Genomic DNA, 207,732 nt, shown 5'->3' with positions numbered 1-207,732 from the left:
ACAATTCCTATCTTTTTCAGTGTTTCGCCAACGAATATGGCTTCATTCACCAGACTAGCAGCCCACGGTATCCACAAAGCAATGGAGAAGCGGAAAGGGCTGTAAAGACGGTAAAAAGTCTTCTGAGCAAAGCCGAAGACCCTTATTTGGCGTTACTTTCTTACCGTGCTACAAAGCTGGCTTCCGGATACAGCCCAGCGGAGTTGTTGATGGGAAGACGGTTGAAGACGACAATTCCGTATTGGACGTCGTCTCTTGTCCCTAACTGGTCTTATTTATCGAGTTTCAGAGCTAAAGATCTCGAAAAAAGAAAAATCAAACGCAAAATTACGACAAGCGACATCGGGTACGGTCTCTACCTGAACTTTCCCCGGAAACGTACGCTTGGATCGGTGGAGAGGAAGGCATTGTACGTTCTCACACTTCACTTCCACGCTCTTACATCGTCGATACCCCAAACCGGTCATTGCGACGTAACCGTCGACACATACGGCCGATTCCAGAACAATGTGAACTACGTACGCGTTCCGGTCGGTTGGTAAAACCACCCGTTCGTCTGGACTTGTAATTCCGGTAATTCCGATTCCGAATTCGCATTTTGAGGAAAGGGGGATGTAGTGTGTTTCGCCTGAATGATTGCACAACGTGGTGGTGTCATGTGACCACCTCATATATAAGTGTTCCTCTGTGCCGTCAAGGGCATTCTATTGCAACCTATGTTACTGTGCACTGCTGTTTCGTTCCGTTTATGTTGTGTAACAAACTACAACAATACAGTTTCTAAAACGGCGATGTGACGATAATATTGCCCCCCCCCCATGCTTTGTTTCCTGCGGATGCCCATGGTTGAAACAGACGAAGGCGCATCAGTAAAACTTCCTGAAGTTAAATGAGACATTCACTACATTTATGACATTCCATTTATGCTGCCTTTGTATATTCCTTTGTTTTTTTCCCAAACTATCATAATTTTTATACTTTGCATTGGTTCTCGCTTTGCTTTACTTATATTATTATTTTTTAGATTACTATTTCAAGCATAGACACTAGTCGTAGAATGGATGGGCAGCAGCACTTACACCAAGGTGTTGCAACAATCGAAGGACAGAAGTCTGCGTACAGTGTCCTTGCCACTTACTTAAAAAATCCCAAAATAGTTGGAATGTACGTCAAAGGTTATGTTGACGGGGGAGATACCTTCGAAATGTTCATGAAGGAATTCAATGAAGTTTGCAAGACCGAGTTTAGTGTTCGAACTTCTTGGAGAAAAGCTGCCCCTAACTTACCAAGACAACGAAGATATGCAGAAACGGGTATGGTTTTGCTTTAAGCTTTCACCTTTTCCAATATTTTAAATCTGCAGGCAACAGTTGTAGTTTATACTTCATTGATCGTGATTAACCCTTAAAAATGTTAAAAGGCATCCAATAAAAATTGAAAACCTTAAGTTATATGTATTTTTTTTTCTCAGAACGCATTTACTGGAAACACAATTCTCGAAACGTGAGTATCCCGTTCACTGGAGTTCCATTTGTTATAGAAGAGAACTTTATTAAACATTGTGAACTCGGCTCACATATCTGCAAAACCAATGCTGAAAGATTACCGGTAAGTGTCTAATGTTTTAAAATTATCTGATGAAAGGGGTTTGGTTTTAAAAGTGTATACATGACCATATGCATAGTCAGTGTATACATAACCTAATTACTCAATACTTTGCAGAGTCAAAAGAAGCCCACGAAAAAGAAAGGCTGCCCTGCTACCATACAGGTCCGCGAAGTTGTCATGTTCCCCGACTTTGCCTTGGACATCGATCGATTGAGTGAAACCGAAGTCCGGCAAGAAAAAGAAAATCATATGTTGCAACTGAAACAAGCCAGAGCGGCGGCGTCCTCAGACACAGGGCCCCAGAACCCCATCAATGTTCAGCACAGGTTTTACGTGCATTTGCCTCTTCCTGAAGTCCACATGGGCCACTTGGTGCCTTGCGGGGGCCTCAGGCCAAACATCCATTTCTCGGTGGCCGCGAAAATCGACGAACTCCTGTCTTTGGAAATATACGACGTGAGAAAAGTACGGGTGATCGTTCACGACTTTGTTCGTGAAATTGTGCTCAAACAGAACCCCGAAATCATGTCGTACGACCAACACGTGTTCTACCCGAGCGAGACTCAAATCGCCGACTACATATACATCTCCCGAAACACTCCGGTTACGCTGGACGACGTGGACGCCGAACCTCTGGTTTGACAGCTGCAGGAAGAGGAGGAGGAGGAGGAGGAGGAGTGCATGCTACACCACAACCTTGGGCGAAACGGCTTCGGCGCAGAAAATAAATTATTTTCGTTGCAATTCGTTTCCTTACTTCCCTTCTTTGGTGTCACCGCTGTATATTTGTAAATACGTGACTTTCTTTGAAACGTCTAATAAAACTGCACCTATTTGCCAGTTTTGACTTTTTCGATAGCAAATTCGGTTTGGTTATGTTTGTGTCGTTCGGTGATCAAAAAAGGACTTTCTTTGTGATACATATCCTGGTACATGTCCGGAAATGTGCCCGAGAAATTGAGCAGAAGTGGTTTCTAAGGGTATTCTCGGCCTTGCGGGAAACGCGCATGAAATTAGCAGTAAATGCACCACACAAAAGAATGGGACATTAATTTGTTTCATAATTTTAATAAAACACTCATTTAGTTTGTTAGGATAGATACAATCAGCCATGTTTACAACCAGTAATTATCATTTCCCCTTCTGATTTTTGGCGCTGCATGCAAGTGCCAATTTGATAATGATCCGGGCCATAGAATGTTTTGAAAATTGGTCTAGATTATAAGGTTTCGCAGCCAAGGCATTGCAGCTTGGCCGGATCAGCCACTTTTCCCGAACAATCGGAGCAAGATCTGAAAAATCAAGCTCCCGGTGAGGTTTGAACTCACGACTCTGGGCTAACCAGGCCTAACGCTGTTCCAACTGAGTTACAGGAGCTCAGAGCTGTGATCGCCAAATATAAAGGGCCTGCGCAGTGGGGCGATCCTGCCTTGCTATGCGAAAGCATGGCATAACTTCTGCGTTGGTCTAGATTAGGTTTAAAACAAACAGATCACATTACCATTGCGTTTTTTGAACACCTATAAAGTATATCGCAACGAAATGGGTTTGACCGCGATCACACACCTTGTGTGTACTGGCTTGGCCTTGTATTTCCTGAGGTTAAGCTTTAACTTTACCAATTTCTTCATCAGCGCCCTCAGCCAGAACTTCTTTTGTAAAAGAAGAAAGTTGGCCACCAATTTGCCCAGTAAAGGACGAAATCTGATTGAAACTGTCATTAAGTCCTCCAATCCACGACGTACTGCTGTTGGTAGTACAACTTTAAACAGTTTTTAATAGCATAACGTACAGTTTTGTGTAGAACAAATGATATTGCACCTTTAAAATAAATAAGGTTTCAACAACAATAACAAAAATTTTGCTTCAAGTTTTATATACATTTTCGCATTAAAAAAACACAATATTTGACATAAATATTTTTATGAACGTAAACTGCTTTAAAAAAGAATAGAAACGAGCAAATCACCACGTTTGTGATAAAAATATTGTCTTCCAAATTTCAACGTTGGTTTTGTTACGTCACAGTTGTCACGCATGAAGCTGTCCACCCATGCATAACAACCAAGTTAGTCAAGCGTGAAATCACTCATTACTATCATGTAAAATCGTAAATTTAATGATAATTTTTCATTTGCATTATTTTAAATAAGTTTGTGAATAATCTCCGGGCATTTGTTTTTTGTAAATAACCGTGCAAAACATCTGACTGTATGTGAAATGTTAAAGTCTATTGTCTGACTTTTATCTTAAAATCATGGCTCTCGGGATACCAGTTGCAAACTGTTTTTTTTTTGTGTCTTTTGTCTGTCATTGCCCCATTTTGTTTAGAAATGTCACAGAGCGTCTTATCGGTAGGCGAAAATGCCCTATGTGTTGCCCCGGACGTCGCTTTATTGTGATTCCCGGCGAATCGTTTTCCAGTGGCAGACGGTCGATAACACCCAGCAGGATACGGATTTGCGACTATTATGCGATAAGAATACGGATACTGTTGCGTGGTTTGGAAACAATAGGGATTGTCTTTCCATTGTTTTTTTTAATTAAACAAACGCAGCGTTTCCGTACAGTAAGAAAATATTTTGCAATAATTCCCAACCCATAGCTCCCATGCACGCTTAATCGTGTTACGCACGAAAATACGATGAAATGAAATGTGTTGATTGTTTGCAAATGATGAAATGATTTTCCGACTGTAGGAATTTATAATCATATGTCGAATTACAGCTAAACCAAATTACAATTGGGCTGGCTTAGGGCTTCTTTCAGAATGTCCTTGTTTGGGCGGTTTTTGGGCTACTTTTGAACAGGCGTTGGGCGGTTTTAGAAAATTTAACCTGGCAACAACTTGAGCTCTATTCTAGTCTAGTCTTCTATTCGCTTGGATTCTATTGTAGCGACTACCGTGTATTTATCGAACCGTGACATGCGTCGATTGCCTTTTTCTTACATGTGTCTCGTTTTATGTATGCAACTTGCTCCTTGGAAGTAACCGGCATTCTGATTTGTTGGCGCCTGCATAAACATCTCCACACTATTAGCATTCTATTGAAGAGTTGTAATGTACCTTTTTAATCAGGGCAGTGACAGTTTCCAATACAATCGTTATCCAGAGAATTATCCAAGGTCTGTTTACATTGCAAGACGAGGCAGAAGCAGGCTCAACAATCGAAGAGGCTCAACTCGCGCTCAAGCTATCGAGACACTGTTAAATATCTCTGAGACTATTAGAGGTTTTTACTAGGGATGCACCGAAAGTTCGGTTTGCCGAATGTATTCGGCCGAAACTAAGATTTTCGCAATTATTCGGTTTCGGCCGAATATTTCTGCAAAATTCGGCCGAAACCGTAACTTTTTTACTGCATATAACGCTGATACCCGAAGTTTAGAAAAGGTTAGAATCATTGTTTAAATTGTACGAATATGTTCGTTTCATTTGTTGACTTTCACAGAAATGATAAAAATCAACTTTAGGCAGTTGGTACAGAAGACGAGGTTATTCTTAAAAAAGGCTGTATGATAAGATTAGTTCCAACCCAGCATACATTTTGTTTAAATTTATTGCGTTTAAAGAGATGGATACCAAAATTAGTTTCGGTTTATTCGGCCGAAACAATTCGGCAACTTTTGCCGAATATTCGGTTTCGGCCGAATATAAAAATAGCTGTTTCGGTGCATCACTAGTTTTTACAGTGTAATACTAAAAAAAAACATAAACATGTAGTTGTAATTGGCAACCAGGATGATTATTTTAGGTTATGAAATGTGTGAATATTCGCACGTCATTATTGAAGGAAGCCGAAATTGGTTTAGGAAGACAAAACAGCAGGTCCCCAATTACTATCCTTGTAAACAAAAACCTTTATTATGTTGATTGATTGTTCAGGAAAAACAGAGTAGAGATGATATGTGTATATATATGAGTGTCACAGTAGTTTTTAGCATTATCACATTATAACATACAACAGAAATATGAGCAAACAAGTAAGAACTGGTGCCTGGTCAGGTGAAGAAACATTTCTTCTACTTGTTGTAGCTGAAAATATAGATAGGAATGCGGGGAGAAACCAGCAGTATTCTGAGGCAATTTCCAATTAAAATGCGTTTATTTCCCGACAAACGAAACAAACGTATGGCGCAGGGAGTTATAATGCGTTCACATAAACACGCAGTGGGGATGCGACAGAAACTAAGTCGGAGTAAAATTGGGCGGTTTTTGGGCTTGTTTCAGAAAATCCCTGTTTGGTGTGTTGTGTTTGCTGTGCCGTATTTAGTGATTTACCAACCTCGCTTTTGTGTCTTATCAAGGAAATATCTAGAGAAATTGTCATGACAACTGTTCCACTACCACAAAGAGCCACGTTTTGCCAAGATGACGGCGATGAAGTCTTATGTTCCGTTAAAGACATAGGAAAGGTATTTTATGCTTTGACTCATGTGCAGGGTGTCGAATAATGCCTATTTCGAAGCGGGATTCACACCAGACGCGGTTAACGGCTGGCGACGCGGTTTCGAAGAGGCGGGGGATTCACACCAGCCGGCGTCATGCCGTGACGGCGTGATTTTCTCGCTCGAAGCGTCTGACGGCGGAGTTAAATCTGATTTAACTTTTCCGCCAGACGCTTTGTTTGCTAGTAGGTCTGCTGGCTGCAGAAACTTATTTTTGTGGGTTATTTGACTTATTTCAGACAATTTTAGCTAGTTTTGTTTGTAAATTAATTGTTTTATGGTAAGTTGGCGTAAATTTTTGTTTGCTGTTTTGTCTGTTTGACACATAAAGTTCATTTTGGAGCAACCAACTTACCTTCTGGGGTACAAAATGTTGTACATCAGTGCCACTAACAATATCACTTGCTAATTTAGCAGTAATATCACAACTAAATCAAAATTATTCATTTTGCACTTGTGCTAAGGAAACACACTAGACATAAATATTTTATTTCATTACAGATTTAAACGTTCAAACGATAATTGGCTTTGTCACAACATTTTACGATGCAGAGACGCTGAAATTGGCTGGCACATTGGCCTAGTTTTCGTGGCAACGAAAAATGATTTATTGCCGTCAGCGCCAACCGCTCTGCGGGTGTGAAGCCCCCTGCCGCTTCGAACAACGCGCGAAAAAACCGTGACGGCACCGCATCGCCAGCCGCTACCGTCAACCGCGTATGGTGTGCAAAATCAGGGTTGCCAGGGTGGCGGTATTCCCGCCCAATTGGGCTGGTTTTCAACATCGAGTTGCGGGTTATTTTTACGAGTTGCGGGTTGCGGTTTATTGGGCGGGTTCGCCAATGACATTTTCAACCCCTATAATCACGCATTCTGGCACTAATGTCTCATACCAAGAGTAAACCAATGCGTTCATTTCCCGACAAACGAAACAATCGTACGGCGCAGAGAGTAATAATGCGTTCAGAGAAACACGCAGTGGGTGGGTGGGTGCGACAGAAACTTGAACCATGCAACTGGAGTCGTTTTGCCAAAGCAGCAATGGTGCGGAGAAAACGTTATTTTTGAAAACAAATTTAAAAAATATAGTAACCAATGAACTAAGGATTACTTGAGGAAACAATGCAGTCAAGAGGTCTTTCGTAGTGTTTAATTTTTTTTGCCATAATGCTTACAGCTTCCACGTTTGATCGCTTTACGCACGCGTATGACGAAACTACGGAATACAGATGTACGAGATTTTGTAGTTGTAAAAATACATGTTTTAATTGAGCGTTTTTTGAAGTTGTTAGTTTCAGTTATATTATGACCCAAATTCATCGAATATTGCAATGTTTTTGCTATGTATTAATGCTCCTTGCAATTAAAGAAAACGTAATAGGTAGCGCCATGTTCAGAAACAAATGTGAAAAAACGTAACCGCTGTAGGTTAAAGCTACCGAGTGCGACAATTCACTAACATTTGTCGATTTCAAGCTAAGTCAGAGTAAAATTGGGCTGGTTTTGGGCTTGTTTTAGAAATTTCTTGTTTGGGCGGTTTTTGGGCTAGTTTTGACAAGGCGTTGGGCGGTTTTAGAAAATTTTACCTGGCAACACTGTGCAAAATAAAGTTACCGGTATGCAGTACCACGAGCAGACAAACGCTACTGTTATCTTCAAATGTCCATAAATTGAATTACTATAATAACTTAATTAATTGGTCACGCCAATCTTGCAACATTCACATCGATCTTACTAGTTTTCTTTTTTCGAAGATTGGACGCCAACGATTTTCCTATTAACATGTAGTTGTCAATTTTTTTGCCATACATGCTGGTGGCAAAGTGGTTCAAAGACGTTGGTGTCAGTATAAATCGTTTAATTTCAAACCGCAAACAATTATTTGGGGAGAAATTTGTATTTCGAGTCATTATTAAACAACAGCATTTAACTGAACGGTCACGTTGTATTGAAATCCGATATCATCGTCCACCCAAAATAAATTTGTCTGTTTAGCTTGTTATAAAAACGCAATAAATTTTTGGACAAAATCCATGCAAAAACCTGTCAGCATTTACTTTAACGTTCAAATAAGCACGTTATACACAAAACTAAGCATTGTTTCCAAACATGGAGCATTGTTACCGAACAAGTGCCATTTTTCGTTCAATCGGACCTCAAAAGAGACATAGCAGCTGGCAACATGCATTTCATACATTTAACCATTTGTTTCATGAAGTTTTATATTCGTTTGAATTTAGAGTTGCAGGCGCTACACACTGTTCTTACCCACCAGGTCCATCTCCGTCACCAGCTGCACTGATAAGACCTGATGGATCGTAACAGTGTGCAGTGTCTGTAACTCATGGATTATTTTGACCCATTTGCTTCCGTTCGGGGTTTCTTGATTAAAATATTTCCTAATGTTTCTCTCATCCGTTGCAGGAGGTTGAAAATCTCACGACCGAGGAAAATAAACTCCGGAAACAAATCAGAAAGTTGGAGAAGGAGTTGGAGGAAACCAAAGCAAAACTATACGACGTGCAAGTATGAAAAAAAAATTAACTACTGAATTTATGCAAACTGAACCCGCAAAATATGTTTTAAAGGAAAGCGTTGTGTTTTTTGTAACTTAGTAAATTTTAGAATGAACAGCGTGAGCTTCTTGATAAATACAACGAGGCAAAAACCACTCAACAGGACAAGATTGTTGATTTGGAAAGTAGCCTGCAGGAGGTGAGTAGTGCTTTTCGAATCATAAACATTATCTGGTTTACACTTTTATTAAAATTCAAATGTTTTATTACATTTTGTGGTAAATTTACAGCGCTTGCACCTAAAAATGGCCAATCAGCATTTCTTTGGTTAACAAGCAGTAAAGAGCTTGCTGTTATTTTCGGTGCAAGCGCAGTAAATTTTTCATAAAATATATCAATAAAATATTTTTTCACATTTGAAATTTACTGTATTTCGTGCTGTGGCTGCAAGACCGGTGAACATAATGGTTCCACGGCTTTAACATTTTTTTCGATAATTTCTAGACACAAGAAATTACCCATATTTGTAGTTAGTTCTATAATTTGCGTAGATTATTAATCAGAAGGTTTAAAATATTAACACTGCCGTATATCTGACTCCTGATAAAAAGGCTACTCTCTAACCCAATAAAGTCAATCTGTCAGTTTAATACATAAATAACAGTCGCACGAGTATTACAAGTTAGGGTTGAAACCATGGGCGTCCGCAGGGAGGGGCAAGATGATTTTTCTTCTGAAATACCGTTTCTAAAACGGCGATGTGACGATAATATTGCCCCCCCCCCATGCTTTGTTTCCTGCGGATGCCCATGGTTGAAACAGACGAAGGCGCATCAGTAAAACTTCCTGAAGTTAAATGAGACATTCACTACCTATATGACATTCCATTTATGCTGCCTTTGTATATTCCTTTGTTTTTTCCCAAACTATCATAATTTTTATACTTTGCATTGGTTCTCGCTTTGCTTTACTTATATTATTATTTTTTAGATTACTATTTCAAGCATAGTCACTAGTTGTAGAATGGATGGGCAGCACCACTTACACCAAGGTGTTGCAACAATCGAAGGACAGAAGTCTGCGTACAGTGTCCTTGCCACTTACTTAAAAAATCCCAAAATAGTTGGAATGTACGTCAAAGGTTATGTTGACGGGGGAGATACCTTCGAAATGTTCATGAAGGAATTCAATGAAGTTTGCAAGACCGAGTTTAGTGTTCGAACTTCTTGGAGAAAAGCTGCCCCTAACTTACCAAGACAACGAAGATATGCAGAAACGGGTATGGTTTTGCTTTAAGCTTTCACCTTTTCCAATATTTTAAATCTGCAGGCAACAGTTGTAGTTTATACTTCATTGATCGTGATTAACCCTTAAAAATGTTAAAAGGCATCCAATAAAAATTGAAAACCTTAAGTTATATGTATTTTTTTTTCTCAGAACGCATTTACTGGAAACACAATTCTCGAAACGTGAGTATCCCGTTCACTGGAGTTCCATTTGTTATAGAAGAGAACTTTATTAAACATTGTGAACTCGGCTCACATATCTGCAAAACCAATGCTGAAAGATTACCGGTAAGTGTCTAATGTTTTAAAATTATCTGATGAAAGGGGTTTGGTTTTAAAAGTGTATACATGACCATATGCATAGTCAGTGTATACATAACCTAATTACTCAATACTTTGCAGAGTCAAAAGAAGCCCACGAAAAAGAAAGACTGTCCTGCTACCATACAGGTCCGCGAAGTTGTCATGTTCCCCGACTTTGCCTTGGACATCGATCGATTGAGTGAAACCGAAGTCCGGCAAGAAAAAGAAAATCATATGTTGCAACTGAAACAAGCCAGAGCGGCGGCGTCCTCAGACACGGGGCCCCAGTACCCAATCAGGTGTCAGCAGAGGTTTTATGTGCATTTGCCTCTTCCTGAAGTCCACATGGGCCACTTGGTGCCTTGCGGGGGCCTCAGGCCAAACATCCATTCCTCGGTGGCCGCGAAAATCAACGAACTCCTGTCTTTCGAAATATACGACGTGAGAAAAGTACGGGTGATCGTTCACGACTTTGTTCGTGAAATTGTGCTCAAACAGAACCCCGAAATCATGTCGTACGACCAACACGTGTTCTACCCGAGCGAGACTCAAATCGCCGACTACATATACATCTCCCGAAACACTCCGGTTACGCTGGACGACGTGGACGCCGAACCTCTGGTTTGACAGCTGCAGGAAGAGGAGGAGGAGTGCATGCTACACCACAACCTTGGGCGAAACGGCTTCGGCGCAGAAAATAAATTATTTTCGTTGCAATTCGTTTCCTTACTGCCCTTCTTTGGTGTCACCGCTGTATATTTGTAAATACGTGACTTTCTTTGAAACGTCTAATAAAACTCCACCTATTTGCCAGTTTTGACTTTTTCGATAGCAAATTCGATTTGGTTATGTTTGTGTCGTTCGGTGATCAAAAAAGGACTTTTCCATTCGTTGTGATACATATCCTGGTACATGTCCGGAAATGTGCCCGAGAAATTGAGCAGAAGCGGTTTCTAAGGGTATTCTCGGCCTTGCGGGAAACGCGCATGAAATTAGCAGTAAATGCACCACACAAAGGAATGGAACATTAATTTGTTTCATAATTTTAATAAAACACTCATTTAGTTTGTTAGGATAGATACAACCAGCCATGTTTACAACCAGTAATTATTATTTCCCCTTCTGATTTTTGGCGCTGCATGCAAGTGCCAATTTGATGATGATCCGGGCCATAGAATGTTTTGAAAATTGGTCTAGATTATAAGGTTTCGCAGCCAAGGCATTGCAGCTTGGCCGGATCAGCCACTTTTCCCGAACAATCGGAGCAAGATCTGAAAAATCAAGCTCCCGGTGAGGTTTGAACTCACGACTCTGGGCTAACCAGGCCTAACGCCCTTCCAACTGAGTTACAGGAGCTCAGAGCTGTGATCGCCAAATATAAAGGGCCTGCGCAGTGGGGCGATCCTGCCTTGCTATGCGAAAGCATGGCATAACTTCTGCGTTGGTCTAGATTAGGTTTAAAACAAGCAGATCACATTACCATTGCGTTTTTTGAACACCTATAAAGTATATCGCAACGAAATGGGTTTGACCGCGATCACACACCTTGTGTGTACTGGCTTGGCCTTGTATTTCCTGAGGTTAAGCTTTAACTTTACCAATTTCTTCATCAGCGCCCTCAGCCAGAACTTCTTTTGTAAAAGAAGAAAGTTGGCCACCAATTTGCCCAGTAAAGGACGAAATCTGATTGAAACTGTCATTAAGTCCTCCAATCCACGACATACTGCTGTTGGTAGTACAACTTTAAACAGTTTATAATAGCATAACGTACAGTTTTGTGTATAACAAATGATATTGCACCTTTAAAATAAATAAGGTTTTGTAAATAACTCTAAGGGTCTCAGAGATATTTAACAGGGTCTCGATGGCCTGAGCGGTTATTGAGTCTCTTTGATGGTTAAACCTGCTTCTGCCCCGTTCTATAAAGCACCCAGAACCAAGATCTCTTCCCGAATAATTGTATTCATTTCTGTTATTTTCTTCATTACGACGGTACATTACAGCTTTCAATACAACGTTGATAGGATGCCAGCAAATAGAATCAAATAGAATTAGAATGGATTAGAATTAGAATGAATTTACCGGTCTAACCTGGGCTTTTATTACGCTCTCCATTATGAGAGCTGATTGGTCAATAATGTCAGCACGTGATATCATGAGGCGCTTGAAGTAATATAATACAAGAACATAGGTGTGATGTGACATAAGCATAGGAGGACATTTTATGTGGTAAACAGGATGTTGAATGAATCACTTTACTCGAGAATATTCGATGGCTCAATCATTTGGGTCACATTGTGGGATTATGCAGTACATGTGCAAAGCTGCGCGCAAAACATTACGCAATACAAGCACTGGTTTCTGTGACGTATGTTACACACGCAAAACATTACGCAATACAAGCACTGCTTTCTGTGACGTATGTTACAGTTTCAACAACAATAACAAAAATTTTGCTTCAAGTTTTATATACATTTTCGCATTAAAAAAACACAATATTTGGCATAAATATTTTTATGAACGTAAACTGCTTTAAAAAAGAATAGAAACGAGCAAATCACCACGTTTGTGATAAAAATATTGTCTTCCAAATTTCAACGTTGGTTTTGTTACGTCACAGTTGTCACGCATGAAGCTGTCCACCCATGCATAACAACCAAGTTAATCAAGCGTGAAATTACTCACTACTATCTTGTAAAATCGTAAAATTTAATGATAATTTTTTATTTTCATTATTTTAAATTAGTTTGTGAATAATCTCCGGACATTTTTAGTTTTTAAAACAACCGTGCAAAACATTTCATAACTTGCATTCAATCGTTGACCGTAAAAACACTCAAGGTCACAACTTTCGGGACCACAAACAACTGACTGTGAAAATGGAATAACTAACGTGAAATGTTAAAGTTTATTGTCTGACTTTTATCTTAAAATCATGGTTCTTGGGATACCAGTCGCAAAACTTGTGCCAGAGTTGTTCAAAGCCATGACCAAGCCCATGGTCAACACGCTGAAGCGAAACGTCCGAAAAAGTCCCTTCTGGAAAGACAAAGTTTTTATTCCCATGGCACAACGTGAGTTTAAAACACCTTATGAACAACGATGTATATAGTGACGCAACAGTATTGTCTGTTCACTGCTTGATGATGTAACAGTTGCGAAAAGTGTGACAAAGCGACTACTCTCGAGCGTTATTTAAATATTATTTAAACGTCCTAAAACAGTTTGACGTTAAGTTTATGAAAGGAGAGAGGTAGTTTTAATGTAAAAAATCAGTAACTAAATGTGTTTACTGACTTCAAGTATAGCTTTAGATGTGTTTTTGGCAATGGTTTTGGGTGTACCCCTATTTAAATTGGCCCCTCTAGCATTTAAGATTGTTACAAAACCATATATTGAGTTGCTTAAACGGAATGTCAAGAAAAGTGCATTTTGGAAGGATAAAATATTCTTACCACTAGCATCAAGTAAGATGTTGCTGTATTTCTTTAGAGAACATAAAGTCTAATAAACACAATACATTTAATAAAATTGTATGAAGCACATTATTATGCATGCTCCAATTTTTGTATACACTTGGTTAAATTTTGAAAGGTAGCGCTAGCTTGGATGTGCTTAGCAGCCATGCTAACACTTCCAAACAGTATCACTCTTATGAAAGCACAAACAATTACACTACAGCCTACAGTGTGTACACTTTCACCACTTCTCTTATATGTAATTTCGCAGTGTGTTTATTTCTTTTCAATAACTACCATTATGGGCAAGCGGGGGAAGCTTAAATCCTTTTATCATTTTTTTGTTGCAGATTACAACAAGGCTTCCGTTCGAGTTAGGTTGTGGAACCAGGGAATCACTCGCAATAAAGAACAAGTTGAAAGGTCAGCCAGAATGAGCGAAGAGGCAGCATTGGAGCTCGGAGCTGAAATTGTTGCCAACACCACAACACTTGTTATTGGCTTAATAGCTATTGTTATGCAACAAACAATTGCAAGCGCCACTGAGAAAAAGAAAGAAAACCAAGAGAATGAAGAAGCAAAACGAATTGAGGCTGCAATTTTGGATGTTCGACGACAAGTTCTGGATTTGGGTTTGACTGTGGAAACTATGGACACAAAAATACGAGAAATGAATAGAACAATTATGTCGATGAAATCTTACAACCAGGCTTCCAACCAAGAGAAAACAGTTGACTTTGATAAAGGGAATTTAAAAGTTAAAAATAAGTCATAACGATAAAGTCCATTTTTTCGTCAAAGGTTTCCAGTTGCTTTGCTTTTTCAGCATTGTTGTTTTTTATGGCAAATGTTGTTCGTGTAAATGCATGTTGAAAAACGTATTTATTTTTGTATTAATTAGGCCTTTTGCAATTAATTTTTCATACATTTATGTGTAGTAAATATGTCCTGTGGTTCCCAGGATTCAGTCTCTCAGTCCTTACATAATTTTACTTGTTAATAATGTAACATATTATATGTAATTTCATTTGTGTGCTTCCACATAAGAACATCATAATTGTAATCCTTTTTGTGTTTTCTTTGCATGTCAATATCAGACCCATCTAACTTTGCTGTCATCAAACAAACTTTGCTATTTGTTTTTTGTGTTGGGAGAACTGTTTATCACAATTTAAATCATTCAGTGTGATTCTGAAGCTTTAGGCTTTAATTGCATATATTTTATCTATGCAAAAGTAATCGGATATTACAAACCAAATTTGGTTTGCATCATTCTGTTTGTGCAAGTTTGCATCATCCTAAGTCTCAGTTTGTCTTACCTATGTGTCTTCACATCAGAAATTCAGACAAAAGCATGATTGCTGTAAGGTTTGCATTAAAAATTCATTTTGAAAGCCTTGCGACACATACCACAGGGATGATATGTTCTTAAAATAAAATGTATTTGAAAACATCCAGTAACAGTGTAGCCAGATCACAGATGTCATGAAAAATTTATTGAAGAATGTTTACGTGTAGGTTTCCTACTAAATATTTGTAATGCCCTCCACTGAGATAGAAAATATTCACAAGGTTAAACAATTGACATCACTGGTGTCAAATATTTGTTCCAATCCTTTCACTCATGCAAAAAATCATAGTTTTTAATGCCATGTAAAACAGACAGTTATAAAAATAAACCAATAATATACGTCTCTCTCTACTCACAGATATAACACAAGTTTAAAAACTTAAATTTTTGCTAAGCATTTGCCGAAGTCGCAATATTAAAATATTATCTTGTCCATGTTCAGCAATAATAACAGTCACAAACAGTTTAACATGGTTGCTGGTGAACCATTCCGAAAAAAAGTTAAACAATATGTTGTTTGTCAATAATGTTTTAAGAGTTTGGCTACGTTAGGCATGGAATGTTGTTTTGCGGGTGAACAATAAATTTGCTGTATGCAATATGTAGGAAATAATAGATTGAATATCACTAAAATTGCGCTTCAAACAATGTGAAGAGGTCATGTATAAAATTTCTAATGTAAAAAACACAACATGTCCATCATCAAGATGACAAACTCTTTGTGTTCCGACTCAAACCGCCACAAAAATTCCTCAACAGAAGTACAAAAAGTTCGTCAATACCTCACTCCACACAAATAAATCAGTTTTTTCTTTCAATTTCTTTCATATATTGTTGTAAGGCATCTAATCGAGCGTCAATCTCATCCATATCTGAGTCTTTTGTTGCTCTTTGTCGTCGTTTTATGTCAGGGGTGCTGGATAGACGCCGATCGCTTGTCATGCTCTGATAGGCAGGGCTCGTCTCCCAAGCAGCAGGTTTTCTGATGGAAAAATACAAAATTACAACTCTGCATAACACATGTGCCATAAGCACTTAAAATGTGAGGAGGTTCGTGCAATAAAGTTTAAATACAATCAACCTGTCAAAATTAGTGCACAAGTAACTACAGTAATTATAGACCTGAGAGGGACACAGTGGCGTATTGTAGATATTGAATTATATGCAGAAAGTAATGAAAATATCCTAAAGACTTTTTCTTAACCTTTTGATGTAGATTACTGATATAAATGCACACATGGAATTGAAGTGAATACAATTAATGTAGCAACAGTATTAAACTGCCAAGTTTGTTAAAATAAGGTTTCTCAACCACTGCTTTTACTTGCAACCAAACCAACTCCTACCTTCTGGTTTTAACACGAGTTACTGATCCGTTATCCGACGAGTTTCTGCTTTCGATGGATCCGTTTCTCCTCCGAAATCCCCCGGAAATTCGTTCCCTTGACCAGGAATCGGATCCTCTCGAGTATCGGGTTCGGGTTCTTCCCCTCGATTCGTTTGAACCCGGAATAAAACCGGCCGAAGTTCGCCGATTTCTGCCACAAAAATAAGAGGGTGTTACAGGTCGTCATTATCCCTTCTGTTCTTTATTTCGATATCAATATATATTTAAAGGCAATTTCATATTTAGTTAACAGTGACGTCACAGCCAAATCTGGATCAATGCGGCATTTTACAGAGGTGATTGCCGGACAAAATCACGCTCTGCGAAGGCCCCGACTTGGCAATCTCAGCTAACGTATTTAAACCCTTATGTTACGGTTACTGGATCTTCTCAAAGCAGCAAAATGTTGACTTACATTCTCTCCTTGGATTGTTGTAGTTTTCGCTTCTTCTCTTCAATATACAGAGTTGGGTTAAATCTTGCCGGTCTGTTCGGTGTAGGCGTCCGACTCTTGTGGCCATTCCTACACAAAATACATAGAAACAATATTAAGCGTCAAAGTGATAGTAATTATAACAAGTATATTTTGCAGCTTTCTTGGGCGAAAAATGTCAGAAACTCGTTGTCAGGGAAACACAGCAGGGGAAAACACTGCGTCTAATTTGAAAAATTACGTTTAAATTGGAATTTTCAAAAGACAAACCTTGTTAAAAATATTTTTTTATCTTGCGAAACAGAACGTTCCCTCCTCGAAACCGCGCGATCTTGTGATGAGGGGCGCTGTTGGTAAAACGACCCTGACCTTGAACCTCGGGATGTTGACCTTCGGACTCCGGTGGAACCGGGTCGGGGGCCGTTGCTGGCCCGGGACGCGGAATAAAGGTTTTGGTTCGATCGGTTCCGCGAGCTGGGACGATCGGGAACCGGCGTTCGGCTGCAAAAAATATCGAAAAATACCGATGGGTTTTGATTGAACAAAATAGCCGCTATTTTACTTTTGCTAGAAATGCGTGCTTGAAACGGCTTATTTAAACAATTTTTATTTATATTGTGTCCCCCCTAGCAGTAAAAACATAACATTTATTTTCCGAATACATCTGTAACCCATGGTTTAATTAAATTTCCCATTTTAGCAGACAGGGAAACTCCATACCTCCTCTTGTACATTGCCAACTCATTTGTGAGACTTTTGACGCGGATTTGCAGCGTGCGTTCCCTGGCTGATATTTCATTCAACTGAAAAACACAACACGTTCAAAAACCAAACGAGATCCGTGACGTAATACAGGTGCTATATGAGCAGAAGCTGAAGTTAAACTAAGCCTGGGTTAACATATTCCTAATAATGCAACTAGTGGTGGCTCTAGCTATACACGGTTTTTACGCATATTGCCGTTTTGCAAAGATTGGGCTAAAAAAAAATTAAAAAAATCGATTATGAAAACGAGCATGTTAAACTGATGCATTGAAACAAAGAATCTATTTAGGGGAATCACCTCTGACGTAAGTCTTTTAACTTCTGCAGATTTTTTCGAAACTTGTCGCTGGAATCGATTCTTCTCCTTCATCATCTCCAGTTCCAGGTTTTGAACAACTTTCTTTAATATTTTCACCTGAATAAAAAACAATTTATCAGGCAATGGGGTTGTAAATGCAATGATTTAATATTCTGCAACAAATTCTAGCTTGTAAAACTTGTTCAAACCTCCCCGATACATATCATGATTTTAAACCTCCACAATATATTGCAGTCAAAAGTAAATTATATAAAAATTAGCAAGACGGGAATTGGGAACAAAACAGTTTAATTAATCAATATTAAAATTGTTCATTTTCTTATATAAAAATAATGACATTACACGGTCACAACTACATCAGGACGAAATGCATCTTTTGACCAGGATGGAAAATTTTTTGTCATAAAATGTTCACAGGAAATGTGTTTTTACCTCTTTTGAAGCTGCCAGTTTTCCTCCGTTTTGTGATTCTCGTTTAACTTCAGTGAGAGCAACTTCCAGTGCATTTTTCTCTTCAAGTAAGGATTCATAACTGCAACCACAAATGTGAACAGATGGTAATTATGGGCTTATTTATACATATGGGAATCAGAAGGCTTTTATTATAAAGTTTTTCTAAGTAAGGTTTCTGCTTTCAGCACAAATTGATAGAACACAATTGAGAGTGGTTATGTTTGTCATATTTATGTCACAAAAATTGCTGAATAAAACATAACCTTGAGCACAAATAAAATTACATAATGTTGTTGAACAATTTCTGATAAAAATTAAAGCTTTAAAAAAACAGTGACATAGTAGATCACACACTTAAACTGGTCCAATTAAAAAAAAACAAAATGACTAACTCCTCTTTTAGTCGAAGCAGTTCATCATCGTGCATCCTCGTGTTTCTTCCAGACTTCAGCTTTGTAATTTCATCGTTCAATCTCCTCACAAGGTTTTGCAAATGAACAGGATCTGGTTTTCCCTGATAAGGTAGAGGGAGGGGGTAGTGAATCCTGAAATGCATTTTTTTGAAACTTGTATAATTAAGATTTGCAAGCAATAATATAAAATATATCTGAATTCATTGAATAAGAAACAAATACCTTTAAAACGTATCAACACTTGTTAGTTTGTGTATATAAGCATTATTATATTAGCCACAAAATATTACAGTTAACAATATCGCAGACAACAATTACCGGTCAAATTCAACTGAATAAACCAGAATAAGATAACGCTTGTTCTCTTGTTGTCTGTTGGGTTTGGTTCGTGGTCGATTTGCTGCATTTGCTTTGCGATTCCTCAAAAGTTCAAGGTCAGAGAAGGTTAAAAGGTCAAGCATAACAGAATCCGATGTCTGTAAAACAAGCAGTTATATAGCACCACAAATTTGTGCAACATTGGTGCACTTTGTAATGTGAAATGTTTTATTATTACACTATATATGATAAAACTTGCAATACAACTCAGCAACCAAATTATCTTACTTTTTCCAACGCACTTTCCAGCATTGAAACGAAAACATCAAACTGTTTAAAATTTCCTGTTTTGTGAGTAAGATCCTCAATATCTATTAACAGAGAAAGCATTAGAGATACCAGAGCAAGAAAACAAGTTTATGATTGCATGTATTTTAAAATAATAACCAATATACACTAATTAGTTGGTAAATGGATCAAAAGATCAGCAATAAAATGTAACAAGTTCTTACACGAAGATTCAAATGTTCCCCTCCATTGTTCCGCTGTTACTTTGTCTTCAACTTCCACACATAGTAGCGAGCCATTCTTGACCGTGCGCAACGTTACAATGTACTCAATACCGCGAAATACATACTCACTACTAGCTGTGTAGTCGGGATTCATATTCACGCTGCACGACAGGCAGCAGTTTCTTAATCTTTCAGCAAATGTTTTTTAGCAACACGAAACACACTCACTTCGCGCAAAACGAATTTCAACAATTGAATAAACCGCCGCCAGTATTGTTGACAAAACTTACTTTGACCGAACCGAACTAAGGACAATAGTGGAACCACTATAGCATGACGATGTAATTTTTTCCCACTTTATCCAATTTAAAAGAGAAAAAAATACTTTGACATTAAAAATCATACATAAGTTGTTCCAAGTGCGCAGTTTACGCAGGCCTACTCGTTTTAATGGAAACCAACGCAGCGAGGAAGGTAATTTTTTTATGTTGACATTGTTATTTGCCGTTTCAATGCTTGTTCACGTACCCGTCAGACCAGCATTGCTGCTAAAGAGATCAGAGTCACATGTAGTGGTAATAGTTGCATGTATACGCAGTGGGTATTCGATTTATCTGACTTGCTTGTGTGCGAACCAAGACCGTTAAACATAGTTAACACATTTGGAAAAATGGAGATGCTTTTGAAAACAGCCACTCACCCATTGGATTCACAGTAATTCTCTGAATAAACGAGTTGTCAGTCATGGATCGAAGAACTGATGATGCAAGTATAAAAGAAGACATTACGGTAAATCATTTTGATGGTTATTTATACTGGAATTGGATGGAAAGCTGCACTGCAAGCTTTAACTTCTGTTCATAAATTAACTTTTGGGTGAAACCCAGTGCTATGTGTATATGTGGTTGGCCTCGGCCTGTGGTAACATGGGGTAAGGGAAAATGTCATGTTTGTCGCCGGCAATTTTACGTACATTCTATAACGCTAAAAAAACAATCATCATTTGGACAATTGCGGAGTTTTTTACCTATATATGCGACTTTTGAATGACGTCATTGTTTGCACAAAAACTACGTCTGTTTTTTAGCATATACTTTTACATAAAGGGTAGGCTAAGTTAATCGGTTCTGGGAATCCTTCCCCATTCTGTTGCAGACTACTCGTACGTTTCTGTTGCAAAAACGATGCATTGTTAAATCTGAACGTTATTGGACCAATGTTGAACAGTTCATTGAAGGTCGCAATACTTCAATGTACTTGCATTTGTTTGTGGCTGCTGGCTATCAAATATCCATTAAACATTAACGAAGTCGCTCGAACAGGAAAAGTTTAAATGTGCAAACATAACACATATGCGCCCAACTTTATTGACGGGTGGAATTTGATACTTGGTTACGACTAATTTCAGATCAAAGTTTAATTGTCATCCGGTGACTGTCGAGTTTGCGCAATCTTCTGTCTTCATTTGACGCTGTATTGGGTTGAGGGTTTTGTTTGCATGGAGGACTTGTCACAATCTGTCGCTGTCCCAGTGCGAGTTTGTGATCTGTACCTGCTGATAACAAAAAAAATGTCAAATATTGGAATACCCTAAAAATATAATTTTTACTTTCAGACGGACGAACTTTCGATCGAAAGCGATGGCGAACTTGCATCAACCGACGATGGAGGTACAGAGGAAGAAGCATCGACATCATCTTGTTCTTCTCGTGCTTCTCAGCAAAGCATTTCTGCACCGACGACTGGAGAACCTGGAATCAATGGAATTTGTAAGCTTGTACTATTTTCCCACTGCTATTACAATATGCCTCTGGCAGCAACAGAAACATTATAGCTGTTTAGGTATGTTTGCATGCACATGACACGCAATCCGGCAAATCTATTGGCGATGTTGCGAAAAAATCCTTTCATAAGCAGCAACAAAAACGTGATGTAATAGCAATGCGTTTTTTGTTTTGCATTTCCAACACGTAATGAATAAAACACGTTGGACATGATAGTTTCGCCAGGGGTAGAAAATAAGGCAAATATGAAACCGCGATTCTCCACTTGAGCTACTCCCCCTACTAACAACTATTATCTCAATTTATCTCAATCATCAATGTTATTTCCTTACAGTCGCAAAATTCAAGAAGAAGCTACGGAAGAAAGCTGACGTCACCACGTCTTCTTTGACGTCACATAAGCACGACAACACGGTCCCATTGTTTCTGTCTGAGGTTTCAGAAATTCGTCCCGAAGGCGATTACGAAGCTGAGGGACTTCACCTAACGCGAGAAGAAATAAGCAAGCTTTACAGCGCCTCCGCCAGCGACGTCATAATCGATGACGCGTTTATCAGCGCGAGCGAACTCGTGATGCAAGAGATCATGAACACAACATCGGATGAGACGGGGCAAACTGCACGGAAACGTTTAAGCTCGGTGGGAATTGTCGGAGCAGCGGGAAGTGGAAAAACGACTTTGGCCGAAATTTTATTGAGAAAATCCATGAAATCAGGGAGTGAAGAAACCTCCACGGTCGTATTCCTTATTTCGGTTGCTCTGATGAACTTGAAGAAGGAGATGTCGTTCCTGGACTTTCTCACATCCTACCTCCTCCCGGAGTGGAAATGTACGAAAGAGGAATCGAAGCTGATCACGGAAATCCTTATCAACAATGCGGATGTCCTCATCATCATTGATGGCTTGGATGCTTGCGAAGACGGCATCCTCACTTCCGGCGCTCCTCCATCAAATGAATTCACTCCTACGACTCCTGGAGTTTTCATTCAGAACATCTTGAATGGGAAGTTGCTTCCTCGCGCTCGTCGCATCTTCACCTCCCGTCCTTCTCACGTGATCGATCTTCATCCTTCTTTTGCTCCCCAGAAGATGGCCAACATCCAGGGTTTAACCAAAACTTCACAGGAGCTCCTAGGGAGGAGGTTGTGTGGGAAGAGATTCGACAAATGCAGGAATCTTCTTCTCAAAAATCCGGATCTCTTATCATTTTGCCACGTTCCGTATCTTCACAACCTGATCCTAAGTTACTTCCGCACCGCCGAGGATGTTCGAGGTCATCCCGTTACGATGACACGGATCCTCGCATCCATCCTCCGTCGACGTCTCGAGGGAAAGAAATACAGACTCCAGAAGGAATTCAACATCACGAAACTAACGAAGATGTCTTTGAAGGCCGCGAAAAAAGGCCGGGTACAATTCAGGAGAAAGGATTTCCGCAAAAGTAGACTTGACGTCCCAACTGCGGCAAGATTCCTTAACTTCGGCGAGGAGTTTGAGATACTCAAAGTGGGTGAGAGCTCTTCTCATCTAGCGAGTATCGTTTGGCTCGAGTTTTTATCCGCACTTCACCTGATGTTGTTCATAAGTGTGAGAGAGTTCAAGAACGAACTTAAAGATATTTTGGAGCTCAACCTCCATCGGTTGGTCGGCTTTGCTTTCGGCATCACCGACTTCCCAGTGTTCCGGGAACTTCAATCGATCTTCCCTAAATCTTCCTCCCACGATTGTGGGAGGAAACTTCTCCTCCTCCAGAAGCGAGCTCTTGCGCAAATGGAGGCGCACGATAAATCGTCCATCGTACAATCGTGCCGATGGGCTCAAGAATCCAACTCCGACAGGATGAGGTCATCACTCAGAAATTCTCTCCCAGACGTCATCGACCTTTCAGACCATTCCCTCCTCCCATGGGAGATCAGCCAACTTGTGGATGTTCTTCAAGTTACCAGCACAAATAGGGTACAGTTCTAGGCTATTTCAGTTTCTCTTTTGGGTCGGGATTATTTCTATCATTATTTAACATTCTTCCTTTAGAAATAAGTTTTGGGGGATGCTGCATCACGCTTGTCATGTTGTGTTTGCTTCATCCGATAAAGAGAATTTCACTTTGATTATTAACCTTCTTTGGGAAAACACACGTTTTTGAGTAGTCTAAAAAGTTTAAATGAGGTCAATTTGGCGACCAGCCTCCAGAAAGCCTTAGCCTTAGTATTTACTCCATACTTTTGTCATTGCATTTCCCACCTAACACTCCTGATACATGTGTATGTATCGGCAATCGCATGAGGTTGTTCAGTAACTAACTTTTATTACCTTCGTTAAAAGCTCGAAGTCTTGGATCTCACTGGGAACAACATAGGAGACAAGGGAGCAACTCTTCTCGCTCAAACTCTCTTCAACTTCAAGGAGGTGAAATTGGAAAGATGCGGGATCGGAAGAGACGGAGCCAGGGAGATATCGGGAGGGTTGGCAAGCCTAAATTCCCCGGTAAACTGTTGACTTAGTTGTGGATGTCACAGCGCAGCGGAAAGTAAATTGTTTCATGAAATCAACGAAAGCAAATATTTGTTTTTAAGCTTCGGCGCGATAGTTTTACTGCGTAATGACGGCAATAAACCAAGTTGCCTGAGTTACTCTGGTAAAGCGAAGCAAACTATATCTTAAACAGGGCTGCGCTATAAATGCACATGTTTTTTCGGTATATTCGATTCGTTGACTGTTCGGAATTGTTTTTTCTATTATTTACTTCAAACAAACAAAAATTGACACCGTTCGTGCAATTAAGGCCCATTGTTCGTACATTGATTTCAAATTGTATCTACATCAGCAGCAACATAGATTTAGTTACTCTAATGTGATCTAATTTATCTTTCACGTTTATTATTCATGTGCGCTGTTACTTTACGTGCAAATTAAGTGATTTCAATTTTATCTCTATGTGCATTGCAGCTGAGGAAACTCACTCTATCCGGAAACAGAATCGGGGACATCGGGGTCAGTTTTGTGGCTGAGAATCTCCACGCTACGAGAGTCCTTGAAATGATCGACTGTGGAATTGAGTTAAACGGCCTCCACGAACTCACAGCCAAGATCCTGGGGCTACGCGTGCCTGTAAGTCAGTGGTTTATACCAAGGGCGTGCCTTAGTGATGCTGAATAATTGGGGCTGGATATGCAAACACTGCAATGCTTTTTTTGAAAAGGGAATGCCAAAAATAGTTGCTTATTTCAAAGGGGTAAACAATAAAATTGGATTAAAATTTCATATATGCCGATAAAGAACGGTTGCATTGTGGTCATGACAATTTGTAAAGTTAATTTACGAATAATGAATAAATGAGATATTAGCTGATAACAGGCATGTCTGCTTTAAATCTATATTAATTATTTAACAGTTATTCCTTGATTATGTGGGGGCGGGACCACAAGGGGCGATTGAAGCGACCAAGATTTAACTCCTAACTACCAGCCAATTTCTAGATCCCTCATTGTTAGCGCTTCACTGCATTATGGCTTTGTAAGAATTTAATAGGGGCGTTCATAAATTCCCAGACCACGATGTCTTCGACAACACAGAACTTTACTTCTGTCAAAAACAGTGAAAACTATGATTTACAACTTGTGAATAACATTTTACTGCGTTCAGATGAAGAGACTCGACCTCTCGTGGAACCACTTGACGGACGCAGGAGCGATTGCTCTTTCCACATGCGTTCACAAACTGCTGAGACTGGAAGTCGCCTGCTGTGGGTTCTCGTTTGCGGGGAAAAACCTCATCAAGAAGAGGTTGAGGCACCTGAACTTGCAGGTATTTTATTTAAGTGAACAAGATTCCATTAATCGCCATTCATTAAGGCACTGTTTGTGACCTTCTTGTGATTTTCACCTTTTTTGCCATGGAGCCAGTGGTAAAAGTAAGACGCTACGCCGTTTCAGTAACAATTCAACGGCCTCTGCGTCCCAAATAGCTTGAAGAAAATTGAATCCAGTAAATATATTCACTTTCTTGAAAAGTTTCACCATGGTATACGAAAACACAGTGGTTTATTTTTTCCTGTAAATTCAATCGCTCCGGTGGGAATTGCTTTCAACCCCAGCTGTTTGAAACGTGAAATTCAAACTTTGTTTCTCAAACCTTAATCGCTCGGGTCTGAGATATAAGGGTGGAAATGAAACGCAGCATCGCATTTAAATTAAGCCCAAAAGAAAACTTACAATATTTGTTTCTTTATTTCAGATCTTTCGCGTAGCCTTCGAAAAAGGAGCGATTGAACTTCAACTGAGCCACAACGGCGAACCTCAGGACTCTGAGATTTAAATCTTGCCTTTGTTGAAGCATTAAATGCGTTTGGAGTTCAACAACGTGAAAACAGATATGGGATAATTGGAGGGATAATCTGAACGCCTGTGTATTTATACATCCTTTAGATATGGCGCACTTCAAACTTCACGTTAGTCGTTAATTAAAACGTCGTGTGTGCATGATAAATTCCATGAATTCTATTTTCCTGTGCAATATGATAATAAACTTATGATACCAAGTTGACCATGTCGAACCAAAGGCTCACCTTGCATACGGGACTTTTATGTGTGCTGCGAAACCGGTTGTTTGTTAATTAGCTTTCATGAGCTACTGCCAATGGGACAAGAGAAAAATGTCATAAAAGACTTCAGGAACCATCCTGTGCAGGTCGGTGTGTCGTTTCAGACTACTGGAATCAACCTGTGCAGGTCGGTGTGTCGTTTCAGACTGCAGGAATCAACCTGTGCAGGTCGGTGTGTCGTTTCAGACTGCAGGAATCGGCCTGTGCAGGTCGGTGTGTCGTTTCAGACTGCAGGAATCGGCCTGTGCAGGTCGGTGTGTCGTTTCAGACTGCAGGAATCGGCCTGTGCAGGTCGGTGTGTCGTTTCAGACTACTGGAATCAACCTGTGCAGGTCGGTGTGTCGTTTCAGACTGCAGGAATCGGCCTGTGCAGGTCGGTGTGTCGTTTCAGACTGCAGGAATCGGCCTGTGCAGGTCGGTGTGTCGTTTCAGACTGCAGGAATCAACCTGTGCAGGTCGGTGTGTCCGCCCCTTACTTATCAGCATATTTGAGAATCTCGATAAAAGCTCAGTGTACGATCTTTGGTTAAAACAGAAATATCAATTTTAACGATTGGAATCAGTTTCAGTAAAATTTCCCCGCGGACCGCAATTAGGATAAAAAATAGGAAATTAGGACAAGCTGCGCGCACGATTTTCACACTGTGCAAATCATAGGCCGGAAATTTGGTGGAAGGTAGGTCAATATTTCTTACGTCACCGTTTGTTCGGGATTTTGTCGTCAAAGGTAGGGAGATCCCCTGGAGGTACCGGCGCAAAAATATCCGTCGCGTTTTGCAAAATCCTGCGAAAAGTTTTCTTTGATGGAAAAATTTATTTTCTTGCATTTATTTGGTCGTGAAATTGGAGGTGAACATCAAAACATTTGTTCATAATTTCAAATCTTTTCTACAGATTTTCCAATGTTTTTAATAGCATTACAAAGAATAATACAGGCAATGTACCGAGCTTCCTTTTTTCTGTATGAGTTGTGACCATGGGAACGTTGGCCTTTTCATCGCTTCCTTGGCCACTTGCTTTCAAATTGTATCAATGTGACAATCTGTTTTCCTGTGTGTCACAAACTCCAGTATTTTGTCGTCAATGAGCTAAACGGTCTTTTGGTGTGCAAATGTAACTGCTAAACAGGACTTGTTCTAAAGTGTCCGCCCGTAAAGACACCAAAAAAGATATCTCGCAAACTTGACGGTTTTGTTTTTGTCTTACGTACGTTGTTCCCGCATCACCTGGAAGAAGCTGCTTTTGTAGCAGAAATACATGCGACCACTATTTGCATCCAATCTTGTATTTATTTCGACTATTTCCCTTTTTCCTTTTCAATCTTTTGCCTTTCATTAGTGCCACATTTCCTTTAATTATCGGTTATAAACATATTCCGATGTGTGTCCACTGAGCTAGCAGAAATGCAAATAATCTCACATGGCAAAATACTCTTTACTCAAATTTTTCAGTCGTACAATCGGTTTGTCTCTTGATATATTTCACGATGTATTTACACTCACTAAACGTCACGACTGCCAAAGTTTGGAAAACTTCAAGTAATTGCAGCATCACAATTATGAAGCAGTTCAATTAGCGTAGAATAGCTGTTTACAAAACAGATACAGATGGAATGTATTCAGTAGAATTGAATTGAACAGCTGTATTTAGGCTCATGGGAGCTGATTGACTGATTCGTACGTAGGCCTACTTTTGAACAACGGTGTGCGGGCAACATAATAATCTGGGAAAACAAGGAAACAACAGCGGCTGTGGTAAACACAAAGGACAGGAACTTTTCATTCGCACGGCATCAAAAGTTACGTTTTGACGTTATCATCTTTGGGGGGGCGTGTCTACCATTGTCATGACGTAAGCAGGCGATGCATAAAATATTGACACAAACCACCGATATTTGTTTTTACTCCAAGTGAGCTGAGCGAAGTTTTCAATCGTAACTAAACACATTGTGCCCACATTTAAACACATGCAACGTTGTGCTTGGTTTTAAAGAAAATGTATATGGAAACGTAGATTATACTCGGCTGAAGATGTCTGCGTATTGCAAGCAGTAGCATTGTATGTTGGACAACTGCAAGTGAGACATTTTCCACCATTTCTCCAATACAGTGGTTCCCCACATAGTTCCGCGTCATTTGTAACCTTCAGGGGATAATTACAGTGTTAAGGTCTCTGTAGAGCACGTTTTGATTATCCGATAATTTGATAACTGGAAAAGTTGCAGAACTGCATATCAGGGATATGAGAACGAGCCGCACTTTTTTTCCCTTCAAAGCGGATTGGACAAGACGCTGAAATGTTCGCATTTTCTCTGGACATTTCTTTGCCGCTCATGTTATCTACGTTTACGTCAGTTTTCTGCAACGTGATCAACATACAAGTACAATACATGCGCTGTTCCCTGCAATCCATGGTTTGTTTTACCTTCAAAAATCTTGTGGTGATGCCAAAGTAACCGTTCATTACAACGTTACGCTTGAGTGCTTCGCTGAAGGGAACGAAACGCTAAATTGGCGGATGACGGTTTTGTTGATAAACATAATCATAATAAATAAACGAATTACCGACAAGACGTTATGAACTTTTTGTGTATTGGTTCTAAATCAGATGCAGTTTATCGTTATGACGATATATACGATTTTAACTTTTTTTGATCCCTTGAGGTAATAAGTAACAATTGCTTTAAACTTGTAATGTTCTGAACATTTTCCTCAATACAATATCGCAGGTAAAGGATATGAATATACGTTTGTAAGATCTGCAGCCGGGCAACTTTCTCTGCCAAAAAAATGATACAATACAAAAAAAAGATACAAAAGAGTTACCAAAAACCTGGTCTGCAACTTTAGTTTAAACTTGTGGTGACGTTCAAGATATGCCAGTGACCTTAAGGAAAGCGGTATTCGTTCATCAACGCACGATACACGTGATGGAACGTTAGGTTGCGATGATATTTTAAAATTTTTTTGTATTGTGGTTCACCAATGTTATGCTGCGTTTTTAGATCAACACGCAACGCTTTTCAACTGTTTGGCGACGTGTTTACTCTCGTCGCCACGCCCGATGCCTTTGTGCAACCTGTCCGTGTGCGCTCCTCCCCCCATGACACACAATATATATTCTTAAATATATTCTATATATTCTTCACCAACAAAACATTACCACTTTAACCAAAAAACACAATTTATCTTCTTAACCTTACCTTGTTGGCATAAATATTCCCTTAGTAATTTTACGAAACATAAACGCCCAAGCACTTCACCAATGCCCTTGCTAATTTTTTAGATCAACACGCAAAGCTTTTCAGCGTTTCAACTGCTTGGCGACGTGTTTCATCTCGTTGCAACGCCCGATGCCTTTGTGCAACCTGTCCGTGTGCGCTCCCCTCACAACATTTGATACGGAACGACCACAAGCTTTCGCTCCAGAAAAGAGGTAATTATTCCTTTCTTATTGTGCCGTGTATTGCCTTTGTTTTATTTCGTTGCTTTGGCGACATTTTCGCCGAAAAAGTTCATGCTCAATTAGTGACTAACGAAACCATAGCTGCACATTTCACCTCCTTGTAATTACGTTGTTTGCGCTTTTCGCAAATCTACTTCTGTGAACATGAAATAGTGAACATGAACCATAGCTTTCATCAGCTACTGTCATGAAAGACTGCAGGAATCAGCCTGTGCAGGTCGGTGTGTCCGCCCCTTACTTATCAGCATATTTGAGAACGTCGAAAAATATCAGTGTTAGGTCGAAACAGTGACCATCTGTCTACACAATTCATATTATTGTCTCCACTTTGTTTATCACAAAATACTCTTCACTCAAATGTTTCAGTGGTTTTGTTTCTTGGTATATATATATCACGATATATTTACACTTACAAAACGTTGCGTAACAATTATTAATCAAGAGTGTGGGAGCAACATAATAACCTGGAAAAACAAGGAAACATTATTTACACAACAGCGGCTGTGGTAAACACAAAGGACAGGAACTTTTCATTCGCACGGCATCGAAAGTTACTGCAGCTAATTTCTCAACACATTATTAGAGTGGGCAATGAATACGTTACACTAATACCACAAACAGCTCTCAGAACGTTGTGACGTAATCATCTTTGGGGGGGGGGCGTGTCTACATATTGTCGTTGCGTAAGCAGGTGACGCTACATACATTATTTACACAAATCGCCGATATTTGTTTTTACTTCAAGTAAAACTGTACAAAGTTTTAAATCGTAACTAAACACAGACAACATGGAAGGCCTCAAACCATCTGAACTTCTCGCAAATCGTTTGCAATTCTTTCAATATTATTCTTTCTTTCCTCTTCAGTTATGTCTGTTGCCATTCTGTAAGCTTGGATTGCTTTTTGATAAAATTCCACGCTTTCATTCAGTCGATTTGTTTTCTTGTAAACAAAACCAAGCTCCCATAACAAAGTTCCGAACACTTCATGCTTTGCTGAGTTTTCACCAAACTGTTTCCTCATCATTTCAAGTACAAGTTTAATTGTTGATTCACTCGACGAATCATCTTCGATTGAACGATGACTCAATTCAATCCCGAGCAAACAACGCCCTTCACTTAAACATTTTAATTCTGCATCCACGTTTTCAATATTTTGTATTTTGAGTCTCATCGTTTCCATGAGTGGGATCACGTGATCACGAATTATTCGTTTGTTTTCAAGTTTTTGATTCAAATCCGATGTTTCCATCAAATCCTGGCATGTCAGACCCAAACCCCAAACACAATCCCCCACACCTTCCACCCCTCTCACGTCATCGTGATGCCTTGAATAAAATTCACCTCCAAGTTCGTAAAATAAAATCGATTCCAAACATTTTCCCTCTTCTCTCTTTTTATCTCCAGTTGTTTTCAATTCTTCTGCAGTTGCCCCACGACCTTCAAGTGACCTTGAAAACCCTTGTCTCGTCTCGTCAGCTTTTCTGTAGTTTCCGATTTTCATATCTTTCACGTAATTCTCTATGAAGTTTTCAACTGCAAAATAAAGGCAGTAAACACAAGGTGATTTTTCTCTTATTTCCCAAGGTCAGCAGTAATTTTAGCACACCACTAAATTTTAAGCATGCTATGTATCTTACAATGGGGTTTTTGTGTTATAAAGTTTAGCATGACTAGACGCATTGTGATACGTCAGCAGTTTTTTGTATTGTTGATTTCCATTTCTCTTCCATTTTTCGTGATAGCGTAAGGTTTGAAAAAACCTTCAAAAATGATTTTACCTGCTTGCTGAGTTGAATGTTTTGGAACGTCATCAATTGGTGAGAGATTGCGGGTGACGTCACCAAGTGCATCAGATCGGTTGTCAGCACGGGAAACAAGATCTAAACACGAAGAAACAAAATGTTTCTAAACAAACTTTCCCATCCGGTTATTTTTCGATATTGACGTGGCGTCGATCTCTCATGCTGGTATTAAAGCAGGCCAAAGAAATATATACTCCATGTTTAGGGCACATGTGCGGAGTAGACACCGCAGGCTAAAAGCTCTTTCAGGAAACATCCCGTATGGCACAGAAACAAGCTGCGGTGCACATTAATTACTGTGCCTTGCTCTTATATAAGAAGCCACGCCAACTCGATGAAAATATTAAAGTACGGAGATATTTTTCCATTACCTTGTAGTTGCATTTCCTCTCTTTTAACGAGATGAAGTGGAGTCAACTCAGGAACCGCAGAACCTTGTCTGACGGCATCAGCACCCGATCTCACGCCGGAGGATGACTGATCGTTCCTCAGATCATTACGAGGGGACAAGAGTTCACTTATGGGGACTAAGAGCACAAAAACAAATAATTTGGAGAAACACAGATAATTACATGAAGTACAACATTACAAAAACAAACCTTGGAAACTTCGAGTTCGTGTGGAAAACCAGTGAAGCGGAACCAATCCATCAAGGTTGATAGGAAAGGGATCTTTGATGTCCATCTGTCTGACAACATCTTCCACTTGTTGCTCGATCACTCCTGGGCTTTGTTGGTCGAGAAGTTGCTGCAATCTCTCACAGATTTCGATCATCGTTGGTCGTTTAGATGGATCTTCATCCCAACACTGCTTCATCAGTTGCTCGAGGTTTTCAACGATTACTCTGTCGCTGCCGTTAAGATTTGGCTTTATATATTGCCTTATTATGGAACAATCCGGTCTTGTTCCTTCCTTGATAGAATCCAGTAAAGCTTTAAGGTTGCCTGTCGGATATGGCAATGCACGCACGACAACGGTAAACACCATCACACCGAAAGCGTAAACATCAAGTTCTTTAGTGGGTTTCATGGTGAGGTCTCTTAGTTTTTCAGGTGCCGTGTACATCGCAGTGTATTGAGGTCTTTCATTCTTGCTTCTTGCCGAAGAACCCACAGTCATTGAGCCTGTGGTTGTTGCGAGTTCGGCACTTCCAAAGTCGCACAGTTTGAGGAGCAGAAATTTGGTAAGCAAGCCATTCTCTGGTTTGACGTCTCCGTGAACCATCCTCTTCAGAGGTAAACTGTGGCAAGCTTTGAGACCTTCTGCAGCATCGAGTAAAAGCCGGGCACGTAGGGGAAATCCCAAATGGATTGATGGTTTAAGCAGTAATTCCAAGAGGTTTCCACCTTCACAGAACTCCATGACGATCCCGATGGCAAAGGGCCATTTGGTCCAACCGTGGACACGAACTATGTTGGAGTGATCGAGTTTTTGCAGATTTCCAAGTTCCTTCCCAATTCTGTAACAAAGTAAAATGGTGGGTTGATATTGTATGACAAGCATTGTACCAGATAACTTTACGTTTCTTTGAAGACATCTTCGTTATGAATACCCCCAACTTGGATGACCTTGACTGCAACAAATTGTTGCCAGACAACGTGATACCCGATTATGACGTCACCGAACCCACCAGTTCCAGCAACGAATTTGACAGTATCACACAGAATGTCATTTGGAGGAATTTCGTTCATCTGTGTTTTAAAGAAAACGTTAATTACATGTGTGTCGGCCATTAAAACAAGTAACTGATCTCTAGTTGTTAGAATTGTTTGTGAGTTTAAATTATCGGCGTACAAACGATTCAACAAAGTCTACATCTTTGAAATATTATTGACCTGTGTAGTTTTGTGGTAAATTAACTGCAAACGAAGATAATGCACACGAAAATTTTTTTTATTTAAGTTTTTTACCACAGACGCATGTGAGGTAAAGATTTTTGATATTTAGATAAAAACAGAAACGCAAATGGCACAAAACCAAGTGTGATTTACCAGATGTTTCTATACTTGAAGCGAATGAATGTCAGCCAAGGTTATAAGTCTGCTGGTAAGCATGGGTACGGTGAACGTTGGTTTAGATTTACTGCGTTGCAACAACTAGCACTGATAATGAACGCAGTACAAATTTTATTGCCTGATGCTTACAAAATTTTATTTGCCTGATGAAATTATTGCCTGATGCTTACCAGTAGACCAACAGCTTTGTCTTTCATTTATAATATCAGTACTTTTTACTTGTGCTTTACCAACAAAACATTACCACGTTAACCAAAAAACACAATTTATCTTCTTAAACTTACCTTGTTGGCATAAATATTCCCTTAGTGATTTTACGAAACATGAACGCCCAAGCACTTCACCAATGCCCTTACTAATTTTTTAGATCAACACGCAAAGCTTTTAAACGTTTCACCTGCTTGGCGACGTGTTTAATCTCGTTGCAACGCCCGATGCCTTTGTGCAACCTGTCCGTGTGCGCTTCTCTCACAACATTTGATACGGAACGGACCACAACCTTTCGCTCCAGAAAAGAGGTAATTATTCCTTTCTTATTATGCCGTGTATTGCCTTTGTTTTATTTCGTTGCTTTGGCGACATTTACGCTGAAAAAGTCCATGCTCAATTAGTGACTGACGAAACCATCACTGCACATTTTACCTCCCTGTAATTACGTTGCTTTGTGCTTCGATTATTTTCGCAAATCTACTTCTGTGACCTTGAGTTACGCAAGTAGATTGCAGTAAACAAACTATGCTGGTCTATGTTGACCGACGGTTTCATACCTTAAGTGTTATTGCATTCAGAGTGTTTGATTTAAAAAGTGACTGATCCAGCTTGCGTGCGAAGCAAGTGAATCTTATGATAGAAATACGAACTGACCTGATAGACGTCACAGATAAGGTTTGCGCGGGTGGTGACGTCATGTTGTTATCGGCCACACCCACTAGCGACGCAAAAGGCATCGAGATTCGTGCCCAGGATGTCCTGGGTTCAAATCTCGTTGTAGTAAAATAAAGGTGCACGCTAAAGGGTGGGTGATTGGCAGCATTGGTCAAGCCCCTGACCGGTATACCTAGAAGAAATCCTGATCGGAATTCGTGGTTAGAATATCCTGGGTTCGAATCCCAGTGTAGTCTGAAAAAATGCACAATAAATGACATAAAACGCAAAAACATATTAAACATTTGACAGAAATAGTGGTGCAGAAGTGGCGTCACCACCTTTAAAGTCCAACTCCTCAGGATGGTACCACTGTCGTCACAAACACTACACGTTGCTACACTTAACAGTAGTTTAAGTAACTGTTCATTACCGCGTTACGCTTGAGTGCTTTACTGATAGGCACTTGGCAGTTTCGTTGATAAACAAAATTATAATAAAAAAATGCATTTCCACATGACGTTACTAATTTTCTGTATTGGTTTTAAATCAGATGCTCCTAACTACCAGCCAATTTCTAGATCCCTCATTGTTAGTGCTTCGCTGCATTATGGCTTTGTAAGAGCTTGCGAATGTAATAGGGGCGTTCATAAATTCCCAGACCACGATGTCTTCGACAACGCAGAACTTTACTTCTGTCAAAAACAGTGAAAACTGTGATTTACAACTTGTGAATAACATTTTACTGCGTCCAGATGAAGAGACTCGACCTCTCGTGGAACCACTTGACGGATGCAGGAGCGATTGCTCTTTCCACATGCGTTTACAAACTGCTGAGATTGGAAGTCGCCTGTTGTGGGTTCTCGTTTGCGGGGAAAAACCTTATTAAGAAGAGATTGATGCACTTGAACTTGCAGGTATTTTATTTAGGTGAACAAGATTCCATTAATTGCCATTCATCAACACAAAATTTGTGACTTTCTTGTGATTTTCACCATTTTTGCCATAGAGCCAGTGGAAAAAGTAAGAAGCTACGCCGTTTCAATAACAATTCAACGGCTTCTGCGACCCAAAATAAAGAAAGTAGCCTTCGATAAAGCCTTTAAAAAAGGAGCGATTGAACTTCAACTGAGCCACAACGGCGAACCTCAGGACTCTGAGATTTAAATCTTGCCTTTGCTGAAGCATGGAATGCATTTGGAGTTCAACAACGTGAAAACGTATACTGGACAATAAGGAAGGCTAATCTGAACGCCTGTGTATTTGTACAACCTTTTGATATAACGCACTTCAAACTTCACGTTAGTCGTTGATTAAAACGTCGTGTATGCATGATAAATTCCATGACTTCTGTTTTCTTGTGCAATATGTTAATAAACTTCTGATACCAAGTAGGCCATGTCGAACCAAAGGCTCACCTTGCATACGAGACCTCTATATGTGTAACTGGTTGTTTGTTTTGCGTTTAACTCGCCATAGATTTCGAGAGCTACTGCCAATGGGACAAGAGAAAAATGTCATAAAAGACTGCAGGAATCAGCCTGTGCAGGTCGGTGTGTCGTTTCAGACTGCAGGAATCAGCCTGTGCAGGTCGGTGTGTCGTTTCAGACTGCAGGAATCAGCTTGTGCAGGTCGTTGTGTCCGCCCCTTACTTTTCAGCATATTTGAGAACCTCGAAAAAAGGTCAGTCTTTGGTTAAAACAGAAATATCAATTTTTGCGCTTGGCATCAGTTTCAGTAAAATCCCCCGTGGACCGCAATTAGGACAAAAAATACGAAATTAGGACAAGCTGGACGTGTGAGGTTGCGCATTATTTTCACACTTTACAAATCACAGGCCGAAAATTTAGTAGAATTTAGGCCAGTATGGGAAAGTAAGGGTTTGTTACGTCACTGTTTGTTCGGGATTTTGTCGTAAAAAGTAGGGAAATCCCCTGGTGGTACCGGCGCAACATATTCGTCGCGTTTTATAAATTCCTGCGAAAAGTTTTCTTTTTTGGAAAGGTTTCCTTACTTGCATTTATTTTGGTCGTGAATTTGGAGATGAACATCAATAAAAACATTCTTTCCATGTTTTGCAAACATTTGTTCATATTTTTAAACTAAAGAATTTTCAAACATTTTTATTGGCATTTTGATGGCTGAGCAACATTTTTTTAAACAAAGATATCAGAAGAAAGGTTAAACACATTTTGATCCAATAAAACAGCACCAATTTTTTAGTAAAGCTCACATTAAAGTTTTCAACCACTAACACGTTTCACTTGACACACTGGTTTCGTGACGTCATGATCTTTACTGCTTTCTCAAATTTCTTTCACTTGTTTCAATCAAGTCTTTCCTTTTCTCTTCGGTTATGTCCGTTGCCAGTTTGTACACCACAATTCCTCTTTCATAAAAATCCACGCTTTCATTCATTCGATTTGTTTCCTCGCAAACAACACCAAGGTTTTTTAACAAGTGTCCGAACACTGCATGCTTTGCTGAGTTTTCACCAAACTGTTTCCTCATCATTTCAAGTCCAAGTTTAATTGTTGATTCCTGAAAAAGAAAATCTCCAAGTAGATATTGACTCCATTCAATCCTGAGCAAGCACCAAACTTCACACAAGCATGAAACTTCTTCTTCCACGTTTTTAATATTTTGTATTTTGAGTCTCATTTTTTCCATCAGTGGGATAACGTAATTACGAATTATTCGTTTGCTTTCAAGTTTTTTAACCAAATCCGACGTTTTCATCGAATCTTCACATGCAAGTTTCAGACATTCGACACAATCCTTCACACCCTTCGTTGCTTCGCTTCCATCCAGATAAAATTCCGATGCAAGATCATAAAATAAAATTGACTTCAAACATTTTCCCTCTTTTCTCTTTTCCTCTCCAAGTGCTTTTAATTCTTGCGCAGTTGCCCAATGACCTTTAAGTGACCTTAAAAGTTGGTTTCTTGCCACATTCGCTCCAGAATATTTTTGTGCTTTTAACAAATCCTCATAACTTTGGATGAGTAAAGTCAGATCGTTGTTTCCTTTCATGTAAAATGTTTTTCTTTATTGCCATGGTAACGTAAATATACCCATTTACAAGTTTACGTTATAAAAAACAAGTCTGCTTGCCAATCAGTAAGGATGACTAAGTCAGATTTTGTCGCATTCGCAAGAGCAAGTGTAGTCAAATTACTGATGTAGCGAGATCAAGAAGTTATGATGGAAAGCTATCAAATTGCAATAGCATACGCCATTGTAAACCTTCTATTGAATTTTACCTGTCTGACCAGCTTTTAGCAGTTTTGCAGCAACGTCAGATGATGGGCGATTTCGGGGGACATAACCAAGAGTTTCAGGCCGGCGAGAACTGTGACCTGGAGTAAAACGAAAAAAAAAGAAGTTAAACCGAACAACTATTTTCAACAAGTTGAACCCTGCATTTGTCGACTCTTCTGTGTTTCATTAAGAAGATTTGGTGCTGTAGCAAAACCTGGCTGTTTAGCGGCGTAACCGGCTTCATATATCAAGCGGAACAGTGACCGATTGTTCCCTGAATAATTATGTACCGACGAGCGTGCATAAAAATGAATATAAAAACTCTAGTAGGCTATACAGTGTTGCAACAACAAGCACAGATGATGATCACAGTATACAGTCGTTAAAATGTTTTTCTTGTCCTTGCTTACCAGCAGACTTATAGCTTTGTCTTTCTTTTACAATATCAGTGCTTCTTACAAAACATTACCACGTTAAGCAACAAACCACAATCTATCTTCTTCAACTTACCTGGCATAAATATTCCCTTAGTAATTTTACGAAACATGAACGCCCAAACACTTCACCAATGTATGCAGAGTTTTTGGATCAACACACAACGCTTGTCAGTGTTTCAACTGCTTGGCGACGTGTTTAGTGTCGTCGCCACGCCTGATGCCTTTGTGCAACCTGTCCGTGTGCGCTCCTCCCCCCATGACACTTGATACGGAACGGACCAAAACCTTTCGCTCCATAAAAGAGGTATAATTAATCCTTATCCAATGCATCGTGTATTGCCTTTGTTTTGATTCGTTGCTTTGGCGACATTTTCGCCGAAAAAGTTCATGTCAAGTTAGTGACTGACAAAACCATCGCTGCAAATTTCGACTCCCTGTAATTACGTTGCTTTGTGCTTCGATTATTTTCGCAAATCTACTTCTGTGACCTTGAGTTACGCAAGTAGATTGCAGGAATCAATCTATGCTGGTCTATGTTGACCAACGGTTTCATACCTTTAGTGTTATTGCATTCAGAGAAATCGAAATAAAAGCGCCAGTGTTTGATTTGAAAAGTGACTGATCCAGCTTCACTGCGAAGCCCGTGAACCTTATGATGGGAATACGAGGACTGATAAAAGCAAACATAAAGGGTGTGTACAATGGGCGATCCTATTTGCTAAGCTATAGCATAAAACAGTTCTGCGTTGTATCGCATTTATTTAGGGTAAAAGCAATCCCAGTTAAGGTGCAATTGCAGAGAGTTGTAGCTTCATCATTATATGGAGCTGACCTGACTGACGTCACAGATAACGCTCGCGCGGGTGGTGACGTCATGTTGTTATCGGCCGCACACCACTAGAAGCGGAAAATGCGCAGTAAGCGACACAAAACGGAAACTACGCAATAAAGGTTGGACGGGTGATTGGCAGCATCAGTCAAGCGCCCGACCCGTATACCAAGAAGAAAACCTGATCGGGATTCGTGCCCAGGACATCCTGGGTTCAAATCCCGGTGTGGTTAAGAAAAACAGTGCAAAATAAACGACATAAAACGCAAAAACCGTTCATTACCGCGTTACGCTTGAGTGCTTTACTGAAAGGAACTTGGCAGATGACGGTTTTGTTGATAAACAAATAAAATAATAAATATAACAATAATTAAATTAATTACCACCGTGACGTCACTAATTTTGTGTATTGGTTTTGAATCAGTAAAATTCCTCTGCGAACCGCAATTAGGACAAAAACTGCGAAATTAGGACAAGCTGGACGTGTAAGATCGCGCATGATTTTCACACTTTACAAATCACAGGCCGAAAATTTGGTAGAATTTAGGCCAGTATGGGACAGTAAGGGTTTGTTACGTCACAGTTTGTTCGGGATTTTGTCGTAAAAAGTAGGGAAATCTCCTGGAGGTACCGGCGCAAAATATCCTTGGCGTTTTACAAATTCCCGCGAAAAGTTTTCTTTTTTGGAAATGTTTTTTTCCGTGCATTCATTTGGTCGTGAATTTGGATGTGAACATCAATAAAAACATTTTTTCTTCCTTTTTTTCTGTATGAGTTGCCACATTTTTTTTGTATTTTTGTATTTATATATTTATAAAGTATTATAAAGCTCAGCATAGCTAAACATATTGTGATACGTCTTGTAGTTTTACAGTAGTTTCTTGTATTGTTAATTTCCATTTTTCTTCCAATTTTTGTGATAGTGTAATGTTTGTTAAAAACGTTTGATATTAGGTGTTAACCCTTTTATTTTCCACACCCATAAAGAAATCAATATGTTTCATTCTTCGGAATGCTCACAGAGATTTTCCGTTAAAAAAACCTTAATATGTTACCTGCAAGCTGATTATCAGTTGAATGTTCTGGAAGGTCATCAATTGATGAGAAATTGCGGGTGACGTCACCAAGTGCAGCAGATCGGTTGCCCACACGAGAACCAAGATCTACACACGAAGTCACTTTTAATTGTTGGAAGTTAACGCACATTTTCGGAGACAAAATGGTCTAAAAATAAACTTTCCCGTCCGGTTATTTCCCGTAGTCATATATTGACGTGGCGTCAATCTTTGACGCTAATAAAAAAAACAGGCCCAAGAAATACCTGCTCCATGTTTAAGGTACCTTTGCAAAGCAGACAGCGCACGCTAAAAACTCTTTCAGCAACATCCCGTATGTCACGGAAACAAAAAAATTTTGCGGTGCTATGCGTACAATATTTACTGTGCCTTGTTCATACATAAAACGCCACACCAACTCGGTGAAAGCATTAAAGCAGGTATTTTTTTTGTAACTTGTAGTTCCTGCATTTCCTCTCTTTCATTGAGATGACGTGGAGTTACGCCAGGAACTGGAGACGTTTGTCTGACGTCATCAACACCTGATATTAAGCCGGAGGATGACTGATCGTTCCTCAAATCCTATTGGGAGGAAAAGGATGCATTGCTGGGTTCTACGAGCACAAAAACAAATAATTCAAACGAACGCATGGAATGACCCGATATTAAAAATACAAAACCAACCTAAAAATCTTTCCTGTCTTGTGGAATAGCAATGAAGCGGAACCAATCGATCAAGGTTGATAGGAAAGGGATCTTTGATGTCCATCTGTCTGACAACATCTTCCACTTGTTGCTCGATCACTTCTGGGCTTTGTTGGTCGAGAATTTGCTGCAATCTCTCACAGATTTCGATCATCGTTGGTCGTTTAGATGGATCTTGATCCCAACACTGCTTCATCAGTTGCTCGAGGTTTTCAACGATTGCTCTGTCGCTGTCGTAGAGATTAAGCTTTAATTCCTCTATTCTGAAACAGTTTGGTCTTGTTCCTTCCTTGATGGAATCCAGAAGAGGTTGCAGATTGTCACGCGCAAAAGGATATGGCAATGCACGCACGACAACGGTAAACACCATCACACCGAAAGCGTAAGCATCAAGTTCCTTTGTGGGTTTCATGGTGAGGTCTCTTAGTTTTTCAGGTGCCGTGTACATTGGTGTGTATTGAGGTCTTTCCTTCTTGCTTCTGGCCGAAATATCAACGGTCGTCAAACCAGTTAAAGTTGCGAGTACAGAATTTCCAAAGTCGCATAGTTTGAGGCGCAGAAATTTGGTAATCAACTCATTGTCTGGCTTGACGTCTCCGCTAATCATTCTCTTCAGAGGTAAACCGTGGCAAGCTTTGAGACTTTCTGCAGCATCGAGTAAAAACCGGACACGCAAGGGAAATCCCAAATCGATTGATGGCGTCATCAGTAATTCCAGGAGGTTTCCACCTTCGCAGTACTCCATGACGATCCCGATGGCAAAGGGCCATTTGGTCCAACCGTGGACACGAACTATGTTGATGTGATCCAGTTTTTGCAGATTTCCAAGTTCCTCGCCAATTCTGTAACAAAGTAAAACGGTGGGTTGGATATTGTGTCACAGGAAGCTGTACCAGATTAATTTACGTTTCTTTGAAGACATTTTCGGAATGACGACCACCAACTTTGATGACCTTGACTGCAACAAATTGTTGCAATCCAACGTGATATCCGATTATGACGTCACCAAATCCACCAGTTCCAGCAACAAAATTGCAATGGTCGCATAAAATTTCCGCGGAGTTGATCAAACGGAACTACAACAACATATTGTTACCATACAATTAATACAGTCACAAACTTAAACGGGGCTATAGGTTTTATTAGAAATGAGGGTATATTTAATAGACTTAACTTCACATACCTGATCTGAGGCAGCCATGTCTGAAAGTAGTCACGAATGAAAAGTAATGAGCGTAATAATCTCAAGTGTTCTGAATCCACTACACGATAAACGACACTTTCCTGTTGCGTTCAGCTGTTCCTTTTCGTCGCAATTAAGCAAATGTTTGTTGTTCTGGTTCAGTTAACGGCTCAAGACTCTGATTTGTGTTTAAAACTTGTCCAGATAAACATGTTTTGAACCCTTTTAGAACATTTCATTTTCTTATAACAACAAAGGAGTTGTTAAACTTAATATGTGATTTATGCAGGATGTTGCAATGGCGAAACATAGAAATAATAGTCTGGGGCGTAGACATGCGAGTAAACACAGGCCCAGCTCGTTAAAAAATGGATTGTTGAGACAGGTTAAATACAATAAACTTCCGTGTCGCAATCCTACTGCATTCCCTTATTGTGCACTCATAATATGCGTCATCGTGTCCACATTTAAAAACTACGATGTGCTTGGTTTTAAATAAAATATATATGGAAACGTAGATTATACTCGGCTGAAGATGACCGCATATTGCAAGCAGTAGCATTGTATGTTGGACAATTGCAAGCGAGACATTTCCCACCATTTCTCCAATACAGTGGTTCCCCACATAGTTCCGCGTCATTTGTAACCTTCAGGGGATAATTACAGTGTTTAGGTCTCGGTAGAGCACGTTTTGATTATCCGATAATTTGATAGCTGGAAAAGTTGCAGAACTGCATATCAGGGATATGAGAACGAGCCGCACCTTTTTATCCTTCAAAGTGGATTTGGCAAGACGCTGAAATGTTCGCAATTTCTCTGGACATTTCTTTGTCGCTCATGTTATCTACGTTTATGTCAGTTTTCTGCAACGTGATCAACATACAAGTACAATACATGTGATGTTCCCTCCAATCCATGGTTTGTTTTACCTCAAAAAATCTTGTGGTGATGCCAAAGTAACCTTTCATTACCGCGTTACGCTTGAGTGCTTCGCTGAAGGGAACGAAACGCTAAATTGGCGGATGACGGTTTTGTTGATAAACAAAATTATAATAAACAAACGTTACTGTAACAATTGCTTTGAACTTGTATTGTCCTGAAAACTTTCCTTAATACAATCTCACAGGTAAAGGATATGAACAGACGTTTGTAGACGAAGAACGTATGTTTTCAGGCGCTTAAATCAATTCAGGTTTGCTAACTTTTTTTAAAGAACTTACTGCAGGGTTTAACTGGATATTGTTTTAAGGATTAAAAAGAGTTGAGAATGTTTACCGCGATATCACGTTCGAAAAGTTCAGGTACATCATTGTAATCCATTTACATATAACAGCGTATTGAGGCTCCTATAACACCAAACAACTTATATGCAAACTGATCCGGGAGAATAACTTCGGCCACTTGAGGAATCTTCAACCAGGTAAAATCAACGTTTTGCAATGTCGGTTTGCCTTCTTTTCATAAGTACAACCCACCGAGGTAAGCTCAACTCTAATCTGACGTCAAATCTCAGATAAGAACGACCTCAGTGGGAGCGCGTGGTGAACTTGTAAACATTTCGGCGTCCTTCCTAATACATATATTGCAGTTATAATATCTGCCCAAGGTCAAAGAGGGCGTGGCTTCTTCCTGATCTGCAGCCGGGCAACTTTTTCTGCCAAAAAAATGGTCGGAGATACAGAAAACCTGGTCTGCAACTTTAGTTTAACTTGTGGTGACGTTCAAGATATGCCAGTGACCTTAAGGGAAGCGGTATTCGTTCATCAACGCACGATACACGTGATGGAATGTTGGGTTGCGATGATATTTAGAAAATTTTTTGTATTGTGGTTGTGTCAGTTTGTTTAAAGGGCTTCAACGTCATTCACTGACATAGAAATATTACTTTTCGTGATTATTGACTCCAACGCAACTTGCAATTCCAAAACTCATTAATATTCCACACAATCCATCAGATCGTCTTCAGTTTCTGTTTCCTTATTGAAACAATAACAACAGATGTCAACTGATGCCGCGAGTCAGACAAGAACGCTGAAAAGTGTGCACTAATGCCTTAAATTGCTGCTTCGCAATGAACGACGGATGGGCTTCGTTAACGAGGCCTAGGTTGTCATTAAATATTTGGTAAACATGATGTTAAATAACAAAATGAGCTTCATTTAACGCCATGAGCTGAATAAACACTTCAAGATGCAAAATGATAACTTCGTATTTTAGACTCGTGATGCCGACCGGAACCCGATTACAATTTAGGATAATCCGAAGACTTCGATAAACGTGACGTGAAAGACCGGTAGGAGCGGAAGAAATATTTTGAAACTCCACGGTTTGTTTGTGGTTAAACTCGTGTTTTGGAAACAAGTCACACCCGAGTTTCCCGAAAAGATCGTGGGCCGTGCGTAAAACTGTGGGATCGTTTATAAATTAAATCACACAAAGTTGCCAATGCTTCACGTTCAGCTTCGACCGAACAGAGATAAAAAAGTCACGTTCGTGAGGCAAAATAATTTATGAAAGAATCGAGAAATGGTACTTTAAGAACATTTAATATCAATACTGAGCTATTGTTATTGCAACTTTCTTACAACCAACCTTCCGGCACATTCATATTATTCTTTACCGTCGCCTGCTAACCAAAGTGGCTTCATATGGGTTATGGCTTCGTTGTGCAACAGGCGAAAATGTTGATAGGTTATCGCAATGAGTTCGCTGCGTCCTCAACGCCACAGAGTTATTTTTCGCACCCCGTGACCTTGAATGTGAACTTTACCTGATGTCATAGTTTGGTGGTGCTCAGCCAATAAGTGGGGTGTGCTTATCTTCGCAATCAGATAATTATTTCTCTCGGGCAGGAAACGTAATCTGTTTATTCATAAACACACACCAGCCCTCTGCACTTAATAGCATTTGTGCATAAATTGCTGGCGCATTTTTGCAATTTCTGCTCATGGAAAAGCAGGTATATTTGTTTTCTAGATCCGGCTCAAGTTATAATGCGTGGTAAAAGATGTTAAAATTCCAAACCAAATTTTGTCTTTTAATCATATGGAAATAATGCGTCTTTCTCTCCTGATAAAAAAAAATTGTAATTTTGCTTTTTCCGAAACATTGCTCTACTTTGGAAAATTTGTTCCCACTACGATGAAAGTATTCGAAACATTCTGAGACTTTTGTGATAAACAATGTGTTTAGGAATATTGAGGCAAAATACCACCACAGCAAGGTCAAAGAAAAACTTTTTTATTTTGTTTTTTTTGCGTCAATGAAAAAATCGTTCGGGTGATAGAAGTCTGTTATCAACAATAATGTCGTCTATCTTGTGGATTGTATCCACGTCTAAGAATCGCCTTCATCATGATCATCTGCAGAATATAATACATTTTAACAAGGATGTATGTGAGTTTTTTACCGTGCTTGTCAGCAATAAATATAAATATAGTTAAACGTACGAAGCTTTGTTAAATGATCAATGGCGCTTTAAATAATAAAAATAATTGATGAAAAACAAGCCAAAAATTATATTAAATTAGAACTTTGAACGCGCTATCAGCAAACATCCCACACACGTCGCCATTAAAACCAACCTTCGCAAGCCTCCATGCAATCGTAGCAAGCTTTCACTCCAGCAGCGGTCTCTGCAGACGGAGCAACGCACGACTCACAATCGTCACCCATTTCATCCACGTAACACTCGGATTTCTCCACAGAGTTGTAGAACGAGCTGCTCGATCCTCCTCCTCCACTTCCGTTTCCACTTTCATCTTCTTCTTCTGAGTTAAAAAAATCACACGGATCAAAATTGACTGCTTGCAAAATTTCACTTGATTTTGTAAAAGAATGAATGAGGGCATGAAATGACAGCATGAGCGAAACGTGTACATGACACTTTTACTAACGATTACCTTTATACGGAATATGCATTAGTTTTGACCTAAGACCAATGACGTCACTCACCGTCGCATTCTTCTTTCAAGCAGGAAACGCAAGCTTCAGTTTGATTTGCCACCAAGTCGTCAGGTGTCGCTACTGAGCTGCAGGCAGTGGAAGCTTCGCAAGCAACGCGACATTCAGCCTCGGTTTGACCTCCGCCGTGTCCGTCTAGAGGCACAAAATTGGTTTAGAAGTTCTCGAACTGTTTTTATTGTTTGTGCACGATCCGCCAAACACCTTTGCTTGGGCTATTTTATACACTTTGTCAATCATACAGTTTACGGTAATATTGTAGGCATTATACCCACCTTTTTTACTGTAAAAGTTACGAAAATGCTTCGTTTGGGAAAACCCCGGTAGGTGTTTTTATCACTGCGGTATATTGAGTTTATGAATGAAATTCAGCGGCGAATCTCGCAAAGACACGTTATGAGTTGCTATGAAACTTAACTCACAGAAATTAGTGCGTAGTCGCTATACAGGGAGCAGGGTCAGTATAAGTAAACTTACCTGAGAAAGTTCCCGCGACGCATATAAGAATTACAACTGAGAAAATGAAAACCTTCATCTTGGATTTGTTGAAACTTTAAACAAGAAAAAAAAATTGTTGTCAACTAAAAGCGAACTGGAATAAATAAAGATTAAAGAAACACACAACCACAGGCTCACATACGCCTGCATCCAACATACCTGATAACTGCAAGAATATTTTCAAACACATACATGCTATATTTGCTGTATAACAACGTACCTTAGGCTGAAGTGGAGTTGGAATCTTCCGCAAGCTCAAACCCGACCAGAATATATTCCAATCTACTAACCCCATCCTTATATATACCCATCACCGGACACGATCAACCACAGCGACAAATTGCCTGGGGTGAAATGCACGAGGCGGAGGCGTTTCGCAAGACCCACGGCGGAACTAATTAAAATAGGCTTTCAGCCTTCAGATACCGGAACATCATAAATTCCTAACCTGAAATAAATTCTAGTGGAATAAGCGATACCGCGATGTTGCCTGCAAACACTGGCAGAATATATATATCAAATTAACGTTAAACAGACAGATTTTCTACGCCATAAAACAACAAAATATTTTCGTATGTTGAATCTGTCGATCGATGACCGTAGGTTTCTGTGTAAGCCGGAAAACCATACAGCCCCATAGATGTTTTTATATCAGAGATAAACCAATTTTGGCGATATCTATTTTGCGACTTAAAAACATTAAATCTATTCTGTTTCTTGATTGAACTTGAAATCAATGGTTTAAAATTCGGAATGTTTGTGGAAAAACCCACGCTCGCGAATAAGTATTTTCATCATTAATTGTGAGTTCGCGATCTTGACCCACTTTTGTGTAAAGAAGTTAAACGATGTTCGCTATCAACAAACTAACTTGCTTGACTGGTTATCTGCGTGAGATGATCGTGGTTTGACACCGAGACTCGTCATGCCGTGTGGTTTATGCGGAACGCTAGAGAGTGCGAAAAATGGAGGTTTGTTTGTGAATGAAATAAACAACTGATCGTTAATCCCATCATGCCGGGTAAAGTCTGTGATATCTTAACACGAAACATCGCTCTAAGATCTGCATTCTCTTTTTGCAACTTGATCAGTGCTTTTTTTTAAAAGCTTAATGTTTCAGAAATGTGGTCAAGCAATGAAAGAAATTGATGAAAACTCAACTTTAAAGACATACACACGGATAGGTATAATACGAAACTGCGCATTAATGTTTTAAAATCGTGATTGGCAATCAACGATCGACTGGACTTCATTAACAATACCTTGGTAGACACAAAATAAAATTATTGAAAAACGTGGCGTTAAAAGCCGGCAAGAGTTTTATTTAATGCCAACATCTCAAAAATAAACTTTAAGATGCAAAATGATCGTTTTGTATTTCAGGTTCGTGAGGTCAAACGGAACCCGATTACAATTTAGGATAATCCGAAGACTTCGATAAACGTGACGTGAAAGACCGGTAGGAGCGGAAGAAATATTTTGAAACTCCGCGGTTTGTTTGTGGTTGAACTCGTGTTTTGGAAACAAGTTACACCCGAGTTTCTCGAAAAGATCGTGGGCCGTGCGTAAAACTATGGGATCGTTTATAAATTAAATCACACAAAGTTGGCAACTTGACAGAACAGTGACAAAAAAGTCACGTTCGTGAGGCAAAATCAGTTATGAAAGAAAGCAGGTATCGAGAATGATACTTGAAGTACAATATCAATACTGGGTTGCTGTTACAGTCGAAGGTACTTTTACACCGGGTCACAAAGTTTTTTCCAAGCTTGATCCACATATAAGCCTATGTAACATAGAAATCTGTGCGAATATTAACGCTACGATTTCGAGAAGTATTTCAAGTTAAATTTATAAACAAAAATAACAGGTGGTTTCAGAAAGTTTTCACCAAACAATTTTTAGATATTAAATGTGGCCGCGTTTTCTGATTCAATTTATTTCCTTTGTTCCAAAATGAATTTGCGCAATTTAACGAAATCCTTCTCTTGCTTTCGAAAACTTATTCTGCTACGATGAAAGTTGCCAAAACAAATTGTTGCGAAATATTCTATGACCAATAACTGAGTTTCTCGGGTATCACAACAAGCTCAAACAATTTTCTTTTTATTGGATTTTCAGCGCTAAAGAAAGAAGAACTCGTGATCAACAACAACGTCGTCGTGTGTTTTCTGAATGGAATCCTCGTCTACGGAGAATCTATTTCATTTTAAACAAGGATTCATGTGATTTTTGTCACCACGTTTGCGAGCAATGAATATAAATTACAAAAGTCACACCAAGCTACACTGATGAAACCTTACATGTCGAAAGAGTGGTTATGTATTTGCAGCTCACAAAATTCATATTATTGGCTCCACTTTGCTCATAATATATGAATATATAATAATTTAAAAAAAAAATACAAAGCTTTATTAAAGCATCAATTAAGCTTCAACTAAGCTTTTCACACCAACCTCCGCAATTCAACATGCAGGAGTAGCAAGTATTGATTCCAATCAAAGTTTGCTCAGGTGGAGGATTACATGATCCACATCCACCACCCATTTGATCCACGTAACACTTCGCTATCATCAGACTATCGTAAAATGTCCTTCCCATTGTCCCTGCACTTCCGCTTCCGCCTCCGCTTCCGTTTTCATTTCCGTTGTCTGTGCATGCGGACAAAATTGTATCAAAAATAAATTTTGCACTTTTTTGTGGATTTCAAACTGTGGAAATCTTACAACGTTTCAATCCCACTTTTAACATTGTTTACCTTTATACAAAACATGCACCAGTTTTTATGAATGCAAAATTCCCATTGCGCTACTTACACAGGCATTTTTGGTTTAAACACTCTACGCTAGCGTCAGGTAGACCATCCACCAAGTCGTCAGGTGTCGCTACAGAGGTGCAGTCAGTGGAAGCTTCGCAAGCATCGCGACATTCAGCTTCGGCTTCACCTTCGCCGTGTCCATCTAGAGCCACACAATTGGTTAAGATTTCCACGACCTGTGTTTACAACCTGTGTTTGTTTTGGCAATTTAATCCATTTTGTCAATCACACATCTTATAGTAACATTGTAGGCATTATACCGACTTTGTGCCTCATTTGGGAAAACCCCGATCGGTGCTTTTTGTCCTTGAGGCGTATTAGGTTTATGAATGAAATTCAGCGGCGAATCTCACCAAGATTCAGTTTGAGTTTCGATTAAACTTAACTTTAATGGGTGCGTACTGGTGATTACCGCGCAACAGAAGAGACGGGATAGAGTAAGTTAACTTACCTGAGAAAGTTCCCGCGACGCATATAAGAATTACAACTGAGAAAATGAAAACCTTCATCTTGGATTTGTTGAAACTTTAAACAAGAAAACAAAATCGTTGTCAACTAGAAGCGAACTGGAATAAATAAAGATTAAAGAAACACACAACCACAGGCTCACATACGCCTGCATCCAACATACCTGATAACTGCAAGAATATTTTCAAACACATACATGCTATATTTGCTTTATAACAACGTACCTTAGGCTGAAGTGGAGTTGGAATCTTCCGTAAGCTCAAACCCGACCAGAATATATTCCAACATACTAACCCTATCCTTATATATACCCATCACCAGACACGATCCAGCTAAGTGACAAATTGCCTGGGGTGGAATACACGAGGCGGAGGCGTTTCGCAAGACCCAATTTAGCCTTCAGATACCGGAACATCATAAATTCCTAAGTTGAAATAAATTCTAGTTGAATAAGCGATACCGATGTTGCCTGCAAACGCTGGCAGAATATATATATCAAATTAACGTTAAACAGACAGACTCTGGATTATTTATATTATTTTCTGAAATTTTGATTGCTGATTTTTTTACGCCATAAAATAAAAAATTTTTTCGCATGTTGAATCTGTGGATCGATGACAGTAAGTTTCTGTGTCGGAAAACCCCATACATCTCCATAGATGTTTCTATATCAGAAATAAACCAATGTTTCTTGATTGAACTTGAAATCAATGGTTTTAAATTCGGAATGTTTGTGGAAAAACCCACGCTCGCGAATAAGTCAAATCAACATTAATTGTGAGTTCGCGATCTTGACCTACTTTAGTGTACAGAAGTTAAACGATGTTCGCTATCAGCAAACTAACTTGCTTGACTGGTTATCTGCGTGAGATGATCGTGGATCGAGACCCGCCCTGCTGTGTGGTTTATGCGGAATGCTAGAGAGTGCGAAAAATTGAGGTTTGTTTGTGAATGAAATAAACAACTGATCGTTAATCACATAATGCCGGGTAAAGTCTGTGATATCTTAACATGAAACATCGCACTAAGATCTGCATTTTCGTTTTGCAACTCGGGCTATTTTTCAGGATTTTTCCATATTTGTCAGTACTTTACTTCAAAAGTCTAATGTATCAGAAATGTGGTCAAACAATAAAAGAAATTGATGCAAACTCATCTTCCAAGTTCCAGGCCCGGAAACTTCCACACGATCTACGGCTCATCCACTACACGATTTGAAGGCGACAAGAAAATGCCTCCCACATACACAAGAATTGGATTTACGAAACTGCGCAATAATGTTTTAAATTCGTGATTGGCAATCAACGCTCGACTGGACTTTATTAACAATACCTTGGTAGACACAAAGTAAAGACTATGAAAAACGTGGCGGTAAAAGCCGGCAAGAGTTTTATTTAATGCCAACATCTCAACAATAAACTAAATGCAAAATGATCGTTTTGTATTTCAGGCTCGTGAGGTCAACCGGAACCCGATTACAATTTATGATAATCCGAAGACTTTGATTAATGTGAGGTGAAAGACCGGTAGGACCAGAAGAAATATTTTGAAACTCCACGGTTTGTTTGTGGCTAAACTCGTGTTTTGGAAACAAAGTTACACCCGAGTTTCTCGAATACATCGTCGAACCGTGCGTAAAACTGTGGGATCGTTTATCAATTAAACCACATAAAGTTGGCACCGCACGTAAGCCCGCGTCCAATTTGACCGAACAGTGGTAAAAAAGTCAAGTTCGAGTGGCAAAATCAGTTATGAAAGAAGTAAGTATCGAGAAATGATCCTTGAAGCACATTTAATATCAATACTGAGTTGCTGTTGCAGTCGTGCCGCATTTTCTAATTTGTTAACAACTAACCTTAGTGGACAACCAAATATTAATTACATTCACCGAAATTTCGTCTGCAATACAACGATTCTCCATAAAGGGTTCTCTAATCTAACCGGATTTCATCAGGATTATGTCGGGCGAAAACATTGATGTGTTGTCACCATAAACACAGCGACCTAAACATTATAAATATATTCCGAACCAGTTAGACCTCTGTCATTTGCCACTCACATGCCTTGAATGTGAACCCTGGCGTCATAATTTTCCGGTACACAGCCCGAAAATCGGGTCTTGCGTATCGTTGCCATTAGTTAATTATTTCATTTTGAAAGGAAGTGCATCTGTTTGGCTTTTTAACACACTTCACCCTCTTCAAGATTTTTATCGTACTGTGTTTACAACTTGTGCTTTTATTGTCTTTTTTGGCAATTTGATCCATTTTGTCAATCACACATCTTACAAGAACATTATAGGCATTATACCGACTTTTGGCGTCATTTGGGGAAACCCCGATCGGTGTTTTTAATCACTGCGGCATATTGAGTTTATCGATGAAATTCTGCGGCGAATCTTGTTCATAAAAACCCACTTCAGCCCCTTTATGTTCTTATACATTGAAACTGTTCATGACGGCATTGAATGATTGAATTCTGCTGATGAATAAACAGAATATTTGTGTTTTCGATTTCTTCTAAATCATAATGTGAAGTTGGGGTAGAAGTCAATAACGCAATGGATTTTGTCTGGTATATTTTATCAAGTGGAAACAATCTGTGGTAAATGCTTAAATTTTCACCAAACATATTTAGATATCAAATGTGGCCGCGTTTTTTGATTAAATTTATTTCCTTTGTTCCAAAATGAATTTGCGCAATTTAACGAAATCCTTCTCTTGCTTTCGAAAAACTTATTCCTACTACGATGAAAGTTTCCTAAACAAATTTTTGTAAAAGCTCTGTGACAAAAAACATTGTTTCTCAGGTAACAAAACAAACTCAAATAATTTCTTTTTATTGGTTTTCTGCGCTAAAGAAAAAAAGAACCCGTAATCAACAACAACGTTGTCCGTCTCCTGAATGGAATCCTCGTCTACGGAGAATCTATTTCATTTTAAACAAGGATTTATGAGATTTTTGTCACCACGTTTTCGAGCAATGAATATAAATTACATAAGTCACACCCAGCTGCACTGATGAGACCTTATATTTCGAAAGAGTGGTTATATATTTCCAGCTCACAAAATTCATATTATTGGCTCCACTTTGCTTATAATATATGAATATATAATAATTTAAAAATAAATACAAAGCTTTAACAAAGCATCAACAAGGCTTTTCACACCAACCTCCGCAATTCAACATGCAGGAGTAGCAAGTATTGATTCCAATCAAAGTTTGCTCTGATGGAGGAATGCACGATCCACATCCATCACCCATTTCATCCACGTAACACTTCGCTATCATCAGCATATAGTAAAATGTCCTTCCCCTTGTTGCTGCACTTCCGCTTCCGCTTCCGCTTCGGCATTTTTTGTACAAACAGTCCGTGCAAGCGTCAGATTGTCCAGCCACCACGTCGTCAGGTGTCGCTACTGAGCTGCAGTTAGTGGAAGCTTGGCAAGCAACGCGACATTCAGACTCGGTTTGACCTTCACCTTGTCCATCTAGAGGCACACAGTTGGTTAAGATTTTCTCGAACTGTGTTTAACATTTGTGTTTGTTTTGGCAATTTAATCCATTTTGTCAATCACACATCTTACAGTAACATTGTAGGCATTATACCGAATTTGTAGTTGGTCACTTGTATTTCCTGCTCAGAGCGTCGTCCAGTATGTTAACACCAGAGGTTTCTACTGTTCGACCAGTTTTTATCGTTTTATCATTTTAGCATCTAACTATGTCTTTTCTGTTTATGTTATTTGTAGAACTGAAGATGCTTTATTAAAAAGCGAAACATATTTTATAAAATCAGAAGCGTGGACACAAAGTTGTTCTAGTAACATTTGAAATTGAAGAACATTATAGGCAATATGCCTAATTTGGTGAAATCTCGATCGGTGTTTTTAATCATTGCGGCATATTGAGTTTATCGATGAAATTCTGCGGCGAATCTTGTTCATCAAAACCCACTTCGGCCCTCTTTATGTTTTTTATACATTGAAACTGTTCATGACGGCAGTAAATGATCCAATTCTGCTGATGAATAAACAGAATATTTGTGTTTTCGATTTCTTCTAAAATCATAATGTGAAGTTGGGGTAAAAGTCAATAACGCAATGGATTTTGTCTGGTATATTTTATCAAGTGGAAACAATTTGTGGTAAATGCTTAAATTTTTACCAAACATTGTTAGATATCAAATGTGGCCGCGTTTTTTGATTAAATTTATTTCTATTGTTCCAAAATGAATTTGCCAATTTAACGAAATACTTCTTTTGCTTTCGAAAAATTATTCCTAATACGATGAAAGTTTCCTAAACAAATTTTTGTAAAACATCTCTGACAAAAAACATTGTTTCTCATGTAACACAACAAACTCAAATAATTTCTTTTTATTGGTTTTCTGAGCTAAAGAAAAAAAGAACCCGTAATCAACAACAACGTTGTCCGTCTCCTGAATGGAATCCTCGTCTACGGAGAATCTATTTCATTTTAAACAAGGATTCATGTAATTTTTGTCACCACGTTTGCGAGCAATGAATATGAATTACAAAAGTCACACCAAGCTGCACTGATGAGACCTTATATGACGTAAGAGTATATATTTCCAGCTCACAAAATTCATATTATTGGCTCCACTTTGCTTATAATATATGAATATATAATAAATTAAAAAAAAACAAAGCTTTAATAAAGCATCAATTAGGCTTTAACAAGGCTTTTCACACCAACCTCCGCAATTCAACATGCAGGAGTAGCAAGTATTGATTCCAATCAAAGTTTGCTCTGATGGAGGAATGCACGATCCACATCCATCACCCATTTCATCCACGTAACACTTCGCTATCAACAGCATATAGTAAAATGTCCTTCCCCTTGTTGCTGCACTTCCGCTTCCGCTTCCGCCTCCACTTCCGTTTTCATTTCCGTAGTCTGTGCATGCGGATAAAATTGGCTCTAAATTTTTGCACTTTTTCGTGGATTTAAATAAAAACTGTGGAAACCGTGCAAGGTGTACGAACCACTTTTAATATTGTTTACCTTTATACAAAACATGCACCAGTTTTTATAAATGCTAAATTCCCATTGCGCTACTTACACCGGCATTTTTCGTACAAACAGTCAGTGCAAGCTTCAGATTGTCCAGCCACCAAGTCGTCAGGTGTCGCTACTGAGCTGCAGGCAGTGGAAACTTCGCATGAATCGCGACATTCAGCCTCGGTTTGTCCATCTAGAGCCACACAATTGGTTAAGATTTTCACGACCTGTGTTTACCATTTGTGTTTGTTTTGGCAATTTAATCCATTTTGTCAATCACACATCTTACAGTAACATTAGGCATTATACCGACTTTGTGCCTCATTTGGGAAAACCCCGATCGGTGTTTTTGTCCTTGAGGCGTATCAGGTTTATGAATGAAATTCAGCGGTGAATCTCGCAAAGACTGAGTTTGAGTTTCGATTAAACTTAACTTTAATTGGTGCGTACTGGTGATTAACGCGCAACAGAAGAGACGGGATAGAGTAAGTAAACTTACCTGAGAAAGTTCCCGCGACGCATATAAGAATTACAACTGAGAAAATGAAAACCTTCATCTTGGATTTGTTGAAACTTTAAACAAGAAATCAAAATTGTTGTCAACTAAAAGCACACTTTTAGAACTAAAGAAACTGATGGACACAAAGTCCACGATAGCTTTTACCCAACATATCTGTAAAATGCAAGAATATTTTTGCACGCTGTTTTATCTTATTTAATTTTGTAACGCTAAAAATTGCTTAAATCTCATTCTTCCACTCTTAATTACCAACAAATTTTTATGATAAAATATTTTCCAACACACGCAAATTAAATCTTTTTACTTTTACAACAAAATACCTTAGAATGAAATCTTCTTCGTGTTAGAATCTTCCATAAGTTCGAACCCGACCAGAATGCGTTCTCGCCTCCTTCACCCATCCATATATATACCCATCTCCTACCACAAGATCCACCTTATCGGTTAAATACCTGCGGATGGAATACGCGAGACGGCGCTCCTCCCACCGCAGAGATAAATAAAACTGGCTTCATCCATCAAATAAAGATCGTCACGAATTCCAAACGTGTTTTACAATTTGGTTTGTTACATTTTTTCGCCAATACAATATTACTTCGTCCAAGCAGATTGGACATTGAAGCAATGTAACACTTTATGAGGCGTATTTAGATAATGAGGATTTTGTTCTTTCCCGGGTAAATCCAACCGATAACGCTGAATTGTCGCATGAGGGTCTCCTACTGTTTATTAAGTGCCAAAATTTATTTGAGGGAAATGTTTGTATTTTGCGTGGTTTAAAAACAAACCTAGGTGTAAAGGATAATATAAACATACTGGATCTATGCTTGAAACAAACTACCCTGAAAAACTGTAGATTGATAACCGTATCATAAATATCTGTGTAAAAAAATGCAGATCTATAAATGATTTATATCAGAAATGTATATTTCGTCTTAAAGACATTATAAGTTTCTGCGCTTGTATATTCAAAGGTACCTGGTTTGTTTCATATTTAACTTGAAATCAGTGGTTTTTGCATTGAGGTTCGGAATGTTTATGAGAAGGCCCACGTTCGCAAATGTCAAGTTAGATTATTCAGCATTAATTTCGAATTCACGTTCTTAACCCAAAACTGTATGAGGGAACGCGGTTAAGTTAATCTTCTTCGTTATTTGCAAACTTACTTGACTGGTTATTATGAGGGAGTGGGGGATCATAATATTAGGTTTAGCAACAGGAAGACTCGCCCTGTTAATATAGAATGTGGTAATATAGAATGTCAAGATGTGCGATAATGTCGAAATTTGTTTGTAAATGAAACAAACGAATGGTTGTCAATCCGGTATAATGCCGGGATTGATGATATTTAAGTAGAAAACCACCGTAAGCTCTAAGATCTGCATATTCTCGGGCTTTGCAACTCTGAATTTTCAATTGAATTTTTGAACAAGTGTTTCAGGAATTTACCCCAAAAGCCTCAATATGTGAGCGATGTAGTCAAGTAACAACATGTGGGATTTAACAGATTCAAGCCTCATGACCTAACCTTTGTCCATCATGATGTAAATCGCTGTAAAATATCGTTGTGCCAAACATGAAACCGCATTTATTGTACACGGAATAAAGCACCGAAAATGAATTAATTGCACCGAAACATTAACAAAGTGCAATGTATGACAACTATTTGCTCTTCTGGCACTTAAGTTACGACAATCTTTGTTGTAACCAACGTTTCGTTCAACATCCGGCGAGACTTTCGTATCTTATTTGTCAGAAGAACAATTGTTTTATTAATTACTATGCCTGGCAGCAAGAACAGCACTGTGTGACAACTACTGCACAATTTCCAGAAACAAGTACCATCAGGAGGTCTGGGAATGTGTTTGTGTTGGGAGAAGGAAGAAACCGTTCCTCTACTTCCTATCATCGTCATCGTCGTCTTCTTCATCTTCTGCAATGATATTTCATGTTAGAAAGCATTTCTCACTTATCCTGTGTGAGTTGTTTAAATTATCCTTTTTGACACCAATATTTTTTATTTTCAAATTTTGTGAACTTTTTAGGTCAAATGTTTTGTCCGAAAGCAAATATTTACGTGGTATTGTTAGAGTTTGTCATCGTTGCCAATCAACTTATAACCATATTTCTTTTGTCGCAATACGACCACACCGCATATAATGCTCGCTGTTTACAAAGTGCATAAGTTACAATTGTACAGATTGCTAACTGCCCTAACCTTCGCATGCCTCCAAGCAATCGCAGCAAGCTTTGATTCCAGCCTCGGTCTCTGCAGACGGAGCAACGCACGATTCACAATCATCCCCCATTTCATCCACGTAACACTCGGCTTTGTCCACTGTACGACATATGTTGCAACCCTCCTCCTCCTCTTCCTTCTCCTCCTCCTCCTCCTCATCATCATCTTTGAAACATTCAACGCGACGTTAGACCTTACCATGTATATTTGAACATGTTTTTTTACGAAAATAATATTTGACACATTTTTTATGTCCAGTTGATTTTGTCCGGTTTACGTAAAAAGAATACGGTATAGAAACGTCACTAAATGTTAAACAAAACAATTAACATAATTACGTCACTGCATGTTTTCCTTCGTGAAAATCACAACAAATATTTTGTTATTACCATGCATTGATACAAATGTTCACGTAACGCTTGTATATGACGTCACTTACCTTCGCATTCTTCGTTCAAACACTCGACGCAAGCTTCAGTTTGATTCACCAACAAGTCGCTAGGAGTCGCCACGGAGCTGCAATCAGTGGAAACTTCACATGCGGCGAAACATTCGGCTGCAGTTTGTCCTTCTGAAATTGCAAAAACGTTCACTTAATTACTTAATACAGTCGTACATTTCGCTAAAGCTTGAAGTTGTAGTGGTGGCGCCCATGTGGTTACAGGCTATTATTTTGCACAGCGTAATGCCAGACATGGCACAAACCACTGCATTTACGTTTATTTCAAAACAACTTAGTTGAAAAGTTTTCTGAACTTCCAATCGAGAACACGTGACAATAACGTTGCCACAAAAGGCGCAAGATAGTACAGTGTCTGGACAAACCTCAAACCCAACTTCATTTCAAACATTAGTATTTTTTTGACAAATAACACGGCCTCATTCTATGAATGGGGACTTACCCGACCACGTGTTGGCGACACAGACGAGGAGCGAAATTGAGAGAAGAAAAAATTTCATCCTTAAAAAGTTGAAACTAAACATAAAAAAATAAAGCTTGCTTGCATTGTGTTTTCGTTAACCTGATAGAAGGGATGAGAACAACACGAAAGAGATTTAAGTTGAACAAATAAAACACGTTTACTGTCCTGCATTATTTCATGCTTCATGCAACCAAACTACATCATCAATATCTTAAACTTATTTGTACGTAAAGTTTACACCCTTTAAAACACTACCAACATCCCCATTGCATCTTACCTTCAGGCGACGAACGATACAGAAATCTTCTCAGTTGATATCTTCCAAGAGGCGAAGGTAGACCACTGCATGTCGGTCCATTGTTCGCCTGCCCATATATAAACACACAGCGAGCCAACATCCTTCCAATCGCTACTCACGACCCGAGGCCACGCCATATACGCTTGCGGCGTCAGGAGGGGCTTCGCAATTATCCAAGAACAAAACTAATCAGATTACAACGCGGTTGACTTTTCTAAAACTACTTTCCAAAGCGATCGGCGACGTCTTAGAAGTTCAAACTGTTAACCTTGAACTGTCGCGTTTTTGTCACGTGATCACGTTTCAATGTCGACCAGAATATTCTCCCAGCAAAACCGAAGGTGTTTTAATTTTCATTTCATAGCGCGTTTACAGTGAAAAAAACAGTTTAAATCGTGCAAAGAAAGGAAACTTTGAATAAAAGCGTGGACAAACCTTAAGCAACGTTGATGTTGATGCCGAAGATAAGCCAGGTAAAATAAATAGTGTTGGGGAAATTATAGAGAACTTACAAATATAACATTACTTACGCAGTAATTTTTTAATACCTGACAAGTTAGGTCGCCACTAAACATAACAATCTTTTCGACCTGTAAGGTCTCATCAGTGCAGCTGTTGATGTGGCACTGTGCTAGCTGGTAGACTATCAGACACACAGATTTCTTCGTGGTACCTTTCGGTCAATCGTCGATATGTTGTGTATGTGCGTGTATATATGTGCGTGTATGCACCCTGCCTGCAGCTCTCATTTATTATTATGGCTCTTTTGCGCATATAACAATCTTATTCCTTGGATCACAATAACGTTTTCCCCATATCTAGCACAATTACATGTTGTTAAAAAATTATGTCAGAGTTTAACAATGTTCAAAATAACTGACATACTGGAGCGAAAATTGACGCAGATTGAACTCAACTATGGCAGATGACCGATACCTCCAAGGGGAATCCCCTGCGCATACTTAGCGATAACATCTCTACGACATCACGTCACCGCGGAAGATACTTTAAAACCGGGTCGCCAATTTTTTGCCAAACTTAATCCACATATAAGCTTCAGTAACATAGAAAATTTGTGCGAACAAAAATTTTACGTGGCTCAAGGCTGTGGTTTCTGATTGTGTTTCACGACACCCCAAAATTTGAAAACCAAAATTACCACACAGGTTTTATTTGTGGTGTTTTTCCAGTCTTATTAGAGGAAAAACTTCGTCATCACCTGTACGATAACTTGTTAAACATAGCATAAGCCTTTTGTTGGAACATTGGATATTAGTTTCAGCAAGCTTACACGATTGCATATCCACCGTAACCTCTCCGTGAGGTGTGACCAATCAAGCGGAACACATGTGACCGCGCGCGACGAAAAGTGCTTTTCTCTTTCGTTTATTTCCGCTTGAATTCATTATGATGCGCTACTTTTTTTCGTTTCCTATGTTTTAGTCGTTTTAATGTCACATATTTACGTTGCAATGCCTTTGTGTAAATTTGCTATTACACAACATACGTTTACTCCGCACAATTTTTGCATTTTTCCAACAAATTATCCATCCATCATTGCACAGTTTGTACAACCTCGAGCAACATGACTGGCAATGAACTAATGAACACTTTCGCAATTGAAGACAGGAACCTCCAAATACGAAGGTCTTATCTTGTTGATCTCAGCTTTGACCAAACTTGTCATGGAAAGCTAAAATGAATTACACGAGTTTCTTAATTAATTACGTGTCAAATAATAGAAGGGAATCTCGTGTGAATGTAATGATTTATATTGCTTGGGCAATTTGGTTAAATGTAAATGGCACGATAGCTGTTGTTCTTATTATTCAACTTTTACAAAGCTTAGACAATTACTTACCAGCTGCATTTGTGGTCAAATAAAAGAAAAAGTTAATGAGGTTGTCGATGTTTAAAGCCAAACTTTGTTTCCAGGTAAGATAATAAGTCTACTTTTTCGCTTTAAAAGCAAAGCTGAACGTTGTTTAAATAAGGCCACAAAAAGCATATTATGTATTCACAATGAGGGAATGCAGTAGGATTGCGACACTGAAGTTTATTGTATTTAACCTGTCGCAACAAGCCATTGTTTAACGAGCTGGGCCTGTGTTTACTCACATGACTATACGCCCCAGACTATTATTTCTATGGTTCGCCTTTGTAACATCTGTATAAATTACATTACGTTATGCATGAATCACATGTTACGTTTAACAATTCCTTTGTTGTTTCAAGAAAACATAACGTTTTATAATTTTCGAAACATGTTTAATTCGACAAGTTTTAAACACAAATCAGAGTCTTGAGCTGTTAACTGAACCAGAACAACAAATATTTGCTTAATTGCGACGAAAAGGAACATTTTAATTGAACATTTCGGAGGGATTTCATTTTACCGTGCAGTGGATTCAGAACACTTGAGTTTGTGACTCTCATAACTTCGTGACTACACTATAGCATGGCTTCCACAGATCAGGTATGTGAAATTGAGTATATTTCTAATCAATCCTATAACCCTGTTTAAGTTTGTGACTATATTGCTTGTACATGGTAACAATATCTTGTTGTAGTTTCGTTTGATCAACTCCGCGGAAATTTTTTGCGACAAATGCAACTTTGTTGCTGGAACTGGTGGATTTGGTGACGTCATAATCGGATATCACGTAGGCTTGCAACAATTTGTTGCAGTCAAGGTCATTCAAGTTGGTGGTCGTCATACAGAGAATGTCTTCAAAGAAACGTAATTATTCAGAAAATGCCATGTATCACAATGTCATACCCAACACTTCACTTTGTTACAGAATTGGTGAGGAACTTGGAAATTTGCAAAAACTGGATCACATCAACATAGTTCGTGTCTATGGTTGGACCAAATGGCCCTTTGCCATCGGGATCGTCATGGAGTTCTGCGAAGGTGGAAACCTTCTGGAATTACTGATGACACCATCAATTGATTTGGGATTTCCCCTGCGTGTCCGGCTTTTACACGATGCTGCAAAAGGTCTCAAAGTTTGCCACGGTTTACATCTGAAGAGAATGGTTCACGGAGACGTCAAACCAGAGAGTGGCTTGCTGACTAAATGGCTGCTCCTTAAACTATGCGACTTTGGAAATGCTGAACTCGCAACTTTAACTGGTTCGACGACCGTTGATCCTTTGGCAAGAAGCAAGAAGGAAAGACCTCAATACACTGCGATGTACACGGCACCTGAAAAACTAACAGACCTCACCATGAAACCCACAAAAGAACTTGATGTTTACGCTTTCGGTGTGATGGTGTTTACCGTTGTCGTGCGTGCTTTGCCATATCCGACCGGCAACCTTAAAGCTTTACTGGATTCCATCAAGGAAGGAACAAGACCAAATTGTTCCAAAGTAAATCAATTAAAGCCTCACCTCAGTTACAGCGACAGAGTAATCGTTGAAAACCTCGAGCAACTGATGAAGCAGTGTTGGGATCAAGATCCATCTAAACGACCAACGATGATCGAAATCTGTGAGAGATTGAAGCAACTTCTCGACCAGCAAAGCCCAGAAGTGATCGAGCAACAAGTGGAAGATGTTGTCAGACAGATGGACATCAAAGATCCCTTTCCTATCAACCTTGATCGGTTGGTTCCGCTTCACTGCTTTTCCACACGAACTCGAAGTTTCCAAGGTTCGTTTTTGTAATGTTGTACTTCATGTAATCGTCTGTGTTCCTCCAAATTATTTGTTTTTCTACTCTTAGTCCCCGTAAGTGAACTCTTGTCCCCTCGTAATGATCTGAGGAACGATCAGTCATCCTCCGGCTTGACATCGGGTGCTGATGACGTCAGACAAGCATCTGTGGCTCCAGGCTTAAATCCACGTCATCTCGATGAAAGAAAGGAAATACAGGAACCACAAGGTACAAGTTATTGATGCATAGTTGCCTCATCAACACTGTTAATACATAAACATACCTTTTAGTATTCCGGCTTCTGTAATTTGTGTTGACATATTTATTGTTTTTTTCATGTTATGTCAAATCAGCAAAACAAGACCGCAGCGGAAAAAAATCCCACTTTATCATTTTTATAATTTTTATCTGATGTTTTCATTTTCTTTTTTTTATTGAATTAAGTTCGGTTTCTCGTGAAAAAGACACAGCAATTTCCTAAACATATGCTATGTAGCCTAAACATGGCGTAGATTTTTCTTGAGCCCGCTCTAAATTCGTCATGACTATTAACGCATTCGGGAAATTACCGAATGGTAAAGTTTGGAGATTTACAACAACCAGAGTCATAGTGACTTTGCTTACAACGGATTGAAAGTAGTTTCTGTGTAGGTCACAGTTCCCATGTGGACAACCGATCTGGTGCGCTTGGTGACGTCACACGCAATCTCTCATCAATTGATGACGTTCCGGAAGATTCAACTGACGACCAGCAAGCAGGTAAATTCATGTTGGAGGTGTTTTGACAAATACAAATGAATTTGTGTTCACAAAAAGTTTGCGAGGATTCCACAGAATTAAACATTCTTTCATCAAAACTGGAAGTGTATGTTAATGATTCATTGGGCTTCATATTGAATAATGTTGTTGCAATTTCAAGGTAAATCATCAAACAGCACACCATCACAACATGGCCACATTGAACATGCAGGTGAACAGTTATAAGTATTTACTTATCTAGCTGCTTAGTCATGTTTAGCATGGTTGCTTAACTCTATTGGTCCTAACAATACCTGTACCAATAATTTTTTGAGACTCCTGGGGATGCTGCTGCAAGACAACATGGAAAGTTTTTCTGTCTACTGTTTGATGAACCAGTAGCTTCCACTGTTCGTTTTTGTGCTCGTAGAACCCAGCAGTGCATCCTTGTCGTCGCGTAATGATCTGGGGAACGATCAGTCATCCTCCAGTTTGAGATCAGGTGTTGATGACCTCAGACAAGCGTCTCCAGTTCCAGGCTTAACTCCACGTCATCTCAATGAAAGAGAGGAAATACAGGAACTACAAGGTGCAAGTTACTGATGCAAAGTTGCCTCATCAACACTGCTAATACATAAACAACCCTTTAATATTCCGACTTTCACATTTTTATTGATATTTTGTTGTAATGTCAAACCAGCAAAGCACGACCGCAGCAATAAAAATTTCCATTTTATTATTTCTTTAATTTTCATTTGATAGTTTTCATTTTGTATTTACCCATGTATTTTCATTAAATTACATTGCACCAACAAATTCACAGCATGTTCCAAGATAGATTTGAAATTGATGCATTTTAACATCAAAATATTAACAATGACCACAGGTGATACGGGTGGGGAGGATCTACCAGATGGTTGGGAAGTCAGGGTGGACAAAAAATCCAATCGCAAGTATTATGTGGATCTTGTCAACAAAAAATCCATCTGGCAGAAACCAACACATGTGAGTGATGTCATGTCAGAAACTAATGGTGCATGAAGCATTGAATATATATGCATAGGATAATAAAAATCTGTTTTTGTTGCTGCCAGGCATATTGTGACTTTATAATCTGTTCTTCTGGCAAAGATAAAACGTAACTTTATTCACCGACGTTTAATAACAGGCGAAAAGTTACGTTTTATCTTTGCCAGAAGAACAGATTATTAAGTTACAAAAATCTGTATTTAACATATATTTATATGTTAACACAATTCGCAGGACACACAACAGGTGTATGTAAAGTTTCTTCTAACACACGATTTAAACAAAACAGTTACACTTTATTACAGGTCAACACAAGAACCCAATATAAACATACATAATTTTGCAATTTTTTGATGAAATGCTTATTAATATAAACATTAATTTCAAAATGAATTTGCAAAAAACAATGAAATTTAAAAGAATACATTTTAAAGTTAAAAAAATGAAATTCATTGGGAAAAGTAATTGTTTTGTTTGTATTTTATATCTCAAGTTATTCTTTTTCATTAGAATTCTCTGAGTTCACAACCTTCAACAGGTGATTCGCCCAAACCATTACCTGCAGGATGGGAAGAGAGGTATTTCCACTTTAAAAAATAAACATAAGCTTAACAAAGATGAGTATGATACTGAACTTTATACCAGTGCTTCCCAACCTTTTTCAGACCCACTATTAATGCAACTATTTGGAAATAAGATTAACAGTTACATAAAACCTGCATTTTTACTGCTGGTATACGTACTGAAATAATTAATGCGACACAACACATCTAATTGTTACGTTTTTGTTACATTGTTGCATAAATGTTACGTAATGATAATGCAATAATTTCGTCATCTAATAGAAAACTGTAACATTTAGAAATGCTTCGCGACCCACCTGAAATAGCTTTGCGACCCACCAATAGGTCGCGACCGACTGTTTGCGAAGCACTGCTTTATACCATCTGTAACAAACGATTTACTCATGTTTTCGTGAGTGCCCCACGATGTGTATGTTAAGCCTGTTGAAACAAATACAATGTAATTAAACTTGTGAATATCCAGTACTGCCGGTCATCTTAGTGAATTGCCATGTTTGTGGCCTACAACCCTGCTTACTACAAGTAGGCGCAGATGCTATATAGTAAAATTTTTCCAAAACTTATTGCTGCAACTAAAGATATTATGTAAGAGTTCAACATAGCATTCCACGTCATCCAGTTTAACCCTTGTGGTGAATTTAGAGTGACAAAAGATGGGAAGTTTTATTTTGTTGATCACAACACCAGAACCACAACATTCAACGATCCACGCATAAAAAGTCTATCATATGTAAGTAGACGTGTGTTTTGCGTATCTTAACAGCATAATAGCTTTGGCTTGGTTGTTTACAACATTTAACTGATTTTTTTGGTCATGAAACGTATTATTTGACGTAAGCTCAACTTTATGCCTCTGTACCAGGGTTCTGTAACCTGACATGCGTGACTAATTTGGGTAAATTTTAATGCCATGCAAGTAATTTAAAATATGATAAGCAATGTGGAGCCAATAATATAAATTGTGTATAAGCTGCAGCACTATTGGTTGAGCTTGCTTGGCCGTAGTGTTTCCACCTCGTTTGCTCCGTAAGGTTGCACCTAGTTTGGTGCCCAACGGATGACGGTGATTGTATATTCACCACAAAGTGGAAGTCTTTGCTTGGCTGTTTGGTCAGCAAAGTCGTCTTATAGTCACACCAGCTGCACTGATGAGACCTTTTAGGTCGAAACAGTGGCCATCTGTCTGCAGCTTATACATAATATAAAATAATTTACGAGTTCATGCTTTATTGCTTTACTCACCGTCCTGGATTGTGTTGCGTGGACAAGAAGGGTTAAGAGACTAAATGTCCAGGATTTTACAAGTTTCCCCAATAAAATTTGCTTGTTTACTTCATGAGACAGTGGTATCGAAAGCGGGCTGTATGTTGTTGTGCGCATATTGGTTGGCACGCTAAGTTGTTGACGTTTCGACCTGATTTGTAAACTGACATGGAGCGTTTAAAACGTTGCCGACACCTCACTTTTACCAACAAATATTTTCCATGTTTTATTTGCAGAAGGATTTGGAGAAAAGATTTAAATCACTTCACAGTCATGGTGAGATTTTGTTTCTGAAATCTTGAGAAACTTACTTGTTGGCATTAAAATGCATGAAGGGCTGGTTGTAATGGTAGAACTAGCACGGTGATGTTGACGCTGTCAGTCTTAAATCACTTTGTAGTTTAAACACTCTTAATACTTGGATAACCATAGTCTCGACAATCGAATTTATGATAATTTCTGGCCCAGCCTCCAAAACATTCCCATCTCTGGTTTTCAGTTGAATCACGATAGCAACATTATTGTGGTTTGTGGTCGTAACGTAACTTTATTTTTGATAGATAAAAACATCAGTCCGACATTGCTGATAAAAAAGTACTGGAAACTATTGAAGGATGAAAAATACAAAGAAGCTGACGAGACAAGGTGGGAACTTTCAAGGTCACTTGAAGGTCTTGGGGTGACTGCAGAAGAATTGAAAATAACTGGAGATAAAAAGAGAGAAGAGGGAAAATGTTTGGAATCGATTTTATTTTACAAACTTGGAGGTGAATTTTTTTCAAGGCATCACGATGGCGTGAGAGGGGTGGAAGGTGTGAAGGATTGTGTTTGGGGTTTGAAACTGACATGCGAAGATTTGATGAAAACATCGGATTCGAATCAAAAACTTGAAAACAAACGAATAATTCGTGGTCACGTGATCCCACTGATGGAAACGATGAGACTCAAAATACAAAATATTAAAAACGTGGAAGACGGAATAAAATGTGTAAATGAAGTGCGGTGTTTGAACTGGATTGAAGTGAGTCATCGTTCAATCGGAGATTATTCGTCGAGTGAATCAACAATTAAACTTGGACTTGAAATGATGAGGAAACAGTTTGGTGAAAACTCAACAAAGCATGTAGTGTTCGGGCATTTGTTAAACAACCTTGGTGGTGTTTGCATGGAAACAAATCGACTGAATGAAAGCGTGGATTTTTATATAAAAGCAATCCAAGCTTACAGAATGGCAACAGACATAACTGAAGAGGGAAGAAAGAAGTGGATTGAAAAAAGTGAAAACAGTTTGCGACGAGTTTTAGAAATGGAACAGCAATAGGCATTATGACGTCACATAGCCAGTGTGTAAAGTAAACACAATTGCAAACTTTGTTTTTTCCACTTTTTACTTGAACAAAAATATCAGTGGTTTGTGTGAATATTGTGCCATAAATAATCATTTGTTTATTTGTAATTATTTGTAAGTAACAAAATCGTTTAAAATTGACAAGAAATGCATTTGTTTGGAAAAATTTGTGTTATTTCCGTATTTCTGTGGTAAAGAGTTTCCTGGTTGGGAAATGCCCTTCTCATACTCTTGCGTAACAGAGTTAATTGTGTGTAACAATGCAATGGGTCATGCATGGGGGCCAGTGTTAATGTTGAATGAACACAGATGCACGGGCTGTTTCTAGGACAATTTTCAGCGTGTTTTGGGCAGATTTATTATAGTCCGCTAGTCCATTGTTAGTGGGTGTTGTTTTAACTCTAGTTGAAAAACTACCAAATTATTGAGGTGGATTTTTTGCAAAGTTGAATCAAGAAATGTCATGGTGATTTTTTGTCAGTCTGTTGAAAAGCATTAACCAAGACCATCCATACTTCCTGTTTTGTGGCACACTTGTCAAATCCCAAGTCAACAACCAAAATACGAACATGTCGAGCATTTTTTGAAACAATGGACATAATGTACCTGGAGCATTATTACATATTTTTTTAACCACATCGGGATTTGAACCCTGGTTATCATGGCCACGAATCCCGATCAGGTTTTCTTCTTGGTATACGGGTCGGGCGCTTGACCAATGTTGTCATTGCAACAACGAAAAAAATGGTTAAAAAAATGCGAAAGAAACTTTTAAGAAAATTGAGTTTATTTTGTCAACAAGTTGCGTAAGTAACATATGAAAAAATGTCTGTTCGTCATGTTGTAATGTGATATAATTACTTAAGTGTTTTGTGCTCAATTGTGATGCAAAATTTGTTTCAAAGATGTTTGTGTTAATTTTGCCATTGGCCAAAAAGTAATATGTAAACGACCCAATGTAAAATTTGCTGCGTAATTTTGTTTCCAAACCCGGATCTTTTATGGTATCAGAGAAACGCTTGAGAAATAACTTTCCTTTTCACTGGAACGCAAGAATACGCAGTGTGATCAACAGTTGACTTTCAACCTGCGCTGCGGTTTTCCCACAAAACAGTCACGCACCGTTGACTATTTATTTGCATTTTTTGTAAGGTACAATGTAACATTCAGTTAGTAAAAGCACAAAAGGAAGTTTAATTTTTATGATCAGGTCTGTGGAGGCGTGTCTCCTCAATAAGAATCGTCATGATCAGATTCGTCTCCATCGTCTACTTAGAAACCTTAAGCATCATCGGTGTCTTCTCCTAAACACAAGTTTTTTAGATTCAAAAGACGTCAAAATCTTTAACTGCCGCCGTTCTTGTGAAGATTGCAAAACTCCACAGTTTAAGAAACGGATTCTCAACTTTCGGCTGCTTCAAATCAACAAAAGAACGAACGTAGCTAAATACAAACTAAGGTTAGGATTTCTGAAAGAAGTCACTTTATTTAACGCAGTCAAATCAAATTTCTCAGCATTTAAGATTCAACTTCAGAAAGCATCGGGGTTTCCCCCTATTCTGTCGACCCCTAAACACATAGCGCCCTCTATAACTAAAAGAACTTATAGAGGGCGCTATGCCTAAACATCATTATTTTCCAATATTAATGCGTAATACACGTTGCAAGGGCTCGGACAATTTAACTTTTGTTCTTTTGACAGTGGGATCAACATAGCGCTACGCTGGAGGTGAGACAATAACAAATTGTGACGTCACTGCTCTGCATATTCGCAAGTGTCACGAGATTTGGTTAAACAAAGCCTGTGTTACTGGGATGGTTCGCACTGATGATGCAGTATTGGTGTTCGAAACGTTAGCAGTTTAGCACAATGCTAACTATAGACAAATCACAATAAGCTTTGTCATTCGACTTGGGGGTTTAACACAGCTTAAGCAACATTTCGCGTGCGGTTCGTCGAGACTTCCTTAGGTGCTTGTGGTCAGAGCCGCATTAAAAACAACAATCTATTTACCTTTGCACGCGTGTAGACAGTCGTAGCAACTCGTCACTCCAACCTCCGTCTCATCCGATGCCGAAGCACAATCGTCACATTCTTCATCCATCGCCGATCCGTAACAATCAGCTTGATCTACTTTCTCTACTTTCTAAATAAAAGATGATGCCCGTGCAGGCGAAATCGATTTTTCAATATTGTTAATAAATCTGCTGACTTCAATTTGAAAACTTTTGATAGTTTCATAACATTGCAAATAAATATATTTTTTAATAATTTCACAAACCCTGTATATGTCAATACGTGTTCTGTTCAAACGACTTTAGTTCATATTTCATAAAATCACCAGTCGTCATGTAACGAGATTGAGAAAAACTTGTTTAAAAAATATTTATACCTCAGTTTCATCAGAGATCACGAAATTTTTAAGAGGAAAACAACAACTACCTCAAACCGTTTAACCTTTGTACAAACAAAAGTCACGACCCCGGAGACAGATAAGGTCAAACTTACCCGAATGAGCAACGAGAAGACACAAAACCATTGCAGTCGAAGCTAGGAATAGTTTCATGTTGAAAATTTAATCTGTCGAAAAAGCATTTTTAAATAAACTGCCAAGTAAGTAATTACGCAGCCAATACTACAAGAATACTAGAGTATTTGAAGTTAATTCTGTTCTTTGCTTATAATATAATTTTCAGCAAAAATATCTTTAAACTGAGTTCTGTCGAGAAAACGAATGCGGAACAAAGAAAATAACTAATTAAAAATTAAGACAGAGTTGGGCGTATTGAAGTTAATTAACTACTTTGGGCTTAAAGTTTTGATTACAATATCGCTCGATTTTATTCAAACAAAAACACTTGTTTCATCGGTTTTCTCCACAAAAACCCACAACAAACCGCGCTTGGGACAAACAAATTTAGTTGCAAAACATTTAGATTTTAAAACCTCAATGCCAGCGGAACAAATATTTTTCTGTATGTTGATTCCAGTTGCTTCTCTTCAGACCAGAAAGCATCTGATCCTCATCTTCAATATCCATCCCATTATAAACCCTTGAGGCGCCAAGGTTAAGTTAATTTCATTAAGCGAAGGTCAATTTATTTGGTTCTTTAATTCAAAACCGCTGCAATATGTGGCCTCAGGGCAGATCTCAGAGGGGTGCGAATGCAACAGAACAGGAAACTCGAGTTAAAATCTGAGCTTGACGAATTCAGGTTAAACCTTATATGATCCGAACGAACGACTGCAGGGTGTTTGAATGTTTACTGCAAGGTTAAAGTTAACATCTCCGCATCGAAAAGTTAAACATCATTGTTTTTAGCGATGATTCTTTCCCACGAAGTTTGGGATTGAAGCCAAGTGAATAAACATTTCGATCTAATCATTTGTAAGAATTTGGAACTGGTATTTTTTTCTCGTCTATTTTGAACTATTTTACTTTTCTATTCCTTTTTTGTGTTGGTTTTTAAACTGCGTTGTTTGTGTTTTTAGTGATACTGATGATGCCTAAACAACGGCGAAATATAAATATCTACAAAACATCAAACAAACCACTTTGGATTACTTGCATGAATTGTTGGGAAATTTGTAACTCTTTGTTGGCCATAAAGAAAACAGGGAATTCAAAGAACACAAACTTTCATTCATGCACCAGTGATTATTTATATGTACAAGGTACAATGTAACATTCCGTTGACAAGAAAAATGACAAAATTAAGTTGAATTGCTTTTAATCAGGTCTGCTCTGTCTTGAGAAGAATGTTCGCTCAATTAATCCTCATCATCAGTGTCCTCTCCGTCAGAGTCCTCACCATCAGAGTCCTCACCATCAGAGTCCTCACCATCAGAGTCCTCACTCTCTGGATCTTTATCCCCATCAGTATCTTCACCTGTACATAAGTTTGTAAGAATTAGAAGTCGTTGCCTTCACATCAGCAACTTCCGTGCAAGTTTTATTTGTGTGGAAAACTCCACGGTGGAAAATTAAAAATAAAATACGACTTCCAAGTTCTCATAAATATAATTTTAATTCAGCTTTTACGTCAACCAGGGGTGCATCTACGGTAAGGGGGTTATGTTACAACACAAATCAATAGAGCCGCATTAAAATAACAATCTATTTACCTGTACACGCGTTTAGACAGTCGTAACAACTCATCACTCCAACCTCCGTCTCATCCGATGCTGAAGTACAATCGTCACATTCTTCTTCCATCGCCGCTCCGTAACAATCAGCTTGATCTACTTTCTCACAAATCGCGCAATCACTGCCGCCACTGCCGCCACTACCCTCGTTGTATGTGTTGCCTTCGTGTTATAAACAAACAAATATCCGGTATAAATATCACTTCGTCTTCGGCTTTTTCGGTTCGAAATTCAAATTACTATTTGGATTAACTAAAGTTGCGGAATTAAACTTAATTGAGTTCGGGGGATGTTTGCAAATCAACAACAGGTTGAAACTAAATATTACGTCACTTACCATCGCATTCGTCTCTGACGCAGGATTGACAGGATTCCGTCTGATTCACCAGAAGGTCGCCAGGTGTCACCACCGAGCCACATTTAGTGGAAGATTCACAAGCATCGAAACATTCTGTCATGGTTTGACGTTCGACTTCCGGTTCTGTAGTAAAAAAAGGAATAAATGGGTGCGATTATTCGATGGAAAAATGTTTCTGTTTGGTCAATAGAATGAAAATAAATTTATTTAACTTTCTGTTTTTGCATAGCGCTTATTGTACAGAGAGGACAATTTCGACTGGTGAGATTTTGTGCTGTCTGCAGCTCACTTGTATTTAGAGCAATGCCATATTTTATTTGTTACAGTGACGATAAAATATACGGAGGCGGTAAAACATTTTTACATCAGGTTTTCAGTTGAAGTCAGGTCAGAAAACATAACATAAGAACTCACGTGAGGCCTTAAAATATTACTTTTATACCAACTGATCATATATATTGCTATGACCTATCTGACGCCCGCCATTTAGGTTTTAACAACTTACTCGTGTTTGCGTCGGTGCAGTTTTTCCTGCATTCGCCGCAAGCTTCGATTCTTTGCGGGAAGTTTGCGGTTTGACATTGAGGGCAGGTATTGGTGAAGCATTCTTCGTAGCCAGGTTTACTTCCTGCAACAACAAAGCTTGGTCTGCTCCCTGCAATAACGTATAGCAGTGTTTCCCATAATTTTCATCTCCCACACCACAAGGGTATTCAAGTAATTCCAGAAAAGTTAGATAAACAATAATGGTTTCGCATATATTTGTCGCATTTTTTTCTTATGCATAATGTTTAGTCAATCCACTTCCAAAATATCTTCGAATTGACAGAACCCGAAGGTTTTCAATTATACCGACACCACAATAGACTCCCATACTAGTTATGAATATTGCAGTAAATAATTTGCCCAAACCTGTGCAGTTTCTCCACACGCACGACGAGCACGCAGATCCCCTCATCCACAAGTAATAGAAGAGTTCATAGTGTCGGAAGCACTTCTGGGGTCCGTAACATTTGTTCATACATTTCTCCAGTTCATTGTTCCTCCTGCCTCCGTGTCCACCACCTCCTCTTCCACCTCCACCACCTCCTCTTCCGCCTCCACCACCTCCTCTTCCGCCTCTTCCCACACCAAGCTGCACTGATGAGACTTTACAGGTCGAAGGTTGCCAAGCAGATCCGTTTGGCCATAGTGCGCTCCACAGTGGTTCGTCGTCTCTGTTGTTTGGTACTCAGTATAGGGTACCCTGCAGTTCGACGTTGACCGAAAGGTACCACAAAGTGGAAATCTGTGTGCCTTCTAGTGTGGAAGCTAACACAGTGCCACTGTCAACAGCTGCACTGATAAGACCTACCAGGTCAAAACAGTACGTGTACACACACTGTCCGCAGCTCTCCAATATTATGGCTTATTTGCACATGTATTAGTAGTTTTAATTTCACATATTTACGTCGCAATATCTTAGTATAAATTTGCTATTACACAACATGCGTTTACACCGCAAACTTCGTGCATTTTTCCAACAAATTATCCATCCATCATTGAACAGTTTGTGCAACCTCAAACAACATGACTTGCAATGAACCAACAAACACTTTCGCCATTCAAGACAGAAAAATCCAAATACGAAGGTATCAACTTGTTAATCTCAGCATTCGTATGCAAATCATCCGGTTCTATCAGTTTGACCAAGCTTGTTAGTGGAATCTAAAATGAACAACACAAGTTTCTTAATCGTATCACGTATTCACGTGTCAAAAAATAACAAAGGGAATCACATGTGAATGTAATGATTTATATTGCTTAGGCAATCTAGTCAAATGTAAAAGCTAAAATAGCTGTTGTTCTTATCAGTCAACTTTAACAAAGATTACAAAACTTACCAGCTGCATTTGTGGTCAATTAAAGGAAAAAGTAAATGAGGTGGTTTGATGCTTGTTCGATGTCCTGTAACAAGCAATATAGAAAGGTGCAAGTAGCGTCGAAACGCGTTGTACTGTATGACTCACTTTAATGCAATTGTTCTATCCAGCATACAATGCTGCTGTCACACTTGCGAAAGTGCAGTTATTTTCAGTCGATGCTTCAAAGCAAAACTTTGTTTCCTGGTAAGATAATAAGTTTACTTGTATTTTCGCTTTAAGCCAAGCTGAACGTTGTTTAAATGAGGACACGATGAAGCATATTAAGAGTTTGCAGTGAGGAAATGCAGTAGGATTGCGACACTGAAGTTTATTTTATTGAACCTGCACTAACAATCCATTGTTGAACGAGCTACGCCTGTGTTTTCATCTCATGACCACGCCCCTTAGATTATTGTTTCTATGGTTCGCCTTTGTAACATCTGTACGTCCTGCATAAATCACATATTAAGTTTGACAATTCGTCTGTTGTTTTAAGAAAACGTAATGTTTTAAATTCGACATGTTTTAAACGCAAATCAGAGATTTCAGCTGTTTGCAAACCCAGAAAAACAAATATTCGCTTATTTTACGACGAAAGGGAACATTTCAGCCAAACGTTCGGAGCAGTTTCATTTTATCGGGGAGTAGATTCGAAAACCTTGGTTTTGTGACGCTCATCACTTCTCGACTACATTCCAGCATGGCTTCCACAGATCAGGTATACGAAGTTCAGTCTATGAATCATATCCACATTTCTAATCAATCCTAACCCTGTTTAAGTTTGTGACCGTGTTACTCGTATGGTAATGATATGTTGTTGTAGTTCCGTTTGATCAACTCCGCGGAAATTTTATGCGACCAATGCAATTTTGTTGCTGGAACTGGTGGATTCGGTGACGTCATAATCGGATATCACGTGCGCTTGCAGCAATTTGTTGCAATCAAGGTCATCCAAGTTGGTGGTCGTCATACCGAGAATGTATTCAAAAAAACGTAAATTAATCTGGTACAGCTACCTGTGACACAATATCAAACCCACCGTTTTACTTTGTTACAGAATTGGCGAGGAACTTGGAAATCTGCAAAAACTGGATCACATCAACATAGTTCGTGTCCACGGTTGGACCAAATGGCCCTTTGCCATCGGGATCGTTATGGAGTTCTGTAAAGGTGGAAACCTCCTGGATTTACTGATGACGCCATCAATCGATTTGGGATTTCCCTTGCGTGTCCGGCTTTTACTCGATGCTGCAGAAGGTCTCCAAGCTTGCCACGGTTTACCTCTGAAGAGAATGGTTCACGGAGACGTCAAACCAGAGAATGGCGTGCTTACCAAATTGCTGCGCATCAAACTATGCGACTTTGGAAATGCGGAACTCGCAACAACCACAGGCTCGATGACTATGGATTCTTCGGCAAGAAGCAAGAAGGAAAGACCTCAATACACTGCGATGTACACGGCACCTGAAAAACTAAAGGACCTCACCATGAAACCCACTAAAGAACTTGATGTTTACGCTTTCGGTGTGATGGTGTTTACCATTGTCGTGCGTGCGTTGCCTTATCCGACCGGCAACCTAAAAGCTTTACTGGATTCCATCAAGGAAGGAACAAGACCAAACTGTTCCATAATAAAGCGATTAAAGCCTCATCTCAGTTACAGCGACAGAGTAATCGTTGAAAACCTCGAGCAACTGATGAAGCAGTGTTGGGATCAAGATCCATCTGAACGACCAACGATGATCGAAATCTGTGAGAGATTGCAGCAACTTCTCGACCAGCAAAGCCCAGAAGTGATCGAGCAACAAGTGGAAGATGTTGTCAGACAGATGGACATCAAGGATCCCTTTCCCATCAACCTTGATCGATTGGTTCCGCTTCACTGGTTTTCCACACGAACTCGAAGTTTCCAAGGTTTGTTTTTGTAATGTTGTACTTCATGTAATTGTGTGTGTTTCTTCAAATTATTTGTTTTTGTGCTCTTAGTCCCCATAAGTGAACTCTTGTCCCCTCGTAATGATCTGAGAAACGATCAGTCATCCTCCGGCTTGAGATCGGGTGCTGATGACGTCAGACAATCGTCTCCGGTTCCAAGCTTAACTCCACGTCATCTCGATGAAAGAGAGGACAAGCATCAACCACAAGGTGCAAGTTATTGATGCAAAGTTGCCCTGTTTACATCGCATATTTATTTTAAACATGGAGTAGATTTTTCCTGAGCCTGCTGTGAGACTATTACGCATTCGGGAAAGTTTGGAAATTTCTGTTTACTAACCACGGAAAATACTACTACACCGGGTCACAAATTTTTTTCCAAACTTTATCCACATATAAGTATGTGTAAAACAGAAATCTGTTTGAATTTTAATGATTAGGCGTGAACAGGGCCACCGCCTGTTATTTTTGTTTATAAATAACAGTTGAAATACTACACGAAATCGTAGCTTTAATATTCGCGCAGATTTCTATGTTACATAGGCTTATATGTGGATCATGTTTGGAAAAAACTTTGTGACCCGGTGTAAAAGTATCTTCCACTAACCACGGATTAAAAGTAACCGTGGTTAAAAGTGTTTACCTAACTACTTGTGTAGGTCACAGTTCCCGTGTTGACAACCGATCTGATGCACTTGGTGACGTCACACGCAATTTCTTATCAATTGATGACTGATGATCAGCAAGCAGGTAAAATCATTTTGGAGATGTTTTGACAAATACAAATAAATTTGTGTTCACAAAAAGTTTGTGAGGATTCCACAGAAATAAACATTCTTTTTATGCAACAAGGAGATGATCTTGAAGGTCAAACATCATCCGACATCTCATCACCACAAAAAATAACTGCAGACAGATTATTACTACAACACCCAGGTATCAAATATTATTTTTTATAAATTTTGCTCAGTTCATGAAAACTTGTAAGTGTGTGTTAAAGATTCATTGGGCTTCATATTGAATAATGTTGTTGCAATTTCAAAGGTGAATCATCAAACAACACACCATCACAACATGGCCACATTGAACATGCAGGTAAACATCTATATAATATTTACTTATCGAGCTGCTTAGTCATGTTTTGCTTGGGTGCTTAACTCTATTGGTCCTAACAATACCTGTACCAATAATTTTTTGATAAACAATTTGTGGGCAACCTTGAGGTCTGCTTGGTTCAATTGGTCCCATCTTGTAATGCTAAACTTTAGCGAGTCCAACAGAACAAAAGAAGCGCTGTAGTTCATCAAACATTGCTGTTGCTCAGTACTTTGTTACACAACAATGCAATAAAATACATCATTTTGCATAAGTTTTGTTCAGTAATTTTTTTACTGTTGTTTATATCACACAAATTTTCGGTCTGCTGTTTAACATTTGATTTGTTTGTTTTCATAGAATTTGTTCAACCAAGTTGATTAAATCATTTAAATTTCAATAAAGTTCGATGCAAAAAAACATTTTAGTACTGGTTATTTCCCTTGTTTTCTGACACATTAATCATGCTGTAGTTTCAAAAACTGTGTTCTGACTTGTTGGATAACAACCATTTAACTGTAGCACAAAAAAAGGTAGTGAGATCCACTTCACTGGTTTTCATGTGAACCTGAAGTTTTCACAGTTCATTTTTGTGCTCGTAGAACCCAGCAGTGCATCCTTGTCCTCGCGTAATGATCTGAGGAACGATCAGTCATCCTCCGGTTTGAGACTGCGTGCTGATGACGTCAGACAAGCGTCTCCAGTTCCTGGCTTAACTCCACGTCATCTCGATGAAAGAAAGGAATTACTGGGCTTACTAGGTACAAGTTACTGATGCAAAGTTGCCTCATCAACACTGCCAATACATACACAACCCTTTAATATTCCGGCTTTAATATTTGGCGTTAACATTTTTATAGATTGTTTATTGTAATGTCAAACCCACAAAGCATGACCACAGCAGAAAAAATTTAAATTTTATTATTTCTTTTATTTTCATTTCATGTTTTCATTTTGTATTTACCCTGTATTTTTAATAAATTACATTGCAACAACAAATTCACAGCATTTCCAATATAGAATTGAAATTGTGGACACATTTTAACATCAAAATATTAACAATGACCACAGGTGATAAGGGTGGTGAGGATCTACCAGATGGTTGGGAAGTCAGGGTGGACAAAAAATATCGCAAGTATTATGTGGATCATATCAATAAAACAACCACCTGGCAGAAACCAACACATGTGAGTGATGTCAGAAACTTTACCTATGCATACATGGGATAATAAAAATTTTATTTTATATATAATGTTAATACAATATGCAGGACAGACACCCGCTGTAGTGTAAAGTTTCTTTTAACTCACGATTTAAACAAAACAGTTACACTTTATTACCAGTCAACACAAGAACTCAATGTAAACACAAATTCATTTGTCAAAACTTTTTTTTGTTGTATTTTGTGTCTCAAGTTATTCTTTTTTATCAGAATTCTCAGAGTTCACAACCTTCAATAGGTGATTCCCCCAAACCATTACCTGCAGGATGGGAAGAGAGGTATTTCCACTTCTAAAGATAAGCTTAACAAAGAGCAGTATGGTACTTAACTTTATACCATCTGTAACAAACGATTTACTCATGTTTACGTGAATGTCCCACCATGTGTATGTTAGGCCTTTGGCACAAATACAATGTAATTGAACATGTGAATATCCAGTACTGCGGGTCATCTTAGTGAATTGCCATGTTTGTGGCGTAGAACTCTGCTGACCAATAGTAGGCGCAGATGCCATATAGTAAAATATTTCCAAAACTTATTGCTGCAACTAAAGATATTATGTAAGAGTTTAACATAGCATGCCACGTCATCCAGTTTAACCCTTGTGGTAAATTTAGGGTGGCGCCACGTGGATGGATTTATTTTGTTGATCACAACACCAGAACCACAACATGGAACGATCCACGAATAAAAAGTCTATCGTTGGTAAGTAGACGTGTGTTTTGCGAAGATGAAATGTAGCTTAACAGCGTAATTGCCTTGGCTGTTTGGTAACAACAGTTAACCTCGGGTTTTTTTGCACTCATAAAACGTATCATTTGACGTACGCACAACTTATACCTCTGTACCAGGGTTCGGTAACCCCTAACATGCGTGATTAATTTGGTTAAATTTTAATGCCATGCAAGTAATTTAAATAATTTACGAGTTCATACTCCATTACTCACCGTCCTGGATTGTGTTGCGTCAAGAAGAAGGGTTGAGGGACTAAATGTCCAGGATTTCTCGGTTTTCTCATTAAAACTCGCTTCTTTACTTCATGAGGCTGTGATATCGATTGCGGACCAACATATATTGTTGTGCGCATATTGGTTGGCACGCGATTTGTTGGTGACGTTTTTACCTGATGTGTAAACTGACACGGGGCGCTTGAAACATTGCCGACACCTCATTTTTACCAACAAATATTTTAATTGCAGGAGGATTTGGATAAAAGAATTAAATCACTTCACAGTCATGGTAAGATTTTGTTTCTGAAATCTTGAGAAACTTATTTGTTGGCCTTAAAATGCGTGAAGGGCTGGTCGTAAGCGGAAGTTATATGTAAGGGTAGAACTACCACGGTGATGCTGACGCTGTCAGTCTCAAATCACTTTTAGTTTAAACATTCTTTTTACTTGAATAACTATAGTCCAGGCAATCTAATTATTAATAATTTCTGGTCCATCCTCCAAAACGTTCCCATCCCTGGTTTCAGTTGAATCACGATAGCTACATTATTCTGTGACATAATTCAATTTCTTCAATTCGCCGTGTCCGTCTCCGGTATGTACATATAATGCCTGCTAGTGCACTGCTTTTGTAAGAGACTTGACTGCTAAACAACTTTATTAGCTCAAGTTTTCGCGAACTTGATTTCGCTTTATCCATTTAGACTGTAGCTACCTTATTGTGGTTTGTGGTTATAACGTAACTTTATTTTTGATAGATGAAAACATCAGTCCGACATTGCTGATGGAAAAGTACAGGAAACTATTGAAAGATGAAAAATACAAAGAAGCTGACGAGATAAGGTGGGAACTTTCAAGGTCACTTGAAGGTCTTGGGGTGACTGCAGAAGAATTGAAAACAACTGGAGATAAAAAGAGAGAAGAGGGAAAATGTTTGGAATCGATTTTATTTTACGAACTTGGAGGTGAATTTTATTCAAGGCATCACGATGGCGTGAGAGGGGTGGAAGGTGTGGTGGATTGTGTTGTGGGTTTGGTGCTGACATGCAGAGATTTGATGAAAACATCGGATTTTGTTCAACAACTTGAAAACAAACGAATAATTAGTGGTCACGTGATCCCACTGATGGAAACGATGAGACTCAAAATACAAAATATTCAAAACGTGGAAGACGGAATAAAATGTGTAAATGAAGTGTGGAGTTTGCACTGGATAGGATGGAGTCAACGTTCAATCGGAGATTATTCGTCGAGGGAATCAACAATTAAACTTGGACTTGAAATGATGGGGAAACAGTTTGGTGAAAACTCAGCAGAGCATCGAGTGTTCGGGACTTTGTTACACAACCTTGGTGTCGTTTGCGAGAAAACAAATCGACTGAATGAAAGCGTGGATTTTTATATGAAAGCATTTGAAGCTTTCAGAATGGCAACAGACATAACTGAAGAGGGAAGAAAGAAGTGGATTGAAATAAGTGAAAACAATTTGCGACGAGTTTTAGAAATGGAACAGCAATAGGCATTATGACGTCACATAGCCAGTGTGTAAAGTAAACACAATTGCAAACTTTGTTTTTTCCACTTTTTACTTGAACAAAAATATCAGTGGTTTGTGTGAATATTGTGCCATAAATAATCATTTGTTTATTTGTAAGTAACAAAATCGTTTAAAATTGACAAGAAATGCATTTGTTTGGAAAAATTTGTGTTATTTCCGTATTTCTGTGGTAAAGAGTTTCCTGGTTGGGAAATGCCCTTCTCATACTCTTGCGTAACAGAGTTAATTGTGTGTAACAATGCAATGGGTCATGCATGGGCGCCAGTGTTAATGTTGAATGAACACAGATGCACGGGCTGTTTCTAGGACGATTTTCAGCGTGTTTTGGGCAGATTTATTATAGTCCGCTAGTCCATTGTTAGTGGGTGTTGTTTTAACTCTAGTTGAAAAACTACCAAATTATTGAGGTGGATTTTTTGAAAAGTTTAATCAAGAAATGTCATGGTGATTTTTTTTCAGTCTGTTGAAAACCAAGACCATCCATACTTCCTGTTTTGTGGCACACTTGTCAAATCCCAAGTCAACAACCAAAATACAAACATGTCGAGCATTTTTTGAAACAATGGACATAATGTACCTGGAGCATTATTACATATTTTATTAACCACATCGGGATTTGAACCCTGGTTATCATGGCCACGAATCCCGATCAGGTTTTCTTCTTGGTATACGGGTCGGGCGCTTGACTAATGTTGTCATTGCAACAACGAAAAAAATGGTTAAAAAAATGCGAAAGAAACTTTTAAGAAAATTGAGTTTATTTTGTCAACAATTTGCGTACGTAACATATGAAAAAATGTCTGTTCGTCATGTTGTAATGTGATATAATTACTTAAGTGTTTTGTGCTCAATTGTGATGCAAAATTTGTTTCAAAGATGTTTGTGTTAATTTTGCCATTGGCCAAAAAGTAATATGTAAACGACCCAATGTAAACTTTGCTGCGTAATTTTGTTTCCAAACCCGGTTCTTTTATGGTATGGTAAACGCTTGAGAAACAACTTTCCTTTTCACTGGAACGCAAGGATACGCAGTGTGATCAACAGTTGACTTTCAACCTGCGCTGCGGTTTTCCCACAAAACAGTCACGCACCGTTGACTATTTATTTGCATTTTTTGTAAGGTACAATGTAACATTCAATTACTAAAAGCACAAAAGGAAGTTTAATTTTTATGATCAGGTCTGTGGAGGCGTGTCTCCTCAATAAGAATCGTCATGATCAGATTCGTCTCCATCGTCTACTTAGAAACCTTAAGCATCATCGGTGTCTTCTCCTATACACAAGTTTTTTAGATTCAAAAGACGTCAAAATCTTTAACTGCCGCCGTTCTTGTTAAGATTGCAAAACTCCACAGTTTAAGAAACGGATTCTAAACTTTCGGCTGCTTCAAATCAACAAAAGAACGAACGTAGCTAAATACAAACTAAGGTTAGGATTTCTGAAAGAAGTCACTTTATTTAACGCAGTCAAATCAAATTTCTCAGCATTTAAGATTCAACTTCAGAAAGCATCGGGGTTTCCCCCTATTCTGTCGACCCCTAAACACATAGCGCCCTCTATAACTAAAAGAACTTATAGAGGGCGCTATGCCTAAACATCATTATTTTCCAATATTAATGCGTAATGCACGTTGCAAGGGCTCGGACAATTTAACTTTTGTTCTTTTGACAGTGGGATCAACATAGCGCTACGCTGGAGGTGAGACAATAACAAATTGTGACGTCACTGCTCTGCATATTCGCAAGTGTCACGAGATTTGGTTAAACAAAGCCTGTGTTACTGGGATGGTTCGCACAGATGATGCAGTATTGGTGTTCGAAACGTCAGCAGTTTTGCAAAATGCTAACTATAGACAAATCGCAATAAGCTTTGTCATTTGACTTGGGAGTTTAACATAGCTTAAGCAACATTTCGCCTGCGGTTCGTCGCGACTTCCTTAAGTGTTTGTGGTCAGAGCCGCATTAAAAACAACAATCTATTCACCTTTGCACGTGTGTAGACAGTCGTAACAACTCGTCACTCCAACCTCCGTCTCATCCGATGCAGAAGCACAATCGTCACATTCTTCATCCATCGCCGCTCCGTAACAATCAGCTTGATCTACTTTCTCACAAATCCCGCAATCGATTCCAACTTTTTCCTCGCTGTATCTGTCGGCAGCGTCTTGGAAGCAAACAAATACAGTTTGATGAATGAAATATCAATTTAGCCCAAGCTCATCACGAGTCCAATTAGCATTTTAGTATATTATGTCAAACTGTTGAAGTCTAATATTTCATCTGGGCTACTTGTATTTACCCAAAATTCAATTTATTAAAATGTTCCGTAATCTGATAAAAGTTTAGTTTGTCCTGCAACCTATTACATTTAACTTCGCCCCTCCAGGCTATGACATATACGACTCTAGCTCTGTGTTAAATTATCACGAAATATGTCTTGTGGTGGTTTTGCTTCGTATTATATTTTTACCACAAGCATAAAAACGTTTATTTGCAAAAGTGGCTTTAACCGATCCCACTTCTACTTTGGATGATGTCAAAAATAAACTGAATTCTATTGAATCTTAATATTACGTCACTTACCATCGCATTCGCCCCTGACGCAGGATTGACAGGATTCCGTCTGATTCACAATAAGGTCGCTAGGTGTCACCACCGAGCCACATTTAGGAGAAACTTCACAAGCATCGAAACACTCTGCCATGGTTTGACGTTCGACTTCTGGTTCTACAAAAAGTTGTTTACGATTATCTAAAGGTTTGAAAGGAGCTGCATCAGATCCACGCTCACGTCCGATGAATGTATTTTCTTATTTATGTAAAAGCACGATTTTATGAGATAGAAAAACTGAATTGGGTGAGAGAAGAGGCCATAACACCATTGAATACCAAGCAGCTGATAGGACGCAGTGAAGCCGCGCGAACCAAGTTTAAGGAAGCAAAAAGTACAGAAAAAATGGAAACTTACGCGTGTTCTGATCAGCGCAATCTTGGCTGCAGTTACGACAAGCTTCGATCCTTTGCAAGAAATTTGCGGTCTGACATTGTGGGCAAATGTCGGTGAAACAATCCGTCCAGGATTTGGTGCTTCCTGCAGATAAAAACGTACAGGTTGATCACAGACACTGTCCATACTAATCTTACAGACCCCTGGTGTTTTGTGCATTTATAGTTTCAGCGCAAACATTAATACAAAGTATAATCACCACAAAGTAGAAGTCTTTGCCTGACCGTATATTCGGCAAAGTCGTCTGATAGTCACACCAGCTGCACTGATAAGACATTATAGGTCGAAACAGTGGCCCTATGTCTGCAGCTCACAGAAATTAATACAAGTGTTGCATAATATCGCCTGACAAGACTGGATCGCCCCACAGTGTAGGTTGGTGACAACAGTTATCGTATGAAAAACAGGTTTCCTCGCATCGCAGCCAAGCTGGGCCGACAACTTTTTTCCCGACAAGTTGGAGCGAAATTAAAAAAAATAAGTTCCTGGTTCTAAAGACCATGGACTTACTGTAGGCCCAACGATCAAATAATCAAAATACGACTGAACTAAAAGAAAATTTGTTTTATTGAGATCATATCCTGTAATGGGCGCCGTGGAACAGTTAATAATCTTTTAATAAAGTTTTTATTGTTCGATGTTATTGTCCTATGGCCACGTTTATTTCCTTGAAATTTGTTCCCTTTCTTAACAAATACAAATATATTTCGCTTTGACAAACAAATTGTTACCCGGCATTTGCGTACAAATCTGCACCTGTTTTTATGGCACAACGGAATCTCGTACAAGGGAATCAAATTTGATATCACGAACCTGTGCAGCTTGTGTAGATACAAGATCGGCAGTCAGCTCCCTTCATCCATAAGAGGTAAAAAAGCTCATATTGTTGAAAGCACTTCTGGGGCTCGTGACACTTGTCAATGCATTCCTCCAGTTTGGTGCTCTTCCTGCCTCCGTTCCGGCTTTTCTTTAATCTGCATGCGTCTATGGAAATAAAAGTTCTATTTGAGTGAGAAACTGATGATGCCCGTGCAGACGAATCGATATTTGAATATTGTTTATAAATCTGATGACTTCAATTTAAAACTTTTGATAGTAACATAACATTGGAAATAAATATATTTTTTTAGTAATTCACAAATCCTGTAAAAGCTTCAATTTCAAACCGTTTTAGCCTAAATTCAACTTTAACTAAGCCTTTACTTTAGAACAGTGCTTTTCAATCACCGTGGGCGTTAGTATTTTCACCGGTACCACATAGCCTACACTCAATTTTTACATAAAAAGAATTTCTTCTGTTAGAAAGTGCATACTTGTAACTTGTTAGTTTTTATGTCAATACGTGTTCTGTTCAAACGACTTTAGTTCATATTTCATAAAATCACTAGTCCTCATGTAACGAGATTGAGAACACTTGTTTAAAAAATATTTACACCTCAGTTTCATCAGAGATCACGAAATTTTTAAGAGGAAAACAACAACCTCAAACCGATTAACCTTTGTACAAATAAAAGTCACGACCCCGGAGACAGAAAAGGTCAAACTTACCCGAATGAGCAACGAGAAGACACAAAACCACTGCAGTCGAAGCTAGGAATAGAATACTTATTTGATGTTAGAGTAATTGAAGTTGTTTTTTCTTTGCTTATGATATAGTTTTCATCAAAAATATCTTTAAAATTATCTTGTTCTGTCGAAAAAAAAGAATGCGGAACAAACAAAGTAACGAGTAAAAAAATTTGGGCGGAAATTAATTCAAGTTAATTAAATTACTGTAGGCCTAATGCAAGTTTTAGTTACAACATCGCTCGATTTTATTCAAACAAAAACACTTGTTTCTTCTGTTTTCTCCACGAAACCCACAACAAACCGCACTTGGAACAAAAAATAATCATTTGTATATTTGCAATTGTTTATAAGTAATAAAATCGTTTAAAACTGACAAAAAATGCATTTGTTTGGAAAAAAATTTTTTATTTCTGTATTTCTGTGGTAAAGAATTTCCTTGCGTAACAGAGTTAATTTTGTGTAACAATGTAACGGGCGCGCATGGGTGCCAGTGTTAAGGTTGAATGAGCACAGATGCACAGACTGTTTCTAGTGCGATTTTCAGCTTGTTTTGGGTAGTTTTAGTTTTGTCAGCTAATCCATTGTTAGTGGGTGTTGTTGTCACTCTAGCTGAAAAACTACCAAATCATTTCGGTGGATTTTGTGAAAAGTTGAATCACAAGAAATGTTTTTTTTTTTAGTCTCACCACTGATCTACAGACTCTGGTCAAAGTATTAACCAAGACTTAGCATACTCTCTGTTTTCACAGCACACTTGTCAAATCACAGGCCAGCAACTAAAATACGAATATGTCGTGAAGTCGTGCGTAATTTTATGTCAGAAGACACAGCAAGTATTAAACTCACTCTTGTTCTGATCAGCGCCATTTTGGCTGCAGTTGCTTTATGCTTCGATCATTTGTAAGAAATTTGCGGTTTGACATTGTGGGCAAACGTTGGTGAAACACTTTGACCAGGACTTTGGGCTTCCTGCAGATAAATATGTACAGGTTGGTCACAGACATTAACCGCCCTAATCCACTCTCTTTGTTCGAGAATTCGCTCAGCACCAACATTAAAACAAGATTTTGAGGGTATTCTATATGACAAGGCGGGATCGCCGACAGCGTAGGACATTAGTTGGAGATCCAGCTATCGTATCGAGGTCACCAGGGGATAGAAATGAAGAGTTGAGCAGCAATCTTGTACTCAGTACTTGCTTTTGTTTGCTGAAACCTCAACTTGTTGTATTGTTCTTGCTTTCATTGGCATACAGGAATAATTCAGCAAATATGTTACTGGCCAGAAGGTGGCGATAAAGATCCATACATTTCCGCACCAATGCGCAGTCGACGGAACCAGTGGATGCAACGACATTGTACACTGACATTATAAATAGCTCAAGATGTACAGGGGAATAAGATTTAAAAATACTTTTGCTTTCCGTTTAAACAAGAAATGAAAGGCACCCTTCTGGATGGTAGCATTGTTTTATTCCTTTATAAATGACTTTCAGTCACAAATTGTAGAACAGTCCGTATTTAAGCAGCTTTTCGTCTGCTGTGCGGCGTAACTTTAATTGACTCGCAAAACATTGGTGGAGTACAATCAGTTCCAAATGTTACGAACATGTTCCGGCCTTGGTTGTAGCAAAAATATTGCCAAAGTAACGAAACTAAACAAAGCAATGCGATTCGACTCACAATGTGGGGTAAGGAGAAATAAACTTCTTCATTTTTCGCGCACGGTGTTTTGGTGAGTTCCGCCTCAACGATTATAAAAGGAAACTCACAGGAACGACGCAGACAGAATTCTCATGTGTGACGGTGGCTGCAGCCCAGTCAGGCAGTTCTAGAGCTGAAAAGCTTCGCATCTCAAAACTGTTCTTTGTAAAACGACTTTGGGCGTTGAAGTTCCTTATAATTTTTAAGACGCTTCGCTATGTGTTTCTTCAATAAGCGATACGTACTAAATATCATTGGAGATTAGAGACTACATCCAAAGTATAGACGGAAATTAGGAATTTCAACCATTTTTTTTCTCTGTAGATTTTAAAAAATCTGCTTGTCGGAAAACGTGACTGGTCGTAACGCGAGCCAACAAGGTAAGTTCAAGAAGATTGGCAAAAATTAGTTCGAGTTAGTGTGGTTTGCAAGTTATCAAGATTGTAAGGTTTTGTTACGACAGCAAGCATGTAAGAAAGTAAATAGTTTTGTAAATAACATATTTTTCCTTGTACTTTTGTTTTAATCAAAACCACAATATTTCTTTGTGGGGTTGTGTGCCAATTTACGAAACGTCCTTACGTATTTGACGGTGGATTGTGCAGCGTACCAATTGTTTCCAGTCTGCTACTGAGACTGAAGCTAAGTCTGCTTGCGTGTTCTTGCTGTTAATACTAAATTCGACTCCAACAGCAGACTTATTTATTAATTGAAACACACGTTTGCAAAATCAGGTGGAGTAACTTCTTTGTTTCCAAATTGTTCCAAGCACGTTAGTGACTGAGAGAGTAACTTCTTCTACCAGTTGTTATTTGAATGACCGAGACTAGTTGAGAGGCAGAGTAAATTGACAGAGAATAATGACAGCGAATTGACAGCGTGAAGTACGAACAGGTATTTAACAAGTTACAATGAAAAAAAGGCCTGTTGACGAGCCGGATGCCAGAAGACTGTGCGAGTTCTGCAGGAAAGCCGTCTGCAGCCTTCGGTCCGACTGTGTTCCAAATGTGTGAAGAATTAGTTTGGGAAACATGCGTGGTGCCACAATTGTCACCACAAACTAACAGAGAAAACAACAATGCAGATTGCATAGCATTGTGTGTATGCCTCTACCAACATATTAACACCTGACCATCAACTAATTGCTGCATGCCTGGTATCTGCAAACAGAATTTATAAACTTTTTTGTTTTTGACACAGATGAACGAAATTCCTCCAAATGACATTCTGTGTGATACTGTCAATTTTGTTGCTGGAACTGGTGGATTCGGTGACGTCATAATCGGGTATCACGTTGGATTGCAACAATTTGTTGCAGTCAAGGTCATCCAAGTTGGCGGCATTCATACCGAAAAAGTCTTTAAAGAAACGTAAATTAACCTGATACAATGCCCTGAGACACAACCTTTTACCAATCATTTCACTGTGTTCTAGAATTGGTGAGGAACTTGGGAATCTGCAAAAACTGGATCACATCAACATAGTTCGTGTCCACGGTTGGACCAAATGGCCATTTGCCATCGGGATCGTCATGGAGTTCTGCAAAGGTGGAAACCTCCTGGAATTACTGATGACGCCATCAATCGATTTGGGATTTCCCCTACGTGTCCGGTTTTTACTCGGTGCTGCAAAAGGTCTCAAATCTTGCCACGGTTTAACTCTGAAGAGAATGATTCACGGAGACGTCAAACCAGAGAATGGGTTGCTGACTGAATGGCTGCTCCTCAAACTATGCGACTTTGGAAGTGCTGAACTAGCAACTTTGACTGGCCTGACGACCGTTGATCCTGGAGCAAGAAGCAAGAAGGAAAGACCTCAATACACCGATGTACACGGCTCCTGAAAAACTAAGAGACCTCACCATGAAACCCACTAAAGAACTTGATGTTTACTCTTTCGGTGTGATGGTGTTTACCGTTGTCGTGCGTGCATTGCCATATCCGATAGGCAACCTTAAAGCCTTACTGGATTCCATCAAGGAAGGAACAAGACCAAACTGTTCCATAATAAAGCAATCAAAGCCTCATCTCAGTTACAGCGACAGAGTAATTGTTGAAAACCTCGAGCAACTGATGAAGCAGTGTTGGGATCAAGATCCATCTAAACGACCAACGATGATCGAAATCTGTGAGAGATTGCAGCAACTTCTCGACCAACAAAGCCCAGAAGTGATCGAGCAACAAGTGGAAAATGTTGTCAGACAGATGGACATCAAAGATCCCTTTCCTATCAACCTTGATCGATTGGTTCCGCTTCACTGGTTTTCCACACGAACTCGAAGTTTCCAAGGTTTGTTTTTGTAATGTTGTTCTTCATGTAATTATCTGTGTTTCTCCAAATTATTTGTTTTTGTGCTCTTAGTCCCCATAAGTGAACTCATGTCCCCTCGTAATGATCTGAGAAACGATCAGTCATCCTCCGGCTTGAGATCGGGTGCTGATGACGTCAGACAATCGTCTCCGGTTCCAAGCTTAACTCCACGCCATCTCGATGAAAGAGAGGATAAGCATCAACCACAAGGTGCAAGTTATTGATGCAAAGTTGCCCTGTCTTCACTGCTAATACATGCACAACCCTTCAGCATTCTTGCCCTGTCTACATCGCATATTTATTTCAAACATGGAGTAGATTTTTCCTGAGCCTGCTGTGAGACTAGATTGGAAATTTCTGTTTACTAACCACGGAAAATACTACTACACCGGGTCACAAAGTTTTTTCCAAACTTGATCCAAATATAAGTATGTGTAAAACAGAAATCTGTTTGAATTTTAATGATTAGGTGTGAACAGGGCCACCGCCTGTTATTTTTGTTTATAAATAACAGTTGAAATACTACACGAAATCGTAGCTTTAATATTCGCACAGATTTCTATGTTACATAGGCTTATATGTGGATCATGTTTGGAAAAAACTTTGTGACCCGGTGTAAAAGTATCTTCCACATTCCACTAACCACGGATTAAAAGTAACCGTGGTTAAAAGTGTCTACCTAACTACTTGTGTAGGTCACAGTTCCCGTGTTGACAACCGATCTGATGCACTTGTTGACGTCACACGCAATTTCTCATCAATTGATGACTGATGATCAGCAAGCAGGTAAAATCATTTTGGAGATGTTTTGACAAATACAAATAAATTTGTGTTCACAAAAAGTTTGTGAGGATTCCACAGAAATAAACATTCTTTTTATGCAACAAGGAGATGATCTTGAAGGTCAAACATCATCTGACATCTCATCTCCACAAAAAATAACTGCAGACAGATTATTACAACACCCAGGTATCAAATATTATTTTTTATAAATTTTGCTCAGTTCATGAAAACTTGTAAGTGTGTGTTAAAGATTCATTGGGCTTTATATTGAATAATGTTGTTGCAATTTTGAAGGTGAATCGTCAAACAACACACCATCACAACATGACCACATTGAACGTGCAGGTAAACATCTATATAGTATTTACTTATCGAGCTGCTCAGTCATGTTTTGCATGGTTGCTTAACTCTATTGGTCCTAACAATACCTGTACCAATAATTTTGATAGTTTAAAGTCTTGGGATGTTGTAGCAAGACAACAAACACATGCTGAAGTAAAAGTACAACAGCAATCAAATATGTCACAAAAAAATGAAATGTTTTTAACAAGTGGCAAAAAATTAAACCAAACATAATGTACCAGGATTAGGCAAACAACCATCTACAATTTATTTCCCAGTTTTTCCCAAGTCCCAATTTATTCTGGGATGACATAATTAAAATATTCATATAGTTAAGCAGTTTGGGGGCAACCTTAAGGTCTACTAGGTTCAATAGTTCCCAACTTGTAATGCTAAACTTTAGCGAGTCCAAAAGTACAAAAGAAGCGCTGTAGTTCATTAAACATTGCTGTTGCTCAGTACTTTGTTACACAACAATGCAATAAAATACATTATTTTGCATAAGTTTTGTTCAGTAATTTATTTCTGCTTACCACACAGATTTTTCGGTCTGCTGTTTAACACTTGATTTGTTTGTTTTCATAGAATTTGTTCAACCAAGTTGATTAAATCAGTTAAATTTCAATAAAGCTCAATGCAAAAAAAACACATTTAACTACTGGTTATTTCCCTTGTTTTCTGACACATTAATCATGCTGTAGTTTCAAAAACTGTGTTCTGACTTGTTGGATAGCAACCATTTAACTCTAGCACAAAAAATAGGTAGTGAGATCCACTTCACGGGTTTTCACGTGAACCAGTAGTTTCAACTGTTCGTTTTTGTGCTCGTAGAACCCAGCAGTGCATCCTTGTCGTCGCGTAATGATCTGAGGAACGATCAGTCATCCTCCGGCTTGAGATCAGGTGCTGATGACGTCAGACAAGCGTCTCCAGTTCCTGGCTTAAATCCACGTCATCTTGTTGAACAAGAGGAAATACAGGAACCACAAGGTACAAGTTACTGATGCAAAGTTGCCTCATCAACACTGCTAATACATAAACAACCCTTTAATATTCCGGCTTCTACATTTTGCCTTTATATTTTTATACATTGTTTATTGTAATGTCAAATCCACAAAGCATGACCACAGCAGAAAAAATTTTCATTTTATTATTTCTTTAATTTTCATTTCATGTTTTCATTTTGGATTTACCCATGTATTTTCATTAAATTACATTGCAACAACAAATTCACAGCATGTTCCAATATAGACTTGAAATTGAGGACACATTTTAACATCAAAATATTAACAATGGCCACAGGTAATACGGGTGGGGAGGATCTACCAGATGGTTGGGAAGTCAGGGTGGACAAAAAATCCTATCGCAAGTATTATGTGGATCATGTCAACAAAAAATCCACCTGGCAGAAACCAACACATGTGAGTGATGTCAGAAACTTTACCTATGCATACATGGGATAATAAAAACTTTATTTAATATATATTTATATGTTAACGCAATATGCAGGACAGACACCCGCTGTAGTGTAAAGTTTCTTTCAACGCACGATTTAAACAAAACAGTTACACTTTATTACCAGTCAACACAAGAACTCAATGTAAACACAAATTCATTCAAATTCAAAACTTTTTTTTGTTGTATTTTGTGTCTCAAGTTATTCTTTTTTATCAGAATTCTCGGAGTTCACAACCTTCAACAGGTGATTCCCCCAAACCATTACCTGCAGGATGGGAAAAAAAGTATTTCCACTTCTAAAGATAAGCTTAACAAAGAGCAGTCCTTAATTTATTAATCCAAGTGTACATGGCTACAGCCATTGAAACCGGACACTGTGTGCCGAGATGCCCTATATTCGAAAACTGACCAACGTTCGTCATGCGTTTTATTAAAAGATACCCTGCGAATAAAAACAAGTAATTATGTGAAAAAGGTCCTAAACTTTATACCATCTGTAACAAACGATTTACTCATGTTTAGGCCCACCATGTGTATGTTAAGCCTGTTGAAACAAATGCAATGTAATTGAACATGTGAATATCCAGTACTGCTGGTCATCTTAGTGAATTGCCATGTTTGTGGCGTAGAACCCTGCTTACCAATAGTAGGCGCAGATGCCATGGTAAAATATTTCCAAAACTTATTGCTGCAACAAAAGACATTATGTAAGAGTTTAACATGGCATTCCGCGTCATCCACTTTAACCCTTGTGGTGAATTTAGGGTGGCGCCAGGTGGAAGGTTTTTTTTTCTGGATCACAACACCAGAACCACAACATGGAAAGATCCACGAATACAAAGTCTATCATATGTAAGTAGACGTGTGTTTTGCGAACATGAAACGTAGCTTAACAGCATAATAGCTTTGGCTTGTTTGGTTACAAAAGTTGACTCCAGTTTTTTGCGCTCATGAAACGTATCATCTGACGTAAGCACAACTTATACCTCTGTACCAGGGTTCTGTAACCCCTGACATGCGTGATTAATTTGGTTATATTTAGATGCCATGCAAGTAATTTAAAATAATTGAATAGTTCATACTCCATTACTTTACTCACCGTCCGGGATTGTGTTGCGTTAACAAGAAGGGTTGAGGGACTAAATGTTCAGGATTTTAAAAGGTTTTCTCATTAAAACTCGCTTGTTTATTGCACGAGGCAGTGATATCGAATGCGGGGCATATGTTGTTGTGCGCATATTGGTTGGCACGCGAAGTTGGTGACGTTTTTATCAAATTTGTAAACTGACACGGAGCGTTTAAAACATTGCCGACACCTCACTTTAACCAACAAATATTTTATTTGCAGGAGGATTTGGAGAAAAAATTTAAATCACTTCACAGTCATGGTAAGATTTTGTTTCTGAAATCTTGAGAAACTTATTTGTTGGCCTTAAAATGCATGAAGGGCAGTTCGTAAGCAGAAGTTACATGTAAGGGTAGACCTACCACGGTGATGTTGACGCTGTCAGTCTCAAATCACTTTTAGTTTAAACACTCTTTTTACTTGGATAACCATAGTCTCGACAATCGAATTATTAATAATTTCTGTTCCAGCCTCCAAAACGTTGACATCCCTGGTTTTCGGTTGAATCACGATAGCTACATTATTGTGGTTTGTGGTCGTAACCTAACTTTATTTTTGATAGATGAAAACATCAGTCCGACATTGCTGATGGGAAAATACCGGAAACTTTTGAAAGATGAAAAATACAAAGAAGCTGACGAGACAAGGTGGAAACTTTCAAGGTCACTTGAAGGTCTTGGGGTCACTGCAGGAGAATTGGAAACAACTGGAGATAAAAAGAGAGAAGAGGGAAAATATTTGGAATCGATTTTATTTTACGAACTTGGAGGTGAATTTTATTCAAGGCATCACGATGACGAGGGAGGGGTGGAAGGTGTGAGGGAATGTGTTTGGGGTTTGATGCTGACATGCGAAGATTTGATGAAAACATCAGATTTTGTTCAAAAACTTCTAAAAAAACGAACAAACAAACGAATAATTTGTGGTCACGTGATCCCAATGATGGAACAGATGAGACTCAAAATACAAAATATTCAAAACGTGGAAGAAGAATTTCAATGTTTAAGTGAAGCGTGGTGTTTGCTCTGGATTGAATGGAGTCAATATTCAATCGGAGATTATTCGTCGAGGGAATCAACAATTAAACTTGGACTTGAAATGATGAGGAAACAGTTTGGTGAAAACTCAGCAAAGCATCATGTGTTCGGAGCCTTGTTAAACAACCTTGGTATTGTTTGCATGGAAACAAATCGACTGAATGAAAGCATGGATTTGTTTGAAAAAGCAATCCAAACTTACAGAATGGCAACAGACATAACTGAAGAGAGAAGAAAGGAGAAGATTAAAAGAAGTGAAAACAATTTGCAACGAGTTTTAGATAAGAAACAACAGTAGGCATTATGGCGTCACATTGCCACACTTTCATTTCCAGTTTTTACTTAAACAAAAATATCAGTGGTTTGTTTGAATATTGTGCCATAAATAGTGATTTGTATCTTTGCAATTATTTGTAAGTAATGAAATCGTTTAAAATTGACAAGAACTGCATTTTGTTGAAAAAAATTTTTTTATCTCAGTATTTCTGTGGAAAAGAGTTTCTTGTTTGGGAAATGCCCTTCTCAAACTTTTGCGTAACAGAGTTAATTGTGTGTAACAATGCAATGGGTCATGTATGGGTACCAGTGTTAAGGTTGAATGAACACAGATGCACAGGCTGTTTTTAGGACGATTTTCAGCGTGTTTTGGGCAGTTTAAGTATAGTCAGCTAGTCCATTGTTAGTGCGTTTTGTTGTAACTCTAGTTGAAAAACTACCAAATCATTTCGGTGGATTTTGTGAAAAGTTTAATCACAAGAAATGTCTTGATTAGTGATTTTTTGTTAGTCTCACCACTGATCTACAGACTCTGGTCAAAAGTATTAACCAAGACTTAACATCCATACTTCCTGTGGTATCATACACGGCACACTTGTCAAATGCCAAGTCAACTACTAAAATAATAACTTGGCTTGCAGCTTTGCCTGGAGTATTGTTACGTATTTTTTTTTATTTTTTCTACCACACCGGGATTTGAACCCTGGTTATCATGGCCACGAATCCCGATCAGGTTTTCTTCTTGGTATACGGGTCGGGCGCTTGACCAATGCTGCCATTTTTTTTTTTTTTTTTACCACACCGGGATTTGAACTCAGGATGTCCTGAGCACGAATCCCGAGCTGCCATTGCAACAACGTGGTCACGATAAGAGTAGACAGCGCCACTAGCGGATCCGTTCAGTTTTTTTACATATACCAATTTGGCAATGTTGCACGTTCAGCTTTGGGCGTGAATTGGTAAATAAATGGTTGAGTAAATGCGAAACAAACTTTTAAGAAAATTGAGTTTATTTTGTCAACAAGTTGCATTCGTTACATATGAAAAAATGTCTGTTCGTCATGTTGTAGTGTGATATAATTACAGTTTTTTGTGCTCAATTGTGATGCAAAATTTGTTTTTAAGATGTTTTTGTTAATTTTGCCATTGGCCAAAAAGGAATTTGTAAACGACCCAATGTAAACTTTGCTGCGTAATTTTGTTTCCAAACCCGGGTCTTCTATGGTATCAGAAAAACGCTTGAGAAATCACTTTCCTTTTCACTGGAACGCAAGGAAACGCGGTGTGATCAACAGCGACTGTGGTTTATGACAAGTTAGGTTAAATCCGCGTCTGATGAAAAGAGTAATATTGTGGCTTCAAATTGACTTTTGCGCTGCGGTTTTCCCACAAAACAGTCACGCACCGTTGCTTATTTATTTGCATTACTTGTAAGGTGTAACATTCAGTTAGTAAAAGCACAAAAGGAAGTTTAATTTTTATGATCAGGTCTGTGGAGGCGTGTCTCCTCAACAAGAATCGTCATGATCAGATTCGTCTCCATCGTCTACTTAGAAACCTTAAGCATCATCGGTGTCTTCTCCTAAACACAAGTTTTTTTAGATTCAAAAGACGTCAAAATCTTTAACTGCCGCCGTTCTTGTTAAGATTGCAAAACTCCACAGTTTAAGAAACGGATTCTAAACTTTCGGCTGCTTCAAATCAACAAAAGAACGAACGTAGCTAAATACAAACTAAGGTTAGGATTTCTGAAAGAAGTCACTTTATTTTACGCAGTCAAATCAAATTTCTCAGCATTTAAGATTCAACTTCAGAAAGCATCGGGGTTTCCCCCTATTCTGTCGACCCCTAAACACATAGCGCCCTCTATAACTAAAAGAACTTATAGAGGGCGCTATGCCTAAACATCATTATTTTCCAATATTAATGCGTAATGCACGTTGCAATGGCTCGGACAATTTAACTTTTGTTCTTTTGACAGTGGGATCAACATAGCGCTACGCTGCAGATGGGACAATAACAAATTGTGACGTCACTGCTCTGCATATTCGCAAGTGTCACGAGATTTGGTTAAACAAAGCCTGTGTTACTGGGATGGTTCGCACAGATAATGCAGTATTAGTGTTCGAAACGTTAGCAGTTTAGCACAATGCTAACTATAGACAAATCACAATAAGCTTTGTCATTCGACTTGGGGGTTTAACACAGCTTAAGCAACATTTCGCGTGCGGTTCGTCGAGACTTCCCTAGGTGCTTGTGGTCAGAGCCGCATTAAAAACAACAATCTATTCACCTTTGCACGCGTGTAGACAGTCGTAGCAATTCGTCACTCCAACCTCCGTCTCATCCGATGCCGAAGCACAATCGTCACATTATTTATCCATCGCCGCTCCGTAACAATCAGCTTGATCTACTTTCTCACAAATCCCGCAATCGATTCCAACTTTTTCCTCGCTGTATCTGTCGGCAGCGTCTTGGAAGCAAACAAATACAGTTTTAGCCCAAGCTCATCACGAGTCCAATTAGCATTTTAGTATATTATGTCAAACTGTTGAAGTCTAATATTTCATCTGGGCTACTTGTATTTACCCAAAATTAAATTTATCAAAATGTTCCGTAATCTGATAAAAGTTTAGTTTGTCCTGCAACCTATTACATTTAACGTCGCCCCTCCAGGCTATGACATATACGACTCTAGCTATGTGTTAAATTATCACGAAATATGGCTTGTGGTGGTTTTGCTTGGTATTATATTTTTCGTTTATTTGCAAACAAAATCAGCCAGCATTGCTATTTGAGGCAAAAAAGTGGCTTTAACCGATCCCACTTCCACTTTGGATGATGTCAAAAATAAACTGAATTCTATTGAATCTTAATATTACGTCACTTACCATCGCATTCGCCCCTGACGCACGATTGACAGGATTCCGTCTGATTCACGATAAGGTCGTTAGGTGTCACCACCAAGCTACATTTAGGAGAAACTTCACAAGCAGCGAAACACTCTGCCATGGTTTGACGTTCGACTTCTGGTTCTACAAAAAGTTGTTTACGATTATCTAAAGGAAAGGACCTGCATCACATCTACCCTCTCGTCCGATGAATGTATTTTCTTATTTATGTAAAAGCACGATTTTATGAGATAGAAAAACTGAATTGGGTGAGAGAAGAGGCCATAACACCATTGAATACCAAGCGGCTGATTGGCCACATTGAAGCCGCGCGAACCAAGTTAAAGGAAGCAAAAGTACAGAAAAAATGGAAACTTACGCGTGTTCTGATCAGCGCAATCTTGGCTGCATTTACGACAAGCTTCGATCCTTTGCAAGAAATTAGCGGTCTGACATTGTGGGCAAATGTCGGTGAAACAATCCAAATCTTGTTCATCAAAACCCACTTCAGCCCTCTTTATGTTCTTATACATTGAAACTGTTCATGACGGCAGTGAATGATCCAATTCTGCTGAACAGAATATTTGTGTTTTCGATTTCATCTAAAATCATAATGTGAAGTTGGGGTAGAAGTCAATAACGCAATGAATTTTGTCTGGTATATTTTATCAAGTGGAAACAATCTGTGGTAAATGCTTAAATTTTCACCAAACATTGTTAGATATCAAATGTGGCCGCGTTTTTTGATTAAATTTATTTCCTTTGTTCCAAAATGAATTTGCGCAATTTAACGAAATACTTCTTTTGCTTTCGAAAAATTATTCCTACTACGATGAAAGTTTCCCAAACAAATTTTTGTAAAACATCTCTGACAAAAAACATTGTTTCTCAGGCAACACAACAAACTCAAATAATTTCTTTTTATTGGATTTTCAGCACTAAAGAAAAAAAGAACCCGTAATCAACAACAACGTTGTCCGTCTCCTGAATGGAATCCTCGTCTACGGAGAATCTATTTCATTTTAAACAAGGATTTATGTGTTTTTTGTCACCACGTTTGCGATCAATGAATATAAATTACATAAGTCACACCAAGCTGCACTGATGAGACCTTATATGTCGAAACAGTGGTTATATATTTTCAGCTCACAAAATTCATATTATTGGCTCCACTTTGCTTATAATATATGAATATATAATAATTTTAAAAAAATACAAAGCTTTAATAAAGCATCAATTAGGCTTCAACAAGGCTTTTCACACCAACCTCCGCAATTCAACATGCAGGAGTAGCAAGTATTGATTCCAATCAAAGTTTGCTCTGATGGAGGAATGCACGATCCACATCCATCACCTATTTCATCCACGTAACACTTCGCTATCATCAGCATATAGTAAAATGTCCTTCCCCTTGTTGCTGCACTTCCGCTTCCGCTTCCGCTTCCGCCTCCACTTCCGTTTTCATTTCCGTAGTCTGTGCATACGGATAAAATTGGCTCTAAATTTTTGCACTTTTCCGTGGATTTAAATAAAAACTGTGGAAATCATACAACGTGTACGAACCACTTTTAATATTGTTTACCTTAATACAAAACATGCACCAGTTTTTTATAAATGCTAAATTCCCTTTGCGCTACTTACACCGGCATTTTTCGTACAAACAGTCAGTGCAAGCTTCAGATTGTCCAGCCACCAAGTCGTCAGGTGTCGCTACTGAGCTGCAGTTAGTGGAAGCTTGGCAAGCAACGCGACATTCAGCCTCGGTTTGACCTTCACCTTGTCCATCTAGAGGCACACAGTTGGTTAAGATTTTCTCGAACTGTGTTTACAACTTGTGTTTGTTTTGGCAATTTAATCCATTTTGTCAATCACACATCTTACAGTAACATTGTAGGCATTATACCGACTTTGTAGTAGGTCACTTGTATCACCTGCTTAGAGCGTCGTCCAGTATGTTAACACCAGAGGTTTCTACTGTTCGGCCAGTTTTATCGTTTTATCATTTTTAGCATCTAACTATGTCTTTTCTGTTTATGTTATTTGTAGAACTGAAGATGCTTTATTAAAAAGCGAAACATGTTTTATAAAATCAGAAGCGTGGACACAAAGTTGTTCTAGTAACATTTGAAATTGAAGAACATTATAGGAAATATGCCTAACTTGGTGAAATCTCGATCGGTGTTTTTTGTCCTTGCAGCATATAGAGTTTATCGATGATATTCTGCGGCGAATCTTGTTCATCAAAACCCACTTCAGCCCTCTTTATGTTTTTATACATTGAAACTGTTCATGACGGCAGTGAATGATCCAATTCTGCTGATGAATAAACAGAATATTTGTGTTTTCGATTTGACTAAAATCATAATGTGAAGTTGGGGTAGAAGTCAATAACGCAATGGATTTTGTCTGGTATATTTTATCAAGTGGAAACAATCTGTGGTAAATGCTTAAATTTTTACCAAACATTGTTAGATATCAAATGTGGCCGCGTTTTTTGATTAAATTTATTTCCTTTGTTCCAAAATGAATTTGCGCAATTTACGAAATACTTCTTTTGCTTTCGAAAAATTATTCCTACTACGATGAAAGTTTCCTAAACAAATTTTTGTAAAACATCTTTGACAAAAAACATTGTTTCTCAGGTAACACAACAAACTCAAATAATTTCTTTTTATTGGTTTTCTGCGCTAAAGAAAAAAAGAACCCGTAATCAACAACAACGTTGTCCGTCTCCTGAATGGAATCCTCGTCTACGGAGAATCTATTTCATTTTAAACAAGGATTCATGTGATTTTTGTCACCACGTTTGCGAGCAATGAATATGAATTACATAAGTCACACCAAGCTGCACTGATGAGACCTTATATGTCGAAACAGTGGTTATATATTTCCAGCTCACAAAATTCATATTATTGGCTCCACTTTGCTTATAATATATGAATATATAATAATTTAAAAAAAATACAAAGCTTTAATAAAGCATCAATTAGGCTTTAACAAGGCTTTTCACACCAACCTCCGCAATTCAACATGCAGGAGTAGCAAGTATTGATTCCAATCAAAGTTTGCTCTGATGGAGGAATGCACGATCCACATCCATCACCCATTTCATCCACGTAACACTTCGCTATCATCAGCATATAGTAAAATGTCCTTCCCCTTGTTGCTGCACTTCCGCTTCCGCTTCCGCCTCCACTTCCGTTTTCATTTCCGTAGTCTGTGCATGCGGATAAAATTATCTCTAAATTTTTGCACTTTTTCGTGGATTTAAATAAAAACTGTGGAAACCGTACAACGTGTACGAACCACTTTTGATATTGTTTACCTTTATACAAAACATGCACCAGTTTTTATAAATGCTAAATTCCCATTGCGCTACTTACACCGGCATTTTTCGTACAAACAGTCAGTGCAAGCTTCAGATTGTCCAGCCACCAAGTCGTCAGGTGTCGCTACTGAGCTGCAGGCAGTGGAAACTTCGCATGAATCGCGACATTCAGCCTCGGTTTGTCCATCTAGAGCCACACAATTGGTTAATATTTTATCGTACTGTGTTTACAACCTATGTTTGTTTTGGCAATTAAATCCATTTTGTCAATCACACATCTTACAGTAACATTGTAGGCATTATACCGACTTTGTAGTAGGTCACTTGTATCACCTGCTCAGAGCGTCGTGCAATATGTTAACACCAGAGGTTTCTACTGTTCGGCCAGTTTTTATCGTTTTATCATTTTAGCATCTAACTATGTCTTTTCTGTTTATGTTATTTGTACAACTGAAGATGCTTTATTAAAAAGCGAAAAACGTTTTATAAAATCAGAAGCGTGGACACAAAGTTGTTCTAGTAACATTTAAAATTGAAGAACATTGTAGGCAATATGCCTAATTTGGTGAAACCCCGATCGGTGTTTTTAATCACTGCGGCATATTGAGTTTATCGATAAAATTCTGCGGCGAATCTTGTTCATCAAAACCCACTTCGGCCCTCTTTATGTTCTTATACATTGAAACTGTTCATGATGGCAGTGAATGATTGAATTCTGCTGATGAATCAACTGAATATTTGTGTTTTCGATTTCTTCTAAAATCATAATGTGAAGTTGGGGTAGAAGTCAATAACGCAATGGATTTTGTCTGGTATATTTTATCAAGTGGAAACAATTTGTGGTAAATGCTTAAATTTTCACCAAACATTTTTAGATATTAAATGTGGCTGCGTTTTCTGATTAAATTTATTTCCTTTGTTCCAAAATGAATTTGCGCAATTTACGAAATACTTCTTTTGCTTTCGAAAAATTATTCGTAATACGATGAAAGTTTCCTAAACAAATTTTTGTAAAACATCTTTGACAAAAAACATTGTTTCTCATGCAACACAACAAACTCAAATAATTTCTTTTTATTGGTTTTCTGCGCTAAAGAAAAAAAGAACCCGTAATCAACAACAACGTTGTCCGTCTCCTGAATGGAATCCTCGTCTACGGAGAATCTATTTCATTTTAAACAAGGATTCATGTGATTTTTGTCACCACGTTTGCGAGCAATGAATATGAATTACATAAGTCACACCAAGCTGCACTGATGAGACCTTATATGTCGAAACAGTGGTTATATATTTCCAGCTCACAAAATTCATATTATTGGCTCCACTTTGCTTATAATATATGAATATATAATAATTTAAAAAAAATACAAAGCTTTAATAAAGCATCAATTAGGCTTTAACAAGGCTTTTCACACCAACCTCCGCAATTCAACATGCAGGAGTAGCAAGTATTGATTCCAATCAAAGTTTGCTCTGATGGAGGAATGCACGATCCACATCCATCACCCATTTCATCCACGTAACACTTCGCTATCATCAGCATATAGTAAAATGTCCTTCCCCTTGTTGCTGCACTTCCGCTTCCGCTTCCGCCTCCACTTCCGTTTTCATTTCCGTAGTCTGTGCATACGGATACAATTGTCTAAAATAGTTTGCACTTTTTCCTGGATTTCAAACTTTGGAAATTGTACAACGTGTACGAACCACTTTGGATATTGTTTACCTTAATACAAAACATGCACCAGTTTTTATAAATGCTAAATTCCCATTGCGCCACTTACACCGGCATTTTTCGTACAAACAGTCAGTGCAAGCTTCAGATTGTCCAGCCACCAAGTCGTCAGGTGTCGCTACTGAGGTGCAGTTAGTGGAAGCTTGGCAAGCAACGCGACATTCAGCCTCGGTTTGACCTTCGCCGTGTCCATCTAGAGGCACACAGTTGGTTAAGATTTTCTCGAACTGTGTTTACCATTTGTGTTTGTTTTGGCAATTTAATCCATTTTGTCAATCACACATCTTACAGTAACATTGTAGGCATTATACCGACTTTGTAGTAGGTCACTTGTATCACCTGCTCAGAGCGTCGTCCAGTATGTTAACACCAGAGGTTTCTACTGTTCGACCAGTTTTTATCGTTTTATCATTTTAGCATCTAACTATGTCTTTTCTGTTTATGTTATTTGTACAACTGAAGATGCTTTATTAAAAAGCGAAACATATTTTATAAAATCAGAAGCGTGGACACAAAGTTGTTCTAGTAACATTTAAAATTGAAGAACATTATAGGCAATATGCCTAATTTGGTGAAACCCCGAACGGTGTTTTTAATCACTGCGGCATATTGAGTTTATCTATGAAATTCTGCGGCGAATCTTGTTCAAAAAAACCCACTTCGGCTCTCTTTATGTTCTTATACATTGAAACTGTTCATGATGGCAGTGAATGATCCAATTCTGCTGATGAATAAACAGAATATTTGTGTTTTCGATTTGACTAAAATCATAATGTGAAGTTGGGGTAAATGTCAATAACGCAATGGATTTTGTCTGGTGTATTTTATCATGTGGAAACAATCTGTGGTAAATGCCTAAATTTTTACCAAACATTGTTAGATATCAAATGTGGCCGCGTTTTTTGATTAAATTTATTTCCTTTGTTACAAAATGAATTTGCGCAATTTAACGAAATCCTTCTCTTGCTTTCGAAAACTTATTCCTACTACGATGAAAGTTTCCCAAACAAATTTTTGTAAAAGCTCTATGACAAAAAACATTGTTTCTCAGGTAACACAACAAACTCAAATAATTTCTTTTTATTGGTTTTCTGCGCTAAAGAAAAAAAGAACCCGTAATCAACAACAACGTTGTCCGTCTCCTGAATGGAATCCTCGTCTACGGAGAATCTATTTCATTTTGAACAAGGATTTATGTGTTTTTGTCACCACGTTTGCGAGCAATGAATATAAATTACATAAGTCACACCAAGCTGCACTGATGAGACCTTATATGTGGAAAGAGTGGTTATATATTTCCAGCTCACAAAATTCATATTATTGGCTCCACTTTGCTTATAATATATGAATATATAATAATTTAAAAAAAATACAAAGCTTTAATAAAGCATCAACAAGGCTTTTCACACCAACCTCCGCAATTCAACATGCAGGAGTAGCAAGTATTGATTCCAATCAAAGTTTGCTCTGATGGAGGAATGCACGATCCACATCCATCACCCATTTCATCCACGTAACACTTCGCTATCATCAGCATATAGTAAAATGTCCTTCCCCTTGTTGCTGCACTTCCGCTTTCGCTTCCGCCTCCACTTCCGTTTTCATTTCCGTAGTCTGTGCATACGGATAAAATTGGCTTTAAATTTTTGCACTTTTTCGTGGATTTAAATAAAAACTGTGGAAACCGTACAACGTGTACGAACCACTTTGGATATTGTTTACCTTTATACAAAACATGCACCAGTTTTTATAAATGCTAAATTCCCTTTGCGCCACTTACACCGGCATTTTTCGTACAAACAGTCAGTGCAAGCTTCAGATTGTCCAGCCACCAAGTCGTCAGGTGTCGCTACTGAGCTGCAGGCAGTGGAAACTTCGCATGAATCGCGACATTCAGCCTCGGTTTGTCCATCTAGAGCCACACAATTGGTTAAGATTTTCACGACCTGTGTTTACCATTTGTGTTTCTTTTGACAATTTAATCCATTTTGTCAATCACACATCTTACAGTAACATTGTTGGCATTATACCGACTTTGTGCCTCATTTGGGAAAACCCCGATCGGTGTTTTTGTCCTTGAGGCGTATTAGGTTTTTGAATGAAATTCAGCGGCGAATCTCACCAAGATTCAGTTTGAGTTTCGATTAAACTTAACTTGAATCCAAAGGTATGGGTGCGTACTGGTGATTACCACGCAATAGAAGAGACGGGATAGAGTGAGTAAACTTACCTGAGAAAGTTCCCGCGACGCATATAAGAATTACAACTGAGAAAATGAAAACCTTCATCATGGATTTGTTGAAACTTTAAACAAGAAAACAAAATTGTTGTCAACTAAAAGCACACTTTTAGAACTAAAGAAACTTATGGACACAAAGTCCACGATAGCTTTTGTCCAACATATCTGTTGTTTTATCTTATTTAATTTTGTAACGCTAAAAATTGCTTAAATCTTATCCTTCCACTCTTACCAACAAATTTTTATGATAAAATATTTTCCAACACACGCAAATTAAATCTTTTTACTTTTACAACAAAATACCTTAGAATGAAATCTTCTTCGTGTTGGAATCTTCCGTAAGTTCGAACCCGACCAGAATGCGTTCTCGCCTCCTTCACCCGTCCATATATATACCCATTTCCTACCACAAGTTCCACCTTATCGGTTAAATACCTGCGGATGGAATACGCGAGACGGCGCTCCTCCCACCGCAGAGATAAATAAAACTGGCTTCATCCATCAAATAAAGATCGTCACGAATTCCAAACGTGTTTTACAATTTGGTTTGTTACATTTTTTCGCCAATAAATACAATATTACTTCGTCCAAGCAGATTGGACATTGAAGCAATGTAACATTTTATGAGGCGTATTTAGATAATGGTGATTTTGTTCTTTCCCGGGTAAATCCAACCGATAACACTGATTTGCCGCATGAGGGTCTCCTACTGTTTATTAAGTGCCAAAATTTATTTGAGGGAAATGTTTGTATTTTGCGAGGTTTAAAAACTATGCTTTAACCAAACTACCCTGAAAAACTGTAGATTGATAACCGTGTCATAAATATCTGTGTAAAAAATGCAGATCGATAAATGATTTATATCAGAAATGTATATTTCGTCTTAAAGACATTATAAGTTTCTGCGCTTGTATATTCAAAGATGCCTGGTTTGTTTCATATTTAACTTAAAATCAGTGGTTTTTGCATACAGGTTCGGAATGTTTATGAGAAGGCCCACGTTCGCAAATGCCAAGTTCGATTATTCAGCATTAATTTCGAATTCACGTTCTTAACCCAAAACTGTATAAGGGTACGCGGTTAAGTTTATCTTCTTCGTTATTTTCGAACTTGCTTGACTGGTTATGAGGGAGTGGGGAATCATAATATTAGGTTTAGCTACAAGAAGACTCGCCCTGTTAATATAGAATGTGGTAATATGGAATGTCAAAGTGTGCGATATTGTCGAAGTTTGTTTGTAAATGAAACAAACGAGTGGTCGTTAATCCCGTAATGCCGGGAATGGTGATATTTCAATACAAAACCACCATAAGATCTAAGATCTGCATCTTCTCGGGCTTTGCAACTCTGAATTTTCAATTGAATTTTTGAACAAGTTTGTCAGGAATTTACCCCAAAAGCCTCAATATGTGAGCGATGTAGCAAAGTAACAACATGTGGGATTTAACAGATTCAAGCCTCATGACCTAACCTTTGTCCATCATGCCGTAAATCGCTGTAAAATATCGTTGTGCCAAACATGAGACCTCATTTATTGTACACGGAATAAAGCACCGAAAATGAATTAATTGCACCGAAACATTAACAAAGTGCAATGTATGACAACTATTTGCTCTTCTGGCACTTAAGTTACGACAATGTTTGTTGTAACCAACGTTTCGTCAGGAGGTCTTGGAAAGTGTTTGTGTTGGGAGAAAGAAGAAACCGTTTCTCTACTTCCTATCATCGTCATCGTCGTCTTCTTCATCTTCTGCAATGATATTTCATGTTAGAAAGCATTTCACACTGATCCTGTGTGAGTTGTTTAAATTCTCCTTTTTGACACCAATATTTTTTATTTTCAAATTTTGTGAACTTTTTAGGTCAAATGTTTTGTCCGAAAGCAAATATTTACGTGATATTGTTAGAGTTTGTCATCGTTGCCAGTCAACTTATGAGCATATTTCTTTTGTCACAATACGACCACACCGCATATAATGCTCGCTGTTTACAAAGTGCATAAGTTACAATTGGACAGATTGCTAACTCCCCCAACCTTCGCATGCCTCCAAGCAATCGTAGCAAGCTTTGATTCCAGCCTCGGTCTCTGCAGACGGAGCAACGCACGATTCACAATCATCCCCCATTTCATCCACGTAACACTCGGCTTTGTCCACTGTACGACATATGTTGCAACCATCCTCCTCCTCCTCCTCCTCCTCCTTATCATCATCTTTGAAACATTCAACGCGACGTTAGACCTTACCATGTATATTTGAACATGTTTTTTTACAAAAATAATGTTTGACACATTTTTGATGTTCAGTTGATTTTGTCCGGTTTACGTAAAAAGAATACGATATAAAAACGTCACTATACGTTAAACAAAACAATGCCCGGGCTGCCAAGCCTGAAAACCTCATGATTAAACAAAACAATTAACATAATTCACTGCGTGTTTTCCTTCGTGAAAATCACAACAAACATTTTTTTATTACCATGCATTGATACAAATGTTCACGTAACGCTTGTATATGACGTCACTTACCTTCGCATTCTTCGTTCAAACACTCGACGCAAGCTTCAGTTTGATTCACCAACAAGTCGCTAGGGGTCGCCACTGAGCTGCAATCAGTGGAAGCTTCACATGCGGCGAAACATTCGGCTGCAGTTTGTCCTTCTGAAATTGCATAAACGCTCACTTAATTACTTAATACAGTCGTACATTTCGCTAAAGCTTGAAGTTGTAGTGGTTCATTTCAAACTTCATTTCAAACATTTGGATTTACTCGGCAAATAACACGGCCTCATTCTATAAATGGGGACTTACCCGACAACGTGTTGGCGACACAGACGAGGAGCGAAATTGAGAGAAGAAAAAATTTCATCCTTAATAAGTTGAAACTAAACATAAAAAAATAAAGCTTGCTTGCATTGTGTTTTCGTTAACCTGATAGAAGGGATGAGAACAACGCGAACGAGATTTAAGTTGAACGAATTTATCCTCACACAAACACTTTTGTTAAAAGGCAATAAAACACTTTTACTGTCCTGCATTATTCCATGCCTTATGCAACCAAACTACATCAATATCTTGAACTTTATTGTACGCAAAGTTTACACCCTTTAAAACACTACCAACTTCCCCATTGCATAAGCTTACCTTCAAGCGACGAACGATACAGAAATCTTCTCAGTTGATATCTTCAAGAGGCGAAGGTAGACCACTGCATGTCGGTCCATTGTTCACCCGCCCATATATAAACACACAGTGAGCTAACAACCTTCCAATCGCTACTCACGACCCGAGGCCACGCCATATACGCTTGCGGCGTCAGGAGGGGCTTCGCAATTATCCAAGAACAAAACTAATCAGATTACAACGCGGTTGACTTTTCTAAAACTACTTTCCAAAGCGATCGGCGACGTCTTAGAAGTTCAAACTGTTAACCTTGAATTGTCGCGTTTTTGTCACGTGATCACGTTTCAATGTCGACCAGAATATTCGCCCAGCAAAACCCGAAGGTGTTTTAATTTTCATTTCATAGCGCGCTTACGGTAAAAAAACAGTTGAAGTCGTGCAAAGAAAGAAAACTTTGAATAAAAGCGTGGACAAACCTTAAGCAATGTTGATGTTGATGCCGAAGATAAACCAGGGGAAATATATAGTGTTGGGGAAATTATAGAGACCTTACAAATATAACATTACTTACGCAGTAATTTTTTGATACCTGACAAGCAAGGTCGCCACTAAACATAACAATCTTGTTCCTTGGACCACAAAAACGTTTTCCCCATATCTAGTACATTTACATGTTGTTAAAAATTGCGTCAGAGTTTAACAATGTTCAAAATAACTGACATACTGGAGCGAAAATGACGCAGATTGAACTCAACTATGGCAGATGACCGCTACCTCCAAGGGGAATCCCCTGCGCATACTTAGCGATAAAATCTCTACGACATCACGTCACCGCGGAAGATACTTTAACACCGGGTCACAAACTTTTTGCCAAACTTAATCCACATATAAGCTTCAGTAACATAGAAAATTTATGCAAACAAAAATTTTACGTGGCTCAAGGCTGTTGTTTCTGATTGTGTTTCATGACACCCCAAAATTTGAACACCAAAATTACCACACAGGTTTTATTTGTGGTCTTTTTCCAGTCTTATTAGAGGAAAAACTTCGTCATCACCTGTACGATAATTTGTTAAACATAGCATAAGCCTTTTGTTGGAACATTGGAGATATTAGTTTCAGCAAACTTACACGATTGCATGTCCACCGTCACCTCTCTGTGTGGTGTGATCAATCAAGCGGAACACACGTGACCGCGCGCGACGAAAAGTGCTTTTCTCTTTCTTTTATTTCCGCTTGAATTCATTATGACACGCACAATTTTTGCATTTTTCCAACTACTTATACATCCATCATTGCACAGCTTGTACAACCTCAAGCAACATGACTTGCAATGAACCAATAAACACTTTCGCCATTCAAGACAGGAACCTCCAAATACGAAGGTCTCAACTTGTTGATCTCAGCATTCGTATGCAAATCATCCGGTTCTATCAGTTTGACCAAGCTTGTTAGTGGAATCTAAAATAAGTAACTCAAGTTTCTTAATCGTATCACGTATTCACGTGTCAAAAAATAACAAAGGGAATCACATGTGAATGTAATGATTTATATTGCGTAGGCGATTTGGTCAAATGTAAAAGCTAAAATAGCTGTTGTTCTTATCAGTCAACTTTAACAAAGATTACAAAACTTACCAGCTGCATTTGTGGTCAAATAAAGGAGTAAATGAGGTGGTAAATGAGGTGGTTTGATGCTTGTTCGATGCCCTGTAACAAGCAATATAGAAAGGTGCAAGTAGCGTCGAAACGCGTTACACTGCATGACTCACTTAATTCAATTGTTCTATCCAGCATACAATGCTGCTGTCACACTTGCGAAAGTGCAGTTATTTTCAGTCGATGTTTCAAAGCAAAACTTTGTTTCCTGGTAAGATAATAAGTTTACTTGTATTTTCGTTGGAAAGCCAAGCTGAACGTTGTTTAAATGAGGACACGATGAAGCATATTAAGAGTTTGCAGTGAGGAAATGCAGTAGGATTGCGACACTGAAGTTTATTTTATTGAACCTGCACTAACAATCCATTGTTGAACGAGCTACGCCTGTGTTTTCATCTCATGACCACGCCCCTCAGATTATTGTTTCTATGGTTCGCCTTTGTAACATCTGTACGTCCTGCATAAATCACATATTAAGTTTAACATTTCGTCTGTTGTTTTAAATTCGACATGTTTTAAACGCAAATCAGAGATTTCAGCTGTTCGCAAACCCAGAAAAACAAATATTCGCTTATTTTACGACGAAAGGAAACATTTCAGCCAAACGTTCGGAAGAGTTTCATTTTATCGGGGAGTAGATTCGAAAACCTTGGTTTTGTGACACTCATCACTTCTTGACTACATTCCAGCATGGCTTCCACAGATCAGGTATACGAAGTTTAGTCTATTAATCATATCCACATTTCTAATCAATCCTAACCCTGTTTAAGTTTGTGACTGTGTTACTCGTATGGTAATGATATGTTGTTGTAGTTCCGTTTGATCAACTCCGCGGAAATTTTATGCGACCAATGCAATTTTGTTGCTGGAACTGGTGGATTCGGTGACGTCATAATCGGATATCACGTGCGCTTGCAGCAATTTGTTGCAATCAAGGTCATCCAAGTTGGTGGTCGTCATACCGAGAATGTATTCAAAAAAACGTAAATTAATCTGGTACAGCTACCTGTGACACAATATCAAACCCACCGTTTTACTTTGTTACAGAATTGGCGAGGAACTTGGAAATCTGCAAAAACTGGATCACATCAACATAGTTCGTGTCCACGGTTGGACCAAATGGCCCTTTGCCATCGGGATCGTTATGGAGTTCTGTAAAGGTGGAAACCTCCTGGATTTACTGATGACGCCATCAATCGATTTGGGATTTCCCTTGCGTGTCCGGCTTTTACTCGATGCTGCAGAAGGTCTCCAAGCTTGCCACGGTTTACCTCTGAAGAGAATGGTTCACGGAGACGTCAAACCAGAGAATGGCGTGCTTACCAAATTGCTGCGCATCAAACTATGCGACTTTGGAAATGCGGAACTCGCAACAACCACAGGCTCGATGACTATGGATTCTTCGGCAAGAAGTAAGAAGGAAAGACCTCAATACACTGCGATGTACACGGCACCTGAAAAACTAAAGGACCTCACCATGAAACCCACTAAAGAACTTGATGTTTACGCTTTCGGTGTGATGGTGTTTACCATTGTCGTGCGTGCGTTGCCTTATCCGACCGGCAACCTAAAAGCTTTACTGGATTCCATCAAGGAAGGAACAAGACCAAACTGTTCCATAATAAAGCGATTAAAGCCTCATCTCAGTTACAGCGACAGAGTAATCGTTGAAAACCTCGAGCAACTGATGAAGCAGTGTTGGGATCAAGATCCATCTGAACGACCAACGATGATCGAAATCTGTGAGAGATTGCAGCAACTTCTCGACCAGCAAAGCCCAGAAGTGATCGAGCAACAAGTGGAAGATGTTGTCAGACAGATGGACATCAAGGATCCCTTTCCCATCAACCTTGATCGATTGGTTCCGCTTCACTGGTTTTCCACACGAACTCGAAGTTTCCAAGGTTTGTTTTTGTAATGTTATACTTCATGTAATTGTGTGTGTTTCTTCAAATTATTTGTTTTTGTGCTCTTAGTCCCCATAAGTGAACTCTTGTCCCCTCGTAATGATCTGAGAAACGATCAGTCATCCTCCGGCTTGAGATCGGGTGCTGATGACGTCAGACAATCGTCTCCGGTTCCAAGCTTAACTCCACGTCATCTCGATGAAAGAGAGGACAAGCATCAACCACAAGGTGCAAGTTATTGATGCAAAGTTGCCCTGTTTACATTGCATATTTATTTTAAACATGGAGTAGATTTTTCCTGAGCCTGCTGTGAGACTATGACGCATTCGGGAAAGTTTGGACATTTCTGTTTACTAACCACGGAAAATACTACTACACCGGGTCACAAATTTTTTTCCAAACTTGATCCACATATAAGTATGTGTAAAACAGAAATCTGTTTGAATTTTAATGATTAGGCGTGAACAGGGCCACCGCCTGTTATTTTTGTTTATAAATAACAGTTGAAATACTACACGAAATCGTAGCTTTAATATTCGCGCAGATTTCTATGTTACATAGGCTTATATGTGGATCATGTTTGGAAAAAACTTTGTGACCCGGTGTAAAAGTATCTTCCACTAACCACGGATTAAAAGTAACCGTGGTTAAAAGTGTTTACCTAACTACTTGTGTAGGTCACAGTTCCCGTGTTGACAACCGATCTGATGCACTTGGTGACGTCTCACGCAATTTCTTATCAATTGATGACTGATGATCAGCAAGCAGGTAAAATCATTTTGGAGATGTTTTGACAAATACAAATAAATTTGTGTTCACAAAAAGTTTGTGAGGATTCCACAGAAATAAACATTCTTTTTATGCAACAAGGAGATGATCTTGAAGGTCAAACATCATCCGACATCTCATCACCACAAAAAATAACTGCAGACAGATTATTACTACAACACCCAGGTATCAAATATTATTTTTTTAAATTTTGCTCAGTTCATGAAAACTTGTAAGTGTGTGTTAAAGATTCATTGGGCTTCATATTGAATAATGTTGTTGCAATTTCAAAGGTGAATCATCAAACAACACACCATCACAACATGGCCACATTGAACATGCAGGTAAATATCTATATAATATTTACTTATCGAGCTGCTTAGTCATGTTTTGCTTGGGTGCTTAACTCTATTGGTCCTAACAATACCTGTACCAATAATTTTTTGATAGTTTAAAGTCTTGGGATGTTGTAGCAAGACAACAAACACATGCTGAAGTAAAAGTACAACAGCAATCAAATATGTCACAAAAAAATGAGAATGTTTTTGACATGTGGCAAAAAAATTAAACCAAACCTATTATACCAGGATTAGGCAAACTGCCAACTTAGGCAAACTGCCAAAAAAAAATTCAGATAGTTAAACAATTTGTGGGCAACCTTGAGGTCTGCTTGGTTCAATTGGTCCCATCTTGTAATGCTAAACTTTAGCGAGTCCAACAGAACAAAAGAAGCGCTGTAGTTCATCAAACATTGCTGTTGCTCAGTACTTTGTTACACAACAATGCAATAAAATACATCATTTTGCATAAGTTTTGTTCAGTAATTTTTTTACTGTTGTTTATATCACACAAATTTTCGGTCTGCTGTTTAACATTTGATTTGTTTGTTTTCATAGAATTTGTTCAACCAAGTTGATTAAATCATTTAAATTTCAATAAAGTTCGATGCAAAAAAACATTTTAGTACTGGTTATTTCCCTTGTTTTCTGACACATTAATCATGCTGTAGTTTCAAAAACTGTGTTCTGACTTGTTGGATAACAACCATTTAACTGTAGCACAAAAAAAGGTAGTGAGATCCACTTCACTGGTTTTCATGTGAACCTGAAGTTTTCACAGTTCATTTTTGTGCTCGTAGAACCCAGCAGTGCATCCTTGTCCTCGCGTAATGATCTGAGGAACGATCAGTCATCCTCCGGTTTGAGACTGCGTGCTGATGACGTCAGACAAGCGTCTCCAGTTCCTGGCTTAACTCCACGTCATCTCGATGAAAGAAAGGAATTACTGGGCTTACTAGGTACAAGTTACTGATGCAAAGTTGCCTCATCAACACTGCCAATACATACACAACCCTTTAATATTCCGGCTTTAATATTTGGCGTTAACATTTTTATAGATTGTTTATTGTAATGTCAAACCCACAAAGCATGACCACAGCAGAAAAAATTTAAATTTTATTATTTCTTTTATTTTCATTTCATGTTTTCATTTTGTATTTACCCTGTATTTTTAATAAATTACATTGCAACAACAAATTCACAGCATTTCCAATATAGAATTGAAATTGTGGACACATTTTAACATCAAAATATTAACAATGACCACAGGTGATAAGGGTGGTGAGGATCTACCAGATGGTTGGGAAGTCAGGGTGGACAAAAAATATCGCAAGTATTATGTGGATCATATCAATAAAACAACCACCTGGCATAAACCAACACATGTGAGTGATGTCAGAAACTTTACCTATGCATACATGGGATAATAAAAATTTTATTTTATATATAATGTTAATACAATATGCAGGACAGACACCCGCTGTAGTGTAAAGTTTCTTTTAACTCACGATTTAAAAAAAACAGTTACACTTTATTACCAGTCAACACAAGAACTCAATGTAAACACAAATTCATTTGTCAAAACTTTTTTTTGTTGTATTTTGTGTCTCAAGTTATTCTTTTTTATCAGAATTCTCAGAGTTCACAACCTTCAATAGGTGATTCCCCCAAACCATTACCTGCAGGATGGGAAGAGAGGTATTTCCACTTCTAAAGATAAGCTTAACAAAGAGCAGTATGGTACTTAACTTTATACCATCTGTAACAAACGATTTACTCATGTTTACGTGAATGTCCCACCATGTGTATGTTAGGCCTTTGGCACAAATACAATGTAATTGAACATGTGAATATCCAGTACTGCGGGTCATCTTAGTGAATTGCCATGTTTGTGGCGTAGAACTCTGCTGACCAATAGTAGGCGCAGATGCCATATAGTAAAATATTTCCAAAACTTATTGCTGCAACTAAAGATATTATGTAAGAGTTTAACATAGCATGCCACGTCATCCAGTTTAACCCTTGTGGTGAATTTAGGGTGGCGCCAAATGGGAGGTTTTATTTTGTTGATCACAACACCAGAACCACAACATGGAAAGATCCACGAATAAAAAGTCTATCGTTGGTAAGTAGACGTGTGTTTTGCGAAGATGAAATGTAGCTTAACAGCGTAATTGCCTTGGCTGTTTGGTAACAACAGTTAACCTCGGGTTTTTTTGCACTCATAAAACGTATCATTTGACGTACGCACAACTTATACCTCTGTACCAGGGTTCGGTAACCCCTAACATGCGTGATTAATTTGGTTAAATTTTAATGCCATGCAAGTAATTTAAAATAATTTACGAGTTCATACTCCATTACTTTACCCACCGTCCTGGATTGTGTTGCGTCAACAAGAAGGGTTGAGGGACTAAATGTCCAGGATTTCTCGGTTTTCTCATTAAAACTCGCTTCTTTACTTCATGAGGCTGTGATATCGATTGCGGGCCATATTGTTGTGCGCATATTAGTTGGCACGCGATTTGTTGGTGACGTTTTTACCTGATTTGTAAACTGACACGGGGCGCTTGAAACATTGCCGACACCTCATTTTTACCAACAAATATTTTAATTGCAGGAGGATTTGGATAAAAGAATTAAATCACTTAACAGCCATGGTAAGATTTTGTTTCTGAAATCTTGAGAAACTTATTTGTTGGCCTTAAAATGCGTGAAGGGCTGGTCGTAAGCGGAAGTTATATGTAAGGGTAGAACTACCACGGTGATGCTGACGCTGTCAGTCTCAAATCACTTTTAGTTTAAACATTCTTTTTACTTGAATAACTATAGTCCAGGCAATCTAATTATTAATAATTTCTGGTCCAGCCTCCAAAACGTTCCCATCCCTGGTTTCAGTTGAATCACGATAGCTACATTATTCTGTGACATAATTCAATTTCTTCAATTCGCCGTGTCCGTCTCCGGTATGTACATATAATGCCTGCTAGTGCACTGCTTTTGTAAGAGACTTGACTGCTAAACAACTTTATTAGCTCAAGTTTTCGCGAACTTGATTTCGCTTTATTCATTTAGACTGTAGCTACCTTATTGTGGTTTGTGGTTATAACGTAACTTTATTTTTGATAGATGAAAACATCAGTCCGACATTGCTGATGGAAAAGTACAGGAAACTATTGAAAGATGAAAAATACAAAGAAGCTGACGAGACAAGGTGGGAACTTTCAAGGTCACTTGAAGGTCTTGGGGTGACTGCAGAAGATTTGGAAACAACTGGAGATAAAAAGAGAGAAGAGGGAAAATGTTTGGAATCGATTTTATTGTACGAACTTGGAGGTGAATTTTTTTCAAGGCATCACGATGGCGTGAGAGGTTTGGCTGGTGTGCAGGATTGTGTTTGGGGTTTGAGTCAGACATGCGATGATTTGATGAAAACATCGGATTTGAATCAAAAACTTGAAAACAAACGAATAATTAGTGGTCACGTGATCCCACTGATGGAAACGATGAGACTCAAAATACAAAATATTCAAAACGTGGAAGAAGGAATAAAATGTCTAAATGGAGTTTGGTGTTTGTACTACATTGGATGGAGTCAACGTTCAATCGGAGATTATTCGTCGAGGGAATCAACAATTAAACTTGGACTTGAAATGATGAGGAAACAGTTTGGTGAAAACTCAGCAGAGCATCGAGTGTTCGGAGGTTTGTTAAACTACCTTGGTGTCGTTTGCGAGAAAACAAATCGACTGAATGAAAGCGTGGATTTTTATATGAAAGCATTTGAAGCTTTCAGAATGGCAACAGACATAACTGAAGAGGAAAGAAAGAAGTGGATTGAAACAAGTGAAAACAATTTGCGACGAGTTTTAGAAATGGAACAGCAATAGGCATTATGACGTCACATAGCCAGTGTGTAAAGTAAACACAATTGCAAACTTTGTTTTTTCCACTTTTTACTTGAACAAAAATATCAGTGGTTTGTGTGAATATTGTGCCATAAATAATCATTTGTTTATTTGTAATTATTTGTAAGTAACAAAATCGTTTAAAATTGACAAGAAATGCATTTGTTTGGAAAAATTTGTGTTATTTCCGTATTTCTGTGGTAAAGAGTTTCCTGGTTGGGAAATGCCCTTCTCATACTCTTGCGTAACAGAGTTAATTGTGTGTAACAATGCAATGGGTCATGCATGGGCGCCAGTGTTAATGTTGAATGAACACAGATGCACGGGCTGTTTCTAGGACGATTTTGAGCGTGTTTTGGGCAGATTTATTATAGTCAGCTAGTCCATTGTTAGTGGGTGTTGTTTTAACTCTAGCTGAAAAACTACCAAATTATTGAGGTGGATTTTTTGAAAAGTTGAATCAAGAAATATCATGATTGGTGATTTTTTGTCAGTCTGTTGAAAAGCATTAACCAAGACCATCCATACTTCCTGTTTTGTGGCACACTTGTCAAATCCCAAGTCAACAACCAAAATACGAACATGTCGAGCATTTTTTGAAACAATGGACATAATATACCTGAAGTATTATTACATATTTTTTTAACCACATCGGGATTTGAACCCTGGTTATCATGGCCACGAATCCCGATCAGGTTTTCTTCTTGGTATACGGGTCGGGCGCTTGACCAATGTTGTCATTGCAACAACGAAAAAAATGCGAAAGAAACTTTTAAGAAAATTGAGTTTATTTTGTCAACAATTTGCGTACGTAACATATGAAAAAATGTCTGTTCGTCATGTTGTAATGTGATATAATTACTTAAGTGTTTTGTGCTCAATTGTGATGCAAAATTTGTTTCAAAGATGTTTGTGTTAATTTTGCCATTGGCCAAAAAGTAATATGTAAACGACCCAATGTAAACTTTGCTGCGTAATTTTGTTTCCAAACCCGGATCTTTTATGGTATCAGAGAAACGCTTGAGAAATAACTTTCCTTTTCACTGGAACGCAAGGATACGCAGTGTGATCAACAGTTGACTTTCAACCTGCGTTGCGGTTTTCCCACAAAACAGTCACGCACCGTTGACTATTTATTTGCATTTTTTGTAAGGTACAATGTAACATTCAGTTAGTAAAAGCACAAAAGGAAGTTTAATTTTTATGATCAGGTCTGTGGAGGCGTGTCTCCTCAATAAGAATCGTCATGATCAGATTCGTCTCCATCGTCTACTTAGAAACCTTAAGCATCATCGGTGTCTTCTCCTAAACACAAGTTTTTTAGATTCAAAAGACGTCAAAATCTTTAACTGCCGCCGTTCTTGTTAAGATTGCAAAACTCCACAGTTTAAGAAACGGATTCTAAACTTTCGGCTGCTTCAAATCAACAAAAGAACGAACGTAGCTAAATACAAACTAAGGTTAGGATTTCCGAAAGAAGTCACTTTATTTAACGCAGTCAAATCAAATTTCTCAGCATTTAAGATTCAACTTCAGAAAGCATCGGGGTTTCCCCCTATTCTGTCGACCCCTAAACACATAGCGCCCTCTATAACTAAAAGAACTTATAGAGGGCGCTATGCCTAAACATCATTTTTTTAAATATTAATGCGTAATACACGTTGCAAGGGCTCGGACAATTTAACTTTTGTTCTTTTGACAGTGGGTTCAACATAGCGCTACGCTGCAGATGGGACAATAACAAATTGTGACGTCACTGCTCTGCATATTCGCAAGTGTCACGAGATTTGGTTAAACAAAGCCTGTGTTACTGGGATGGTTCGCACAGATGATGCAGTATTGGTGTTCGAAACGTTAGCAGTTTAGCACAATGCTAACTATAGACAAATCACAATAAGCTTTGTCATTCGACTTGGGGGTTTAACACAGCTTAAGCAACATTTCGCGTGCGGTTCGTCGAGACTTCCCTAGGTGCTTGTGGTCAGAGCCGCATTAAAAACAACAATCTATTCACCTTTGCACGCGTGTAGACAGTCGTAACAACTCGTCACTCCAACCTCCGTCTCATCCGATGCCGAAGCACAATCGTCACATTCTTCATCCATCGCCGCTCCGTAACAATCAGCTTGATCTACTTTCTCACAAATCGCGCAATCGATTCCAACTTTTTCCTCGCTGTATCTGTCGGCAGCGTCTTGGGAGCAAACAAATACAGTTTGATGTAAGAAATATCAATTTATCTCAAGCTCATCACGAGTCCAATTAGCATTTTAGTATAATATGTCAAACTGTTGAAGTCTAATATTTCATCTGCGCTATTTGTATTTACCCAAAATGAAATTTATCAAAATGTTCCGTTATCTGATAAAAGTTTAGTTTGTCCTGCAACCTATTACATTTAACGTCGCCCCTCCAGGCTATGACATATACGACTCTAGCTCTGTGTTAAATTATCACGAAATATGTCTTGTGGCGGTTTTGCTTGGTATTATATTTTTCCCACAAGCATGAAAACGTTTATTTGCAAACAAAATCAGCCAGCATTGCTATTTGAGGCAAAAAAGTGGCTTTAACCGATCCCACTTCTACTTTGGATGATGTCAAAAATAAACTGAATTCTATTGAATCTTAATATTACGTCACTTACCATCGCATTCGCCCCTGACGCACGATTGACAGGATTCCGTCTGATTCACGATAAGGTCGTTAGGTGTCACCACCGAGCTACATTTAGGAGAAACTTCACAAGCAGCGAAACACTCTGCCATGGTTTGACGTTCGACTTCTGGTTCTACAAAAAGTTGTTTACGATTATCTAAAGATTTGAAAGGACCTGCATCAGATCCACCCTCACGTCCGATGAATGTATTTTCTTATTGATGTAAAAGCACGATTTTATGTGATAGAAAAACTGAATTGGGTGTGAGAAGAGCCCATAACACCATTGAATACCAAGCAGCTGATTGGCCGCAGTGAAGCCGCGCGAACCAAGTTAAAGGAAGCAAAAAGTACAGAAAAAATGGAAACTTACGCGTGTTCTGATCAGCGCAATCTTGGCTGCAGTTACGACAAGCTTCGATCCTTTGCAAGAAATTTGCGGTCTGACATTGTGGGCAAATGTCGGTGAAACAATCCGTCCAGGATTTGGTGCTTCCTGCAGATAAAAACGTACAGGTTGATCACAGACACTGTCCATACCAATCTTACAGACCCCTGGTGTTTTGTGCATTAATAGTTTCAGCACAAACATTAATACAAAGTATAATCACCACAAAGTGGCAGTCTTTGCCTGACCGTATGGTCAGCAAAGTTGTCTAGAAGAGTCACACCAGCTGCACTGATGAGACATTATAGGTCGAAACAGTGGCCCAACGTCTGCAGCTCACAGAAATTAATAGTGTTGCATAATATCGCCTGACAAGACTGGATCGCCCCACAGTGTAGTTCGCTAGTTGGCGATAACAGTTAACGTATGAAAAACAGGTTTCCTCGCATCGCAGCCAAGCTGGGCCGACAACTATTTTCCCGACAAGTTGGAGCGAAATTTAAAAAAAAAATTTCCTGGTTCTCAAGACCATGGACTTACTATAGGCCCAACGATCAAATAATCAAAATACGACTGAACAAAAAGAAAATTTGTTTTATTGAGATCATATCCTGTAATGGGCGCCGTGGAACAGTTAATAATCTTTTAATAAAGTTTTTATTGTTCGATGTTATTGTTGTATGGCCACGTTTATTTCCTTGAAATTTGTTCCCTTTCTTAATAAATACAAATATATTTCGCTTTGACAAACAAATTGTTACCCGGCATTTGCGTACAAATCTGCACCTGTTTTTATGGCACAACGGAATCTCGTACAAGGGAATCAAATTTGATATCACGAACCTGCGCAGCTTGTGTAGATACAAGATCGGCAGTCAGCCCCTTCATCCATAAGAGGTAAAAAAGCTCATATTGTTGAAAGCACTTCTGGGGCTCGTGACACTTGTCCATGCATTCCTCCAGTTCGGTGCTCTTTCTGCCTCCGTTCCGGCTTTTCTTTAATCTGCATGCGTCTGTGAAAATAAAAGTTTTATTTTAGTAAGAAACTGAAGATTATGCTCCTGCAGACGAAATCGATTTTTCAATATTGTTTATAAATCTGCTTCAATTTGAAACTTTTGATAGTTTTATAACATTGGAAATAAATATAGTTTTTTAATAATTCACAAACCCTGTAAAAGCTTTAATTTCAAACCTTTTTAGCCTAAATTCAACTTTAACTAAGCCTTTACTTTAGAACAGTGCTTTTCAATCACCGTGGGCGTTAGTATTTTCACCGGTACCACATACACTCAATTTTTACATTATATAAATTTCTTCTGTTACAAAGTGCATACTTGTACCTTATTAGTTTTTTTTGTCAATACGTGTTCTGTTCAAACGACTTTAGTTCATATTTCATAAAATCACCAGTGCTCATGAATCGAGATTGAGAACAACTGTTTAAAAAATGTTTACACCTCAGTTTCATCAGATAAGGTTAAACTTACCCGAATGAGCAACGAGAAGACACAAAACCACTGCAGTCGAAGCTAGGAATAGTTTCATGTTGAAAGTTTAATCTGTCGACAAAGGCATTTGAAAATAAACTGCCAGGTAAGTAATTTGACAGCCAGTAAAATAAGAATACTTATTTGATGTTAGAGTAATTAAAGGTGTTTTTTCTTTGTTTAAAATAAGCTTGTTCTGTCGAAAAAAAGAATGCGGAACAAACAAAGTAACGAGTGAAAAAATTTGGGCGGAAAGTAATTCAAGTTAATTAAATTCAAACAAAAACGCTTGTTTCATCTGTTTTCGCCACAAAAACCCACAACAAACCACACTTCGAACAAAATTTGGTTGCAAAAAATTTAGATTTTGAAACCTCAATGCCAGCGAAACAAATATTTTTCCGTATGTTGATTCCAGTTGCTTCTCTTCAGACCAGAAAGCATCTGATCCTCATCTTCAATATCCATCGCATTACAAACCCTTGAGGCGCCAAGGTTAAGTTAATTTCAATAAGCGGAGGTCAATTTATTTGGTTCTTTAATCAAAACCGCTGCAATATGTGGCCTCAGGGCAGATCTCAGAGAGGCGCGAATGCAACAGAACAGGAAACTCGAGTTAAAATCTGAGCTTGATGAATTCAGGTTAAACCTCATATGATCCGAACGAACGACTGCAGGGTGTTTGAATGTTTACTGCAAGGTTAAAGTTAACATCTCCGCATCGAAAAGTTAAACATTATGGTTTTAAGCGATGATTCTTTCACACGAAGTTTGGGATTGAAGCCAAGTGAACAAACATTTCGATCTAATCATTTGTAAGAATTTGGAACTGGTATTTTTTTCTCGTCTATTTTGAACTATTTTACTTTCATATTCCTTTTTTGTGTTGGTTTTTAAACTGCGTTGTTTGTGTTTTTAGTGATACTGATGATGTCTAAACACAGGCGAAATACAAATATCTACAAAACATCAAACAAACCACTTTGGATTACTTGCATGAATTGTTGGGAAAATTGTAACTCTTTGTTGGCCATAATGAAAACAGGGAATTCAAAGAACACAAACTTTCATTCATGCACCAGTGATTATTTATTTGTACAAGGTACAATGTAACCTTCCGTTGACAAGAAAAATGACAAAATTAAGTTGAATTGCTTTTAATCAGGTCTGCTCTGTCTTGAGAAGAATGTTCGCTCAATTAATCCTCATCATCAGTGTCCTCTCCGTCAGGGTCCTCTCCATCAGAGTCCTCACCATCAGAGTCCTCACTCTCTGGATCTTTATCCCCATCAGTATCTTCACCTGTACATAAGTTTGTAAGAATTAGAAGTCGTTGCCTTCACATCAGCAACTTCCGTGCAAGTTTTATTGTGTTGAAAACTCCACGGTGGAAAATTAAAAATAAAATACGACTTCCAAGTTCTCATAAACATAAGTTTAATTCAGCTTTTATGCAACCAGGGGTGCATCTACGGTAAGGGGGTTATGTTACAACACAAATCAATAGAGCCGCATTAAAATAACAATCTATTTACCTGTACACGCGTTTAGACAGTCGTAACAACTCGTCACTCCAACCTCCGTCTCATCCGATGCTGAAGTACAATCGTCACATTCTTCATCCATCGCCGCTCCGTAACAATCAGCTTGATCTACTTTCTCACAAATCGCGCAATCACTGCCGCCGGTGCCGCCACTGCCCTCGTTATATGTGTTGCCTTCGTGTTATAAACAAACAAATATCCGGTATAAATATCACTTCGTCTTCGGCTTATTCGGTTCGAAATTCAAATTACTATTTGGATTAACTAAAGTTGCGGAATTAAACCTAATTGAGTTCGGGGGATGTTTGCAAATCAACAACAGGTTGAAACTAAATATTACGTCACTTACCATCGCATTCGTCTCTGACGCAGGATTGACAGGATTCTGTCTGATTCACCAGAAGGTCGCTAGGTGTCACCACCGAGCCACATTTAGTGGAAGATTCACAAGCATCGAAACATTCTGTCATGGTTTGACGTTCGACTTCCGGTTCTGTAGTAAAAAAAGGAAAAAATGGGTGCGATTAGTCGATGGAAAAATGTTTCTGTTTGGACAATAGAATGAAAATTAATATATCTAACTTTCTATTTTTGCATAGCGCTTATTGTACAGAGAGGACAATTTCGACTGGTGAGATTTTGTGCTGTCTGCAGCTCACTTGTATTTAGAGCAATGCCATATTTTATTTGTTACAGTGACGATAAAATATACGGAGGCGGTAAAACATTTTTACATCAGGTTTTCAATTGAAGTCAGGTCAGAAAACATAACATAGAACTCACGTGAGGCCTTAAAATATGACTTTTATACCAACTGATCATATATATTGCTAAGACCTATCTGATGCCCGCCATTTAGGTTTTAACAACTTACTCGTGTTTGCATCGGTGCAGTTTTTCCTGCATTCGCCGCAAGCTTCGATTCTTTGCGGGAAGTTTGCGGTTTGACATTGAGGGCAGGTATCGGTGAAGCATTCTTCGTAGCCAGGCTTACTTCCTGCAACAACAAAGCTTGGTCTGCTCCCTGCAATAACGTATAGCAGTGTTTCCCATAATTTTCATCTCCCACGCCACAAGCGTATTCAAGTAATTCCAGAAAAGTTAGATAAACAATAATGGTTTCGCATATATTTGTCGCTTTTTTTTCTTTTTGGTCTCATGTTCATAGGATAGAAGCCAGGATGGACATAGTATTTTAGCGGTTAAAGTTAACGCTGGCAGCTCACATATGCCTTTATTTTATTTTAGTGAACACACCGAACCCACCTTGGCATCCTGCAGAGTGTTTTCAATACATTTTAACATTTTATGTGAAAACTCTATTTTCCTAATTTTAAAATATTTAAGATATTTGAGACATGTTCCTGGCGCTATACAATACATAATGTTTAGTCAATCCACTTCCAAATATCTTCGAATTGACTGGGCTCTTGCCCGAAGGTTTTCACTTATACCGACACCACAATAGACTCCCATACTAGTTATGAATATTGCAGTAAATAATTTGCCCGAACCTGTGCAGTTTCTCCACACGCACGACCGGCACGCAGATCCCCTCATCCACAAGTAATAGAAGAGTTCAAAGTGTCGGAAGCACTTCTGGGGTCCGTAACATTTGTTCATACATTTCTCCAGTTCGTTGTTCCTCCTGCCTCCGTGTCCACCACCTCCTCTTCCACCTCTACCACCTCCTCTTCCGCCTCCACCACCGCCTCTTCTTCCCGCTTCTGTGAAATAAAAAATCAAAAAAATCGTAGAACCCAAATTTATTATAAATTTTAAAATAGACATGCATCGATGAATCTTTCAAAAAATAGACATGCATCAGTGAACATTTTTTTGTTCAGGGGAAGTAAGTATTCCTCTCTTAAGTGTTGCTGAGCTGCTATAAATACAAACCATTTTCTTAGCAATCGTAAATTGTCGGGAATTGAATATTTCAAGGAATCCCACACATACTAATTTAGGTGATTCCCCTACCCTGTACAAATTTAACACCTCGCCATTCAACAAATCACGAAATTTTTAAAAAGAAAAACTACAACAACTTCAAACCGTTTTACCTTTGTACAAATAAAAGTCACGACCCCGGAGACAGAAAAGGTCAAACTTACCCGAATGAGCAACGAGAAGACACAAAACCACTGCAGTCGAAGCTAGGAATAGTTTCATGGTGAAAGTTTAATCTGTCGAAAAAGCATTTTTAAATACACCATCCGGTAAATAATTACACAGCGAGTACAGTAAGAGTATTTATTTAAAGTTAGAGCAATTGAAGTAGTTTCTTTGCTAATAATACAAAATTTCATCAAAAATGTATTTCTATATTGAGACAGAACACTTTTATCATTAAAACCTGGCGCGAATCAAAAATGTCACTTGGTAGAAATAAACAAAGAAATCAACGGACAGATAAACAATACACAATCAGTCATTAAATATTGCACACCATAAATGCACCTTTTAGCAAACGAATCAGATCTTCCACTGGATGTTGAATTCTCTCACTTCTCTCCAGAACAGAAAATATCTGATCCAAATTTCAAAATCCGTCCCTATATAAAGCATCGCTGGGCCAAGGTCAAATTTATTTCTGTGGTTCTACGTGACTACACGCAGCGAAGGTCATCGATCACGTGAATCTCATGTCACTACGATTGAGACGTAGCCTCAGGGCAGACCACCATGTTTTGGTGAAAGATGCGAGCGCAAAACCCGCAAAGTTTTAGATAAAAACCTGCTCTGTGGTCAAACGCAGTCAAGATATTCAAGGTCGACCTAATATGGTGCGAACTTATGTCCACAAAAATTTTCGGTTGTTTATTGTAAAACTGCATCACACTCGAACTTACAACGTGGGAACCTCCGCAAAGAGAGTTTAATTAAAAACGCGGTTGAAAACGAATGATTCATGAAATAAGAGTGGGATGGATTGAATGCAGTGCTTGATAAAGTTCAAAGTGAACTTCGTTTCTTCCATTAAAATTTGATTACTATGCCAACATTATAAATCCTGTAAAAAGAAAAAATTAACATCCTGGTGTGATTTACGGATTGTAAGAGGATTTATTATTTTTTAACAAACGGTGTATTATGGGTCCTCATTTCACAACATGTTACGCATAATATTGTCGGGCTCTTGTCGGCAAATCTTCCACAAGTAAACAAGCCAGCTCGTGGATGATTATTAAAATGGGTTGACGGCGACTGTACAGTCACCACAAAGTGGAAGTTTCGCCAACTATTTAGCTGGTAAGATGGTTGTACGTCACACCATAGTTGCGGTGGTGACGTATTAGGGTTAATGCAATAATACGCCGCGAAACGATCGCGCATCAACAAGTAATCGTTGACATCGAAAATTTCTCTTGCTACAGTTCTATGCCAAGTGAGACAGCATAATGATTTCAAAATACGATATCGCTCGAAAGTACAGCGGCGATACAACGTATTTTGTTAATAATAACAGCACAAGATGACCGGCCTTTCAGAAACATTGAACTTAACCACGTCAATAAAAAGTTTGGGAAACAACTGGTTTTCGCTTCAGTCATTCTTGATGGTGCTTAGACCTCAACACAGAAGCAAGTACAGTGGCCGTGCAATTAAACTTAATTAAGCACCACTTTTTTGGGTAAGTTTTTTTGCAATTTTAGGAAACTCTTGTCACGTTTTGCAACACGGGAGATTATATTGGTCCGCCCCCCCTACTTTATCGCTCCTTCTCGCGCGTTTAGATTGTGACGCACGCCTCGAAGGTGGGGGGGGGGGGAGTTTTTGTGTTAAGTGTGGTTTATCTTTTTCTGCATCCGTGCTAAGTTTGTATCGAATAAGTTTCAGGTAATTATGGGTTTTCGCGAAAATTCCTATGCTTTAATTTCGAAAAACGGAAATCACGCGCGAAAAATTTCCGTTTAGTTGTGAGAAATGCACAAGGATTGGATGCAATGCATGGCGTGATGATACACACTAAAATAACCAAAACCACAAAAATGCCTCGTGTTCAATCGTATTTAATCTTAGAAAGCATGTTTAAGATAAGAATTGAATAAGAACTGGTAATTATTTTTTTCAGCGAAACATGTTCTTATAAATTAAACTTGGTATGGACACGAGTTATTGTATATGTTGTTTATTTTGGGTATGAAGCCACAACAAGTGGCGAACTTAATTAATTACAACAAGGTTGGTCTCAAGTGGAGAACTTAATTATAAAAATTTAATTCGAGACTTGGTAGAAACATTAAGTATTATAACTAGATATCAGAAAGTAATTGGATTCCTCGCATCCACACGAAACCAAACTGATCTGAGCGTATATAAATTTTATAGCCAACACTTGATGACGTAATACGCCTACAGGTGTAATCGTGTCTGTCTAAAAAGTTTATGGTGCTTTCTGTTTGGTGAAACCGGCGGATTAACTTCATGCGTGGGTGGGTTGGTGGAACGTTTGCCACAATATTCGATTACACTTTATCTGTTTTTCTCAACTTGAAATATTGATTTTCGTTAAAACACTGTTTTCAATTAAAACCAGAAATGGTTACTGTTAACAAACAAGTGTTTTAATTCTAGAATTTCGGTTCGAAAACTTATCAACTGCAAACTTTTGCATGATAATATGACACTGTTCACAACACCGCGTGACGTAAAGATAACAATCACGTCGCACTTTGACGTCACAAACGTTGTGCTGTTTTCGTAATTCGGGGATTTGAACAAAAGGAGGAAATTTCTCTTAACCCCGAGGCAGCAAAATTGTTTGTGGTCCAAAAGATCAGATGTAACTTGGATATATCTATGACGTAACACAACGTAAAAAGGACAATTTAAAGATGATTATGACGTCATAAACCGGGACAAAAACTCCAGTTGTTCCATCGCGTTTGAACTTTTTGGGACGAAAGTTTCCCAACCCAATGGTCTTATGATAGTTACGGCATCCTGTTGGTTTCTGTCTCTCGTTTTTAACCAAACACATTTCCTGGTATTTTGGGAAAGATTTTAGCTCTATATAAATTCATGGTGGGGATGTTGCTGTAGCCAACGGTCTAAGCCGAGTTTTTTTGAGAAAAGGTTTAACCGTAATAGACAATGAAACAAAAACCTCATCCAAAATAAAATTTGACACCGTTGTCCAGAGTTTTAGTGTAAAAACGTAGTCTCACTTAACTCACAATTCATAAACCACCTTTCGTTATATTGAAGACCACCAAACTGACCGGAGATTTCCCCCTCCAAACTGTGGCCAATTTTAAAGCGAAAAACTCTGGCAAAATTGAGTGAAAGTAAAAGTTTATTTTAATAGAATAGTAAAAGTTCAAAGAAGCGCTAAAATACGACGTCATACGTAATGTATTGTGACGTAACAGCGTGTTTAATTTTGCATGCGCGTTTAATTGAAAATTGCAGAAATTCTTGAGGTTTTGGTGAAGCGGTGTGCAAATAACGATAGGCGATCATTGGTCCACACACACACGCTTTGCGCGGTAGGAATTTGTGTTTATTTCATCACAAACAAACGAAATTATTAAATATTCCGTCAGTAAAGCGTGTGCATTCGACCGATAAGTGGTTTAGTGCGCTGGTTTCCATAGAAATTATAATGTATTATCACGCTAATAATCGAGCAATGTGAGAGCACTTCAATTATGTTTTGTGATTATATGTGAATAAATAAAACCCTCGGTAAAGCCTTTATTGGTTAATTTTGTAATTCGAAACATTTAGGTGTTACAGTTTCTGCCCCCATTAAAACAGTGCCTGCAAGTACAATTTGAGGTCAAAGTCCCAAAATGTTTAAAATATCTTGTCAAGTTGTATCAATCAGTGTGTTTTTTATGGTGTAACACGTGGCGTGCGCCGATCACCAGCAAGAATCAATTTCAAATCAACAAAGACTCGCGTTTTCATATAGAGCATCTGTCGATCCTATAGCGCGCTTACGTTTGCATAGAAATGAAAAAAAAACTTTCTTTCGTCACAAACAAGTTTCTTTACTGACGTTGGTGCGCGTCACGTGATCTGCCGCTACGCTGTGATTGGGTGAGTCACGCTCGAGTGAGTTTAAGGCGTCGGGGAAAATGTCCGGGCTTTCGCTACGACGCGAAGTGCCGTCCAATACGAGCTGAGGCAACCCTCTGTTGCGGGGATTCGATGCCGATATTCCGGTCAAATTCAAGGTCGCTTCCTGATGTGGTCCCGAGCTTTCGCTTCTCCGGCGATTTAGGCTTAAATACTGGGAGTAGGAAGACAAGGGGGTCCTTCTCATCCTAGTGATGCTCCCATGTGTCGTCAGATCCGAATCCTCCACGTTGTCGCCATGACGACTCGATTCAGAGCTGGAGGAGCTGAATCGTGAGTTATTGCTCCTTATCGTGGAGTGGGCGGATGCTGCAACATCCGGAACGCTCGTGAGTTTCTGCAGTGATGCGATGGAGGAGTCGCTCCCCCAGAAAGAGCTCCCGGGAACTCCGCATCCTTTCTTATCCACACCATTGTACGGGAAGTGCCAATCCACGCTCCCGTCGCTGAGGGATTGCTCGCTCCCACTGCTCAACACTTGGTGGCGCCCTTCCCACGTCTTGGTGATGTCCAGGTTTTCCGGGACCGCGCAGGACTTCCGCGGGGCGCTCCTCTTCTGGAAGAGCTTTTGCAGCTTCCTAGGTGCTCCTGATGTGGACGTGGCAACCTCCGGGATCCTGGGATCGGTTGGAGGTAGAGGAGGCGACTCGGCCATTTCATCTGGATCGTAGTAAAGATGAGGCCTTCGGAGGAGATCACTCGCAACATCCGGAAGTCCGTGCTCCCTCACAACCAGAAGGCGCAAGTAACGTTCGGCTCGACACAGGTTGCTGTGGAAACGGTGACGTTGCGATAATGTTTTGCCGTGTAATGATGACGTAATTGTGACGTTTCAAATATCTTCACACAAACTACAACGACTGGTTTTACACCTAAAACACGGAGCAATACCCACCAAAATATCCCAGGCGGTAGAGCGCCGTCAACTTCTACAAACGAATTTCTCTCGGATCGACAACAGCAATGCGGAAGTGACGTAGAAGCAGCGTGGCAGAGTTGTAGAACGCGTTTAAGCCAAGCTGTCTGACGTAATGTGCGCTCGCGTGCCAGAAGTAGAACGGCGATGGATGGTTTGGGAACTGCAGAGGAAATATTTCAGAACTTTAAGTTGTTTTGTGTGACTTAGATCGACTTAATCCCTCATTTTAGGTCGGTGGTTCCCAACCTTTTATGGCCAAAACTAGTTTAAATAAATATATCAGTGCAAAATATACTTGTGATCACTGTTGACAAACCCCGGCCTTCGGTATATTCAGGTTTTCTTTCTTCCAAACGGTCGCAAAAACGTAATTGCAACAGCCAAAAAAAAACATAACGGCTCGCTGTCAACAGCTACACTAATGAGACCTGCCCGGAATATTGCACACTACCGTCTGCAGCTCAAAAACTCATTGGTTTTGCTTTGAAACAGCACTGGGTTCAACACTCAACCACATCAAAACCGTACCTGGATAGCTTCCGTCAATGTACTTTAACCTCCTAGTGGCCAGTGACGTCACGCCGATTCGATGACGTCGACATTTGTCGCACGAAGCAGTGTGAGTATAGGTGGCGTTGCGGAGTTGGCCGACCATGTACAGGGCGTCGGGTACGATGGCAGGGGTGGGACAGGATTGGTTGCTGGTTTTTCGAACTGACCGGAGGTTGACGTTTCCTGTAGATTCGCTGCACAAACGTTCCTCTAAAATCCCCTGCGTGGAAATCAGATTCAAGTTAGTCGTTTGAGTGGGTTTTGAATATTGGATATTGGATGTTTTCGTTGGTTTAGGGACTAGAGTGGATGCCGGGTATTTGTCTAGAATTCCGATATCACGAAATCGACTGTTCAGCAAATTAAAATCGCACTTTAACTTGTCCGCAAATGTTTGTGTCGAAAGTTACAACAAGCAGTAGAACTTGTGGGTGCTCGTTGGTCACTAAAAAATTATCAACAATGACAGTGTATTACGGTCACTTTTCTTGACAACCAAACCAACCAAACATATGAAACAAAGTTGTTTATTCCTATTTTGACCACACCGGGATTTGAACCCAGGATATCCTGGCCACGAATCCCGATCAGGTTTTCGACTTGGTGTACGGGTCGGGTGCTTGCTGCACAATAAACTCTCTTGCTCCGTCTAGTGACGACTGGCATACCTTAGCTTCCTCCACGTGAGGGAGAAAGAGACGCGGAGGCAGAAATCCGAGCCCAGCCTTTTCTCTCAACCAGAAAAAAGTGTTTTCGTTTTGCGTCGAAACGCCCGCATGGTGGTGCCATTCGAGGAGGTGTTCCGGGGGGCAGCTGATTACCCCCCGTTTAATTGCTGACGTCAGTACCTGAATGAAACGTTGTGAGTTTAGTAGGAAATAGTTGGGAAGTAGTGATTTAGATTTTTATAAAGTAATCTTTCTGCTACGGCGATTTAAATACTGCACAGTCTATCCTGGCCCAACCAGCTAGGCTAATACCTGCGACGCCTTTAAACCTAGTGATCGCGATACCCAAGTAAAAACCTGCGCAGTCGGGGCGATCTTGTCTTGTCATTCGGTTTCACGAAACACTTCTACGTCGTCTTATGGGTAATACTTTCCTTATCTTTGGTGTATTTTTAAAGATTGGTTGCAAATGGTTTAAGCTTTAATGCAGTAAACCGTTGGGTACCAAAACTATGGGGTACAAACCAGCGCGTAGCAAACTGGCTGCAAAGTACTACAACGTTAAATGAGTTTGCGCCAGATTGGTTAACCAACTACACCATACTAAGTAACCAGCTGTACTGATGAGACCTCATAAGTCAGAACATTTAGCACAACTATCAGTGGAAAACTGCCTTGTTGTGTTCAATATACCTCGTGGTTTGCAGGCAGAACATGGCGGAGACGGACGTGGGTTAATAACGCTGATGTGCATTCGTGCAACTCCTCAGTGTTGCTAGCCAGAAGAATATCCCGACGTCGCGATGACAACGATTGTGACGTAGATGAACGGAAGCTGCGATTCGCTTGACTGAGAATCACGTGACTCCGTACAAGGTTGGGTTCTGGGGAGAAACGATCTGTTGTCGCGTTCGTCTCAATTGTGTATTTAGGCCCAACATTGATTCAGGCATTTGGTTGCCGATATCACAGATATTTATAACACAACGCGTCACGTCCGTCGATTTTTAGAACGTCTGAATGTGACGAAACAAGGGGAAAAAGTTGCCTTACAAGGAAAACAGATGGATGTTATATTTGAGGCGTTTTGGCTCACAATTTAATGACCTTTTTAATCCTTACTTTGTTTTAAAAAGTGGTGATTCAATTTCCAATTTTTACTTTTATATGAAATCGAACTTAGCAGTTTTACCAATTTCACATTAAAACAGTTGATTTTTAGTTGATATTTTTACAAACTTCGATCTTAATTTGCGCAAAATATTTTTTCACCTCTAAGTTCGATTCTCCTGAACAATTCACCCTCTCCCCACTTAAGAACGGATCTCAGGATATCGAGTTCGGGGGAGTTGACAAAATCCGACTTGATCACTTCCGACATTTCTTCACATGTCAAAGAATTGAGGACCCCGGATAATGAAAGCTGTACAACACACATCACACTTAATACACATTACAAGTTTGTTTAAAATCAGATATTTTTGCATGTGTTTTAACCACGAAACGGCTCCCCTTAAAAAAAGTGCAATTTTTTATGTTTTACTGAAAACAAACCACCAAGGCGTGATTGTCATGACAACCACTCATAACAATCTAGTGCATGCAGGGCAGGAGTGTCCATGCTATGCCCTGCGGGTCTGATACGGACCAGAAAATAAAATTTTATTGCTTCAAAATCCTTTTTGCTAGGATACCATTTTGGGGAAATAGTCTTCAATTGAACATTTACCAACTCTCAGTGCTTATGTATACCTTGTGGTTCAATACACATGCAACAAACCTTTGGCAATAATACACCAGTTGACAGGATTACTGACCTTATATACGCGCATATTAAAGTATAAACCCCTTGATGATTATATGGGGAATTGCATTTTACGAAATACATATGAATATAAATGCTACGTTGGGAAAAAGAATGTAAGGCTGAGTCACTCGAATCAGTGTAATGTGGTTGCAAGGAAAAGAGATTAACATTCAATGATAAACCAATACCTGGAGGAAGTTGTCACGAATATATCGGATAATCTGCCTTCGAAGCCACACAGAGCCGTGTGGTTGGGAAGACCACCTCAGTAAACTCTCTATGTTGGATACGTTTAAGATTTGGGAAAGTGAATTTTCACAACCTGTCAAACAAGCAAGTATAAATCGATACCTTTAACAGCATGCAAATATAACAACAGTTTAAAAACACTACATTGAGGATAACAGCAAATAGTTTACACAGTAACTAAAAAGCATACTGGCACTTATTAACAGTCCTGTACTGCTATAAAGTAAACACTTATTTAAGTTAGGGCGAAAATTGTAACATAATTATGTGGCAGGGAAAAACTCCAGCCTATATACCTTGTACAAGCATAGGAAAATCAAGGAATTTTCCAAGATATAGGAGCTCAGTTAAGTCTTTTACATCGTCAGATACAGCTTCGATTTGTGAGTGATTATGACCCACTGGTATGCAGAAGTCTTTCACGATATGTTGCAAATCAACCTACAAAGTGGCAGCTGTCGTTAACACCTTATAATATATAGACATACTACATAGATCTGGACAAGGACTCAAAAACATAATTTATGAATAAAGAATTGTTTATAAAACCAGATTTATGAACATTCCATTAATGAGTAGACAACACACAGTGTACTAAAAACATTATCCATAAATGAAATAGTGCAATATTAAGGTGATAGATTAACTATAGGTGTTATATAATTTGGCACATATTTTCATCTACTTCCAGTTTAGGTGCCTGGGCTGCCAAGCCTGTAAACATAATGATCTCGATACCTTAGTTTGCGATCGCCAAGCATGGACCTGCACTGTGGGGCCATCCTGCTTAACATGTGATTTCATGAAACATTACTACTTCCAGTTTATATGAGAAATGCTGAGATTGCCGATAGCCGACTGCATTTTTACAAATATGTGGTTTTTACCGATTTGCTTTGTTCCAGTTTAGATCAGTGTTAAACAACTGGAGGTCCATGGGCGAACTATCAAAGCACCCACAGGACTTTTCCAAGAAATAACACTAAGTTCATTCTATATAAGGATATACAACAACAAACGTGGTCTAAAATTTTGGGATCAACAGGGTTTACTAACTCAGTCAGATAGTTTATAGAACCATGAGAGTTAACAAACCCTGGTTCAGTTTCATAACTTTCACAAGAGTTGGTTCTTATATAGTTTGTATTTGGGGTCAAGAGGTTTGTTCGAACGACCCCTCACCTGGTCTGTGTACATCGCATAAAACACGACTTGAACGTAACGAGGAGAGAAAGCTTTCCAGTCGACCTCGATCGTAACGAAAGATTTCTGCCCAGAAGGGTCAAATTCCTCCAGACTTTCCTAAGAAGAGAAAAAAGATTTAAATGAGAATGTATTTACAGAGACTGTTGTCATGGCAACTGCAAATGTGAACAGTTCCCATAAAAGATTGCTTTTTTTATTTTTCCAAATGTCAAAATGTATCAAAACATGGTGTTTGATTTTTTTCACTTGTGTTCATTTTTGAAACATGATTGACCATTTATGCAGTATAATATTTTAGGTATATAAATAAAAGAATCGCCTGCACTCTACAGCAGAACCTAAAAATTTCCAATGACAAACATACCCTGTATTTTGATAAGGCAGTTCTAAAGAATGTGGACCTCGCTGCAAGAACAAAACTATGACAGCTGAATCCTGTTGGTTTTGACCTGAGGCGTAAAAATAATAATCACTTGACAATAAGTGGGCATTTTATCTCAAAATAATCAACACAGTGACATGATATCCATCTTACAATCTGTGCACATTTCAAAGACAGCAACCTAAAGTTTAGATTGAAATGATTTTTAAATACTGTGCTAACATATTTACAAATTATGCACATTCTTGTTCAGTGTATAGTGTTACATATTATTTAAAACATACATTACATACATGCATTTATTTGTACAATTATACTTTTCACACTACAATACTTAGGTCTTTAATACGTAAGTTTGATCTGAATTACACTTACAAGAATCTGGACGATGGAGATGGAACCGTGAACACAAGTTTAACATCCCCGGTTAGATTTGAAGAAAACCACAAATCCCTCAAATCCATAAAGAAATCGTGTGTAAATAAATCGCCCTCATCCGTCCTGTGAAAAAAATCATGTTTGTGTCTCTTGCTTTTGTTTAAAATTGTTTCGAAAAAACATTTTATTAAATATCAGACAGGTAAACCTGTACAACATTGTATCGAAGATTTTGTAATAACAAGATGTATATATGTTAGAATAATTGGAATATCTAGCTACACGTACCTGTCACTACTTGCTAATGATAAATTTTCTGACAGCGAACTCCAAAAATTCTTCTCTTCATTTGGGTTTGTAACCTGTTGAAATTCAATACAAGTTGTTAAGCACACTTTGCACATGAAATAAAAACACGTTCAAATATATTTTCTAACTTTACTGAAAAGATGAGTTGTTGGTTCATAAAATGTATTGAAACCTTTTACCTCAGGAATGTCTTTTATTTTCTCCACAACTTGACTTAACGTCCTTTTGTTGGTTATCTTTTTCCAGGATGATTGTCCATAAATGTGAGCAAGCCATTTCTCGATATATCCATGAGATAACGGGTGTTTAGATTCAACTGACAAGGTTTTTGTGCAAGGGTTGTAGAGAAATTTAACCTTGCTGTCAACCTTTGATGGAAATGAGGACTCAACCACATAACTATCTTTGCTATGATTGTCTGTAGATGATCCCTGAAACAAAATTAGTTATAAAACCAATACAATCTTTGTTTAGCTTGCATAGTTGTCTGTGTATAGCACAGGGTAAAATAAAATCAACATTTTTAGCGCAAGTGCTAAATATTTATTTTGTGTCGGGAACCACATAAAAATAACACAATTTAAAAAAAAAACTAGTTTTAGAAGCAACAAAAAACCACAAAGATGCATCATTAAAGCACGCGATTGCAACAAAATCTAAATGATTTCAATGTAAGACTTGAACCAAGTTCTAACAGAAAATGATTGTTTTTTTGATAAGTTTTATAGCTGCATGAAGAATACTTGTGATGTGGCTCTAAATGTGACATTTGTCAGCCCTTGATTAATTCTATGCAACGATTTATTGCTCCTCGCAAATAATCAACTGTTAATGACAAAACCAATGAGATGCTAGGCTTACATACAACACATACCTTTTCACCCATTGAAATTCCAGATCGTTTTGAAAATAAAGCCGCGTGAACATTATGGCACTGTTTGCAGGAGGCACTAATCTTGAGTCCGCACAAAAACCCACTTTTCTGCAACTTGTCCAGATCTTTTACTATGTTGCTTGCAGGCGGTCGTGCCAAGTCAGCCTGGCAAACAGAAAAAAGTTTAGTGCTGCTGGCAGGCATTCTTATTTCAGAAGAACCTAACTTTCACAATAAAATTAAAATAGATTTTATTTCAACCGATGTTTAGCTTGCATAGGTTTTAATGCAAAAAAGGTAGTTTGCATAGCTTTTAATGCACAATACAGTTTTATAAACAACTTACTGCATCTGACAATTCTTTTAAGGTTCCTGTAAGTTCATATTCACTAATCAAAGCTTTGAGATCATTTGAATTCCAACTACTGGTAAGCATTCGAATTTGTCTTCCGTGGACCGAAAGCTTGGAAGCCAGTCTGAATAAATATTTTATTCGTCCATTTTATTTTACAGTTGTATTTTTTATTCATTCATTGAGTAATGTTTTGCTGAAATTATGTTAAACATATATACATATATATGATGACTTCCACCAAAACAACAGGATGGAGTCGTTTGTTTAAGCCCAAATTGGACAAAAATGATATATCCTTGCCAGATTAGGAAAATGTTATGAATGCTCGAAACTTAACCACTAATCCGCACAAAAAAAACGTTGCAATCACGTGCACAATTAACTTTCCAATCTGGTATCCCTGGTATACAATTGCATTTTATCTGTAATCTACACTCTAAGATTTTCCAACAAACATTGATTGCATGATTTTGTGTTGACAAAACTGATGTTTGATATATATAAGCATTAGCTAATTGCCTTTGTGCAAACATCATTTTTTTCTAATCAGGAATACAATCTAAGCAAACGAATCTACCTCTTGTATATCTTTGGAATATTCAACTTCTTTTTCAACGTTGATAATCCAGATTTTGTTTTTCTTTCTTGTGGTTGGCTGCATGTTTTCTTTTGCATTCCTGTCATCGTGGAAGTTCTGACACAGTTTATAATATATTCAATAATCTCATTCCATAGTTTCCTTAAAGTTGTTTCAAAATTTCATCTTCTGGGTTTTAAACAAGTTCACCAGCCTAGAAATTCGATATTCACTAATGTCCTGCCAAAATAACATCATAAAAAAAACGAACTTAAGAAAGTTTTATTCTGCATACGAATATTATCAAATAAGTTCTTTAAACATCCAATATTTGTAATTAGCATGTCGCTCCAAACTTTAGTTAAGACTTCTCGACGAAAACATCAAGATTACAGTTGAAATTGCAGTAAACATCTTAAACAATTATATCAAATAACTTCATTACTTTGCTTCTAAAATAACAATTGATCTTGTAAAAACTATTAATGCGTGACGTATACGCATGACGGATGAGAGCTACGAATATTTTATTGTTTGTGTTGATGGGGCGGTTTAATTTATATAAACGTAATAATTTGTGAGCTGGGGTCGTTGGCATTTAAAAGTTAATTTACACTTAATTGCCAATAAGTTGAAATATTTGTCTGATTCATGTTTCCAACGTGTCGATAACGTCAAGTATTCTACGACAATAATGTGTCTTTTGAATTAACTTTTGCTGTGTTATTTCCCATACTTGCACCGGTTCAAGTTTATCTTGTAAAGTAACGGGAAAGTGGGTAATGCTTGGTTCAATCCAAGTATTGCAAGCATATTAATGCGTGAGAAAATCGCAAAATTAATGAGGAAATTGATGTCAAAAAACTAAACCAAGTCTCCAGATGTAGCTGTCGTGTTTTTTCAACGCTTCATGAAGAACAATGAAAGGGTGACCATTTATAAATACATATACTTGAACGATAATCAGCTGAAAATTACGATTTTTGTCGTGTATGTCATCGTATTACGTGGTAATAAGTATTCGATGCAAACTTTCTCAAATAAAGAAAAAAACAATAAAGGGACGCAAAAATACAAGACAAGTACTTTGCATTCATATAATTACATAAAATACAAGTTTCAAAAAAAATCGGTAACATCTAACAAAAATAACAATTACAGCAATTAGCCACAAATTTGCTCTCGTTGAGACAACATCAGATTGCAACTAATTACACCATAACACATAACAGTTACAGAAGCAGTTTAACACAAGCACATTGCAATTACAGAAGCAAGAAAAAGTAACAATTCGTCAAACTAAAACAACATCAACCCGAATCATTTCCAACCAGAATCGTTTTGACGCTTTTCAGACGTTGGTTTCTGACAATCAGTCCGTCTCCTACGTCCTCCACGTTTATCTGTTGCCCTTTATCACGACCTTCACCGTTACACGGAAGGATGTTTGACCGGATAACGTCATCCATGACGCAGTAGATCAGAAAGACGACGAATCCTTGCATCCCGTTCACCACGCTGTGAATGTACATGAAAACCTCGTTCGAGATTTCGTTTCCGATTCCTGAAACAACAAAAGGTTTTCTGAAAATCAAAACAAGGAAAAATACCGAGAATAACTCACCAGTGAAGAATGCCAAGCTCCAGGTTCCACCGAGCATCAGGAAGAGGAAAATGAACGTCTTTGCAGCTCTCCTTGCATCTTCCAACCCGACATCTTCTCTGTTTCTCATCCTTCGGGAGGTTAAAGAAACAAACGATGTCTTTACGATGATGAGGAGGTTGATGAGAAGGACGAGAGCAAGAGGAGCGATGACGGAAGTGTAGAAAACCGGAGTGTTGGGAGCCAACCAGCATCTGTCGTACTTGGGAATATTGTTTTGATATTGGTGGCACGCTTCGTAATAAGGCTGTGGTTTCATGTAGACGCCGAAGTGGAATCCCACGGGTGCGGATATTCCCACAATGAAGACGGGAAGAAGCCATCCGACCATCATAAAGTACTTGAGTCGATCCTTTGCATCCTGGGCTTGGAAGTCGATTGGATTGGAGGTAGCCATGAAGAGTCGTATTCCCTCGATCAGAAACCACATTCCTACAAATAAACAAACGTTATTGAAGCCGAATGTTTATACAGTAGAAGAGAACGATACTAACCAGTGCAAAGCAACATCAGGTGGTTAGCTGCTGTGAATCCAATACAAAAATGCTTAAACATTACGAGGAGATCATGCGACAGATTGATCACGTGTAGAAGAAGGAGAGCCACCGCCAAGTTTATTTGAACAGGAACTCTGTCACCTCTGCGTCGGTTACGATACAGCGTTACTATGGTGATGACCAGGAAGACAATGGATACAGATTCGGTGACATAAGTGGTGATCTGGAAACACAAAGGACAGAAATATTACTTAGGGTTGGTGCAAACTCCATGACATGTTGGGAACACAACTCATACCTTCAAATGCTTTGGAATAGTTGTAGTTTTGACGGCCAGGAGGACGGTGAACAAGGTGAGGTGGTTGCATTTGCACGTGACCTTCCCAGTTCCTGCATCCTTGGATGTGGAGCAACCACGATCCGAATATTTCTTCGTCGTTTGGTTGAAGAAGAAACAAAGTGGCGCCAACTTGTTGATCGTCTGGTTTTTAAAACTTTCCTCGTCAATCGTTTTGCAAAACATTTTCTCAGCAGATGATGAAACCATGAAGTTTGCGTTGCCCGCTAGTGCCCTGCCGTTAGAGGTGACATTCTGGTTGGCATTGTAGCCGGCCATGACGATGAAGGTTGTATTCTCGGGAACAATGTATTCGGCTTTAGTGAGAGAACCAGGGTCTAGAGATGGTTCTCGCACTACTTGCAAGGTGTGAGTATTGAAAACCAACGCCGAGGCGACGATTTCTGTTGCTCCATTGGTTTGAAGTGAGAGTTCAATGGTCACAGATCCAAGTTCCTGATTGGTGGTAAATTGCTTCTGGTCTTTTTTCTGTTGAACTCGTTCAGCGTACAACGGCCCGTGGATGGTTTTATTCGGTGGAAGGTCGGATAGTGCGATGGTCTTTACAAGGTTTTCGATCTTTATCAGTTCCTCCGGTTTGCTTGCATCAAAATCCATCAGCAATTGCAACTCTAAATGTTCAAATAAAGCTTTCCCAACAAACGTAGTAACTACTACGATAGCTTTCATTACAGTTTAATCAGCAATTGGTTTTATTGACCGTTAAGTCAGTTTCGTGTGTACAACAGTTCGTGTGTACTATTACATTTGCGCCTGACCGCTACAAACACAGATTTATAAGTAAAACTAACACAGTTCTGGTCGCCAGCAAAAAAACACCATATATTGCGATCTTTTCAGGTATTAATCTACAATCACGAGAATGCAGTAGAGGCGGAATGCTTACGTACAAAATTGTTTTTGGGACAATACCTTTGTCACTGAAGATGGGTTGTTGAGTTGTAGTGGGTGGTTCTGCAGTGGATAAAGATGGTTGCTCAGTTATTGAAGTGGTTAATTTTTCAGTCAAGGTGGATGGTCGCTCAGTAGAAGGGGATGGTTGTTCTGCTGACGAAGATGGTGGCTCAGTAAAAGAGGATGGTTGTTCACCTAATGAAGATGGAGGTTCGGTAGAAGGGGATGGTTGTTCTGCTGACGAAGATGGTGGCTCAGTAGAAGGGGATGGTTGTTCTGCTGACGAAGATGGTGGTTCAGTAGAAGAGGATGGTTGTTCACCTAACGAAGATGGAGGTTCGGTAGAAGGGGATGGTTGTTCTGCTGACGAAGATGGTGGCTCAGTAGAAGGGGATGGTTGTTCTGCTGACGAAGATGGTGGTTCAGTAGAAGGGGATGGTTGTTCTGCTGACGAAGATGGTGGCTCAGTAGATGAGGATGGTTGTTCAGCTGACGAAAATCGTTGTTCAGGAAATGAAGTGGTTGCTGGTTGTTCGGTTAGGGTGGACAGAACAACGTGAGGACAGTAGATCACACCAATGTCGACTTGGTTATGTGCATCTATAAAGAAACAAGTGGGTAATTTATACAAGCATAACACATTGCATTGCATAGAGGCGAGTTATAATCCCATAAATTAACAAAACTTGTCATACCGTTGCACATTCCCCAGTAAATGTTCCCTTCATTGCGTGCAACGGAGTCAGCAATGCTTGCGTTGCACCATCCCGGTATTTTGTTGACGCACGTGCAATTCAGCTCGACTGAATTCTCAACGCACGTCTGTAACTGACCGAAGAGTTCAGAGCAATTGGAAGCTCGTGGAAAGTAGAACCAGGTTCGTTTGGGTAAAGAGCATTCTAAAATATAATATTTATGTATTTTTTTCAATACTCGAAGAATTATCGACGAAATCTTTCAAAGAAAAGTGAATTTTAATCGGATTTTAGCTTGGACCCCTATGTCGTATAATTGGTAGCAGAAATGTTTTGTTCATTTACAAACCTTTCAATGGCGCGTGGTTCTTGCAGAAGGTTTTTTTTACGTGGCCTTTTTCTGAAAAATGAAAGCATGTTGATATAGAGTTTTCCTAGCAATAAGCAATCTACTATAAAACATTCGCCTGTCTCTGTACGTAACTATTTTGTTTGCAGCGTTGTAGCTATTTTATTCTGTTACCATTTTTGATTGTGCCATATTTATGTATTTACACAAAACTTGCAAAGAAAAATTTAATGCTTATGTGCAAAAATCCCATGTCGCAGTTGGTAACTCCAAACAATTTGTTGTGTTTCATTAACACGAAGTCTGCGATCCGTTTTTGCCGCCAACCTTAATGCTAACCGGGTGAGAGGAAATGTGATATCACAATAAAAAACAAAGTAATAAGTTGCTTACCACGGATACGTTGGCAATCCGAATCTGCACCAGTGTAGTACGACAGTGCGCATGTCGTATTATCTGCGGCATAAATGAGAATCATTTTACGTAGAAGTTGAACACAAATAAGCACAGCTTAGTGCTATTCTTGCTGCCAGGCATAGTAAATTACCAAGAATTGTTATTTCTGGCTCATGCGCTTTATGTATTGTTGCTGTTAAATAACCCTGAGAAAGTCTAGCTGGATGGTGGACGAAACATTGGTTGCAATAAACACTTTCGTAACTTATGTGCCAGAATTCTAATTAATATATTATTTCTTTTTTAAAGAAACAAGAAATGCAATGTCATGAGTTTTGTTTTGCTTTTTTTCCCACACGATTAAGAATCCTTGTCATCACATAACACTTTCTCAGTTACTCTTGCTTGTGACGTCATTCTCACCTGTTACTTCGACATGATCGCCACTACATTGTGGAAGGTTCGAAATCTCGTGTCCTGCATTGGAAACAATCGGTTTGTTTCTTGGTAAAGTCGACAGAACTCAAACTCACCTTGGGTAAAATTTGTGCCGGAATTCGACAGAATTAAATGACCCAATATAATCCATTCCAAATACATTATAGCAGGTTTTATAAAAAATGTTGTTTAAAACAGAGAATTTTTAGAACAAAAAATGCTGTCGACGGTTTAAAAACTGTAAATTTTGTCCTAGTGGTTTTATGGAAACCGACGTATTTACGCAAATCTGATATAATGACTAAACACCCATTTTTCCCCTCTGTTTTGCGGACAGCTTTCGTCAAAGAAGCTTACGTTTTTCAACACAGTACTTCGCGTTAATATCTTCACCAGCATTGTTTCGAGCCAAACTCTCGCACTCGCGTTTGATGGAAACGTCAATAAACTAACATAGGATTGTGATATCACAATGTATTTTGTTTGTGGCAAACCCAATCAAACCGCATGTCGTCGGAAAAAAAGCGCATCTTCCGGTGTCCTCAGGACGCATGTTCCGGTGTCTTGCTGTGAATATATTTCGCCAGAACGCGTTCTACCTTCTGTGACGTTATAACAGGAGTATTTTTACTGCAATAACAACGCGTGCAATTAAATGCAACGACCTCTAATACCAGACAAGGACATCGGCCCCACGGAAAGGTAAACACAAACGTGCACTTAAATAACATGAAACTGTACGGTCTGAACAAACACCGACCCACAGGTGAAATCTGGCCCGTTTAATCATTCTATCCACTAGGTGTTGGGAAGAAACTAATGTGGTTTAAGAAGTTGTTCAATTCATACAGTTTCGTGTTAACTGAGTGCACGTTTGTTCTTCACTTCTAGATGGCAAAACCTGAATTATTGTTAAAAAGTTAGAGAAAATGTAAAATATGACTACAGGAATCAGCCTGTAATTAAACTGAAAATGGTTGTAAAAACCATAGAAACGTCTGTAGCATGAAGTTCTTGATTTGTCAAATTTGAGTCAAATTTCGTTCTGAAGTGTTTCTTTAAATGAATTTACGTAGCTTTTTAGCTCCCACCAGCGGATAAATATTTTCCCGAGAAAGATTTGGACAGGTTTCGCCAATAACCGCCTTTAAACTTACAATATCTCATTGAAAAACTACTCTAGCAACATTTCAAGGACGTGACAATAAGAACTAATGGCAACAACAGCTAATGACATTCAACGCAAACAGTACTGTGTCAATTTTATGTAAGCTTTGGTGTGAACTGGAATAACAAATGGAGCCATAATTACATATATAAGCGCCATTAATATACTGATTGTGTTATTGAACTTAAAGAAACTAGTTATCGAAGTTATCAAAGCAATAAACGAAAAATTAAATAAACAAACACAGCATACACCGCATTGAAATCACGTGTTTACGCTGCAGTTTCCCGCCATTGCCTCACGACACAATTGGCTTGTGACGTCACAGATAGTCTTCACAATGACTTGTTTGAATTTCTCACCAACTGCTGAACAGCCGCAGAGACTACAGTGTTTTATGTTGCTGTGTTCTCAAATTGGTGGATTTCCTTATTCAGGCAAAAGTAAAGTTGTTCACTATTTTCACGAAATAGGATAACCTTGTAGACTTTCAATACTGAATGTACTGGAATTACATGACAAAGATTAATTTGGAATTCGGCGCTTTTGGCGAAACATTCAGGTAAAAATTTTAACAAATTTTTGTAAAGATTAAAAAAAGTTTGCAGCTTTACAATTGTGTGGATGTGTCTAAACGAAAAGTACTTTTACTTTATTCAAAGTAACTCTACTTTGTTGACGCAAACGTTGATACATTGCTGAACGAAATGTCCACAGTAAATTTCAAATAAATGTTTTTAGCCTAAAAATGCTTTCTTTTGTGCAGGTGTTGAATTAATGACTGTGCAGTTTATTCGACTGGAATAACCCGCACACTCGATGTCAGTCGGGAGTAACTGGATGAAAATGGGAATAAAAGGTAAGTGCTGGTGTGGACTTAATTGTTGCGTTGCAGTTTTTGTTTTTTCTTTTGTTGAATATCGCCATACATATATTGGAAATTTCGCTGTGGCTTGGGCATAACATAGCTTATAAAGTGAATACTGTTCTGGTTTCGGCTAAGCGTAAACTGAAGCAAATGTGTAATTCCTAAGTCCAAAGAGTTGGCACCGGTTGTGCTTATATTGTATTGTGAACACGTGCGCGGTAGCACACAGTTCATTAACAGAAGGCGCATTTTGGTCAGGGCAATACTTACTGTGTACTCGGCATTAGCCTGTAACACAAGCTCTTAAGTTTACAGCAATTATCATGGCAAGTCGCCGTGTATATATTTGTTTAGTTTTATGTGGGAAAAGTAAGTGTTTTAAACCAGGATTAGGGTTAAAATGTTGTTTTATTTTTCATTACTCTTCAAAAACGACGGCTTTTCATACATGCTCCAAAATTTTATTGCTCAAAAAAATTCTTCTCTTAAACATTTAAAAAAGAAAAACTACCAACGAAAAAGCAGCTTTTTAACTCTTTGCGTACAAACAGTAACATTGGACAAGAGGGAAAAAGTTCAATTTATGCAAGCAGGAAGGATTAGGTGGCGATTGACTTTCCTTTCCCACAACACATTAAAACGTTTCACTGGTTTGCTATTAGTTACATCTGATGAAGCGAGGAAACTTGGGAAAGCAGTGAGTAATGTATCAGTCTTTTCATAATGTCTATAATATAGGCGAGTGCAGTTGAGTGTCACAAGACTGAAACGGCTCGATGTATCATATACAATAACACATGCCCAATAAAGACAGAAATTTTTACATGTGAATACCAATGTTGAGGCTTTTCCTACTAATACTTATTTGTACATGAAAACAAATCATTTTAACACCTTCGGTTGTTTGAAAAATCCATTCTGAAACAGGATGCATGGAAATAAATGAATGGAATTAAGAGAATCCATACATAAAAAGTTTCACACGGGGATAAACAAACAGGAAAATCTTCATAAAACCGCTCGTTACTGTGTAAAACAACGAAGCAACGCAATATTGCACAGAAAACGTCATCAATGACGCCATTGTTTGAAATGAAGTTCGGATTTACATACTTTCATTGTAAATTCTCACATTGTACGTTTTAACCACTTTATGTCAAACGTACAGGATACGACGAATTGCAAATCATTAAGTTTTGCAATGTTAAGATTGTTTTCCATAACGTTAGAACCAAAAATACGGCGTTAAAAATAAGTCACTGCATAAAATATTTACAACACTCGACGATGGAAAGGAAACAAAAAACTTTCAGGAGCGCGACACAATAAACCTTAAATGCTTTCGATGCTTTTTGCGCTTAATGTTTTATTTTATATTGTTTTTTGCTATGCATCCTGTACGTCGAAAAGGTAACGAAAAAAATTCATAAAAATACATACTGAAACTAGCAAAATCCTTGAAAACTTATCAGAGCAATTTATCTTTCTTGAATGCGAACTCGCTAACGCGATATACGGTTGAAAAAAGTGTCTCTCATTAAACTTTCGGTCGCATTCTCAAATACCAACTTCATGGTACAAGGTTTCAATGGTCTCCATGTTTGTGTGCTCAGTTTGACTGTCATCCTCTCGGTCTGGTCCGTACCAGTAGAGACTGTAGCGTTCCGGATACTTTCTTTCGTCGCAATGAGGACGCGCGTCAGAGCTTATTATGACGTAAATAATGCATACAAATATGCCTTGTGTGGCGATAAGCGCCATGGTGACGTACATAGTGATGAATGTGGCGTTAAGGTTGTGAACACCTGAAAGCAACGAAAGATGTTGTAGAATTGCAGATATTTGTTCTCAAAACAAGTGATAAACATAACAATTACACGGCTGTTGAGTAACACTGGTTTATCCAAAGTTGTCCTGGAATTTGAACTAGACATTGTTCCTCAATTTGAACGAAAAAACAGATGACTTACAAACTGGAAAGTTCTCAGGTGTGGGAACAATTAAAACCTCACCAGGTATAAAGTAGAGGATCCAGGGTACGAGCAGGACGAAACAAACCAACACGTTCTCCACCAACATCCGCATCACGTGATCCAAGTCTACGTCATCCACCGTCATGACGTCATAGGTTGTAGCTCTGCGAGAACCCTCCAAGATGTTCGCGTCACGCCTGGCTCGTAAAGCCAAGACGAAGGTGAAAGCTGAGACGACGAAGCAGGAGACGAAGATGGTTGCTATGGGTACCGTTACCCCGACAACAAGTGCCGCGGAACCGGGTTTGATCCAGCAGCGTTCGTAACCACCGAGTGGACTGGATGAGATGTAGTTTCCCGAGGGCGAACTCGCCGCCATGACGACCGTCGCTATGAGAAGGGGAAGTCCCCAACCGAGGAGGAGTTGTGAGGTGATGACGTTGCATTGGTTGAGTTTAACGAAGCGGAGAGATCGACCGTTCAAGTTGGACAGGATGGTGAGACTCTCTGTGAGAGCGAAGCAAGCTGCAGAAATAAACAACACGGGTGATGGAATTCACTGGAATAATGATTGCGCCATCAGCGTTATGGCATTTAGCGCTTATAGGAAGTGAAGGTTTATCGGTTCATATTACCAGGAAACAATGAGTTCGCAGCCGCGATTCTGCGTGATTGTGACGTCAAACAATGCTTAGCAGCAGCGCAATCACACTATTGTCTTTTCCAATGACATTTACGAAGCAGTTTGAAATTTCGAAGAAAATTTCTATCAGTGCGTCAATCAGTGAAAGCATAAAGCTTGATTAAAATAAAGTCCAACCTGTTGTGAGCATGAGGTAATGTGTAATGAAGGTTGTCGCCTCGCACGCTTCTTTGGTTTGAATCGCTCGACCCTCGACCAAGATGACAATGTGTAGAAGGAACAGAGATATCACCAAGTTGATCTGCACACGCACTCTCTCTATCACAACCCGTGAACACATCGAGATGAGACTGAGCATTGTGAAGAAGAGGAGAAACGATCCCACGACCATTCCAGTGTAGAAGATTACCTGAAATATTATTTGAAAATCAAAATGGCGACAAAAGTCTCGTTCAACTTTAGAAAAATTATTGACGTTGTTGAAGCAAAGGTGGTCACGTGGCCACAGGTTTTTTTTATTCTATTTTAAAATATTTTCACACGAAAATTTTAAGGCTTTAGTGCCTCAACCGTGTCCTTGGTAAATATAATTTAATGCAGATATAACAACAAACATGCTGCTAGCAAATGGAATGGCGCGTGCACAATTTATACAATATACGTGGTTCAACCGTTAAGATTCTGATGAAATGTAAACCAATACAGTGCAGACCAATCTCATCCACTCACACTAATTCCTTCCGGTCTGACTCGTGCGACGATCCGAGGTACAACAGTAAACATCCCGGTTCTATCGCACGAGCACGTCACCACTCCATTCACAGACTTGCTCGTACAACCATCAGATGTGAAGAATGTGAGATTCACGTCCAACCGTTGACAGACGAAATCGTGTTCGACCAACTCGAACCATGATCTGTAGATCTTGAATAAACTCGGTATCACCACTGATTCCACTGTGGTGTCGTCTGGAAAAGAAACTTTACATTAATCGATACGAACCACACTGAGAAGATTCAAGCGTTCGTATATTTATGTTAACGACTGCTCTATTTGTAGAAAACTGTCTAAAATTTTTATATGCTTCTATTGTGTGGAATACATGACAGTAACAGAGGGCGGGAGGTTAAATATTACAAATACAACTTCTACTTACTTCTCATGTCCACAATAAACAAAGTTGTTGCCTTGATTTGTTGACTGGGGGGGATGTAAACCATAAAGTCGAAGTAATGAACAGTTGCACTGGGCTGATATTTTGTGACGTTGCCGGTTTGCCAGAATGACGTTGAAGCCGAGGGAGAAAGATAATAGAAAGGAATCATTTTGTCGAGATTGAAGAAATATTTGGTGAAAACGAACACCACCAACTTTATAGCTCGCTTCTTACGTGTGGTGACGTCACCGATACTGGAGTTGAGTGACAGCAGTTGAGTGGAGTCAGGTTTCTCAGGAAAGTTGTAAGGGCCACGATTGATTTTTCCGAATTCTATTTGAGCCAATTCTGGCACCTGAAGAGTGGTGGTTTGATTCACGAGAGCTTTGGACGATGTAAAGTTGACGAAGAAGGTGGCCAAGTTGTCCAAGTCAGCCAGGAGAGACTTCTTGTTCTTTGTGACATTGGCCTGAGTGAAACCTTTAAGTTCGTCCTCCAAGCGCAAGATTACTTCTGATAACAAAACGTAATATAAGCAGGGTTATATGATTTTACAATGCAAACATGTCAAATAACATTTCCAAGTGCAGGTTTCGCAGATGCACATAACCATCCACACCTGTTTTCAGTAGGAGGGAGTTACGTTATCATTAATGATCAGTGTGTTACATACATTACACACTGCGTCGACCTATCAGCCGCATCAGTGCAGCTGGTGACTGAGGGTGTTGTCGGGTAACTAGTCAAGAAAAAATGAAAGCTTTTTTTTCTCGTAATCTGCTGTTGGCTTTACGGCTAACAAAGACTTATGTTAAGCAAACGCCTTGGGATTATTTACAGGAGTTGATGACTAGTCATGTATTCCAATTTTGTGGGGACTTCCCTCGTATGCGGAACAGATTGTAGCCAAACAGAAACTTGCGAACTTCTGCGAACTTTCTGCACTGATAAGACCTGATATATCGAAACAGTGGGCACTGTGAGTAGGTGGTAATTACCAGGCTTTGGGGTGGTTGAATCTGGTTCAACTGTTGGTGGTACCGGATTAGAAGCGGTTTGTTCGAAATAACTCGCAGCATCGGTAGTTGGTGCTGAGGTCGTGGTTGTCTGGGTCGTGGAGCAGTAACGAACCCGAATTTCAATGTTATTTCCATCTGACGTAAGGTATGAAGTTAAAAATCACAGAAGAAAAGTTGTTATTTTAAATGTTAGTGGTTTGACTTGGTTATATGATTTTTATGGACCGTTGTTTATTACCTTGACACATTCTCCAGTGGTGCTTTCCCACAGTTGAAGTCATTTTGATATTTGTGCTATCTTCACACCATCCTGGGAGTTTATTGAAGCAACTGCAGGTGGACGTTTGAAAACTCTTGGCACAAGTTTGTAGTTGAGATGCGAAGTCGGAACAGTTTTCAGTTTGTAGAAAATGATGCCAGCGACCAAAATTATTTGAGCAATCTGCAAGATTTCGTTTGTATATTTAGCACTTGCACGTTAGGTTTATCTTTTTGTCAAAAGTCTTATGGAGGTTAAACGTGATGGTTTTGGGGGATTTATTCCAGGTTGCCGTTCTTCCAGTGAGCACAAATTAAAGCCTTGACAGAAGCTAAGAATAACTTTCCGTGAACGTTACTTAACAATGGCCGCAAATATTGCAGAAATTTGGAACCAACCTGCCAGCCCAATCTGACTTCCGCACAACCTTCTAACTGCGGTGCTGGCACCTGCAAACCATTATATCGTTGAGTTATTTTTATCAACAATCACTTTGTGTCATCAGATGTGAATGTATTTGCTTTAGAACAAATTTGGTAAATTTGAAATGAAAAACTTGAAACCAAATGTGATCTGGTAAATTAACTTTACATTTATAAGCTACGTTACTCTCATAACCTTGAATAAACGGATAGGATGCACTTGCTTCGAAGGAAACTGTACACGTTGCGTAATCTGCAATGAATAAAACATAGTTGCAAGAAAAACACCCGTCTAACTATGAGAGGGTAAGTTCAAGTTTGAACTAACAAAACTTAAATTTTATCACGTTAAAAACTTTTTAAAATGCTTGATGCAATCGTGTATTACTCGCTTTTGAGCTGTAAAGTGAGGTCTTTTTTGTCCAATAGTTTGTTGTCTAAATCATTTCGACCAAACAAGGGCCATTAAACGACCTGCATTACGTAACAGCAAACAAGTACCATGAGTGCGGTGCTTAAGAAATTGATATTTGCATGCCATAATGCCTCCATAACTTCCGATGACGTTAGCTTTCCTCTATATGAGGTCATAGACCGATCACCATATAAGGTAACGACGTTTCTTACCTTCCACATTAAACTGAATCTCGGCTCTTGAGTTGGCGCAATGTCGTTGCATTTCCACTTTAAGGTAAAAACATTCATTGTTAAGGATTTCTGATTATCCGGAACACAGATTATTTATTGCTGGTTTAAATGTTACCTGTGGTGTCGTCGGCAAAGCAAGGTGATATCTCAAATGTGTTTTGGTTTTCGTATTTTGATACTGTATGTAAAAGAGAAGGGGTGATTGTTGCAACAAACAATGGTATAAACTTGTTTACACCGAAAACTTACAGGTGTATTTCAAACATTAAAGTGCAGTACAGTTAGTGCTATGAAGGCTATAAAACAACATCCAACTGTTATATTTAATTTGCTACAACTACAGACATGTGTGTTGGGTCACTCTGTTAGGTCTGTTAAGCGTTTTACCCGTTTTGTTAAAATTACAGTTGAATAGAACAAATAAATAAGCGACTGTTTAACACAAAGGGACGCGGAAATTTGATTCAATACAAAGAAGTCGCGAACTTAAATGTTTAAAAAAGCCCTGATTTAAACAACAAAATATTACCGGTGAATCTGGAACACGGAAACTGATTCAATTTCTCCAAATTCTTCAAAGTACAGTTTCCTGTGAAGAAGTGTTTTGCAGTTACCAGAGTCACGTTGGCAATACATTATACGAGAAAAAGAGCATGTATTGTACCAGAACAATATTGCACATAGTACTTGCTGGTGCATTGTTTTCATAAGAGACTGACTGTTAAACATTTATAAAAGCATGAGCTTCCGCTCGCTAAAAACAGTGCCGCTACCGCATTTTATTTGTCACGTCATTTGCAGCAACTGATGAGGAAGCGAGATCAAGCTCGTGCGAATAAAGTTGTTTACAGTCAGTCTCTTACGAAAGCAGTGCACCAGCAAGTACTATAGGTATAGACCAGAGACTGCATGTCACAGCGCATTGAAGAAATATTGCACATATACAATGTTACACGTTTGGAAGCAACTTTATTAATTGTGTAAACACTATGAGCTTGGCCCACGTGGCACCGTTTACATGCAAGGATTCTAATGGAAGTTTGTAAATTACCTGCAACTTTAATCATGTTGACGTCGTAGCATTTTCCGGTTGTGTAGTTGTAACAACATCCTTTAAACAATGGTTTACAACAAATTGCACAGAAACCCAAAGCGCAAACATATTTTTGTCATATTAGTTATAGTAAGTCAGCAGAAATCCTAAGTTTGGATACAAGCCGAGTTCAAGTATTTATTACCATTGTTCGTTGTTTCAGTTGTAATTGCGTATTCCTGATTTCCTGTCGGGTGGTTAGGTGTTGGTACCTGGTTAGATGCGGTTGGTTCGTAATAACTCGCAGCATCGGTAGTTGGTACTGAGGTCGTGGTCGTGGAGCAGAAACGAACCCGGATTTTAATGTTTTTTCCATCTGCCGTCACATACGGTATGAAGTTAAAAAAACGGAAAGCGATTGTTTTTTGTGATATCGGTTTGTGTTTGTTATCAATATTTTTGGCAGTTGTACTCTCGTTACCTTCACACATTCTCCAGTAATGCTTTCCCACAGTTGACGTCATATTGGTATTTGTGCTATCTTCACACCATCCTGGGTGTTTATTGAAGCAACTGCAGTTGTATGCCGGTGAATTCTTGACACAAGTTTGTAGTCGAGATGAGAAGTCGGAACAGTTGTCGGTTTGTAGAAAATAATACCAACGACCATAACTTTTTGTGCAATCTACAAAATAAGTAAAAGGTGTTGTGGGACTTAATGTGTACATTTAGTGCATTCGTTCAACGCAAGTATTTAAGAAAGAATTATCTTGTGGTCAATTGGTCGATTGGTCTAAGAACATAAGATGATGCGTTTTGATGTTAACAGGAGCTTTGCAAGGTTGTCACAAAACAATTATGGCTAAGTATGCTACCTAAGTTTGCAACTAACCTTTGAGCTTTTTATGAAGTTTGCAATATTTTCCCGATTGGCGACTGGAAGCTGTAAATCAGCACAATGATAATTTGTTTATATCAATAAGCAAGCAAATATGTTTCGTGTTTTGCACGAAGTTTAGTGCAAGTAAGTTCTTTGTTGCTGAACTGCTGAATTTTCGGGAGATTCGCCACAGAACGCGAATAAATTTAGTTTTTAGTAAACTTGTTAAGTTTAAAATAAACAATCAAATCCTTCATCGGTTTATTTAATGGAATGACTAAACTTTTGTTTATTTTGCCTCGAACAGAATTAAATGTCGTTACTTCCCCGACCTTGAACATGTGAGCAATTTTCACTCGTGTCGTAGGAAACTGTACACGTTGCGTGATCTGGAATGAATAAAATATAGTAATTAGAAATCACACGGTCAGGCTGGTGGATAAACTTTGACCAAAGAAACCTGAATTTTTTTGTCGGAGTGCACCCACTTCAAGAAAATTTGGTTGTACTTCTTTTACCCCTACGTGAGGTCACATACCTTTCACCATATAAGGTAACGACGTTTCTTACCTCCCACATTAAACTGAATCTCGGCACTTGAGTTGGCGCAATGTCGTTGCATTTCCACTTTAAGGTAAAAACATTCATTGTTGAGGATTTCTGATTATCCGGAACACAGATTATTTTATGCTGGTTTAAATGTTACCTGTGGTGTCGTCGGCAAAGCAAGGTGATATCTCAAATATGTGGTTGTCGTTGTTTTTTGATACTGTATGTAAAAAGAAAAGGTCATAATTGTTGCAACAAACAATGGTACAAACTTGTTTGTACTAACCGAAAATTTACAGGAGAAATTTTCCAACATTAAAGTGTAGTGCAGTTAGTGCTATGAAGTATGTATAATACGCAACATTTAACTGTAATATTGCTAACGACATCTACAGACACATATGTTGGGTCACATTGTTAGGTCTGTTAAGCGTTTTACCTGTTTTGTTAAAATTACAGTTGAATAGAACAAAGAATGAGCGACTGTTTAACACAAAAGGACGCCGAAATTTGATTCAATACAAAGAAGTCGCGAACTTACATGTTTATAGAAGCCCTGATTTAAACAACAAAATATTACCGGTGAATCTGGAACACGGAAACTGATTCAATTCGTCCAAATTCTCCAAAGTACCATTTCCTGTGAAGAAGTGTTTTGCCGTTACCGGAGTCACGTTGGCAATACACGAGAAAAAGATCATGTATTGTAACAGAACAATATTGCACATAGTACTTGATGGTGCACTGTTTTCATAAGAGACTGACTGTTAAAATTTATATTAGCATGAGCGTTCGCTCGCTAAAAACAGCGCCGTTACCGCATTTTATTTGTCACGTCATTTGCAGCAACTGATGAGGAAGCGAGATCAAGCTCGCGAAAGCTCGTGCAAATGGAGACAGTGCACCAGCAAGTACTGTAGGTATAGACCAGAGACTGACACGGCGCATTGAAGAAATATTGCACATATACAATGTTACACGTTTGGAAGCAACTTTATTAATTGTGTAAACACAGGTGCTTGGCCCACGTGGCACCGTTTACATGCAAGAGTTCTAATGGAAGTATATAAATTACCTGCAACTTTAATCATGTTGAAGTCGTAGCATTTTCCGGTTGAGTAGTTGTAACACCATTCTGTACACAAAGTTTTACAACAAATTGCACTGAGACCCAAACGCAAACTTGTTATTGTCATATTAGATACAATAATTATGCAGAAAACCTAAGTTTTGGATACAAGCCGAGTTAAAGTATTTATTACCATTGTTCGTCTTTTCAGTTGTAATGGCGTATTCCTGATTTCCTATCAGGTGGTTAGATGTTGATACCGGGTCAGATGTTGGTACCGGGTCAGATGTTGATGTTGGTACCGGGTCAGATGTTGATGTTGAAACCGGGTCAGATGTTGATACTGGGTCAGATGTTGATGTTGGTACCTGGTCAGATGTTGATGTTGGTACCGGGTCAGATGTTGGTACCGGGTCAGATGTTGATGTTGAAACCGGGTCAGATGTTGATACTGGGTCAGATGTTGATGGTGGTACCGGGTCAGATGTTGGTACTGGGTCAGATGTTGATACCGGGTCAGATGTTGATACAGGGTCAGATGCTGGTGCCGGGTCAGCATCGGTGGTTGGTACTGCTGGAACCGGGGTCTTGGTTGACGTGGGGCAGAAACGAACTCGAATTTCAATGTTATTTCCATCTGACGTCACATACGGCATGAAGTTAAAAAAACGGAAAGCGATTGTTTTTTTTGTGATAGCGGTTTGTGTTTGTTATCAATATTTTTGATAGTTGTACTCTCGTTACCTTGACACATTCTCCAGTAGTGCTTTCCCATAGGTGACGTCATATTGGTATTTGAGCGATCTTCACACCATCCTGGGTGTTTATTGAAGCAACTGCAGGTGGATGTCTGTGAATTCTTGGCACAAGTTTGTAGTCGAGATGAGAAGTCGGAACAGTTGTCGGTTTGTGGAAAATGATGCCAGAGACCATAACTTTTTGTGCAAGCTACAAAATAAGCAAAGGGTGTTGTGGGACTTAATGTGTACATTTAGTGCATTCGTTCAACGCAAGTATTTAAGGAATTTTTGAGCAACCTGCAAGATTTCGTTTGTATATTTAGCACTTGCACGTCAGGTTTATCTTTTTGTTCAAAGTCTTATGGAGATTGAAAGTGATTGATTGGGGAGATTTATACCAGGTTGCCGTTCTTCCTATGAGCACAAATTAACGCCTTGACAGAAGCTAAGAATAACCTTCCGTGGACGTTACTTAACAATGACCGCTAATATTGTAGAAGTTTGGAACCAACCTCCCAGCCCATTCTGACTTCCGCACAACCTTCTAACTGCAGTGCTGGTATCTGCAAACCATTGTATCGTTGAGTTATTTTTTATCAACAATCACTTTGTGTCATCAGATATGAATGTATTTGCTTTAGAACAAATTTGGTAAATTTGAAATGCAAAACTTGAAACCAAATGTGATCTGGTTAATTAACTTTACATTGATTTTGATAAGCTACATTACTCTCATAACCTTGAATAAACGAACAGGATGCATTTGCGTCGTAATTTCCACTTGCGTCGTAATCTCCACCTGCGTCGTAATCTCCACCTGCGTCGAAATCTCCACTTGTGTTATAGGAAACTTTGCACGTTGCGTAATCTGCAATGATTAAAACGCAGCTATAAGAAAAGGGGGTGGTTTCAAAACGACACCTGATATTTTGGACGCTAACAAAAATTTTGAAACATGTGGTATTGGAAAAAACCTGTTTGTCCAAACAATTTCGTTCAAACTATGGCAATTCAGCGGCATGTACTACGTCATCAAGAATATTACGTAACAGCAAGTATACTTCACATGCGATGATATTAGTAAACTGTACAGTGAGTCCTACACTGAGCAATATCTACATGCCATACTGACACCATACCTTCCTATGACGCTGGCTTATCGCTATATGAGGTCACAGACCGATCACCATATAAGGTAACGACGTTTCTTACCGCCCACATTACCTTTAAACTGAATCTCGGCTCTTGAGTTGGCGCAATGTCGATGCGTTTCCACTTTGAGGTAAACAGATTAATTGTTAGGGATTTCTGATTTTCCGGAAACAGGTTATTTAATGCTGGTTTAAATGTTACCTGTGGTGTCATCAGCAAAGCAAGGTGATAGCTCAAATATGTGGTGGTCGTTTTTTGATACTGTATGTAAAAAGATAAGGGATAATTATTGCAACAAACTATGGAATAAACTTGTTTACACCAACTGAAAACTTACAGGTGTATTTTCCAACTTCAGAGCAGTACAGTTAGTGCTATGACGTTTGTATTATACGCAGACAAACACATGAATAGGTCTTCGAGTATGAAAAACGAAACTACTTTTCCATTACATAACTTGTAAGTGGAATTCATTTACAACAAATATAAAACAGAAAATAATATAAAACCTAATTTTCCATGTACAATTATTTTAGGGTGTTTATTCCAAAACAAAATGTTGTGTTTTATGTTTTTAATTTTATTTAAGCTGGAATTTTTTAACTGGAGGTCACACGACGAACTTGAGGGTCGCAAATAGTTGACCAATATCACTAATATGTGTGTGAATACATTCAACATGTAATTGTAATATTTTACAAGCCCCACAGTCAGGAATGCTGGGTCATTATATTAGGAATGATGGGTGTTTCAAGCAACTTATCAAAATTGTTTAACCGTTTAGGCCAATGAAGTGCTTAACAGTTTAAATAAAATTACCGTTCAATACAATGACAAATAATAGACCTCAAAGGGACGCTGAAATTTTATTAAATACAAAGAAGTCGCGAACTCAAATGTTTAAAGAAACCCTGATTTAAGCAACAAAATATTACCGGTGAATCTGGAAAATGGAAACTGATTCCATTCGTCCAAATTCTTCAAAGTACAATTTCCTGTGAAGAAGTGTTTTGCCGTTACCAGAGTCACGCTGGCAATACATTATACGAGAAAAAGAGCATGTAATGTAACAGAACAATATTGTAGATATGCAAAGGCTACGAATAAACATTTTGTAGTTGGTCCACGTGGCACCGTTTACATGCAAGGGTTCTAATGGAAATTTATAAATTACCTGCAATTTTAACCATGTTGAAGTCGTAGCACTTTCCGGTTGTGTAGTTGTAACACCATTCTGTAAACAAAGTTTATTACAAAGTACACACATATCCTTAAACGCAAAAAACGCAAACATGTTTTTGTTATGTTAGTTATATTAGGTCAGCAGAAAACCTAAGTTTAGAATCGAGTTAAAGTATTTGTTACCATTGTTCGTCGTTTCAGTTGTAATGGCGTATTCCTGATTTCCTGCTGTAGATAGTACAGTTTAATATAAAAACTTACGTAGTATTTGTTTGTTTATGAAAATTATTATTTTGTTATTACATAGACAATACACATATGTATATTACCTTGTTCAATGCATGGTAGGACATCAAACACCGCCTTTCCATTTGATTCTGGGTTAAAAAATGACAAAGGTTTCTCAAAAACTTAAAGATGTTTCAAATATTTCGGAATAATTTTTACCAAAGAACAACGGAACCCCGCGAAACTTTTTGGCCAAACACATCGACACGATTCGATTTACGTCAATAATGTCAAACGTCACAAAAATCCAATCGTGACGTAGGGAAGATATCACACTCCAGTGTGACGTCACGCTGAATTTAAATGAAATTTTACCTTTTGCAGTGATCTTGAACATTTGGTAAATTTCCTTAGAGATGCTTTTCCAGTCATTGATGTTGAAAATTCTGCAGTTTACTTCATCTGTAATAGCAAAGCGTTCTTATAATTTGTTTAATATCAACTACAGTTTATTTCGTAATATATTTGCAAAGAATTAGGTGAGTTGAGGTCATTATTTTTTACATGCATCACGTTTTTTTCAAGCTGGAAATTTTGTTGAAATCTTTCCCACATCGCAGATAAAAACAATGTTTTTCATTCTATTTAAAATGGGGAGGAGGGGTAGAGGGAATCGGAAAATCACCATATTTTTTACATTCCCCGAAAAGTGATTGGTTTAGTTTTTTTATGTAAAAAAGTGACATCGAATGAAAAAGGAAAAATCCCTTCAAAGAAGTAATGCTTACTGTTTTTAGCAGCAATTTTGTATTGACTTGCGTTGTAACATTTTCCCTCATGAAATGTGTATTGACAAGTGTCTGGATGAAAAGCACAGGTTTTGTCACTGCGACGGTCAGTTGTTTCATTGCGCAACACTGAGATATTGTATGACGTCACACATCAATTGTTGATTTCAATCATTAAAAGTTTCCATAACGAGTTTTCCGAATGCTGTAGGTTTGTTTAAGTTTCTCGTTTGGAAATAAACGGAATACAAATAATTGTTTTTCAAGTCATGATTTGAATACTTACTGTTATCAAGTTTTATAGTGTTGATCGCATACAACGTGTTTTCTGCAAATAAATCAAGTTGAAATATGAGGTATTTGTGTTTTCATTGGTGAGCATGGATACGTACTCTCTACGTTAATCGTTTCCCCACATGAGATTGGTGAATTAATTTTGGGCCAGTTTTTCGGTTCTACTTCAATAATGTGTCCTAAAAAATAAACAAATTAATAATTCATCAAATAAATAAACAAAAAATAGTATTTTGAAATAAAAAAAAGGAAACGAAAAATAAACAAAAACTTACCTTTGCAACTAGTGGCAACAAAAAGCAACAGAAACAGCGGGAAACTATCCCTCATTTCCTTGAACTTCATACTCGCGTTTACACAAGTTGACGCATTGTCCTAAACACCTCTTTTAAATACAAACCTTTGTGAAACACAAACGCCAGTCACAGCTGATTGAATTTTTAACTAAAATCGTAAAAGTGCCATCTGTCTATGTGAATGAATTAAACAGACAACCCCTCGTTTCAATCGCACGCACATATCAACACTATCTGATTCAAATGCCAACCTTTTGCATTTATTCACATCTGATACACAAACCATAGGGACGCAGGTGCGTGACGTCACGCCATGTTTTTACCTCCGTGGTGAAGAACGAACACAAATCGTCTCCACATTCCCAGCAACTCAACAGGATGTGTTTCACCATCTCGCTCCTATGTCCGTACCTTGGTCCGTGTATTTCTACTAACCCGAGTGCAACACCTGCCTTGTTATAGGGTTGCGCGAGGTTGTGAAAACGATATCTGCACATACTGGTTATATAAAATAACCCATGGTTCGTGAATTTGAAAACCTTATTATAACTGCTATTTTTCAATTTAGGAACATCTGTTAGGTCTTGGAACAAATATATCATAACGTAGCCATTAAATGTGAACATTCGATTGCTGGTTGGAGTAATCACTGATATATCTTGATACGAGATACGCTGAAAGAGAATTTCCTTTTTCTCTGATTCTGAATGCCCCAACTATTTATACATACGTCAACGAATAAAGCTAGTTTTGTACTAACATCCTCTCATCGGGTTTGTTTGGTCGCAGACATCACTAAACAATTTAATCAAACCACAAACCTAGAACGTTGCATGAAAATTACATTGGACGATGTGGAAATATGGTTAGAACTTTACTCGGAGGAAAAACAAAGCACAGGGAATGACTTTGTGTGCAGGTACTTTCCCTGTGTCGATACCGAGGCGTCGTATTCTAACAAACCTCCGTATCCTCGTCACGCATCGGTTGAGAGAGACGGGAAATCCCCGGCAAGCTGTACAAGCCAAGTGGGTGATTTGATCGCCACCAGATATTTATGTAAATTAGATACAGTTGTTGCCATTATAACCAAAATAGAACTCGGCTTATCCGGATACCGATTTGTTCAATAAATTTATCCGGATTAGGCGAATATCCGGATTGTCCAAAAACTTTATTTCATGCCTAACATTTTGTCTCTGACCTATGTTATTAAATAAACTATCCGAGTTTGAACAAACTATCCGTTTGTTTAAACCGGTTAACCTTGTAATAAAATCCATCATTTAAAAAAATACTATTGCGTTGAAGCATTTGGTAAAATAATGGAATGCAAATATGTTTTGCAGTAAATTGTTGATGTCATGCATTTGTATCCTTCAGATTTGTACGATCTTGATTAACCGAGCTCTACTATACAGATGGTCATTTTGCGTGGGAAATAATGTTATAGAGGTGCTCTAAGTTCTCCATTCCACTTAAACTTTCCATCGCTTAAATCGCAATAACACACATGACGTAACATCCAAGGTATTTTTGACCTCGATGTTTTTCGTTTTTGGCTTTCGTGCTGAATTTAAAAGCCAAAATTTTTAGTATAAGCAGCATTAGAACTAAAAAGCTTTTTACACCACACCGGGATATTAACCTATGTTATCGTGGGCACAAATCAGGAACAGTTTGACATCTTGGTGTGGGGCCGAATGCCAACTATCATCAAAAAGCAAGAGTGGGTATTTTTTGGTCTAGGTCGATGTGAACTCAACCAAATAGGCAGCTTTATTTTCGATATCTGCTTGCTCTGTGAAGTATAGGCGTGGTGTTACAGCGACCCCTTGCGGTCAGTAATTACTACCTACAACCTTTGGTAACTGTAAAGGAGTTGTAGCTGCACGAACCAGTTAACCTCGCAATCCTCCATTACATCGAACTAGCAATGGAGCGGTTTTTATTTGGATTGTAACTGAGTTGTATTGCAGTATTCAAGCTTTTATCAAGGACGAAGTATTCAAGCAATTAACCGAATGATTTTCAACCTCCAGTCACAACCCAGATCTCTTTCACCAGCGGCTCCAAGCCGAGGTAAATTTACTCCTTGGAGGCAAAACCATATTTTTACATTATTTCTTTGCCTCGCTGCAGTGTTTTTAAGTTTAATACAATTTTGTTCGAAAATGTATTTTAAAATCTTTCATTGCTTTTACAAATATTTTGTTAAAACAGGCGGTAAATATAGTCTTCAAAGGCTGCACCTATGTGATACACCATGTTAGATTTTAAGCGATAAAAGTTATATCCTCCCATATAGAAACTTTATATTTCTCTTCATTTGTACAGGATAACTTCCACCTTCCCAACTGAGATTTTATTTAACGGTTTTATTCACAAACGTTTGCTGTAATTGCGTAAAATTATGAACTTATTGCAGTTACGAAAAATCAAATACAGCGAAAGAATCAGCGAAATTTCGATTAACAATGCAGAGCACGGTTTTAATAACCGCAGGAATTTAAATACTAAAGCATGGAGACCAAAAAATATTAAGTGCTCAAACCATAGAAACAAAATATAACAAAATAAAATGTAAAAACCGTTTTGGGGATTTTGTTTTGGTAAAGCTGTATTACTTTGGTCAAAACAATGCAAACATTTGCAACTGAATGTTGATTGGAAAGTTTAATATTTGCAGGGAACAAAGGGTGATATTGTTTGAAATACGAACTTTGCAGTGAAATATTGAACACTTGCACTTGTGCCAATAACAAGGTTTCGCATATTTACAAATTACAAGAGAATATTTGCAATGTAAAGTTCATCGAGCATGCCCTTATGCTGTTCAGGCCCTACTACACAGTAGGATCGTCGAGCGGATGACGTCATCCATGACGCAGTAGATGAGAAAGACGACGAATCCTTGCATCCCGTTCACCAAGCTGTGAATGTACATGAAAACCTCGTTCGAGATTTCGTTTCCGATTCCTGAAACACAGCAAGGATTTTTTAGCACTAATAAAGATACACTGGACCTTTGTAACTCACCAGTGAAGAATGCCAAGCTCCAGGTTCCACCAAGCAGCAAGAAGAGGAAAATGAACGTCTTTCCAGCTCTTTTAGCATCTTCCACATCAGGGTCATCTCCTCTGTTTCGCATCTTCCGGGAGGTGAAGTTCACGTACGATGTCTTTACGATGATGAGGAGGTTGATGAGAAGGACGAGAGCAAGAGGAGTGATGACGGAAGTGTAGAAAACCGGAGTGTTGGGAGCCAACCAGCATCTGTCGTACTTGGGAATTGGTGACGTGTTGTTTTGATATTGGTGGCACGCTTCGTAATAAGGCTGTGGTTTCATGTAGACGCCGAAGTGGAATCCCACGGGTGCGGATATTCCAACAATGAAGACGGGAAGAAGCCATCCGAAGGTCATAAAGTACTTGAGTCGATCTTTTGAATCCTGGGCTTGGAAGTCGATTGGATTGGAGGTAGCCATGAAGAGTCGTATTCCCTCGATCAGAAACCACATTCCTAATGAATACCAGAACATTGATTAGGTTTAGATGAGGTATCTTGTTAGTTGGGCCAAGCACTTACCGCTGCAAAGCAAGAAAATATGGTTGACTGCAGTGCCCACCATGCATGACTGATCATGCATGGTAAAGATATCATGTAACAGATTGATCACGTGAAGAAGAAGGAGAGCCACCGCCAAGTTTATTTGAACAGGAACTCTGTCACCTCTGCGTCGGTTACGATACAGCGTTACTATGGTGATGACCAGGAAGACAATGGATACAGATTCTGTGACGTAAGTGGTGATCTGGAAACACAAAGAACAGAAATATTACTTAGGGTTGGTGCAAACTACATGGCATGTTGGGAACACAACTCATACCTTCAAATGCTTTGGAATAGCTGTAGTTTTGACGGCCAGGAGGACGGTGAACATGGTGAGGTGGTTGCATTTGCACGTGACCTTCCCAGTTCCTGCATCCTTGGATGTGGAGCAACCACGATCCGAATATTCCTTCTTCACTCGGTCGAAAAAGACACAAAGTGGAGCCATCTGGTTGATTTTCTTCTTGTCCTCGTTCATTTTCCTGCAGGTGGTTTCTTGTAAAGGTGAAGATAATGTGTAGCTTGCATTGCCCTGAAGTTCATCATCGTCAGTGGTTTTGTTATTGGGTTTGTTGACCTTTAACCCAATAATAACAACGAAGGTTGAATTTTTAGGAGCTATGTATTCGGTGTTGGTGAGAGAATCACGGTTGGGAGATGATCCTTGAACCACTTGTGAGTAGTTTGTGTTGAAAACAAACGCAGAAGCTACGATTTGAGCCGACCCGTCTGTCTGTAATGTAAATTGGATGAGCGCTGAGCCAAGTTCCTGCATGGTGGTGAATGTGTTCTGCCCTTCTTTAATTTGAACCCGTTTAACGTACAAATGACCGTGGATGGATTCGTTTGGCGGAAGACCAGATAGTGCAATACGTTTGATCAGATTTTCAATATTATTTACGTCATCGGCATCTTGAGGGTTGAAATTATTCGCTTCCAGCATCAGGTCTGTAAATAATTACTTCGTTTTATTGCGGGTCTTATGCCTGATAGCGATGTCCTATAGTTACCTGGCTCGGGGGTGGTGCTATCTGTTGCCATTGTTGTATTGACTAATGTTACATCAACTAGGCGGGTAGTTGTAAATGGTTGGTTGGTAGTTGTGAATGGTTGCGGGTGGTTAGATGTTGGTACCGGGTTAGATGCGGTTGATTCGGAAAAACTCGCAGCATTGGTAGTTGATATTGAGATCGTGGTCGTGGTTGTCTGGGTCGTGGAGCAGAAACGAACCCGAATTTCAGTGTTCTTTCCATCTGAAGTCACATACGGTATGAAGTTAAAAAAACGGAAAGCGATTTTTTTTGTGATAACGCTTTGTGTTTGTTATCAATATTTTTGGCAGTTGTACTCTCGTTACCTTGACACATTCTCCAGTAGTGCTTTCCCACAGTTGACGTCATATTGGTATTTGTGCTATCTTCACACCATCCTGGGAGTTTATTGAAGCAACTGCAGGTGAATGCCGGTGAATTCTTGACACAAGTTTGTAGTTGAGATGAGAAGTCGGAACAGTTGTCGGTTTGTGGAAAATGATGCCAGCGACCAAAAGTTGTTGAGCAACCTGCAAGATTTCGTTTGTATATTTAGTACTTGCACGTTAGGTTTATCTTTTTGTCAAAAGTCTTATGGAGGTCAAACGTGATGGTTTTGGGAGATTTATTCCAGGTTACCGTTCTTCCAGTGAGCACAAATTAAAGCCTTGACAGAAGCTAAGAATAACTTTCCGTGGTCGTTACTTAACAATGGCCGCTAATATTGCAGAAATTTGGAACCAACCTCCCAGCCCAATCTGACTTCCGCACAACCTTCTAACTGCGGTGCTGGTAGCTGCAAACCATTTATGTTGAGTTATTTTTATCAACAATCACTTTGTGTCATCAGATGTGAATGTATTTGCTTTAGAACAAATTTGGTAAATTTGAAATGAAAAACTTGAAACCAAATGTGATCTGGTAAATTAACTTTACATTGATAAGTTACGTTACTCTCATAACCTTGAATATACGAACAGTATGCACTTGCGTCGTAGGAAACTGTACAAGTTGCGTGATCTGCATTGAATAAAACATTGTTGCAAGAAAAACACACCGTCTAACTACGAGAGGGTAAGTTCAAGCTTGAACTAACAAAACTTAAATTTTATGACGTTGACAAACTTTTTAAAATACGTAATACAATCGTGTACTACTCGCTTTTGGGCTGCAAAGTTAGGTCTTTTTGTCGAATAGTTTGTTGTCCAAATCATTTCGACCAAACAAGGGCCATGAAACGACCTGCATTACGTAACAGCAAACAAGTACCATGGGTGGGATGCTTAAGATATTGATTTTGCATGTCATAATGCCTCCATACCTTCCGATGACGTTAGCTTTCCGCTATATGAGGTCACATACCTTTCACCATATAAGGTAACGACGTTTCTTACCTCCCACATTACCATTAAACTGAATCTCGGCTCTTGCGTTGGCGCAATATTGTTGCGTTTCCACTTTAAGGTAAAAACATTCATTGTTAAGGATTTCTGATTATCCGGAACACAGATTATTTAATGCTGGTTTAAATGTTACCTGTGGTGTCGTCGGCAAGGCAAGGTGATAGCTCAAATATGTGGTGGCTTTCTTTTGATACTGTATGTAAAAAGGAAGGGGGTATATGTTACAACATTCCATGGTATACACTCATTTGTACTACCTGAAAACTTACAGGTGTATGACAAAATGAAAAGCAGTAAAGTTTGTCCAATGAAGTAATACTACACGTATGACAAACAAAATATCATGAAGTGGTCTTAACATTGTTTCAACTATTCGCTTTAAAAACCGGAGTAGGAATATTCAAACCCGTCCATATCTTGTAGGTGAGTTCTTTAACATTGCAAAATAACATGAAACTAAACTTCCCATGTACAATTATTTTAGGGTTTTTATCCCAAAACTAATTTCACTAAATAATTGCAATATTTTACAAGCTTCACAGTCACGAATGCTATTATAGAACTTGCGCCCCCATGAGAAATGACTGGTTAAGAACCACTGGTTTAATACAACAACAAAAACTGAGCGACTGTTTACGCGGCAATTTTATTCCATACAAGGAAGTCGCGAACTCAAATGTTTCAAGAAACCGTGATTTAAACAACAAAACATTACCGGTGAATCTGGAACACGGAAACTGATTCAATTCGTCCATATTCTTCAAAGCACAATTTCCTGTGAAGAAATGTTTTGCCGTTACCAGAGTCACGTTACCAATACACGAGAAAAAGAGCATGTAATGTAACAGAACAATATTGTAGATGTAAAACCTTTGTTAGACTTTCAGAACCAACTTTTAATTAAATTACCTGCAATTTTAATCATGTTGAAGTCGTAGCATTTTCCGGTTGTGTAGTTGTAACACCATTCTTTAAACAAAGTTTTAACAACAAATTGCACAGAGACCCCAAAACGCAAAACCTAAGTTTGATATAAGCTTAGTTAAAGTATTTATTACCATTGTTCGTCGTTTCAGTTGCAATGGCGTATTCCTGATTTCCTGTCGGATAAAGTTAAATATTAATAATATTTACAACTTTACTACTATAGAATACACCTATATAGCCTAATACCTTGTTTAATGCATGGAAGAACATCAAGCTTGACTTTTCCATCTTTCTCTGGGTTAAAAAAGTTAAATCAGCAACAATTTGAAACGTTTGTAAAAATGGAAACAGCTGTTGCAAATATCGCACTGGAAATTTTTAACGAACAATCAATTTACCTTTGAGATACTTTGACGACCAATGTTAGTTTATCAAAACCTAATCGCATCGCCGAAAACAAATTGTGCAGTTAAACATGAACTTAAATATTACCTTTTCCGGTGATCTTGAACTTTCGGTATAGTTCCTTGGAGATTTCATTCCAGGCATTGAATAGGGATCGGCAATTCTGAATATTGAGTTCGGGATCCACGAGTCCTGAACCGCCCAAATTGTCGTCAAACCGAATAATAGGTTTCATTTATTTATGTGAAGTAATCTATAGTAATAATCGTTGACAAATCTGTCGTTTAAAATTACGTTGTCGTTTGGCAGGCTAGCACATAGAGAGCCTGAATATATTATAGTACAATAAATTTATTCTTTGATTGTGCTTTGTTGTTGGAGTCATGTAAAAAATCTTTTATGTTTATTGTGCTTCAGGGCACAATCAAAAACAGAATAGGATTCGGTATTCTGGATTCGATTTAACTATTCTTATCCTATATTACCCATCCCTAGCATTGATGTTCCTTCACATATAATTGTAAAGTCTGGTTATAATTTGTTTGACATCAAGTAATTGTGAAAATGGGGTGAAATGATTTTATTACTTTTAACATGCAAACTTACGGGTAATTTAGGTTTTTCTAGAATGGAAATTATTGAAATCATTTGAAGATTGCGTAAAAAGCAGTGCTTTCATAAGTTTTCATTTCATTTGAAAACATATCCAACGCATGGGCGCCTGGATGGAGGAGGCAAGAAGGGTTTGGTTAAAAGTAGGGAACCGGAAAATCACATAGAAAATAATTGTTTGCCCCTCCCTGAAGTTTCTTCAGTGGGCGCCCATAAGCGCGTGTTGTTTTAATTGGTTTCGTTCACTTATAAGAAGTGAAAACGATGTAAATAGGAAAAAATTACTTGGTGCTTACCATATTCACCAGCGATGATTTTGTATTGACTTGCGTTGTAACACTTTCCCTCATGAAATGTGTACACACAAGTCTCTGCATAACAAGCACATGTTACGTTCACTTCATTGAGATATGAAAAATTATTATGACGTCACACATCAATTGTTGTATTCAATCGATAAAAGTTTCCATAATGAGTTTTACGGATGCTGTAGGTTTGTTTACGTTTCTCGCTTAGAAATAAACGGAATACAAATAAATGTTTCACAAGTAATGTTTTGAATACTTACGGGTACTAGTGTTGTATGTTATGTTAATTGCACTCAACGTGTTTCCTGCAAATAAATCAAGTTGAAATATGAGGTATTTGTGATTTCATTGGTGAGCGTAGATACGTACTCTGTACGTTAATCGTTTCCCCACATGAGATTGGTGGATTAATTTTGGTCATGTTATGTCCAACTACAATTTGTTTTCCTTAAAATAAAAAAAATCTTTAGTTATTAAAATGAAAAAGCAATAAAAAATATTCAAAAACTTACCTTTGCAACAAGTGGCAACAAAAATCAACAGAAATAGCGGGAAAAAATCCCTCATTTCCTTGAACTTCATACTCACGTTTACACAAGTTGACTCATTGACCTAAACTCCACTTTTGAACGCAAACCTTTGTGAAACACAAACGCCAGTCACAGGTGATCGAATATTTAACTAAAATCGTAAAAGTAGCATCTCTTTATATGTAAATATTTTGGACAAATAACCCCTGGTTTCCATCGCACGCACATATTCAACACTATCTTATTGAAATGCCAATCTTTTGCATGTATTCACATCTGATACACAAAACATTGCGACGCAGGAGCGTGACGTCACGGAGTGTTTTTCCCTACGTGGTGAAGAACGAACTCAAATCGTCTCCACATTCCCAGCAACACAACAGGATGTGTTTGGCCATCTCGCTCCTATGTCCGTACCTTGGTCCGTATATTTCTACTAACCCGAGTGCAACACCAGCCTTGTTATAGGGTTGCGCGAGGTTGTGAAAACGATATCTGCGCATACTGGTTGTACAAAATAACCCGTGGTTCGTAAATTTGGAAACTTTATAATCACTGCTATAGTTCGATTTAGGAACATCTGGTAGGACTTGGAATCTTGTTCCGGGATTACAAATTTACCACTGAAAACTTAATTGGGTTAAATAAAAAAATAAAAATTGGCAGATTTCAACTTAAGTAAACAATTTCATCGGTTGTTTACACAATGTGGCATTCTCTGCTTTGCATTCACATTTCTTTACGAAGTAGATCAACTGACTTATTCAGCTGGCAGGTGTTCAAGACAAAACCCACAGACCAATGTTTTAATAAAAAACATCTGTAACCACTCAAAGAAAATAACGAATTTTCCGAACAGAAAGCACCGAAAATTTTAAGAAATTCTCCCCAGAGAAAGGGATGACGTAGACAGAGAGAAACCGGAGGTAGGGGAAGTTCTTTTTTATTTAATTTAAGTTTGTTCCTTATCGAGAATAGTTCGGGCAACGTTTGAAACGCTGTGAGGTTGTAACGCAAGTTGCTGACATTGTTTAAACGTAAAAGTAATTGATTTTGGTGGAAACAAAGAACATACGGTGTTTATAACTTTTAAGCTTGTGTGTTATTTACGTTAACCCGGTTTGGAATTATGTCTAACATGGAAAGTTAATAAAACAAAAAAAATACACTTTTGTTGCGTTCGGGGACAAATGAAAAAGTGTTGAATTCGGTAAAACCCCTACTTATTCGTTGAGAAGAAAAAGAGGAAAGGCATAAAAAACTTACATGGAACAAGATGGGTAAAATATGCTGCGGGGAAATTCTCTACATAAATTCGTGGATTTTGTGTGACACAAAAAAACACCATTTAAAAATCTTCCATCGTCATAATCATACTAGAAGAAAAGGCACAAAACGCATTCAAGTGCAACATAACAAGTAAACCTATCTTGTACCACAAACACACTACAAGTATTAACTACACTGATAGGAGGGCGATAGGCGAAGGTACTTTTTAGGTAACATAAACATTCATGACCAGGGTTGGTGATAATTTGCATTGTTGCTAGATATTTGGTATTGGGTTGGCTTTTGAACCTCTGATTCCTATTTGGTTTTCATCATTTAAATGAAAAACAAATCCATTGGTAGGAAGGAGATGTTAAAAGAAATATTTACTTGGTTTGGAAACACGGTCTCTACGTAAGAATAAAAATGTGTTGGTTTTAACCGGAAGTGGTCGATTTGTGATTTTTAACCAAGGAAATCCCTCGTTGAAGGAATCTAGACTTCCCTCAAAACTCACAGGATGAAGTAGGTTGTTGTCATCGCTGTGGTCGCCCTAACTGTGCTTTCCAAAACCTTGAAACCGAGATTGGGAACTTGTAGGAATAGGTTTTCTCACAAATATCATCGCCCGGTGTAATCTGATGACGTAACAGAAAGGAAACCTTCAAGTCAACATCCTGAAAGAAAAAGACAGGATTATTTTTGTTGGGCAACATATTATTATTTCATGTCATAGGTTGTGCTACCGTATAGTGTATGTTAATCACTGGGTGAACGCGAAACAATGCAGCATGCTTTACACATGCATGGGAATAAAGTTCCTGACCGTTGGGACTTTCAATGTCAAATGTTTGTTAAATTCTGGCCAGTGACTCGGAAATTTTGCCCACCGATGGCCTTGCATGTAAAAGCGGGATTGCTTGATGTCAAAGCATATATTTGGCGACCCCGTAAACTTTGGTCATTATTAAGTCAAGGCAGTGAACCTTGTGAATGAAGTTAAACTTTTAGATTACGTTGGTTGCTTTCAGTGCTTTTGATATTGCAAGCTTCATGTGCTTCTAACACTGGCGTAGAGTACGGGGGTGCAGGGGTGCCGTGCACCCCCGACCTTTTCTAAATTTACAACGCAATCGCATCGTGTCCTTTCGGTTTCGCGGGATTAAACCGCAGCAAAAATAAAGGCGCATTTCCTTCTGATAACACTCAAAGCGCTTAACACGCTGTTTCGTTTGCCTCGTATTCGCGAACAACAATTACGCAACAAACGAAATTACGTTGGTGATGAACGTGCTTACATAGACGACGCTTTAACTTTTATATTATGGCGTGCAAACGACCTTCTGACGTTAGTATTTTTTATTCGCCGCACCCCCGTTGATGTGCAAAACTCTACGCCTATGGCTTCTAATGTATATGAAAATAGATTTCCACAGATTAGCTTACTATGACCTCACAAACCCCGACCCACCAAACAAACAAACACATTATTACGTCAAGTTTCTGTAAGTTTCGAACTTGAACAGTTGATTGAGAATATTTCGCTGAGGGTGTGACGTCAAATCCTTCCCTGTCGGAAACGCTCAGGTTCTGATCCTAAAAACAAGAACTTCACGTTTAAAAAAGTTGGCTTGTGGTGTAAAAAATCGTAAGTGATCTCAAAATGTTTGTTACTTCACCCCTAGGTTACTTTGTAACACTCAACTAGGTGGTACGCGTCGAAATTGTTTTACCTTTAAGTGGTACGCAACCACAAAAAGGTTGGGAATCACGGCTTTTGAGTATATGCGATCATGCAGAAAGATTGAATCCCTCAAGTTACTGTAGCATCTAAACTTAACAATAAATAATTAGAAACGCTACCTCGATTCTGTCCACCCTTATGACGACTTCACATAAATGGAAGTTGTTCGAATCTTCCACGGTTGAAGAAATCTCCACACAATTCGTTAACACCGACTTCATCGCTACAGCGAACGATATCCCGTTCTCTTTACATTGAATTAACAATGGAAGATCTGGGACTTCTAAAAATAAATGTAAAGATTATGTTTAGTGGAACTATTTATGTTTTAAGTGAGATGCCGACAGGGTAAGCAATGGGTGGAGGTATATGAAACTCTGGTTGTCACTTTATCTTAACTATTACTGATTTACAAGCTTTAAATACGTTGAACACAGTAGGCAAATACACATTTAAATAAATCAGTTTTAATTCTATTATATCTGACAAACAAAAACCAATATGGACAGTGCACATTGTTTCGAGCAATAAGACCTCATCAGCGCAGCTGGTGGCTGTAGAACTGAACTAGCTGGTAAACTAGCACGGCCCTTAAATTTCACTATGTGCTTGTACCAATGTACCTAGTAGTCACCAGCTGCACTAATAGGACCTTGCATGTGGAAGCAGTGTGCACTTTATACTCTCTGCAAATCAAACCAATGTAATTTTCCCTCATTAATCAACCACACCTCTTTTACTTACGAGTTATTTCACGAACTCGTTTTTACAATCTCACCGTGTATTTCCTTCCATTTGCTGTGAGCGGCGCTGTATCCTTCCCCTGGTTCGAGTCGATCGGTCAAACATCGGTTGGTCGAAAGCAACGTCTTCACTTCCATAAACTTAAAAACAAATAAAAAATATCCTCTATTGGGTGCGGTGTAAATACTGTGTGGGACGTTTGGTGAAATTGACTTAGCGTGGTGTGAAGTTAAGTTGCAACAGTTTTCCATACTGATAATTAACCCAGATGTGGATTAACACGGGGAAGACAAAAACATGATGAATCAACCGATTGAAAACTTGGCAAAAAAATGAACCCAGAATGTATTTGGATGTAGGCTTAACTAAACCATGTAATGCCTTAAGCCATGCTGTTGAGCACAGTTGCCGTGAGACTAGATGCAAAACAAATCCCCGATTGTGAGCAAACAATCACTTTTAATTACATCCTGGTTTCGTGTTCCCACTACCTATACGTCACCAATTACCTGTACGTCACTCTTCCTGACGTCATCCTGTACGTACGAAAGCATGTGATTAACGCGGATTGGTTTCTTGAGATGTTTCTGTAGAGATTCAACGAATATTCCGAAGTGCCCATCTCTCTCCTCGTAAGCCTCGCTATTCTCAGTACTACAAGCAAAGGTTTTTAACTTTTTTTAAAGGTGGGTGTACACTTTTTTTTTAAAGGTTTTTAAAGGTTAGTGTACACTTTGTAGCATCAACAATAGCCAGGTTATTATAAAGCACTTACGACGACGAAACCAAAATAAAGCCAACCCTTACAGCACTTCCTCGGTCATATTGACGTCAACGAATGTGAAACCTTGATACGAAACCGTGGTTTCGGATAAAGTCAAGCCAAAAGTTATGAATAGAATCCATGCTAACTACACAGCGTCATAGGCGTCGATTTTTTAACGTTTTGTAAAATATTAAGGGTGACTTTTCCAGGTTTTAGAAACACCCAAAAACATTTTGTCAGTCGTATCGCCATTGCAGATTTGGTAATTATGAAGTAACATACAAATTATAACGCAACAATGCCGATTCTTACCATTATGCTACAACAACTGCTGCGCTGCGTAACAATCCACGAGACACTTGTGTTTGTCATGATTATGACGGTGATAATACAGGTCGTTTGAAACTAGCTTAACGCATAGTATAATGTATGTTTATTCTGGCAATACTTTTTAATTTCAAATGAAACCCAGGGGTGACAATACATGCGTTGTCACCCCTGTTTGTTTGTGAGTGGTGACATGTCACCCCAGTCACCCCTAAATCGACGCCTGGGTACAGCGTTACACTCCAAGCCGAGCTGGGTTGAAATTGTTGATATGAAATTGAACAATCGAATCCGGATTCGTCGTGTTGTACTTCAGCGAATTTATCCGTTGCAACATATTTGCTATTAATTCAGTAAAGATATCGGGCGACATGGTTTAACGATAGGTAAGATGACTTACGTGGCGTAGGCGAAAACCACGTTATCGGTGAAAGAGTTTCGAGAAGATGAATTCCCTCCTTTGTCGTAAGGATTGCTGTTAAAAGATACCAACATGAGCTTGGAAAACCACAAAATTAATTACTTCAATGTTAAGACTTGGCTGCAATTCAGATAACATTGACATGTCAGCCGTTTACTGACAGAGTTTCCGACCTAACGCCTTTAATAAACATGTCACTGTAGTCGCGTAGACAACCAGGGATGGACGGGGTTGCGGGCTAATCTATTTGACGTGTGACGTTATTAAAAATATGTACGAAAATCACATGGATTCACGCAAAACGTATGAAACCCACTAAGGAACATTGGCCAGCATTTAATCACTTAGACATAGGAGGACTGGGTTAAGTGGTGACAAAAAACATCAACTTCTTTCCGTAACCTTTTCCTGCAGATATCTAGGAGTATGAGCATCATGTTCGGCTCCCTCCTCCTCTGCACATCCTCCAACGCCGAGTGAGCTTTAATGCAGTGCGAGGAGTCGTATTTACTCGGTGCGTCTGTAGGCACGAGGTAACACTGCCCATCGTTCTCGTAACCGTGACCTCCAAAGAAGAACACACCTGCGACAGAGGTCACAAGTGAGGCGTGACGAAAAAATGTCAAGCAATCAAGCGGAAAGTGGGTATTTAGTTCTAGAACAACGGAATCTGTTCGTGAGGTTAAATTGTCTAACAACGTACGGATTGACTTGTATGTCCTTTAAACAACATTAGGGGCTTCATTTTCTCATCTCGCTACGACTTGCAAAGACATGGTGGATAAATTTACTGGATAAAAAAGGGCAAAACAAGAAAACTTTGCGTCCAAAAGAAAGTGCGATCGATATGCTGTAATTTAAGTTAAAATTTTACTTCGTTTCAGCAAAGTTTTTCATTGTAAACAGCATTATAGAAATAGTTTTGGTATGCGAGGTTTGCCGTGAGCTTGGAAGTTAATTTACATCTTTATAATCGACCACAAACACAGGTTGAGAGTTGAGACTTACAATAGCATCCCATGAGACTAAGGTCGATTAATAGAAGCAATACACGATGCATCTCGGTGAAGTTCAAGTTCTCAAACGACAAAGTCCGGAAATGCAATTCCTCCTTTAATAGAAATATTAAATGAAATTCACGTAATTGTACTCGAGTTCGGTCAACGTGCAAAATGTTGATCCAGACCAGATCAAATTTAATCCGTCAATGTTAGCGGGGTTAACACTGGTTAGTTTTGCTAATTATAAAACCTAGAAACTAATCACATCTGGACAATTTATAGCTATAGCAAGTTACTTGTATATTCTTAATACTCTTCAGAGAATACGGTTTAGGCGAGAATACGGTTTTCTATACTCCTAAAAACATTTATTCTCCACAAACTCCCCGGATGATGCTCATCACAGCAATGTTTGTCCAGAATATGTTTAAAGGAAAATCTTAAACTATGGTTTAAAGGAAAACCATAAGAATAAAATACGTTCAAAGAAAAACCTTAAATATTTTGCTGAGGACTCTGATATCTCTGGAAACGGCGGGAAGTCGTCGATTGTTTTGATAAAGATCATTCCCGACCAAGAGGGCAATCTTATCGGAAGCGTTAAACTCGGATACGTGCTGCGTAATCTCACATCCTGTAAACACGTAGATTTACATTCAGCTCATCCGTTCAGGAATGCCATTTACATGCAATCATGCGTGACAACTTATTTGCATTTTAATTTTTTCAAGTTTTCCTGGTGAAGAAAGTGAAACCATCAAAGGAATGATGAAAAAACAAAACTAAACGCCTTTAATAATTATAATAAAGTTAATAAAGCACAGAATCATCATTTGCAGGAAACACATTTATAATATGTATAGCTAATGCAACACATGGCTTTCATGAGAGTTGGTTGCCAGTGTTTTCATCTTTTGATAATTTTTTAAAACACCTTGCTTTAAAATTGTCAAATCGTGAAGTTACATCTAAGTACATACAATTAAACACTTTAACAAATTTCACTCACTGCTGTCGACGAATGCTGTTCTCGATCGAGTTGAACCAATGGGACTGTGGCCCATGGAAGGGGACTTTGCGACACAGTAATAATTCCCAATCGTTTCGACGGAGTTGTTTTGCAGAAATAGAATGGGATTCGTTTCGTCAGCAATCAATTTATCATTGTGGTACCACTGGTATGTGATGTCGGGCAATTCAGTCTCGACTCGGAAGCGCAGAATACCACAATTGACTTGACTAATCTGTTGATCCTTTGGCTGCTCCAGGATTTTGATCGGTTTCTACAAAATAAATCACTCCAATTTACTCCAACTGTTTATCGAACATTTTTTATGTTTTGAAACTGATAAGCTAAACAAACACATGATGTTGATGCAGACTTTTCTATTCTCACATTGAACATATTAGTTGTTTTATTCTAGTTAAGAGTTTGTGAGTTAAAAAGGTGATTGTTACAAACAAGACAGATTTAGCAGCAAATGTTCTTTAAGGTTTGTATGCAAAAGATTCAGGTATTTTTTTAATATTAGATTCTCACATCACACACATGATTTATGTCAATAGCCCACAATCTCGATTTTCTTCTTTACTGATGTACATATTGGCCAATAACACAAACAGATCCATTCATTTATTTATTTTGATCCGTTGCGATTGCAGGTAAATTTAAAATCTACACACATTAAGGTATATGAAATGGTTTAACCGAGAACCAAAAACAGTTTTCTAGTAGCTGCCAGAACCACCACATAGTTACACACACAAGAACAAGGAATAACCCAAAAGTTTACACTTACTTGTGCCATGGTTGGAGGAATCTGATGTGAATGTTGGTCCATATGATGTAAATGATCCACTGGATATCTCATACCATATGGAAGAGGGGAACCAGCAGCAAAACTGTGACACCTGTCTTGTACCTAAAACAAACACAAACATAAACTGTTGCAAACAAAATTATGGCAGCCATCTTCTATGCAAATCAATGCCAGCTATTAACACCATTATAGCAATGTTTATTTTAAAAGAAGTTTAACATACTGCAACTGATAACTAAAACTGCAGCATGAATAGCAACATCAAAAGGAAAAACTAGTCAGTTGTTTCCATAATTTCATTTTTTCTTCTGCTTTAAAGAAAAAGTATTTTGATCATTTGTTTGCATATGTATTCATTGTATATACAATCTTTATGATGCCATTCTTAAGATCTTTATAGCTACATTTTATTCAGGAATGTTGTTGTAGTTTTGCAGACCAGAAAATGTAGTTTTTGGTACAACACAGTGTAACTTACAGGGTGATTGTATGGCATTACTGGACGAGGCATGGGAACAGACATAACTCTCTCATGTGAGTAATAACCTGTACTGCTCTGTATGTTTGGCATAAGTGAATTCATCTCAAAGTATTTCTCTGCAAAAACAAACAAGACACATGTTCGCATGATGCTGCCCCATTTTTCCCCCAATTTGGTTAAAACATCATTTCAGTATAGCAATTGAACTTATGTGTGAATGTCTACAGGTGTGGGTGAACTTTTTTACTCACAAATCAATGGTCCATAAAGTATAAAGTAGACAAAGATTGTTCACACTGCACTTTATGACAAAACAAGACGTACCATGTTTAAAAGTTGCAACAAAATTGCAAAAATTTTAATGCTAATTTATCTGAACCAATGACAAGCCAGAATTAAAGACCCAATGGGCCAGGTTAGGCCTGCATGCCTTAACACAATGCTAAAAAACAAAGTTACCCAAACTGTTAAGGAGAGCATTAGATGCACAATTGCACGGCAACGCATCAAGATATTGAAGAAGAAATGCGACGGTCACTTGTCTCTCCACGATCTTCCTCACCATTCCAAATGCACTCATGCGTGAATTGCATAGAAATATAAAATCGTTGTCACTGAAACAAAAAAAACGAGGAGGGTTTAATAAAAGATTTACACAACTGTTATTTTTTGTTTTTTTTCAATTGCTTCCGTCTGGAGAACAAATTATTTAAACATCTATATATTAAGTAGTGATGTCTTGCGCCGGATCCGGGTACCCGGCCGGATATTGACCAATTTTTAATGCCCGGACCCGGCCGGATAATACACTTGATTTAACCGGATAGTTGGGAAAGCATTTCTGTCCTAAAAACGGACAAACATTTTGCAAATTACTCGTTTTTGAAACCCAGTCTGTGATATTTGCCGACTTCCGATTTTTCTGCAGTTTGTTATAAAGGTTTTCCACTCATGATAAGCATAGCATTCTGTTTGGCAATCAAACGTTTTTGCCATACCGATAAAATACACGAATCGGTGTTAATAAACTGCCGGATCCAAATTATCCGGCCGGATTTGATTGATAACTATCCGGATCCGGCCGGGCCGGATAATTTGGACTTGGGAACATCACTAATATTAAGGTTGTTGGCCCAAGTTTACAAAGGAATCACTTTCATCTCCAAAATGAAGTTTTGGCATATCATAGGCATATTGGTCAAAATATCAGATTCTCCATAAGTTTTACAAAATTTATATATATATGTATGAATTATCCCCAAAATACACATTTTAGGCCTTGCGTAACAGGAGTTGACAACCTTTTCCTACCTACAGGCCAAACTCTGCAATGTATACTATAAAAACCTTTGAATTAAAGGCATTTTATTCAGATTGATTCTTAGTTTGTATATACCCTAATACTGTGGGGTAAGTCTTATGATTACTACAATTTGTAATGAAGCTTCTCGATGATTTTGCTGTATAAACTGTTCTACAATATTACCTGAAAAAATGTTCCTTTTCTTGTAAAGTCCTGGCGACGTGTTTCCAGTTGCAAGGTCCTTCCACATTCAGGTTGCAACACAAATCTTCAAAGACATTAAAGGGGATTTGATTCAAGATACAGTTGGCAAATCTTGACCTAAGCATTGTAACACTAAAACCTCCCTAATGACAAAATGATAAAGCATATTTTGGTCTTGTATGTTTCTTTTATATTGATACTCTATAATAATACTGCACAAAGCACAAGTGTACATCCAGATTGAAAAGTTTGTTAGCACGGAGGATTTTTATTGCTATTTTAGTTCATCAGCTATTTTTATTGCCTGGATTCACAGTTCATTTTCACAAATGTGTTCAGGGGATTTATACAATATTGTTTCCAATTTAGAAAATGTTTTAGAAAAAAATAATATTGTAAATCGCACATGAAATCTGGTAAATCTATTGACTTTAAAACACCGTCGTCATTTCGGCGAAATAAAAAAAAAAATTCACGAAATTTAATTTACGCATCAGTAAACACAGCTTAAATCAAATTTGTATGAAATTATAACATGTTTCATAAGTGATTGAGAAATATGACCAACTTATAATCTGCAAAAACAACAATACAATCCGAAGAAAAACACAACAAATTGACAAAGTAACGAAAATTTTTAAAAACGAAAGCAACATGGGCATGAACATTGATCCATAACAATTTTACATACCAAAAGCAACTGTTAATGTAAGCCAAAAATCAATCACTTTCCGGGACATAGAACTTCCTATCAATTTGCACAGGGCTTGCCTAGAGCATGCTGGTGAAGGTGATATAAGCTAAAATACCAACCGGCTCCACAATTCCCAGCGAAATGGACTCAAACAAAGGTCATTGTGTGTGACGGCATAGAGGCTGCCTGTGAGCGCAATGGCGGCAGAGACATCTTGACAAAAAGCGAAAATTCAAACACTTTCCGGGCCATAGGATTTCCTATAATTTTGCACAGGGCTTGCCTTGAGCATGCAGGTGAAGGTGATATAAGTTAAAATACCAACCGGCTCCACAATTCCCAGCAAAATGGACTCAAAGGCAGGTCATTGTGTGTGACGGCATAGAGGCTGCTTGTGAGCGCAATGGCGGCAGAGACATCTTGACAAAAAGCGAAAATTCAAACACCTTCCGGGCCATAGGATATCCTATAATTTTGCACAGGGCTTGCCTAGAGCATACAGGTGAAGGTGATATAAGTAAAAATACCAACCGGCTCCACAATTCCCAGCGAAATGGACTCAAAGGCAGGTCATTGTGTGTGACGGCATAGAGGCTGCTTGTGAGCCCAATGGCGGCAGAGACATCTTGACAAAAAGCGAAAATTCAAACACTTTCCGGGCCATAGGATTTCCTATAATTTTGCACAGGGCTTGCCTTGAGCATGCAGGTGAAGGTGATATAAGTTAAAATACCAACCGGCTCCACAATTCCCAGCAAAATGGACTCAAAGGCAGGTCATTGTGTGTGACGGCATAGAGGCTGCTTGTGAGCGCAATGGCGGCAGAGACATCTTGACAAAAAGCGAAAATTCAAACACTTTCCGGGCCAAAGGATTTCCTATAATTTTGCACAGGGCTTGCCTAGAGCATGCAGGTGAAGGTGATATAAGTTAAAATACCAACCGGCTCCACAATTCCCAGCGAAATGGACTCAAACAAAGGTCATTGTGTGTGACGGCATACAGGCTGCTTGTGAACCCAATGGCGGCAGAGACATCTTGACAAAAGCGAAAATTCAAACACTTTCCGGGCCATAGGATATCCTATAATTTTGCACAGGGCTTGCCTAGAGCATACAGGTGAAGGTGATATAAGTAAAAATACCAACCGGCTCCACAATTCCCAGCGAAATGGACTCAAAGGCAGGTCATTGTGTGTGACGGCATAGAGGCTGCTTGTGAGCCCAATGGCGGCAGAGACATCTTGACAAAAAGCGACAATTCAAACACTTTCCGGGCCTTAGGATTTCCTATAATTTTGCACAGGGCTTGCCTAGAGCATGCAGGTGAAGGTGATATAAGTTAAAATACCAACCGGCTCAACAATTCCCAGCAAAATGGACTCAAACAAAGGTCATTGTGTGTGACGGCATAGAGGCTGCTTGTGAGCCCAATGGCGGCAGAGACATCTTGACAAAAAGCGAAAATTCAAACACTTTCCGGGCCATAGGATTTCCTATAATTTTGCACAGGGCTTGCCTAGAGCATGCAGGTGAAGGTGATATAAGTTAAAATACCAACCGGCTCCACAATTCCCAGCGAAATGGATTCAATGGCAGGTTATTGTGTGTGACGGCATAGAGGCTGCTTGTGAGCGCAATGGCGGCAGAGACATCTTGACACAAAACGAAAATTCAAACACTTTCCGGGCCATAGGATTTCCTATAATTTTGCACAGGGCTTGCCTAGAGCATGCAGGTGAAGGTGATATAAGTTAAAATACCAACCGGCTCCACAATTCCCAGCGAAATGGACTCAAACAAAGGTCATTGTGTGTGACGGCATACAGGCTGCTTGTGAGCGCAATGGCGGCAGAGACATCTTGACAAAAAGCGAAAATTCAAACACTTTCCGGGCCATGGGATTTCCTATAATTTTGCACAAGGCTTGCCTAGAGCATGCAGGTGAAGGTAATATAAGTTAAAATACCAACCGGCTCCACAATTCCCAGCAAAATGGACTCAAAGGCAGGTCATTGTGTGTGACGGCATAGAGGCTGCTTGTGAGCGCAATGGCGGCAGAGACATCTTGACAAAAAGCGAAAATTCAAACACTTTCCGGGCCTAAGGATTTCCTATAATTTTGCACAGGGCTTGCCTAGAGCATGCAGGTGAAGGTGATATAAGTTAAAATACCAACCGGCTCCACAATTCCCAGCGAAATGGACTCAAACAAAGGTCATTGTGTGTGACGGCATACAGGCTGCTTGTGAACCCAATGGCGGCAGAGACATCTTGACAAAAAGCGAAAATTCAAACACTTTCCGGGCCATAGGATATCCTATAATTTTGCACAGGGCTTACCTAGAGCATACAGGTGAAGGTGATATAAGTAAAAATACCAACCGGCTCCACAATTCCCAGCGAAATGGACTCAAAGGCAGGTCATTGTGTGTGACGGCATAGAGGCTGCTTGTGAGCCCAATGGCGGCAGAGACATCTTGACAAAAAGCGAAAATTCAAACACTTTCCGGGCCATAGGATTTCCTATAATTTTGCACAGGGCTTGCCTAGAGCATGCAGGTGAAGGTGATATAAGTTAAAATACCAACCGGCTCCACAATTCCCAGCGAAATGGACTCAAACAAAGGTCATTGTGTGTGACGGCATACAGGCTGCTTGTGAACCCAATGGCGGCAGAGACATCTTGACAAAAGCGAAAATTCAAACACTTTCCGGGCCATAGGATATCCTATAATTTTGCACAGGGCTTGCCTAGAGCATACAGGTGAAGGTGATATAAGTAAAAATACCAACCGGCTCCACAATTCCCAGCGAAATGGACTCAAAGGCAGGTCATTGTGTGTGACGGCATAGAGGCTGCTTGTGAGCCCAATGGCGGCAGAGACATCTTGACAAAAAGCGAAAATTCAAACACTTTCCGGGCCTTAGGATTTCCTATAATTTTGCACAGGGCTTGCCTAGAGCATGCAGGTGAAGGTGATATAAGTTAAAATACCAACCGGCTCCACAATTCCCAGCAAAATGGACTCAAACAAAGGTCATTGTGTGTGACGGCATAGAGGCTGCTTGTGAGCCCAATGGCGGCAGAGACATCTTGACAAAAAGCGAAAATTCAAACACTTTCCGGGCCATAGGATTTCCTATAATTTTGCACAGGGCTTGCCTAGAGCATGCAGGTGAAGGTGATATAAGTTAAAATACCAACCGGCTCCACAATTCCCAGCGAAATGGATTCAATGGCAGGTTATTGTGTGTGACGGCATAGAGGCTGCTTGTGAGCGCAATGGCGGCAGAGACATCTTGACACAAAACGAAAATTCAAACACTTTCCGGGCCTTAGGATTTCCTATAATTTTGCACAGGGCTTGCCTAGAGCATGCAGGTGAAGGTGATATAAGTAAAAATACCAACCGGCTCCACAATTCCCAGCGAAATGGACTCAAAGGCAGGTCATTGTGTGTGACGGCATAGAGGCTGCTTGTGAGCCCAATGGCGGCAGAGACATCTTGACAAAAAGCGAAAATTCAAACACTTTCCGGGCCATAGGATTTCCTATAATTTTGCACAGGGCTTGCCTTGAGCATGCAGGTGAAGGTGATATAAGTTAAAATACCAACCGGCTCCACAATTCCCAGCAAAATGGACTCAAAGGCAGGTCATTGTGTGTGACGGCATAGAGGCTGCTTGTGAGCGCAATGGCGGCAGAGACATCTTGACAAAAAGCGAAAATTCAAACACTTTCCGGGCCATAGGATTTCCTATAATTTTGCACAGGGCTTGCCTAGAGCATGCAGGTGAAGGTGATATAAGTTAAAATACCAACCGGCTCCACAATTCCCAGCGAAATGGATTCAATGGCAGGTTATTGTGTGTGACGGCATAGAGGCTGCTTGTGAGCGCAATGGCGGCAGAGACATCTTGACACAAAACGAAAATTCAAACACTTTCCGGGCCATAGGATTTCCTATAATTTTGCACAGGGCTTGCCTAGAGCATGCAGGTGAAGGTGATATAAGTTAAAATACCAACCGGCTCCACAATTCCCAGCGAAATGGACTCAAACAAAGGTCATTGTGTGTGACGGCATACAGGCTGCTTGTGAGCGCAATGGCGGCAGAGACATCTTGACAAAAAGCGAAAATTCAAACACTTTCCGGGCCATGGGATTTCCTATAATTTTGCACAAGGCTTGCCTAGAGCATGCAGGTGAAGGTAATATAAGTTAAAATACCAACCGGCTCCACAATTCCCAGCAAAATGGACTCAAAGGCAGGTCATTGTGTGTGACGGCATAGAGGCTGCTTGTGAGCGCAATGGCGGCAGAGACATCTTGACAAAAAGCGAAAATTCAAACACTTTCCGGGCCAAAGGATTTCCTATAATTTTGCACAGGGCTTGCCTAGAGCATGCAGGTGAAGGTGATATAAGTTAAAATACCAACCGGCTCCACAATTCCCAGCGAAATGGACTCAAACAAAGGTCATTGTGTGTGACGGCATACAGGCTGCTTGTGAACCCAATGGCGGCAGAGACATCTTGACAAAAAGCGAAAATTCAAACACTTTCCGGGCCATAGGATATCCTATAATTTTGCACAGGGCTTACCTAGAGCATACAGGTGAAGGTGATATAAGTAAAAATACCAACCGGCTCCACAATTCCCAGCGAAATGGACTCAAAGGCAGGTCATTGTGTGTGACGGCATAGAGGCTGCTTGTGAACCCAATGGCGGCAGAGACATCTTGACAAAAAGCGAAAATTCAAACACTTTCCGGGCCATAGGATATCCTATAATTTTGCACAGGGCTTACCTAGAGCATACAGGTGAAGGTGATATAAGTTAAAATACCAACCGGCTCCACAATTCCCAGCGAAATGGACTCAAACAAAGGTCATTGTGTGTGACGGCATACAGGCTGCTTGTGAACCCAATGGCGGCAGAGACATCTTGACAAAAAGCGAAAATTCAAACACTTTCCGGGCCATAGGATATCCTATAATTTTGCACAGGGCTTACCTAGAGCATACAGGTGAAGGTGATATAAGTTAAAATACCAACCGGCTCCACAATTCCCAGCGAAATGGACTCAAACAAAGGTCATTGTGTGTGACGGCATACAGGCTGCTTGTGAACCCAATGGCGGCAGAGACATCTTGACAAAAGCGAAAATTCAAACACTTTCCGGGCCATAGGATATCCTATAATTTTGCACAGGGCTTGCCTGGAGCATGCAGGTGAAGGTGATATAAGTTAAAATACCAACCGGCTCCACAATTCCCAGCGAAATGGATTCAATGGCAGGTTATTGTGTGTGACGGCATAGAGGCTGCTTGTGAGCGCAATGGCGGCAGAGACATCTTGACACAAAACGAAAATTCAAACACTTTCCGGGCCTTAGGATTTCCTATAATTTTGCACAGGGCTTGCCTAGAGCATGCAGGTGAAGGTGATATAAGTAAAAATACCAACCGGCTCCACAATTCCCAGCGAAATGGACTCAAAGGCAGGTCATTGTGTGTGACGGCATAGAGGCTGCTTGTGAGCCCAATGGCGGCAGAGACATCTTGACAAAAAGCGAAAATTCAAACACTTTCCGGGCCATAGGATTTCCTATAATTTTGCACAGGGCTTGCCTTGAGCATGCAGGTGAAGGTGATATAAGTTAAAATACCAACCGGCTCCACAATTCCCAGCAAAATGGACTCAAAGGCAGGTCATTGTGTGTGACGGCATAGAGGCTGCTTGTGAGCGCAATGGCGGCAGAGACATCTTGACAAAAAGCGAAAATTCAAACACTTTCCGGGCCATAGGATTTCCTATAATTTTGCACAGGGCTTGCCTAGAGCATGCAGGTGAAGGTGATATAAGTTAAAATACCAACCGGCTCCACAATTCCCAGCGAAATGGATTCAATGGCAGGTTATTGTGTGTGACGGCATAGAGGCTGCTTGTGAGCGCAATGGCGGCAGAGACATCTTGACACAAAACGAAAATTCAAACACTTTCCGGGCCTTAGGATTTCCTATAATTTTGCACAGGGCTTGCCTAGAGCATGCAGGTGAAGGTGATATAAGTAAAAATACCAACCGGCTCCACAATTCCCAGCGAAATGGACTCAAAGGCAGGTCATTGTGTGTGACGGCATAGAGGCTGCTTGTGAGCCCAATGGCGGCAGAGACATCTTGAAAAAAATCGAAAATTCAAACACTTTCCGGGCCATAGGATTTCCTATAATTTTGCACAGGGCTTGCCTTGAGCATGCAGGTGAAGGTGATATAAGTTAAAATACCAACCGGCTCCACAATTCCCAGCAAAATGGACTCAAAGGCAGGTCATTGTGTGTGACGGCATAGAGGCTGCTTGTGAGCGCAATGGCGGCAGAGACATCTTGACAAAAAGCGAAAATTCAAACACTTTCCGGGCCATAGGATTTCCTATAATTTTGCACAGGGCTTGCCTAGAGCATGCAGGTGAAGGTGATATAAGTTAAAATACCAACCGGCTCCACAATTCCCAGCGAAATGGATTCAATGGCAGGTTATTGTGTGTGACGGCATAGAGGCTGCTTGTGAGCGCAATGGCGGCAGAGACATCTTGACACAAAACGAAAATTCAAACACTTTCCGGGCCTTAGGATTTCCTATAATTTTGCACAGGGCTTGCCTAGAGCATGCAGGTGAAGGTGATATAAGTAAAAATACCAACCGGCTCCACAATTCCCAGCGAAATGGACTCAAAGGCAGGTCATTGTGTGTGACGGCATAGAGGCTGCTTGTGAGCCCAATGGCGGCAGAGACATCTTGAAAAAAAGCGAAAATTCAAACACTTTCCGGGCCATAGGATTTCCTATAATTTTGCACAGGGCTTGCCTTGAGCATGCAGGTGAAGGTGATATAAGTTAAAATACCAACCGGCTCCACAATTCCCAGCAAAATGGACTCAAAGGCAGGTCATTGTGTGTGACGGCATAGAGGCTGCTTGTGAGCGCAATGGCGGCAGAGACATCTTGACAAAAAGCGAAAATTCAAACACTTTCCGGGCCAAAGGATTTCCTATAATTTTGCACAGGGCTTGCCTAGAGCATGCAGGTGAAGGTGATATAAGTTAAAATACCAACCGGCTCCACAATTCCCAGCGAAATGGACTCAAACAAAGGTCATTGTGTGTGACGGCATACAGGCTGCTTGTGAACCCAATGGCGGCAGAGACATCTTGACAAAAGCGAAAATTCAAACACTTTCCGGGCCATAGGATATCCTATAATTTTGCACAGGGCTTGCCTAGAGCATACAGGTGAAGGTGATATAAGTAAAAATACCAACCGGCTCCACAATTCCCAGCGAAATGGACTCAAAGGCAGGTCATTGTGTGTGACGGCATAGAGGCTGCTTGTGAGCGCAATGGCGGCAGAGACATCTTGACAAAAAGCGAAAATTCAAACACTTTCCGGGCCTTAGGATTTCCTATAATTTTGCACAGGGCTTGCCTAGAGCATGCAGGTGAAGGTGATATAAGTTAAAATACCAACCGGCTCCACAATTCCCAGCGAAATGGACTCAAACAAAGGTCATTGTGTGTGACGGCATACAGGCTGCTTGTGAACCCAATGGCGGCAGAGACATCTTGACAAAAGCGAAAATTCAAACACTTTCCGGGCCATAGGATATCCTATAATTTTGCACAGGGCTTGCCTAGAGCATACAGGTGAAGGTGATATAAGTAAAAATACCAACCGGCTCCACAATTCCCAGCGAAATGGACTCAAAGGCAGGTCATTGTGTGTGACGGCATAGAGGCTGCTTGTGAGCCCAATGGCGGCAGAGACATCTTGACAAAAAGCGAAAATTCAAACACTTTCCGGGCCATAGGATTTCCTATAATTTTGCACAGGGCTTGCCTAGAGCATGCAGGTGAAGGTGATATAAGTTAAAATACCAACCGGCTCCACAATTCCCAGCGAAATGGACTCAAACAAAGGTCATTGTGTGTGACGGCATACAGGCTGCTTGTGAACCCAATGGCGGCAGAGACATCTTGGCAAAAGCGAAAATTCAAACACTTTCCGGGCCATAGGATATCCTATAATTTTGCACAGGGCTTGCCTAGAGCATACAGGTGAAGGTGATATAAGTAAAAATACCAACCGGCTCCACAATTCCCAGCGAAATGGACTCAAAGGCAGGTCATTGTGTGTGACGGCATAGAGGCTGCTTGTGAGCCCAATGGCGGCAGAGACATCTTGACAAAAAGCGAAAATTCAAACACTTTCCGGGACATAGGATTTCCTATAATTTTGCACAGGGCTTGCCTAGAGCACACAGGTGAAGGTGATATAAGTTAAAATACCAACCGGCTCCACAACTCCCAGCAAAATTGTCTGAAAGCGGCTTACTTTTCCTCATCTTTTACCTAGATTAATACTATCGTTTTGTAGTTAGGTGTGGCGTTGAAGATGTTTAACGTTATGAAATATGTTGTGTTTTCTCCATATTCCTCATTATCATTTTCATAATGTTTTCAATGTAATTTTGTGTTGTCTGATTGGTCGGAGCAATTGCTCCTCTTTTGCTCCTATTTTAAATTGCCCAATGGACGTCTTTCCTAACCTTTGTTACGTCACAGCAATTACACCGGAAGTTTGTTCAAAATTTTATTAAAGTTCACTTGCTATTTGTTACCTTGGTGAGTAGATGTTTGAAGATTTTTGATTATTTTGTTCGTGTAGGTGACTATAAGATTGTGTAGAACTTTATATTTGCCTTGGAGAAGCTTACCGCGATGCATACAATGATGGTTTGACTTTTACATAAACTTAGTGAAGAAAGTTTAAAACTATTTTAAGTCTTTTAAAGCAGAATTATTTAAGTTCTTTCCTATCGTATTGAATTAAAATGATACCTTTCATCTGCTAATTGACGTAATTGAAGTATGGGAGATGTAGCTAAGTGTGAAGAGTGGTTAACGACTGGGAGACGCAGTTAAGCACTCTTTAAAACGATGCAATCTGTGCTGACGGGATCTGTTTTATTTAAATTGATAATTTTGCAGAAAACTATACTTGCGAAACGCTCTATTATCATCCATTGCTATCCGAGACATCATCCATATCCGACGACCTCAGTATCCAATACATTTCTCAACAAGCCACGACAGTCCTGTGTTTGAGGAGCAAAGATCAATTGACGATGGGAAGAAGAACGCCGCCCAAGAAGTATGAAGTTGGAGTGTCCGGGAAGCAGACATGTTACCTCCTTGCTGAGGGGTCACCACTTCCTTCCGTGTTGTTGGTGACCGATAGCAACGGGAGGAACATTGTCTGCCCCCAGGTGGTATCGGCGATAAGTAAACTTTTTACTTTAAGTGCCATTTCTATTCCAGGGGGAACACTGAACCATGGGGCGGAGGAACTCATGTACGGGAAAAGGTTCGAGTCAGTTGATTTTATCATTCTGGCTCTTGGTACGAACGACCTGGTCTCTCGGCATGCTGATCACCACCATAACAGTATCGGGACTGATTTTCAACAGCTGATCGAGGTGTGCCAACAAACGTACCCGCAGTCCCAGGTTGGTTTATTGTTGTGTAAGCAACGTTAGTTTAGTTGTTAAACACGTAGCAAATAATAGGAATACCGGCCCCAGTATTTTTTGTCTGTTTGCGTAACATAAACGTACTCCCCCTTTTGGTTAGAAATATATTCAATGGTATAAGTCATTTTTTTATGATGTTCGTTTAAGATTGTGATGGCTGGAATCTTGAAACAATCTGGTTTTCACAAAGACTGCGTTCCACAAGTCAACCGGGTACTGTGCAACCTTGCTCAGGAGTATGGGCTCAGCTTCTTGGATTTTAACATCTCCAACGATCGAGGGAACTGGAGCGATAAACTCCATCTCTCAGACGTAGGGCTGCGCCACTACATGGACAGTCTTGAAGAACATGTCCATACTCTTCTGGCTGTGGAAGATTCAGTTGGTGAGATAAAAATGACCAAAATAATTTCAATGCAGCATATAATCTAATGGTTTCCCATTTCGTATTGTAATAATTTGCAGTACAAATTACGAAACAAATTTATTTTGACACAATTCAAACTATTTTCTGTTAAACAGTTCCAACCGTCACCGTCTGTCCAAAAAAAGCAACTCTAAACAACTCTTTCCACTCCAGTCCATCACTCAACGGACGAAGAAAATACAAACCCCTAAGCTGTTTCGGTTCCGTCGTTGACTGCATGCGGCTAAAGAACATGAAGGAAGCCGTTCGTGACTCGTCGGCTAAAGCTGTTGGCTCCCTTGGCCGAGTCGACAATGAAGCAAAGAGCAGTGGGACTGCTAAAGCCGTTCGTGACTCGTCGGCTAAAGCTGTTGGCTCCCATGGCCGAGTCGACAATGAAGCAAAGAGCAGTGGGACTGCTAAAGCCGTTCGTGACTCGTCGGCTAAAGCTGTTGGCTCCCATGGCCGAGTCGACAATGAAGCAAAGAGCAGTGGGACTGCTAAAGCCGTTCGTGACTCGTCGGCTAAAGCTGTTGGCTCCCTTGGCCGAGTCGACAATGAAGCAAAGAGTAGTGGGACTGCTAAAGCCGTTCGTGACTCGTCGGCTAAAGCTGTTGGCTCCCATGGCCGAGTCGACAATGAAGCAAAGAGCAGTGGGACTGCTAAAGCCGTTCGTGACTCGTCGGCTAAAGCTGTTGGCTCCCTTGGCCGAGTCGACAATGAAGCAAAGAGCAGTGGGACTGCTAAAGCCGTTCGTGACTCGTCGGCTAAAGCTGTTGGCTCCCATGGCCGAGTCGACAATGAAGCAAAGAGCAGTGGGACTGCTAAAGCCGTTCGTGACTCGTCGGCTAAAGCTGTTGGCTCCCATGGCCGAGTCGACAATGAAGCAAAGAGCAGTGGGGCTGCTAAAGCCGTTCGTGACTCGTCGGCTAAAGCTGTTGGCTCCCTTGGCCGAGTCGACAATGAAGCAAAGAGTAGTGGGACTGCTAAAGCCGTTCGTGACTCGTCGGCTAAAGCTGTTGGCTCCCATGGCCGAGTCGACAATGAAGCAAAGACCAGTGGGACTGCTAAAGCCGTTCGTGACTCGTCGGCTAAAGCTGTTGGCTCCCATGGCCGAGTCGACAATGAAGCAAAGAGCAGTGGGGCTGCTAAAGCCGTTCGTGACTCGTCGGCTAAAGCTGTTGGCTCCCTTGGCCGAGTCGACAATGAAGCAAAGAGTAGTGGGACTGCTAAAGCCGTTCGTGACTCGTCGGCTAAAGCTGTTGGCTCACTTGGCCGAGTCGCCAATGAAGCAAAGAGCAGTGGGGCTGCTAAAGCCGTTCGTGACTCGTCGGCTAAAGCTGTTGGCTCCCTTGGCCGAGTCGACAATGAAGCAAAGAGCAGTGGGACTGCTAAAGCCGTTCGTGACTCGTCGACTAAAGCTGTTGGTTCCCATGGCCGAGTCGACAATGAAGCAAAGCGCAGCGGGACTGCTAAAGCCGTTCGTACAACAGGAAAGTTGTTTGGATTTGCGTTCGATGGCTTCAAACGAGGTATTTACACTATCCTCAGTTTTTTTGTGTTCTACCTTTTTTTTATGCAGTACTGTTTGTCTTCGGTTGGTTTTGGATATGTGATTGATTGCGCCTTCAGCTGTTTTTCGTTTATTCCTGGTTTTCGTCGAGTAATTTGGAGAAGCCGGCCTGGTCGAAAGCGATATGCTTGCGTACCTGCTTTATTGTTACCGTTGCGGTTATCTGGACGGTTGGTGCAAACTGGTGGTGGCATGTATAAAACTCGTGATGGAAAAATTAAAGTAATTTGCCGATATTTGGACTTTTATGGACGTAAACAATTCACAAAAACACTTGGCTTTAATTTTCTGTGCTCTTGCAATTTATGGGAGGGAGTTGAAATTAACAAGCGATTAAAAAAGCTGTTCCAGTTTTGTAAGGCTAATGAAAAAGAAATTAAGAAGTCTTTGGCTCCACGCCGCGGTTCCACCTCCTTAACCACACCACGAAACGAGGAAATCAATTTTTTTGGAGCTGTTCAAGCTCTAGTTAAATGTTTGCATGAATATCCAAGGACGTCAAGGCTGCCAAACAAGGCCGTTAAGGAGGTTTTGAAATGTTGTAAACTTGGTTTGAGCGAAAAAAACAGGTTAAAAGTAAAAAAGTTTTGGGCTTCAAACAGTGAATTTCGCAAAAAAGTTCAAACGGGTTTCAAAAAAACGCATCACTTGGAAATATCCCAAAATTTGTCACCAGCTAGTACGCCTGTACCTGATGAAACTTTATTCTGTGTTTGCAATATGCCCTACGATGGTACATTAATGGTGGAGTGTGAAACGTGTCTGCATTGGTTTCATCCCAAATGCGTGTTTGACAAATCGTCCGTCGCAGTAACTTTAACGAAAGACCAGTGGAAGTGCTCGAATTTGGTATGTTCTGGCGTTCATCTTGAATCTCAATCTTGCTTTGCACATAGAACACAACAGTGTGAAGTTTCACTAAATGGCGACAATAAACTTTCGCCTAACGATAAAATTCCGAATGCGTCTTCCGCTGACACAACCTGTCGTAGTTTTGATTTTGAGACTTTCGCTGTTGACCTTGAGTTCCCCGTTAAAACTAGTACACCGGTTGCTTCTAGATCTGTAGAGGAAAAGGCATCATGCGTTGCTTCTGAGGAAAACATTGAACTCCACCATAGTGGTTTTGATGGTTTGGATAACAACAGTTTCGGAGACGATATTACGACGATGTTATGTGGAGAAATTGCAGCCGAAAACGATAATGCATGTGTTTATTCTCCTAACAAAGAAACTTGTGATGTAATTAATGAACTTGGTGGAGTAAATTTGGAAATTCAGCGAAAATTTCATCACAGTGCAAATGTGAATGTTAGTGGCATGTTTATGTTGTCCTTGCAGGAGTGGCAATCCCTGGTCGAAAATAGATCCAATCACCATTTTGGTAATGAGTTGTATGTTGATATTGCTGTTGAACAAATTCGAAAGATGTATGCCGGTTGTGTCCCGAATGTGTCAAACAATTATTTGTTAAACTTTGAGGCGATTGCTAAGGATAAAAACTGTAACAAGGAAGGTTGGATAAATTTGTATTGCGCCCATAAAAGATGTGAAGATTGCATGTGTGGCGTTAAGTTTGTTGTAACATTTTGGTCATTTGTAGACAAGGTCGAAGGACGGGTTGAAATATCTGGTAAGCGTAATCATAAACGTGGATGTAGAAAAAGTAGACGCATAAGTGGCTTGTTGAGGGACAAAATTCGCCAAGAGTTGAAAAATCAAACTGCCGTAAATCAGCACAGAAAATTGTTTGACAAACTTTGTCCTGAAGAACGTTGGTTAGGCGCCCATACTTATTTTCCATCGAAATCAGTTTTAAATAACATCAAAAGCGAAAACAGCCACGGAAACAAGCACAGTAGATTATGGTTTGTAAATTTGTACGTAAAGCTTTTAGAAATGGAAAAGGATGATATAAAGTTTGTACGTTGCATTCGTTTACATCCTCCTTTGGTAACGATGTACACGAACGCACAATTGAAAACGTTTAACCGAATTTGCGCTGTGGACGTTGTGTATTTTGATGCCACTGGAAGCGTGTTGCGCCGGATGGAAAATTACAAAGACTTTCAAGTTTATACTTTGCTAATTAGAAACCCAAGCAAAGGTTGCACACCGCTTCCAGTTGCAACTTGCGTGACAACGAACCATGACGCAATTTCGATAAGTCACTTTTTGGAAACGTTTCTTTTTGATTGTATCAAAGTCTGTAGTGTGTCCCGCCAGCCAAAACTGCTTATCATTGATGGCTCAATGGCAATGTGGAACGCAGTTTTGAAAGCGTTTTGTAGAGAATCTCGTTTGGAATATTATAACCGTTGTAATGGTGGGAAACAAAATTGAAATTTTGTAAACGAATTTTGTGAACGAATTTTGTGAACAAAATTCTTGACGACGACTGGCCACATGATGGGGGTAGAGGGCCATACTTGAAATTAGAAGCGTTACGCAAACGTGCTGTAACATGTTATGGAATAAAAATGCTAGGTTATACAGGTGTCAAATGAGCTATTTAAATCAACACTATCGGATAAATTGGACAATGTTGGTCCAAACGTGAGATAATGGGGCCGGGGTTAAGGATTGTTCCTAAATCAGAAATCTTTTTCAACTAATTTGTCAAACTAATCTGTTGGAACAAGTCATACGAATTAATCCAAAACAAACTAGATTTTCATCCACTATCACACGAAACAAACGCAGTGCGAAATATGTGTGAGTAGGGCATATGTTGAAGCAAAACGTTTCTTAATTTAAAGTTGAAACGCCTCAGTAAGTATAACTTACGTCCATATATACTGTGATAACTGATTTTATCTATTCAAAAATGCAAAAAGTTGCACAAAAACATCATGAACATAGCATGAATTAAAATTTGTTTTCGAAACAAAATTCGATTACAAATGCCTTTGATCCGTTAATCACTGTGTTGTATAGAGTGGGAAACAAAATTTGTTTTCGAAACAAAATTCGTTTATAAATGCATTTAAACCGTTAATCGCTGTGTTGTACATAGTGGGAAACAAAATTTGTTTTTGAAACAAAATTCGATTACAAATGTCGTTGATCCGTTAATCACTGTGTTGTAATACCATTAGTCCGACACAAATATGTTGTTCATAGTGGAAACAGAATCTGTAATTTGTGTGTGAAGTTCAAAGTCACTTGATTCAAAAATGTCAAAAAATTTTTCGAGCACCATCGCAGGCGGTCAACTCTCAAAATCAATTATTTCCGCCGAACCTTAGCCACTATAAGGTCTCAAACATGCGTTTTCGATCAGCAACAAAATTCTAAAGGACATAGGCCAATTTGATTTTCACTGCTCGATTTGTACTGGCATCTAGTATTTGTGTGCAAAATTTCAAGTCGCTTGATATAAAAATAAATATAAAAATGTTCAAATTGCAGGCGGGCAACTGTCAATTTGAGTTAATTTCGCCGATCCTTGGTCACCATAGTGTCCAACATGCGTTTTCGGTCGCGAATAAAAAACTAAAAGACATAGGCCAATTTGGATTTTATTGTTCGTTTTGCACTGGCATCTAGTATTTGTGTGCAAAATTTCAAGTCGCTTGATATAAAAATGTTCAAATTGCAGGCGGGCAACTGTCAATTTGAGTTAATTTCGACGAACCTTAGCCACCATGGTGTCAAACATGCGTTTTCGGTAGCGAATAAAAAACTAAAAGACATAGACCAATTTGGTTTTCACTGCTCGTTTTGTACTGGCATCTAGTATTTGTGTGCAAAATTTCAAGTCGCTTGATATAAAAATGTTCAAATTGCAGGCGGGCAACTGTCAATTTGAGTTAATTTCGCCGATCCTTAGCCACCATAGTCTCAAACATGCGTTTTCGGACGCAAATAAAAAACTAAAGGACATAGGCCAATTTGGTTTTTCTTGTTCGTTTTGCACTGGCATTTAGTATTTGTGTGCAAAATTTCAAGTCGCTTGATAAAAAAATGTTCAAATTGCAAGCGGGCAACTGTCAATTTGAGTTAATTTCGACTAACCTTTGCCACCATAGAGTCAAACATGCGTTTTCGGTCGCGAATAAAAAACTAAATAACATAGGCCAATTTGGTTTTCACTGCTCGTTTTCTACTGGCATGTAGTATTTGTGTGCAAAATTTCAAGTCGCTTGATATAAAAATGTTCAAATTGCAAGCGGGCAACTGTTAATTTGAGTTAATTTCGACGAACCTTAGCCACCATAGTGTCAAACATGCGTTTTCGGTCGCGAATAAAAAACTAAAGGACATAGGCCAATTTGGTTTTCACTGCTCGTTTTGCACTGGCATCTAGTATTTATGTGCAAAATTTCAAGTCGCTTGATATAAAAATGTTCAAATTACAAGCGGGCAACTGTCAATTTGAGTTAAATTCGACGAACCTTAGCCACCATAGAGTCAAACATGCGTTTTCGGTCGCGAATAAAATACTAAAGTATATAGGCCAATTTGGTTTTTACTGCTCGTTTTGCACTGGCATCTAGTATTTATGTGCAAAATTTCAAGTCGCTTGATATAAAAATGTTCAAATTGCAGGCGGGCAAATCTCAATTTGAGTTAATTTCGCCGATCCTTGGCAACCATAGTGCCAAACATGCGTTTTCGGTCACGAATAAAAAACTAAAGGATGTAGGCCAATTTGGTTTGCTCTGCTCGTTTTGTACTGGCATTTAGTATTTGTGTGCAAAATTTCAAGTCGCTTGATATAAAAATGTTCAAATTGCAAGCGGGCAACTGTCAATTTGAGTTAATTTCGACTAACCTTTGCCACCATAGAGTCAAACATGCGTTTTCGGTCGCGAATAAAAAACTAAAAGACATAGGCCAATTTCGTTTTCACTGCTCGTTTTGTACTGGCATATAGTATTTGTGTGCAAAATTTCAAGTCGCTTGATATAAAAATGTTGAAATTGCAAGCGGGCAACTGTCAATTTGAGTTAAATTCGACGAACCTTAGCCACCATAGTGTGAAACATGCGTTTTCGGTCGCGAATAAAAAACTAAAGGACATAGGCCAATTTGGTTTTCACTGCTCGTTTTGTACTGGCATATAGTATTTGTGTGCAAAATTTCAAGTCGCTTGATATAAAAATGTTGAAATTGCAAGCGGGCAACTGTCAATTTGAGTTAAATTCGACGAACCTTAGCCACCATAGTGTGAAACATGCGTTTTCGGTCGCGAATAAAAAACTAAAGGACATAGGCCAATTTGGTTTTCACTGCTCGTTTTGTACTGGCATGTAGTATTTGTGTGCAAAATTTCAAGTCGCTTGATATAAAAATGTTTAAATTGCAAGCGGGCAACTGTTAATTTGAGTTAATTTCGACGAACCTTAGCCACCATAGAGTCAAACATGCGTTTTCGGTCGCGAATAAAAAACTAAAGGATGTAGGCCAATTTGGTTTGCTCTGCTCGTTTTGTACTGGCATCTAGTATTTGTGTGCAAAATTTCAAGTCGCTTGATATAAAAATGTTCAAATTGCAAGCGGGCAACTGTCAATTTGAGTTAATTTCGCCGATCCTTAGCCACCATAGTGTCAAACATGCGTTTTCGGTCGCGAATAAAAAACTAAAGGACATAGGCCAATTTGGTTTTCACTGCTCGTTTTGTACTGGCATCTAGTATTTGTGTGCAAAATTTCAAGTCGCTTGATGTAAAAATGTTCAAATTGCAAGCGGGCAACTGTCAATTTTTGTTAATTTCGCTGAAACTTAGCCACCATAGTGCCAAACATGCGTTTTCGGTCGCGAATAAAATACTAAAAGACATAGGCCAATTTGGTTTTCACTGCTTGTTTTGTACTGGCAAGTAGTATTTGTGTGCAAAATTTCAAGTCGCTTGTTATAAAAATGTTCAAATTGCAAGCGGGCAACTCTCAATTTGAGTAAATTTCGCCGAACCTTAGCCACCAAAGTGTCAAACATGCGTTTTCGGTCACGAATATAAAACTAAAGGACATAGGCCAATTTGGTTTTCACTGCTCGTTTTGCACTGGCATCTAGTATTTATGTGCAAAATTTCAAGTCGCTTGATATAAAAATGTTCAAATTACAAGCGGGCAACTGTCAATATGAGTTAAATTCGACGAACCTTAGCCACCATAGAGTCAAACATGCGTTTTCGGTCGCGAATAAAAAGCTAAAGGACATAGGCCAATTTGGTTTTCACTGCTCGTTTTGCACTGGCATGTAGTATTTATGTGCAAAATTTCAAGTCGCTTGATATAAAAATGTTCAAATTGCAGGCGGGCAACTCTCAATTTGAGTTAATTTCGCCGATCCTTGGCAACCATAGTGCCAAACATGCGTTTTCGGTCGCGAATAAAAAACTAAAGGATGTAGGCCAATTTGGTTTGCTCTGCTCGTTTTGTACTGGCATCTAGTATTTGTGTGCAAAATTTCAAGTCGCTTGATATAAAAATGTTCAAATTGCAAGCGGGCAACTGTCAATTTGAGTTAATTTCGCCGATCCTTAGCCACCATAGTGTCAAACATGCGTTTTCGGTCGCGAATAAAAAACTAAAGGACATAGGCCAATTTGGTTTTCACTGCTCGTTTTGTACTGGCATCTAGTATTTGTGTGCAAAATTTCAAGTCGCTTGATGTAAAAATGTTCAAATTGCAAGCGGGCAACTGTCAATTTTTGTTAATTTCGCTGAAACTTAGCCACCATAGTGCCAAACATGCGTTTTCGGTCGCGAATAAAATACTAAAAGACATAGGCCAATTTGGTTTTCACTGCTTGTTTTGTACTGGCAAGTAGTATTTGTGTGCAAAATTTCAAGTCGCTTGTTATAAAAATGTTCAAATTGCAAGCGGGCAACTCTCAATTTGAGTAAATTTCGCCGAACCTTAGCCACCAAAGTGTCAAACATGCGTTTTCGGTCACGAATATAAAACTAAAGGACATAGGCCAATTTGGTTTTCACTGCTCGTTTTGCACTGGCATCTAGTATTTATGTGCAAAATTTCAAGTCGCTTGATATAAAAATGTTCAAATTACAAGCGGGCAACTGTCAATATGAGTTAAATTCGACGAACCTTAGCCACCATAGAGTCAAACATGCGTTTTCGGTCGCGAATAAAAAGCTAAAGGACATAGGCCAATTTGGTTTTCACTGCTCGTTTTGCACTGGCATGTAGTATTTATGTGCAAAATTTCAAGTCGCTTGATATAAAAATGTTCAAATTGCAGGCGGGCAACTCTCAATTTGAGTTAATTTCGCCGATCCTTGGCAACCATAGTGCCAAACATGCGTTTTCGGTCGCGAATAAAAAACTAAAGGATGTAGGCCAATTTGGTTTGCTCTGCTCGTTTTGTACTGGCATCTAGTATTTGTGTGCAAAATTTCAAGTCGCTTGATATAAAAATGTTCAAATTGCAAGCGGGCAACTGTCAATTTGAGTTAATTTCGCCGATCCTTAGCCACCATAGTGTCAAACATGCGTTTTCGGTCGCGAATAAAAAACTAAAGGACATAGGCCAATTTGGTTTTCACTGCTCGTTTTGTACTGGCATCTAGTATTTGTGTGCAAAATTTCAAGTCGCTTGATGTAAAAATGTTCAAATTGCAAGCGGGCAACTGTCAATTTTTGTTAATTTCGCTGAAACTTAGCCACCATAGTGCCAAACATGCGTTTTCGGTCGCGAATAAAATACTAAAAGACATAGGCCAATTTGGTTTTCACTGCTTGTTTTGTACTGGCAAGTAGTATTTGTGTGCAAAATTTCAAGTCGCTTGTTATAAAAATGTTCAAATTGCAAGCGGGCAACTGTCAATTTGAGTAAATTTCGCCGAACCTTAGCCACCAAAGTGTCAAACATGCGTTTTCGGTCACGAATATAAAACTAAAGGACATAGGCCAATTTGGTTTTCACTGCTCGTTTTGCACTGGCATCTAGTATTTATGTGCAAAATTTCAAGTCGCTTGATATAAAAATGTTCAAATTACAAGCGGGCAACTGTCAATATGAGTTAAATTCGACGAACCTTAGCCACCATAGAGTCAAACATGCGTTTTCGGTCGCGAATAAAAAGCTAAAGGACATAGGCCAATTTGGTTTTCACTGCTCGTTTTGCACTGGCATCTAGTATTTATGTGCAAAATTTCAAGTCGCTTGATATAAAAATGTTCAAATTGCAGGCGGGCAACTGTCAATTTGAGTTAATTTCGCCGATCCTTGGCAACCATAGTGCCAAACATGCGTTTTCGGTCGCGAATAAAAAACTAAAGGATGTAGGCCAATTTGGTTTGCTCTGCTCGTTTTGTACTGGCATCTAGTATTTGTGTGCAAAATTTCAAGTCTCTTGACATAAAAATGTTCAAATTGCAAGCGGGCAACTGTCAATTTGAGTTAATTTCGCCGATCCTTAGCCACCATAGTGTCAAACATGCGTTTTCGGTCGCGAATAAAAAACTAAACAACATAGGCCAATTTGGTTTTCACTGCTCGTTTTGTACTGGCATGTAGTATTTGTGTGCAAAATTTCAAGTCGCTTGATGTAAAAATGTTCAAATTGCAAGCGGGCAACTGTCAATTTGAGTAAATTTCGACGAACTTTTGCCACCATAGAGTCAAACATGCGTTTTCGGTCGCGAATAAAAAACTAAACAACATAGGCCAATTTGGTTTTCACTGCTCGTTTTGTACTGGCATGTAGTATTTGTGTGCAAAATTTCAAGTCGCTTGATGTAAAAATGTTCAAATTGCAAGCGGGCAACTGTCAATTTGAGTAAATTTCGACGAACTTTTGCCACCATAGAGTCAAACATGCGTTTTCGGTCGCGAATAAAAAACTAAACAACATAGGCCAATTTGGTTTTCACTGCTCGTTTTGTACTGGCATGTAGTATTTGTGTGCAAAATTTCAAGTCGCTTGATGTAAAAATGTTCAAATTGCAAGCGGGCAACTGTCAATTTGAGTAAATTTCGCCGAACCTTAGCCACCATAGTGTCAAACATGCCTTTTCGTTCGCGAATATAAAACTAAAAGACATAGGCCAATTTGGTCTTTCTTGTTCGTTTTGCACTGGCATCTAGTATTTGTGTGCAAAATTTCAAGTCGCTTTAAATATAAATGTTCAAATTGCAGGCGAGCAACTGCCAATTTGAGTTAATTTCGACGAACCTTTGCCACCATAGAGTCAAACATGCGTTTTCGGTCGCGAATAAAAAACTAAAGGACATAGGCCAATTTGGTTTTCACTGCTTGTTTTGCACTGGCATTTAGTATTTGTGTGCAAAATTTCAAGTCGCTTGATATAAAAATGTTCAAATTGCAGGCGGTCAACTGTCAATTTGAGTTAATTTCGCCGAACCTTTATAGCCACCATAGTGTGAAACATGCGTTTTCGGTCGCGAATAAAAAACTAAATGACATAGGCCAATTTGGTTTTCACTGCTCGTTTTGTACTGGCATGTAGTATTTGTGTGCAAAATTTCAAGTCGCTTGATATAAAAATGTTCAAATTGCAAGCGGGCAACTGTCAATTTGAGTTAAATTCGACGAACCTTAGCCACCATAGTGTCAAACATGCGTTTTCGGTCGCGAATAAAAAACTAAAGGACATAGGCCAATTTGGTTTTCACTGCTCGTTTTGCACTGGCATCTAGTATTTATGTGCAAAATTTTAAGTCGCTTGATATAAAAATGTTCAAATTGCAGACGGGCAACTCTCAATTTGAGTTAATTTCGTCGATCCTTGGCAACCATAGTGCCAAACATGCGTTTTCGGTCGCGAATAAAAAACTAAAGGATATAGGCCAATTTGGTTTGCTCTGCTCGTTTTGTACTGGCATCTAGTATTTGTGTGCAAAATTTCAAGTCTCTTGACATAAAAATGTTGAAATTGCAAGCGGGCAACTGTCAATTTGAGTTAATTTCGCCGATCCTTAGCCACCATAGTGTCAAACATGCGTTTTCGGTCGCGAATAAAAAACTAAAGGACATAGGCCAATTTGGTTTTCACTGCTCGTTTTGTACTGGCATCTAGTATTTGTGTGCAAAATTTCAAGTCGCTTGATATAAAAATGTTCAAATTGCAGGCGGGCAACTGTCAATTTGAGTTAATTTCGACGAACTTTTGCCACCATAGTGTCAAACATGCGTTTTCGGTCGCGAATAAAAAACTAAACAACATAGGCCAATTTGGTTTTCACTGCTCGTTTTGTACTGGCATGTAGTATTTGTGTGCAAAATTTCAAGTCGCTTGATGTAAAAATGTTCAAATTGCAAGCGGGCAACTGTCAATTTGAGTAAATTTCGCCGAACCTTAGCCACCATAGTGTCAAACATGCCTTTTCGTTCGCGAATATAAAACTAAAAGACATAGGCCAATTTGGTCTTTCTTGTTCGTTTTGCACTGGCATCTAGTATTTGTGTGCAAAATTTCAAGTCGCTTTAAATATAAATGTTCAAATTGCAGGCGAGCAACTGCCAATTTGAGTTAATTTCGACGAACCTTTGCCATCATAGAGTCAAACATGCGTTTTCGGTCGCGAATAAAAAACTAAAGGACATAGGCCAATTTGGTTTTCACTGCTTGTTTTGCACTGGCATTTAGTATTTGTGTGCAAAATTTCAAGTCGCTTGATATAAAAATGTTTAAATTGCAAGCGGGCAACTGTCAATTTGAGTTAATTTCGACGAACCTTAGCCACCATAGAGTCAAACATGCGTTTTCGGTCGCGTACAAAAAACTAAAGGACATAGGCCAATTTGGTTTTCACTGCTTGTTTTGCACTGGCATTTAGTATTTGTGTGCAAAATTTCAAGTCGCTTGATATAAAAATGTTCAAATTGCAGGCGGTCAACTGTCAATTTGAGTTAATTTCGCCGAACCTTTATAGCCACCATAGTGTGAAACATGCGTTTTCCTTCGCGAACAAAAAACTAAAAGATATAGGCCAATTTGGTTTTCACTGCTTGTTTTGTATACTGGCGTCTAGTATTTGTGTGCAAAATTTCAAGTCGCTTGATATAAAAATGTTCAAATTGCAAGCGAGCAACTGTCAATTTGAGTAAATTTCGCCGAACCTTAGCCACCATAGTGTCAAACATGCCTTTTCGTTCGCGAATATAAAACTAAAGGACATAGGCCAATTTGGTTTTTCTTGTTCGTTTTGCACTGGCATCTAGTATTTGTGTGCAAAATTTCAAGTCGCTTGATATAAAAATGTTCAAATTGCAAGCGGGCAACTGTCAATTTGAGTTAATTTCGACGAACCGTAGCCACCATAGAGTCAAACATGCGTTTTCGGTCGCGAATAAAAAACTAAAGGACATAGGCCAATTTGGCTTTCACTGCTTGTTTTGCACTGGCATTTAGTATTTGTGTGCAAAATTTCAAGTCGCTTGATATAAAAATGTTCAAATTGCAGGCGGTCAACTGTCAATTTGAGTTAATTTCGCCGAACCTTAGCCACCATAGTGTGAAACATGCGTTTTCCTTCGCGAATAAAAAACTAAAAGATATAGGCCAATTTGGTTTTCACTGCTTGTTTTGTATACTGGCATCTAGTATTTGTGTGCAAAATTTCAAGTCGCTTGATATAAAAATGTTCAAATTGCAAGCGGGCAACTGTCAATTTGAGTAAATTTCGCCGAACCTTAGCCACCATAGTGTCAAACATGCCTTTTCGTTCGCGAATAAAAAACTAAAAGACATAGGCCAATTTGGTTTTTCTTGTTCGTTTTGCACTGGCATCTAGTATTTGTGTGCAAAATTTCAAGTCGCTTGATATAAAAATGTTCAAATTGCAGGCGGGCAGCTGTCAATTTGAGTTAGGATTTCGCCGATCCTTAGCCACATAGTTTCGAACATACGTTTTCGTTCACCAATAAAATTCGAAAGGACACAAATACTAGATGCCAATACAAAGTGGGCGGTGGAAACCAAATTAGCCTATGTCCTTTGGAAATTTGTTGGTGAACAACAACGCATGCTCAAACTATGATGCTGGCTAAGGTTCGGCGGAATTAACTGATTTGGAGATCTTCCCGCCTGCGATTTGAACATTTTTATATCAAGCGACTTGAAATTTTGCACACAAATAGTAAATGCCAGTAGAAAACGAACAGTGAAAACCTAATTGGCCTATGTCTTTTAGTTTTTTATTCGGGAAGGAAAACGCATGTTTGGCTCTATGGTGGCTAAGTTTCGGCGGAATTACGTAATTTTGAGAGTTGCCCGCCTGTGATTTGAACAATTTTATATCAAGCGACTTGAAATTTTGCACACAAATATTAGATGCCAGTACAAAACGAACAATAAAAACCTAATTGGCCTATGTCCTTTAGTTTTTTATTCGCGACCGAAAACGCATGTTTGGCACTACGGTGGCTAAGGTTCGGCGGAATTATGTAATTTTGAGAGTTGCCCGCCTGTGATTTGAACATTTTAATATCAGGGGACTTGAAGTTTTGCACACAAATACTAGATGCCAGTACGAAACGAGCAGTGAAAACTGCTAAGGCATGATTGGCCGCCTACCTTTGCTTTATTTTGAAGTCAATTGACGTGAAGTTTTAAACACAAATACAAATTTGGTTTCCCACTATGGTCACTATAGTGAGTAACGGATCAAAATCCTTTGAAAACGAATTTTGTTTCGGAAACAAATTATGTTTCCCACTATGTACAACATAGATAGTGACGATCCAAAGCATTTGTAAACGAATTTTGTTTCGAAAACAAATTATGTTTCCCACTATGTACAACATGGTGAGTAACGAACCAAAGCATTTGTAAACGAAATTAATTTCGAAAACGAATTTTTGTTTCCCGGTATAGACATCATGGTGAGTAACGAACCAAAGGCATTTATAAACGAATTTTGTTGCGAAAACAAATAATGTTTCCCACTTTGTACAACATGGTGAGTAACGGATCAAAGTCATTTGAAAACGAATTTTGTTTCGAAAACAAATTATGTTTCCTGCTATGGGCAACATAGATAGTAACGATCCAAAGGCATTTGTAAACGAATTTTGTTTCGAAAACGAATTTTGTTTCCCGCTATGGGCAACATTGATAGTAACGATCCAAAGGCATTTGTAAACGAATTTTATTTCGAAAACGAATTTTGTTTCCCGCTATGGGCAACATAGATAGTAACGATCCAAAAGCATTTGTAAACGAATTTTGTTTCGAAAACGAATTTTGTTTCCCGCTATGGGCAACATAGATAGCAACGATCCAAAGGCATTTGTAAACGAATTTTGTTTCGAAAACGAATTTTGTTTCCCGCTATGGGCAACATAGATAGCAACGATCCAAAGGCATTTGTAAACGAATTTTGTTTCGAAAACAAATTTTGTTTCCGCTATGGGCAACATAGATAGTAACGATCCAAAGGCATTTGTAAACGAATTTTGTTTCCCGGTATAGACATCATGGTGAGTAACGAACCAAAGGCATTTGTAAACTAATTTTGTTCCGAAAACAAATTTTGTTTCCCGCTATGGGCAATATAGATAGTAACTATCCAAAGGCATTTGTAAACTAATTTTGTTTCGAAAACAAATTTTGTTTCCTGCTATGGGCAACATAGATAGTAACGATCCAAAGGCATTTGTGAACGAATTTTGTTTCGAAAACAAATTTTGTTTCCGCTTCGGGCAACATAGATAGTAACGATCCAAAGGCATTTGTAAACGAATTTTGTTTCGGAAACGAATTTTGTTTTCCGCTATGGGCAACATAGATAGTAACGATCCAAAAGCATTTGTAAACGAATTTTGTTTCGAAAACATAATTTGTTTCCCACTGTTTACAACATAGTCAGTAAAGTGCTAAAGGCATTTGTAAACGAATTTTGTTTCGAAAACAAATTATGTTTCCTGCTATGGGCAACATAGATAGTAACGATCCAAAGGCATTTGTAAACGAATTTTGTTTCGAAAACGAATTTTGTTTCCCGCTATGGGCAACATTGATAGTAACGATCCAAAGGCATTTGTAAACGAATTTTGTTTCGAAAACGAATTTTGTTTCCCGCTATGGGCAACATAGATAGTAACGATCCAAAAGCATTTGTAAACGAATTTTGTTTCGAAAACGAATTTTGTTTCCCGCTATGGGCAACATAGATAGCAACGATCCAAAGGCATTTGTAAACGAATTTTGTTTCGAAAACGAATTTTGTTTCCTGCTATGTGCAACATAGATAGTAACGATCCAAAGGCATTTGTAAACGAATTTTGTTTCGAAAACAAATTATGTTTCCCACTATGTACAACATGGTGAGTAACGAACCAAAGCATTTGAAAACGAAATTAGTTTCGAAAACGAATTTTTGTTTCCCGGTATATACATCATGGTGAGTAACGAACCAAAGGCATTTGTAAACGAATTTTGTTTCGAAAACAAATTGTGTTTCCTGCTATGGGCAACATAGATAGTAACGATCCAAAGGCATTTGTAAACGAATTTTGTTTCGAAAACGAATTTTGTTTCCCGCTTTGGGCAACATAGATAGTAACGATACAAAAGGCATTTGTAAACGAATTTTGTTTCGAAAACGAATTTTGTTTCCCGTTATGGGCAACATAGATAGTAACGAACCAAAGGCATTTGTAAACGAATTTTGTTTCGAAAACAAATTTTGTTTCCCGCTATGTGCAACATAGATAGTAACGACACAAAGGCATTTGTGAACGAATTTTGTTTCGAAAACGAATTTTGTTTCCCGCTATGGGCAACATAGATAGTAACGAACCAAAGGCATTTGTAAACGAATTTTGTTTCGAAAACAAATTTTGTTTCCTGCTATGGGCAACATAGATAGTAACGATACAAAGGCATTTGTAAACGAATTTTGTTTCGAAAACGAATTTTGTTTCCCGCTATGTGCAACATAGATAGTAACGATCCAAAGGCATTTGTAAACGAATTTTGTTTCGAAAACGAATTTTGTTTCCCGCTATGGGCAACATAGATAGTAACGATACAAAGGCATTTGTAAACGAATTTTGTTTCGAAAAGAAATTTTGTTTCCGCTATGGGCAACATAGATAGTAACGATCCAAAGGCATTTGTAAACGAATTTTGTTTCGAAAAGAAATTTTGTTTCCGCTATGGGCAACATAGATAGTAACGATCCAAAGGCATTTGTAAACGAATTTTGTTTCCCGGTATAGACATCATGGTGAGTAACGAACCAAAGGCATTTGTAAACGAATTTTGTTCCGAAAACGAATTTTGTTTCCCGCTATGGGCAATATAGATAGTAACTATCCAAAGGCATTTGTAAACTAATTTTGTTTCGAAAACAAATTTTGTTTCCTGCTATGGGCAACATAGATAGTAACAATCCAAAGGCATTTGTGAACGAATTTTGTTTCGAAAACAAATTTTGTTTCCGCTTCGGTCAACATAGATAGTAACGATCCAAAGGCATTTGTAAACGAATTTTGTTTCGGAAACGAATTTTGTTTTCCGCTATGGGCAACATAGATAGTAACGATCCAAAAGCATTTGTAAACGAATTTTGTTTCGAAAACATAATTTGTTTCCCACTGTTTACAACATAGTGAGTAAAGTACTAAAGGCATTTGTAAACGAATTTTGTTTCGAAAACAAATTTTGTTTTCACAGTTTCATTTTTGATACGACAAAATTTGGGCATTTCAAAACGGTCTTTGATTTGTTAACAAAATTTGTTTACAAAAATATGTTTTTGAATACTGACGTCATTATATTAAATATCAGCTCTTTGTTTCCATCAAGCGATATTCACTTTTTGAAAAAAGTTTTTCCAAAAAATTTGTTTCGAATTTCGTTTTTGACCATAACCACCTTTTCTCAAATTCGTTTTGAACTCTGTTTCGAATTTTGCTTTTGGAAACAAAATTGATTATTTCAAAACAAAATTTGTTTCGGGAAAACGAAATTCGAAACGAATTTTTTTTTCTTATGGAAAAATGTATAGGCCACCATATCCGTTGTTACCGCATTGCGACAGGAGTTCCAAATTACGGCGACCTAAAAAAAACTGTTGTTCACAATTGTTATAGCCATGCAATGAAAGCAGCGAAGTCGTTGTGCAGCAAACATTGCAAAAGTTCCAAACTGTCAAAAACTTACTTGTTTTGGCTCAATGTTTTTTTTAATTGTGAGACGATTGCAGACTTAGACATTGCTGTGGAAAGTTTTATTGTGTTGACTAACTGCGAAACATCATCCTCATTACTTCAGACACATTTTAATCGGCTAACATCAATGGTAATTTCTGGTAAATTCAGTATCAATATGACTGACGACGACAATGGCGTGAAAGAGGATACGGACTACACTTTTTGTAATAAACATACTGACAAATTACAGGAAAAACAATCTCCATTTTGTTGTCGATACAAACGCAAATTAGATGAATTTTTAAATTCACATGTGTACAAACAAAACGAAACAAAAATAAAAAACAATCTTTATTGCAATCCCAGTTTTTGTGAACGTGTAATTGAAGTGGTTTTAAGTAGAATATGTGCAACATCAAAGATAATGCTTGGGGGTTTGTCACGGCATGTTCACGACGGCAAAACTAGTGACGAGCAGGCGAAAATGTTTTACACTTATTCCACAGACTGTAACGTCATGAAAAGTTGTGTACACCAAACAGTTTTACGCAATAACAAAACCCAAGGAATAATTGAGGAGCATTTCGGTGATTTAAAAACAAATATATTCAATGGAAAAAGAATAGCTCGTATAGACGATTTTGTCTCCAAATATTATGATGCTATTAAAGTTTTACAAAAACTTTTTGCAGATTCTATGTTGAGCTTTCGTGAACAACCGAACAAATCCCCTTTAAAAGCAAATAATATTAAAACCGCCAAACGTACATTGGTTGTGGAGTCAAAGTTCAAAAAGAGGAAAAGAAACAAAACCAGTTTTTACTCATCGGAAATTATGTGTAAACGTGTAAAATTTGAAAACAAAGTATCACTTTCCCCACAACCAATGTTACCACTTAAGTGCACCCCGACAATGCCATTTTTCTCTGTCTGTCCAAAATTCCATGATAGTTTTATTGACTGTAAAAAAATTGCAGATTTCGTTTGGCATCATATACCTTTTACCCCAACTTCAATTTTTGACACCGCCCTCGTCATGCCCTGTCGTCAGTCAGTTTCATGGTTAGATTTGTGTTCCCTTTGCAGTAGACCTCGTGGGAAAACTTATTGTGCTTTAACTCAAAACCCGGCGAATACACACAGTGACTTAACAATTGGTTGGTTAACGGACAACGTTGTAGACTGTTATATTTCCAGAACACTCCGTTATTGTAATTTACGTATGACTGGCGCCTTTGGGTTTGTGTCAACTATTACAGCGGGAGAAATTTTGCAGGGCAAACAATTCAAAAACATTCGCAAAGCACTTCATGGCATGTTTCATAACGAACGTTTGTGTGAGCATGTTTTTATTCCAGTTCTTTTTAATGGGCATTTTGTGATTTTGTGGTTTAAACATTTTGAGAACGAAATGGTTCTTTATGATTCTACTGGAAGTCCGCGAAAAGAAGTCACGCCTTTAGTAAGAAAATATTTAATTCCGATTTTTGTTTCAATAACCGGTCGTAACCTTACTTTTAAATCCGACTCACTTGTATATCAGAGTGATCTGTCTAGTTGCGGTTTGTGTGTATGTTTCACCGTAGAAAAAATTGCAAACAACATAATTGGGATTGATAAGATTGAGTTCGACGTTGCGCGATATCGTATTTGGATTGTGTTTGCGCTTGTCCAGGAATCGATCAGTTGCAGTGATAAATTAAATACTTGGATTGTTAAAAACAAGCTAGTTTTGCCCGGTCTTCCAAATTTATATAATAACTGTTGGTTAAATTCTGTGTTACAAGCTCTTCAATGTTTGTTAGATCGCCCTTGTGTTTTTCCCAGTAAAGCCACGATAGAAAGTAGGATTGGTCACTTAGTTTGTCATCTTGCACAGAACTACGTTGATTCCCCATCATACTTGAAATTGGTCGAAGACGTCTGTAGTCACCTTAATTTTAATTTAAATGAGCAGCAGGACCCCACTGAATTTTTAATGCTTTTTAATTTTGCTTCCGTAATAAAGAGTTGTGGTTTAAACTGGTCGTTTAAGTATCATACATCAAAAACTTGCAAGACATGTGGCAACGAGGCGAAATTTCAGAATGAGCAATCTGTACTTACGTTGCCATTGTTCGATCACATCCCGGACAACAGTAATCTCAGTACATATTGTGAAACTGAATTTCACAACGTTGCCATCAGCCATTGTTCCCACTGTAATTTGGATACAGAGAAGAAGATTAGCAGTGAGCTCAAAAGTCCAACAGACGTATTATGCATTGTTGTTTTTAGGAATATAAGTGGCAAGAAAAGTAATAAACGTATAGTCCCAGATGAATTGTTGCGTTTTGAACAAGGAGTTTCGTTTAAGCTTATGTCTGTTGTTGTACATATTGGATCCAGTGTTAACTCTGGCCATTATTTGACGTACAAATTCAACAAATTTCATTTGACAGAATTTAATGACGACACTGTAAAACATGTCGCATGGAATAGTGTTAAAGAAAGGATACTTACGGGTTGTTGCATTTTATTTTACAAAAAAGTTAAGACCGGTGTTGATTCATCCAGCACCCCAGCCCAACCTAAGATTTTTGTCCGTCGCAAGCCACGATGTTTCAACGCGTCGGCAGCGAAGTCTACGGATCGCATTATTCAAACAAATATTGTTTTGGAGCAATACATAGATGGAAGAAATATTGTAATTTCGAATGTTACTGAATTAAACTCTGCTAGAAAACAATCATATGACCTTATTTTCA

The 207,732-nt window shown here is 38.8% G+C and overlaps 23 protein-coding genes and 2 pseudogenes across 26 annotated transcripts; 9 read left to right on the top strand and 16 right to left on the bottom strand.

Annotated features, from left to right (window-relative positions):
* Positions 1-1,057: 1,057 nt before the first annotated feature.
* On the top strand, positions 1,058-9,145 carry LOC145889055 (uncharacterized; annotated as a pseudogene).
* A 451-nt stretch (positions 9,146-9,596) lies between these two features.
* LOC145889054 (calcium-responsive transcription factor-like) lies at positions 9,597-10,789 on the top strand (annotated as a pseudogene).
* Positions 10,790-12,866: 2,077 nt separating this feature from the next.
* On the top strand, positions 12,867-15,027 carry LOC145889372 (optic atrophy 3 protein homolog). Of its 2 annotated transcripts, none has more exons than XM_082980319.1 (2): positions 12,867-13,236; positions 13,971-15,027. In XM_082980319.1, the coding sequence occupies exons 1-2, from the start codon at positions 13,098-13,100 to the stop codon at positions 14,393-14,395; spliced, it is 564 nt and encodes a 187-aa protein (XP_082836445.1). In that variant the 5' UTR covers positions 12,867-13,097; the 3' UTR covers positions 14,396-15,027. The 2 variants fall into 2 exon arrangements, with proteins under 2 accessions (XP_082836445.1, XP_082836444.1); XM_082980318.1 differs by lacking the exon at positions 12,867-13,236 and adding an exon at positions 13,267-13,629.
* Positions 15,028-15,278: 251 nt separating this feature from the next.
* On the bottom strand, positions 15,279-19,785 carry LOC145889318 (centrosomal protein CCDC61-like). Its single transcript, XM_082980256.1, has 11 exons — positions 19,572-19,785; positions 19,348-19,430; positions 19,060-19,217; positions 18,721-18,873; positions 18,308-18,407; positions 17,855-17,971; positions 17,512-17,594; positions 17,062-17,292; positions 16,774-16,881; positions 16,318-16,509; positions 15,279-15,953 (listed from the first exon to the last, which is right to left on the bottom strand). The coding sequence occupies exons 1-11, from the start codon at positions 19,723-19,725 to the stop codon at positions 15,773-15,775; spliced, it is 1,560 nt and encodes a 519-aa protein (XP_082836382.1). The 5' UTR covers positions 19,726-19,785; the 3' UTR covers positions 15,279-15,772.
* Positions 19,786-29,873: 10,088 nt separating this feature from the next.
* Positions 29,874-32,315, bottom strand: LOC145889698 (uncharacterized). Its single transcript, XM_082980700.1, has 4 exons — positions 31,824-32,315; positions 31,596-31,751; positions 31,201-31,302; positions 29,874-30,955 (listed from the first exon to the last, which is right to left on the bottom strand). The coding sequence occupies exons 1-4, from the start codon at positions 32,287-32,289 to the stop codon at positions 30,219-30,221; spliced, it is 1,461 nt and encodes a 486-aa protein (XP_082836826.1). The 5' UTR covers positions 32,290-32,315; the 3' UTR covers positions 29,874-30,218.
* LOC145889053 (serine/threonine-protein kinase dst4-like) lies at positions 32,309-33,589 on the bottom strand. Its single transcript, XM_082979934.1, has 4 exons — positions 33,524-33,589; positions 32,746-32,915; positions 32,446-32,683; positions 32,309-32,371 (listed from the first exon to the last, which is right to left on the bottom strand). Exons 2-4 carry the CDS (start codon positions 32,913-32,915, stop codon positions 32,309-32,311), a joined length of 471 nt encoding a protein of 156 aa, XP_082836060.1. The 5' UTR covers positions 33,524-33,589.
* An 11,208-nt stretch (positions 33,590-44,797) lies between these two features.
* LOC145889809 (uncharacterized) lies at positions 44,798-46,301 on the bottom strand. The gene is made up of 5 exons (XM_082980845.1): positions 46,255-46,301; positions 46,014-46,087; positions 45,528-45,671; positions 45,158-45,343; positions 44,798-44,935 (listed from the first exon to the last, which is right to left on the bottom strand). Exons 2-5 carry the CDS (start codon positions 46,069-46,071, stop codon positions 44,910-44,912), a joined length of 414 nt encoding a protein of 137 aa, XP_082836971.1. The 5' UTR covers positions 46,072-46,087; positions 46,255-46,301; the 3' UTR covers positions 44,798-44,909.
* A 1,835-nt stretch (positions 46,302-48,136) lies between these two features.
* On the bottom strand, positions 48,137-49,610 carry LOC145890393 (uncharacterized). Its single transcript, XM_082981386.1, has 5 exons — positions 49,545-49,610; positions 49,304-49,377; positions 48,851-48,994; positions 48,491-48,685; positions 48,137-48,233 (listed from the first exon to the last, which is right to left on the bottom strand). The coding sequence occupies exons 2-5, from the start codon at positions 49,359-49,361 to the stop codon at positions 48,223-48,225; spliced, it is 408 nt and encodes a 135-aa protein (XP_082837512.1). The 5' UTR covers positions 49,362-49,377; positions 49,545-49,610; the 3' UTR covers positions 48,137-48,222.
* Positions 49,611-52,143: 2,533 nt separating this feature from the next.
* On the bottom strand, positions 52,144-53,318 carry LOC145889052 (uncharacterized). Its single transcript, XM_082979933.1, has 3 exons — positions 53,304-53,318; positions 52,494-52,845; positions 52,144-52,248 (listed from the first exon to the last, which is right to left on the bottom strand). Exons 1-3 carry the CDS (start codon positions 53,316-53,318, stop codon positions 52,238-52,240), a joined length of 378 nt encoding a protein of 125 aa, XP_082836059.1. The 3' UTR covers positions 52,144-52,237.
* Positions 53,319-53,684: 366 nt separating this feature from the next.
* Positions 53,685-55,238, bottom strand: LOC145889824 (uncharacterized). The gene is made up of 5 exons (XM_082980861.1): positions 55,186-55,238; positions 54,845-54,918; positions 54,407-54,538; positions 54,040-54,240; positions 53,685-53,789 (listed from the first exon to the last, which is right to left on the bottom strand). Exons 2-5 carry the CDS (start codon positions 54,900-54,902, stop codon positions 53,779-53,781), a joined length of 402 nt encoding a protein of 133 aa, XP_082836987.1. The 5' UTR covers positions 54,903-54,918; positions 55,186-55,238; the 3' UTR covers positions 53,685-53,778.
* A 5,545-nt stretch (positions 55,239-60,783) lies between these two features.
* LOC145889050 (uncharacterized) lies at positions 60,784-93,929 on the top strand. Its single transcript, XM_082979930.1, has 13 exons — positions 60,784-60,801; positions 60,896-61,065; positions 61,127-61,983; positions 62,056-62,214; positions 62,638-62,745; positions 89,593-89,673; positions 89,782-89,832; positions 90,661-90,819; positions 91,132-91,250; positions 91,504-91,571; positions 92,052-92,139; positions 92,636-92,675; positions 92,976-93,929. The coding sequence occupies exons 1-13, from the start codon at positions 60,784-60,786 to the stop codon at positions 93,746-93,748; spliced, it is 2,691 nt and encodes an 896-aa protein (XP_082836056.1). The 3' UTR covers positions 93,749-93,929.
* On the top strand, positions 62,887-67,307 carry LOC145888841 (uncharacterized). Its single transcript, XM_082979710.1, has 7 exons — positions 62,887-62,956; positions 63,155-63,313; positions 63,611-63,729; positions 64,264-64,331; positions 64,980-65,067; positions 65,837-65,876; positions 66,161-67,307. The coding sequence occupies exons 1-7, from the start codon at positions 62,887-62,889 to the stop codon at positions 66,919-66,921; spliced, it is 1,305 nt and encodes a 434-aa protein (XP_082835836.1). The 3' UTR covers positions 66,922-67,307.
* LOC145890634 (uncharacterized) lies at positions 75,362-80,669 on the top strand. The gene is made up of 10 exons (XM_082981754.1): positions 75,362-75,502; positions 75,952-76,042; positions 76,145-76,228; positions 76,337-76,387; positions 76,990-77,148; positions 77,459-77,574; positions 77,820-77,887; positions 78,227-78,314; positions 78,809-78,848; positions 79,318-80,669. The coding sequence occupies exons 1-10, from the start codon at positions 75,473-75,475 to the stop codon at positions 80,076-80,078; spliced, it is 1,488 nt and encodes a 495-aa protein (XP_082837880.1). The 5' UTR covers positions 75,362-75,472; the 3' UTR covers positions 80,079-80,669.
* Positions 86,578-88,352, top strand: LOC145890636 (uncharacterized). The gene is made up of 3 exons (XM_082981758.1): positions 86,578-86,774; positions 87,595-87,764; positions 87,829-88,352. Exons 2-3 carry the CDS (start codon positions 87,595-87,597, stop codon positions 88,235-88,237), a joined length of 579 nt encoding a protein of 192 aa, XP_082837884.1. The 5' UTR covers positions 86,578-86,774; the 3' UTR covers positions 88,238-88,352.
* A 3,607-nt stretch (positions 93,930-97,536) lies between the features above and the next one.
* Positions 97,537-98,895, bottom strand: LOC145889044 (uncharacterized). Its single transcript, XM_082979922.1, has 4 exons — positions 98,778-98,895; positions 98,259-98,402; positions 97,885-98,091; positions 97,537-97,629 (listed from the first exon to the last, which is right to left on the bottom strand). Exons 1-4 carry the CDS (start codon positions 98,893-98,895, stop codon positions 97,619-97,621), a joined length of 480 nt encoding a protein of 159 aa, XP_082836048.1. The 3' UTR covers positions 97,537-97,618.
* Positions 98,896-99,273: 378 nt separating this feature from the next.
* Positions 99,274-100,207, bottom strand: LOC145889042 (uncharacterized). The gene is made up of 4 exons (XM_082979920.1): positions 100,180-100,207; positions 100,001-100,132; positions 99,634-99,834; positions 99,274-99,378 (listed from the first exon to the last, which is right to left on the bottom strand). The coding sequence occupies exons 1-4, from the start codon at positions 100,205-100,207 to the stop codon at positions 99,368-99,370; spliced, it is 372 nt and encodes a 123-aa protein (XP_082836046.1). The 3' UTR covers positions 99,274-99,367.
* A 797-nt stretch (positions 100,208-101,004) lies between these two features.
* Positions 101,005-104,264, bottom strand: LOC145889565 (uncharacterized). The gene is made up of 5 exons (XM_082980544.1): positions 104,220-104,264; positions 103,908-103,981; positions 101,727-101,870; positions 101,365-101,565; positions 101,005-101,109 (listed from the first exon to the last, which is right to left on the bottom strand). The coding sequence occupies exons 2-5, from the start codon at positions 103,966-103,968 to the stop codon at positions 101,099-101,101; spliced, it is 417 nt and encodes a 138-aa protein (XP_082836670.1). The 5' UTR covers positions 103,969-103,981; positions 104,220-104,264; the 3' UTR covers positions 101,005-101,098.
* A 5,121-nt stretch (positions 104,265-109,385) lies between these two features.
* LOC145889041 (receptor-interacting serine/threonine-protein kinase 1-like) lies at positions 109,386-110,844 on the top strand. The gene is made up of 4 exons (XM_082979919.1): positions 109,386-109,403; positions 109,509-109,678; positions 109,743-110,599; positions 110,672-110,844. Exons 1-4 carry the CDS (start codon positions 109,386-109,388, stop codon positions 110,842-110,844), a joined length of 1,218 nt encoding a protein of 405 aa, XP_082836045.1.
* A 228-nt stretch (positions 110,845-111,072) lies between these two features.
* Positions 111,073-116,564, top strand: LOC145889168 (uncharacterized). The gene is made up of 9 exons (XM_082980055.1): positions 111,073-111,370; positions 111,473-111,556; positions 111,664-111,714; positions 112,509-112,667; positions 112,978-113,093; positions 113,339-113,406; positions 113,746-113,833; positions 114,329-114,368; positions 114,838-116,564. The coding sequence occupies exons 1-9, from the start codon at positions 111,310-111,312 to the stop codon at positions 115,596-115,598; spliced, it is 1,428 nt and encodes a 475-aa protein (XP_082836181.1). The 5' UTR covers positions 111,073-111,309; the 3' UTR covers positions 115,599-116,564.
* A 4,653-nt stretch (positions 116,565-121,217) lies between these two features.
* Positions 121,218-124,296, bottom strand: LOC145890635 (uncharacterized). Of its 2 annotated transcripts, XM_082981756.1 has the most exons (8): positions 124,157-124,296; positions 123,811-123,882; positions 123,211-123,423; positions 122,571-122,693; positions 122,046-122,189; positions 121,688-121,870; positions 121,302-121,454; positions 121,218-121,266 (listed from the first exon to the last, which is right to left on the bottom strand). In XM_082981756.1, the coding sequence occupies exons 2-7, from the start codon at positions 123,866-123,868 to the stop codon at positions 121,351-121,353; spliced, it is 825 nt and encodes a 274-aa protein (XP_082837882.1). In that variant the 5' UTR covers positions 123,869-123,882; positions 124,157-124,296; the 3' UTR covers positions 121,218-121,266; positions 121,302-121,350. The 2 variants fall into 2 exon arrangements, with proteins under 2 accessions (XP_082837882.1, XP_082837881.1); XM_082981755.1 differs by having other exon boundaries at positions 121,218-121,454.
* Positions 124,297-126,987: 2,691 nt separating this feature from the next.
* On the bottom strand, positions 126,988-136,295 carry LOC145888797 (BTB/POZ domain-containing protein 7-like). Its single transcript, XM_082979652.1, has 16 exons — positions 136,060-136,295; positions 135,474-135,603; positions 135,128-135,292; positions 134,433-134,684; positions 134,233-134,306; positions 133,942-134,067; positions 133,549-133,633; positions 133,161-133,280; positions 132,275-132,419; positions 131,918-132,051; positions 131,195-131,345; positions 130,616-130,806; positions 129,923-130,102; positions 129,231-129,474; positions 128,679-128,862; positions 126,988-128,553 (listed from the first exon to the last, which is right to left on the bottom strand). The coding sequence occupies exons 1-16, from the start codon at positions 136,164-136,166 to the stop codon at positions 127,680-127,682; spliced, it is 3,162 nt and encodes a 1,053-aa protein (XP_082835778.1). The 5' UTR covers positions 136,167-136,295; the 3' UTR covers positions 126,988-127,679.
* Positions 136,296-144,514: 8,219 nt separating this feature from the next.
* On the bottom strand, positions 144,515-157,820 carry LOC145888570 (uncharacterized). Of its 2 annotated transcripts, none has more exons than XM_082979345.1 (36): positions 157,696-157,820; positions 157,519-157,599; positions 157,413-157,454; positions 157,127-157,198; positions 156,714-156,800; positions 156,440-156,487; positions 156,294-156,338; positions 156,103-156,162; positions 155,864-155,923; positions 155,130-155,189; positions 154,989-155,051; positions 154,516-154,644; positions 154,289-154,339; positions 153,781-153,984; positions 153,230-153,673; positions 153,043-153,102; positions 152,548-152,607; positions 152,125-152,187; positions 151,989-152,045; positions 151,751-151,807; positions 151,431-151,481; positions 151,020-151,223; positions 150,744-150,914; positions 150,557-150,616; positions 150,035-150,094; positions 149,621-149,683; positions 149,485-149,541; positions 149,054-149,110; positions 148,834-148,884; positions 148,415-148,618; positions 148,156-148,311; positions 147,158-147,670; positions 146,731-146,969; positions 146,179-146,410; positions 145,398-145,883; positions 144,515-145,190 (listed from the first exon to the last, which is right to left on the bottom strand). In XM_082979345.1, the coding sequence occupies exons 1-36, from the start codon at positions 157,763-157,765 to the stop codon at positions 144,943-144,945; spliced, it is 4,665 nt and encodes a 1,554-aa protein (XP_082835471.1). In that variant the 5' UTR covers positions 157,766-157,820; the 3' UTR covers positions 144,515-144,942. The 2 variants fall into 2 exon arrangements, with proteins under 2 accessions (XP_082835471.1, XP_082835472.1); XM_082979346.1 differs by having other exon boundaries at positions 155,001-155,051.
* Positions 157,821-160,512: 2,692 nt separating this feature from the next.
* Positions 160,513-162,863, bottom strand: LOC145888571 (putative adhesion G protein-coupled receptor E4P). The gene is made up of 6 exons (XM_082979347.1): positions 162,686-162,863; positions 162,339-162,581; positions 161,606-162,276; positions 161,305-161,530; positions 160,756-161,238; positions 160,513-160,695 (listed from the first exon to the last, which is right to left on the bottom strand). The coding sequence occupies exons 1-6, from the start codon at positions 162,726-162,728 to the stop codon at positions 160,553-160,555; spliced, it is 1,809 nt and encodes a 602-aa protein (XP_082835473.1). The 5' UTR covers positions 162,729-162,863; the 3' UTR covers positions 160,513-160,552.
* LOC145889039 (uncharacterized) lies at positions 162,766-166,650 on the bottom strand. The gene is made up of 13 exons (XM_082979916.1): positions 166,527-166,650; positions 166,384-166,461; positions 166,275-166,319; positions 166,003-166,077; positions 165,182-165,286; positions 164,936-164,983; positions 164,821-164,862; positions 164,672-164,731; positions 164,478-164,537; positions 163,896-163,955; positions 163,754-163,816; positions 163,065-163,155; positions 162,766-162,889 (listed from the first exon to the last, which is right to left on the bottom strand). Exons 1-13 carry the CDS (start codon positions 166,594-166,596, stop codon positions 162,766-162,768), a joined length of 921 nt encoding a protein of 306 aa, XP_082836042.1. The 5' UTR covers positions 166,597-166,650.
* A 686-nt stretch (positions 166,651-167,336) lies between these two features.
* LOC145888999 (mucosa-associated lymphoid tissue lymphoma translocation protein 1-like) lies at positions 167,337-176,761 on the bottom strand. The gene is made up of 14 exons (XM_082979868.1): positions 176,604-176,761; positions 175,577-175,731; positions 175,115-175,233; positions 174,616-174,738; positions 173,826-174,099; positions 173,311-173,450; positions 172,824-172,926; positions 172,218-172,398; positions 171,795-171,869; positions 170,811-170,955; positions 170,336-170,441; positions 169,677-169,840; positions 169,308-169,409; positions 167,337-168,490 (listed from the first exon to the last, which is right to left on the bottom strand). Exons 1-14 carry the CDS (start codon positions 176,747-176,749, stop codon positions 168,350-168,352), a joined length of 1,974 nt encoding a protein of 657 aa, XP_082835994.1. The 5' UTR covers positions 176,750-176,761; the 3' UTR covers positions 167,337-168,349.
* Positions 176,762-207,732: the final 30,971 nt, after the last annotated feature.

The sequence above is a fragment of the Ascidia mentula genome, chromosome 2 (assembly GCF_947561715.1).
Source record: "Ascidia mentula chromosome 2, kaAscMent1.1, whole genome shotgun sequence".
In the NCBI taxonomy this organism is placed as follows: domain Eukaryota; kingdom Metazoa; phylum Chordata; class Ascidiacea; order Phlebobranchia; family Ascidiidae; genus Ascidia; species Ascidia mentula.
Note: the sequence above shows the minus strand (reverse complement) of the source record. Positions and strands in the feature narration are given on the sequence as shown.

Coding starts and splice junctions, on each gene's coding strand:
- LOC145889039 (XM_082979916.1), bottom strand. CDS start 166,596: ATGAAGTTCAAGGAAATGAGGGATTTTTTCCCGCTATTTCTGTTGATT. Junction 166,320..166,383: donor GGAAACGATTAACGTACAGA/GTACGTATCTAC, acceptor ATTTATTTGCAG/GAAACACGTTGAGTGCAATT. Junction 164,538..164,671: donor CAACATGATTAAAATTGCAG/GTAATTTAATTA, acceptor ATTTCTTCACAG/GAAATTGTGCTTTGAAGAAT.
- LOC145889044 (XM_082979922.1), bottom strand. CDS start 98,895: ATGTATAAAAACATAAAGAGGGCTGAAGTGGGTTTTGATGAACAAGAT. Junction 98,403..98,777: donor ACCGATCGAGATTTCACCAA/GTTAGGCATATT, acceptor GTGTGCCTCTAG/ATGGACAAGGTGAAGGTCAA. Junction 98,092..98,258: donor TTTGTACGAAAAATGCCGGT/GTAAGTAGCGCA, acceptor CCGTATGCACAG/ACTACGGAAATGAAAACGGA.
- LOC145889168 (XM_082980055.1), top strand. CDS start 111,310: ATGCACTTGGTGACGTCTCACGCAATTTCTTATCAATTGATGACTGAT. Junction 111,371..111,472: donor GACTGATGATCAGCAAGCAG/GTAAAATCATTT, acceptor TTATGCAACAAG/GAGATGATCTTGAAGGTCAA. Junction 113,834..114,328: donor GAATAAAAAGTCTATCGTTG/GTAAGTAGACGT, acceptor TTTTAATTGCAG/GAGGATTTGGATAAAAGAAT.
- LOC145889565 (XM_082980544.1), bottom strand. CDS start 103,968: ATGATGAAGGTTTTCATTTTCTCAGTTGTAATTCTTATATGCGTCGCG. Junction 101,871..103,907: donor CGTCGCGGGAACTTTCTCAG/GTAAGTTTACTC, acceptor GTGTGCCTCTAG/ATGGACACGGCGAAGGTCAA. Junction 101,566..101,726: donor TTTGTACGAAAAATGCCGGT/GTAAGTGGCGCA, acceptor CCGTATGCACAG/ACTACGGAAATGAAAACGGA.
- LOC145889698 (XM_082980700.1), bottom strand. CDS start 32,289: ATGTACACGGCACCTGAAAAACTAAGAGACCTCACCATGAAACCCACT. Junction 31,752..31,823: donor ACGAACTCGAAGTTTCCAAG/GTTTGTTTTTGT, acceptor TTGTGCTCTTAG/TCCCCATAAGTGAACTCTTG. Junction 30,956..31,200: donor ACATTCAACTCAGCAAGCAG/GTAAAATCATTT, acceptor TTTATTTTGCAG/TTGAAAACTTCATAGAGAAT.
- LOC145890393 (XM_082981386.1), bottom strand. CDS start 49,361: ATGAAGGTTTTCATTTTCTCAGTTGTAATTCTTATATGCGTCGCGGGA. Junction 48,995..49,303: donor CGTCGCGGGAACTTTCTCAG/GTAAGTTAACTT, acceptor GTGTGGCTCTAG/ATGGACACGGCGAAGGTGAA. Junction 48,686..48,850: donor TTTAAACCAAAAATGCCTGT/GTAAGTAGCGCA, acceptor CCGCATGCACAG/ACAACGGAAATGAAAACGGA.
- LOC145888570 (XM_082979345.1), bottom strand. CDS start 157,765: ATGAAGTTCAAGGAAATGAGGGATAGTTTCCCGCTGTTTCTGTTGCTT. Junction 157,455..157,518: donor GGAAACGATTAACGTAGAGA/GTACGTATCCAT, acceptor ATTTATTTGCAG/AAAACACGTTGTATGCGATC. Junction 145,191..145,397: donor GATCCTCTACTTTATACCTG/GTGAGGTTTTAA, acceptor CGTTGCTTTCAG/GTGTTCACAACCTTAACGCC.
- LOC145888841 (XM_082979710.1), top strand. CDS start 62,887: ATGTTGTTGCAATTTCAAGGTAAATCATCAAACAGCACACCATCACAA. Junction 63,730..64,263: donor TCTGGCAGAAACCAACACAT/GTGAGTGATGTC, acceptor CTTTTTCATTAG/AATTCTCTGAGTTCACAACC. Junction 65,068..65,836: donor GCATAAAAAGTCTATCATAT/GTAAGTAGACGT, acceptor TTTTATTTGCAG/AAGGATTTGGAGAAAAGATT.
- LOC145889824 (XM_082980861.1), bottom strand. CDS start 54,902: ATGAAGGTTTTCATTTTCTCAGTTGTAATTCTTATATGCGTCGCGGGA. Junction 54,539..54,844: donor CGTCGCGGGAACTTTCTCAG/GTAAGTTTACTT, acceptor GTGTGGCTCTAG/ATGGACAAACCGAGGCTGAA. Junction 54,241..54,406: donor TTTGTACGAAAAATGCCGGT/GTAAGTAGCGCA, acceptor CCGCATGCACAG/ACTACGGAAATGAAAACGGA.
- LOC145890635 (XM_082981755.1), bottom strand. CDS start 123,868: ATGAAACTATTCCTAGCTTCGACTGCAGTGGTTTTGTGTCTTCTCGTT. Junction 123,424..123,810: donor TCTTCTCGTTGCTCATTCGG/GTAAGTTTGACC, acceptor TTTATTTCACAG/AAGCGGGAAGAAGAGGCGGT. Junction 122,190..122,570: donor CTGCACCGATGCAAACACGA/GTAAGTTGTTAA, acceptor TTTTTACTACAG/AACCGGAAGTCGAACGTCAA.
- LOC145890634 (XM_082981754.1), top strand. CDS start 75,473: ATGAAAGAGAGGACAAGCATCAACCACAAG. Junction 75,503..75,951: donor GGACAAGCATCAACCACAAG/GTGCAAGTTATT, acceptor CTACTTGTGTAG/GTCACAGTTCCCGTGTTGAC. Junction 76,388..76,989: donor TGGCCACATTGAACATGCAG/GTAAACATCTAT, acceptor TTGTGCTCGTAG/AACCCAGCAGTGCATCCTTG.
- LOC145890636 (XM_082981758.1), top strand. CDS start 87,595: ATGAACGAAATTCCTCCAAATGACATTCTGTGTGATACTGTCAATTTT. Junction 87,765..87,828: donor GAAAAAGTCTTTAAAGAAAC/GTAAATTAACCT, acceptor ACTGTGTTCTAG/AATTGGTGAGGAACTTGGGA.
- LOC145888571 (XM_082979347.1), bottom strand. CDS start 162,728: ATGACGTCAACTGTGGGAAAGCACTACTGGAGAATGTGTCAAG. Junction 161,239..161,304: donor TATTTTCTTGCTTTGCAGCG/GTAAGTGCTTGG, acceptor GGTATTCATTAG/GAATGTGGTTTCTGATCGAG. Junction 160,696..160,755: donor GAGCTTGGCATTCTTCACTG/GTGAGTTACAAA, acceptor GCTGTGTTTCAG/GAATCGGAAACGAAATCTCG.
- LOC145889050 (XM_082979930.1), top strand. Junction 61,984..62,055: donor ACGAACTCGAAGTTTCCAAG/GTTCGTTTTTGT, acceptor TTCTACTCTTAG/TCCCCGTAAGTGAACTCTTG. Junction 89,674..89,781: donor CAGATTATTACAACACCCAG/GTATCAAATATT, acceptor GCAATTTTGAAG/GTGAATCGTCAAACAACACA.
- LOC145889318 (XM_082980256.1), bottom strand. CDS start 19,725: ATGAATCCCGACTACACAGCTAGTAGTGAGTATGTATTTCGCGGTATT. Junction 19,218..19,347: donor TGGAAAGTGCGTTGGAAAAA/GTAAGATAATTT, acceptor CTTGTTTTACAG/ACATCGGATTCTGTTATGCT. Junction 17,595..17,854: donor TTAAAAGACTTACGTCAGAG/GTGATTCCCCTA, acceptor TGTGTTTTTCAG/TTGAATGAAATATCAGCCAG.
- LOC145889372 (XM_082980318.1), top strand. CDS start 13,446: ATGTGTTTACTGACTTCAAGTATAGCTTTAGATGTGTTTTTGGCAATG. Junction 13,630..13,970: donor ATTCTTACCACTAGCATCAA/GTAAGATGTTGC, acceptor TTTTTGTTGCAG/ATTACAACAAGGCTTCCGTT.
- LOC145889041 (XM_082979919.1), top strand. Junction 109,679..109,742: donor GAGAATGTATTCAAAAAAAC/GTAAATTAATCT, acceptor ACTTTGTTACAG/AATTGGCGAGGAACTTGGAA. Junction 110,600..110,671: donor ACGAACTCGAAGTTTCCAAG/GTTTGTTTTTGT, acceptor TTGTGCTCTTAG/TCCCCATAAGTGAACTCTTG.
- LOC145889053 (XM_082979934.1), bottom strand. CDS start 32,915: ATGAACGAAATTCCTCCAAATGACATTCTGTGTGATACTGTCAAATTC. Junction 32,684..32,745: donor GAAGATGTCTTCAAAGAAAC/GTAAAGTTATCT, acceptor ACTTTGTTACAG/AATTGGGAAGGAACTTGGAA. Junction 32,372..32,445: donor GTTTACCTCTGAAGAGGATG/GTTCACGGAGAC, acceptor CGACTTTGGAAG/TGCCGAACTCGCAACAACCA.
- LOC145889042 (XM_082979920.1), bottom strand. CDS start 100,207: ATGGATTTAATTGCCAAAACAAACATAG. Junction 100,133..100,179: donor AATTGCCAAAACAAACATAG/GTTGTAAACACA, acceptor GTGTGGCTCTAG/ATGGACAAACCGAGGCTGAA. Junction 99,835..100,000: donor TTTGTACGAAAAATGCCGGT/GTAAGTAGCGCA, acceptor CCGCATGCACAG/ACTACGGAAATGAAAACGGA.
- LOC145889809 (XM_082980845.1), bottom strand. CDS start 46,071: ATGAAGGTTTTCATTTTCTCAGTTGTAATTCTTATATGCGTCGCGGGA. Junction 45,344..45,527: donor CTTGAAAGAAGAATGCGACG/GTGAGTGACGTC, acceptor TTTTTAACTCAG/AAGAAGAAGATGAAAGTGGA. Junction 44,936..45,157: donor TTGCATGGAGGCTTGCGAAG/GTTGGTTTTAAT, acceptor TATATTCTGCAG/ATGATCATGATGAAGGCGAT.
- LOC145888797 (XM_082979652.1), bottom strand. CDS start 136,166: ATGACAGGAATGCAAAAGAAAACATGCAGCCAACCACAAGAAAGAAAA. Junction 130,807..131,194: donor CAGGAGAATCGAACTTAGAG/GTGAAAAAATAT, acceptor GTTTCTCCCCAG/AACCCAACCTTGTACGGAGT. Junction 130,103..130,615: donor TTCTGCCTGCAAACCACGAG/GTATATTGAACA, acceptor CGTTTCATTCAG/GTACTGACGTCAGCAATTAA.
- LOC145888999 (XM_082979868.1), bottom strand. CDS start 176,749: ATGCTTAGGTCAAGATTTGCCAACTGTATCTTGAATCAAATCCCCTTT. Junction 175,234..175,576: donor TGCTCTCCTTAACAGTTTGG/GTAACTTTGTTT, acceptor TTGTTTTTGCAG/AGAAATACTTTGAGATGAAT. Junction 174,739..175,114: donor TAATGCCATACAATCACCCT/GTAAGTTACACT, acceptor TGTTTGTTTTAG/GTACAAGACAGGTGTCACAG.